General features: G+C 41.3%; 5 protein-coding genes and 1 non-coding gene across 14 annotated transcripts; 3 read left to right on the top strand and 3 right to left on the bottom strand.

The window, feature by feature from the left end:
- Positions 1 to 136,375: 136,375 nt before the first annotated feature.
- On the top strand, positions 136,376 to 146,599 carry FGF16 (fibroblast growth factor 16). Its single transcript, XM_086619752.1, has 3 exons — positions 136,376 to 136,880; positions 142,968 to 143,071; positions 146,354 to 146,599. The coding sequence occupies exons 1-3, from the start codon at positions 136,376 to 136,378 to the stop codon at positions 146,597 to 146,599; spliced, it is 855 nt and encodes a 284-aa protein (XP_086475878.1).
- Positions 146,600 to 153,239: 6,640 nt separating this feature from the next.
- ATRX (ATRX chromatin remodeler) lies at positions 153,240 to 238,052 on the bottom strand. 6 transcript variants are annotated; one of them, XM_086619823.1, is made up of 35 exons: positions 237,914 to 238,052; positions 225,668 to 225,780; positions 222,507 to 222,562; positions 222,056 to 222,108; positions 220,336 to 220,460; positions 218,946 to 219,065; positions 215,164 to 215,273; positions 212,945 to 213,012; positions 208,937 to 211,857; positions 205,317 to 205,395; positions 199,491 to 199,621; positions 198,792 to 198,971; positions 197,198 to 197,291; positions 196,548 to 196,656; positions 195,707 to 195,886; positions 195,164 to 195,305; positions 193,688 to 193,797; positions 188,894 to 189,040; positions 188,506 to 188,683; positions 183,116 to 183,253; positions 182,035 to 182,210; positions 179,362 to 179,479; positions 175,627 to 175,757; positions 175,244 to 175,332; positions 174,905 to 175,074; positions 172,409 to 172,562; positions 172,007 to 172,110; positions 171,331 to 171,439; positions 170,024 to 170,201; positions 168,491 to 168,685; positions 160,043 to 160,192; positions 158,747 to 158,872; positions 157,742 to 157,837; positions 157,037 to 157,165; positions 153,240 to 156,208 (listed from the first exon to the last, which is right to left on the bottom strand). In XM_086619823.1, exons 1-35 carry the CDS (start codon positions 237,931 to 237,933, stop codon positions 155,930 to 155,932), a joined length of 7,278 nt encoding a protein of 2,425 aa, XP_086475949.1. In that variant the 5' UTR covers positions 237,934 to 238,052; the 3' UTR covers positions 153,240 to 155,929. The 6 variants fall into 6 exon arrangements, with proteins under 6 accessions (XP_086475949.1, XP_086475950.1, XP_086475953.1 ...); XM_086619824.1 differs by having other exon boundaries at positions 198,792 to 198,968; XM_086619827.1 differs by lacking the exon at positions 237,914 to 238,052 and adding an exon at positions 237,058 to 237,150.
- Positions 238,053 to 244,581: 6,529 nt separating this feature from the next.
- Positions 244,582 to 256,248, bottom strand: MAGT1 (magnesium transporter 1). The gene is made up of 10 exons (XM_086619378.1): positions 256,159 to 256,248; positions 254,867 to 255,036; positions 253,914 to 254,031; positions 252,459 to 252,599; positions 251,819 to 251,959; positions 251,287 to 251,376; positions 248,920 to 248,983; positions 246,818 to 246,892; positions 246,262 to 246,352; positions 244,582 to 245,134 (listed from the first exon to the last, which is right to left on the bottom strand). The coding sequence occupies exons 1-10, from the start codon at positions 256,246 to 256,248 to the stop codon at positions 245,119 to 245,121; spliced, it is 996 nt and encodes a 331-aa protein (XP_086475504.1). The 3' UTR covers positions 244,582 to 245,118.
- Positions 256,249 to 257,110: 862 nt separating this feature from the next.
- On the bottom strand, positions 257,111 to 257,226 carry TRNAL-CAA (transfer RNA leucine (anticodon CAA)). The gene is made up of 2 exons: positions 257,189 to 257,226; positions 257,111 to 257,156 (listed from the first exon to the last, which is right to left on the bottom strand). It is a non-coding gene; the product is annotated as a tRNA-Leu (tRNA).
- Positions 257,227 to 257,422: 196 nt separating this feature from the next.
- COX7B (cytochrome c oxidase subunit 7B) lies at positions 257,423 to 259,346 on the top strand. Its single transcript, XM_009984023.2, has 3 exons — positions 257,423 to 257,541; positions 258,473 to 258,597; positions 259,146 to 259,346. Exons 1-3 carry the CDS (start codon positions 257,505 to 257,507, stop codon positions 259,218 to 259,220), a joined length of 237 nt encoding a protein of 78 aa, XP_009982325.1. The 5' UTR covers positions 257,423 to 257,504; the 3' UTR covers positions 259,221 to 259,346.
- A 1,010-nt stretch (positions 259,347 to 260,356) lies between these two features.
- ATP7A (ATPase copper transporting alpha) lies at positions 260,357 to 286,912 on the top strand. Of its 4 annotated transcripts, none has more exons than XM_086619464.1 (23): positions 260,357 to 260,433; positions 269,377 to 269,513; positions 271,403 to 271,892; positions 272,628 to 273,362; positions 275,106 to 275,312; positions 276,279 to 276,442; positions 276,964 to 277,125; positions 277,737 to 277,813; positions 277,977 to 278,202; positions 278,638 to 278,871; positions 279,172 to 279,263; positions 279,674 to 279,801; positions 279,973 to 280,127; positions 280,431 to 280,565; positions 281,390 to 281,584; positions 281,779 to 281,961; positions 282,286 to 282,499; positions 283,161 to 283,307; positions 283,725 to 283,867; positions 284,202 to 284,405; positions 285,001 to 285,118; positions 285,645 to 285,747; positions 286,579 to 286,912. In XM_086619464.1, the coding sequence occupies exons 2-23, from the start codon at positions 269,406 to 269,408 to the stop codon at positions 286,853 to 286,855; spliced, it is 4,497 nt and encodes a 1,498-aa protein (XP_086475590.1). In that variant the 5' UTR covers positions 260,357 to 260,433; positions 269,377 to 269,405; the 3' UTR covers positions 286,856 to 286,912. The 4 variants fall into 4 exon arrangements, with proteins under 4 accessions (XP_086475590.1, XP_086475593.1, XP_086475589.1 ...); XM_086619467.1 differs by lacking the exon at positions 260,357 to 260,433 and adding an exon at positions 266,714 to 267,781 and having other exon boundaries at positions 275,109 to 275,312; XM_086619463.1 differs by lacking the exon at positions 260,357 to 260,433 and adding an exon at positions 266,714 to 267,781.
- Positions 286,913 to 288,358: the final 1,446 nt, after the last annotated feature.

Below are 288,358 nucleotides of genomic sequence, written 5' to 3'. Positions count from 1 at the left end.
ATCCATAACCAACAGCACTTTTACAGTGCTGGACCACACAGAAAAGTTTCCAAAGCAGATATGTAGCACATTTCTTGAAAATTTAGCCCCTCAAAAAGAGAATCCCAAAGGCTTAAGCAGTTCAAGATAATGAATTTCACTCTATTCATTAGGCTGTAGTTCTTTGCTAGATGTAACTCTAATATTAAAAAAACCCCAACCCAATCTGTGTGCTTGAAGCCTGTTCTTTTTAATCTTAACGAGTTTTGATTTTACACAGCGTAGAACCTTATCCAGAATGATTTTAAAAATTGAAAGGAATAAGATCAGAGAGTTGAGAATATGAAGTGGGGTTTTATCCAACGTCTTACTAGATGATTCCAACTAGTATACTGTGTTAAGGAGAAGAAACTGAGCCATGAAAAAAAGGAAGTATTTTTATAGGAGATCTTCACAAACATGTTACCTCTGCTGACCTTTACATAAAAGTAAAAAGGTTAATGCAATAATTTGGAAATTATAAGCCTGAAAAAGAACCAATGACCCTCTCAGGGTCGTTCCCAGATTTCTCCAGCATAGCTTGTAATTCCTGGGAGATCATTTGAGCTGTACAGAGACTTGACTTAGTCAGAGTCAAAATATTTTTCTGCCTTTGTAGTGGCTCTTCGAATATATAAAATGTGGAGTTTCCTTTTGTTCCACCTCCACCCCTAGCTGGGGAGGGTGCCAGAGCAGGCTTCCATTCATGGGACTACAGATTTTCCAGCCATATACTGTACCGGAAAGAATAATAATTGAGATCGACTTCTCCCTAACACATCCTCTCCAATTTTAACGGTTTGATCCTTGAACCACCAGCTCCCTCAGTACATCAAACTATGCAAATTCATTTTACCCATTTACATCATAGCTCAAATTGGCCAACGGTTTCCTCTCCCCTGTTTTAAATCATGACAGTACTGATAATGCAGACCTAAATGAAAAGTGCAGAAAGAACCCGGCTCTGGGTTCTTTCCCAGCTCCTTCATTAACTTGCAATCCAGCCTGGGCAAACAACTGAATTTCTTTATGCCATGACTTACTTTGAAATTGGTGTCGAGCAGTAAAACGTCTCTAGGATAGATGAGAGTCTCAGACATATTTACAAAAAACACTTTAGAAGTTGGAATGGGTAGCACTAACTAAAGAAACACAGAATGGCACCTGAACGAGGGAGACCTCAAAGCAGGACCTTCAGTAAGGGCCAGAATACTAATTTTAATGAGAAATTCCTCACGTTTTCAGCCCCTTAGTTTTTCAGATGCAGATTCTCCTAAATCCAATTTCTGGCTACTTGTCTTTCTGCAAAACACACAAATGTGAACTCCAAGAAAGAAGACTAAGAAAAATTTGCTGCATTACTACAACAGACAGTCTACTGATGACTTAGCAGGAGCTCTGTCCCTGAGGATCAAGATGTTTGGTACCTTCCCTCTGAAATATATGCCACATTTAATTCAAGGTTACATACTCTACAAGGAAATTAAAAGAATAAAAGTTTACATGATATCAAAAAGTGCAAGTTTGCAGCAGTTAACACACCCATAAGTAGTCCAGGTTAAGAGCACATTAATAACACTTTCACAGCTAGTTCAGGATCAATATATCTTATTTAGATTCTTATAAGAGATATCTTAAGAAAGGTGTAAAGATCATCTTTGGTTTTCTGATGTCACTTTGCTCACCATTTGGTGTTTCTGAGACAAGACTACTTTCTGAGACATGTACTAACCTTTTATTATACCATTATTAAACTTTTTTTTTCCCCATCAGCAAATAGGGTAGCTGTAGGAAGTCTAAGTTTAATTTATATTTCTATAGTAAAACACAATGGAATAATTTCTGACCAGGTCTGTAATCCATTAAATGAGTGACTGTAATGCTTCTCTTGCTGATAAACTTTTCCCTCATTAAAAAGAGGCACTTGTTTCTAAAGTTTTGAAAGATAATGTAGTTGGATGAGAGAGCAAGAGAGAGAGTGTGCAAGCATGACTGATTTTGTTCACTGAATAACCTCACTCCTAGGTAAGGGCTACAATTGCAGGAGCGAGTTATACACTCTTACTCTGACTCAATGAATCTTGAATTTCCACGACCCATTGGCTCCTGGTCTGTCTCTCCCATATACAAGGGAGAAAGGGAATTTCACAGGCAACTTTTGGTAGCTCACTTCAAATCCCCAGTCACAGCTGCTCTGGTCTTGGGCAGTGCGGCCACTTCACACACTCCACTACTTCTCTTCTTCTCCTGCCTCCCCACTTTCCAGAAAGAAACTGGAGTTCAGCTCTCAATCCATGCCTTTACACAATCTGTTTCTTTGACAGAGCCCGTAAATACTCACGAGATAATCATTAAGAAGAGACTGGCAGAGTGCACCAGGAGCAGAGAGGGGGAAGCAGGACACTCACCCACCCAAAACAGCAGCCTCTTGACAGACTTTCACAACATCTTTGAAAAAAATGCCAGAATTAAGACTTCTGACTGACACAAATCAGGCATTGCACACACCAGCCAGCCTCCACTCCAGGCTCCATGAGGGCTCGGTCAGCCCTTGGATTCGTTCGTATTTAGTCCATGTGTCCAGCCCTCAAAACTTAGATTTCCTTTAAAATAAAAACTAATGTATAGCAGTGTAGCTATAGGTATTATAGATACACAATGTGCATTTTGCAAAAAGAAAAACTGACAGAATCTGGACGTAGTACAGTCTACCTCTGAAAGACCAGGGGGCTGCTGCTGATTTCTTTATCACAGTTCCGTCACCGCAGGAGAACTGTTTCTTGGTTTCTAACATGCAATAGCAGTGCCAGCAACCCAGCAAAGTCACAGGCTCCTGTCAGCCTTTTGAAAGGTTTTCCTGCTGATGCTGTTCTTTTCACCAGTAGCCAGATGAAAGCTGAGACCAGGACTCAAACCCAGTACTCTCCCAGCCACGCTAAATGGAAGCCCATGAGTCCTGCCTACAGCAGCAAGCAGCGCTGTCTAGAAATCACTCCACTAAGACTACATGTTGACGTACACGCCAACTTCAAGGAGCTCAGACTACTTTTCTTTGCTCTCCCCCTTCCCTATACATATCTAACTACCAGTATTAACCACAGTTCACTAGACTGCATGTTTAGTGTAACAGTGTGAACTATTTTCAATCCGAGCTTAGCTAAAAAGGCAAATGGTATCTCAAGGAGCAAGCTGACCCCATTATCAGACCCTCAGGGAGTTAAGAGAGCAGCCAGCAGCGGAGCCAGCCAAAATGCCTGAGCTGAGGCCAGCTAAGAAGCCAGCCAGGCAAATCCAAAGCTGTTGGAAAAATACATTCTGGAGCATGGTGTCTGGGACCTCGAGCTACTATGCACACCCTGCTTTAGTGGATATGGGTGTTGGCTTGAATGCAGCAGCACAGAAGAGAGGGTGAACAGGGAGCACAAGTTAGACTGGAGTTACATAAGAGGCCTACTGACTTTTTAATGACTTTGTTATTTGGAAGTAGCAGGTACATTTACCAGAATATAATCTCTTATTTTACAGTAAAAGGTTTTTACAAGTAAAGGATATGTAAAAAGGGATCTTACAATATACCCTTACAGAAGTATAGGGCTAGAATAGGCAGCACAAGAAAAGTGTGACATACCTGTCTACTTAAAGTCTTCACAAGCTTCAGAAAGTGTATTTTTCAGTCACTGTTGAGCATAATTACTCTTCAAAGCCAACAGATAGAAGGACTTGGGAAAAACATCACCTTCACCACCAAAAGCAGTAGAAAGCCAGAAGATTTAAGAAGATCACTAGCTGTTATTCAGTCACTTCCAAATCCTTATTGTAATAATAAAGCAGGTTATTTATGGATTTCAAAACACAGTGTAGATGACAGGACACAAGATAGTGTCCTTAGTGTTGCTAAAATTAACAACACCAATCTATTGTTGCTAAGACTAAAGGTGGCGATAATCAGCCCTGATCCTATCAAAAACGGGAAACGGGGCTCAGGGAATATTAGAGATTCCAGTTTCCCTTGAGAACACGGGCAACAAAGTTTTAGTCAGTCACACAGATGCAATGTGTTTGTCCTGAGACGGCCATCGCCCCTGTTTGCTATCCCATGATAAAACACCCACAATTTTCAGCCCTTACGGCATTTTATTCCCCTTCAGTAGAAGCTGGGAAATCCCACTGAGCCCGGGTCTCCTAGTACTTCTCTGTACAAACAGAAGTATGTTTTTAAGGATCTTTAAGAATCACTGAAGCTTGCTCCTGTTAGGAGCCCTAGGTAACTGTAAATCAAATACATAAGATATACTATATTTTGTGTAAAGGGAGAAATAGAACAGAAAACCTTCCTGCTGTCAGAAATGCTCGTTTTAATCATCAGTACTTTGGGAAGAAAACATATGTGCATATACACACAAGTTTAACGTTTCTCTGAAAGTCTGATCTCTTGTACTTTAGACCAAATGAAAACCAAAGAACAGGCCAAATTCAGATGAGAATCTGCAGCAAAGTGGAGTTGATCTGTAGTGTTGAAAGGCGATGGCTGTTTAAAAGGAGTACTTTACAAGGCAGCAAAATAAACTTTGGGTAAACACAGGCAACTGTTGCTTTGGCATAGAAGAGACTAACATGATTTAGAAACATTATTGCTGTTTTCCACTCACAAGACTGAGGAGAGAACATCAGCATCCAGAAGACACAAAGACTTCTGAGAGGAGAACAATAGATCTGTCAGAACAGAGTAACAGCAGCCTTAAATGAGTAGGAAGATAAAAGGCAACTGGAGAGATGGTCTTCTGTTAGCAAAAGTCATTGAGATCCTCTATCATTGGACACTGATTATTGCTGCTTTACCTGGAGAATAAAGCATTTAAAACAGAAAGGAAACGTGGGGATGTTTCATCTGGGACCTGGTGAAGCACGACAGAGGGCTGGAAGCTTCACAAACCTGGAAGAGTATCTGGGAATGCAGCAGTCTCGTCAGGGAGTACATCACTGATTTATGCACATTTACGTTATTTAGCACATCGAACGCACTAGCATCGTTTGCAGATTTTTACTACCAAAAAGGTGGGGTATCAGACCTGTCTCCAACTTCTAAGTTCCTCATTAACAGTAACTCTCAAAAGTGAAAGAATCTCCAGAACGATACAGAATGAACCAAAGCAACGGAGGTATAACCACAAATTTCTTTCTGCTGAAGTGAAAACTCCTGCCCAAAAGACAGCACAGAGACCCAGGTGCAATGACTTCCAACCCTTTGCCAAAAGATTTCCCACTATTTCATTTGCTAAAGCCTTGAAAGTGACTTTACAACAGCCATCCAGGCATACACGGGAGGTTTCAGTGTTCAAGAGCACCCCTTTTAGCTGAGAATTTCCAGTAAGAGAACATTTTTTTTGGCATTGAACATGTATGCTTCCCATAGCATCTGCACTGTGCTGTCCATTTCAACATATTTGAGAAGCAAGGCAGAGAGCTGTTTTCTCACTTAAACATTAATCATGATGAAAAATCGAACCAGAAGATGTTTCAAAATACACAGCACATCCATTCACATGGAAAACGTGGTTAATTTTTGCAATATCTACTTTGATAAAATTATACGTTTAAACAAAGACAACAGCAAAAAAGAAAATAAAGCCAGTTTTTAAAGTTTAAATCTTCCTCATGGAATGTCAAAAGTCACAGATGATTACTTCTTATCTTTTCTCTTTTTTATTTGGAGGTTACTATTGACAACAGAAAGTTACCTGAGTAAGTGTTTTTCTGACTGTAAACACAAACAAAAATACACTCGAACAAATGAAGTTCACCTATGTATTGCTATGAGGAATAAACCACATGGAGTTATCCCTAAATAGACATTTAAGTAAAAAGGGATCACTGACTCAATCAGGGCCACAGAAAAGCGACCACAAACTTCTTAAGTAATCATGTACTAAGAACTCCTCCAAAGCCTCTCTGGATACAATGGACTTTATTATCACATCACTTAGGGTTGTGTAAGACATGAGTCAATACGAAAACACTGGTGTGAAAGCAGATAAAAGGAGCTATTTATTATAGATAACAGTGTTTCAGTTTGCTTCTCATTGATCCTAGAAATCACTAAGTTTGTCAGAAGATGACACAGATTGTCTTCCATTTTTCCCAAATAATCAAATGCTACCTGTAAGTAGTCCTACGAGGAGCAGTAGAACACCACCAGTTCTACCTTCCTTTAAAGGGTTTCTTCCACATCTCCATGTATACCCAATCACCCTGCTTCAACCAAAAAAAATATTGAAAGACTCCACTCTCTTGCAAGGAAGCTGCAATTGTACGTTGAACTACCAGGATAGCTTTGGATGTTCATCTGGCTCAACTGCACGTAGACTGCACATCTGTCCAGCTGTACGAAGCAATCATGGAAAACTAAAGATACGCCCGAACACGTACACTAGCAGTGAATGGGCCCTGAAGGATTTGATGAATGAAAAATACTCGGTATTGTGAACTTACATTTGATTTCCACCGTTCAGGGAATAAGGCTGACCTTTTGGTTACCATGCAACCTAGGAAAATGGGAACTGAGAAAGTGTGTGTCACTAACGAAGGGCTTGAGTCAGCTATTGCTCAGCATCTTATGGACCATCTGCTGTCTGGATACATGTCCTGATTTAAAACTGGTCCCCTGCCAAGGAAACAAAATGAAGTCTGAACTATTTCTTCCTGAAAATAGGATTAAGGAACTTTAAAAGAAAGAAAACATTGTATCATCTTAATATACCACTACAAAAATCTGCTAAAACCCAGGACATAATACTTAGACTAACAGAAATAAATGAACAGTAAGTACAAAGAGCCTAGAGAGAATCAGATTCTCCCAACAGTTTCTTCAAGGGATAAATTCCCATCAAAATTCAAGAATCAGAGCCTGATATAAAATGAGAAACGTCGACTGAGCTTTATAAACCCACCAAGACAAAAAACAGAGGCATTTTGTCATTCACCAAAGCTAGTTCTGTTGTACACAACCACCTAGAAACAAAATGCACATTCTGAAATTCTGCAAACTATCACACGCTGTGCTGTCTCTCTTTTTCCTGATGAAGGCAAAAAGACAACTCAATCTATTTTATGGCTACAGTAAGAAATTTCAAGTGAAAAATCAATCCATACAGAGAATTAGGGCAGGAGGAAGTTACATAAGATGGGTGCAAATCTGCATTTCCCACTGACCCCTCTCTTCTGTTTGCTAAGTATATGAGCAAATCAATAAGATTCTGTGTAGGTGCATTTTCAAAAAGGTGGCTTTATCAAGCTTCACTCAATTTTTTAATCTCTATATACACACTGCACTTGCAAATGGAGCTGCTAGGAGCAACCCTAGATACCACTCCATGCCACATACTCAGCCCAGAAAGGTGCTAATAAAGTTATCCCTTTAGCTGAGGGCTCTGTTGCCAAGACTTCAATTTTTTTTAAAAGAGGCTGAACAGCTGTGGGAGTTCCCATTATCTGCAAAGACACAGAAGTTCTGGAAACAGCACAGAGCACTCGACAATGCTGAAGAGGCACAGAGGACACTGATTAGTGCTGGAGGAATCAACTGTCCTCTTTATAATGGAGGGAAATCCTGTAAAGTGTAATTTAGGCAGAATCTAGAATTCATAACAACATTTATCATTTGAAGTTTCCTGCTCAGGGTAAACACTGTGTTCTTCCTAGCAAGAAGTGGTTACCCATCTTGAGCTTTGATATCAAGACAGCCATCACTTTCCTTCCATATTACTTCAGTCTTTGCAATTGATTTGCACTGCCTTAAGGCCACTTCTGCTAAACATATCTTTCTCCTTTCGCAGGCCTCTGATATTTATCACAAAATACAGGGTTTGCTGAAATTATATGGCAATTTTATAAGGTTGAACATCTACAACTCTTCAAAACACCTGCAAAGTTTAGACATCAATCTTTAATATAACGATATTTACAATGGTGAAACACCACAGTCCAGTGCAGCAAGGCTACGTTGGCCTAAACCTAAGTTTGACAAAACAGTTTTCTGTCCTTCAAAACTAATTAACATTAATTACATTGATAGGAGACATGTGACAACTCGACAGTGCTGACAGAAGCTGTAAAACCTACCAGGGATGACAGCTGCTGTGCTGTACTTAAGTGCCAAAGTTAAGGGCAGCGTCACGAAAACGGCAAGAATTGGGGAACTGCTCAGAAAGTGAGCTTTAGAGTCAAAAGACAGACATTCAGGTATTTTCTTGTTTAATGAGAAAACTAAAATTTAAACTTTTGGCTGCGAAGGCTCTTAAGACTTTTTCCTGAATCAGTTTCTACAGCCCCAGTGTCAGGTTTATACTATAAAGGTAAAATGTAAAGGTAAATAGGTTGAAATAAAAGCATCTATGGGGAAAGGAGAGGAGAGGAGAAAAGGGAAGTTCTATTGAAATAAATACTTAAACAGAACAGAAAGTAATCCCTGACAAGTGAAGCGTAACGCAAACTTCACCTGCAAAGCTATACACGCCATGTGTACCATGGAAAACCTCAAGTGTTTGAGGCTGTTGCCTGAAGTCAGTGCTGCATTTGCACGGAGAAACCAACACAACAATTTTGTGTTATCTGTCTTCGCAGACATGAGCTTATTGATGTTGCATATGACAACTGATATTCCTCCAACACTCTGTGACAGACATCTCAGAACAAAGGAAGAAAGAATAAAGCTTGCAAGATTTTCCAGTAGATCCCCAAGATGAAGCGTGATTTGTCAAAATCATAAAAGGACTGTTGCCTTCCAGTCTAATTTCTTTCAAATAATCCATGAAAGATCTGAGAAGGGATATTGTGCCAAAAGATAAGTCTCACAGGTGTTGTTCTTCCCTCAACACATACTATTAGTCCTGCTTCCCTCCCTCTCATTTCCCTGAAAAAAATTCCCACACTTTTGTTCCATCCTCCTGGAAGAAGATAAGGTGGTTTTTTTCCCTGCTAAAAATCTGTAAAGGAAAAAAAGAAAGGGCGAGGAAGGAAGGGCTGCTTTGCTTCGAGCTGTACAAACTTTCAGCAAAATACCATTATTGTATGCCTGAACGGCATTTCTTACACTGGCTGTGTGCTCTGATAGTCTCACAATTACTCTGGATGCATCATTTTTATTATACACTTTTTGGCAATGTATAAATCCATATTCAATGTTACTTTTTCTCATTCCTACCTAACGGTTTCCTTTGAGAAGCAGAGTTTTCCGTAGCCTTTTTCTTTTCAGTCTATCTGTTTCTTAGATTACCAGCCAGATTAAACCAAAATTGTCTTTAATCAGAAATTATTCAGTTCTATCCCTTCATTTTTCCAACTGTTCCATCCACAATTCAGTTGTATTAACGAGATCTGCAGCGTTACGGTCAAGTGGTCCCAATCTCGCACTTGTCCCCACAACAGATGAACATCCTTCTCAGGTGGAATTCTTTTGGAATTATATAGAACTGAATGACAGTACGGCAAGAATATTTACATTTATACATAATTATACAGCCATATATGCGTATACGTCAAACATCATTAGCAGTAACACTGCTGTATTGCCTTTCCAAAGACAATTCTGATTAATGGCTTAGATTTTACAGTTTCTTTTCAGACAACGGGTATATTTGAGAATTATTTGTGCATATATATTATACAGGAAATAATTAGATTTAGATTAATGGCTAATAGCTATAAGTTAATAAAAAGTGGATTTTAAGGTGTTTTCAACGTCTTGCAACTCTAGTGGAATTCTCTCCATCATTTTTTGCGTAGTGAAAACAATCACTGCCAAAAAGTAATCCAATACAAAAAATCGGATGCAATTCCAAGGTAGCCAAGGTACTCAGCTAGGAAAACATCACTCATGGTATAAAAACGCAATTTTTAATAAAAAAGCTTTCCTTTTCCGTAGCTACTTTGCTTTAAAAGCTACTTGACTTGCAAATGAATGCGTAAAACAGTGGAAGACTTGAGAAGTCTACAATATTAATTGTCAACTTTTCAGCAATTCAGCTGAATTTCAGCATTTGATATTCTCAAACATGAGAAAAGGATCTTAGCCAGAAGCCTCTAAATAGTACAAACATTTGAGTGCTTTTACGAGGCAGGTAAAAACTTAAATTATGTTGCTAATTAATTTTATATTTCCTTTGGCTACCCAAAGAAACCTGGAGCTGTTCAGCATTCATTGAATGATGGGGTTTTGCCAAGTATTCAGGTATGCTATTAACAGAACAAGCCAAAAGAACTGAGATCATGCTTTCTAGAATCCCTACGGGGGAAAAAAGTCAAATTCAAAGCAAGTATATGCAAAGCAAGTACATATATACATGGGGGAGAAAGGAGTTCTAAAGCATCTGAGACATTTAGAAACATGTAAAAAAACTTAAAGCTAACATTAGTCCAGAACTAAGACAACAAAAACAAGACTGTAATTCAATGACAGCAAGTACCAAGCTACTCCAAAGAAAAATATTTAAAAGAAATCGAGCACAAAACACTAACCTGATGAACTTACAAAAAAATAGAAGATGTGGTTTGTGCTATGCACACACTGTCCAAATAGGTTACAAAAGACTTAACTGATTTTTGTAACAGAGCACAGCACAATAAGCCAAACTTTCCTACATACCTACATTGCGTAGGTGTGATGCCCTGGAGAGAAACAGACAGACACAGTGAGTACAGGCAGGACATTAAATAGAAAAATTTTACCTTCAAAGCTGCTTCCCTGTCTCCTTTTAACCTGCATAGCCTTTCTTGTTTTTCTTAAAAAGATCTTGTAATTCAATTGAAGAACATCTGTGTTCATATCAACTTTAAAGATCCTTAAAGCCTGATTACCATACACAAGTATTCACTTCCCTCTTCACCCATCAGCAGAAAGCAACAGCAGCTCTTACTTGATGCTCCAGACACAAATTAAAGCCAGCACTGTTTTCTTCTTACCCAGTGAAGTTAATTGGTACTAAATGAGTACCCTTCATTAACCACAGTATGACTTATCAAATACCAAACTGCTTTTTCTCCCCCATGAAGAATTAAATCAGTCTTCTCACTTCTTTATGCAGCTTTTTCCATCTCAAGATGATACTACAAAGCTCTGCAGCTAACACACGCGTTTCAGTGCGCAGTTGGTTGTGGAGAGCACTGAAGGGTTTATCTGTACTGCTGTCACGTAAAGAGATCACCAAAACTTAGGTAAGAGCACTGACAACAGAGTTTTTTCCCCTACATATTGTTTCAGGCTTTGGAACTGGAAATGTCCTATTCTGAATAGTATCAAAAGGCTTCAATTACACTTAAAAAAACAACAAACAAAACAAAAACACAAAAAACCCAAAAGCAAAACCAAAATACCAACACATTATGCTCATTCTTTTAGTTTGACCGTAACAGGTTCCTGTTCATGATACTTCATTTTAATCTATACTTTCCACTCAAACTGGATTTAGCCTTACAGAATGTCATTCAAATTTGTCATCAGGATGGTCCAAAACTCTTCGTCTCTCACTTTAAAGAACGTTTTGATATAAACGTATCACAGATGCACCACCAACTGTGAAGTTTTATCTGTTAACTTCTGATGACACGCTTGCTGGAGTAAAGATTTGCTGGGCTGCTCTTTCTAAGGTTACTTAAAGAAAACACTGCTTAGAAGAAGTGGAATCAGATGATGCTATTTAGCCCAGAACCATGATGTCTGAGCTTATTCAAAAGAACAGATATTTAGCACTTCACCTTACATGTGAAGTAAAAAGCCATGCCCTGACCATATCAGAGACACACAGCTGTCTAAGAATCTGCTATGTGGATCTACTGCTTATAAAGGCATATCCTTACCAAAGAGATTTCCAATTTTTCCATGCTAAATCACTCCCAAAATTATACTGAGAGTCGATGCTCTCTTCTCATTTTATCTTTGATCGTGATAATTTTGACATCAGCTCATTACCCCACTACATATCCCTACCAGGACAGCAGCAGGACTACCACAGGGATCCGTGCGAGTCAGAGATCCGCACAGAAAAGTGCTGAAACGGGACTTTTCCTTTGTTCAGCAACCCAGGAAGTCCTTACAGATGCAGATAAGCAGGTAGCAATTTTGTTCGTAGTTCAGCCACCAGTTCTCCTCACTGTGTCGGGAAGTAGATTAAGATATAGCAAATCCACCTCACCACTTCGTCTTTTTTTCTTTTTAAAAGAGTCAAAGTTAAGTTGCAGTCTTTAAGGCAAAATTTAACAATTTATCCCAATCACCGTTGCAGCATGTTTTCATAAATAACTCTGCTATTTCCTTCAAAGGAAAAGCAAAAAAAGACCCCAAGCACCTTACTCCAACGTACTCTTCAATATTTGAATTTCAAAGGCTTTGGCCTCTTTAACATAAACAATTCAAGAATTAGCATCTTATCCAGCCAAACATTTTGAGCCACCGTTTTAAAACAGGATGGATCATCCGTTGTTGAAATTGTCTTTAACTGGTATAATTCCATTTATCTGGAAGAACTTAATTCCTGTTTAGATAATGTGCAGGTTCAACTACCTTCATCTCCAAGTTTTACGAACTAAAAAAATCTCTTAATTGCTCAGAAACTGGATGGAGGAGGGAGTAAGGTTCCATATGTGTCTCATATCCTGCATACTCTGCCTCTGTTCAAGCCTTACGTGCAGCAGTTCCAGACGTTAAACGAGCGGGCCAACGTTAACACGACGCCATCCAACTACACGTGTTCAGAGACACGGATAACCAGCTGAGACAAACGGCCTTGGAATTACATGCTTATGGGAAAAAGATAAGTTGTATATTAAAACATACAAAATCCTGCTTTATGGTCCCTGAAGAAATGGATACAAACGTGCAAGCGCACGGAACATTTGCATCGTTCTCCTGCCCGTGATCTGTTACACCGCAACACGAGTCTGGGCTTGAGGCAACGGTGTTCCTACGCCAAAATTGTATGGAATGCACAGAAAGGTCAAGACTAGGAATTTATGTGTTTCGCAGTTATTTAGAAATTACGGGAAAGAGAACTTGGCTACTCCAGGCATCGCACAGGTGTAGTTAACAGCGTTCTGCGGGTCAGGCTTTTTCAATCAAAATTCCACTTTATCACAAGCAATGGCCCTGTGCATGTGATTATTAGCACTGAAAAGATAGCTCAATGTGGGGAGAGAAACCAAGGGATCTTTGGAGCTCCCTTCCAAACCAAACTATTCTACGATTCCATGATCTTCCCATCAGTAAAGTCTGGGCTTTGTGTTGGAGGACCATTACCTAAAGAAAGGTAATTAAGGATAAAAATATTTATTCTATGTATGTGGAAAAAAACTAAGAATATGACTCCAAGTTTTACATTGGTTACGCTCTTCAGTGGAACAAAACCACTCGAAAATCATCACAGGAAGTGCCATTTGAACTCCTAACTTTATAATGAGTAAAATGTTTCAGAACTTCAATGGAAGAGCTCACCGGCCATTCTGTCCATAAGCAAACGTGAACTCCTAAACTTTTGAAATATATGCTATTACTGTAAATGGATAGTGTCCTCTAACTGTAGCAGTGTATCTGGAAACAATTAAACAATTAAAATAACTGTGTGTCTCAATAAAAGTTCATAGACCTAATGGTGTAGGAATTACCATCAAGTGAATGCTGAGACTGTACCAAATGTAAGAGAAGTAGGCTCAGCACAGCTACTTAAATGCGTTTGAACCAATAGCTGAGACGTAGCAACCGTTTTAAAACGCTGAAGCTGCCAGACCAATAGAAGTCAGTTGAAAACAGTGTTAGCTCTAGAGAAGGAGACTTCATCTTTTATGAGATTTAAATGAACGTGAAGCACTATGGCCTCTGCTACTAATGAGGTGTTAGGAGCAGAAGACAACTTAACTCCTGGCCAAGGCATGTTAGCACAAACATGGACACTGATGTACCACATAGGGACTGCATAGCAAAGATTCGTGTGTAATAGAAGCTACCCTATAAATACAAGATTCCTCAAAAAAGGGACAGGAAGACAAGAATGGGAGATAGCACAACAAGAAGTGAAATGGATAACAGATGGAATGAAGGAAACATGGGAACACACAGTAGGAAAAAGAAAAGGAATAATGAGAAGAAACAATCTAGAGAATTCTCAAAAGATAAGCATGAATCTGAACAGCTGTCAGCTACATGGGGCTGTCAATTTTTTGTGCTCTCAATATTGTATCTGTGAAAAACACTACTCCACATTCTTATTGCTTCTTGGGAATCAAACACAGTAACAAACGCTACAGCATTCACATTAAGGAATGAATTTTCCTTTTGAACAAAATAAATGCCTAAGAAATTCTTCAGGATTAGTGGCAGCTCATGAAAAGAGTGTCCCGACAACGGCTTTCCAAAGCAACGCGTTCAGCTTTGTTTGTGGGCAAAGCAGCAGTCTTTCCACAGCAGTGTGCTACTCCAGTAGTAAGCTGTCAATGCATGGAAAGTTAAGAGTGTCTGGACAGCACACTGGTGGGTAATGCAATACAGATGATTTCACCTTTAGGTCTCCAGTTCAAAAAAACTCAGCCCAAAAAGTGTCATCACCTGATAGTTTTTACTACTTCTATTTACAGTACAAGATTTCCCAAAGGGCCCAACTGAGCTCAAGACTTTCTCTCTACTCCCTCCCTCCTTGTGCTAGGCATTGTGTCTATACTAAGGGACAGACCTTCTCTACAGATCCCATATTGTAAACAGACTACAGACACGAAGGAAAAAAAAGCATGGGAGACTGAAACACGCTGTCAAAACTCAGCGAGTCAGACGTAAGTGATTCCAGCTCCCAAGCTGATGATGTTCTTACTTGTGCTTTTTGTGTGTTAGCATAGCTTCTCCCCACCCCCCAGAAGGCAAAACGCACACGTGTGCGGCAGGATCTGAGCTCCAGGATGCATCAACCTTACTAGACAGGTGCATATTTTCCTTTAGCCCATGGGGAACAGGGCTGACACTTCCCAGGAGTGCTGGGCTCACTCTACATGGGCTGCAGAGATGATCCATGTGCATGGGAAGCACATTCAGGGTTCCCAGACATCCAGCAACCTGCACCGAGCAGCCACTCTGAGTGCCTGGCAATCCTAGGCAAAGGTTTAAAAAAACCCCACACCTTTTACCTGACAACGCATCCATATCCAAGATATAACAACCTGAGAAGGGAGTCTTTCTTAACAATTTGATTAAAAGGAGCAGGAATCCATGCTCCCACTCTGCTCTCCTAATAACAGGACCACCTGTGACAGGAATTATATATAACATCAGTAAAGAAGCCTTTGCATGAATTCTCTTCTAACTCTAAAGGTGGTCTTTCCAGGTCAAGTTATCAGGGTGGGCAGGAACCCTGTTGAAGCTTAGATCCTGGTATCCACCAAACACTTCTCATGGATGCCACACTCATTGGTTCTAGACAACTACGTCCTCTTCTCAGTCAACCAATAATTACGTATTAGAAAAAATGAAAGCCTTGGAAATGTGGGAGTCCATCCAGAATAAAGCAATAACAGCACTGAAGAGCTCTGATGTATCTCTCTGTATTCTATCTCCACATAATCAACGGCCTCATCTCACCATTCTGCAATACCAAGCAGTAATTCTCTCACTACAATTCTATTTCCACTGTAAATCATTTCAATTCTGACATCTTCACTGGGGACTAAACAACATATGACCTTATCTAACTTAAACGTGGTATTCATTTTAACAAGAAAAAGTGGTTTATGAAATTCAGGAGCTTAGGATAACTCGGGGGGATATAGGTCTGCCTCAGGGAGTAGCATATGGATTTAATTTTCCCTACATTTTTCACCAAATACTAAGAACTACAGTAATGTTTTGCTATAGGGTGGCACAAAATTGTAACTCCAAATCTTGCCTAGAAGAATCAAGGGTCTGAATGCTGTACTGGGCAAGGAAAATTCATAATAGTTGAACAACAACTGCAAAACCTTACATAGACTTGATTTCTTTCCAAGTTTTTTCATGTAATGTGCAGAACCTTTAAAAAAATATTGCCTTTTGATTGCAAAATAAGAGCATACTACTATGAAATACAGATAAAGCCCAATTCTGCTTCCTGTTATGCTGTTGAAGTGTCGAATGAAGGTCAAGTAGTTAAGCTGTTACGACCATAAGTCTAAAAAATTCATCCTTTATGAGACCTTTGAGATAATTTGTCAAAAACTTTCTGATTCTTCAACAGGAAATTCTGAACCTCAACAGGAAGGAACACCTCCATCTTAAAGATCTTCCTGTCTTTCTATACATACCATTTTATCTCTTCCATTGTTTGTTTTCTCCTCAATATTTTCATGCCATCTAGCAGAGACTGTTGCATACCCATATCTTCATGAAAAGAGAAATCTTGACTTGAATTAGCACCAACACATACGATAAGGACCAATCTGGACACGGACACACATTCTGCTACATATTTTATAGGTGCATTAATCAGGAACTCCTCATTTATTCCATTGTTTTTACTTCTGCTCTTGAAAAAATAAAATCTTCATTGCCTGATTTTAGCAAGTTTTCAAATAAGTTGTCTAAAAAGCACTTATTTCTATTTGTCTTAACACCTTACATATTAATTTTATTGAGCGTCCCCTAATTTTTGTACTGCGAAAAAACCCACAGGGAACAATAATTTCCTGCTTCCCCATAACATGCTCCTCCCTGCACTCCCTCCAACCATCTTTCCCAATCTGGACAGTCTGAGGCTACTCCAGCTCTCCTCCATCGTGCACATCTCACTATCCTTGGCCTTTTTAAAGATTTTCTAGTACTGTTACATCCCAAGCTGGAGGAAGCTAGAATCTGGCAGAGATATGAGTCTACCTGGGATTTACCTAAGACGACTGTGCTGCTTTCACGCTTTGTTCCCACTCCTTTCACCACAATTCTTAACATGCCATTTGTGGGTTTGGTGACTGTACTGCTAAGCACTAAAGCAGTATTTTCACACACTTTACCAAATCATGCCTGTTTGGTACTAAGGAATTAAGAATATATCCCTCCGTATATACACACTAGCATTTCTTTTCATTTGCATCAAATTTATCAATACTGATGAAAACAAAAGTTGAATTTCACTTAGCGAGTACTACAAATTAGATAGGACTGTTTCTGCTGTTTGCCTGAAGTGCTTTATTATATGGGATTTAATAGAATGACCATAACTTACATCTTAGTGGAACATTCACAAAAAGCTTCTATTGAAGTCAGTCTACCTGCAGTGGGCAGGATACAGCCAAAAAGCCCAAATTCCCATGCTGTAAGGTGTATCACAGACAGATTTGGCTTTGAACATCCGTCAAGCAAGACAGCAAATTCTAGAGGAAGTTGTGGTGCCTGGTATACAACCCAAAAGTTGGTTCTCCCTTTGTACCTACAATGTGAGACACAACATGACACATCAATACAGGACAGGCAACCGAAGCAAACAGGCTGAGACCGTGACAGATGGTTATTTAAACTGCTGTAAAGTTTGTGAGAATGAAAGAGCTTTAGAAGAACAAGGTTTGGCTTGCAGGTTTTTTCATATACTTGCTTCCACAGATCAGGTGCAGCACCTAAGAAAGCCTGACTATAGGACTTCAAAAGTGTATTGAGTGTGTGTACAATGATAAAATAATCATAATTTTTTAAAAATCTCTAGACAAATTCATTAACAACGGTAAGACGAGATCTCTCAGTAAAAAGGTGTTTTTAAAAATAAGTGATTATTACTATATTTACTAAATCTGGGTACAAATGAGGTAGAGTTTGCACTCTTCCTTCCCACTAAGGCAGCAGCCAGTGTCACCAGTGGCCGTAGAAGCAGCTGTTGCCACTTCCATCAGGAAGCTAAACTGTCTCCAAGAGGATGGTTTTCTATTGGTAGGAAAAATGATGAGACCTGGAACACCTCTCCTCCCACCAAAAATCCTGTGCCATGCCAAAGCCAAGACAAGCACTTTCTCCTACTGAAAAGCAGACACGTCTCTCCTTCACTTAATGATACATCAAAAACTCAGCTCAAAACAATACCTAACACAGTAACTCAAAGGCTTATGGAAGGAAAGACTCCTTACACATCACCTCTCCCCTGTGCCCACCAAAAAAACCCCAAACAAGCACAGGAAAGGCATCCTGCTGGACTATTAAAGAGCTTGGAGCCAACAGTCAACACATTAGGTAACCTCATTATCCACTGCTGAGTGCCAAAGGCAAAACAGGTGTGAGGATACCAAAGCAGGAGGAAAACACAGCCTGTTAACAGAAATCTGCAATTTTAAGGGCATTAAAATATTTCCAAACGTTCAGAGAAAAGCCTCACAGTGGAGCAGACGTTTATTAATGGAAAAGTAGAAGAAAAATGTGAATTGCTGGAAAGATGCATCATCCTTAAGACACAGCTTGTTTTTCCTCTTTTCGGGTTCAGACTATGAACACTAAGACTTAAGCCCTTGAGTTTCATTTTGTTCCCCACAGTGAGGAACAGGAAAAAAACCAATGACTATCTTTTTTTGTGTGACATTCAAGTTATTGTTTCAGGGGAATGGAACACTATTATCTTCTTCAGACTCAATAAATAAGATTGTTCAACGGGAGAAGTCATACTACAGTTGTCACCTTGCCCCTTCAACTTCCACTAGTCCACCGTTTCCAGCTCAGATCTGGAAATAACTATCAGAAGTAACTGCTAACCAGTAGCAAATTCTGGTGAAGTTGGTGAAATTACACAGCTGCAGAGTCAAAGTGAGAGTCAAACCTATCTCTTGAGCAACCACTACAATCAGATCCTGGAACCGGTATCTGGCGCATTGAAATATCTGGGCAAGAAAAGAAAGACTAGTAGAGTTCCAAAAGCCACGGCTTTACAGCATCGCTTTGATTTTCTGATACATTTTCTCAGACATTTAATGTCAGAATTTAGCTGAATTTAGTTTTGCGCATTCCCTCAGTTCCTACTCTCAAATTACACAACGCCCTTCCGTTTACTACACGTTACATAAACGCCTTAACAGTGTTCTTAATAAACACTCTTATGAGACTGAAAGCCTCAGATATTTATTGTTATAAATAACCACTTTCAAGAAAAAGACACCAAATTCCAGAATTGCCAGGTAAAAATAGTCTTCTATTTCAGTTTTGTATTCAGAATACAACTTATTTTCAACGAAATTTACTTCCACAGGCCACCTGCAGGACACACTGATGGAATTTCAATTTCAAAGGATTGATGTTCAGAGTTTGTAATATGAAGACCACATACGGGCTTTATTTATTTATTTCAGTGAAGCCATAGGATTTGCAGACTGGACTTCTACTGGAGGGAATGCATGTATGGGAAGAGATCATTGTACCACCTGAGAGTCAAAATCGCCCAAGAATTATTTACTAGAAGTTTAGATACTTTTTTCACATTCAAACCACAACAATGCTAATTAGTCTTTAACAGCCATGATAAATTGGTTGGCAAGTATACACATACAGAAAGTGCAGGACAGAAAGGGGAGGGCAAAAAAAAATAAATGGATAGCTTTAACAGTTCAGACCAAAAGCCTATCTACCCAGTGTCCAGTCTGTACTAACTGATGGACAAGGGAAAAAGAAACAGGGATGGGACAAGAGAGCAAGTGTGTGAATGATTAAGAGTGAACCGCAGAAGCTCTCAGTGCAACGGCTGATATTTACACCCAGGACTCTCAGTCTTTCCAGCGCTCACTTTCCAATGGATCACAAGCTCCTGAATCATTTCATGAGCACACCGTGGGCTGTGTGGTCCACATCATCTCCGTGCTCTGACCAACCACCTCACCCTCAGAGAGCACAAAGCAGGATGGACATTTCAATACCCCTCTTGATTAAAATAACATCAAAGATGTCTAATTGCTCAGACTCCCAGATTAAATTGGGAATCTCTAGGGCAGGAAGCTAGTAACCACACGCTTGCTCTCTTACATGTGCACATATGCCATTTTTGAATAGGGCCAGAGCTCTCCAAAAATTCACAGAAAATTGTTTCCCTCTTCTGGCAAAGTTCCAGGTAATGTAATTTGCTTGGTTCATCTGTTGCTCTTCCCTATATCATAAATGGACTCACACTGTGCTTCCTACAATCCAGAACACACAAGTCTCACATACTACTTGCCAGCTCTCTTCGGGAATAAGCTTTAGTGGCTTACATGGAAAACTCAGCCCAATGGAGCCTGGCTCCTGACCTCAGCCACGGAGCCATTCGCCATGGTTAGGTTTCTTGAGATTGTTTGCCGAAATAATTCAGAAACACATTTTGCACATTCTTTCCTTGCCTGCAAAAAACAAATTGGAAGTTTCATTAGCTACTTATAAATACTTAAATTCACTGGCGGGAAAGGCTGTGCTAGCACAGCGAGTACCTCTTGGTTACACACTGTTCAGCTCTGCTGGGGGTTCTTACGCAGCCATTTGGGAAAAAATTTTACCTTGGAAGGAAACGCTCTTTGAGCTTCTCATTCCTGACTCCTCATGGCATTATTTCCAGCAGGTACATCTGCTGTTTAATAGGTGAGCAACACAATTTAATTTACTACTTAACAAGAACAAAGTTACCTACGCTTTTTCCACACTTCCACTATCAATCTGCTCTGGCACAAACCTATGTGTCATTATTTCCAGAGAGTATGTAGACTGTTTTGTTGAAAAAATCCTTCCAGAGGTTTTGTTGAACATCACTTTGAAGGCTGTCTGTGTACAACTGAGAAACGTCACACTTGCTTGTTGCAGCTGTCACTGTATTTCCCCCAGCATTTAAGAGTTACCACCTACCCACTCTTGAACATTCTTCCAATTAAAGAAGAATGTGCCAACTATAGATTCTCAAGAAGCATTCCAAGCAAATTCTATATTTCCAATGATGTTCATCTTCATCAGGTGTTTCTGAACACCTCTTTAAGAAGCTGTAAAATCATGAAATAAAAAAAATGAGATAAAGCACCAGCACTGCTTTTGACCAAGCAAAGAAAAAGAATCTGTGCATCAAGCTTTCTCACATGGATTTAGTGTAATAGATCAACAACTCCTGTTTTCCCTGATCCACAAAGGCTGGAGAGATTGCAATGGATTGAGAACTTTGAAAGAGACCATCAAAAGACAGCACAGGCTGCAATGTCACAACAGCATGACAATACTCATGGCTCTTGACATCCTGGCAACTCTCGAGCTAAATAACACTAGCTAAACCCAAACTGGAGCTTAGAGTCGTTTATGAGGAAATTCTATCAAAACAGAAAGCGCAATGGAAATCACAGATGAACAAAATCACTGTAAGGAAATCCTGGCAGTGAGTCTCCCCTTCATACACACACTTCTCCAATGTTTCTCTTGACTGATTGTTGTGCTGACATAAGTTCATATGACAAGTCTGACTTTTTCCTCTACGGATCACCATACTGTTCCAGCACAAAACCCCCCCAAGTATAAATCAAACTTGTTGAAATGCTTAGATTGGCATGTTATCTCATGTAAGTGCAAGGTACTAAGATCTCAGTTGTAGAGATGTGGTATTTTTTGGTTAGGTGAATTGCACTGATTTTTTTCCTTTACATAATGCTTCTGCAGGATATTTAACATTTTTCCCTCCTCTGATAAAAGATATAGACTGATAAACCAGTATGTATACAGTGTTTTTCACTCCTGTGTTTCAAAATGCAGATAGTTATCACAAATTTAATAATGAAAAATCATGATACAAGTATGTCTCTCTTCTCATTCCAGCAGTAGAACATGGAACAAAACTTGTGAGTCGGCATGCTCAGTTCAATACGTTCTCCAAATAATTTACATCCCATTATAAAATAATTAGACTGGCTTAGACTACAAAATGACCTTAAGGAAAGTTCAGGAATTTTAGGTCCTTGGATGTGTACCAGACTCCTACGTCTGCTCAAAACAAGTCTTAACATCAACAGTTCAGTGAACATGGAACTAAAAATTCTGTTTTCTAGCCCTATTCCCTCCACTACAATAATCTCTGCATTTATTTTCTCTAAGATAGTCCTTGTTTCAGCATCCCCTTTCCTTCCTTCCTTCCATCTCCCACTCACGTCTCCCAGGTTCTCCAGCTCCCACCCACACTGCTTTCCTATCTGTCTGGATAACAGGCAGCACGTGCAACATTTATACTGGCTGACCAGTATAAATGTGAGCCAGTTAGTTGGCACGATGATACCTCAAAACAGGCAACACTTGAACTCTCCATACATGTCTTTCTGTAAGAGCACCTATTCACTAGTCTTTCCTTTATTGAACTCCTCTTTTCCACAAAGCTTACACAAACTTAATTCCCTTGAGACACCAAGCTGAAAAAGAATATATGATATCACACTGTCTAGAGACAGGGAAACTGTCTTCAGATACATCACTGGGCTGCTGCAAAAAGGATGAGTACTCAATGAGTAGGAAGAGAAGAAAGGACTGAATTTCATCATAAAATATTCGCATCAGACATGTAAGAATTTACATAACAGTTCTATCTTAATTAACTAAATTGCCAATATAAGGTTGGAATGGCATCACTGGGGCTTTCAAGAACACACAAGTTCAAAGTGGTAGAAGGAAACCAGGTGTAGTTTGGTTCTACTTACTTGGTGGACAAAACACCTTAAGAACCCATCCATCCTGATTTCCTGAGACTCAGTTCACATTAAGAGAAGAGGATACACAGAAAGGCAGGGTATGAAGCCAGCACCAGGCACAGCATGAATTTATTTGTAACAATCTTTGGTGAACCAAACAAAATGACCTAAACCCTGTCATCATCTCTGGTGCATTATGAGTTAAAGCATAAAGAAACAAAACAGTTGTAAGAACACAGAGCTCACCACAGTGATTCTCTCGCGGTTCAACATCTTTAGCTTTGTCCCCAAATTAAACACTTAAAACCCCAAATCTGTAGGGAAGAAAACAATCCATTATAAATAGGTTCTAAAAAATCAGCTCAGTCCATGTCTTGTATTCCTTATTAAAACTGCCCACCTTTTATTGTCATTGTTGTATCTTACTCCAAGTCATTAAATATTCAGGCAAGGGTTTCTTTTCTTACTTGACTAGTACTATGTGTTTTCTCCCCACTTGGGTGAAATTATTAAATGAATTAGTTTCCCTTTAAGAGCTGGATGGCCCTGCCAGCTTAGCCAACATGAAGCGTCTCCAAAAAAGTCTCTAGCTCATCGCAGTAAGGCACGAAATATTTTAAAACCCCAAACTTCAAAATCCCAGATGGTCTTGAAGTCCTTTTTAAATAAACTGTGTGAGTTTACAGTCAAATCTGCCCAAGAAAACTTTCTAATGGAGACCGAAAACTATAAATGTTCTCAGTTTATTAAAAAATGGTTTGACACCAGCACAGATTATTTCATTTTTTTCCCCCTCACATTGCAGAGTTAGACATACTTCTCAAAATATTTGTTTTCAATAAAGTGACAGCAGCCTCTCAAGAAACGTTATGTAAGAGCCAGTATTTGATTTCTTTGTTATATTTCATATTATATTGTCTGTTGAATAAACCGCTTTAAAAAACATTAAAGTAATATAGAATTTCAGACTCTTAATCATTTTGACAGGTTTTTCTGAAACTCTTCAGAGCCACATTTGAGTAAAACCCTCCTGCAATGCACAGCAACGAAATAGGTGCGGAGCTCGAAGGAAAGGGAGAGAAGGGCTAGAAAGGTCTCCGCTCGAAAACGCAGGCGTTCATTAGAAGGGAAAAACGCCTGGAAATTTGGCACCAAGAGGAGTGTTTAAATGAAGGCTGCCTGAGGGGATAGCCCTGACTTGCACTCTTACCAACTGGATGGATATCATGTGACCGCTAACAAGTATTACGTACCAGGTGAAAAGTCTCTCCGTAAGAAACCACAGCACCAGGTGACACTACGCACAACGCGGGGGAAATGCTTCCAGATTGATGTACAGGCCATATGCAAACACGTCCAGGCAAAAGTGACAACAAGCCGAAACCAAAACACACGCTACGCTGTGCTTTTAGGATGTTTATTAAAGCTGAATTTGGATCCGAACTTAATTAACAAAGAGTTGGGGTTTCAGGTCAGCTTATTTTGAACACTGACTATTTGATGCCTTAACTCCAGTTTTTCAGTGTGTGTCTTCAACCCACTATGTACTTTTAGACCTACGTTCAAGTTGTCTTCATCTTGCATCTTATCTTTCTGAAAGGTCTATTTAATGATTTAAATGCCAGAATCCACGTGCCAGTTTACGTGCTCTCATCTGAAAATCAAACCCACAGTTGAAACACAGCAACAGACTCAATGTGCGTTTGGTTTTCCAAACCACAATTATGCAAAAAAAATACTTCGGAACCAAAACAAAGCAGCCTGCGTTCGCACTACAGAAAATTCTTGTATTGGCCTGAAGCCCTCGGTATTCATTGTCCCCCATAACACATGAGTAACTAATTTCAAATATCTATAAATAAACCACACAATCTTTCATACCAGGATCTATTATAGTCCAAACACTCTAATAGGGGACATACATGTAGCTGTCAAATCTTAGTGCTTTAACTTTTGGTTCTACATACTTCCCCTTTTGGAGAAAGTTTGAATGAAAAGAACCTCATGCCTGACCTTTCAAAACATTACAATCAGCAAAATAAGCTAAAAGTGTAACGTACATTTTATAAGTATACACTGCAATACTGTTAATATCCCATTCAGATGGAGACAACCCCCTAACAAACCATCAGCAAGTTAACTTGCCACCTTGGCCCGTTTTCCTTTTAACTTGTGATAGAAACGAATATTCAGCATGAGCTGCTTCCCCAAGAACACTCAGCTCCAGTTCCACATCTGGAGGCTGATGAAGTTTTGCTTTTGCCCATTTTCACAGCTGCAGCTGACCAGCAAGAGAAGGTCAAGTGATTAACCTGAGGTCACCGAGTGAGTCAGTGCAACAGGATTACAGTCATTAACACTCCTGGCTGTCAGTCTCAACCCTTGCTCTTCTCCTACCACATACACAGCCTTTACCAACTTCAGCACACCAAAATGATGGACTGGTTAACGCCAGCCAGGGAGAGAAAGAGCAATTTTCCCTCTACACAGCAATGCCGACCCACTCAGTCTTGATCTGTAAACACTCTTCAACTCCAGCAAAGCTCTGCCAACACATCTCACTTCTGGCCTGTTGAACGCTGATATTCGTGCCGTGGGCCCCTGTTGAACAGCGACTGCCTGCTGAGCCAGATGGAGAGGTGGCTGTGGAACCAGACAAATAACAGGAAAATTCAACACCAACCTGCACCTGCATCCAGCAGAAGGCAAAGAGTCTGATCAGAGCAATACAGTTACGAACCTCATCGCTGGGCTGGATGCACTGATGTACATACACATGTTCTGTCACAGGGTGTTTTGAGAACGGTTCAAATGGCACTATTTCATAGATTTCTAGGTTGGAAAAGACCTTAGAGATCATCGAGTCCAACCGTCCCTAATCCCCATTAAACCATATCGCTAAGTAGATCATCCACCCTATTCTTAAACACATCCAGGGATGGGGACTCAACCACCTCCCTGGGCAGCCTATTCCAGTGGCTGACAACCCTTTCAGAGAAGAAATACTTCCTAACATCCAACCTGAATGTGCCCTGACTAAGCTTATACCCATTTCCTCTTGTTCTATCACCCATCACTAATGTAAAGAGCCCTTCCCCTACCTCCCCACCATCCCTTCTCAAGTATTTGTAGGCTGTAATCAGGTCTCCCCTCAGCCTCCTCTTCTCCAGGCTAAACAGCCCCAACTCCCTTAGCTGCTCCTCATAAGTTTTATTTTCCAGCCCCTTGACGAGTTTAGTCACCAATATCCCTTACTTAGGCCATAAACAAACCCAATCACTGTCAATTAGCACCAGGGCTATAGCATATGCAAGTCAAAGCAGAAATAGATGGTATAGTCCTATCCTGCACCAGCAACACCTGACTGCAAACACCCACGTATACTACAGCTAGAGCAACAAATACAACTCCATATAAAGGCTGCTTCCTCAATGGAGATTACAGCAACTCCAGATTAAGATTCTAACAACCTCATTTTCTTAAATTAAAGTTTAAGTCAGAAGTACAGCTCTGACTGCAGTGCCCCTGGACCCACACCAGCTAGCTTTAACCGAGTTGGTATCATCCTTCATGAAAACAGGGTTGCAGAGGCTTTGCTCACTGAGACCACTGGTGACGTACCTGCACTGCTCTGGATTCATGGCTGTTGGTGACCGTGACCTGCAGACCCAAGTTTGCTCGGTTGTGTCTATGTGGGATGGCAGGCAAGGCTCACGGTATGTTGAAGCCAAAGTTGCATGAAAACGTGCTTCTCGTAACCCAGTTTTGTGGATCCAAGAGGCCTGGCCAGCCCTGGAACTGTCATCTTTTGTCGGATTTGTGAGCACTTTTCTGAAACAAAACTCTGAAGCATCTGTGGCTCACCTACTGATGTTTTGTAACATCATCAGTCAATCACAGCTGATACACTAGACTTCCTCCATGAAAACCAGCATTGATTCAGCAGCAAAATCCTTCAACCAGTGTCACAGGGTAGTGGCACTTGTCAAGCAACAGCACGGTGCAGGATACTTATTTAACAGCCAACTTATTCTGCTCTTCAGTCAGTGACGTGGGATCATGTGGAAAGATTCAAGAACTGAAAACAGATGGGAAAGATATCTAACTCTGGAAAGGATAATGCATTTATCCTATACCAGTGCTTAACTTATTTTAGGTTTTCCTAAGGACATTAAAGGTGCAGCTCAGAACAAAATATACCTGCATAGATAGAATTACAGGAATTCTATGTTTTCTTATGAAGTATAAATGAAAACATTTTAGTAATTATTAATTACACAAACACTGATACTATGCAGCTACCATTAGCTGGTTTTGATGCTGGGATGAGGGAAAAGAGTGAAAAGTGAAAACTATGTATATAGCATCAGTTATGAGATAAACTTAGGAAGAAGGGAGAGACAGGGCTAGGCTAAAAGGAAAACAAAAGCAGTTCTCTTGAGCCTTCTACACACAGACTAACCTCTATTTTTCGACAGGTATATCAGCAGAGTGGAAGAGAGTCAGACTCAGGCCAAGAGAGCCAGGAGATTCACCTGTAGTTATCCAAGGGCAAAGGCCACTGTTTCTCTTCACTCTCACAAAGCTGCCTCTTGAAGGTGACACTTTCCAAAGCGACATCATCTTCATTTCTCCTGCTGCTTCAAGGAATAGTGTTTCCAGAGTTCAGATGTCAAACAAATGAACCCCCAGACAGCTAAGCACGTACAAACCAAAGCAGAATAGTAGTACTTGTATAGCACCTTTTATCCTAAGATACTACAATAAAAGTATCAAACAAATAATGCCTTTGATTTGAAGACAGTTCCTTCAATTCGATCATTAAAAGAATAATAGAACAACAAAAATGAAATTAGCACAGTGCATAGGTCTTGTCCTCAGTTCAGTCCTGGGGTTGGTCTTTTAAGGTACATAAACCTGCCTCCAGCTGGCAAGTATTTTGAGTTCTTCAGTCCCCAAGCATTCAAGACACCAGCAACATAGTAGTCACTAGAGCTCTTGAAATTCAAACCGCACACAGAGTGCTTGATCACATCTACTAACTATACATTCATCTCTCAGCCATGCCCATCAGAGGGTGCTCTGCATGGGAAAGAGAACAAAGTAAAGTCTTTTAAGTGCAGAAGGACTGTTTCACCGAATTAGGAACTTGACCATCCAGCTCTTCACCAGTACCAGATCAAAGAAATACTCCCAGGAACCCATCTCATTCCCATCTAACAGAACACATACAACAAAGCCCTTAGATCTTAATTAGTGTTTGTATTAGGAAGATCCTAAACCAACTGCTTAGATGGCAGTGGAAGACAGGTGTACATCTGTAACAACAGCTTTTCACAGCAGAAAAGCCAAAGAGATTTCTCTGCGTTGTACAAAAAGTAGACATTTCAACTGCTCCCATGATGTAGCAGTAACTCAACCATCACCATGCAAGGTACCCCATTGCCAGCCAACAGTCTGCTGTTAGAGAGAAGGTGAGGGTTGAGCCCTGCTCAGTCGTTACGGAGAGCACCTAGGGCAGGAGCCAACACCCTGCATCTCTCTGCTGTATCTAATTTGGACATATGGAAGGAGGCAGTGATGCCTGTGTTCTTTCTGGCCTAGGAAATACCATCTGCAGCTGTGAAATTCACACGAGCACCAAGTTGGTAAAGAAAACAGATGGCAAACAGAAGCAAATGGTTAAAACGTTCCCTCCACTGCAACACATGTGAAATCCCTTATTCCAATGGGCTGCAATAAACCTACGACTGTCAGTGCACATACGACGTGTTGAAGAATTTTTCTTCACAAGGAAATAAATCTGATTTTTATCTAAGCTGGCAGTAAACAGGGTCAAATATTTAACTGTTTCTGTGGCAACTTCCCTATTGTTTTTCAATTCTTAGTTTTGGGGTTTTTTTTATAATGCCAACAAAGTCAGAACACTGCACAGCTGCAGATGGCGAGGATGTGAACAAAGGTGACAAGGGTCCATGGCAAACACCAACTGTCAGATGAGGAAAGTTAATGTGGATTGTAAAGAGCAAACTGGGGTGCCAGACAGAAGAACTTTGCTTCACCAACACTGAATTTATTGTGCATGGTTTAGTCAAGTGATTTATATGGATTACACCACATTTTCCTTTTTTGTAGCTTGTCTTGATAATCAAAAAGTCTTTTTGTAATTTACATTAATAGCTCTGCAACATTGTGGAAAATATTAAAAAAGACCTTTATATTTTTGGCACCTCCTACCGCAGAGGACTGCACACAATCAACACTCTTTTGAACTGTTCTAAAGGGTTTGGCAAGAATTTGGGGTACACCCAAAGTGTCATGAAAGACCCTGTGCTGAATCCTCAGAGTAGCTGGTCAGGGAACGTCCAGGTCAAGAGTTTTCTTAGGCCCAAGGCTACACGCCTCTGCCAGCAAGAAAACACGTCGCACACACAAGTCACTGCCATTATCTTAACTCAGTCGTCTTTAATGCTACTAATACACATTACAGAAGCGTTATTCCCACCTGGAATACCGTATTCAGCTCTGGAGTCCCCAACCCAAGAAGGACATGGAGCTGCTGGAGTGGGTCCAGAGGAGGCCACAAAGATGATCCAAGGGCTGGAGCACCTCTGCTCTGGAGACAGGCTGAGAGAGTTGGGGCTGTTCAGCCTGGAGAAGAGAAGGCTCCGGGGTGATCTTATAGCAGCTTTCCAGTACTTAAAGGGGCTACAGGAAAGCTGGAGAGGGACTTTTTACAAGGGTGTGTAGTGAGAGGACAAGGGGCAATGGATTGAAACTGAAAGAGGGCAGATTTAGATTGGATATAAGGAAGAAATTCTTCCCTCAGAGGGTGGTGAGGCACTAGAACAGGTTGCCCAGAGAAGTTGTGGCTACCCCATCCCTGGAGGTGTTCAAGGCCAGGTTGGATGAGGCTTTGGGCAACCTGGTGTAGTGGAGGGTGTCCCTGCCCATGGCAGGGGGGTTGGAACTAGATGGTCTTTGAGGTCCCTTCCAATCCAAACCATTCTGTGATTCCATTTTGACAGTCTGTGGATCCCAAGTTGGGGAATACTTCCAGACCATACAAGGTCATCACCACAGAAGATTTCAGAATGAAACCAGTTAAGAACAAGGCTTTTTCAGCACATGTTGCTGCCTCCACAGCACAAGCAAAATGAAGCACAGCAGAGAAAAGCACAGTATAGTAACTCAAGAATGGAATTCAGAAAACCCTGAGGTTTTGATTGTAACTACTGTTCTGACCTTGGACAAGAGTTCTTTTATTTTCCTACATACATTTTCTTATCAAATAAAAATCCTCCTATCTCAGAGCAGGGTTGACTGAAAGCAAAAAAAGGGAAAGTTATGTAAATGCAAGGAATTTAGCCCTTATGGAAGTCGTGTGGATGCACCATGCAGTGCTGGTACTGTTCCCTATAACACACACAGAGCTTAATCTAGCAAGAACAATCATAAATTTGCCATCGAGACTGTTGTGCTGGAAAGCAAACAAGGAAAAAAAAAAAGAAAAAAGGCCCACAAAATCAAAAGAACATTAACAAAAGCGGGATGGTTTTGATGCATCTTACCTGCCAAATCATAAAATGGTACTTAAGAAGTACCCATTCAAAGAAAAACATAAAATGGAGGATGAAATGCATGGTGGGTAAGAATGGGAAGTGTGTGAAGTTCAATTCACAGCCCCAAATTCCAGCCAAACTGAAGGCAAATTTTTTCCAAAGCTTCCCATCAGGATTACGTGGCCTTATGACTTCTGTGAATGTAAATATCTTGCTTTTCTTCCACCTCTTGTGCCTTCTTTGTGAGCTTCAGGAAAACCTGAACCAAAACAGGATCTGTGCCAGTGTTGGGCCCTGAGGACAGGTACCAAAGGACATCTACCTGTACACCGTATATTTGGGACTTTTTAGCCAGTTGTAAAGATACACTTTACTCCCTATTTTTTTCTATTAGCACAAGAGAATGTAAATATAACAACTAATGTAAAATGCACCAAGATGCACTCAACAAAACGCTGGGCCACAGAAGAATCCGTTATTTCCCATGAGATTCTCAAACCAGTGACAGGCCTTTGGAGCACTGGTTCAGCTTCCTAAAGAAGATTAACTGAGAAGGGCCACTGCAAAACATCTTTCTGGTTCTCAAGCTGTCAGCCTCCACATAAGCAGAAGAAGGGTGTCTGGCTGCAGGTCTCTCAGGGCACTGCTCTGGAAGCCTTCCTCCGCACTCTGCCAGGGCTGTTCACACCATACCAGGAAGATGGGGCAGAAGTAGAAGCAAATATTTGCTCTCACTAAGGTATCAGGCCTATGGGGTACATGAAGCCAACATCTCGACTTTCTGATTTAAGAACATAAAATTTAAGCTTTCATTGTTAAGCTAGAGCCAAATCTTGTTCCAAAGAGATGCAAGACCTATAGCAGCTTCTCCCAGGGCCAGAAATCAGTAACTCTAGTCAAAAGCTAGGAATACCTAAAGTTTCCCCATATACATATTTCTTTTTACACGCAGTGAATCACCCTAGAAAAACTCTTCCAAAACCTTTGAGACTAGCTGGATACATGGTATTCGGATAACATAGTATTTCAACATAATGGAGTAAGAGAAGCAAAACTGACTTTTACAGACTGACCTAGAAAGGAGAAAAATCTCAAACAAAAACCAACCCTTAGTATCTTAGAGACGCATCTCTTTCCCACATAGAGTATTAAGCAGGAAGGATCAGGTGGGAGAATAAGCCTACGTGTTTAAAAATAAAGCCACAGGCATCAGTTCCCCTCAAGAAGTGTAGCAGTGATCAGATCTGTTAACTACAGCAGATAAAAGCTGTGATGAATTAGCAGCAAAGCACCAGGCGCTGGATCTCTGGTTCTCGCTGTTCTGCATCACTGGGATTCCAGGAGTTAGCTAAAAATCTAACTGCATATGAACAGGACTGACTTCCAAATTTTTGCAACTATTAAGATACCAGTTACTGTTAACAGCAGGATCAGTCCAGCTTCAGAATCCACCCAAGCCTGAGCTAATTCCATATTTAATCACAATAATTCCAACCTCAACAGCGACAATATGTAAACCTTGTCCACATGCTGAACAAGAAAAAGGAAAGGCAGAAATTTAACTCTTAAAATAAAATACCAGTGATTAATAAATCACATGTTTATATCTCTTTGGAGGAACACTTCTAACACAAAGCAATTCCAGCCAGAGCAATCCATGCCAAATCAAATACTCATATGAAAAGAAAAGACAATTTCTGCCAGTTCCTGTGTCCAAAAAAGCTTTAAAAATCGGAAAAAATGAAAGCATTTGCCCTCTTTCCATGAAAACCCAGAGTGCTGGGCACCAGGAAACATAATGTTCCCACTGATCTACAGTAACAGAGGTGAATAATAATAATTTCAGAGTTATGAGAAGTAATTTGATGCATTCCACTGGGAGGGGCAGGGGGGGAGCAACTCCTTTTGATACTGCAGAGACTTCCCTAAAAGATAACTGCATTGTATAAGAATTCAGATTTCTTTTCCCCCCTCTGGCATTACCCAACCAAAGATAAGATGCTTTTTCCCATAGTTACAGAGGTTTTGGAAAAGCTGTCAGAACTACAACAAAAAGAAGGCAGAAGCAAATTTTTTTTTTTTTTAAAAAGGGTATCATTTTCCCTTACTCGATGGGAAGCTTATCAAGATGATCAGCTTATCAAGCTCGATTTCAAAAACTAGTCAGTTCCAGAGAAGAAAAACAGTAGGTGCAGAAACACTTTAGTCAAAGCACTAACAGAGCTGAATAACTAGTGGAAACAGAAAATTCTGCCCCCCAAAAACCAAAACAAATAAGTATTCTCCAGAAATGCTAGAACAACTTTGGAAAGTCTATGCATTTAAAGTCAACGTGAAATTTAAACAAAGCAAACCAAGCAGTCAACAACAATCAAAGCCCAACAAAACAAAACCAGAAATCACTCACAAACAAAAAAAAGCAACAATTGAAAATAAAATGCACCATAATTGACAACCAGTACTTTCAGTTCTGTCTCCATTTCTCACCAACCTGGCAAACTGCAAACACTTTTCATTTTCCACGTAAATGAAGGCAATACTGACAAGGACAGCCGTGTCAAACAAAATGAAAAGTTTTGTGGCTTTTCAAGGAGAGAGTCCAAGCCAGCTCCACAAGCTAGCGAAGGAAAAGAGCCTGGAATATACAACTTATGTTCTTTAGAGTATCTCCATCTCGAGGGATAGAATTTATTTAAAATTTTGGGTTTCCATTTCAAGTTTCATAGCGCCCTGTTTAGGTACTCCCATGTCCACGCTTTACAGTATAACTGCAGCAACAGCAGCAGTCTATACACATTTGGGGAGCAGTTCCAAAATAACTCTTCTGATTCTGGTGACTTGGAAAGAGATGCAAACACTTCCTTTAGTTATTGATTTTTTTATTTTATTTTTTTTTTCAATCAAGGAAAGTAATTTTCCCAAAAAAGCACCTCCCAACATACTGGTTCTCAGACAGCCTTCACTAGATATTTCCAAGTTGCCTCGGCTCTCCAAAGATGAATCTATCCAACAGGGCCCCAGCTATAGCCCATTCTTCACCCGCTGGCTTGTCTCTGCTTCTCAGCATTTTTCTCTACTTATGTTTCCTCCATTGTGGCAACTCTGAGTTTATAATCTCCATTTTGACAACAGAAGTAGATATCGCACTCAAAAAGTAAAATAATCCCAGGCTGAACACCCAGCTAGTGAAGGTTAGGTTCCTGACAAAATCACCCAATTAGGACAAACCTGGCCTTTTTGGACTAAGCAATTTTGAACAGATGACATATCAAAACATTCAACTGAGAAACATTAGATGTCTTTTTTTTTCCAAATGTTCCCTTGCCTAATTTCAAGTTCTCTAGAAAAAAAAATAAATCCACCATGTCCTAAGTTCCACTGTCCAAAACATGAGCCACATTGAGTCAGTTCTGGCAAAATCCATAGGAAATGCCAAGAATAAGTTTCGTTGGAAACACTGTTTAACAGGATTACTGAGAAAACACTGATAGTATTAATCTCTGAGGGCACAGAGCAAGGAGGCCAAACAGGGCTAAGAAGATGCTATTCTTTCCTCTCCATTGTAAGGCTTTAGATTCTGCTATAGCAGAAAAGTCAGCGGCTGTGCTGAAAGGATGTCACAGGTAAAGACAACCAGGCAAGAAGAGTTGGCATTTGTGCTCTGATCTTGAAAACGCCAGCTGGAAATGACAGCTGCAATGGGAAGACCTTTTCTTTATAGGTATGTGTTCTGCTTGCCCATCTGCCCACGGTGGCCCGTGGTGCAGACAGGAGAGCAGACAGTTGGGAATCTCTAATATCTGTGCAGACAGACCAACTTGGATCATTCAGATGAAGCAGAAGGGGTTTTTATCCACTCTACACAGCTGTACATGATGATACAGGCTGCATCGTACAGAAGAGAAACATTTAAGATTGCACATCAGATCAGCTCCAAGGTCCCTCCAGCCTATCTAACAAGGAACGAAATCCAGCTAAGTATGTGACACTTCTGTTCTTTCCCAGCCTCAACCTATTTTCACTCCAAGTTATTAATCCTCAGCAGGCTTCTCTTGAGCTTGCTCTGAGATTCCATAGAATGGTTTGGGTTGGAAGGGACCTCAAAGATGATCCAGTTCCAACCCCCTGCCATGGGCAGGGACACCCTCCACTACACCAGGTTGCCCAAAGCCTCATCCAGCCTGGCCTGGAACACTTCCAGGGATGGGGCAGCCACAACTTCTCTGGGCAACCTGTGCCAGTACCTCACCACCCTCTGAGGGAAGAATTTCTTCCTTAGATCTCATCTAAATTCACCCTCTTTCAGTTTAAAGCCATTGCCCCTATTCCGGAGACAGATGAGATTATTACAGGAGGGTATTGAAGTCTACTTGCTAATAGAAAAATACACCATGATTGGAATTTTCTAGAGTTCTCAGAGGTTCACTGCTTTATTTCAAAAGGCAGTCAGATGCAACTCCCCTTCCACTGCATGCACACATTATTTTTTCCTGTAGAACAGTGTTAAAATAGTTGTACAGGAAACTGTAGCAGAAAGATTTGAATCCCTCTATCCTACCCCTTAAGGCAGTCACACAAGCACTCTCACTTGAGCCCAGCGACAGAACTGGAGACTCAGTCACTCCACCTTCACACAACACAGGGAACTTTCATTTTTTTATGCCAAGTGAAGCAGCTTCAGCAGGTGAGAAACTGTTCTCTCACTTTTCCCCTACTCCGTGCATAAGATGGAGGAAGCGATGCTTTTCCAGTTTCACTTATATGGAAGACACAAGGGTTAACAAAGTAGTCTGTCCGTGGTTAACTTGTAAGTGTTCTCTCAGCATGGCTATAAGTTAAAAAAAATAAAAATAAAAATCTCAGAACACTTCATTTATGACTCCCAAGACAGCTCAGGCAAAAAGAGCATCAGGGCTCTCAACTTGCCAAAAAGTCCTTCCAGTATGCTCAGAATCAGGAATTTAGGCTCCTGTTAAAAATACTGGTGTGTCTGAATTTTACACAGCTCCTCGGTTTCGCAGTACACAACCCGCCGTGAAGCAGTGGAACATTCTGCTTCAAGACACTGTCTACACTAAAAGTTTACATTAGTTCAAAAGAAGATCAGAGTCGTTAATGAAAGAAATTCAGAGGGTTTTAAAGTACAATCTGTCTGAAGCAGTTCTTGAACCCCAAATTCTTGAGAAAGTTTGAGGAAAGGATCTCTTAAAATAATATTGCAATATTTTTCTGTAGGCACTTGCTTTTTACTAGATAAAACAAGGTCCTATGCTAGAAGACCTCACACCTTATCTAAGCAATTAATAATTCCTGTGTCAGCACCAAGACAGATAAATAATGCAGACACTCCCGTGCCAGCCCGTGCCATTTCCAGCCACAAGCAGGCAAAGCAGCCTGGAAGATGCTTTGGGATTCAGGTCTTGCAGCTGACTGGTTGGACCAACCTGCTTTATCAGCCTGCAAGAATCAGGCTGGACAGTTATCTGCTGGTGATTACGGAAAGACCGTGGAATGTCTAGGTTGCTTTCCCAATTTTATCCCAACAGTTATGTGCTTTATAGCACAAGCCAGTTCATTTCTTTATGTCTAACTTTCCCCACTGGGGTAAGCTTTCACCTTTACTTTAAAGCAGTTGCGCATTAAACTAGAAAAAACTTGCAATCGTAACACACAATCTTTTTTCTGTAGTTATGAAAGTGGACAGATGTCTTTTCTCCCTGTGTTATTCTGGATTCTTCTTTAACAGCTCTGAAAATTTAAAGCCATCTGGTAGCAGCTGTGTCTTGACTGCACACCTGTGCTTGAGCTGAAGTGGGGAAAAGTTCAATAAGGATTATACTGTAGGTGCCAGAACATCTCACTCATTCCAGAAATATCACACAGATTTAATATCCCCCCCCCTTAACTGGTTTATGCTTTACTCAGAACATATAGATTAGAAAGACAAAGCAGTTTCTGGAGAGCACAAAGCCCTGGCTGCTAGGCGCATAGCAAAACTTTCCATCAATCTCTGTTGATCCTGGACCCACAATTGCAAAGCTACACTGATTCAGGACAAAAATAGGCCTTTGGCTGGGCACTGTGGCTTTCCATAGATATCTGCTCATCAGCAAGCCAAAGCAAACTGTACTAACAGTGAAAAAACACCATGCTGAGCAACTAGACAATACCAAGCTTGGTAATGTCTGCAGCTGCAGGGACCACACAGTCAAGTGCAATTAGGGAGTGCTCTCAGGATAGTATTCTGATGATTTCCTTATCTATCCCTTCCTTTAAATTCAAGCAGAGAAGCAAGCTGTGTATGCAGGACACACAACGAAGAACCTCCCAACTGCAGAAGTTCAAGATAGGATAAGCTAAATAGGTCACTAAAGATTTTTTGTGCAGCACAGCACCACTTCACCGCCGCTGATTTACTCCTTTTAGTTGTCCTTGTGAGGACAGACATTCCTGTAAGTACTCTCTGGAGTTAAGCAGTCTAAAATACGGGATCTCTGCCATACTTTAACCTTATTATACTAGAGCTGCTTGCCATAATCTAGCACTGGCTTTATGCCATTGACTTCAGCTTAAGTCGTTCCCCAGAGCAGCTCTCATCCTTTTTCCCCACCTCTTCTCTACCGACACAGTGCTCTGCAGTTTCTCCTCCAACTCAGCGCCCAGCCAATGCCCTAGCATGGCTCTAAGAATGTTATGTTGTTAAAAGTATTGTCATTTAATTAAAAATAAGCCCTAAGCTATCTCCAGATAATTATGACTGACCTCATGGCATTCTCTGCTTCATCCATCTCCACCATCATCGGTGAGGCTTTGAAGTAAGCAGCGTTCTCTCTAATGGCAAAACACAGAAGCTGAGCAAAATCCCAGGTGCTTTTTCAAGGAGTAGGACTATAAACTTAAAACTTCACAACATTTCAAGTTCGGTAACTACTTTGCCCTTCATGGTATCTTTGATTCCCGTAGTTAATAATTGTGCAGATTTCACGACTGTTCAACAGCTGCCATGAAGCACCGTGGGATTTTTCAGCATTAAATCTATGTGAGATACAATTTCCTTCTAAACCCCCTGTCTCTTTATTAATCCATCAAAACGAAGCAATGCAGTATCTAATCTAAGTTTAGCTGCTCTCAAAATCCTTCTCTAAGGCATTAGTCACACTTAAATGCCCTCTCTTTAAAATCCAGGGGCACTTCCGTTCTAGCTGGTAGTGGTAACGTGTCACCTGCAAGAATAAAGTAAAATGTATTCCCTGATAGGAACATAATCTCTTTAACAGAATGTGGTTTACCAGAGGTGGAAAAAAATCAATTCTTTTTCATCTAAAAAACCCAATCCATAACCAAGAACACGTTTCAATATGTACAGCAACTATCAGCAGGAAGGTGTGTAATCCAAAATTCACCATTTCCTTGTCTCCTCCTACGAAAATCTTTCAGCACAGCAATTGAATTCAGGAAGAGAAAGAAAGGTTAGGTATTCCTCGTCATGAAATTTAAACTAAGCAAGAGTCTTGGGTTTGGGCAACGATGAAGACAAGAAAGAAAAATGGGCTCTTCCTTGAAGGACAGAACATGACATATGAACTTCCAACCAAATCAGATGGGGCTTCTATTTCCTGTAAACTGGAATATCCTATTCCTCAATCCCATCCTGCAATGAATACTGCAAGGTTATAAACACTTCTCATGATACACAGAAGGAGCTGAGGCCAAAATTCAGTGCACCAGCCCCTCTGCAAGAAACAACTGGTTAAAATACAAACCCAGACTTGCAAGATGACTGTGTTTAAGCGCCAGTTTTACATGCAACATCTCTGAGCTCTGGGGTGGCTGAAGCAGACTGACTTCTCCGTTTCGGCATGGTCACTGCCGTGTAGAACTCAATCTCAGACTTCTACTGTTCCACATACCTAACTACCAGCTAACCAGTCATCTGCGTAAGAAAATTTGGCAGAGCTCTACTTCCATTCTCCATCAAAAATCACTGCCTGAGAGGGAATAAAAAAAATGTCTTAGGGGTATGCTGAGATGGGATGTTCATCAACCCAACCATCCGCTACAATTAAGGTTTCTCCACAGAGCTGCTGGCTGCTATGAAGCAGAGGAGTTTTGACACACCTTTGGTCTAGCTCTGAGGAGATTTCGGACCCTGCTCCTCCATTAGTTAAATATTCACTTACAAAACAGTTTGGCTTGTAACACATCACAAAACCCTGTCACAGAGGTCTATCTACTTCATCACCGTCCCTGGCCTGACTCAAACAGAAAACAGGGACTACAGGAACAGGTGTTCACAACAGTTGGCATCCAGTTGGTGCATCTCCTTTACAGCACTCTTCTTCCCTGCGAGGCTGTGTTCTCAGCGTGACCTGATGATACAGCATGAAGACTACATTTAATAAATTTTTACTGGTAAGTCCTTCCCCAGTGTCAAGATCTCCTCTGCCATACTCAGTCTGAAAAAAAATGATTTCTTTGTAGACCTCCATGCCACAGTCTTCATTAGACCTACACTATTATTTCAGCTACACAGTGAGTGCCCCATGTAACAGGGTGTAGTGCTGAAGACAATCTCATACTTCGGTTGAATGTTAAAAAAGTAAATTCTTTTGACTTAAGTTAATAGCCAAACTGTTGAGCAGCACTCCAAAGCCCTCACTCACTGTTTCCTTCATTTCCCTTCTCATGATGACAATGTCTGTTCATGAGAATGAACCTTGGTTTAACCCTGACCTTCATAACTTTCAGTAACTTGCTCCAAAAGAATTGTTACCTGAAAACAGTATCCATGTACTTCTTGAAGGTTATGCAATGCCACAAGTGATTCAAACAGATGAGGAATTCTGGCCATTCACTGGGGGCAGGATGTTAAACAAATCATATCTGTGGTATAGTCATCACCACAGAACATAAGCATCCTTCAATTTAAAGTATGTAGGAACTTTTACAGTAGAAGTTTCAACCAAAACTACTTCATATGCATTATTTCATTCTACTCCAATTAATTTTGATGGTGCTCCATCATGATGTCCGAGTATGAGGTCCCGTATCACCAGTGATAAAGGCAGCACTACTTTCAGCGTGGAACTGGGTTGTGGTGACACTTTGGGACTGAGCCTAAAATTGTGCCCCTGCTGTGCTAGCTCTTGTCCAATGCAACAAAAGACAGACTTGTGCCAAATAAATTATCATCCAAGTACTTTAATTCCTATTTTGCATTTGTGAAAAGTGATTCACTTGTAACCACTCAGTAGGTTAATGCAGAGGGGGATTCGGCCAAGCTACAGTGGTTAATTCACTAGTGCTTAGAAGGTACTTTGAGATCCTGTAATAGGAAATTTCTAAGAAGGACAAGAGATTAAAGTAAAAGCTTTAAGACTGTCAAAATGCAACAGTTGCCATTTGCTTCCACACAGATCTACTTGGGAAACAGTTCCAGAGTCAGTACTTTAATGGCTTACATACTGTATTTTTTTTTCAAAAGCCATTAGGGCCTTAGAAATCCCATAGAGGTTATTTGGCATGACTGGAGAACTTCTATGCCAGAAAAAAATTCTTCTCACCAGGATGAGGTAGGGGAGGCTCCTCTTTAATTGGGCTGGTGACCAGTCCTCTTAAGGAAGGGCTTTTACTTCGTTATTGGAAACCACTTCCTTGAGCATAACGAGAAAATTTAGCATGTGAGCAGCGCGGTCAAAAAGCCAACACAGACACATGCAACATCAGATCAGAGGGAAACTTTCAATCTGGGTTTCAGAGACCACGTATTGAATAGATGTGGGGAAAGCAGTTTTGGATGGTTGGTTGTTTTGTTTTTTTTTTTTTTAAAAAAAAGCTCTGTTAAAGAGCATTAACAAATACATTGAAGAGATGTCAAAGGTACCCACAGATTTTTCTATTTTAATTTCCTTTCAAAAAGAACACAATTAACTACACTGTACAGAAAGAAAAAGGTTGTGCCCATATTTATAAATTTGTTTACAAGATTCTGCTTTAAATGCACATCTTCACTCCCAGCTCCAACATCACCTACAGTAGTGTTAATTTAAAAAGTTAATTGAAATCAGTATTATCATAGTGACATCACATCCTGATAAAGATCAAAACTGGCATCTGTGGTTATTTAACTCCAGCTACTTATGTCGTACCATTAAATCATATTTAGCCATTCACTTAAAAAAAACCTACAGAAACTTAAGCAGTGTATACAAATTCAAACAGCTGCTCAACTCACATCAATCTGTGATGTGCTCAAAATTTAAAAAAATAAAATACATCTGTTACTTTTTTTTACTTTCCCAATTCAGTAGGTTTTTTTTTTTTCATGGAGCTCATGGACAGGAGAACCAAAACATTGAGAAGTTGCAAAGTTTGGAAGTTCAGATTATACTGAAGCCTCAAGAGATTGCTCTAGTTTGGATTAGCTCCCAAACTCTTAGATGCTCATTTTAGAATAAAACCATTGTTCTTCAATTTTCTCACACTGCTTTTGCATCAGTACGTGTATCCCAATCTCTTAATTTTCAAACAACATTACGAGGTAAAGAATCAGATCCTTTAAGTTCAACTTGTTGTGACTTCTCACATATATATTTTACATATTCTCCTTGCAACTCAAGTCCAGGATTTCACAGTAATTCACTCAAATCGTGTAGAGTTCAGGGGAAAATGGTTTCATCTTTCTACCCCGTGCCATTCCTCAGCACTTCAAGTCAGCAGAAGGCAGCTCATTCACCATCAATTAATTACCTTGAGAACTTGCAATAAGCTTTCCTAAGTAAGCCCTTTGAGAATAGGCACTACAGCTGAGCTGCAGAAATGCAGAGGTTGCAGTAGATGCGTTGATTAACAAAGCACTAGATGGCACCCCAGCATTCCTCTCTTACCAGGGTTTTAAAGCCCTTTTCTCACTCAGATTTGAAAAAATACAGGTGCCTGAATTTTATTCAGGTCAGGAATGAGGATTCTTAATTCTTTACATGGGAATGTGTCTTAGGAAACACCATCTAATATAGTAGTGCCAGATTACAAATAAATTAAATCATTATTCCATACAAGCAAATACTACTTCTTCTAAATAAGAAAATTTTAGAAATGAGAAAGCAATTCCATTACTGCAAGCAGTTTAAAAGCAGCCTTTAGATTAGAGAATAATATTCTGTTGACATGTTTCTTTCCTTCTTGTCACTGAAGAGTCAAGAAAAAGTTGTAATTAATTTCAGAAAGTCCACCTAAGTGCCTCTGTAAAGGCTGGACAAGTCAGAGTTGATGGCATGCAAAGATCTAGTTGCCCTGAAACAACACGGTCCTTGTGTGTTTTGCCAAACAAATTGGCATTCACCTGTTTCCAGCCCTAGTCAGATGCAGGGAGGCACTGTTATCTCTAGACAGCGTACTGATAAGAAAATTCAGGCTTTGAGCAATTAAACAATACGGTCAAAACCACAGAGGAAATCTGTGTCAGAGCAAGGAAATGAAGCCATTCCAGGTCAGTGACTTACCCAGGAGGCAGTCTCTCCCTCTTGCTCCCAGCAAGTCTTAGGACTTGCTTAAAGTGCATGTCAAACACCCAGCAGCAGGCAAATTCCATTCAGGACTCAGACAGAGCATCAAAGGATTTGAAATAAGGTAGCTGGCCTGTAGGTAGATCATGGCATCCTTTTCAGGACTCTCTCATACAAGCAGTATTCTCCTTTTCTGGAGCAAGGACAAAACAGGATCTTCTATCTTGTCTCTAAATTATTGCCATGAAACTTTATTATGGCAGAAGAGCAACACCGAGACGACAAGCACAGGACTTTAGGTACATTCCAGATCACTGACAGAATAAAAGACCGTGGCAGACAGACAACACAGAAAGCTATTTTATGGTGGTATTATGGAAAACAAGACTAGGAGATAAAGAGCAGCTTAGGAAGCAGACAAACTGGAAGAAAAAAAATAATCATACAAGCAACAATAAATGTACTATGGTATTATTTAAAATAATAAAAAGCAGAGAGACCTAGGCCTTGCTGAAATTTAAATTAGACCACTGAAACTGACTTTACAAAACCCATTTAAGTTACACCAGGGCCCATGAGGTCAGAATTGGACCCAAAGAACCTAATCTCTCACCATATCAACAAGTCAGCAGGTGGTCACGACAGCCCAGCTGGAGAAGGGGCTCAAATTTTCAGTGAGCTAATACACACTAATCTCTCACTTCTACAGACCTGGATTCAAAACTTCAGATCATGAACTAAAATTAGTCTGCTGGTTTCGCTCTAGTCCCCATTTGTGCACGGCACAAAACCACCATAAAAAGTGTAATGACTGGCAATCCCTCCAAGACAGCCCCAGTTCTGGAACAGCAGGAAATGTTGTCAGTTAGGTCTGAAGCACACTGGTACAGCTGTGTGTGGAATTTTATACTTTCTGCCCACATTATGCTTGCCAAAGCCAAATGTTTTTTTCTCCTTGACTTCTGCAAGTGCCACAGTCATGTTGAAAAAAATGAAAAGAGAGAAAGGAAAGAAAAGAAACACAGAATGAATCATTGCAGTCACTGGAACCAACACTGCACTGATTCACACTCTGCATCTGCAGTAAAGGCAGAGATATTGCATAGGGTACAAGTTTGCATGATTTATTTACAGTATCTAGTTGTAGGTTTGGTTTTTTTGGTTGATTTGGTTTTGGGGATTTTTTTTGGTTGGTTGGTTTGGGTTTGTTTTTTTTATGTAGTACATAGCTTCTTTTTGTCCCATAACAATGGTGCACATTGCTAAACTGGGTCTGCAACTTTTGAACTGGACTAAGTCAAAGTACTGTAAAACCAAAAGATTCTCCCACTCAAGTGACTTAAGTCCCAGCTTAACTGACCAGTGACCCAACCTGGAAACATGCTTGAATTTAACATAAAATATTTGTAGTTATCCATGACAGTTTACTGGGTGAACTCCAGTCACATAAAACAAAGATAATCAGCCACATGTCAGCTGGGGGGGGGAAAATATCACATCCAACTCAGAAGTCTGATATCACATACGGTACCAGCACAAGCAGTCGTGTTCAATAGTTCAAATCTAAAAAAACAGCTCCTGAACTCCACCATCACTCCAAAACCATTTAGCATTGAGACAGGTTTTTTTGCAAGTAAAATTTCTCCCATACATCATGAAACGTCCAGCCAAAACGGGTAGTGAAAAATAAGGTCTTTGGTAACACAAAGCAATATAAAAATGAGCAGTTTTGGCAGTTACAAGATCTTTAAGAGAGCAATAAAGACACACACACACACAACTGAGTTAAAAGGAAATAAGAAATCAACTGATATAGCAGCTTAATGAATTTTTCTACCTGACAATTATCAGCCATAAATAACACGACCCCACTACATCCCAGAATTGAATGAGATTAGCTGATCAGAATTAAATAAAGCCGGACTGTAACTTTTGCCAGCAAAAGCACAAAAGCCAGATAACAGCAGCTGCCCTTAATCCCAGGAAACAGTTTTTCTCCTTTTGCCAAAGCAGCCATTTTCCCCAAGAGCAATTCTCATTGCGAGGCCAAGGTGGTGCTCAAATACAGTGAGTAGCCACCACCTCTCTCAGAAGCCACCTGCTTCACCCCTACCCCTTCCAGGGCATTCCAGCAGGGAAAGAACCAGAAGAACTTACTCTCCAAAGGAGGACTTTGGCGTTCGTACACATAGCTACTAATGTAAAAACCTGAACAGACAAGACTAGCAGATTAAAAATTAGATGTTCTATGAATTTACCATGTAATCTACAGATTACATTTTCTAAAAAAGCTCTATGTTCCTCATCTGGACTATATTTTGAGAATAGCTTCTATTCAAGAAGGTTTCTGCTAGCTTCTAGATAAACATGTCAATCACTCCAAGTAAGTTTTGGATCCTCACTTTTTTTTTGTCTTTATATCCCTAGAGTTTGCATCAGTTTCAAAGATCCCAGAGAAAGTGTTCAAACATCAATAAGAAACCTCAAATTTCACTCCCAATAATGTATTAATACATCAAGTAGTCCTTATTAATGGGGTGGACTTCAATGGCTATTGTTGTGTCTTGTAGGCTCCATGCCTCTAGAAACTTACTTCTCAGGAAGAGGAAAGCCTAAGGTAGATGCCTCAGACTGCAAAGTAGTAGGAAACCAGTTCTATTTGTGTAGCTACAAATACCAAGGAATAAATAACAAATAGAACTGGAAAGTGGCTACAGAATTGAGATTTTAGCTGTGCATTTGCAACGTGCTCACTCCGTTCTCATTTAATTTTCTTCCTTAAGTCATACTCTCAGAAAATCTGGATATAAAAATAAGCTTTCCATGGATTGAGCAGGTTGGACAGTGGGACATGTTTTTCTGTGGCCCTATCTAAATGAGCATGGATAACACCCTGTTTCTCAGAGATGTTCCCAAGTGAAAAGTCAAGAGATTTTTGGATTCATCTGAAAGTAAAACTTGCAATGATAAAAATGGACCATCCCATTCTGGAAAGTTCAGTTTTTATTTCAGGTTCACAGTTGTTAACGATCTGGTATTGATGCAATACATGAATATATAAAAGCAACAAAGCCTCCAAGAACAGGAGCCAAGGAGTTCTACTGATATCCCAATTGGACAATATCATCAAAATCCCACATAACTCTCTAGAAAGAGCCCTGAGTACACACCGCACTGTCAAAGTGAAAAACCAGGGACCTAGATTTTAAAAAGTATTTTTTAAGTTTATATGGCAGGAAACCCTTCCCAGTAGCAGCTCCCTCCTCAGTCACCTCAGTGCATAACAGCTTCAGTTGAGCAGCTTTTGGCTAATTCACACCATTCTACCTCAAATGCTTACACAGGTGTGAGCTGCTGAACCTGGCTCTTTTGCAGACAGCTGTGGCAAGAAAAAAAAAAATATCCTCGGACTACAGACCAAAAGCAAAGTAGGGAAGAAAGGAAAAAATCAATTGACTTCTGCTACCAAGTAAAAACTTTACAGCTGTTTTAAAAAGGTACTGAGCTACCAATTTGCTTTTCTATCACACCAGTTATTAGGCACACTCCTGGCTTTAATAACCATTTTCTGCTCTGATCATTTGTGCAGTGCAAAGAGGAATACATGGCAAGCAAAGCTTGTTTAATTAGAAATGCTGTTTGCTATGCATCCAGAGGAAGTTACAGGATTGTGTGTTTCACCATAATGTCATTTAATCTAATGAAAATTTCCTTAAAATAGGATTTGTTTCCCTTACATGACAAACACATTGTTCATGCTAATTACAGCTGATTCACACAATAAAGCAGCTACCATAAAATTAAAACACGGATATGTGAACAAGTTAGCACAGGGTAAACTGGGTTATGAACCTTTAGGGTGCATCACCTGTGCTGTGGTAACACCGTGTAAATGTTTTCACCCCATGGTAAATTAAAAGTAGCTGATCCTTATTCAAAGAGCTGTTGAAAGAATTTCTGCTCCTTTGCCAGCCAGTCCTCTGGCTTGGAACAGATGTGGTCAGAAACTATACGAGACCAAGTCCTGGCAGGAGCTACAAATCAAGATACTACCATAAAGCAAGAAGCAAACACCAACCCTGCTTAAAACATTGTAAACCCTCTCACAGGCTTCAGCGAAAACACAATTTTGCCTCTTTCTGAGTTTGTTTCGCAAAAACTACTTATTCAACGCTTACAGAAGTGACCCGGCTGTTAATCCAACATTAGTGTGGCTGCAACGCAACAGACATTTCAGAAAACTTTGGTCTTTCACTCAAATTGTTTCTTTACAAACATCTTGACACATGGAGAACATTATCCTGGCAGCTCATGACACCCTATGGTCTACATGACCAGCACTGTTATTACAGCAAGAAAACATGTATGTAGTTAGAAAGGAACAGTGAAGAGCAGGTTGAGGGTGTACACAGATACATGGATAAAGTTCCCAGCACTCTGGGGAATTTCAACAGACAATATAAACTATAATGAGTAAGAGAGTTATCTGATTCTCCCTAGATCACCCTATAAATGCTTTTCCTCATATGCATAACATTTTGGATAACAGCAGTAGTACTTACTGGCATGAAGAATTACTTCTATAAGTCTAATACAACTAAACGCAAAATCTCTGGAACAAGCCTTCTGATAACTCGACCAGAATATTATGACCAGCTATTGATCCAAGCACTGAGTTGAAATTTGAGTTATTTCAGTTAGAATGGAAAAAATTCCCTTTGAAACACAAGAATTAATCAACAAAAAGACACAACATAAAAAACCAATCTTTTAGCATCCACCTGTGACAGTCTTCAAGCATGCTCACGTTCACTGGCCAGGGCTCAGCCAACTGACAGAAGGCTGCTAAGCTACAGTAAGTCAATGATGTTCCTGATCTGAGAGAACAAAGCTCTGTCTTTGGGTCTGCTCTTCTGCAAGTAATAGTAGGGCTGGTTTTAGCACCAACCTGAATGCTGGCTTTTGTCACTGCAGCATTAGCCCACAGGAACCAAGCCAAGCAGAGACACTGTCTTTTTGTGTTTGAAACTAACGGTTGGAGACTTTGATCCCAAAGCACCCATTCCAATTGATTAAGCTGTGGCAACCCCGTTACAACAGTCAGACAAAACACGTTAACTCACACGTCTTTCACAAGAATTTAACCAAAGGCATCACATACCTTGCATTTCTGATGCTCTACATCCACGGACATTGTTGGGTTCATTGCTCACACGACGAGCAATGACTTGATCAAATTTACTTAGCTTAACATGTGCCCAAGAACTACATCTTTCATGAACTAGACTGTCAGGTCCTTGAGGAAGAAAAAGAATCAGTACTCCTCCCTCTGCTGTTCAGACTGAACATCACGTCCCCAACAGCACCCCAGCATAACTTTTTGCATTAGCTTTGAAGCTTTTTGCACAGCTTCACTCAATGGGAAAAATTAATAATGAAGAATAAAAATAAAACAAAATTATTATTTTTAAGTGCTTGAGAAAGTGAGCATCTCTAGCTGTCAGCTCAATTACTTCTGTTAAGAATTAATTTGCTGATGCTTCCACAACTACAGCTTTCCAAAGCCCACAAAAGAACAAGTTATATGGGGTGGTGGGGAATAAAAAAAAAAGTTGTGGGTTGTTTTTTTTTCAGATTAGTTACAGTAGGACTCAACAATTGCAAAACATGGATTGTACAAGAACTACTGCAAAATGACAACCATTAACACGTTATTCTATAGAATATTTAGATACTTTGAATATTTTCCAGCTGAAATCTGTCCGAGTTTTCTTCTATCCAGTGCTCCGTGTTTAGTCCAGGAACATTAGCGATGAAAATCTAGACAGTGTAACATTGTGTGAACTATTAGATGTACACTGATGATATGTGATTTTATATTGCCTTTGGCTTAGTCAGTTCATCGAATTTAAATGATCTGAATTCTGGCTAGCATCTGCTGTCGAATGAGTAAACAGTAAATCAGACTTAAGACTTCATCACAGAGTTGAAAGTCTGTTTTCCTACAGACCTGGTACACCACATGATGCAATCAAACATTATTATCTGTCAAGCATCCAAAAATGAACTAAATGACTCATAAAAGCAATAAATAAGATACAGTCTCTGCCCCTGAAATACCTGACATTGGGAAATTAAAACGAGACCCTCAGAAAGACTAAATCCTGGGGAACCAAGTTAGTCCTACGATGGAGAGGAAGAACGTGGGTCACACGATATGATAAAGCTCACAGACACGCTCCTGCAACCGAGTAAGGGTGGAACTTAAACTGCCCACAGCTGCACGAGGCTCACAGTCCCTGCACGTCTTCTCCCCACGGGAAGTGGGAGTTACCTTATCCAGTAATTCCAAACAGACATTTTGCACTATTCCCGTTTCCTTGGGCAGTAGATTCCAGTTTTTCCTGCAGATGAAGGTGTGTCTACTTCCCTGCTTTTAGGGTAATAACCTACAAATCCATGAGGTTGTTGTAGGACACTCCCAAGTTTAACCTGGTCTTTGTTAGGTTTGTTAAATAGCCATCAATAGGTTTTTCCAGCAAATGGGTGCTAATAGTCTTCTGACTACAAGTTGTTCACACATAAATAACTGAAAACAGTTGAAAAGCTTTAACTTTAAAGTAAAAAAATCCCAGGTCTGTGCAGCAACAACCAAAACCCCATAACGGCAGCGCGTACTCAGCAGGCATCCCTACGATTTCCAGCACAGCCTAATAAAGTTATGCCTCATGGAGAACAGGGAAGAATCTTACTCTGCCCCACCATGCAACAGACAGCAGCTGCTACTGGGATAACGTGCAGAAGGCAGAGTGTTTCAAGAACATATTAAACATCCCAACACAGCTGGACACGTACATGACCACACACATATAAAAAGTAGTACATGAAATAATTGCAGAAGCCTCCGTTACACTTACTGCTCACATTCTGCAATTAGGTACCAGGCCTTTTACTTTTCAAATATACAAGGACTTAATTTTTATTAGGAAGGTCTGGTAGTCATAACACAAACAATGCTTTGCATTCTGTTAATTCAGACTAGCTAAAATTAATTACATTTAAAAGTATGGATATTTGGACAATACCAGGCACAGAGCCTCAAACTTCTACAACAGCCAAGGATGCTACAGTGACACAGGAAGCTGACCCTGCTGGTAGTGACTTTTCTCGTAATAAATTAGACTTTCAGCACCTGACAAGTATATCGAGTGTTAAATGGCTCATGGTACCAATAAAGAGTATTGATAACTACTTTGAAACAGAAGCAGATAAGATTTTGCGCTGCATTTTATGAAGTCTGAAGCTTTCACTATTGCCAAATCATTTTTGCATTTATAGACATTTGTAAACATTATTTTCAATTGTCTGAGTACCATTCTTCCTCCAGGACTCAAATGGAAGACGTAAAAAACAACTACTCAAATTTTTGTCTTATCTCCATTGTTCAAATCTCACCACAGACTTCCTCTGCTATAACCTGTCTGAAAATCTTTCCTCAGGACAAAAATCAATGTCTCCATATGTTTTTCCTCATTATAGAAGCATTCCCTGTGCCTTCCACCACGTGTGCTTCATATACCCTAATTAATCTTCATAACCACTTCACTTCAACGAGTGGTCCTTTCAAACAGGACACTGAAGCATAGCAAGGTATAAAAAAGTTCAGCAGCTCTAATGAACTGATTCAAGATGCCCAGGACCATATTTTTCAGAGTATCTACGTATCAGAAACACCGCTTCTATTGCTTTGCCCTAGCCAGACTTGTACACCGTTCTTTGCACTTGTACATGGGAGCCTCAAATCACACACCTAGAAAGCCATCACCACACCACTTCTGACAGCCCAACCAGTTTGGTTCATATGCCACACCTGGCGACACAAAGCACCACGACAGGCATGAGCATAGAGTTAATTTCTCCAGGACAGTGTTCATCTGTGCTACCAAGAGATGGTCCTTGTTCTGCAGCCCCTCTCAGCTCTGTCCATCAATTCTAACAGCTGCAAGAAGAGAGACAAGGATCCTACAATGCTTTAATACCTGCAAAATCTCTTCCTCAAGGCAGATCCATCATGGGCACCTTGACAAGAATCAGTCACAGAAGGAAAAAAAGGGAGATTGAATGTACATATGCCAAAAAGCACATACATGTATAAAGGGATGGGAAAATCTTTTGTTTAGCATTTTATAACTTTTATGTGCTCTAATTTGCAACCTTATTGCTGTCAATGTTATGTTTTGAAAAAAAAAAAACAACAAAAAACACAAACTAACCAGAAAGTCTACCACATGGCATCACGCTGACACCTGTATGAGTCATCATCAGCTTCAGCCTTTACATCCACCACCCAGACCTCTCCCATTTGAGCTAAGAGTAACTGGTAGGAACAGTACATAGTCATCCCTGACGTACACCACTACAAAAGGGATAACACACTTATAACTTAGAAGTATCTGTAGATTTTTCACTGAGAAGGAAAGGATGTGTCTCTAACACAAAAGCAAATGTCAGCTTTCTGCATCAAAACAAAACTGTTAGAATTTAAAAACAGCAAAAAAACACACAAGAAAAAAACAGAACACACTAGAATTTTTTACCACTGAGGAAATAACGTCTTTTTCTCTAGTCTTGCGCCCAGAAATGGTGGACTTGTTTTGGCTTAAGCTTTAAAAATTAGAAAAAGTAATTAAAAAACCAAAACAGACTAAGGTGGGCAACTAGCATGGAAAATTTCAGCCCAAATAGTAAGCCTTTGGAAATGTTTTAAGCAACTGAAAACATCCTCTAATGGTATGTGTCAGGCAAACTTAATAATAGGCACCTGAGTCAAGTGTGCCTCTAACCTTGCTGTTCTTTTGTGATTGCACAGCCAAAGAGTTAGTGTCATTTGCCTACAGACACAAATCTTCCAAAATTTTGCTTTCAGTTTTAGGACCAACTCCTCTTAAGAATACACAATACCATATAAACATCATTTTTAATGTAAGAAGAGTCCACTGAGCTTAGATCAAACATTTGCATTTTGTAACAGCAATAAGACTTCATAAAACTTCAGAGGCTTTAATGGATTTTTTTTTCCAGACATTAATCAAACATATTCTCCTTAGTGGATGTATAGAGCCCCTGCATCACTAAGTACCAAATCGATACCATCACGCTAGTAAACAAGAGTAAGAAATAAACCTGGTTGGAAGACACTGAAATCTTGATTATTTTAAACATTATTTTACTATATAGCTAGAAACAAAGATTTGACTATTGCAGTGATATTTCTTACTAGAAGTAAAATGCAAAAGGAAAGAGGAATGTAAGTGAAAAGTGTTTTTTCTTTCAGATGGAATAGACATAAGGCCAGTCTAATTTATCCTAAGTGACATGTTATTCCATTAGCAGTCCACCAAATTTCTCTAGAATCAGGCCCTGAACATTCTCTGCTACGAGCTGTATTCTTTACAATTTTGTTTCAAAGCACCTTGACAAGGCTCAGTGGTCCAAATCGATGGGATAACAATAGTCACATAAAACATAAATACAAATCCTCCCTTAGGTTAGCACACAAGTGAGCTACATTTATTGGCCCTTAAGACAATCCTTAAACCCTCCAAAGAGCACCTGATTCATGCTCCCTCTCGGATAATTCCGACAGAATGTAACCCTTTCACTACTGAATGCTTTAAATGCAGTGAAGCTCTTGGCAGTTTACCCAAGGTTTGCACTCAGTATGGCTCAGAGCTGACAACTATTTTCACTCACGAAAAAGCAAACGTACGCTGAACTGCAGCTACTCTGATGTCCTATTGACTGAGTATTAGCAAGCATCTGGGGAAAAACAGCACGGAATTGTCACCTCTCAAGGAATTGGTGGTATGGGGAGGGGGCAGGGGGGAAGGCTATCCCTGCCTTTCCAAATGCAACTCTCCCTTTAGTGTTCTCATCTGCCAGAACCCAGTACAGAAGGCAAGGAATACTCAACACTAGCAACGAGCACATCTTCAGCCAAGAGATAAAGCCACAGGAAAAGCAGTCAGCAGAAGATTTCCATGTAGGTACATGTACATACATGTGTGTATACATATGAAAAAAGCCTGAGTCCCATATTTAAAAGTGTGCACAGTTTATTGCCGTCAAACGAGGTGTAAAAAAGCACAGATCTTGGCTGGCTAAAGTTGAGAGCAGCACTAAGTGCCCATAGACTCTGCCTGCCTCGAGAAATCAGTTCCTGCTGTAAAATAACAGACTTTAGCACATTCTGTAGAATGACATCACCCAAAGCGGCCTGCCAAAAATGTTACTTCTACATTTCTTCAACAAGAAGATTTCCTTTCACCACTCTTTTTAATTTTTTTTTTGTTAGTCAATCGTTCAAAAATAAGAAAGTTTTAAGTATTTCCAGGCCTATACATTAGCAGCTTTTAACATAAGCAAGTGACTACGCCTTTTAAAAACGTTGTGTATGTGTATCTCTCTGCCTGGTTCTTTTTAGTAGGTTTATATTTGCAACCCTGCCAGCTAAAGTGATACAATTTGATGCAATCACCATGCTGAAACGATATTTTTCCTTTTATTTATCACTGTCCTACTGAAGGATACTTCATTTTATGTGAACAGTGAAAGTATGTCTACCTGTTTAGTGAGCTGTAGGTAACCCACCAGACATTACTGAACACAAACAATAAGATACATCAGTCAAGTGATAAAACTTTTGCATTTTCAAGGAAGTTGTTTAAAGCCTACTGGATGACAATTACAAGTGCTGCATTTCATTCTTCCACATTGTGCGAACAAACAAAGTCTAAGTTAGTTGCAGAAATTATGGTTTGAAATTATGGTTATGAAATATTCAAGATAAGCTCTTCACTTTTTCACTCCTGATGAGGGTTTTGCATCTTACCTTTGCAGGAGCCACACCTGAAGAACGCAGAAGTTTTTCTGTGGCAGTCCTTATTCTCAGGTGTTAGTACTTTCCCCATCAGGAAGTTTTCTAAAGTCAACATCCAGTTCCTCACTGCAGAAATTGCGTCTTCCTCTCTAGGTTTGAACCTAAATGAGAGAATTCAACATTAGTTAATGCTGTAAGGGCTGGGATACTTTCCCTCTGAAAAGCTCAGAAGGGAGAAGAAAAAAAAATTGCAAGGTATCAAGCTAGGAGTGTAAGTTCAGAGTTACATGTGCAACCCAGTGCTATTTCTTTGACTCACAAGAATATTTTAAGCTCCTCTTTTGTAGTTCTTGTTTTTAAAAGAATGAACAGAAATATGACCAAAATTTATATTTTTTTTTTGGACAGGAGCTGAGCTAGTCATAGTCCTAAACCTGAGGCACTTGGTATGGTACAGGAAATAAAGCAACTTCAGAGAAGAATCCAGAAGGGGAGAGACAAGACAGTCCAATGCAATTTTCTCATGTTTTAATCTAACACTGCAATGCCTTAAACATCCCCAAAATTGTCAGACTCCTAGTAACTATTTATATAGCATGTATGCTCCCAATATCTTTTAAAGATAGAACTTTGGAGGAAACAATATTCTTCTGTTATTTTTCTCAGTGCTTTCACAATGATTTTTAAATATAGATTCGTTACGTTAGGAGAAAGTAGAGCAGATAACGAAGGCAACTATTTTGATTTACTTGTAAGTAGCTCGTACCTAATGTTCTCCAAGAACATATGTTGCAGTGCTCGTGTAAAAATTAACCTTTTCCGTATTTCCTGTTTACTTCTTATTAAAGAATATAGGCAATAGTAACTTAAGAACCTCAAATTTGCACTCAATTAATTTGTCACCTATGACCACTTTTTAATGTAAACCTTTGAGAAACTCCCACAGTTACTTTGGGTTATGAGTAAACAAAGGAGAATCAGGGTTTAAGAGCCTATTTCCATGATTTGCAGCTCTTCCTTCTGTACGTCACCCGATTACAATTACTTTAGTGATGCTTTCTACTGCCTGTCTTCAGATGACAGACCAAAGGTTGACACCATGAAACTGGCATTCTGTTTTCTTGTGACAAGACAAAAAGCACGAATTCACATCATATTCAAACACACTGATCCCAGTAGGGCCCAGTGAAGGGAACGGAGTCTTACATAAAATGAACTCGTACTTGTTCTATTAGCTCAGCAGTTCCAGGCAACAAAGGGTAAGTTTAGGTTAACTATATTTACACAATGGAAGGTATTTTTAAAATATTGAGAAAAAAACATCACCACACAGGCCTGTTGCACAGAGAAACTGTATGATACAACATTTAGTAGAATTACAGTTACTTTTGAAGTTAAAACAACATAGAATCATAGAATTGTAACAACATCCTTGCATTTACAGTGGCTTTACGTGCATATTGCAGTCCTCTTTCTTGAAAGGGCATCACGGCAAGGTAAGATGAAAGACAAACTTTATAAAGCACAATTTTGTGGTATTAGCTGTAGAAAAAAAGAGGAACTTTTCCCTTCAGTGCTTGTCAAGGCTGCCATAAGAACTCCAGTGCTAAATGCTCAGGTTACACATAATCCTCCAGCTGCGAGGCGACAATTAGCACCAAAACCTCTAGAAAAGCTTTCAGCTCTCAACAGGTGCCTCACCATTGTGTTCAGGTTTAAATCAAAATCTGGCAGAACATCCCACCTCCTGCCACCCCTCCCCTTTGAAACAACTCTTATTACAGCCCCTACCAGAGCAGCTCCACTCCCATTGTCTCCAAAAAGACCAACATGACTTTCACTCTTTTGTTCAAGTGCTTTTTTCCATTATCTATCTTCATCTCTCTGACAGAGATCTGAAGGCAGGAAGGGGATTTTATTTGTTGTGTATGATGAGTCTACTACTTCTCTCCTGACTGGTGAGAACAGGAGCAAATCCTTTGAGAGCCATGTAATTATACTGACAAAAATCAGAAAGTCTTTCCCTTTCTCTGGGCAGTTTCAGAAATGACAGTCCAGAAAAACCCCAGAAGTACATCGGTCTGTAACATTAATATGATATCTTTAATCAAGTGGGAATTATAGATCTGAATTTCCTCTGTAACATCATGCACAATAAAGTTTCCTTCCCTATCAAAACCCATAAATACTCTTTAGATTAAATTTCTTTTTCTGTTCTTTAGAACACCTTCACAAGGCAGGAATGGCAAAGTGCTTCTTACAAGTCCAACTTCAACAGTAAGTAGAAACACTGTTAGAACACTTCTCAGAATTTCACTCTTTTTTCCATTGGAGAGGCACACTCTACCCAGAAGAAATACTTATTAGGAAGACTTCCCCCCTTACTAGCCAGTCAAGCTCTTCTGATCCTGTAACAGTTTTTGGCAAAATAAGCCATTTAGAACCCAGCAATACTCAAGGGAGGCTGACTGCCTAGTGAATTAATCATTTATAAAGAAGAAAAGAGTTATGAGATACCAAAACATGATGGAACTTAAAGAGGTCACAGAAATATCACGCCTTCCAAACGCAGCTGTAGCTGTACACTACCCATCTTAGCAGCCATGATCTTATGGTCACAACATGGAAATAGCTCCCAGTTATGCTCCAGTTTCCTGCCATTCCTTTAGAATGACTCTAAGAAATAATTAGTCTCCTCTATTGAAGCTGGTAGCTAAAATAATGGCAACCTTCCACGCCAGTACACTGTGAACATGGCCTTACCCAAAGCAAAATATCGATAGAGAGGTCTGCTTGGAAGAAGAGACAGCTTTGGTAAAGCAGATTGTGAGAAGAGGTGCAGATAAGAAAATCAGTCTGAGAATATTAAAACAGAAGACAGGAAGAGAGAAGAAAATTGATGTCACTGACAGTTTGCCATTGCCAGGAATAAGCTTCTGTATTGAAAAAAGTATATTCATCTAACTGCAGCAAATCCAGTTTTCACAACCTGGTTTAGTAGAACTCTATGAATTCTACTAAAGTAGCAGAATTAATTCTTTTTCTTATTAGAAAATCAAAACAAAAACTCAAAGGCTCAAATTGTTATAGATCAAAACTGACTCAAACAAAAATAGCATAAGCATTTAAATGTAAACATTATATTCTCTTTAAATGCTTTAGTGCAACTAGCATCACTTTCAAGAGGAAAGCTTGGAATTTTTCATTCTGAAGACAGCTAGAATGACAACAGACTTTCTCTTTTTTTTTTTCCTCCACATTATTTTAACAAACCTAGTAAATTCATCGAAACTGATACCCTCTTGTAACATCCATAGGTTTCCACAAAGCAGCAAATTTGTATTGAAAAGAAAATCTTCACCTAAATGTTTCCAATCTACTTTCCCAGAGAAAGGTTTAGGAATAACTTGTATCATCCTTCAGACAGGTCAAAGAGATCCCCCTGCCTACTTACTTCATTAGGCAGGTAATTAGCAGAAAGCAAGCCAGAAAGACAGGATTTTGACTCCAACCATCTAAATTTCATGCCAAATATAAAGATTAGTGAACAACCTGAAGTCATCAGTATGTTATCTGTTTCATTGGAAAATATTAATCTTTTTCTAGAGATTCACACTGACTGTGGCAAACACTCTATGCAGGAAGATGAAATTCACTCTGCTGAATTATTTTGTTATCAAGAGCTTAGGATTCACTAGGAACCTTAAGTACAAGCCAAGATTTAATTATCCTAGTTTTTCCGTAATTGTAAAGTAAGAGGAATTCAGTAAAAGAGAGGTCTCTGATCCAAGTTATTTACAACTGTGATGGTTTAGCTGCAGCTGGCAACTCAGCACCACGCAGCTGCTCACTCACTCCTCCCACCCGGTGGGATGAGGAGCAGAAAATATAACAAAAGGCTCGAGGGTTGAGACAAGGACAGGGAGGGATCACTCACCAATTATGGTCACAGGTAAAACAGACTTGACATGGGGAAAAATCAATTTAATTTGTTACCAATCACACCAGAGAAGATAATGAGAAACAAAGACCTTAAAACCACCCATCCCTCCTTCCTGGCTCTACCTCCTCTCCCCAGTGGTGCAAACTGATGGGAAATGGGGGTTGCAGTCAGTTCCTCACACATTGTTTCTGCTGCTCCTCCTTCCTCAGGGGTAGGACTCCTCACACTCTTCCTCTGCTCCAGCATGGGGACCCTCCCACAGGGGACACTCCTCCACAAGCTTCTGACATGAGTCCTTCCCACAGGGTGCAGTCCTTCACCAACAGATTGCCCCAGCACAGGCTTCCCACAGTCATGGCTTCTTCAGGTGCAGCCACCTGCTCCAGCATGGGGTCCTCCATGGCTGCAGGTCTTCACAGACTGCCCCACCATTGATCTCCAGCTCCAGTGTGGGCTTCTTAAGGAGTCACAGCCTTCTTCTGGCACAGATGGCTCCATTGTTAGCCTCCATGGGCTGCAGGAGGACAGCCGGCCATCTCAAACCCCCACTAGGCAGGGGAAGGCAGGGTGGGCTCAGGGGCTGCCAGCACACGCACACCCACACCTTTTTCCCCCCCCTCCGCTGCAGGTCCCATATAGCCCAGGTGTCTTTGTCCCTTCCTAAGTATGTTATTCACAGAGGTGCTAATTGGCTCAGCCCTGGCCACAGGCAGGTCCAACTCGGAGCCGAGGAAGCTTCTAGCAGCTTCTCCCAGCAGCTTCTCCCCTGCTACTAAAACCCCACCACATAAACCCAACATAACAATCTAAATGAGACTGAAAATAGCAAGGAAACACTGAAGAAGTTCTGATCACTAGGAACAGAGGTAATCTCAAGAAACCAGAAGCCTATTGCTGTTGACTTTTTATGCAAGTGAAAGAAGTAAGTTAGATTTATTCTGGAGTACTTCTAAGGAGCCCCTCCAAAATGTGAGGGGGACAAAAGTGAGAACATAAAGGTATGGAAACACACTGAACAAGTGAGAGTCATGTCTCAGCACTGAAAGAGGGGCAAAATATTAAGGAAAAGACATCAGAAAGAAAAAGGAAGAAATTGGGAAGCACCTATATAAGGAAAGAAGTGGACAAAGGAGAAAAGGAAGTTTAAGGAGTGAACTGAAAGTGGTGCAAGGATTGCTGGACTTTAGACGTGCAATTCTGCTAGTTTACACAACTTCAACCGTTCTGCTGAGGAGAGCCGAAGTGATGGATGCAGCCCAGTGTACGACAATCCTGAAGTCAGAGCACATGTGCTTTGAGTTTAATCCAACTGCAGAGTTCTGGCAAATAGGCCACATTTATAAAGGCAAATCCATCAACTTTAATTTTTTAGCAGCTGTGCTGCCCTTTAATTTCTTATACCCTGAAGTGCACACTTGTACCCCTTCCACTTACCTCTAAAGCGCAGATCACTCACAACAGCCCGGCCTTTCTGTCTGCAGCCAACTAACAACTCCTGCCCGCTGGAATTTTCTTTGAGATGGACTGTTATTTTCCACTTGTTCTGCCCATTTTCTTCTTAATCAAACACACATTGAAGTGTCTTCCCAGGAAGGCTGAGCCATACCAGCAAGAACCAAGCCTTTCTAGCTCAGCTGGCAAGCTTCCCCCTAGGAAACTCAAGTTATCCCAGATCCAGAAAGCCTCTCCTCTTTCACCATTCCAGCTTCTCCTCCCAGACTCATCAGCTCTGCTCTAATACCTCCGTGCATTTCAGTGTTAACTCTGCTCAGTGCACCAGAGCTGGCTGCCACCAGTAAGAGACCACCACTAATAGCACTTTTCCTTGCTCTGGTGCTCCCTCTCCAGCAAAGCCAAGCAGGAGCTCACCAGGAGGCAATATCTGCACCTCTTCCCCCACCAAAACCCAATCAGGACTTCACCCCAATTAAGCTTATTGCCACCAGGTTTTATGCATTCCTTCGTTATGACGGCAGGTGCCTTCTTAAAGGGAACAGACCTTCACACGTGGGAGCGTGGCACAAGGCCCTGGCAGGTGAAGCTGCCAACTGCGGCACGGCAGCACGGTGCCCTTAAAGCCAAAGGGGAGAAAGGGATGTAACAGCCTGTAAAACAAAACAAAGAAAAAGGAGAAAGCATTAATTTTACACTTGTGTAGCTCCACTCCCATTGTCTCCAAAAAGACCAACATGACTTTCACTCTTTTGTTTGAGTGCTTTTTTCCATTATCTATCTTCATCTCTCTGACAGAGATCTGAAGGCAGGAAGGGGAATTTATTTGTTGTGTATGATGGGTCTACTGCTTCTCTCCCGACTGGTGAGAACAGGAGCAAATCCTTTGAGAGCCATGGAATTATACTGACAAAAATCAGAAAGTCTTTCCCTTTCTCTGGGCGGTTTCAGAAATGACAGTCCAGAAAAACCCCAGAAGTACATCGGTCTGTCCCCTTAAAGCCAAAGCGGAGGAAAAAAAAAAAAAAAAAAAAGGAGAACGCGTTAATTTTACACCTGTTGGTTGTTTTCTCCCCCGGCAGCCGAGGGGCAGGAGGAGCTGCGGGGAGGTGGGGGCTGCGGGGGGAAGGAGAGCAGCGTCCGGCGGGGGCGGCAGGGGGGGCACCGGCTGCAGGGCACTGCGGGGGTGGGAGGGAGGAAGGTCCCGTGGGGAACGGGAAGGGGAAGTCATAGAATCACGGAACGGTTTGGGTTGGAAGGGACCTCAGAGATCATCTAGTTCCAACCCCCCTGCCATGGGCAGGGACACCCTCCACTATACCAGGTTGCCCAAAGCCTCATCCAACCTGGCCTTGAACATTTCCAGGGATGGGGCAGCCATAACTTCTCTGGGCAACCTGTGCCAGTGCCTCACCACCCTAAGAATGAAGAATTTCTTCCTTAGATCTAATCTAAATCTCCCCTCTTTCAGTGTAAAGCCATTGCCCCGTGTCCTGTCACTACACGCCCTTGTAAAAAGCCCCTCTCCAGCTTTCCTGTAGCCCCTTTAGGTACTGGAAAGCTGCAATAAGATCACCCCGGAGCCTTCTCTTCTCCAGGCTGAACAGCCCCAACTCTCTCAGCCTGTCTCCATAGCAGAGGTGTTCCAGCCCTCAGATCATCTTTGTGGTCTCCTCTGGACCTGCTCCAGCAGCTCCATGTCCTTCTTGTGTTGGGAAATCCCCCAGCCTGGGCTGCCCACCACCACCACACACATGAGACGCTGCTTCCCGTGCCACAGGTTTCCATTGTACAGATGCCACCTCGCCATGGCAAAGCACCTCTGTCGGCAGGAGCTGCCCGGCGGTGGTCGCGACGGCGGGGGCGTTTGCCGAGGTCAGCCCCTGGGGCAAACACAGTTCCTCTTCAGGTCACCCAGGAATGAGCTGCTCTGCGGACCCTGTGGGCACCTGTAACCATTCCTGCAGAACACGGTTGCCTGCAGGCCTGGATTTTGTTGGTTGGTTTGTTGTCACAACTGCTGCATCTACACAAACCCCACCGGGGCGAATGGCTGCAGAAACTCGGCGCCCCGAACACCAATGTGCACCCCAAACTCAGCTGGCTGCTCCTCAGTCACAAAGATGTTCCCCAGCAGCATCCCGCAGGCTCAGCCGTACACTCGATGCCTTTGGAGCACCCACCGGACTGGCAGCAGAGGCACGTCTTGGAAATGCACCACGTTTCTGCCCACCTCCGGCACACGGAGGAAATTCATCTGGTGGAGAGTGTCGGAAACGGTCTTTGTGCAGCATGTCGGACAGGCTCCCAGCATTGCTTCACCGAGACATAAATTTCAATCTTGTTTGTTCAGAAATAACTACCGCCCGGTGTTGCCAAGAAAACACGGCTCTCTGAGACGTACAAGCTCTAATTATTTATTAAGATCTTTTTTGGCTCCTCTCAAGCTTTGTATTTTATTTATCAGCCTGAGCACTGGTTGGCTGTATACCCAACTAGACTATGACCCCTGATTCACTCTTCCACCAATTCTCTTCATATCTCTTAATTGTCTTGATATAGCCAGACTTCTGCATGGTAATTGATGTTGTTGTGAACTTAGACACTGAAAATTCTAAAATGATTAGATTTCTGGAGGGCTGAATGAACTCGTATCTGCAAATGTCATGGTATGTAGTTGTCTGAGCACAGAACTTTGAAGTGTGAATCGCTGTCTTCAAAACCTGGGTCTACCTTGCTATTCCCCCTCTGCCCTTCCCTTCGCAGTAGAAGGAGACTCTCTTCATTTACCCCTTATTTATCTCTTTATTTATCTCTTTATTTGCCCACCCTCTAAGTTAGGAGAATACATCTTGGATGTGATATAAGTGCTAACACTGAAATTAACAGGAAAGACTTTCCCTGCTCCTCTCAACATATTCAACAACAGATGCCTATCACTTTAAAAAGACCAATCAAAATTTAAAAACATACATTCTGGGCAGAATATTTTAAAAACAGAAAGTACTCAAGATGGAATTGTGTTGACGGTGCCTGCTGTAGAAAGACTCAGGCCAGCTCATTTTGTTTTAAAAATTTAAATGAAAAGCTTGTAGGACTTGCTTTTGTATTTTTCTGTTATAAAATTTTTAAAAAAATCTGTTATAAACAAAGAGATAAAAAAGAGTTTTCTTAGTGTGCTGGTAAATTAAGACATCATTTGTAATGCCCACAAGGGGAAACTTGGGATTTACTGGTTTTGGTTCCAAAGTGTCATGGAGCATTATGAAGAATCCTGCAAAGCTGCCTGACCTCAGGCTTTGTGGAATTCCCTGTCCCACAACACAGCAAGGCTACAGCCCTGCTTCTGCCTTGTAGTAGTATCCTGAACATAGATCCCACAGGATTTTGGCGCACAGAGGGTGGAAAGGTGGCCGCCGTTTTGATCAGCTAATCTCTAGTTATTGCATAATGAAACATTAATTTATGAAGAAGAGGAAAAAGGCAAAGATAATGGCCAAAACAAATCAGGATGAATGTGTTCTGTAAAATGCACGCACAGATCACATAGAGAGAAGTACGAACCTGAAGCTCTGAGGCAAATTCCAACAGGCTTCTGGGGAAGACAGAACATAGCCCATCATGTTCCCATACCAAAAGTGAAATTGTCAGAGTTCTGCTCCAAACATTTAACATCATCAGGATTAATTTTCTCTGTGTTGCAAAACTGTAGATGCAAGCTGTAAGACAATCAATATTCCACAACAGGAAAAAGAAATATTCCATAACATCCTATTCCAAGAGAAAGATATTTCAAAATTCAGGCTTATTTCAGTCTTACTTTAAAAATAAAAGAGAATCTGGATATTTTATGAATACATATGTTGGAGACAGGCTAAAAAAGTTCATTTTCTTGTACTTCAGACTTTCTGTTCCAAGCAAACAACCAAACGGCACTCACATATGCCACAAGTGTCAGCCTTTCTTTCAAAGCTTAACAAGAACAGAGCTGAATCTCATCCATCGTTTTCCAAGAGATTAGATCCCTAAATCCCAGTATCACATCTTGTAGAGTTACTGATACAATATAAAACCAAAATTTTCCGTCCATAAAGACATAAACACTCGGCTCTGCCAAAACATCGACCTTCTCAGTCGAGGAGTGTTAAATGATGCATAAGCATAGTTTTATTCTCAGAGAGATATATAAAACAAAATTATAACATGTTTTAAGGTCATCCTAGGAAAATAAGAGCAAACATGACTGGAAAGTACAGACTGATTCATTGAGAAATTATCATCTAATTTTTAGTCTTTTCATTAACATTACGGAAAGAGCTGTCTGCAGTTAGTCAGGATGATTTGTCACTGTAAGAACCTGTGCTGCTATTTTATGTTGCTACTGAACAGCAGACGAGCAAGTCTGCAGGACCAAAATTTTTAAGACAACCGGTGTCTCAGCTACCCCTTTGATTATGTAGTCGTGACTTTGACAACTGAGAACCAGCAATTACCATGCTGTGACGGAAATTAGCGTATCTGTGACGGAAAAAAAATTGTGATTTGGACAAATAATTAGTCATATGAAGAATATTTTCAATTTTATAACTTGACTACTCATGTCAAGAGTAGGTAAGAGTAGAGACAGTAATTCAGATGTTGTTTGATTTTTAGAAAATATTCAACAGTTCTCAGGTTTCATCTTTAAAGTGGTAATAACATCTATTGGTTTACAAAGTGTAGCTAGTATGCGTGCGATTCATGATACACTTCGGATAGAAACAGTTGATAATTTGCCAGTTCTTCAGGGTTCAAGCCCTAGGTGAAATGGGAACATAAATATGTTACAATATAAATTTTCTGGTGGTGTATATGAAATCACTTTAGTGATCTCGGAACGGTTTCTGGTGAACAATCCCCTGCTGTACAAAACTACACTGTTGGCTCTGAACATCCTTTTTGCTAACAGTCTTGGCAGAGAAAGCGAGGACTCACTGATAAGAAGGGACTCTTATCTCCAGAGGTGGTCCTCGGGTCAGAGTTGAGGAATGTTGGCTGGATAGCACGGTGAGCATGTGCTGCCGCTGCTGCCTAGATATCTGTTTCTTCCATGAGCACCTAATGCTCCATGACATAATCAGGACCAAGAGGATAGCTATACACAAAAAGAACCAAATATTTCATCAACGACAGCACCAAGAACTACATTACTAAGAAATAAAACATTTTTGGACCTCAGGAGAAGAACTAGAATGGAAATTAACAATCAAACATGAATTTTTAATTACCAGCTATAAGGAAAGAACATTTCCTTTTGGGGGAGTTTTTCCGAAACTAGCAACTGTCGTATTTCTCCTTGCGCCTTTTCCCCACTATTGGAGGCAGAGTGCCCACCTTGATGAAGAGAAGTGATTCATGTGCCACTGCCAAAACTCACACGCACCTGTAAGAAGCTTGTACCTAGAGATCATTCTTAAGTTTCTAACTGTCAAAGTTGTTTGAGCAGCAGAAAGGAAACGCAGTCACTAAGCCGTTGCAAACGCCGTTTCATCCAGAAAGACAGAACCAGCAAACCCACGTTCTTCTTCATCAAAGGCTGAGCCATCTGGTGTGGCCATCTGAGTGCCATGAAAGTGGCAGGAGTTGGAGGACTCAGAGGCAGAACCCGTATAGGGGAGTCTCCCCTCTCACCAGCAACTGTTTATGGCATAATGGGATCGCACAGGTAGTAATCGGGATGTTACTGGGAAATTGCCACTTTATGAGCAGCAACGGTGCCTGAGGAATGAACTGCACAGCCCTCAGGCCCTAGGGAAAAAAGTATCCTGGTGGTTAGAAAACAATTTTCTTTTCACCTCTGATGTGAGGTCACCGAGACAAAATATACGCAGCTGTAGAAATTTGTATGTCTTTTGTTCAAAGCTATCTGTAGAAAACCTAAACTGAAATCTTCATGATTTTTAAGAACTTGGCAATATTTTCTCTCTTTTTCTCCTTCACTGAGCAGAAAGGAACATACCACTGTGTCGATTAAGGTCAGACTTATCTCAACAGTCTCTGAACTACTAATTCTTCCCTCTCCCAAACGTGAAATCCAAACCTGTTGAAACTGGCCTCTCTTTCCACAAAACAGGATGTGAAATGAGGGCTGATAGCCTTGAAAGTAACGAGAAAACTCACAAAAAGTTTGCTTCTGTAATGCTGTTAACAGTCTAAATATCATGACAGATTTTTAATATATCAAATAGTCATGGAAAATTACAAGATAATATAAATCAAGGACATTAAAAATCAGAAATGTATATTTGTGTCAAATGTACTTGCATACAACTTACATATAGATACACATATACAAATATAGTGTGTTTGTGAGTATATCAGGAACTAGTTTTATCTACCCGCGTACATGTGAGCTAAATGTTTCCTTTGCTTAATACCCTTTGTGTGCAAAAATAACCAGCTGTCAGGTCCTTCGAAGAAATTGCCACAAAAGGATAATATTTAACAAAAATATTCTTATCAGAGAGGCATCAACCTACGTCAGGGTCCCGCTATGCAAATGAGTGCTAGATATGTAGCAGGCCTTTGATCATTGCTTTTAGGATTTGATTGTAAAATTTATTTATGCTGAAAGAGTTTGGTATGCCAGACTTACCATTGTCATTAAAATGAAAAAAAAACCTTCAACATATTACACATACCTTATGTTTATATGAACAGAAAGGCTACTGGAGTGTATATTTGTAATTTCCTACGCCTGTATCCCCTCGTATGTGCTTCTGTTCCAGTATTTGCTACCTGATGAACAGAACAAACGTTCATGAAGTCACTCTCAAAGAAGTACATGAGTATGCTTACGAATCCAGTGCTGTTTGTATATCATCTGCACACAAGCTTCTGCATGGATTTAGCTTATATGTATGTGAAAATATATACAGGGATGGTTTCAGACATACACATCACTCTGTTTCCATGTACACAGCTAAAAAATTCAGAAACAGCTGCCGTATCAAGGTGCTGCTTGCTACCATATGGCCCAACCTTGATATATTTTGCACATTTCCTGTGTGTTTCCAGGATGTTCCTATTAATCCTACCAAACATAAACGAACACAAACAGTCACCATGACCTTTAAAATGAGATGACCAGTATTTTTAACTATTTAAACATGCCATTCTGCACTTCAGACAATTCATCTGTTAACTTTTGCACACCATCATGGTAGTTTGTGATCAAATTGTGTAAATCCTTTTAATACTCTTTCTGTTGCAGATTTCTGGGTTATGCGGATGGTTTACATCTGGACAACACTAGTTTTCCTTCGGAGGAACAGCCTGCGCGTCTCTCGAAGGGAATGCCTGTTGTCTTATTCAAAATCAGACATCACAGACAAGCAAAGACACAATTGTTTTGGACATGGAACACGAAGTGATGATTAATCTTTTCGCTGTGCATTCTTGTCAAATTCTTACTTCACCTCTCACTTTATTCAGTCCTCAAAAACCATCTGGCTTACAGTTCTTTTTTTTTTTTTTTTTTGGTATATGTTGCCTAATTTTTGTTAGTCATGAAGAAAAGCTAAAACTAATGATGATGTGACTGTACCAGGTGCCTGATATTACATCATGCTAGACACTATCTTGCAAATACATATTTTGGCTGAACGTTTCTTTTTCCAGAGCAGGACTAGATATTCTTAAACACAAACACACATGTATTATTTTCTGTTCTACTACACAGAGGGCCATGAAGTGAAAGAAAATTATGCTTAATAAACAAAGAGACAAATGTGTTCTCCAGAAAATGTGAATGTCAGTCTTTCACTTGTACCTTGATGTACCAAAATCATGTAAGGAGTTCCCTGATTGTGAACACAGCATACACAGGCCTTGGTCTACATAAACTGCTCATTGACGTAATCGGATAACTCGCACCCCGACAGGCATAAACACAGTTCAAGGTCCAGAGGAATAAACAGATAATATTATGTTAAAAAAAACCCAGCCCTTACAAAAAAGACGAACTTGAAGCTCTTAAGCACACTAAGCCATCTGGCCCAAGATGAGAAGCGCTGCCTTTCAGGAAAAGCAACACTTTGATATATGGACTTGTCCCAGAGTTAAAATTTTATTCATTACGCAGATGTTGAGTTAAATCATTACAAATAAACAAGCCCATTTCCTTATCTGGGCATTCTTCTACCAAATAAAAAACAGTTTTCTTTGTCTCAGGTGAAATCCCCTCCACAGCAACATGCCCAGGTAAGTGTTGACTTGAATAATTTTACCATACGATTATGCTGTTTCACATTCACGGTTTAGCGAAGACAAAGCCAGATCCAAGATCCTTCTGTTGCCATTGGACTAGGATGTTGGACAGGCACTTGCAGAAGTCACTTAAACTAGCCAGGGCACTATATCTTGATTATCTCAGCCATCTCTCTCGTGCTGTGATGGATCATCTCTGCCTGTCCTTTTTGGCTACAGGGGGAACCTAGACAAATGGGTACTTAGTTTTTGTCTGAAACTCAGGCTAAGTGTCTGATCCCTTTTTAAACTGGCTGCTGGGACTAGGAAAAGCAGTCCTGCTCTGCAAAAAAGGTTTAAAAGAATCACTAGGAATTACCTTCAAAATGCCAGGGACCTTTTGCCTGCAAATAAAACTCTTGGCCCTTTCTTTTTTGAGACCTCCAATATGTCTGTATGTTTGTGTTGTACATTTTCATTAAATTGTAAGTCAATGCTTCTGCTTCTAGGGCTGTACAGAGGTTGAAACACCCTTTTTGTTCTTTTGTTTTCCTTCACAACAAACAATCAACTAAGTGATTAAATTATGTCTAAACCCACACATTTTTGTAAGCCAATAGTTTTTGTAATGACTGTCACAGTATGTACACTGCTTCTATAGCATTATTTTTATGTACTCTCTGGAAATTAAACGTCTCTTTCATTCTATATCATTCATTAAAGTCCGAGCACTGTTAAACACCTTTGCTGAAGGCAACTTTCAAAGGACTATGCAGTGACAGTATAATGTTTCACTGTGAAATTTGGGACTGTGGAGCCATGACAGACACTGTTACATAGGAAGTTTGACCCTAAATGGCAATCCGGGACAGATAAAAAGAAATCCTTCCTCTATCTTTCTTCACCTTCTTTTCCCCCTTTTCTTATTTTTCAGGTTTATAATGAGCTGCATCATACATAAAAAGAGACTATTCCACTTTTTCACAAACATTACTGGCTCCGTACTATACCACTATTAGAAGAGACACATTGATTTCAGGATTTTCCAGACACTGTGTAAAATGAGAAAGCAGCCCAATCTCTTTGAAACTAATTCCTAAACCAGGAATAAATGAATAAAACTAAAATACATGTAGCAAAAAGCACTATAATCAAAATTATAGATTTACAGCAACAGTTTGTGATCAAAGGTTTCTAAGTTGGTACTGCATAAAAGCTTCGCTGTGTTGTTGAAGAACATTACAGCTCTTCCATTGTTCTCCAACACAGTGCAGGTCAAAGAAGTAGCATAACAAATCAATTAATGTCCTACCTGCCTCCTTCACTAATTAGAGACTCAGTCTCTCTCTCTCTCACTCTGCTCTTGATATTTGAAACTTCTCAGAAGGTGGAGATTAAAGTAGTAGCTCTCAAACTTTTCCAGAGGGTTTCCTTTTTAAGCCTTACCTTCCCTGACAAGTATGAATTCAGTTGAGGTGAAAGAGCATTGGGAAATTTTTCCATCTCTGCTGCTTTTATTTATTTTTATTCACCCCAATAAACACAATCAGTATAAACACTTCTGCACGGGAATTTCCTTATTATCTTTCCTGCAATTCCAGTTCTAAAAATATTCAGATAATCCAGAATATTAAACCTAATTATTCGTGTTCCTCCACGTTCCAGGAAATACGGCCACAGCACACATACAACAAATGTCCCACCAGTTTCTCTGGTTTCGTAATCATTTCAGATATAAGCCAGCACTGCCTTTCCTTTTTCCATACCAGAAATTCTTCAGTACCTGTGTCTGAATTCACATTTGACCTTGTTTTTTTCTGCTCTCCCTCCTGGTCATTCCACTCTGAACAGCTATGACTACGATGTCCTATCATTGCTATTTGGCTTCCTATATTTTCCCTACCTTGGAGTCTCACTTAGGAAATCAGGACAGATTAACCTTTACCATAAGTACTGCGCTGGAGGCTGCACATCTGCTCATGTGGAGTGGAGCAGCTATATGGTGCACAGCCTTCTGCACCTGTGCAAGCAGTGGCTGGACCCAGCCCTGTTAGAAGCTACCTGTTTCAGTGCCGTGGACCCAGTTCCAGGTTCTTTCTCCATGCTTCCCTGCCTATTATGTAAGACAGCAGACCAAGCACAATCTTGGATCTTGAAATCTGGGCATGTACCAAAACTGAATATGAGCTTCAAATCTCACTTATCATCTAAATAAAGCATATCCAACCATTTCTATCCAACTTATTCTAAGAATACCAAGACTACGGTCTAGCAAAACTTTTAAATGTTTCTCTTTCCTTTTACTCTCCCTTTGCTTCAGGTACGTGGATCATCCACCAGCACTAGCCAAGCAATGAAATATCTCAGCACCATCAGCAAATTTTAGGCGTAGTATGCCCTCAGAACCATCAATTTCTCTGCTGCCGGTACAAATGCAGCTGAGGAATAAAGACAGCAAGCAGCAGGGGTCAGGTCTGGACATTAAATATTAAAAATACTACTATCTCCTTTGAGATATACCCACAGAGTTGCCCTTCTCCATCTTCACTTATATTCTTGTGTCTGTTTTATTGATTAGAACTGTGGATATTTGAGGAAAAAAATAAACTACACAAACACGGTGGTCCTGAGCAGACTTTGCTACAAAGAGCCTTTTCATAGCTTGTGCACAACGCAGGCAAATCAACAATTTGCAAAAGTAGTTCGGGTAAGTATAGAAAGATAATATCAGGGTTCTTGCTTAATTGACATTTAAGCAAAAAGAAGAAAAACAACAGCACTGATCCTCATCCAAGAATGGTTTCTGAAAATATTATTCTGCTTTGGCCCAGAATGTAAAGAATGGACCCAAAATGGCTTCAAGCTTCGTAAGAAAGGAAGAGGCTTTGGATATTGGCAGCTTTGTGTGACCTTCTGTATTCTTCCCGGCCCATCTTATATGTTATACTCTTTGTTAACTTTAGTGTTCCTCGTTGTAACAGAACAACAACGTGGCTCCTCAAATTGTTCTACAATAAAAGAAGATACACGAAAACAAAATGTGTTTGCTAAAATCTCACTTTGCCACACATGTGAGGTGTCATCACATGGACCAGACTGCTCCTCATCTCTTTCCAGGCTAGAATGTGAAGGGATGGGCACGCCCATTTCCCTTGAACTCATCTTTCATGCCAAGAGAATCATCAGTCAGTACCAGCTGATTTCATAAGCTCCATGAAAAGTTTACTTGTCTGTCTTAAAATTAAAACCCCGTCATTTGCTTTAATACCTGTTGCCAACATTAGAGCACAGGGATCTCATCCAATCTAATTATCAAATGTGCAGGGTTTTGTTTCCATTACACAACTTTTCTATGTGTAATGTAAGAATTTGTTCTTTGTTGATACAGCTTCTTGGACAAGCACAGAATTTGCGTACGTACACACAATCGAACGCAACACAGGACTGAACCCTGCACACGCAGGTCTGGCACGTGAGTAAGGCCTTCTCTGCACACAAAAACTGTTCTGGTGCGATACAGAGAATGATTACACCCAAGGAGATGCCTGTATATACGAACCCGAGACAATAAAGCAGCAGGAGTTCTGGGTTTGGAAGGGTTAATCCAGAGCTTCGCCGTTCTTTGAACACAGCACTTAGGAACCAGAGAGGCTCTGTGCACTTGCAGCATTCGCTGAAGCTGGTGGGAGTCATGGCTTCTTCCAGGAGTGAGCCATACACACATAAACCACGTTAAAATACACTGTTTACATACTGCAAACCTAATAATTCACAGGATCCCTGGCATCGTGCCGCAGGATTTTCCTTCAGACGCAGCCACTTCTCCAGAGCTAGTTTTTCACGTCTTGGTAGCAGTTGACCCTAGAACGGTTTTCAGACATAAGTCAGTGTTTTCTTAACCTGCCAGTGCCCTACTGTAAGCACGTTCATCATGCAGCTGCGCGCCGAGTCAAGGCCCCTTGGGAAGGAACCGCAATTGCTGAAGAGTTTCATGATGGGATGTGAGCAATGTCAGTGCCGTGCGCCCCGCGGGGCTGCACGGAGGCTCCCGCCGCCTGCCTGGGGACCACGAGCAGTCCCCGTCCTAAAAATGTACCCAGCACATCCCAGACAAAAGCAGAGCTTGCCCTTTCACTGTTCTGCTGTGCTCACAATTTTCATGTGTTTATCATGAAGCTAAGCAGATACACGCAAGCAGAGCACAGCAGTGCTAGGATTATTTCTGACAAGTCTCAAATGAGCTACTTTATTTTTCTTTTTGCTCAGTTCAGATGATTTTTTTATATTTTTTTTGCTATGCGTTTATTCATTCCTTCCTAATTTCAAACTATCTTAGAAGTTAAAAACTGAAAAAGGATGTTAGATGCAGTTGATCCCCCTAAAATTATTCTCAGCCTCAAATATCTTAACAGATACCAACTACAATATTAGTTGATTATTAGTTTTATTTTAACCAGACCCTTACTCATGGCAACCTCTCACATAATGGTCCAAATTTATTTCAAATGTATCAGCTCCCAGCTGGAATAGTAGTTTTGAGAAACCAGTGGAGAGTTCATCCATTAAACCAGAGTTACGGAACAGTTAGCAAGGGCTTCTATTACTCAATATTTAAGATGAATGACGTAATTCCATCATAAGTTAACCAAAAAATGAGTATCTGGAGGGAAATTCTGACATGGTTCTCAAAAGAGCAAGTCTGTTTAGTTATCTTTTTCTATGAGCAACTTTTAGACAGAAAGGTGACCTTTAGTTCTAACTTTTCCTAAATCTTTCTTAGATGACACCTCTAACAGCACAAAATGTTTTAATGGAAAACAAGTAACTTGAGCAAGATGATTGTATAATTATAAAATATTCTGATTTTCCAAAAGCAGATGGAAAAAGCGTATGTTGAAAGACAATTTTCAGGAAATGTTAGAAACATCTTTTCTATGCATTGTGTGTTGAAGGAAATAGAAAATGATATAATGAGAAAGGACAGAATCCAATTATTCTAATATTTTATTTCAGTCAGAAGCCAATTTTAGGCATTCCAGTGAAAGGCAAAAAAACAATTGTGAACCATACAGAGACTCAATGGAAGAAGTTAAAACCGGAGCAGGTGTTGGAAAATTGTATCTGCCCTTTTTTCTGTTTGTTGTCCAAAAATGCAAATTGCTTTTTACCAGAAACGTTCCAGCTACATTTTAGCTTGAGAAAATGCAGCATCTATTCATGCTTGTGCTGAGACAGAAAGCCATAAATGTCAGCACACAGCAGTCTGGATTTTATAATCACACGTCTCTCAACATCCTTCTTCATAACGCATAGGACTAGGTAATTACAGAACAATTTTTTAAAATCTTATAATTAAATAAAATTAGGATAGAAGAAATGGAAAAGCAAGGAAACTTCTGACTTGAGGCTGCCAAATACTCGTAATTGGCCCCATTTTCTTAAGAAACTGCAATATGTAAATAGCAGAACTATAAGGAATGAACAACTTACATTCACATATAAGATTCTTTCAAAGTGAAAAGTATCTCTGCTTTGTTAATGGCAGAAACAGTCAGAGCTACCACGTCTAGGAGCCCAACAAGCAACATTCACACTGTCACGGTCATGAGCAGAACCCTCTCCTTGTTACAGACATCCCCACCCCACTTCTCAAACTTAAACCAGCACAATTTTCCCAATTCCTAGGTCTAGGCAGTGTTGGTAAAAGTGCAGTTTTCTCTTTAAAGCTTGTTGTTACTGCAGAATGGGTCTAGTTATTGAGAAGGGGAGCACGGGAGCCACTTACACTAGGCGGAGTTTGAGCTAAGGTTCCATGCAGCACCCATCAAAGTCAGCACTACAGCTCCACTGCCACCAGTGGCCCACGACTGCGTTCCTGTGTCAGGCATCCTTCTGGCAGATGGCCATGCTCGTGAGCCACGGTCTCAGCCTGAAGTACGTCCTCCAAGACCTGCACAGACTTCAGCTAATCTCCCGACTCCCCTTGACGGGCTGGGCAAGTAACAGTACATGGTCCCAAGCACTCATATCCTCCCACAAACACATTCCACTCCTGACCTCCAGTACCTGCACGCCATTTCCACCACGGGTGGTCTTCCAACACATGGCGAGTCAGACCCACAGCATCCACTGAAATTTCTGTTCTGTGCCTCATTTAAAAGCAGCACTTTTTTTATTACTCAGATGAGGAAGAGCTGAAGAATGAAACTGAACTCACATCCTTCAGGTCCTTTCCAAAGGTCTTTGTCCCACCTGATCCCTTCACTGTGTGTTAACTGGCCGTTGTTCTCTTTTGGTTCAGTGCATTTTAAACACCTAGCGAAGGGCTCTGAAGTATTCATACAAGCATCTGATGGAGCTTTGTATCTAAACACACAGGTGAAAGGAAAGCGGGCCCAGCAGAGGTGAAAGACTAGCAGAAATCTCAGTGGACCAAGTTCCTCTCTTTTTTCTCTTTAGCTATGAAATAAGTGGTATTTCTATAACTAGTATGAGCTTAAAAGTTGTTGCACCGTGTGCTTTGACATATTTTAATACAGCATCTGGAGATCATTTCAAAGAGCTACAAGGTTTCCTGCCCTACAGATACCCATGCATCTCAAAAGAAGGAAGCATATTCACTCTCCCATGTATGATGCTGAGACTTCTTCTTGCAAGTCTGTTAAACATACATTTTCCATTGTGGGTGCTTTATTTTACTTCCAGAGCTGGGCAGTCTTGGTTATCCACAACATCTTGCCTCCGTTTGGGAATTGCTTGCTCAAGATTCCCTTGATGACAGTTCCCATTAGCACGTGTTCATTTACGCATACTTTTTTTGCTGTTGTGAAATTCCTTTCTTCAAGTGGATTTGAAAGATTATTCCTTTAATAGTCCCTTCCCCACAGGTAGATAAGTCTCACTGGGGAAGCTGTCGCTCACCATGACCACTAGATCAAAGGGGCTCCAGCAGAAAGACTCTCTCTGAATCTGTGAAGGGCCACTTGTCCTCTAAGCCCTGGCTGGCATTCACATCAAATGATGGTACAATTCCATCCCACCCATTTTAAACATTACAATGTGGCTGGAAGAGTGGTATTTTCAGTAATGCTGCTTCAGGTCAGCTTACAAACTAATCAATTACTTCATAAAATAATGCAAAATTTATTTGATCAATATATCTTCCTTCTTCGGGGAACTGAACCACAAAGAAAACCTTGGCCAGTCACCACAGTGCTTGTGAGACGATGAGCTGCACATTCACCCAAAGTTTGCTCCACGGCCAACCAGCATATCTCAAAACAGAATTGATTTCTGGTCCCTCTGAAGATCAAGTGCTGGCATTTAAGTGAAGGCAGATCCCTCCTGGAAAAGCTAAGGCACGGCAGTTGTGGTAACTGAAGCATGGTCTTTGGCAGATGGGAAGTTCTAGTTCCTACCTTCTATGAGAAGGAATATCCTATCAAGGTGTTCACTTCAAACCTGTGTGAATCTCACTGGAAGTCACAAAAGTGGGAAGACAAAGAGCTATCCTGAAATCTTTGTGCAACTCCACAGGGCATCTTCAATGGCGGGTGTCCTCACTCCATCCACACGATAGGCTTCCTTTTTCTCCCAAGCTGAAGGAAGTGTGTGTCCAGAACACCATTTCAGACAGGATCAGATGGAAGTCCTGCGATGGTTCTGAGCTGATCCACTGTGAAAGTGGATTACATCTTTCAAAGAGCTATTTTCTACCTATTGTGGACTGGTTTTGCTCACTATATAGCCTACTAACTTCAATAAGGCTATCAGGTCTAAATATAAATCACCTTCTTTGGTGACTCTGAGTAGCCTCAGCACCTGTTTTCAAACCTCAGATGCATTCATGACATGGATCAAAAGCTATTCCTAACATCAGTCTCCTTTCTGAGGAAAGGCTCTTCAGCTGCACAACATATTAGGCTGAGTGGGACCCTACTGGCCCTCTCTGTAACACACGATGGGATGCGAAGGAGGTATGTGAAGGCATGGAGGTGCTAAAGAGACCAGATGACGCTTCACGTTTGCTTATCTGATCTCATAATGTGATGACAAATAGAAGTTTATGCAAGGTTCATCAAGCGCTGGCCTGTGCAATGTGCAAGCTATTCTTTTATGTAATTAAGTTCCCTGGAAAAGAACACCAGGTTTCTAATCAACTTTGTCATTTTACCAATTTCAGTAAATTTTGACCGTAAAATTCATAAAAAACATAGCGTGATAAATTTTTACTTTGAACCTGCTAGATTTACAAGATGGAAGAAAAAAAAACAAAAAACAAACAAATACAGCATAACTAATAAATGATAAGCCAGGATATGCCTTCCTGTTTGTCAGTTCTCCACTTTTAGGATATTGTTCCATTCCTCTGCAACAGGGAGAACATGGAGGTCACTGTCACTCAGCAGAATCTGAGCTCTCAATGAAAACAAAAATGTTGCTCAGAAATATGCATGAGACTTAGACATGATTATGAAAAAAAAAAAAAAAAGAAATTTAAAGATCTGAATTTTTTGCAAATAGAAAAGCCAAGCAGAAAGGAAAGCTGTTTGAGCTGGGCCCTGCTGATATAGGAAAAAATCCTGAAAAGGAAGCTCAGCAGGCAAGGTTGATGCCAGTGACTAAAAGGTGCTTCTTCCCCCATGTGACAAGTAGGCTGAAAAAATCGTGAGCATGTCCAAACTGTCAGTTTCTTAGCCCAGACAGAAGTCAAAATGAATATCAGGTCTCCAGTTCTGAGAGAGGCAAAATTTTAAATTTTTAAGTTTTAGAAATTTTCCCTACTGGCTTTGCAGCAAATTTGCAAAATCAATAATCGATAAAATTAAAAATTTGAAAAACCCCCATCCTGAAATACAGTAATAAGTAAAGATCAATTCTGGTTCAGCCCTCAAACTTTTATGTTTTTGCCAGCGGAAAGTTTCCAAAGAACGGATGAATATACAGGACTTCAGTTCAACTGTAGCCCCTTGCACAATTTTAGATCGAGTCCAGCAAACAGCTGTCCAACTAACTAGCTTTAAAAAAAGGAAAACTACTGAGAAGCAAGTTGAGAATAAGTTTAGAATAACATTGTTTGACTCAGACAATCTTATGCAGTTACTCTTTCAGTTCTTCAGTTTGGAAAATGTTGGGAATTCAAGAGAGCCAAGACGTTTTTTTTAATCACAATGAAGTTACTTTTTCCTCATCCTTTATACTAAAACTATATATTACGTTTACATGACTCTTTCATCCTGAAGGACTGCTAAGGTCTTCACAGATTTGCTAACTTTTGAATCTCCATCAGACATACAAAAAGCTTTCTCACAGTTTTACTTGGAGCAGAGCAGACACAACAGAACCGAGTTCCTTCTACACTTACAGCAGCAAACACCTGTTCATATACCTCTAGCAACCAGCTAAAACTAAAGACATATTTTAAAAAAATATATTTTTGTATCATAGCTGCACTTTGTTGACCAAGATCTGAACGCACTGACATCATGGAGTTTCGCCTGAGTGAAAGACAGCAATTTTAGCTGTATATTTCGCTGTAATATGCAGTGAAACGAGTGGTATCTGAAAGGTGGAACAGGGACAAAAAGGTCTGGTAACCACTAGTTTGGAAATAAGGGTAAAGAATACACTGAATTTGTTTATAAACCCCTCCATTGTTAAGACAGCTCGAATCCTTACCTGTATTAGCAGGTCACAACAGTCACACAGACCCAGAAAGAGGAAAAAAAAAGAAAAAAAAAGCTTTAACAGTAGCAATATTTACTGCTCCCTTTCAGTTCCAAATTTTCAAAGAGCTGAGTCCACTTACAAAATGCAAGATCCTGCCTCTGGAAAGAACAGTGTGTAAGACTGATGCCAGATGGACAGCCCTGGCCACCGTTGTCTTTTCTTGATCGCTAGACAGGTTCTCCCATTGACTTTAGACAGAAAAGATGATGATGCTTGGAACATCTTTAAAAGTCCTTGGCATACAGCAGAATTAGGACCAGTTAGACACTGTTGCACTCATTATTGACTGTTATCCTAATTCTAGAAAAAGTCTATCAAGTACCAGGCACCCTGAGTAGACAGTTCAATTGTCCAATTTCCCTGTAGTTTTCTTCTTTTTCATTCTGCAGTTGAGCCTGAGCTGGGAATTCAGCTGCAAGCATTTCAGCATTGATGATTCACTGTTTGAAGGACCTCCAGGGAAGTCCTACAGTACCTCCAGGCAACGTTCTCGCCTCAGGCTTTTCTTGGCTTGCAGGTTTATTGCCCACTAGAGAATTTAGACTTATAATACATCCAAATACAATTTAAATTCCAGGCTCATACATGTGCTGATGGGCCCTGGAGCTCCTAATTACAATTACATATTCATATCAGCTGAATGAGATGCTAAATTGCAGTGCTGATCCCACACTGTGCCTCTGCACAAAGCCACAGCTGATGTTGATCCTCAACTGGAAGAATGGGAGGGGGTACAGGAAGATCCAGCTGTTGCTCATTTGACTCAAGAAAGAAACCATTTACTTTCTGATGTGAAAAACGATGAGAATAAAATAATGTGAGCAAAATAACATTCCCCACCCTGTCATTTACAAAAAAATAGCTAATCTCTTCAAACCTAAGGCCGTAACAAAAGGAAAATGGCATATAATAATGGGAAATACTGCTTAAAAGTAAGCCTATTTTTCAGTCAATACACATTTTTACACTTTGTTTCCTCCTTGAAAGTTTGGCCAAAACAAATCTTCTTAAAGTTCATTTCTCTCAGGAGTAATAGGGTCGATGCACCATTACACATTCATGCTCTGGATTCCAATAAAAAAAGTTGTTACCATAGCAAGAGGTATTGTTGCAAAGACAACACACGCAATGTAAGATTAAAGCAAAAAAAAAATCTCCAAAAATGCTTCCAATGCTCAACAATAACATAGGATATTTTCTCCTAATTATACAAAGATGAGAGTGTGCTACTGCTTTGATAGTCCCACTGTGATGAAACAGACTGGCTCCTTTAAGACTCATTTTTCAAAATGTAAATTTCTAAATTACCGTGTGTTTTCAAAGTTGCATCAATTATTTTTAACATTACGTATATCAGGCTGCTGCCTGAGGGCAATCAAGGATTGGAGAAAGACACATTGTGTGAGGTACTGTGCATAAATTGTAAAGAAGGCAGGTCATACCTTTTAATCTGGGTTAATTTTGGGAAACAGAGGACTAAAGGGAAAAAAAAAAGGTGAGTTGGGGTAACATGAGCGGAAAGACAAGGCAAGCAGCACTCTGTACACAGATGCTCACATAGTTTGGCATGCCACTACTCAGTCAGCCAGCATTGTTCAGCAGCATTGTGATACCAGCTAGTTTTAAGAAAAGTTTCAAATAATAATAAACTTTCGGCTTTGTAGGCTTTCTTAGACAGCTCACAACATGAAAGAAAGCATGGAAATGATTGCAGGAGCAGATGATGTGGGAAAAGCTTGCATTGCTGGAGAGCGAAGCCAGTTGCAAATAATGATGCAGTACCATCGGAGACATAAAACAAGGTGAAAGCGGACAAGAGAAGAGCAAGAGCAGAACGTGTGAAACAGGATGAAGAGCCAGGAAAATTATCTAAGTAGCAGAGTTTGAACAGACTCTGCAAGGGCGACGTTGCAGAAAGCAAGACCAGAGAGGAGGACATTGCTTTAGTGAAACACAAACTGAAAGGAGACCGGAAAAGCCTTCGCACACGAGTGTAGGTGTTTATGTAAAGGGCAGGTTCTCCCCACGCCATGTGGGAAGAGGCAGGAAGATTTACCCACAGGCAGCCTGTGCAAGTCTAGAGAAGAGAAGACCAGGCTAAAAAAGAAACCAAGGTACGGCCTTTGGCAAGGAGAACGCTGTATCGGAAAAAAGAACGCAAAAGAAAGTGCAAATGTAGGGCCTAAGATTTGAGGGAGATGATCCAAAAAGAGAAATTGAAAAGGAACGTGCAGAATGAAGATGTATGAGGGGAGAAGAGTAGCAACAAAGTTCACTGAAGAGGGCAGTGATGTAAAAGAAGACAGGAGCATGTGAGGAAGGAGAGGTACATGGTGGAAGCTGCAGGCGAATGGCAAAGGGACACAGTAAGTGAACAGTTACACCCCACAAGCTATTCAAATAATGTTTATGTTCTTAATAATTAATCATCGTGAGACTTCACATTGTAAACATTGTTTTAATAGTTTGTAGAGGGAAAAGGGGCATTTATTGTCTTGACTAAATTCTTTAAAATACTTACACTGGAAATCAAAAGTCATCAGGCAGAATTCCACCGCACCAGGTGGCCAGACTACCGGAGATACACCGCATACTCCGCTTGACTTTGCCACTAGTAAGAGATGGAGAAACAAACCATGGCTTTGGATTTCAAGTGCAGAGGTGTAATGTTTATAGAGCTTTTCAGTCCCTGTTTCTCTACGCTCTCTCCAGAGCACCCTTTCCAATTTTTCACTACTAATTTTTTTCACTGTTTCTGTATCCTTGCTTTCCTAAGTTCCTTTTCTTTCCTCTTACCTCTCTGCTATTGTGCTGCCATTCTTTCCCTCATGCACTGTCCTTCACCTTTTGCCTTATGGCAGACGACTCCTCTTCTCCACCACCTTAGGAGCAGTCAGGAGGAGCACAGAGAGCTTACAAGAGTTGGTCATTCCTGTTTTCTAATCTTCTGTCCCAACTGACTACAGCTACCGTGCAACCAGGAGGATGCAATTGCTTGCTAAGTCCTCTTCAGCCCATGCTCAGTTTATCTGTCAAGTGGACCACGTGTGTGCTGTTTCCATGCTGGAGTTCTCTGGTGGCATCTCCCAAAAACATAGTTGGCAAATTCAAAAGACTCTCCCTGAGCATGTTAAAATTGTCATTTTCCAGATTTAAAAAAAAAAAAAAAAGGCCAAATTTCAAGTCCTCACTACAGACCATGGAAGCACTAATATTTCTCCAAAAGGCAAAGTTTCTTATTTTACATATGTATGGCCATATATACACACAGAGCTACACATATGCCTGTAAACAAGGGCAAAACAATATCTAACCCCGCCCCCCAGCCCTCTAACCCTAGTTGGAGAAATGGCTGAGCATTTTAGAGTAAACGTTCAAAAATATTTGCCCAAGGCAGACAGCATGGAAAATTTTGGCCCAAATGGTTTAAGTTTGGCAAAGTTCTGAGCAATAGAAAACAGGATCTTATAATAGAACGTGCTGGGCAGCCTTATGGCAGACATCACTATTTGTGCTGCTTGTAAGACTTCATTTTCCTTAATGGGAGCTGCATGGCAGGGCTGTGATACCCTGGGGCTTCCTGTCTTTAATTTCCTTTGAATATAATCTTGGTCTTAAGCCTTCCTTCCTAAATAACCTCTGTCTTTAATTATTTTTTTAAAGCAAATTACAACTTAACAAGCACACATTCTCGTAAGACAGAGCCTTTAATGATCAAAATGACAGTGCTTTTTAGAATCTGAATTTCACAGTAATTCAGTGACCAATTCGATAGGTCAGTAAATAATTATACACCGTCACTGCCAAAAATTAATTAAATAGGATATTATAATAAGTCATTGTGTATACCTACACCTTGCATTATGCAGTCACCTGGATGATTCTTGCAGAGGAATATTCCTAAAGTGAGCAGCAGGGAGATATATCTGTGCAGTCCTAACTGGTCACACAATTAATGACTATTTGGAAGCCGTACTACATTATTTTGGGATAAACTCTGAAGGTGTTTCTCAGTCCTTATGTAGGCAAGACTGTCACTAGTACAGGACATCAGGATGTGGCTCACCACTCTTGGATACATTAGGCAAAATTATTCTGCTAGAAGTAATTTTATGTTAAGTAGCTTGCTGGGAATAACTTTTAGATCCTTAGAACGGATGGTCTCATTCCATAGGATTGGCTTCACAGATTCTCTACACTCATAGTACTTGTATGTTGCATCATCCTCTGATGTGACATAAAATAGTCACTGCTTATCAAGCCACGGTCTTTTAAATCTAAGCCAAGTTTACTGCAGAGTCCTTGACTCCCAAATCCTCCTGGGCTGGACGTTCTAGGCTAGAATACAGCATTGTGAACACCTACCAGTCGCTTTGGGGCCCTGTGGTAGCATGAGTGCTGAGAAATACCCGCACAATTTCCTCATGCTGCTTAGAGAAACGTGCCCAGCTCTGACCCTAAATCACCACCATCATCCATCCATGCATTTCGAACGATTATGACATAAGTCACAATCACGAGGGGATGGCACTCAAGCAGTGAGCCAAATAAAAGTGGGTACTGTCTGAACAATTGGGTGTTGAGGAAAGAAACTTGCTCTGGCTAGTTCTGAGGCAGCTTACTCTCCATGACCGACCTCCCCACCCTGTTTCTCGTTACTACTGCAGACATGCAAATACACGTTACATTTAGTTTAAGAGGAAAAGAGCCGTTTTTGACTAACAAAATTACACAGCAATATCCTTAGAAAAACAATTGCCGGTTGTTTCAAGTGCTTATTCAGAGTGAAAATGAGTCTAAAAATCTTAAATCTTTAATTAATCGGCAAAATTTTACAACAAAGTTTTTAATCCTCAGTTTGAATATGAATGAAAATTCCTGAAATGCTTGAGTCACCTTATTCAAGGTAAAGCCCTGACTCAAGGAAAATTGATCCATCTTGAAAGCAAACTAGAAAATAAGGGCTACACACATCTTCACATGTGTCATGCTAGTCTAAGTAAAAAGATGACTAACATCACCCTAGATTCAACTTTCCACAGCAATTAGCTAAAGTATCTCAATTTATCTTTCCCTGACAGTTTATGATTTTAAGGAAATTTGAGATGTTTGTGTTGTTGGGATTTTTTTCCTTTTAATGGACATTTTAGCACCATCTGCTGGTGTTAAAACTTGCTCTGGAAACTGAACACCAGCTACCTGCTTCGTTTTAACTTCCTTAAGGCCTGCTTCTGGCCTTACTAGGAAAGGTTAATTGCTTGCTTTTCTACTACAGATCCCAGGATTGCATAAGTAATTTATCTGAATGAATCATGCATCCAGACAGAGCGTACCTTCTGGAGGCCATATATCAGCAGCAACACACTATTAGAGAAATACCTCATGTACAGCTACACCCAAGAGTAGATGTGATTGTTTTTTACAGTGTAAAAACAACACACACTCCCTCCTCATTCCTTAAGGGGTAATTGAAATTTTTTCCCCCTAATTTATTCTGAGTCGATAGTGGTATTTAGACTAAAGAATTATCCTGTGATATTGGATATTTAGTGTCTGGTGCACGCAGTCAAAAATTGACCTGCTAAAGTTACCTCTGACTGTATCCAGTTAGACACTTATATTACTTATCTGACCTAATTCATCCAGTTGCTTTTTTATTTCCTTAGATTGCTTCTGGCTCAGCACTAGTTCATTCCTGTTTCAGAACCTCTTTGGACACAGATAGTCTGAAAGCACTTTAGGAAATGGTCGCACTACGTCTCAGCTGCCTTTCTCACCTGTCCTCAATACACGAAACATCTCCCATCTTCAGTACAAGTCTGATCTCTGCCTTGGTTAAGCCAAGCTCACAGAATCCTTGCTACAGGACTTGCCAAATGCCTGGGTTTGCCTGACAACATCCAGCACAGAGCAGTAAGAAACCTGCCATGGACTTCATGGGCTCTCCAGAGGGAACAGTTAGTATCAACCCATTTGAGTTCAGGCAGGTCTAGCAAGTAAATATGCCAGGGGAACTTTAGGTTGTTCTGTTGTGGCTGTTCTTCGTATCAATGACTCCTACGAAATGAAAAACCAGGAATGGACCTGAGGATCATTTATTAAGTTTTCTTTTTCAACACTCAGCATTAATCTTTGTGGCCCATACTTCAGTCTCAGTTCCATCTTGATGATCTCCCACCCGCTATCATCACAGCCCTATCTGTACATCTTCATGTACCCCTTACTCTAAGGAATGCACTCCCTCCCTCAGCTCTCTTCTGCAGTCATTAGCCTCTCTTCTCAGTTGACCCTCCTTTGTGTTAGAAACTCTTCCATGCAGAACACCCATGGTTTAAAGCTGAAATTCAGTTGTCTGAACCTGAATAGGATGTGGAGAAACAATCTCTCCAAAAAGTACATTCCAGATTTCTGTAAAAAGGTGATGTAAAAGCAGCAGACAGGATGAAATGTCAGTTTAACAGCATGGTCAAGATGTTACGAGCTAGCAACGGGGCTGGGAAGTGAGTTCCTTGTACTTAAGCAGGGCTATGTGCATCCCTTCTGCTATAGATCGAGTAGGCTCCAGTACAACAGTACTCTGCCATGGTCAACCTAGGCAGCAGTTGTGCCAAGGAAGCTAAACAGTCATGAGACAATTAATTATCTCTTGCTTTCCTTCCAGCCATATAGATAAGGTTAAGCAAAGCCCAAACTCTGCTTGCCCATAAATTCTCTATCCTAGAGAGTGGTGACTGAAGACTTTTCAGATAGATGTTCTCGGGTAAGTTTTCAAAGTCGTGCTCAAAAGGGTCAAGTCAAAAAATAAATCCCGTTATTTGTTAGAAAGATTTGTGTGTACACCTCCCACGTTCACTGCTTTGAAATGGACCCCTTAATGTCTGGAGGGGATACAAAGCCTTTGGCTCTTCTAAGGTTTCACAAGGAGGAAGAAAGGCCATGACCTTTAATAAAGATTATTCTGCAGAAATAGGACTACTTGCCTTTGCATAATCTTTTACAAAATAAGCTTGACAAAAGGTGCAATGCAGCAACCTCAAACAATTCCTTAAGAGCTGTAAAGAATCGAGGAGGACTTTGAACAAATTATATGCGTTTGATGGAAAAAATATGATCAAGAGGTTTAGGCCAGAGATGGTTCCACTCGCAGTACCCAGCCTCTCTGGACGGCAAAATAAAGAGGCATATTTAGTATAATTAGCCAACACTGGTGAATGTCAATTCAAACTCATTTTTTCATTGCTTCTTTCCACATGAATATCATTCATATCTCATTTCCATCAATATCCATGAGATTCAGAAAGAGGTTTATCAAGAAGAGATGATTTAGGCAGGGAGGGGTGAGAAAACTCTCTGCTGTTTCAGCAAAACAGAAACTGTGGAAGCAAATTAATTTGGGCAATCTTCCCATTAAAACAAAGCTGAAACCTTTTGAAACCATCCAAATGTCCTTCCCAAAATATTTTGAGCAAATGAGTTCCTTTGAATTACAATCTACCTCTGCTTTTCAAATTCAAATGAATGTGTATTCAAACAAAAGGTCAAAGTTGAAAGGAAAACTTTCCAAATTTAATAAAATTAATTGCCCTGATCTCATAGATAGCATTCGTGACGGGAAGCCACTCCGTGCCTCGGGAACTCATCGTGCCCTGAGACTCAGTCAGCAGGGATCTCACCACGCTTTCTTCCAGTGGCTGCAGGTACATGGGAAGTGAGAGTCCAATATTCTGCTAGAGGTGTCTTGTAAAGTCATAGGGAAAGTTGAGTGAGACTGATTGATAACTGCATTACAAGACAGCCAAGTGCATTCAGAAAACTGGAGGGGCTTTCGGCAAGAGTAGGGAAGCATCTGAATTACATGCAGCAAATTTATCGAAAGAAAAATGTGTTCTCATTACATTTGCCTACTAACAGACATTCACCTTCGAGAATATACGTAATTTAGGACAAGTTTTAACATCTGAATGTAGCTTCTGTATTTCCATCAAGAAAGTAGGTAACTGAAATACTTATAGAATTCCCAATTATTCTCTGCCTGAGGCAGGGGGTAGGAACTAGATGATCTTGAAGGTCCCTTCCAACCCAAACCATTCTGTGATTCTATGATCTAGAGTTCTGATTCTGTGTTCCTGGTGTCTTGAGACAGAGGATATTGCTAACAATATGTGGTATAAGAGATACAGTACATTATTCTATTTGTTTCATTAAACTACCTGACTAGTCAATTATAGAAAACATTTTGCATTTTAGAACTACTAATATTTTAATTATGTGAGAAGAAGAGACATTACATGAAACTAAAACAAAGACTTATTTTATGTGTGTTTCTCATTTCTTGTCTTATCCTATAGGCAGAAGTAAGAAATTTCAGAATAATTAATAAATGTGCACTGAAAATCCCCAAACATCCCTCATCCCTGATCCTCTATCTCAGAGGAAGGAACAAGACTTACTATTTGGGTTGTCAGAGTTCCTGAAGCAGTTCCACATTAGCCCACCTCCTTTCAGTGTTCAGTTTCAGGTGTGGTCACTTTGTGAAAAAGAAATGCCATACTTGCACATCTGATGGGTTCTGTCATATTTTGGAAAAGAAGAAAGAAATTTTTTCCATGTATAAAATATTGCAATGAACGACTTCTGGCTTGACTGCAGTTTTTTCTACCCGCAAAAGTACAAACTTGCAAGGCTTTAGGATCTTGACAGGCCACACAAAAGAACTTCAAATTGCAGTAAAGACTATTTCTAAGTCAGATGGGTGCAACTCCATCCATGGCTTCTCCTGCCCTGTCTTTTGGGGCTTTGTGCTAGCTCAGTCCCCTTATCCTTACACTAAGCTACACAATGTACTCAAAATAAATAGAACAAAACACTTTAGGTAGATTTCAATCAGTCTGGCCAAGGATAGGTTTCACTGGCTGAACAGGGATAGTGTTGGATCAATTGCCTAATACAAATGTGCCATTTTGTAGTTATTTACTTTTCACTGTTGACTAGTAGACATAAGCAAGTAATTGCCCATCTTTAACCTAACTTGGGCACTCATCTTCCATGGGTGTGTTTGCTGCTACTGGAAGAACTCATAGTCTCCCGTTCAACTTTCATATGATAAACTGTATGTTTCCTCTTGGAACTAATCCAGCTTCCACTGGAGGCAACACAGAAAAGACCATTAATAAATTAAGAGAATCTTTAGCATGTAACAAGTATTGCCCTGGAACTTTTTTTTAGTTCACTTTCTATCCAGCACTATTGTTCAGGTAACTTCTGTTCCTCCAAACCTGACCCAACAAAACTAAAAGTTCACTAAGCCTTTAGTTAGATAGTTAGTTAGAGAGAGAGACAGACAGACAGACAGACATTTTGACTGAGATAACATCCAAGTGTCCCGTTCGCAGCTGGAGGTGTTCTTTACATGGAAATTCTGAGTTTGGTCCACAGTAGTTACCACGGTAGCAGGATTCATGGGTTACTGTGCATGGATAGAAGATGCTAAATGAGAGAAATATATTGTCATCCTAGTTCAGTGAGCTGGTATATGTTAACAGGCAATATTAGCATTTTGGATCAGTAAAACTGCATATACACTATGACAAAACTGAACAGCAACAAACCCCTACTTCCAAATATATTCCTCAATGTAAACATATTTCTTCAGTTGCACTTAAATCAAATTGTAGTTGCAAACCTTAAAACTGGATTTCAAGCTCTTTAAGTTCAGGGATAAAATCTACAGATAGCACTTCTCCTTCCAAGAAGTACCCTTTGACTGTGATCAGAAGGCGAAAAGCACGGCGAAGCTCAAATATTAGGTATACACATGAAAAAAAAACACAAACACTAGTACATTGCAGTGAAGCCGTGCTTAAGGTGACAATGAATTCAGCAGCACAAAAATATTACTTTCATAAGGGTTTTTATTAACACAATATAACCTGATAGCAGAAAAAGAGGGTTCCCTCCCCCCGGTCATCTTTCAGGTGAAGAAAAAATTAAATCTTGAGCAGAAATCCCTTCAAACCATCAGGAAAAGGTCTATGTACAGCCTTCGTATAGCACAATGAAATTAAAAAAGATGTCATGTAGCCATGTCAACCACATCTGTGACCCATATGTGCATGTAACGAGAGCATATGTCTATACCTAAAGAGAACATTATATGCTGTATAAGGCTAGGGCAAATGTAAAAGTGAAGTAGAACACCTTCACATTACAAACACAGTTTGTTATTTGTGTCACATCAAAGAAAGAGTCTCCAGGAATTATTGGCCTCTGAAGTCATTTAATTATGATTAAGTGAACTAAGAACTAATGTAAATGGTATTTTATACCCCAGTGAATTAAAGTATGAGATCTAGTCAAGGTGAATAAGATTTACAGCCAAAACTCATGCAACCTTACAGTAATTTCATGACACTTTTACTACTAGCCTAGACATTTCAGTTCTTGAAATAATTAAAAGTAGGCAAGCAAATTTTATTCTTTGGACGCTCATAATAAACCACGGACAGAAAAGAGAATAGGTTGCTTCTCAAGTGATTTATGCACTTTTACTTTTATCATAAAAAGGACAAAGATAACGCAGGGCAAATACGACCTTCAGAGTTTACTACAAAAAAAGAGAGAAAAAGAAAAGTAGGCATAGTAGGATGCCCACAAATCTCTTTCATTTGGACTAAATCTGACTCAGATTAAAGTCTCAAGACTCATCTTTGGCTAATCCCAAATACCTGTCTGCTAAAGAACACGTTTGTTATGTTGAGACCCCGTGCACAGTACAAGCAAGTCAAGTCAGCCAACCCACTTTAAAGATACTGAGGGTCTTCTCGGAGATTTTTAGCTCTAAGGAAAACTGTTCCCAGGTATTTGCCTTCAAATAGAATTAAAAGTGACCAAGAAGAAATGTATAACATATCAATGAATAGTTATATTTCACAGCTTTTCCAGCTGGAAGTAAACTCATTTTCCAGTGACAACTGTTAATCCACTCTCTTCTAGGGTCTCTGTTTGAAAGGCTCCAGGTAAAGAACAGAAACTTGGCTGACAGAAGAAAGTACCAGATGGCCGCTGGGATGGGAAAAAAATTGAAAAGAAGAAAACAGTGAAATGTGAGTTGTAGAAATAAGGATTGAATCACAATCAAAATGTGAGTAGAGAACCAGAGCCTTTGGATTTTAACAGGAGCCATGTTAGCAACATAGCATCTACCCAAGTGGTAAACTTGATGGCCTCAAGAGGCCCTTAAAATGCAACACAGCATTAAGAATTTGCATAAATTCTATGTATAAAGAGTGCACTTTGAACAGCCTCTTCTGGCTGATGTGGCCATACACCTTTACATAAACCTAAGATGGGTAAATCTGAATACTCAGGCCATGTGTCTCCTACACATAAACTGTACAGTTTTTCAGTCTTTTAAAAAAGCTTTAAAATTCCCAGCAACCTACTTGGGAATCAAAGACATCAAAATTCATATGCTGAAACAGCACTAATGTGAATGTTCATGCTGTGGTAGTAGTAGAGAATGGTGTGGAAGAAAAGGAACATTGGGACCAAAATTTAGCTCTAAAGATAAAACACATAACTGACTTAGGAACACAAATGAGAGAGTCTGGGCTACAAAATACATATTCTTGACCTATTGGTCACCTTGTAGCTCTAGTCACTACAGTTAGTAAGAGCCTTTTTTTTTTTTTTTTAAATGTCTCATTTTAGCTTGCCTTCAGAAATATCGTCCTAAAGGAAGCTACTAGTACTGCATTAACATTCATGAGTATCCAGATTTGTACCAAAGTTTGCTTATTTGTAGTGTACTCCCCAGTTGGTGACACGCATAGCGATTGTGTGATACAAGCCACTTAAAAAATAAGGCTGCCACTGCCAGCTGTGCTGGGTGACAATAGCTCAGGCGTCCATCTTATATCCATCCTGAAAAATTATGTTTGGGGGAATTGTTTACAAACAGGCTTAGAGCTAATGCTGTTTATGAAATAACGAGTGCTGCAGTCATATAGCAAGCTCAGTAGCAAAATGGTTGTTCTTAGCTAGCTCAGACACCCAACTCATCACACCCATTCTGAGGCACACCCTTGTGCCACCTCTTCCTAGACACAGCACTGTCAAACAGCCTTCCAGAATATCCCCGTTTTCCCTTGCCTTTCTTCATTTACCTCTCCTTCCATTAGATGATCCTCAGCCCGAGTGGTATGAGAGACTTCATTAAAAAATTCCAGTTGAACTGAACTAGGCAATTCTTACTGCCAATGAAATTGCTTTTGCTAAGAAGTCTGTGGAAAAGACTAGCACCTGGAGACACTAGATCGCTCAAGGGATTGGTAACGGGCTATGGAAAATTTAACCTCTAGGGTATTGGCTTAAATCCAGAGTCAGGACCAAACCTGAAGCATCAGTCTCATAGGCAAGCTGCCACATGACACCCTTAAAAATTACACCCCTTCACTCAGAAGAACCCTTACCAGTCTTGTGTGGAGAAACTGTCTCCTCTCTCCAGTCTGAGACCACTACAAGTTGGAAGGCTATAATTTAGAAATGTGCAAAACGTTACGCCAACACAAAACACAAGTTTTAGTGCAACTGTTTGAGCAACCCTATGGACTAGATCTAGTGGTCTTCCAGAGGACTGACGGGTGGACTCGTGATTTTACTGTCCACACCTGCTATAACACAGAGACCAAGGACAGAACTTCTCTATGCCCAGAGCATAGAGACTACAGGCAATTATGCCAACAATCTTCTGGTTCCTCCATACTGGACCTTTATGGATCAAAAATCCAACTTCAAAATTCATAATAATTAATAACTAATAAACATAAAAAGAAGAAAATCTTTTTTAATGGCAATTAAAAAGTAGTAACAGTAGAAACCATCAAAACTAAAAAACACTTAAAGCCAAATAACACAATGGAAGTTTAGTCTGTTTTAAACAAAAGACCTTCCCCTGCACCTTTTTCCATACGCAGTGGCAGCAGCTGTCTGCTCCTTCTGTGTGACAGTGCTGGAAAGAAAATTCCTATGCCCCTCCCTTCCCCCTTTCTGTGTTATCATTGTCCACAGCAGATTTCTTCACACCCTTCATTAAGCCTGATCCTCTTATTCTTTGAGCAAAGACAAAATGATTTCCATTTGATGTTTTGTATCACTGTTCATCTCAATGAAAACACCGTAACTCCTTCTACTAGTGACTCCCAACTTAGCGGGTCCATGACTGCACAGTATCAGTGAAAGCACAGCTGGAGAAATAAAACCCGTGTAAATAGCTGAAAAGATAGGTAAAAGTCTGGGCAGCGATCCAAAAACACTAAACTACAGACTCCCAACATCTGGTTCAGGGTGGATTCCAAGAAAGACAGAAAGACAGAAAAAGAAAGACAGAAAGAAAGGATTGATTTCTCTGTATATTTTTTACATAAGGTTTTCATTTTTTTTTTTTAATTCATCAGAAATTTTACTCAATTATTGTGGTTTCATTTCTTCACCTTACTGTATCCTGTTGCTTCACTGGTTTAGCCGTATTAATTGGAAGGAAGGAGCGCCTCGGACAGGAGTTATAAGCAACCCTTAGTTTCATACTTGCAAATTTTACTGTGATAAAAGCAAATTACAGATAAAAACCTCTTATCCTTATTATCCAGCCTCTCCCTCTTTTTAGCTGGGACTGGGCTTATGATGCATGCATGAGAATCCTAAACTGATTTCATGGTCTTTCAGGCAAATGGCCACAACAGAGCTAACCCTGACAGCTTGTCTGAGCCCTGCAGGCTCGAGAGCGAAGCCCACACTGCTGAGTACCTACAGGAGACACCCAGGGCTCCACCGCTTTGGCCACCACTGTGTGAACAGTAATTTTCTGCTTTGAACAGTTTTATTAGCTGAGAGCTTCTGCTGAGGAGTTCAGAGACAACATAATTTTCAAAAGCTCATACATGACTCAAAATCGTAAAAGCCTCCTGGTTTTCAGGGATATTTCTACCCTTAATGTACCTGAGCTCTTCTCAAATTCCTACCTCACTATGTTAAAGGAGCATATCATCTATTCCACACATGACTGTCTGTTCTGGCCACACAGAACGCCCGAGGATATCAACACATAACACCTACCACTGATACGTTCAGACCATCCTTCGCCCACCTTGCTCACGAGAAAGCTGAAGATGCTGTCCTGAGAGATGGCTGGCCTCTCTAGTAAAGTCTTACTGCCAAAAGGACTCTCTCCCAGGTAGGGAGCACTCTGCCTTGTCTGGGTGTCTTTAGTCAACAGTGGATTTTGCTTTCTGTTTTAAGCAACTGGTAGCAGACATGCCGCTGGACCTCCACGCTGCTCGCACACCAGCTTTGTCCCCACTGTTTACCAGGACTCCTCCTCCAGGGTACCAGGCCACGCGACAGCTGTGTGCCCACACTGCAGGTAGGCCTCCTGTCCCTCCAAGCTCTGCCAGCAGCATCCAGATCTCAAACACTCTTGATGCGTGCACTCACGATAATCATTAAACGCACAAATGAGATCAGGAGAAGCTCTGAAAAGTCTCCAAACAATTTCAAATTTGCCTACTTTGTGCTTCAACTCTGCCTCACTCAGAGGTGAGCCATGAGTAAGGCACTTGTGTGCCTTCCAAGTGTTACTATATACATAGAAATACAAAAAGAGAAAAAAATTCACATGGGGCAATTGTGATTCTCCTGCTCAAAGACTAATTTCCCCCCACATCTAGGCAAGGTATGCATCTCCTTACCTTCTCCTCTCTCAAAACAGAAAGAAGGTTCAGGACAGTGTTCAGGACTTGGCACTGAGCAAGCACACAGTTGAGCTGAACACAACTGTCTTACCTCTTAGCTAGTGCTATGCCCTAGCCAAGGGCACCAAAGAATTTCTTTCCATCAGAAGATCTTTTATGCAACGAGGTAGTGACTTCCAGGTAGCATACACTGCCAGTAAAATGGCAATAGACCACTACTCATGTCTCTCAATCTGCAATAAGCTTTCCACTTACGAAAGGAGGCAATGGCATTACTGAAATGGGAACCCCGTTAGGGCATTGACAGGTAATATAAGGAGATGAATTCTGTCCCTCAGAAACCAAGTCCCTGAGAAATAAGGAAGCTGCTGTTCTTGAAGATCTGTGCAATTTATTCTTTAAGATTGGAGCCTAAGGGCAGTAATTACATATGCATATTATTCAAACCTGAATTCTTTTCTTGAAACTCTCTTTAAATCATGCCAGTTTGCAAGACCATCTTTTCTACCTACTCATAGCTTGCTGCCACAGAAAGATCAGTTTTCTCCCCCAGCCTGCCCTCCTCCTGCCCAGGCCATCTCACTTCTCCTTTTGCGTCAGCCCTGGTTTTGAACTGACCCTTTAGCGATCACATTCTGCTCTCTAGACCACCAGAAAACAACTGACTTTCACTCTGGAAATACTTGACTGATGTTCCACTGCCCCAGGCAGAAGAAAGAGAATAAAGCAGCTTGCTGCATAGTTGACAAAGCATGAGTGCTTTGAAAAATGGCTGATAGGCCCTCCACCCCATACCTTTGTGCTACCCACATCAGTCTAAACGCGTATGTTCACACCCGGGGAACCTAGATCACACACCGAACTAAAGAAACAGTCACAAATGAGAGAGGTAACTTCAAATCAAACAGAATTTCCTTCTGAGTTACACTAACAACACTTGGTAATGAAAGCGACAGAGAAGTTGCATGAAATGCCTTGATCCAACCCAGTACCTTTTACCCCATCTCCTGCAGTTACGAGATTCTTCTGCAATCAAGCAATCCGGCACAAAGCTAACCCCAAAAGACGGGACAGGACAGAAGTTTTCACCTGAATTTCTTTCCAGTGAGTTTGGAACTGTTGGGTTGGTTTGGAGATCACAGGTAGCAGCTGATATGCAGCTTGTGGGTTCAAAACAGGGGGAAGCAAGAGAGGGAGATGTCTGAGTACGGCCCGTGACTCGCCTGGTCAGGCAGAGTTAATTAAAGCACTTCGCAAACGTTTACATTAGACTAGGTAAAATTCTAGCATTATACAGAATGTATTTTTGCAGCCCATGAGCCACTTGAAAAGATGAATCCTGACGGTCAAAAGCGTATCTCTATCCTTCCTTTACAGGCAGATTTACACACAAACAGGCCAAAAAGCTGGCCGAGAGCGCGCGGCTTCATCCTGCAGGATGATGGCAATGCACCAAGTCAGTGAAGCCTAAAGGAAGTCACTTTTTTCTAAATCTCAGCCCTCTGGCTTTTCACCACCTGGACACCAGTTCTAAAACGATGACCTCATCATTTATCATTTTACCTTTCAGTGCTTTACTTAATACATGACCTGCTCAGTAAAATATTTGCAGACTTGGTACTCTGGTACTTTATCCCATTACAAAGGCACGCATAACATTTCACATCTCTTTCATGCAGGTGGTCCTCTGTTCTAACTCAAGGCCAAACAGAATATAAAGTTAGGCCAGTTCAGCAGTATAGATGAAGGCATCTGAACGGCGAGGAGGGAGTACGGTAACTGCAGATGCCAAGTGTGGCTATACATTTCAAAGATAGTGCTAATTTATTTATTTGGCTTACAGTGACCGAATCCATCTGTCCAGTACAGATGATCGACCACAAGATGTCTAAGAATCACTACAAATCAACATTTTTTTTCATTCAAATTGTTCACATATGTACCAAGGAGCCACAGAAAGGTGTATTAAAAATGGTCCTGTTCTCTCAGGCAATTCCACTCCATTAAATTTTATGAGTACACATGTCTGAGGAGGAGAAGAAGAGAGGGAAAGAAAAAAGAAAAAGTATGTATCAGATACTTCTGTGTTCTCAGTTTATTTTTAGAACGTTTAACAGTGCAAAACGTAGTGCCTTTTCAGTTCATTTCTCCATTTTTTTCTCCATTCCAATAAAATACTTCCTGTGCTAGATTCTCTCTCTCTCAATAGTTTTATACCAGATGATCTAGTCACAAACATCTTCAGACACAGCGATTTAGATTAACAACCAGCAAATAGAATGCATCAATGGAAGTATCTAGACAGAAGAGTAACAGTACCAACAGGCAGGAGGCATTTCTTTTCAGCTTGCTTACAGAATGCATTCGCCAACTGGTTTTTATTTCAATTTATTTTCCTCAGTAAGGAGATAGATGTGAAATTTGGTGCTCACGGCACTCAGCGCTGATAGGTACTGGGAATGTTGCCACCTCCAAAGACAACACTGTAAGCCATGGGCACTCAGTCACACACAGGTCTCTCCAAAGGAAGTCTGCCCTTTCAAAAGAGAAACACAGCAAAGGAGAGTCGGAAAGAAGATTTCCTCGGCAGTCTAGCTTTCTGAGACACATCCCCTCAGTCCTGGTACAGGGCTTGCCTGAGCAAAGACTGTCACAAGAGCAAAAGGGCAGATCCAAAGACACACAGAATCCAAGAGTGAAAAGTACTTTACAGAGTCTGTTATTACAAAAGGTTGCTAAGGAAATTTTTGGGTCCACAGTGACTTACTGTTCTTTCTCTTCTCCCCCCCCGCCCCAAAGATTCAGCTATTGTGATCTCAAATTAAGATTTGGCTTCAGCTTTTAGAAAGACATGAATAATAAAACCATATTGCTGCACATATGACTTATGATTAAGCAGCTCTCTGGGTTACATACAGAGGAAACGTCTGAAAAGGCACTGGCTGACACTTATCAAAGAATTTAGAAATGGAAATTACAGCAAAAGAAAGTAAATTAGCCAAGAATTTTAAAAGAAACAGGATATAATGATCAAACAGATGACATCAAATTAAAACTCCAGATCAGGAACCAATGCAAAAAAACCTCAGCAAGACATGCTTTCAAGCTGGTGACATCATATATGTCTTATGTCATTCAGACATATTCTGGTGGTTTCATTAAAGATACAAAGCACATGATTTTGAGCTCTCTTGTTTTTGTCTCCGTTGCATGTTATCAGCTTTCCAGGGCTTTGCAGATTAGTGAAGTAAGTCCCCATTCATAGTTCTGATGCTCAAATTCTACTCAAAGTCAGTGTTGGAAGCTAGTGCTTTCCAGTACTATGCTTATTGTGAAGAAAGAGTACAGCATTTTTCAAGACATGAGTTAATGAGTCACACTGTTTGTGTTTCCCAAATAAATTAATAATGACAACTAACAATTCATTCCTAAAGTTCCTGCATGCCCACAATTCCAGCCGGCTGCAGCAGGAGCCAGAAATGCTCTGTGGCTTTGAAAATGAAAACCATCCTATGTGTTCCAGCAGAAATTTCTACAGATGAATCCGATGAGGGTTAAAGGTGACACTTAAAATCTTTGGGAACCAAACTTTAAAATTAAAAATCCTAAACCAGTAAAACACAATAAGCTTATTTTAGAACACAGTCTTTTGATGCTATTACTTCCTTTTCTTGTGCAACCTGCCACTGAGTAGCAGATTAAATATTTGCTGATGTTATTTGCATTGACAATGCTATCATTGCAACCATTTATTACCAATTCTTCCCAACAGATTATTGACAGCATTGGTAGAGCAATGCAAATAGAAAAACGTTCACCTTTATGAAATCACCAGCACCTCGCAAGAAAAGCTGAAATGTGAACTCATGTCCTGGATGAAACTGTTTCAGTGACACTATTTTAAATGTGCTCAGGTGCATCTTTGCACAAGGACCTCAGAGGTTTGGTGTTTGGGGGCTTGTTTGTTTTTCACAAGTTGGGTGTTAGCATTCCTTCCATGTGGAAAGAGAAGAGGTGGCTCAGGATGGTGCACAGGTTTGCCCAGCACAAAGCATTTCAATGGAAACAGCAGCCTCAGGTGCCGGGCTCCAGCCTGCAACCTGCCACCATCCATATTGCTGAATGGGACTGCTACGCGGTTCTGGGCGAACAGTTTTTAGGATTTCAATTCAGGAAAGTACAGTAATACACAAAGTCACTTTAGCTTCTGCAGCTGCTCGAGAACTGCCTTAGCTCTGCCCTGGAAAGCAATACCCCAAGATTGGGACTGTTAGAGTTCAGCTATTAGAAACAAGAGAAACGGAATCAGAAATGAGGACTGGCTTGTGCATAGCACGCCTGGATGGTGGGTGAGGACGGCGGTGCTGGTTAAGTGAGGGCAGCCAGCAGTTCACCTACGTGGGGAGAGGAAGGCAGCGCAGCGAGGGTTATATAAGCAAAGTCACTTGTGGAATGTGCAGAATGTACACAGAGGGTGTGCCTGGAGCAAGGGCAGCACAGGGAGCTGGGGGAGCGGGGAAGAGCCCCCCGAACCCGAACCCGTGAGTAACAGGTTACCTGACAAAAGGCATGTGCAAAATGCAGCCCACGTTCTCTGCCTTTGCTGCTCTTACTGCCCCTGGACTCAAAGCCACAAAAGACACCAGATGCTAGCATGGATAGTACAGGGCGTTATTTAAGGCTACTAAGATAATTATAAATGAAACAGTCAACATTTTTCCAGTGCCTTCATCCCCCTTCCTGAAACAGGCAAGACTTCTGCAATTGTTGGTGACAAAGTGCAGGCAAGATATACAATCAAAGGTAAAGAAAAAGCTTCACACCATTTCCGGAGCAGTCTGGTTTTTTTGCTCTTGCTACATTGGATTTTTTCCCATGACTAATTAACACATCCTCCCCTAAAACCTACCCAAAACCCCAAGGAAATAAAGGGGAAAAAGCTAATATTTTGATTTTCAATGAGTCTTCTCTAACAACTGTAATGCTCCTTTTGTTTTCCTCTTCAGGTGCCACTTGAAACAAACAAATCCAACTGGCAAAGGTATTGAAAGTCAGTCTACTTTAAATTTACAGATGTTTGTAAAGCAAGTGCTTGTGAAATCATGGAATAAAACCTCACCCAGCTGAGAGGGAGATCTATCTAACTCATGCACAAAGCCAAGGATCCGTGAAAATTTGTGCATTGAACACGTTTGATAAACACTTGACCACTGGCTTTGTGGACCTGCTATGGGCATACAAAAGTGTGCACGAGTATCCTCTGACTTCAGTGTGAAACCAGTTTAGGGGCAGAATTCCACTCCTTCCTGCTCAGCTACAGGACAGCATCCTGTAAGTGTTTTGTGACTGCCAACAAGAAAACTGAGTTAAACTATCTACAGTGGTACTTGATCAGAACTAATTATAAGAAAAGTTCACACGTTGAATGTCAAAGATGAATCCACAGAGGAAATGTAACACATGAAACACATGTTCCAGACATGCTGTTCAAAACAAATTTGAAAAAAATAAAGTCAAGGGACCTGGAGTATTTCTCACAGAGATTCTGCAAGCTAAGTAGTGAAACGGCGTTAAATAAATTACATGGTTTCATATTACTCACTATGCAACTACAAACTACAGAAGATTATGGCTTTGGGGGAGTAGCCTGACTATAGCAGGACAAACGTGTCTGGAGAAACAAGCAAAGAGCAGAAACAATCAGATACTTTACTGTTGGCCACGACTTACTTTCTGTTCCGTAAACACTGACGAATCTTTTCTTTAGGAGCAGGATTTTGGATGGACTCACTAACCACTGAGAAACTGTGGGGACAGCCTTTAGCAGGCCCTGAGAACCACACACACACCCCACCTCTCTGTACCCAGGCCCCAGCAGCAGATGGACATAGACATGCAGACCCAAAGGCGTCTCTGAAGCCCTATCACCCCAGCTCTGGGCAGACCTCAGTACAGGATAGGGGCACGAAGGTAAATTTCATTTAGAACCAGACGTAGTCCACAGCATTTGGTTAATTTTGCAGGTCCAAAGCTTCACACAGGACCGCCATTTCCAGAGATAGCATAGTTTTTTTCAAAAAGGATTGCTCACCACGTATTCAGCTTCTGTTAGAAAAGGGATCCCCATTTCTTCTGGAAATTTCATATTCTCAAGTGCCATTTTTCATAGAAATGGCCTCATTTTCGAGTTCATAGAAAGCAGAAAAAGCAATAAAAACTTCAGATGCGAGGTGATTTTTCATCTTGCTAGAAATACTTTAGCACAACTCTAATTCACCATCATCCCAGGAAAGGCTGCCTATAATACACGGAAAGCCAGCGTGGGCTTTAAGCCAGCAAAGCACTTCAGCATGATTTCAGCTTTAAGCTCAGACACTGCACCACTGACTTCAGGGAGATGTCTTAAAATCATTACAATTAAAAACCTTAAATGGCTTGCTAGTTTAGAGCCTTGGTATGAACTTCCTACAGCGAGTATCATAGCACATAGCTACACCATTTTGAGTTTATAACGCCCTACCATGTGACCCAACCTGAGTAAGGCCCTACAGATGAGCTCCAGGTGAAATTTGATGGGAATGGACAACACTTGCAAAAGGTCTTCAGCAGAGGTCTTTGTATTCAAGAGTCTCTTATCCTGGTGTAGGTGAGAGTATACTTTATACATCCCAGGAGGAAAATAACTTAGAGAGCTTTCAAAGAAAGATAAAGAGTACAGACAGGAAAGCTATTGTGCATAAATCCAGGTGGAATCATAAGTCTTTCCCAAAATGCTGAAAGAATAAATCCCCCTCCCACAAACAACATAAAAAGATGTGGTTCCTGTTCACAACCGAGTGGCAAAGCAACTTCCCACAGTCACATGTGCCTCCTTTTTCCTCTGTTCCGTCGCTTAAATTCTGTCATGAGAGTAAAGCAAGAGGAGGCAGGGGCTGTGTAACACATCGTCAGGGGAAGGAAAAAAGGAGGGAAGAGGATTTGTACCTCAGATGTTTGCAGATGAATTTGGCTTCAGCCTTCATCGCATTTGCATGCCTTTGAACACTTTCTGTTTCTTTCTGCATTCTTCACTGCTCCATTTTATTTACTTTCACCTTCTGCTTCTCAGATCTTCTGCCAGACTGCTTATTTAATTCTATTTGTTGCACTAAAAACACCATCGTTGTCATCCAAATTAATCCCTGAACATAATAAAAACCTCAAAATAACTCAGACGACCAGTTTTCCATCCTCTGGTCTCACTTGAAGTACAGTATAAAAGCCAGTACTTGGGAGCTCTGATAGTTTACACAGGACCAATCCCAGGCACGTGGCATTTTAGTAGGCAGTGAAGTTTTTTTCCTTCCCTAAGTGTCTTCTCTTTCCATCAGTTAAGACTGCTCGGACCACCCTCCATCTCCAGCCCAGCTGGCCCTTCTTCCAATGTAATTCATTGCAAGACTTCACATTTTTCAAATAAACTTGATACTTTCCAAATATTGAGGTGGCCTTCTGTGACAAGTTAGCTGAGAAGCAAGATAAACTAATATCACCTTTACTTTTAGGGATGAGGGAAGAGAATCATTTCCTAAGAGTCTGTGGTAAAGTAGTAGGGCACTCTGGCTACAGATTTCCTATGAAGTCTCCTATGTTCCTCTCCATTCAAATTGCACAAGGGAAAAAATAGAAAAAAAAAAAAAAGACAAGAAAAGAAAAGAAAGAAACATGATATCAGAATTTTCCCCAAACCTGTATTGCCATTATCTGCCCCATCCTCAGCTTTTTTCTCATGAAGGCTTCCCAGAGATGAGAAGGGCTCTGAAAAGACTAAACATTCTTTTGCTGCAGATCAAATATCCATCCTTTTAACAGTCCATCAGGATGGAAGGGAGCTAAAGTGAACGAACACAGCAGCCCGCGCCACTAACCCAGTCAAGTATTCATTTCATGCATCATGGGGAACAAAAGGGCAACGTTGTTCTGTCTGAAGAGCTGGACAATCCTCAATCTAAAGCTTCTGGTGCCAACTGTGCTTGGGGGCACTCTGCAGCACGAGGCAGATGAAGACACCCAGCAGATGACACAACATGATCACAGGATAGGATCTGGTGAGCCTGTCAAACGTATGATTTTTAAACACTATTTTTTGTGTATTGTTTTTAGGGAGGAGAAGAAAGTGGCAGATGCTGAAGGAAGGAATCACTAGAGGAAGGAATGACAGTATCTAAAGCACTCAGAAAGCAGTACAGACTCTACTTAGTTTTCTTACAAACTTCAATCTCAAAACCTCTCAACAATAAGAAGAGTTCTGAAATTGCAAATAAAGAATAAATATTTTCCTGCTGGCTCTGTCCGGTCTGTCAGCACTGTACTTTTGCAAGGGTAGCTCACTGATTACCATTCAGTCTTTTTCATTTCCTTGATTTGAAATTGAAGGCAAATGAATATCAGAAGGTGAGTTTAAACAGTGCATCGGTGAGGAAAATATTCACTTGAAATATAAGCAAAACACTCAAACTGGGACTATAATAATTTTTGAAGCTGTTCTAGCTTTTAAAGGACTACTTTAGACCTTTTCTTACAGTTTTAAGGATTCCCTCCCGTTTTATTTTTTTCACATAGAATTTACAATTATTCCTACCGTTTATGTCATCCAGTAGCGCTTCTAAATTAGGAAACCAGACTGGAACTTCAACAGCCTGTCTCAGAATTAACCAATCTCGGCTCTTCCACTCTGACAAAGTCCTGACTGAAAGAGAAAAAAGAAACACATACCTGCTTGTTAAGAGCTATTCATGCCAACTCTCCCTCCTCCTTGCTACTATGCACTAATCACAAATTAGAGAGCAATTTAATACTGCCAACACAGAGACCTTATGCAAATCCAGATGAGAGAAAAATCAGAAAAGTAACAAAATCTTTGAACTTATGCTTATGCTAATTTAGCAATTAATTAATCGAATAGAATGCATGCAGGCTGCTTTCTAGTCTGTAGATACATAAGATGCTGTTGTAACAAACTGTAGTTTTAAAAGTAAGAATTTTTAGAATAAAAATTGTGGTTAAGCCCAAAATATTTTAGGCGTTCGCTTTCTGCATTCAAGATCTCACTAGATTTCGTGATTCGTTGATTTGAGGAAGCTAAATTCTACTTTTCTACTTCACTTTCTGTTTATACCCGGCTTACTTTTTAGCTCTGGCACTAAACATAGCAGAATCGAGTTCAAATACAAACATGCAGTTTCCAGGGGTCTTGTGGACATATTTGGCAACTCACAGATATTCCCACTCATATCAGACTCTGTAAAAAGCCAAAGAAAAAGCAGAGTCTAACCCGCATTTTAATCCCAAGATATCTCCCGGTAGTCCTTTAATCCTGAAAGATAAAACCACAATAAGATCTCTACACTTATGAAGAGCAAAGGGCCCTCCTAAAATAAAGCCTTAAAACTGTGGAGTTGTTTTCCTGATTATTTTATCATGTGCTGAAATAGCTGATTGCATCAGAAGGACTGAGACACGAGCAAAAGCTGTTCCGACATTGACTCAGAAGAAAAATTATCCTGTCATTTGAGAAAATATTTACCACCTTGTAGCTGCTCTTTCCCATGACAGTGTTTCTGTCGTCTCAGAACTGCTTAGGAGGGACACTCTTCCTTCTTTTAACTTACCTGCCATCAATAAGGGGTGAGCGATGGAGAAGAAGAAAGTAATGTACATAGCTGCCTCTCCACATCTCTGAAATCCTTTGAACTAGAAGACCCTCAAAGCTTCCACTGAAAGGCAAGTTCTTGCACTTGACTGGGGCTGATATCCCTGAACCATAATATTTACATTCTTTCTCTTTTATACTGCTTTTCCTCAGCACTTCCATGAGACACTTAAAAACAGAAGGTGAGACACTGTAACTAGACAGAAGGCTATTTAGTGGCTTGTCCATGTCTATTCCTTTTTGATGAGGAGGGGAAATACCTACAAGGTCAATTGGTGAATCCTGCTCCAGGCAGTGCAAGATGACTACATTGCACCTCTCCACACTGCAGTATCACTTCCATAGGTTAGGTAACGAGGGCTGCCGAGAGCTTTATGTCACTTGCTGACTTGCAAAACTACATTGGCTCTCCTCATGGAGGATCTATTTGAGGTGCTTCCTCAGTCGATCTCACCGTCGTGTCACTTTGTCTGCTGTCCATGACTCTTTTGGGAGGTTATCTGGCATTGCAGCACGTCAACAAAATTGTAGGAATTTGCTCTTTCCTAGTTCACGTTGTCACTATTTTTCAAGCGAATTTAGTTGTCTTTTCAATGTCACTTTCTAAAGTCTGCTCATAGAAACTCATCTCTTGAATACGTAAGTCTAACACAGAAATAATAAAAAGTTTCATTCTGTCTAAGGCCTTTCATCCCAGAAAGTTTCCTGCATATGTGATATGCTCCATTTGGAGAATCTCCAAACTAACTAGCGGAGAAACAAACGAGCTGCTTTTTCACCTTTCTTCACAAGTTGCTAATATTATGACACAAATGATCTCTGAGCAGTGTCAGAATGAGGTCACATCTTCATAATGCTCTGAAGAATTACTCTTATTTGGTGCACAGTATAGATGCACAGGGGTGTTCACTGTGCCAATGCTGTACCAAATACACACATTCCAGTTACAGCAAGGTAATTCATGCTCTGCACAGTTAAAACACAAAACCATGCTATAACTAGATAGAAAATGAAAAATAATACTGTCCCCAGCTGAAGGATAACACGCAGAAAAAACAGAAAAAACATTTCTTGAAATTACGAGTATCAGTCGTCGTTTTCTTCATAAAAGTGCATTTACATAGCTTAGAAAGGAGCAATGTTAAAGTGCATCTGATGGTTTGTTCATTCCAAATGCATTTCTTTTCTATAAATATTGTTTAAATCTGTTCAACTGTATTTCAGCTGTGAAAAGGTAGAAGTGGCTAAATGATTTAACTAATTTTACTAACTTGATTTTGAAAATCCAAATATCGGTCTAGTTTTTCACATTTTCAAAAATCACAGCTAAAATGATTCTTCTAATAAGTTTTCCTTTCAGCTACCAGTGCTGAGGTTTTTGTTTGTTCATATTCGTTTTCTTTCAGAAACCAACAGAGCCATCTCGACCCACACTTCACAAGACCATTTGAGTGTTTTTTGTAACATACGAAACAAATGAAACACTTCTTGGAACAGAAAAAAAAAGAATAAAAAGGCTTCCTAGAATGAAAACAAAACTTCCACTTATTATGAATTACACTTTACAGTCTAGAATATTTAAGGACCTAAAAAGAATGGCTTATCATCATGAAAAAAATCCATTCTATTTAATGTATTATACATAAGTCTACATACACAATGGGGACAGATATACTAGTTTCTTACCTGAAGAAGACTGCATAGTATGCTGGAGTCATTAATTATGACATTTATGCTGTTTCCATTAGAGTTTCTGTATAAATATACAAATGTATATATGCACGGACACACACACACACATACATTTATCGCTGTCGGTTGGTGATCACAGTTCTGAGTCAGCGAAACAAACATTGTTGCAGTTCACTATCCCATCACGTTTACAGCGACTGCAGTTTTCCACTGCTTCCCATGCACATTTATTTTTTCCACAAAAGTAGAACACAGAATCACAGAATGGTTTGGGTTGGAAGCGACCTTAAAGATCATCTTGTTCCAACCCCCCTGCCATGGGCAGGGACACCCTCCACTACACCAGGTTGCCCAAAGCCTCATCCAACCTGGCCTTGAACACTTCCAGGGATGGGGCAGCCACAACTTCTCTGGGAAACCTGTTCCAGTGCCTCACCACCCTCTGAGTGAAAAATTTCTTCCTTATATCCAATCTAAATCTGCCCTCTTTCAGTTTAAAGCCATTTCCCCTTGTCCTATCACTACACACCCTTGTAAAAAGTCCCTCTCCAGCTTTCCTGTAGCTCCTTTAAGTACTGGAAGGCTGCTATAAGATCACCTCGGAGCCTTCTCTTCTCCAGGCTGAACAGCCCCAACTCTCTCAGTCTGTCACCATAGCAGAGGTGTTCCAGCCCTCGGATCATCTTCGTGGCCTCCTCTGGACTCACTCCAGCAGCTCCATGTCCTTCTTGTGTTGGGGACTCCAGAGCTGAACGCAGTATTCCAGAGCATGCCTATACTCAGAAGCTTTCCCAAGTGATTTTGAGAGTATGGGATCAACGACATTGAGATCAAAATAGTTCCACTGCAAAGTGTCTCAGGTGCTCAGAGGACCCAACACGCCGACAGCTAAAACACTGCAGGTGGTTGGTTGTGCCCACAGGACCACGCCAACTTCTGCAGAACTGTGTGAAGCAGGACAGTGAGGGCTGCACAGTCTATAACGCTGAGAACCCGATGGCATTTCAGCATCCCCTGGCATTAACAAAGTCAGCAGGTGCTGCCTGGGCACTACGTGGGGCTCACGGCTGGGAAAGCACGCTCAGTCACTGTGCAACGACATCCTGCGTTTGCAATAAATCGCCAACGAATCCACGCTACTACCTACCAGTCTGGCTGATGTCCCTTCCATGGTCCAGGTGTCCTTGTTTTCATTTCCACTTTTATTTCCTATCATCTTCCCATTTCTGCCTCCTTAAGTTTGCTTCTTCCTCGCTTTGTTTTGTGACTGAGTTTTCGCTGCTCTTTGTGCTTGATTAATCTTTCATTTTGTCTGCCAAATGCCCTCTCAATTTAGATTCCTCCTCAAAACCATTAATTTCTCCACCTCTACCCTTTCCTTTCAAGGTATCCAACGGCTTGTCTCTTTTAGGCTGCAAATCTTTTCACTAGGGCTTGCACTTTCAGTGTTTATTTGTACAATACCTGATTAATTTGTAATCCTTTGAAAATTCTTACTAATATTTTAGTAGGGTTTTTTTTTTTCCCCCTCACACTTAGGAAGTGATACAGTGTTTGTCTTTTCTGAAGCCAGAGAGATAAAATGGTCATCCATAACTAGATGTACAAAGCACAGTGGAAAAATTAGGTGGTTTCAGCCAGAAAAACTAACAATCAAGAACCTTTTGGCAGGTCTGAATTTTAACTTAAAGCTGCAAAATACATCATTTGAGACAGTTTCAAGTCTCGACCAAATCTTTACTGGAAATTACAGTAGCAAAACAAAGCAGAGTCTCCTGAGACACTCTCACATCTCAGCAAACATTGTTAATCACCTGGCAGCTGACGAGCACTTATTTCACATAAGAAAGAATGTTCCAGATGATTCTGGAATTTGATGGAAAAGATTGTTGAATTCAATAATATTAAAAACTCTGGCAGCACTAGTCAATGTCAAACTTGCTGGGGCCCAAAATATTATTTCTTTTAAAATATTATTTCTTTCTCATACAGCTTAAATGCTGCAAGGCTCCAACTTACACTTGTTCTTTGCAAGACCGACTGGCCTGAAATTTTACAGAAAAACCCCAAACAATTCACCGTTGGGCCTCACCATAAACAAAGTCATATACGAATGCTATTTTTATTACAAAAGCTGTAAAGGTTTCCTGGAAGCTCATCTGTGAAGCTGCCGAAAACTACATACCTAACCAAGGTTTCCATGATACTGCCTCCAACTCCATGGACTTTCCAGGAGACGGGAAGACTTTGAATATCCCTCTCCTTTTCCAGTAGAAGTGCTCTGGTTAAAGGATAGCATCATTAGCCAGTCTTATAAATTTACGATTCTGATTAAGCATTCATTTTTTTCTTCTGGAGACGGCAGTAGCACCCATGTGCAGATCACTTCATTGCCTTTTTGCCTTTTCATTTCCAAGTTTTCCTTTAAGTGCCTGGAGAGAACAATATTGCCTTTAATAAATGGAAGATGCGACAGAGACATTTTTGCAGTATGCAACAAACCAGTTTCATTCTCTCTCTTCTCCATCTTACATCCTCAGCATGAGGCACTTCTTCATTCCTTCTCCAGTTTGGTTTGCAGTCGCAACTGCTGGTGGTCATGCTTTCACATACAGGCCACCAGCCCTGAAAAACAGTGGGGGCACACAATAGTACAACTCTCATGAAGCCAACCTTTTCAAATAGGTTGATTTTATTTTTCCAGACCAAGCTTGTATCAACGATATCGCACCAAATAAATATGGTTGAGGAAATAAAAAGCCCAAAACACTGTATGTGCAAGCTGCAACAACGTCATTAATCTGCACCCCTGCCTGTCCTGCCTCCTCCCACCCCAGCCCCACATCAACTCGAGGTCTTTCAGATGTCTTTAGTGTGTAGTTAAACAAAGAAGATCTTTCCCTCTGTTGCAAGTCTCAGCTTTCAGTAACTTGCCTAAATAGTTATAAGTGACAGTTTTTAGCATTTAGCTTTTGTCTCCTTTCTGGCATTATACAGACCACCCAACGTTTCAGCTCCTTTACCTTCCCTTCTCCTCCTACAGCTTGTTGCATCTTGGGTTGAAATTTCGCAGAGGATCAACACCACAAAATGTTCAACTTGCAATAGATTCAGCAAGTAATAGATGAAGCCCTGCTCCTAACTGGTCCCTGATGCTACCGTAATACAAAGTGACACCATATATTTTGTGTTTTAAAATAAGTTTCTGATTCATGCTTCGCTGTTATTGTCAAGATCATGTAGGTGTGACAGAAATAAACTGTGTGACCTCCATATCAGCAGAAGATTTGTTTTAGATTGTGCTTGCAGAGCAGAAATGGGAGAAAGGGGAGCCAAACAAGCAGTACTTCAGTCTTCCTCCCGCCCTGCTTTGGTGTGTACCTTAGCCTATGGCAGGGCTATGCTACCATCCTCCAGGGCCTCCTTCTGGCTTAAACTTCTGTTTGTTTCACATCATCTCTCTCTCAACACATTTCCAAATTCTACAAAACAAACAGCATTAGTCTATTATTTCTTACAATCTAAAGATAAATGTCAGAGAACAAGCTACTGTCAAGCAGGCGAGCTCTAAATGTCTTTCTAAAGAGAGATTACTTGGCTGAATAAAAAGCATTTCAGAGCCAAGGAATGATCATGTTTATTTTCTTATCTCCTTGATGAAACAGAACTAATTTCTCTTACGTTCAAAGAGATTCTGCTCCGAAAGCTCAGTTTTTAGAACTGCAACTCTTTGCATTCCCATTAGGTTCTCCTTGCAGCTTAAACTTTTGCCAGCAATAGACAGACAAGCCTGCTGGGTGTGGTCTGATGCACATCCAGGAGGTCTCTTGAACCATATGTTTCCAATGGTTCTAATCTATGATTAAATCAATCTAAAAGAACAAAAGCTGTGTGAAAGGAAAAAAGAACTTTATCTAGAAATGAAAGAGAAGTCAATGAAGTGTCATATTCTGAGACGTTTAAAAGGTGCTGCATCTGCCAGCAGATGCTAAGCCCAGGAAAGCCTTACCCAGTGATCAGTGCCTTCCCTCCAGTGCACAGCCTGATGGGTTCCGGTCCTCATCCACAAGCCACATGACTGGTGAGCAGCTTTTCTAGCAGAAAACATAAAAGAATTTGCCTTCAAAAAAAAAAAACTACAAAAAAAAATTACCTTCCCACAAAAACCTCTCTTCTCCTTCAGAACCCTTTAGAAATCCACTTGTTAGTCTTTTCTTTTTATTTCCAGTTGCAGAAATGTTGAGAATTACAGGGTAGTAGGTGTGTTTGCGTGACATGACACACTCATTCGTGCCGAGATGCAGGTTAACTTACACAGAGAGGCCCACAATTTGTAGCGATGGTATCACGACATTTTAGGGAAATAACAATAATTGCACCTACTGTGCCTCAAACACTTGAGGTTAAACCTGTTCAAACCAGTAAATACACTTTCCAGAATAACCATGTTTGTAACAAAAAAATTACATACTGGATTGTTCCAAAGTGGTGCCAAATTGCAGCGTTCAAACTTTGGGATCCCACATAAAATATCCTATACCAGGTGCTCATAACAAAAGAGTAAATTCAGAACTGAGCCATCTGTCTGTAGTACTCACCTGGACACGGTCCCTCTACACCAGTGTCCCATCTCTCTGCCAACACAACCTCCCCGGCCCAGACAGCTCTCTTCCATGATGCCGCACGCTCTTTGCCTGGTGCTGCATCGCTCTACTGTCCACCTCAGGTACAGCAGAGTTTTGCGGCTGTTCCTCTTGGCCATAGTGAACTTGGGACACTGGTTTTTCTGTGTGCACCAGAACAGAAGGACAGTGCCTGATCAGCACAGAGAGGCATCATAAAACACCCAGGGAGAAAAGCAGGTCTGCTGGTTTCCCTGTGTTTCAAGCCTCTCCCAGTTGCATCCTCTGAGCAGCCAGGCTCAGCCTAACCAGGGAGGTGGATGAAAAAGATCACTAGCTTATTTTGCTACATCACAGCACATTCCTAGGACCCCAGCCCTCAGGGGCTTTACTGAGCTTGCTGTGTACTACACTCATGTGGCTGTCTCATTAAACACTATATTTGGCAAATTATACCTGCCTTAGGCCATGTCTACACTGTAAAGCTCTGCCAAAGTTTTGCACACCCAAGGTCAGCTCAGGGCATGGAAAACGCACATCCTGTAGCTGACACTGTTACATTGATGGGACTCCAGGACTGTGCTGCCATCTGCGCTGGCAACAGAGTCCATGTCAGTTTAGGAAGGTGAAGTCCCTAAACCAGCATAACACCTTCTGACAGTATATACTGCGCCTCCACAAGGTAGTCTGTCTTGTAGCCACAGCAGAATAAATAGGTTTTGCTGCGTGCACAAGACCTACTAATTGCAAGTTCTACTTGTACGTTCCCATCTGGCTCCTCTTTGTTCACTTTCTCTTCCTCATACACCATACATCTCCCTAGCCTTTGCTTTGGAAAAGAGGCACAGTTGCCTCAGGATGTAACAGAAATTCTCTGTGAATTTTTCATGTTGTGTTTACAAAATACACAGGTTAAAACACGCTTTTGGAGCTCAGTTTCTTGTAGATATCAATTATATGAAGGCTCTTTTTGTTAAAAATATTATCAACATTTCACTGGGGGAGACATGTTCGATACCAAGAATGCGAGCTGATGGGAGCCAAGGGAGTCGGCGATACGCAAAGAGGGCAACGCCAGGTCTCTTGGATTGTCACTGACACATCATGACAAACATTCCCAAACACGCTCTGCGCAAAATAAACTGTGCCCTTTCTCCTTAAAATAAACATCCTTGATATACTTACTGAAACCAGGAATGTGCCATTACTAATGATAATGTAGTGCAGGAGACAGCCTTTCTTAAGGTTACCCAAAATATTTTTGCTGCTTCATCAGACGTATTGTTAGAGCTCAGCAAACCCAGAGCTGTGGTGCACCTGTTTTCTCTCAGACACATCTTATTTTTCTTCCTTGGAAGTCCCAGCTGGCGTCCAGGTTTTCTTAAATTGCCACCAGAGCTAATTGCTAAATTGCTACCAGAGCAATGCCCCAGAAGACGAGGAATTGCTTTCTGTGCTGAAAGGTGAACAAATAGGTGGACTCAGTTGACCAGAAGGGCCAAGGAGATGGAAAGAGCTGGCGCCAACATCAGCGTGGGAGGGAAGAGGGGATACAGCAGCTGTAGACATACAGGCAAGCACAGGAGTCTCAGGGGCTTTGACTTGCGGGTACTCATAGCAGGAAAATTTTAGGGAGGCTCAGGGGAGAAAGGAGTAGCTTGGGGCCGGTAAAAAGCTGGCAAACAGGTGGTTGTGTTGGGAGTCGCTCAGCTATGAAATCACAAACTCAGGGAAAATATTTATTGAAGCCCAGATTTGCTCCACCTGAAGGCGCAGAAGGCAGTCTGGTTTCTTCATTTGGTTTTTATTTCTTTTGCTTGTTTGGATGCTCTGTGATATTAATCCAATATTACTTTGGAGAGGTTTCTCGTTTAAGTAGATACTGAATTCAGCCTAATGGAGTGGCTTCTCAGGCACTGCTTCACTAACAGAAAAACTCATCTCACACAGGAACTGGTGTTTCTGCTGCTGGGTTCACTGCAAATGGCAAAAGCTAAGAATAGGCAATGGTTTTGAACTTGCATCCAGTTAGGGAAGAGAAACGGTATTCAACTCACTCAGCAAACTCACACCTTGTTAAGAGCTTGCAGAGAAATTAATTTCACTTGCAGAGAAATTATTGACTATGGCACCATGCATCTTAAAAACGATAACAACAAAGAATACCACCACCAAATCCCTGTTCTGAGGGGCCTATAATACTAAAATAATAATGACAATTTCAGAAATGAAGTAAATCTGGGCAATTGTATGCACACACAATAGAAAAGACTACTTCCCCGTGATTATCATCTCAAGAGGCTAAATCAACATTTTTCACACTCTGGCTTCAGGAAGCACATCAGGAAATCAAACAAATATCCTACGTGCACAGTGGATTTCTTTCTTGCAACAAGCAAACATGAATTATTTTCTTAATAAACATACAGCAGACAAAAGCTACTGAGAAAGATCATAAGACTAAGAAAAAAAAATAGTGATACTGATGAAAACAAAAGTTTGGGAGATGTAATTGAATGCTTTCTTCCTTCCAGTCACGAGAGGCTGGGATTTACACACGCCGATTGCTTACGGCCGGTGTGGCACAGAGGCAGCTTTGCAAGGTGCCATGTGCATGGGACTCAGACCACCTCCGTGGAAACGGAGATGCACACTTCATGCTGCCGGGGGCACCTTGGAAAAAATCCAGAAGTAATAAAAAGGAACAAATAGATGATGCAACTAAACATCTATGAGCTCAAAATGCCCAGTCAAGGCAAGATAGGATTTGGTCTCAAGAAGAGAACAGCTCTGCATGAGAAAACTCCCAGGCTGATAAATACCAAGACATTTTTCAGCAAATGCACCGTCTGAAGGACTTCAGGGAGTATCACTACAAAGCCTGTACTGCAGAGCATGCTCCCTGCGTGCAAGCTTGCAAAGCATATTGAAGTGTAATGTGTATCATAGGGGACAAAACTTGATGAAAGCCTCAGTCCCACCACACTGAACATAGATTGTTGTCTCCAAGAACATGAACACAGTCAAATAATGCTAAACTTTGTCTGCATCATGTTCCCGTTGATTTTACACATGAAAGAGATGTTGGGACACTGCTCTAGCAGGTGAGCATTAGAGATGGGTTTAAGAGTTATTTTAGGGTGGGTTCTTTTCTTAAAAGACTTCAATCCAAAGAGCAGTAGTTGTGAGCAAACTAAGCCCCTCTGAAAACAGCAAAGGGCATTTATTGCATTTCTCTAAGCAGCCCAGCATCTCTAGATTTGTATTTGCCAGTTTCCCTTCACTTACTACCTCCCTTATGTTAGGGAGTGGAGTCCTCAACAAGCAGGATTAGTGTCCTGTGAGCACAGTTACATTACTAACAGTAATAAACAAACAGTAACCATTTTAAACTTAGGACAATATAATATAAGATTTTGATATTTTTTTTATCTTGATTTTCTTTCAAGAAAAGAAAAAAAATCTTCAAGGGAATTAAGGGGGAGGGGGCGATTCTTCTCTAGAGGTTCAAATATATCTCCAAGGCAGCACAAAAAAAACATTGGTATTCTGTACCACCCAGTGCCTGCCCACTTCTATGCTTGATTACCCCGATAAATCAGCAAACCTGTTTGTTACAGGCTCTCCTTCCATTACAGCTGTTGCTCTGGTTAACATCTTCTGAATCATCCAATTCATCAGGATCACATACACGGGGTTTCAATCCTTTGATTTTTTAACTTACTTTGTTCTGAATTTTTCGCTTCATCCCCTTACTGACAGAGGAACTGGATAAAGATAAATAAGTCAGAGTGGCATTGTTTTCCTCCCCTGCTTTTATTTTGCAGGGAGCAAAAGGGGGGGAACAGGGTAGCTCTTCATTTCGCAGTTCTTTAGTGGCATCACTCAGCGTTGACAGTGCAGCCTGAACCTCGACGAGTCTGAAAACCAGTGCTGAACTTCTGAAGTACAGTCAGCCCTATTGTGTTCTTCCAGTTATTACAATCCCATCTTTGAAAAATGCATATTAAATAGACAAATAGTTCGGTGGTAATTCCAAGCCCTCCATCACTATGGTGCCTTTCAGTACTAATTTCTGTAAAAGGAACAAAATCAGGAACTGAGTTACAACTGAAGTGTAACTGCTACGTAAATTATATGGAGTGTCAAAGCTGGAAAGGGAAATGGGGAACGGAGTAGGTCAAATGCTTGCTAATGGGCTATCGAGTCATTCACCTGCTCAAATCAAAGTCAGACGTGAGAGCACCCATTGGAAGGACACGAGAACACACTCTGTAGCACTGCTTCTCTCAGCAGGAGAGAAATAGGAAACACCCTCCCTATGCATTCCCGTGCCCTCACAAGTCAGTCAACGTTTGTAGGCTAACCCATTTAGTTGGGTCAACTCTCCAGGTTACTGGCAAGTGAAGAATATGAGGAGCCCACGCTGCTTTAAGAAGAGTGATGACAAACCTGCACCCCTCTGGGGCACTTCAGCAAAGGCCACATCCTCCTCAGGGAGGAATGAAGCAAACAAATACTAAGTCCTTACTGAAGAAACTAACTTCATCCTCCGCCTGCCCAGTGCCCAGCATATGGGAATCCCGGTCTCTCGGCACTGTGCAATGTAACAAATCATATTAACAGCCCATAACTAAAGGGAAGACACCAACCTCTAATGGTGTTGGTTAATTTTTACAAAATAGCACATATGAATACAGGGATACCAGAAAAGAGGAATGATGACTAAATCTCAAATTGTTCCATGATTTCTCTGTTGATCTGACACCCTTTGTTTTGAAAATCCGACTGCATATTTCTTTGTAAAAATGAGCTCTACAGAGATCTCTGAGACTAAGTTGTTCCAAGTCTCAGCTACCTTCAGGATAGAGGATTTCAAAACCAAATGCAGACTATTTGTAAAAGAAAAAAAGTTAACTTTGATAGAGAATGTACCTCTCTAACATTTTAATACCTCATGTTGGATAAGGCTCACACCAGCTTTTATAAATTCTTTAAGAAGAAAATATTGCAGCCTTCCTTTTCTAACCTCCTCACCTGCTTTTTTCCATCTATTTTTTTCCCCTTTCAATAATGGCAAAACCTTATGGCATTACAAGAAAGTATTTTATTGACCAATAAAATGGATTCGAGTTCTGAATCCAAGGTTACCAAATGAAAAAGTACCTGTCTAGCCATATTATGTCAGAAGGAACGAGTCTTCAATTATCAAGTTCCTATAACTATGATCAAGGATTTTGCTGCTCATTAATTTCCAAAGAGCCATTAGGAATACATGAATTCAAAAAGAAAATTCTATGTCATCACCAAAAGCACAATTTCTGGCTTCTCAAATTTAAGGTAGAGAAAGACAAAAAAAAACATTAATAAAGGGGAAAAAAAAGCAGATACACAAGCCTTCCTTGAAAAAAAATCTGTCTGGTATTTGCTACAGAAAGATTTAAATAGCTGCTTTTGATTGAATTTATCTGGTGTATTAAGCACTTATAGAAAATAATTTGTACTAAAGGCTTTGAGCTCTTGCACTGATTAGACATAGTTGCACAGTATAAGTCTCACTTGTAATGGAAAACCATAAAATAATAAACTAAATTGAACAGGAAGAATTTTGGGAAGATCCTCAGAATCAAAGGAAGCCATTTTTCCACAGAGTATCTCCTAAAAGTAGGGGCTCAACAAGCCATGTGACTAGGTTATCAGTAACAAACTGGGCCCAGTCCTGCAAGAAGCTGAAGTTGGCGGAGCTGCTCAAGACAGACGTTTAAGACTTTTTGGGAACACACCTGTACTCCACAAATGAAAGAGTGAGAATAATCTCCTCGAACAAAATCAGTCAGCTTCTAAGTTAAAAACACTGTGATTAGGACAATACGTGAGAGAGTAATGAATAAAAGTAGCAACGTGAACCATTTCCTCCACAATACTTCCATCTAATCCTGCGGTCTTTCGACAAAAGACTGACAAATACCAAGAATACATTGCAAATTCGGGTTCTTCTGCCTGGTGACACTGTTATTCACACAGCACTACATCAGTTTGTGTAACGGATAAACTCAGGTACAAAACAGTTGACGTAAACATTTTCAAACACCACTTTGGGTTAGCGACCTACATTCCAGCAGCACTAAGGATCCCGAGCTCTCATGGAATTAAACAGCTTGACAGCACGCCTAGCTGCAGTAAGGCTACTAGATATATCCAAATAAAAAGCAACATTTCCACCCTCAAACTCCAAATGGCTGACTGAGAAGACAATACCGGTATGAAGAGGAAAGAGAGTACCCTTCCTTTATGCCACCTGCTTGTTACTGTAGGAAAATTCCCCCCAACAGAAAAGAGGGAGTCAAAAGTAGTAGTACCATGCAACGTCCACCTCTGGCTGGGGAAGACAAACATCAGCCGGGGCCACACAGCATACTGAATGTAAGAATAAAAAGACAAGAGCCACACCAAGGGAGACAAAAACGCGGCACGTAGAAGATAACATAAATAGTCCAGCAGGAACGTTTATCAGACTGAAGAAGCCTGGGCTGACAAACAGAAATAGCACTGCTCAGAAAACAAGTTGGAAAAGATGACATTGGTTTTAGAATCACTTGCTGAAAAGAAAGAAGAAAAAAACAATCCAAACAGCAACATATCCCTGAATATCTGACTTCAAAAATAGAGATTGGACTTGGTAAAGGTCACTATTATTCTTTACAAAACAGGAAAGACTTTTTACTTTTAAGTCTATAATTAGACTTCAATGGAAAGTCACATTGTAAACTCCAGAAAATTGCCAAACTTTCAATATAATTTGAAAAATAGTACAATCTTTATTCAAGTCTGGTCTGGACACGTGTTATATTTTAACAAGTACTTCACATTGGAAAAGTTCTCAGTCACAGCAAGTTTTTAGTACCATTGGAACCAGATATTTCAAAATATGTAGAGAAACAGATCATTGTAAAAGAGACATCAAAAGTTTTACCTTGAAGCTCTCCAAGGCATCCAAGTACAGTGGGGAGAAGAATAATAAAGGCCCACTGCCCACCTCCATGCCCCCAACCCTGTGGGACTGCTTGTTCTGCAGTCCTCCATGAACGTCGTTGGCTCATGGAGGCCTCGGTGGACGATGGGTCCTCGCCACATCATCATCGTAACTTTGTACGGTTGGCAGCCTTCCTTCCAAGGAAGTCAGAGCACACTTAGCTCAGATATAGAATTTCCTTTCACCTCTCCAGAGTATGGTCTTTCCAACTCAGGGTTAAGCTTGTTTGCAATTCCTGGGGAAACGGATTCCTGCTATTGCTGTTGTCTGCACTGTGCATGGCTGATGAACAAAGAACTCTGGTTTCTAGGGCTCTTGCAACTCTTTAAACAGTCACTCCCTAAACGAAGATTTCCTGAAATCCGACCCTCAGATCCAAACCTCTCGAAAACTAGGGGATGAACGGTCTGGATTTAAATCCTCAAAATCAAGTATCATGCCTCTTTGTTTTGAGTTTATTCAGACCTCGATTCAGAAGAAACCCAGACCTGATTCTAGCATAGCCAAACAAGAGCCTCGTCTTAACAAATCTCATCCCAAGCTGACAGGCCCATCTGTGAAGGAGACAGTTACTCCTGCAAGATTTCTGCCATCTTCCACTCAAATCTTGCAGGATGGAAGGCAAGATTGCAGCAGTCAATCATCTCAGACTCAGCCAGATCAGCCCGAACATGCAGACCCAAGCTAAACACTGCTGCTTCAGGAGCTCTGCAGTCCCATAGCACAGGGAGCTGACACTCCTGCAACCAACAAAGCCATGAGCACGTCACTAAAAGTTGCAGTATCTTCCCCCTTGAACGTAGTAGTAATAATGTTAACATGTACTTTAAGACTCTGTACTACTACAGACATTCCGTAAACACCTAACACTGCTCAAAAGGCCTTTAATAAAGTTTAAATATAGCTGCCATTCTCTGCCACTTTCCAACAGGCAAAGGGTCTCTTCTCCAGAGGCCGTTTTGATTTTCCAGACAATTGGGGTCTACAGTAGCCAGACAAGAAAGTGAACTTTGGGAGCTCTGCAGCAGTCCCTCCAGTCATCATAAACCAGCTTTGATGGGATCAAAAGGAAGTTGTATCAGATAGGACTCATGGGAAGTTACATCAGACCTTTATTTGCCCAAAGAAGGTCAGCAAGTCAGAGGGTTCAGAAACAGCACGCAAAACATGGCACACATTGCAGGGTGTGGATAAAGAGGAAGGATCTTTCATAAGAAAGAAAAATAATTGACATGGCATATTTCATCTGACTACAATATTTCCCTATTTCCTGGAGAAACCAAAGCACAGAGAGATAACAATTTGCACACATTCATGCACAGCGAGTGTACCAGAACACGTATCTCTGGGTTTGCAGGACACATCCTCTCTCTCTCTTAACAAGCTGTTTCTCCATTGCCTGGAAATGAACGCACTGGACGCTCCATACTTCTGAATCTCCTGCTTTATGTGTTACCATGTTTATGTTTGTTACCCTGTTGCTTGAAAACGGAAGCGTTTCTAACTCCTGGTCTTTTTAGTCACAATTCTGCTCAGTTCCAACTAGCTGTAAATGTATTTACACCCTGGAGCTTACTCGTTGGTCAGAGATTCACTGGAGGTTGTAGTGTGAAAGCAGCAGGCCTCCTGGCTGACTTCCCAAGAAAGAGGTGGATCCCCTGTTCTGACACACCCAACACCTGTTGAGGGATGCTGATCTCATAGGGTAGGGGGTGCCGGCCCAGCTCCTCCTGACACTCCATAAGGAGATGGCCTCATTACAGATTTGAAAAAGCTAGCAAGTCCAACATCTATTCCAACATCTTTGCAGAAACTCAGTACTAAAAACCCCAAAGTCTGAACAAGAGACGACAGTCTGCAGGCAACAGCATCAACCGTGTTTGACAACGGAAGCGAGAATGAACGCTGATTTATTATCTGTAGCAAGGTATCATCTTTGCCAGTTCTTCTGCTTGCAAGAAAAGATTTCTATACACTGTCAAAACACACCAGGGTTCTGCTCTGCCTAAATACTTGACCAAGACTAACTGGCAGTAATGAAAGTACTGAGCACGTTTTGACAGTACAGCAGAAGCCACCCAATAGCCCTGTCTGACCGCAGTAGAGTTACAGCGCACAACTGCTAGGAGTAAATTCTGGGGGCAAACACTCCTCCAAGCAGTCTGAGAAGAGTGGGAGCCATGAAGCACACTGGTCCCTTCAGCCTCACATCAACACCCTCTAGTTGCTCGGGAGAAATCGAGCTTACCATCCCTGTCCTTCCAATTCTTTCACCTCCCCACTGAAACTGCCAATAAATGGGCTTATTGCAGCACTGCCTCTAAATAACCACAGCAAAAATCACTCAAGAAAACCCTTCTAATTTCCCCCCAGAAAACACGTGCTCACCAATTCTTTCCACGTCAGTTCCTGTAACACAGTAAGGTGTTTTTTTCAGCCAAGAGGTTGGATAGGTTCATTAAGGCGAAGGCTCTGCTGTTACTTAATAGCCTCTCCAGAGTTTGAATGTCTTCTTCCTTTCCTATCTCAATTATCTTTAAACTCCTGTCCAACATATTGAGAATATATCATATATGTATACAATACACTGTATTCTCATGAGAAGCTTGAATTCTCATATCACTAGGAAAGCATAGCTCAGGTTGAGAGAGACCTATTTAAAAAGAGAGATGAATGCACCAGAAATTCTATTCTGCTGTTGAAAGGCAAACTGACCTTGAGGCTTGCAATAATGTCCAGAATTAGCTTGTCATCAGCCTGGAGATCCAATCTCACTTTTCATGGAGCTGTTCCCAGAGCAGGTAGATAATGCCCAACCTTCAAAGTAACTATGTCTCAAGTTTATCAAACAAGCAGGGAAAAAATGACACACCAAAGGGCCTATTCACTACGCCATGGCTCACATGAATCGGCTGACCATGTGAAGATCTATTTTTCTTGCTTGGGTGGCAGAAATGTTGCACTACAAAGAGCAAGAACACAACTTGTAAGTAGATTAGGTGGGTTCATTATGGACAGAACGAATTATTTCAGCCCAATCACAAATCTACTTTGAACATCAGAGTTCAGAATTTGATTCAAATATCAAGTTCAGTTTTGATTAGCAGAGCCCAAGAAAAGGAAAACTAGAAAAAAAAAAGAAAAAAGTTAATGAAAAACGTACACAGTCTCAGCAGCTCGAGAAAAGGAAATTCCCTTAAGCCAGTGTAACACATGCTGGACATTTCTAATCCATGAACGAAAAACTAGATGCTTCAGGATTTATTTAAAGAGAATTCAAACCCTCTCGAAGAAACAAAAAACTACAACACAGGCTTGACCTACATGAAACAGGCATAAGGTCCTATAGTTTGGTGGGTCTGTAAAAACACCGGAGAAACCCCAAGAGTTCTCCAACCCCAATGCAGAGAAGACTTTACCTACTCTTCAGCTGAAGCCCGAATGTATTTGGAGCACAGACTGAGTAAGAGCCATCATTTTGAAGAGGGGTGGCTAAGCCATCCTTAGCATAAATTTAGTGCCCATATTTCTGAAATGAGCAATAAGGACCAACTCTGACTCCTATCAAAGCTTTTTCTGTCCACAAAGGAACAGATCTTCCGAATCTGTGTGTGACTTTATGCACATTGCTGATGCTTTGTCCATGCACAAGATTCTTTTATTGCTAACTCTTTAGCAAAAGGTTCTGTACTTATGTTCCAAGAAAGATGAGTCGACGCCTCAGTCCTCATAGCTTTCACTACATACATTTCATTCTCTGATGCCACCACAAATCATGACACAGGCTTGATAAATTAGACACATTTTTCAAGTAACTTACTGCTTCTGGAGTCTTCATGATGAATACTGTAATCCTCACATAATTTTGTTCATCTCAAAGCATCGTTCAAGATAGTCTTCAGCCCTTGGTCCCACTCCTGGACTTATCAGTCTGCCAGTCCTGGCGGCTCCAGCTTCTTCCTCCTCTTCCTCTTCTTAGCTGTTGAGCATGTACAGGGTCTCGGAGAAGACTTGACTTGACTCAAAGATCCTTGTCCCACGGCTGAGACAGCAGTAGCAGCTCTTCGCAAGCAGACGCAGATGCTGCAAAGCAATCCCCCTTCAGTCCACATAGGATGCATGGCTGAACTCCCAACACAAGCACACAGGGCCAAAAAAAGGCCAGACCCTCCTCCCCTTCCCAAGATCATAAAGAAAAAGTTAGATTAATGCTTCTGGCCTCAGCAACTTTTTTTTTTTTTTTTTTGAGACAGGCCTTGTACTTTGACAGTGTCTGATAAAAATCCTTCTGCACTTTTAGGTTTAGGGAGCAGAAGAGATTTTTCTCTCTGCCAAGGACGAGGGAGAGCACCTACTGAGAGGTAAAGCTTTGATGTTAAGCAACAAGCAAGTATTTGCCATAGCCTCTGAGCCTGACACTAAGCTGACCAAAGTAATCCACTGGAATCAATTACGTGACATCGGTGTAAAATCAGAACAAGTGAAAAATAAAGTTCAGAGGCTCTTCAGTCTTACTGCTTTGCCAGCAGCGTGGAGACGTTTCTGATTTAATGTCTTCTTTGCATGTCTCACTCGTTTTGGTGGCAAGTCAGCTAGCAGGAAATAGACAGTAAAAGAAAGGAAGAAATCTGAGAAGGCATGATGGGAACATGTCAGAACATATTGGTTAACAAAGGTAAGGGAAAAAGTGAAAGGAGGTAAAAGGCACATAAAGTATCTGGTGCTCAAAGCCGGAGATTGGAGCCTTTAAATCATTCTGGGACAACACAGAAGCTTCAGTGCTGGGAGAAATGCACTACAGGAAGCTCATTCTTGTCTTTCATTCTTTCCCAAATTTTCCAAAACCCAATTGTTTCAAAACCAGAATTAAAAAGCTTTCACACACACACTTGACATTGTAAAGGGACTACAAGTTCAGTTCGGCTGATAACAACCTGGACTAGCCCCACTAATCTCAACTGGTGGAGCAGCTGGCCTAATGTTGACCTCCCATTGCAGGCCCAAAATCTTTTTGGTGAGCATACCTCCGTCCAGTCTCAAACGTGGCTCCATTTCAGCCCTGAATCTTAAAATGTTATCCTAGTTCAACCCAGCTCTAGACACTGTATCCCTCAACACATCTTGCTCGATAAACAGAACGTACTTTCTTGCTAAGAGTACACCAACAGTCAGACAGAAGCTACCACACGCGAAGTAATGGGACGCTGTGTAATAAATATCAGGTAGACGATGCTTGCCCTAAAACGTTGGCAGCGTGAAAACCAAAACAGAGAAGACAGACAACAAAGACCAGAGGGAGAAGCTGGCATTACCTTAACTTACTACAACTTACTGATTCTGAATGTTACCAAAGACGTGAATTTAAAGAAGGTTTCTCAACAAGAGATGTGATGGTTTAGCAAAGTACAATGAGGAAGGGGACTCGCATTGAGACAGGAACAGGAGGACAACAGCCTGTAACACAGAAGCTGAGCGAGAGGAGAACGTAGAAGAGATCTGACAGGACACAGCACAGGAAGAAAATAAAGAGCTTATAATGCACGTTAACCACTTATTCAAAATACAGTTTTGTCCCCATCCTCTCAAAGACTAACTCTTTTTTCTAAAGCTTAACAGAATTTAAATTCTAAAAGAAATGACACAAGGAAATATATACATGTTTTCTTCTAGGCCGAACTCTCAAAGATCACAATTCAATGAAGGTACAGCAAAGAGGAAGCAAATGACCTTGCACTTACATTAACATTGGCTGACTTAGAGGAAGAAAAAAACCAAACCAAACCAAACCAATCACCACTTTCCTTTACAATTTGAAAACTTAGAAAACTGGTTTGCTTAGAGTTGGGTCATACTATTTCCTGCTGTTCCCATTTGGCATAATTAGAAATACTGTTACTGAGAGAAAAAGACAAAACACACAACACAATTCACTAGCAAATACCAATGTAAAAAAAGAAAAAAAAACCCACATTGGGTCAAACCTGCAGCCTGAATGCATTTGTTTCTATCCATAATAATGATTGCTATTATGGCAACATCCTGTATTCAGGATATAAAAACTAAATCCTCTCCCAAGAAATGACTCAACGTCTTCACTCTCAACTATCTGTGAGATTCCTTGGAAAGAATTTGAGATCCTTAATGCACAACTCGACTTCATCCCAAAAAGCTGTCAGGCTTTGCAGAGCTGCAGGAGATTGCTTCGTCACAATCCCACACCGATCGCTGCACCTCACGACAGCCAGAGAGAAAATACCTCTCCGTTTCAGGTCAGGCTCCCAGTATTTCGAAGCATCTCTATGGGGAATGACACAGACAGAAATTTCAGGACATTAAAAGACAAGTTAAACGAACTGTGGCTCTGAGCCAACACCCATTGCACTCTATTGGAAAGCTCGGCGTTAACTTTCTTTCCTTCACAGTTCATCTTTTTGCACTCTTTTCCAGGATTACCTAGAAATGCAGACATACAGGACGAAGTGCTGCCTTTTCTCATCACCTTTTCTTTTTTTCAATTTTCTATAACTTCAGTTATATTAACCAGAGCTTTCTTCTTAGGTATATTTTACCAGAAAGAGCAGTTTAGAAAAGGCTATAGCACCATCTTTTAGTCCAGTTAACTGCCTACAAAATAGAAAGCCCATGACTCATTCCTTTTAAGCTGAAGTTTTGCTCTTTACAGCAGAGAAAGTCTACTGTCTTCCCTGCTCAGGCTTCGGGTACCATCTTAATTCAGCTCTGCCACTGAGTCTTCAGCTAAAGAAGCAGAGGGAAACACACAAACGCTGTAGAACCTGGCCTCTGCTCCACTGAGACTGAGAACTCCTTTCTGCTTAAAGCAATTCTCCTGGGCTTTTGAAAAGATACACAAAACGCCACCAAATCTGCTACAACAGTCATTCAGAAAAATGCCTATGTTCCAAATGCAGTTCCCGGGATATACACCTCGAAATAAAAGTTCTTCTTAGGCTTGGAAGGTCTACCAACAATTTATTTGCACAGCCCCAGTGTTCAAACCATGGCTTGAAGCATGCCCAAATGGCCTCCACCACTTAACGTTTACTTCATGTAGTGCACGGCACCTACTACCCCACTGGAGAAGTCAATCTGAATACAGCATTTATTAAAAAAAAAAAAAAAAAAGTATTTGGCTCTCAATTTGGGCATAAAGTATAACATTCAGGAGCCAAACAGATCACACTGCATATGCAGAGTGAATAGCTGAAAGGCTTTCTCAGCCTCAAAGCTCTCAGATGAGGTAGGCAGTTCAAAGGAACGAGCAGTATCCAGCCAGGATGCAAGTCGAAGCTCTGGCAGAAATCTGAAAGGAGACGGTGTGGAGGGGAAGACAGCATAGGCAAGAGTTTTCCTCTGTAAAGGGCTTTTTCATTATTATTATTTTGTAAGCACAGCAAAATATGCAGGACGAGCACAAACTATTTTTGAGAGCAGGATTATGCCTGCAAACATCACAGGAGGAAGGAGAGGACATTAACGCGCTGAGTAGGAAAGGGGATTGGAGGAAGAAAAATGAATTTAAGGGAAAAAAAAAAAGGAGAGATAAATGCATAGGCAGAGGAATTTGAGGGAAGAAGTGACAGAAGAATGGGCAAACACTGCATAACGAGTTTAGGGGCTTCCTGTACCCTCTTTCTAAATGAGCAGAGGGGCGTAAGTGTCTTTCTCCAAATGAGACAGCTTCAAAGGAGATCATGGTTGGAATGAGGGCAGCAGAAAACACGGGCCACTGCACGTTTTTGTGTATCTTTCCCTATCCTTACTTCCGGGCCAGGCAATCGCTGTGGTCTTTGAATTTAAGCTCAGAAAAACAACTAAATACATAATGCTTGTGCCAGGCATCCATGTGATTTAGCAGATAAACAGTTCTTCTATTTTCCTTTATTTTAGGAAACATTTTAGATGCTGACATAAACCAAAAAGCAGATTAACAGGCCTTCTGAATTTGCCTCAGAAATATCAGATTTGTCAGCTGAGCACTCAGCTGAAATTTACTTTCCAGATAGGTGCTTATCTGCCAGACAAGCAGTTCCAGCGCCCAGAGGACCCCTTACCATCTGGAGTAAATAATTAGTCTCTAGCTTAATTTCAAGGTAGAAAGTTGAGTTAGTTCCTTTCAAAATACCATCTTCAATGTGGAAACATACTTAGAAGGATACAAATTCAAAGCAAAACAGATTCCCCAAAACTACCCAAGAATAAATGACACCTAATACTTGTTCACTCAAGAAAGATGCCATCTGGCTTCTAGGCTTCAGAGCAACCACACAGCTGAAGGCACAAGCACAGCATATCGTGTGCTCCACAAGCAGTATTCCCATATCCCCCTAATTACAGTACCCAGAACACCTAGTTCTCAAAACTGCCTTATGCACTCAGTCTCTTCAAGCATATCACTCCTTGAAGGTGGACAATAATTCGTATTTTAGCCTACACTGACTTCAGAGACTTTCCATCAAACAGGAATCTATTTTCCCAAGTTTGATACAAAATCTAAGTACCCTGAAGTTAAGGATGTTGAAGTTTTGCTTGCTCTTGAAATTCTAAAAAAAAAAATAAAAATAAAAATATATATATAAAAAAAACCAAATCAGAAGCAGTCTTGCTTTCATCTATTTCCAAACTTATTTACTTGAATACAGAGGCCAAATTCTGCAAAACATCTTTATGGCCATCTCTTCAAACTACAGAACCCGGTGTCAGCTGCAGCGACAGAAAACGCAACTGAGGAGAGCTGTTTTAAGGCCAGCCAAGTTGATATCTCATGTTATCTTTCGCAGGGATGAGATCATATTCCACTACCAACCTAATTCTATAATCAAGATAAGTCCCTGGTATAGTGGGGCCATGACTGACACATTCCTATCCTCTGCCTTAAAGGCACAATTCTAAAGCAATCAAGTGTCCAATGTTTTTTTCTATAATTTCTTCAGATTTTAGAAAAAGAAATACTTATTTTGCCATCACATACACAAATAGAAGAACGAGCTAATTTAACGAATAAAATCTCCTTGAAATCCCAGGTTAGATTTTAACTTACATCAATTTAGCTTATTTCCACAGTGGCCCACAATCTGCTTAACTCTGTGCATACAGAAAAGATTTTTAAGCACAGGCTACCTCACTGCCTTCCAGATGAGGCTCTGCAGAACTTGCACTGCACACCTCTGCACCTTATTTGCCCGTGCTCTAGCCAGGCTCACCCAGGCTTGTTTAGTTGCCAGTCTGCAAAAAGGCAAATGTGTTTCGAATTAACAGAGTCCTTAGTTTACTGTATATAAATCAGGAAAGGAAAAGATACTGTTAAATGAAGACAGCTATCAAAGGAATTATTTTGCTTCCAATTAGGTTCATAAGGAAAAAGCCTTTTCAATGACTGGTTTCCGTTGGATCTAACGAGATGCTCTCATTTGTTTTGCAGGGGTCCAGAGATTAGCCCTTCATTAGAGCAAAGTTAAGTGAAATGGCTAATTTAAAACTCATTCCCCTACTCCATAGATTTTTGTCTTCCTTTTAACTGAGATGATTTGCTAGTAGGTCATTTGTCTTCTCTGACAGACGCTGCTGTTTAGCTTCTGATCACTTTGTAAAGTGCACATACACTCAAAACTAAAAGATTTCAAGGAAATTTTATGACATAGAAACAAGAAAAAGAGGCAGCTTCATAATGGCATTGATTTTCCTAAGTCAGTATCATGCCACAGTAATTAGCCAGCTATTTGTTACAAACTCTTCCTTAATCTTACTTTTTCTCCTGTCTGTTTTATATTTCAGATGTGACACTTATAACTAAGCAGTCACTCAGATCAAACAGGCATAGCCAGTATTTGACAAGGTAGACAGACTTCCCAAAAGCTCTTAAGAAGCACTCTGGAAACTCACACAGGTAGACCTGACACACAACAAATTTTCCTTTCAGAAAGTATTAAATAAAAGCACTGCTAAAAGTACACTTTTTAAGGACAAGTACGAAACAGTAACTCACCATTTGTGGCCCTTAATATAATCTTTTCTTACTTGAGAGAGCATTTTTTGTGCACGCTATGTTTCAGAAGGCTTCAATAAAGAAGAAAGCAACTGCTTCCACAACCATATCTGAAGGAAGAAAGATGCTACCCTGCCCTGATTAAATTCTACTAGAAGAATTACTTGCACCCTCAGACTTGTCCCATCTCATTGGGGTTTCTCATTCACTTCCTGGCTCCAAGGGCTCAAGCCTAGGTGCTTTGGTAATCCACTCCTTCATTAACTCTACACGGGCTAAGATCCTTCTTCAGGATGCAAAGTTCTTCAGCACCATTCTAGGTAAACCACAGTTATTCATTGCACTGATGAACACAGCCAGTGTTACTCACCCACTTTTGCTACACCACATGGCCCTTGATAACATAAAACCACACGTTACCTCTCTTCTCACTACGACACTGAGAAGGTCTCCCTTACCCAAAGGAAAGCTGAGCAGAAACACACTGCTGTTGTTTCGCAGCCCTGTGCTATTTGATTAAATCCCCATTTGCTGTGCTCTTTTGCCACCCCTTTTCTCCAGGCTGTATCTATCACACAGCTGTTCCACATTGAGTTGGGGAATTCATTTGGAGACTCGGGAAAGCAATAGCTTGGCAATTCCAGCACTGCAAAGGCAAAGCTGAAATGCCTTTATGCAGCACCTGCTGAGGAGCCCTTTTACTGCTTTCATAATATGGAACAGGAGTTTGGCCCCAAGGGGAGGATCTCACCATACACATGCAAAACCCCAGGTTCTGCCTCATTATAGTTACTGGCCTACCAATTAACGTGCTTCCTGTGAGAGCTGGGAGGAAGGCATTTTCTTCATTGAGATTTTCAGGCTCTACACTTTGTGAAGTTTTCTTACCCTGAGGACTGTGTATGTCCCCAATCAGCGTTTGTCACCAGCCATTCCGAACGCTTTTCCTAGGCCAGATGCTGTACAAAGCATCGCAACTCACTTTTTACAGACGGGTAAACTGAGGCACAAGACAGGATTTTTACCACAGTAATGCAGCGTGTCCATAACCCAGCCCAGTTCTCAAGGCTCAAGGCACTGCGTGCAATCTGCCTCCACGCAGCTTCTCTGATTGCCCAGGTATCAGATAACTATTTGTACATGGTTCTAATAAGAAGTGTCAGAAATACTCATTCCTGGAATTTGAGAATATTTCTGGGATGCCTAGTCCTCTGTAAATTTAATCTAGGTCATTTAAAATGTCTTTCTGGTACATCATTCAGAGTCATCCATTGGCAATACCATCTGCGACAATAAGATATTCCATTTGTAATGACCGTAAGAGTGGAAAAAAACATTAACAAACACAAAAATGCCTGAAAGTTCGCCTCTAAATAAGCTGTGTAATGCTAGCAGACTGTTTAATATGAGCAGCACCTATGACGTAGCACATACCTACAAAGTGTTAAACTGTGCTGCTGTAGTAAAACTGTCAGCCTTGATTATTTAGAAGGTGTCTACCTGTAGGCTCCGCTTTCGTTCACTGTTGGTAGCACATCCCACACGTCTGATCGGACTGGCCAGTGCTCCTCTCTGTTCACATTACACTTGGCCCCCACTCCTGATTTATCAGCCACAGAGACAAAAGTTTGGCTCACCCTTTCTGAACAACAAAGATTTATTCTTGATGGCATCCCTCCGCAGTCACATAAAATTCATGTAGGCATTTCTCCACAAATCCACGCTGATGCTATAAACACACACGGGTGCTGCAGCCAAGACAATGACTACTCGTCGTGATAAAAGATGGGTGTCACGCAAGCGTTGCAGTTGATTTTAACATCAATAGAGTTGACACTGCATGAGCCAGAGTTTCCGAGCTCATTTGTTGCTTCCTGCCCACCCCTTTTCTTCAAGATTTTCAGCTCTGTCTGCAGGCCCCATCTCATTCTCCACATCTGCAACTCCCATTTGAACTCAAGTCTGGCATGATTCACCCCATGCATCACTGAGAACAGGAACACTATCTAGTCAATCTCTACACCGGAGTGAAACAATTTATACTGCCTTCACACCATGCCAGACAGACCACTCATGCAATCTTTTGTTGCTATTAAACATTAACATGCATGGAGCACTATGGGCTAGATTCTAAGCTCACTTTCCCTGGTGGACATGGGGAGTAAAATACTTTTCGTTAATGAAATTACTCCAGAATCTGTCCTTTCACAACCACTGCAATACTTTTAAAGTTTAAGGGGAGCTTTGCCTGATTCAGAAGCTTTTAGCAAGAGCTTTTTTAACCAAAACATGCTTTAAAATGAGTATCATCTAGATTATCTTTGATGTGAACCTACAGTTGAGATTTGTATTGCTTACCAGATTAACTACACCACCCAAAATTTTTAATACTATTTTGCATGCCTCAGAAAGAAAGATAAAGATTTCATTTTCTATGAATGGGCCATTACTAACTGTGAAATCGCTTGCTGTTATCTGCAGCAAAGCTCTTTGTGGTCTAGCAGTATTTGTTCTGCATAATGAACAGAATGCCAGTGGTTTCCATCTACACACAGCTCTTCACTCAGGGCGCTTCGCAGATACGGCTGACTACCTTTACTAGTTAAAAATAGAGTTACCAGAGGCAAAGAAGATTTAGTGGTCAAAACCCAAGCCTGTGGCAGAGTCAAGAATAGAACTCAGAGCTTCTAAAGTATTCCCAAAGGCCTGTTTTAACCACTACACAGCACGGTGCTGGCAGGGTGCAACCACAGGTCGGGTTCTGTGCCAAGGGGAGAGGCTGGCTGCAGTGCTGTCAGCCCCACGGGTGCTGTGCGCGCACACGCGCGCTGTCAAAAACGTGTACATGCACACTGCCTTCCCATCCCCCAAATCTTTACAGCACTTTTCTTATGTGGCACAAGAGAATGAATGCCTGAGGCATTATCTGCCCATTCCAGAGCTCAGAGAATGCGTATGACATCATGGGCATGACTCCCCCACTAATCACATTATATGCTGTTTAGCTTAACACTGCTAAGCTTCGTCTGATAACATTGTAAATACCAATTTATTGTAAATTAGATTATACAAACCTCCTCAGAGTTTAGGTCAGTTCTCGTGTGAGGTCCTTGCTCCCCCTCCTCTCTACTACCCCAAATTGAATCTTTTTGGTGTCTAAGCCAGGCTATTTCTACAGAAGGAAGCACAAGAAGAAAAGAAGACTAAGCCATTCTCTGTTTCTAAGTCAGCACTGCAGATTGCCGTAAGTGGACAGAAGACTCCATACATCTGTTCTTTTTATCTTTCCTCCCTTGGAATCAAATCAATAGGTTTTGGTTTTCTCTCGAAGTTGGCTGGATTTCATTACAACCTTCCTGTGAGGTACCATATACTTGAGACCTATCACTTCCCTCTATCAAGCCTAAGCCGAGTTATTCCAGTTGGTAGCCACTGTGTTCTCATCCTGGCCTTAAGGCTTCTGACTTGTTTACAAAGAAAGCTGTAGAAGTGTTATTTTATTTTCATTTTTGCATTTGGTTCTGTGTTCTCTAATGAAAGAGCTAGACTCCGACCACATTAAACCACAGCCCCAGCATCAGCAGGATCTTCAAAGCGATTGACACACTGATGCTTCTCAGTTTCTGGGAAGGATATTTCAGTTTTCACATTTTGACACATTTATTGCTGAGGGAGATATCAGAGAGGTTTCTAATCTTTTAGAAAACCTCAGCAACAAGATTTCCCAACATTTTTAGACTACTGGATGAGAAGATGCTCCTCATCTTTCTTCTCTAGTTTTATCAAGGCCATAAATATCCCATGCTATTAAAGCAGAGGTTTGAAAAGCCAGACTTCTAAGGTCTAGTCTCAGCCATGCTTCGAGCTATACCACCCAGGACCAGAACTACCAGCTCTTAACACCAAGACAAGGCTTTGATTTTTGATGTTAGAATCACTTCTCAGGAAGGATGTAGACCAAGCCTGCATGCCTCCCCCACCTCCCATAGTTAGGACAGGTAAATCCTATCACAATTAACTGAGAGGGAGAACAGAAGCGAGGCTCATCCTTGCTCAGCACAAAGAACCTCATGATGTTGTCTTTCACTTACAGAATGCCCGGACCAGAAAGGCTTTGCAGCCAGCTCACTCTGGGCTTGTTGCTCGAGGCCCTACACATCCTGAGGTAACCTTCTTGCAAGACATGGTAGTACGGAATGCTAGCAGCTCACAAAGGGAGCAACACATCCAGGTGACTGCTCAGACCAAAGCACAGCCGACACAAGTGCTAGTAAGGCACCAGTTAACTATGCTGGAGATAGATTCTCATGTCCTTGAGCAAACCACCTGCCTCTTGCATTCCTGCTTGTTCCCATCCAGAGAAAGGCAACAGCGATGCTGTGCAAACACAGGCAAGGATGCTGTAAAATAAACATTTTGAGATCTCGCTTGAAACTCCATCTACCTGAACTGTGGTTACTACACACTGCACTTGTGTAAGCTCAACACTACAGAAACTGGATTCTCTTAACTCTGGACTTCTCGTGACAGATTTTAATGAAATGCATGATACGAAATTCAAGTAGCTGCCCTGAAAAGAAACGCGTCTCGTTCTGAAGGAGGTTCATGCACGTTTCAGTTGGTGTCAATCGGATGCAAGCAAGACTCTGCTGTCTTGAATATGTCCTCCCTGTCCTTTGGTCGCTTGCAGAACTCATCAGAAATATGCCTTTATGGTGGTTTTCATAACCAGCCAGCTCCTCTCTCTGCAGAGATATAGTGATGAAGCAACGTGATTTGTAAGGTAGTTGGTTGCTCGATCATGGAGTTCTCATACAATTACCATTTATCTAGTCAAGTTTGCAAACTACCTGGCTGCTTTTTTGACAGCAGGAGAATAATGCTGTATTTTAATTAACTAATTCATGAGAGAAAAGAACAAATCTGGTACTGTATCAACGATTTATATACAGGAAAGAATAAATAGGAAATCAGGTTATTCACATTTTTAAACATTTTTTATGTGTCTCCTTACGAGGATACTATACAAATTAACTCAGTCCTATATAAATGAACTTGAGTAATGTTACTCATGTGAACCATTAGCAGTTAAGCTGAAAAGCTTCAGTCATCAAAAACACCAAAACTGTAGCCTTTTAGCATAATGAGAAAAAGGGGTTTTTATTTATTTTATTTCTCTATTTTCTGTCCCTCTGTTCCGTTATTTTAGGATGTCCCATCTAATCACCCACTTCTAGAATAACTTTGAGCTCAGACTTCGTAACGCCACCTCACACACTAAGATATTTCAGTTTTAGTGCTCCAGTGAGACAGCCAGTGTCGTTTTCCTTAAAGAGAGAGACAGAGAAGTTCAGCTACTGGCCAAAAATCCCAAAGCAACTTGGCCACAGAAAAATACAGAACTCTGAATGTGTAAACTGTGCCTCAGCCTGAACAGTTCACAGTACCAAGAGTTGAACAAGGTATTTAAAAACACTCCCAGGTGATAAGGTGATAGCAAGAAAGCTCAATGAATCTTTATCTATGTTTAACACAGAAACCTACAGTCTTTTTGCAAGGAGAATGAATTTAAGGCAGCAGCCCAGCTGAAAATAACAAAATGATATGAGGATTAACTGGTAATCTCCACTGGTACCACGTGGCAAATTGCCAGACTATTAACTGTGGTATGAAATCTAGCTGATAAATGAGACTTGCTGCAAGAAGAATGAGAGACAAAGTAGAGATATAACTAGTGAAAAGATCATAACCAAGAGAAATAGATTTTCAGCATCAGTGATGTGGGGAGCTGCCCAGCAGCCTCTGAATAGGGTCTGTGATGTGACTACTGATATTTCATATTCCATAAATGATCTGGAAATGCCATAGGTAGGTGGGTGACGATACAAAGCCATTCCCAAAAATGAAACCTAAACTTTATTCGGGGAGTGGGTGTTAATTTAAATTTAATTTAATTTACTATTTAGTAAATTTAATTCAAAGCTCATAAATTAAAAATAAGGTATCAGGAAAAAGCCATGCTTGCTGTGCTTTAAATCAGACACTACCAGTCATGAAAGAAATCCTGGAGAAGCAGATAGTTCTCTGAAAAGATGGGCACAATGTCAGCAGTTGGGAAAAAACATCCTGTTAAGAATTTTCAGGAGAAGAACGAGAAGAAAGCAGAAAATGGCATTATTCCTCTGTATAAATCCATAGTATGCCCATCAATTCCAGTAATTGTGGAAACACAAAGCTACAGAAAGGGCAAGAACAACAGTGGTGTTTGCAACAACAAAGCCACAAGAGATGTTAGAAAGCCTTAGCACTGGGGAAACTTTAGCAAGCCAGAGCCTTTTGACCTGGAAAACAAGGAGAATAACAATTAAGTTCTAGACAAGGTGTTACAGCATGAAAAGGTAAACAGCAATGATTATTTTAAAGTAGCCTTAACAGAAGAAATAGGGCACCAACTCCAACTGGCAGACAGCAAGCGGGTTCAAAGCAAACAAAAGGAAGTTAATTTTCACACAATACCTAATGATGTTGTGGAACTCATTGCCACGGGATGTTACGGCAGCCAAAAACACAAGTGGGTTTCAAAAAAACCATTAGACAATTTTATGGAAAAAGGTCCATCAAGGAATATCAAAAACAATGATACAGCTGCAGCCTCCAGCTCAGGAAGGTCTCTAAACCAGAAACCACTGGAAGCTGGGAGGGTTTACCAAAGGAAGTATCACTCTCTACTCGTCCTGTTTTCCATACACAAGTTATTAGCCATTATCAAGAGGCAGGATATGGGGCTAGACAGACCGTTGCTGTGACTTGTTCTTCTATTTGACCAATACTAACTGATGCAGATATAAACACTCACCCGACCACAGATAAGCCAGGAAAACGCTGCTATGGTGGAAAGGCGTGCAACTGGAAGAGTAACACAAGAAATGACAGCATTTTTTGTTTGAGTAGGACTAGAACTGGCTTTTGTGTTTCATTCAGTAGGTTCAGAGAGGCGTTATGGTGTTATCCTCCTTTTTATTACCTAACTACAGCAAAAGAGACAAATCTAGTCGAAAGAACTAGCTCCAAATTTCAGCTGTAAAGCCACACATCCTGGGGAGCGGGAGCTTCTTAGCTGAAGAAACTCTGGAGAACTACTGAAGCAACTGCCTATCGAGTGCGTTGAATATGGCCACGCCATACACGGGCTTTAAAACACAGATTAAAACTTCCAGTCATGCTCTAGGTCTAGGGTAGAATTTGAAGTCCTGGTAAGCCTTCAAGAACAGAGTGAAACAGTCCTTCAAGATCTTGTTCCTTACAGACTCCAGCATCCTGAACATGCTTTGCAACTGGAATGGCCTCCTTATCTTCTCCTTCTCCATCCGTGAAAACAGAGAAGGAAGTGACTCACTGCTAACTTGGCACCCCTTAGCAGCTACGAGCCTGTGGATCAGATGACAAGCCTGGTATAACAGACTACTCACCACCCTTTTCTTGTTTCCCAAACCATGGTTGGAAAAAAAAAATCAAAAAAGAAGACAACAATGAAGGGATTTTACCAGGATACTCTTATTCTAACTTCTGTCATGCCTCTTGGCTCAACAGCTGGGGAGAAAACGCTGCTGTCTTGGCATGAAATTACAGCATAAACTACAACATGAAAGGTACACGCAAGATACAAACACTGGGGCGAGAAAGATTGTGCATCAAACAGTAGCCACATGGCAAGTTGCGTTGGTGTGTAGCATACCGCGGGGCAGAATTGCACAGGTGCATATTCTCTGGCACGCTTGACCAAATACTGAAGGTCTAGTGACTCAGTAGTCCTATAATTCTAGACCAAATCCCAAGGGAAAAAAGTTACAAATGGAGATGACTGTGTTATGCACCACTGAACCCCAATAAATAAGCCTTCCCCATTCCTCATTCAGCATAGAATCACAGAATGGTTTGGGTTGGAAGGGACCTTAAAGATCATCCAGTTCCAACCCCCCTGCCATGGGCAGGGACACCCTCCACTACACCAGGTTGCCCAAAGCCTCATCCAACCTGGCCTTGAACACTTCCAGGGATGGGGCAGCCACAACTTCTCTGGGCAACCTGTTCCAGTGCCTCACCACCCTCTGAGTGAAAATTTCTTCCTTAGATCTCATCTAAATCTGCCTTTTTTCAGTTTAAAGCCATTTCCCCTTGTCCTGTCACTACACGCCCTTGTAAAAAGCCCCTCTCCTCCTTTCCTGTAGGCCCCCTTTAAGTAACAGAAGGCCACAATGGAAGCATCTAGTACTAGGAGATGTATTAGCGTGAACAATTTGAGGACTCAAACCTGTGCTTAGCCATGTCAAGGAAAGGTGTAATTTTTCCGGAAGAATAAGTACCTGCAATTTTCAAATGGAACAGAACCAAGGCAAAACTGTGTACGTGATGGTCAACAAAGCTCTGATGTTCGTTTGCACATGCTTGTCCATCACTGGCTCCCCTAAGGACTAGTTACAGCAATTCTCTCCAAATAGAGGTTCTTGTGAGTCAGAGGGGAGCCAGAACAATTCTGCTTCCTACTTGTTAATCTATACTGGGATTACTAAAGCCAGCACATACATTTTTGACACCAAAATAAACAATAACTGGAAAAGGAAGGTACTTCCTCTTTTGAAAATCACATTATTTAGTTAGGCACCTGATCCCAAGAGCCAGGTAGGCAAGTCTGGAGCTTTATCCTTACACCCTTGCCTTCATTCTGCCACCAATTCTAAACTTGCCACAAAAATATATACCTACTTCTACACATCAACTGAAATTCTGTTGCCTCGTTCATGTTGCTTTCCATTAGAAATCCTTCCACAAGACAGAGCGGTGAGATCCTCAGGTCAAGGACTCCGGTTTGTTACACGTTTCTTAATGCAGTTATCCAGCACAAACAGGGTCTAGGGCCTGGAAGTGGTACTACAAAAGATAATAATAATACTAGCCTAAGTAAAAACAATCAAAGATAAAAACCAATAAACCATCCTCTGCTCCCCTTAAGAAAATTTGTTTATTCACCCCCTCTCAAAGGAGGTTGCCCTATTTATCCGCCGGGAAACCTCAGACATTCCTTCCATGTGCGGCACAGATGGTCGCCACACAATAAAAGGCAGAAGGGCTCCCCGCACACGCACAGTGGACGTGTCTGGCTTCTGGATACACAGAAGCTTGGTCAGAGCTACTGCTTCAGCAAGGCTGCTATGCACCCAAAATTCCAAACAAACACAGAAAGCCACCAATATCCTTTGAACAACATCTCCCAGAGGAAAAAGAGACTGTCTGGGGAAAAGGAGATGCACAGTGACCTTGGTTGTGAGTCTTAATTCATTAGTGTGCATAAATTGCTTTGAGATCCTGAGGTGGGAAGTGCTAAAGAAGCAGAAGTATTATTTATTAAAGCTTAAGGTTCTGTTGTTTCTTTATCCTCAGGTATTCTTCACATCTGATTTTTTTATTCATGGCCATTGCTACTTCAAATTTCTTTCAGCTGTCTTGATCTTTTCTTTACCAAATGGAATTGCCACAGGCAGACGATATGCAGTATCTAGATACACTCATTGCATTTATTTATCTTACTCTTTTGTAATTAATTTACCGTTTTTACCCCAGTCCTGCTTTTCCTTTGATTTTATAGCCAGGTATCAAATGTGGCTGCTCTCCATGACTGGTAATTATTTTGAAAAAAAAAACATTCATGTTTTTACTACCTTGCTAAACATACACTTCTAGAGTGTACGGGAAGGGGTCTGCAAGGTCCCTTTTAGCAAACTGGGTATAAATATCATTGCTGCTTCTTCTGTAAATTGAAAGGCGGAGCAGTTTGGCAGTAACCATTTCAGTTCCCAAAGCAGACAATACAAGCTGTAATCAAAGAATAAACCTGGGGGAACTGCACGGACTGAAACAAAGCAGAGCAGAAAATTAATTCCATAACACATTATGTACTGTAACACAAATCGTATACGAGTTTCTGTCCTCCTTCAAGAAACTACTGAGTGCGGAACTGTATTCTATGTAATACATGAAAAAAATCACTAAATACATTTCTTTTGAAGCAGTTATTCTAGCTTTCAGTATTTACAATACAGGCTTTCTTTTCTTCAAACAATACAGGATACAAATCTCTCTGCTTTTTCTTCAGCTTAGGAAAAACATAAATAAACCAGGAAATTACAGACCAAAAAAAGAGACGAGAAAGCTACCTTTTCCGCATCCCGTTGTGCCTAAACAGAACATGTTGTACCAGCTTGTACAACTCCTCAATAAAATGTATTGCGGACACTTCAAAAGTTGACCGTAATCATGAGAGTTAAGAGAGGAATGTCAGCTTGGACAAGGGATTTTGCTGCTTTTGTTCTACATTAGTTAAGCATGCAGGTTTGTGTTTTTTACTTTATCTTGGATTTTACCGTAATGTAATTGAACTCTGTTACCTTTCTCAGCATCCGAAGTGTTCTTCTAAGTGCTTGTACGGATTTGGGCTCAAGGATATTGTAACAGATCCAGAGGCTACTGAAGTCAGTGGCAGAAGCCTTTGCAGAGTTTGGTTAGTCCTTCAATGCGGGAACTGATTTTTCCTCTCTCTTGCTAATACCCCTGGGATCGACCTTCGGACAGGTTCAAAAATAAGGTGACTGCTGTGAAACCCGAGGCAAAACTCACGCTTACTTCAGCAACACCAGGCTTTGCCGAAGAGCCTATTTGACCGTCGTGGGATCGTTCCCATTACACGAATTCCATGCATTAAATTCACAGCGTTATGTCCTTAACAGTAATTCTGAGTTTGGGGTGTCCCGTCCCCGTGTCCACCCCTCCCCACCTTGGACCTCGGTCACTTTCACCGAGGCGCAGTTTATTTCCCTCAGTTACCTCATCGCATCCGAGTCTTCATGGAGATACTACAGGAATAAAATCGTAACCTTTGGAGTGGGATGCCTGAACTTCTCAGACAGTGGTATCTCCATGTCACCTGACACCATAAACAGATAGTCAACAAACACGCTTCCGTAGGTTTTACTGTTTCTATAAAAACCACGGGTTTAGGCTTCACGCGTCAAGTTGTGCACCAAAAACACCCCTTTTACAGCCACAGCTCTGACAGGAAAAACCGCCCTCACCCCCCGCGTTTAAAAACCAGATTCCTCACCCACTGCAGACACCCATGTGGGTGTTCCAAGTTGTAATATCACCATTTCCTTCATATCTTCGCAGCAGAGCACTGCCCGGGCCTGCCGGGAAGGGAAGCTGCATGCCACGGCCTTTTGACGCTCCCTCGGAGCTGGGTGTGAGGAGAAGCACCTTGCTGGGGGGTGAAACCACCCGAGGGGGAGAGACCCATGGAGGGGGTGTCCGCTGTGGGCGAGAGGCTCTCTGAGGGGATACCCACCATGGGGTGGGCTTGCTGAGGGGAGACCCGCTGAGGGGAGACCCCCGCTGAGTGGAGATCCCGCACTGAGATGAGACCCACTGTGAGGACACACCGTGGGGGAACCCTGCCGAGGCGGGCACAGCCCACACCTCATCTCTGGCCGCCGATGGCGCCCGGAGGAGCCGCTGCGACCCGAGGCGTCTCCAGCAGCAGCGCGGGCTTGGGGCTTTGTCTGTGGTTCGCTCTGGCGGGGGCGACACCTGACTTCAGGGACATGGACGCCCAGCCGGACTCCCCACCCCACCGCGGCTTCCCCAGCTCTCCCTTCAGCGGGACGCCCATCCCCAGCGCCTCGGGGCGGCGGGGCGAGCGCGGCGGCCGTGGCGCGAGCAGCAGCGCCGCCTGGCGGACACGGCGGCCGCGGCGGGGAGCGGAGGGGGAGGCCGGGGCGCGGGGGGCGGCGGCGGCGCGGGCCCTTCCCTCCCTCCCTCCCTCCCTCCCGGGCCTGTCTGTGTTTGTGTCCCCCCCCGCCTCGCCCCGCCCGTCTCCCCGAGCCCGACTCCGGCTGTCTGCAGCGCGGCCGGCAGCTGCCGTGACAGATACGGTGTCGGCGGGCCGGGGAGAGCGCGGAAACACCTGTTTCCAACGTGGGGAAGGTGGGGGGGGAGCCCGCGGCGGGGCCGGGCAGCGCCGCTCGCCCTCCCTCACCTCCCGCCGCCTGTACACCCGGCCGTAAAGCCCGCGGGATGGCTTTTCAGAAAGATCGCTTTCGATTTTTTACACATTCGTCCTGAAAAAACGCGTCTCGAGCCCTCTCCTCACGTGTTATTTTTTTCCACCATGTCCGTTTGGGACGGGGGGGAAGGGGGGGGAGGACGGGACGGGACCCCGACAGAACCGGCGACCCCCAGAGACCCGGCCCGACCCGCCGCCTCCGTGCCGGGTCTGGGGGGGGGCCGCGGCCGCCGAGGAGGGACGGGAGAGGCCGGAGGCTGGCTGCGGTGCGGGGCAGCCGGGGTGGGAGCGGCGCGGACCGGCAGCGCCGCGCTGCATCCCCGGGTGCGTGCGGGGGCTCCATGATTTCATCGGCGGCTTCGCGGGGACCTGCCAAGAGCTGTTACGCCTCACTGCGATGTGTAGCTTTTTCCTGCTATTTTTTTTCATAATAAAAGAGGGAGTGAAGCTGGCTTTTTTTTTTTTTCCCCTTAAAAAAAAATGGATGAGAAGAAGGGGAAAAAAAAAAAAAGCGATAGCCAAAGGGGATGCCAGTGAGGTGTGGCTTGCATTTAAATATCCAATATGTCAATGTAAGGGGAGTGTGTACGTATATAAAGTGCAGTTTGCATCCGACCGCGGGACACATCCAGCTATGGGAGGCGCGGGGAGCGCGGGGCCGGGCCGGGGCCGCCAGCGCGGGGCCGGGCGGCCGCAGCCCGCGCTCTGAGGGGCCGCTCCGCTCCGCTCCGCGCCCGCCCGCGGGCCGCGGCCCCATGGCCGAGGTGGGCGGCTTCCTGGGCGCGCTGGACCCCGACCTGCACGGCTTCCCCCCCGCGCTGGGCGCCGGGCTGCCCCTCGCCGACTCGCCCGGCTTCCTCAACGAGCGCCTGGGGCAGATCGAAGGGCGGCTGCAGCGGGGCTCCCCCACCGACTTCGCTCACCTCAAGGGCATCCTGCGGCGGCGGCAGCTCTACTGCCGCACCGGCTTCCACCTGGAGATCTTCCCCAACGGCACCGTGCACGGCACCCGGCAGGACCACAGCCGCTTCGGTAAGGGGCGCCGGGCCGCTCCGCTCCGCCGGGGCGGGATGTACGGGGGGGGGGGGGGGGGGGGGGGGGTGCCCGGCCGGGCGCAGGTGCCCCGCGTGCAGAACTAATTACCCCGCTTAATGTAAATCATCTCGGGACGGATATAATTAGACTCCTAAACAAATGCGCTCACTCCCCAGCAATGCGGGAGGTGGTTTGTTTTGTGTTGTTTTTTTTTTTTATTATTATTTCCAATTTCCTATTCTCCCGGCGCTCAGCCCTTCTGCAGGTGCACAAAAACGTGCCTTAGCAGGGAAAAAAAAATATTAAATTAAAAAAAAAAAAATTAAGAAAAGTACGGGGCCGGGGGGAGGTTGGCCAGCTACAGCTGTGCCTCTCAAGTTAGTGGTGAGGGAGGCGAAAGAAAGGAGGGAGCACACTGGAAAAAGAAATTCCTGGCTTTTTAGTTGTGTTGGATTTTTTTTTCTCCTTTTTTTTTTTTTTTTTGGCCTCCGCAGATATTTTTGAGCTCATTTCTTTCACTTGCATGAATTTCATTAGAAGAGTGTCTTCCCAAAGCGGGCAGGGATCAGTTGGCTGGCCGGGTGTTAGAAGCCCGCTTTGGGGAGGTTGTTGGGAAGGAAAGGAGAAGCTGAAGGGGGAAAAATGCTTAGGGAACCTCAGAAAGAAAGGAGAAGACGGAACAATAGGCAGAGCACCGTGGATTTACCTTGCTGCCCGGGATACAGCTGGAAGACTGCAGTGCCGGTATCAGTGTCACGCAAGAGCAGGGATCTCTAATGAGACTGTATGTAATCTTCAAAAAATGCATCCCAAGCCACAGGCGAAGAAATACAGTAAGTTTGAGCACAGCTACGAAAAATTCCCGCTACTTCAGCATCTAGTGCAGGTGTCTGTGTAAGCTATCAACAAGTCCCACGCCAGTGATCTCAGCTATGTTGTCAACAGGTTGCAAGGAGTGCTTGCGAGACTTTTTATAGTTTTCAAGTGATTTAACTGCTCGGTGAAAGGAATTTTTTTTTTTTTTTTTTTGCCTTTACTTGTTTGCAGCCAGTCCTTTCTGATATTTCATGAACGCTGCTGCTATTGTTGGTAGTGTAAGGCAGGTTTTGGAACAATTGGAGAAGCTTATCTCCGTACTGCGCTTTCCATAAACACCAGGTGTGTGCATGGCATCTCCCTGCCTAAATCAACAAGAAAGTCATAACCTGGGGGTCAGGTACTAATAGACTCGTGGGGCAAGCGTTCTTTAATTACCTCCCAAAAGACATGCATCTTTTAACCTTTATGTTGCAATACATGATGGGCTTCCACGTTAAAAGAACCTTAAAGCAAACCCATTGCATTTGTTTGTTTCTAGTTCAATCTGCCACGTAGTATTTCTGTCGTTTCTTTTTACTTACCTTTCTGCAAGTAAACAGCCAGTTTCAAATGGCAGCGTTTGTCTCCATTCCATTTTTAATAAAGATTGAGTAAAATGAGTGTATTTCCAAACAAACTTTGGAAAAATGTGTTAAACGGGCTAAAGCTTTTGGTGAATTTTGCACGCTTAAGCTCAAGTGCATTCAATAAATCGAAACATTGGCATTCCCTAAGTGTTTTAGCAGTCAGCATCCAGCTACGCAAACTAGACCAAACTTCAGATATAAAATATTATAGTTTTCTGCTTCAGGGTTTTCCCAGAGGCAGTGTAAAATAAATAGTTATTTGTTGTAATTGCAAGACAAACCCCCAAAGGATTAGACTGGAATCCTTGTGTTCAGATAAAGTTGGACTAAACCTCACTTCAGCAAAGACTCAAAGCAATAACGTATTGGCACACAGTGCTCACCATCTGCATTCAGTAGCCATGAATATTGAAATTCCAGTGTTACTGGTATGGTTCATATTAGGATGTCATGTATCAATGCATTCCTAAATTTTGCATGCAGCAGTCGGAGAGCAGTAACTTCTTATAGAAATAGGCAGCCTGAGCGATTCTGGGGAACAACCAATCTGTGGTGAGGGATACAGAGCTGGACGAGGGTTTCAGGGGAGCGGTTTAAAGCTGCCTTAAATCTAGGGGCATCTGGGGAAATACTTAAAAATGCAGTATGGTGGTTTGGTGGATCAAGCCCACATGGCTGGAAGGTCCCCCCCGATCTCATGAGCACATAATCAACGAGCTCTGTGGATGGCTCTCTGGGACACCACAGCAGAGGCACATATCCAGCTGCAGATGGGATGTAGGGTGGAACTGGACTTTGCATCTCTATCTCCTAATTCTGGAAGGAGTTCAGGAAAAGATGGACAGTATCTGCACCCTCCCATGCACAGCCATCCCAAAAGTTACCAGATGTGCAAGACATCCAAGTCTTCCAGAGAGCAAAATAAAGAGCCAAAGCCCTGGTGATGCAGAACAGAGGACTGAAGTCCTAACGGCGAGGTGTAAAGGGAGACGTTCCTTTGTACCACAGCATTTGGGGATGTGCCCGTAGGACACAGGGGAGGTAGCAGCATCGTGTGCCTACACCGTATTGAGCATTCCCAGTAACTTCCCTCTCATCTGTTGAGGACTGGAACTTTCCTAAATCACACCTGTTTTCTGGAACACGGTATTTTATACTCGTAAAAATACAGATTCGTGCAAGAACAATGGAGTGCAGCGTAGGAGGCTTACCGCAGAATTTGGTGAAGCCCTCTGGAACTGGTGGAAGGAAGCTCATTCCCACAGTAGAGAAGTGCCCAAACGTGCTCTCTGAACTGGCAGCTCTGCCTAAGTCATCCCAGAAAGAAGAAAGTGTTTTCAAAACTGTGTTTGTTCTCACTGCATCTCCTAAGAACCGTCCTGTACAAAGGATGGTCAAAACCTGGAGGGGGTTTGGACCGATGTTAGCACCCCTATGAGAATCCTTCTGAGAATGAAACCGAGATAAATGGCCAGGAAAATCCCTGCTGGAACTGCTCCTTTTCTGCCTCATGTCTTGTTTTACAGCAGCATTAAACAAGTGGCATCAGCGGTGCTGCTCTTAACTGCGAGTGAGGAGAGAAAAAGGCCTTGAGTTTCTTCTGCAGACTCGTAAAGGCAGCAAGTGAAGCTCTTCTTGGGTACGGACCTGCCAACGGATCTGTAGCAGCCTCCTGGAGAAGCTGACAAAACCTCCAGAGAAAGTTTTGCTGTAGATTTTTGACGTTCAGACCGGAGCGCACCTGTTGCTGAACAGTTGTTGAGGTTTTGAGCCGAAGCTTTAGGTTTGTAGCCATTAATACAACATCTGATGTTTCTGTACCCGGCTCCTGAATACAGTCGTGCAGGAAGGGACAGGTGCAAGGAGCTGAATCGTTCTTTGAGGGATGGTTTCTAGTAAGGCGAGAGCGTGCGGGTCCGGTCATGGCAAAGCTCGGGAGATTATTCAGTGCTTTGGTGGTAAATGAATCCAGTCGGAGCCTTAATCCAATCTCTCTAAATGTTATCTAGAAAGGCTCAAGGAACAAACAGAATGAGTAATCAAAGCAAGAAAAAAAGAGGCAAGTCCTGGGGGAATGCAAAAAGAAAAAGGAAAAGGGGTCAAAAAAAAAAAAAAAAGTGTGTTCTACCACAAAAACACACCGCTACAGTTGGAAAGAAAATTCTTGAGCTGGCCCCAGTGGCCGCTCCCTGTGCTGCTGGAGATCAGATGTACGAAGCTGCAATTTTGTCTAGCAATTGGAGTGAGTTAAGGACAGGATGGATATCTGCCCACATTTTTTTCAGCCTTCACTCTGTCTCCTGACTTTTGTGGGTTTAAGTTACGTTCTTAATGCTGTTTCAACACAGTTGTCTTCCGTGCGCGTCTCTAAGTGCCACTCGAAGATCAGAAAAGGGGAATATTGCAAGGGAGGTCGTCAGAAGAGACTGTCACGGGCACACCTTGAAGAAACTTTGTTTGCAAAACCAGCAAGCATTCACACAGCTGCACCAGATGAGAGGTGTGTCTCCTCCCTGCTCAGAGAGGGAAGGCACCAGTATTGCTCCTGGGTTGCTCCTTACCAGGTCTTTGGAGACGTGGGTTCGCATGCCATGTACAGAGCGTGCTTGTGGCTGTACTCACGAAAACCTTTTGGTTTCCTTGCCTCAGACATCCCTTGTTTTCTAAACGGGACCAGGAGCGTTTTCCTGCTTCCCAGGGGTGGCAGAAAACAAATTAAAAAAAAAAAAAAAAAAAGCTGGTGCTGAGGACTGTGTTTGTACCTGTAGGAAGGTCAATCTATGGCTCTCCAGTTACCCCATTTCTGGGTATCCCTGTACTCCTTTCCCCCTGTATGACTTTTTACACTCTTAACTCTAGTTGTTGTCAATCTTCCTTCACTCTCTCCTTTTCAAACGGCAGCTGTCGTCATTTCTGTCCTGCAGATGGGACAACGGAAGCATGCAGCCTGCTCCGGGCATTTCTGAAGGCGACGTGTCCCCAGGCTGGGGTGTGGAGCTGGGCATATTTCAGCCTGGAGAATGGCTGCACTGGTCCATAAAGCGTATTTTGTCGTTTGCTTCCTTGTTTGTCTTGAGGAATTACAGCTCCCGAGTCCGTATCTCATCTCCCACCCCCTGCAGCACCCGCTGGCTGCAGGGAGGGCTGGATTCAATGCGTGAGCCCCAGAGCAGGCAGGGCAAAAGGAGGACAAAAAGTCTGATCCAAGGTGGGAAGGCTAATTCTTGGATCCTGCTTAGCTGCCAGCATCTGACTGATGAGTCTGCGTTGGGCGAAGGGGGACAGAGGTGTCCATCGCCGTCTGTCTGTCCTATATTTAGGCGGTGATGCCGTTATCTGAGCGTTGTCGCATCCCTGCCTGGCCGAGCAGAAGACACGTGCCCCAAGCTGAGGGGTGACCGGGGGCTGCGACTGCCCCCAAAGTGTCGGCCGGCTCAGGTGGCCGTGTGCCACACGGTGATCTTAGACCCAAGACATACTTTTAAGAGGAGCTCTGGGAGGTAACCGGATCGGAGTGGCTATATTAAGGGACCTGGAGCCACGCTAAAGGTTGGAGCAGCTTTGTCCTGTCAGCGGAGACGTCTTGTCCAGTCATTAGATGGGGGGGTGAAAACCCTCTTCCTTCCTCTGCTGCTGCCTCCCAGCTAGTTAATTCACTGGACATGGGCAAAGACTGTCCGTGGACCCTAGCTGGGGAGCGTGGGATGTCCGGAGTCTAACACAGCCCCACTAATGCCTTCAGGAGGTTTTCCTGTGAATTCAGAAGGCCTCCACCACTTGTGATGTTGGCTTTGTTCAAACCAGTTAAAAACACACCTACTTGGGGGCTGTTTGGTTTTTAAGTGCTTCGCCAAGGGTTCTCCTATTACAAGTCTTTCCTCCGCCAAAACAGCTGCCGTCCCCCTTACCGGCAGTGAGGGTGCAGCAGGCAGCACGGCAGAACCTCGTTATTTAAAGTGTCTGACACCGTTGTTGTGGGCTGAAGGCCACGGGGAAAATGGTTGCTGGAGCGGGGCTGAGACAGATGCTGCTGGAGCAGGAAGATTCATTTCTACCTGCGTATATTTGAGGTTGGATTTTATCCCTGCAGCTTGTATATGCATTTGGGGGTGGCAGGTACCCCGCTGGAGCACCAGGACGAAGATGATCCTCATAGACATCTCTTCTAGGACTCTTTACTTATTTTTATTGAACTCATCACTTTGAATCATGCGGGACTGTCATCTCAAACCAGAAGCCCCATGGGGACAGAAATGACTCTCCTTTTTGTGAAGAATAAAGCCCAGCACAGCCTTCTGAGATTTCTGGTGGGCCAGGCACAAGTTTCTACATCGGTCTTCTTGGTGATAATTAAAAAACACCAAACCCCAAACCAACAAAACTTAGCAAACCTTTTCTTATTAGCAAAGATCATTCCTGTTGGGCAAGTCAGATTCACATGCTGGGGAGGAGCCCGGAGTGGAAATTGGAAGATTGCACACGTGTGGGACTAGAGATTTGAGAACTGTGTCGTTATAAATGAGGAAAACGGGGTCTGTAGGAAGCTCTTGCAAGGGTTGGAAAGGCTGGTTTGTGTCTGTCACCGGAGCCTGGTGTCAGGTTTATTCTCCGTATGATTTGGACTTCTTTTCTCTTTTAGGGATTTTGGAGTTTATTAGCCTGGCAGTGGGGCTGGTGAGCATCCGTGGGGTGGACTCAGGACTCTACCTCGGCATGAACGAGAGAGGCGAGCTGTATGGGTCGGTAAGTTCAAGGTTTTGTGCTGATTGCAACACCATAAAACATGTAGAGAATATGGGCTGTGGGGCCGCATCGGTGGCATGAGCTGCGTCCCTTCCAGGCCTCCAAAGTCCTTGAGGTGCCACATATCCCTGTCCTCCCTGTGACGCCACTGCTGTTACAACGTAAAGGATATGTAGGAGCAAGGGTTTGGAGGCAGGATGCACTCGTGCGGCGAGAGCCCGTGGTGGTGCCGAGCCCCCGGGCACCGCTCGGGGCAGTGCCTGGGGAGCCGGGGGGGTTATCGGGGTTTTGCCTTCCCAAAACAGTGTGGCAATGGTCAGCTAAAGGCAAAAGGGAAATTTAGCATAAAGCCAGGGGCTGCTGGTGTGTTTGCATTGCCTGAGCAGCACGGCAATTCTACTCTCCACGTGGTCAGGATCTGCACCTATCTGCAGGTTTTACAGTTGTGTTACGACTCTGTAACCAGCAGAAGCCTGAGTTGTGGTCTGAGTGTTATTTTGTTATAACATTCTCTAAGCTCCTTTTAAGAATTCAGGAGGTTGCTCATGATTTTACAGAAGAGCCCTGCACATGGAGTGGATGCTTCTGCAAAGCTCAGCAGGACCACGGGGAAGGGGTGCTGTGAAGAGCTTTGGCATCACGGTTGAAGTCTCCATCAACCTGGAGAGAGCTCAGCTCTCCTCTCCCACTTTCTATTTAAGCGTTAAGACTTGCAGTAAAAACATCAGGTCTTAACAACTGGGCAGAGGTGCTTCCTGCAGGTTAATGGAACTCAACTCCTAATTATTTATTTCCACTCCACATAAAATAGTTATTTCTAGTTAGCTAGAAGAATAATTTCTATTTTGAAAAATTAATTGCATTCTAGATGGCCATTTTTTAATTTCCTCTTCTGTCACTGCTGCACTTCATTGGTGCTTTTTCCTCACATGGTCCATTGCCTTTAGTTCAACCCATCACCTGCGCGTGATTTTTTTACGTGCCCCTTTCTAGATCACAGCACTACCCCTGTGTGAGGATACTGGTTTGTAAGGATGGATCACAGTAAATCTAAAATGAAATAAAATAAACCAGCTTTGAAGCAAAGCAGAAGGCACTTACTTCCTTTAACCAAATCAGATCAATCTCATAGTGTAGAAATTTCAACTCATGGACTCCACACATAGGGAAGCCTTCAGAAAACCTTTGCTCAGCAAACAGTAACAGTAAAGCAGGAATTTCCATCATCTTTCCTTCTCCCATTCCCATCTGACACTGCCACAGACCCTTTCATTATTGAAGTTGCAGTTACTGGTGTTGATATGAGATAATCAAATGGTAGCATGCACTGGTAACTGCTCTTTTTCCACTTCATTTCTGTAATAACATCCACCCTGCACAAAAGTTAAATGCGGAGACAGCGGTTAACTCACAAAACTGCAAGACAGATAGAAGGTAAAATCACCAGGATTCCATAAAACACAAAAAATACCTTACAGCACGCTTCGGAAAGCGGGGCTGGAGCCTGCACCCACACAGCAGCCCCTCTCCTGTCAAGTCCGAGGCTGCTGGGCAGCTCCTGGAGCTGCACCTTTCGCTTGTTCCTGCTGAAAAGGAGGACACAAGGCTGCACGTTCCCTTCTGCGCCTTCAAACCCTGCGGCTCTGATGGTGAATCGACCGTTTCACGATGGGTTGATGAAAATCCAGGGCCTGTGTTCGTGTTACGACACAGAAACAGAAATAGGATGACACTTTACAGCACTTCATCTGGAAACAGAACTGACCTGCAGACACAGTCGTGGGAGTTTTCTCTTCATCGTTGCGTCTTGTCCAGCAGACGGGACGCTGACTGGGCGCTGCAGGGACGCAGTCAAACCACCCATCCAGCACGTGCAGAAGTCACGAGCCAGGTCCCCAAATAACCCTGGAGCTTTAAAATCTGGGATACATGGGCTGTATATAAGGATGGCTTTTCGAAATCAAAAGCCACTACAGTATTCTTAATTAAGTTCCATAAACCAGCACCTAGCAGCAGCAGCAGCGTTATAATGGTACTTCAGGAGACGATACAGCGGTATTTTTAAATTTTCGGCAAGTTTATTTCCCTCTGTGCCCGTTTTGCCTGATCTGTGTGTTGATGGAGGCAGAGCCAGCCACCCCCGCAGCGCCACATGGAGTCCCCCCGGGACAGACAGCTCTCCTGCCTGTCCCCCTTCGCCTCCTGCCAGCATTTTTCTTGGCCTTTCCACCCATTTCAGAAACACAACTAACACGTAGAGCAGCAAAAGTCGCAGGCGGCACCTCGCGCGCTGCCTGTACGGCGTCGGGCTCAGCGGGGACATCCCGGGGCTTGGAAAGAGATAAATCCCACCTGGCAGAGTGCCCCCAGGCTCTCCAAACATTTTACACAGACTGTACCTCCGAACAGTTCAGCGAAGAGCAGGTAAACCAGGGCCAAGCAGCAGTGCACGAGTTCAGCTGATCAGCAGCTTCCAACATGTTCTGAGTAGGTGGCATCCTGGGGGAAAAAAAAAGAAAAAAAAAGAAAAGTCTGTATTTATCGATGGATCCGGGAGGAGGAGCCTGCAGTTCCCGGTTCCCCGGGTCGCAGATGCGTGGGCGGTGGTGTAGGCTTTTGGAGGGCCCACGACTCACCTCAGGGTTTATTGAATTAAAATAATATTTTAATTATTTAAAAGTTTATTAGGACTCTTCGGTCCCTACCCGAAGAGTTTGTGGTGTTTGTAACGTTACAGCATCCTACGTTTGCTGCCTTTCATCCAGCGGGATTCCCACGCGCGTCCCCCGCAGCGATCACCCTGTGGGACAGGACAGTGGGTCCCTCTGTGGCACGGCAGCGCTGGCAAAGCCACCCGTGTCCCTGCAGGGCTGGGGGACAGCCCCACACCCCGCTGCTGGCACAGGGGAGATGGAAGGAGCGATGGGAATGCACTAAAAAGCCACCGTTGAGTGGCCGCTGCCAGTGGCCCCCGGCTCTGAGGGGTGGAGGGAAAGGCTGGTCGTGGCCACGGTGACACCAGTGCGACCCGTTCCCCCGTGGGACGCACTGGCCATGGGCTGGCACACACTCACCGCGTCACCCGTCGCCGCCGTAAATCTTCCTTGGGGTCAGACATCCCCAACTTGTTACGTGCCTTGAACTGTCACTGGGTAGCCAGGAGAACGTAGCTAGGAAAATGACAGGAAAATATAGTGAAGGAAGGAGGAAAAGATGTTTTATGATGCTTATTTTTGACAACAAATGTCTTTTTCTTCCCCTCCCGCCTCCGCCCCAACGCAGAAGAAGCTCACCCGGGAGTGCGTTTTCCGAGAGCAGTTTGAAGAGAACTGGTACAACACGTACGCCTCCACCCTCTACAAGCACCCCGACTCGGAGAGGCATTACTACGTGGCTCTGAACAAGGACGGCTCCCCCCGCGAGGGGTACAGGACTAAGAGACATCAGAAATTCACTCATTTTTTACCCAGGCCTGTGGACCCTGCCAAAATCCCCGCCATGTACAGAGACCTCTTCCACTACAGGTGATGTTCCCTGCAGCTCCCCCGGCACTGTACATACCTGGGCTCCCAAGCTTTTTCCCAGAGCACTATATTACTAGTCATTCCATCATTCCTGTAAGCGTAGATGACGTAGGAAAGCACTTCCATTGAATTCAGACACCGCTGTTCCTCCTTGTTTCAAGCGTATATCGAACGTGGGTTATTTATGGGGTGGGGGCAGGGGGAGGGAGGGAACCCTACGTGTAATCTCTCGTGTCCGTTCACTTTCTTTACCCGGTGGCTCCAAGAGAGGCCGAATATTCAACGTTACGGTTGCTTAAAGGAACAAGCAGGGGAACAAACCTGATCACCGGGATGGGGGAGGAAAAAAAAACTGACAATGAAGAGGAGCAAAGAAAACAGAAGCTCACGGAACTGCTACGGATGGTGCCGCTGAGCTCGGGGTGGTTACGTGCTCGGAAAAAGCTCTTGGAATGGTACCCTGCTTAAGCAGCTCGGGAGTTCGCTGCGCGGATGATGCTACGTGGACTGGTCCTGATGCGTGGGGTTTTTCCTGCTGTTGGGGTGGGAACGGGGCGAGGAGCATTATTCAGATGTAAGCATGGATACTGTGCATAAGGACAAAACTATTTATAAAATGTATATGATATTTATTTTATATATTTATTTATTTCAAAATAATTTTATTTTTAATGAGAGATGCTATGACCGGATTTTCATCAGGAAGAATAAGGTCCTACTGAAACAGGAAAAAAAAAAAAAAAAAAAAAAAGAGTTTTAAGAGCTTATTGGCAATAAAATTGTCTTTATATTGTAGATTTCTTGCTAGCCCTTTTTTTTGGTGCTCTGTAACGATTAACCCAGTATTGCCCCAGTATGAATATTAAGACCACCTCTAAAAAGGCTTTGCATGGTAAAGATAAATTACCTGAACCCCAGACTCTTGCCCAAGGATGAAACTGGACGATCCTGTCGGTGTCCACAGGCTCTCCCTCGCCTCCGCGGCCCCGCGAGCCCGGGAAGCGCCGGCGCAGCCCTCGGCGTGAGTCGGCGGCAGCCGGGACGCTTCGGCACGTGGTTCACTGTCCCGGTGAAAACCAAGCAGAGGGACGTTTGGAGCATCCACTGGGTGTTTGGATGGACCCATCGTTCCTGCAATAAAACCGCCCCGTCTCACGTGAGACCTACCTGGAGCATCATGGAAAGATGGGTGAAGAAAAAGTAGGGAGCCACGAAAGCAGTTGTAAAGCCCCTCATTTTTAAGCAATTCCTGCGGATGAAGACCATCCCTCAGGCAGCACTTGGACGTTGGTGGCGTTTTCCTTGGCAGAACGTGGAGCTGCACAGTCCCATCACCCGTGCTCTGCCCCGGGGGGCTCAGCCAAAGCTGCCAGTGTTTGGGCAGCCCCGAGCCGGCGCCGCGATCCCACTGGCTGCTGCAGAGCCGTGGCCCTTCCCGTGCCGGGCTGGCCGGGCCAGGGATGCTCTCGGGGGAGGCTTCACCCCGCGGCTCACCCCAGCACCGGCCCTCGGTGACGCCCGTGCCACGTGTCCGCCCTCGCCGCGGGCTCGGGATGCCACAGAACCGCAGGGGGGAGCTTCCAGGAACGATCCCCATTTATTTTTGTCCCCTGTGAGCGGCAGAGAGGGGTTTAGCACATGGAGTGGGAGCGTGGTGGTGTGCAGGCAGCGTGGATGAGGACTTGGGATGAGACGTGGTTCGTAGTGTCCGAAAACACGTACGGATACAGACGCAGCGGTGCTGAGTCGGCGTTTCCCTTATCACCGCTGCGTTCTTCAGGGCTGGTTCTCAGCCTCCCCCTTGCGAAGCAGCTGAGGTGAAACCTCAGCTCCTTCAGCTTCACTCCATGAATTCCCAGAGCGATTTCACCGCCCGAGGGACGATCCACACCAGCTTCTTCACGAGCTGCCTCACTGATGGAGCGGCAGCCCCGGTGCCAGCTCCACTCCCGGCCGTCTCCCACCCGATCCGCCACCTCCTCCTGCAGGTCCAGCAGCCCCCGGATGCCGGGCTGCGGATCGCAACGAGATTACAGGAGCTTTACCTTGAACTATCCAGACACAAAGGAATTTAATCCTGCGTTTGAAATAAAAAGTGTTTATTTACCTTCTTCCTCTGAGTCACTGCTGAAACATCTCATCCTCAGCTGCCGTGTCGGGAGCGCGGCCGCTCATGGAGCGTCCTGAAGTGTACTTCTGACCTTCCCCTGTGCCAAGGGAAACCTCTTGGACCTTGAACCTCGCTCTGCGCCCCGGCGTGATCCCGCCTCCCTCCAGCCAGCACTTTCCGTTGTGCTTGGAGAGAAATCTGGCCGTTGAGGTCCTGCTCCTCTTCCTCAAAGCGAAGGTCAAAACCTGCCCTCAGCCATGCCAAGTATGTTGGTCGCCAACTCGAGGAGATGATTTGGCCCGTGGGGGCAACGCAACGGACTCGTTTGTCCGATCCCGAATTGAAGAGCTGCAAGGGACGCGCTGGTGCAAGGGACGGTGTAAATCACCTTTGTAGGATCCGGGTTCAAAAAAACCAATACTTGCAAACAACAAAATCCACAAAGAATTGAGTGGAAACCCATTGGTGTCGTCTCCCACGTGGGACATTCTGGAAAGGGGGAATTCAGCATTGCTAAATCCCACCCGAACGGTTGCTTTCAGCAGAAATTCACTGGGTTTGGTTCTGCTTCAAGAAAAATTCGTAAAGATCCAAGTAACCCGGCTGTCCTGGGAGCTTCACAGCAGCAGAATAAACAACATCAATGCGGTCTGTGTGGCACGGGGACCGGCGGCGTGCGGCGGGGCGGGTGTTTTTGCATGGACACACTCACCTCCGTCCCATCCCCATGGCACGGTGGGCTGTCACCGCCTTATCCAGCCGTCGCCCCGCCGGCTGCCGCCCTGCCCGGCAAAAGCCAATGGGAAACACTGGTTGCTCCTTCGGCTCCGGCGCTGTTACGGGGCTGGCGGATGGACCCTGCAGCCGCGGCAGCGACGGGGCCTCCGCTGAGGGGCATCTTTAGAGGAAAACACCTTCGTGATGCTTCAACCCGAGGGACTCTCTCCTAAATTAGCAAAATGAAACGTCAGTGTGTGTTTGGGATCCTGCTCATATCGTTTCCATGTGCTTTGAAAGTCACAATAGCCAGCAGGATAACTTTTCCCAAAGGGAAGGTGAAGGTGGCTGGTGCAGGGGGTAGCCACGGTGCCACAGAAGCCCCGCTGTGCCCTTCACCCCCCAGGGCTGTTTGATACACAAAAAAGCCGTGGGTCCAGAAACACTGCGGTGAACAGGACAAAAGGCGCCGCTTCGGACCCTTCTCCTTCCACCCAAGAGGGGTGGGCACCTCATAAGGGAAACATGATCCTGGGAACAGCTGTGCAAAGCAGGAGGGAGGAGGCCAGCGGCAAAGGGGGGGACAATTTCTCGAGTCTGGCTGCGGAGGGGTGTGGAAACAGAGGGAAACCCTCTGCAGGAAGCCAACATGGCACTGAGCACATCACAGCGCAAACCCAGCAAAACCATCCATCTCCTCAGCTTTGGTGCGTGATCAGAGGCACGGGGATGGCCTTGGAGGGGGCCAAGGAGACAGACCTACGAGTGGCAAAGCACATGTGGCCTCAGGAATGTCCCCATGGAGATCCCGCTGTCTATGAGGAGCTCTCCTGGGTGGGACACAGCTCAGGGCTCCTTTTTCCATGGGAGGAAGGAGCAGAGGCCCTGGAGACTCACCTCCCCTGGAGAACACAAAACTGTGGAGGGAGTCCAGACAGTGAGTGCCAAAGGCAGGGAAGGTACCTTTCTGGTTAGGTACGTCCAGAGAGCTGTGTCGCAGCTGCTGGACCGTGACTGAGATGTTCCCAAAAGGGCACCCAGGGATGGAGCATCCCTGAAAGAGAAGGGCTGAAAATTCTTGTTGATGGTGAGACAAAGACATCCACATCCCTTGGGATAGCGCTGGTGGTGGAAGATGACCCCAGGTACTTCATCCGAAGGGCAACGTCCTCTCCTGCAACCCAACAGTTTGAGTCAAGTCGGACTCAGGGGCTCGGCTGAAATACCAACTATCCCGGAACGGTCCGCAGGGCAAAGTCCGGCTTCAGCTCCATCCGGAAAGGTTTGTAATGACAAAGGTGCTGCGAGGAAATAAAGTGATGTTCCCCAGTGCTCCCCTCAGCCACAGGACACACAGTACCCCGAGGGCGGTATCTGTATTACTTGGTGCGTTGGTGTCGTTTATGAACCAGCAGATGCAGGTGAGTCATTTCTCTGCTCTTTGGAGAACGAAACAGCGCCAAGGCCTTGCTGGGAAACCGCTCGGATGGGAGACGACATGGTGGGGACCTTCCCTGAAAGTCATTAATGGGCAAAGGTGCCACGTAGGTGCAATGTGCCGCTTCTCCAGGTGCTACAGGCACCCGGGGCAGCCACGGAAGACGGAGACACAGTCAGAAGTGCAGGCACAGAGCTCAGCTCCTGCGGCGGAGGTGGGATGTAGCCGGCAGCACCGCGGGAAAAGCGTTTTCTGTGGCTGGAGCTTCACAAAGGCAGACCCCGGTCCTGCTCTGAAGGTAAAGACAAACCAGCCGTGCAGTGGGGAGGGGGGAACAAACAGCAAACCCAGCACCAGGCCTGCGATCCGAGACAGCAGCGTAACACGGAATTGTTGAGAGGAACTTGAACCAAGAGGACTAAGTCATAGAATTGTAGAATGGTTTGGGTTGGAAGGGACCTCGAAGATCATCCAGTTCCAACCCCCCTGCCATGGGCAGGGACACCCTCCACTACACCAGGTTGCCCAAAGCCTCAAAGTCTCATGCCATAGGGAGCGTAGGACACGATTATTATTCTCCAAAGCAAGTAACTGCTTCGGAGGTGTGAAATTCCCATCATGGAAAACACCAAGGACGTAGTTCCGTATCCGCGCTGGTTGGGTTTGAGTAGGAGACGGCAAAGCCGACTCCGGCACGGAGCCTCCAGCCCTCCCTCCCCGCACCAGACAGTACTGAGCACCGAGACGCCCGCGAGGGAGCGGGGCAGGTCACCACGCTGCTGCCAGCGGGCATCGGCGAGAGCCCTCGGAGATGAGGAACGTGCTGTGTGCAGCTGAGTTGTCACAGCAGCCCTTGTCGCTGGATGATGCTCGGATTAACGCCCCGGGTGTCCGTTACCCTTTCGCGCTCGGCGTCTCCCACGGTTTCCATGCGCGCCAGTCGTTACACACAAAGCCAAGGTGGGGTGTCCCTGTTTCAGGCCTTGGCCCTTTCCCAACGTCATCCCTCCAGTCACCACCTCCCCCCCCAGGCCACCCCCTCCCCAGGCACGGCCGGTACGGGAGCTGCGACCAGAGGGAAAACGGCGTTCCGTGTCTTTGCTGTGCGGCGGCCACCCAGTGTCCCGCCTGGAAGGACAAGGCGCTCGTCCCGCGGCACACCGGGAGCTTCTCCGGACACTTCACTGCGGAGCGCCCGGCCCACCACGGCCGGGGGCAGGTTTGTGCCCACCTCCGGGACCCAAACCATTCCCGAGGCCACAGCAGCACAGCTCTCCTGGGAAAGGAGACGCACTCGGGTGCAGGGGGCACACGTGGGGTTACTGCAACACCTGAGCAGGTTTGGGAAGTTCTTAAGTGCTTCACATGGCCGATGCTGTGACACCAGCTGGGAACTCCAGCTGGGAATGTTTAGGACATTTGTCTTTCTGTAAATGTTGAAAATTTATCTAAAGTCCAAAACTCTTTTTTGCTTGAACTGATGAATTTACTTTTACTTACCCTGCTCAGAGTGGTTCTGCTTTTAAGGCAAAGACCAAGGAAGCCCACGGGGCGAGCATTTGGCACCTGACCCGTCGGAGCGTTCGGCACCAGGGCACCTTGCAGGCCCCTTTTGTAGCGGGCTCGTCCCAGGACGCTCCCCAGCCCGACACGGAGTCGCTCTCCAGCCTCCGCCACACGCACACGAGCCTCCCGCTGCCCTCTACTAAAGTTTTCAATCAAGTCACAAGGATATTTAAAACCACGCTGCCCCACACTTCCAGCACAAATCCATGTTTCTCACACCAGACACGATTTCCACGGCATCTGCCCGTCCTCAGCTACCAGCCAAGACCCGCTGCACCGCCCTGGGCAGACCCATCCCGGGCTGCAGCACTGGCCAGGAGCCACCAAAAAAGCTTCAAGTGCAGGGAACGAGCGTAGGGGCAGATGTAAAACACAATTGTCACGCGATTGCTTTGTGTAGGAAAGGGTTTTTGTCCCCCCCAACAGCTGGGATTTCATAACTAAGAAAGGGAGAAGTAGAATTATGAGGTTAGAATATGCAAGTAGGTCATTGGAATCTCACCAAGTAGAACTTCACCGCACTCTTAACAATTTATCCTTGCTGGGTGGTAACTCACTCTTCATTTTTAATAGACAGATCGGCTGCAAAAGCTGCCATTAATTCATAAAATTTGGAAACTGGATCGCAGCTAAGTTTCTCCAAGTTAAATTAATGGCTACATCCAGTAGCGGGTACCTCGCTGCCCAAAAAATAAGACGGGTTCAACTCACAGCGCAGCTCTCCGGAGACACGACGCGCTCAGGCCGGATCCCTACGGAGCCAACGCCGCACCGCGAATGTAGCATGAGGCACGCTGATGTATTTTGGTCACTTTATTAAATGAGATATTAAATAGTTTAAGTTTCAACTACTAAACAGCACTTTGAATGGTGAAAACACAGATAGTATATCGTCATACTTGAATGCTTCTTCTCTTTAAAAACACATTTCCAGTCCTTATATATATTACAAAACAGCCTTATAGGAAGAGGTGACACCTTTTCTATAGTACTTAAGATATTTAATACAGAACTGAAAAGCCATCTAATAGAAACCAAGGCAAGTCTTCACAGCTGTATGATTTCAGCAGCCAAAGCTGGTTGATGGACTGAAACATTACTATACAACTGGGACAAAACATATACAATATCACAATACTAAGCAAAAACGCTTTACATCCAAAGGAATAAACAGGTTACAAAATGTGGAGAATTTAGCAGGCAAAACTGTATTACAAGCAACATTTTTATTTGTCATCTTAAGCCATTTCTTCTAGTTAAAACATCTAAAACAAATATAAAAATGAGCCTTTTGTTATCTTATTGATGTATGTTCTGTCTTTAAATATTTGTTAAAGCTTGATGTTATACTCAAAGCACATTGTTATGCAGCTAAAATGTCGAGTGAGAAACATGTACGCAAAGTGGTCCAAGTTTTATTTCAATGCTTATCTCGGGTTTCTTCTTATGCGTTAGTCTTCTGTTATCCATACTTTTGTCCAGGATGAAAAAAAATGTGCCTTTCAATGTTGCCTAAAACTTCCACATTTAAGTCTTTGAGTTACTGTAAAACTCCACTGAACATTCCCAGGTTTGGTAGAAAGTATTTATTTCTCTTCTTCACGACACGTAGGAATATCGGCGAGAGTTGCCCAGAGTACGTTTGCCTTCAAACGTTTGTCTCCGAGTCTCACGTTTTGTTTTCTTCTACAAAGTGTGAGCACGTCTCTTTTTGCTCCCCTCCCCAAATTAAGTTGAGTTGTAGAGCTGGCAAAGCGCTAGAACACACGGAGGTTCTCCTGGGGCATCTTGTGGTAAAGAGTCCAAGACAGCAGCTTGTTAACTGGTTTCGCAACAGATCAAACCAACTCTCTCCAGGTCACGAAGCCAGTTTCAATCACGAAAGGAAATTATCGCCTAAGATTTGCATATTTAGATGCAAAACCCACTTGTCCATTCAGGGCAAGAACTCCCAACTCCTGCAAGAAACTTTCCAGAAACCAGAACAATTTCAGTTCACGTCAGCAAGTCAGCAGAGTCCAGCAATGTCTGGAGCAAAGGCCTCCGGCCGCTCGCTTCTCCGGAGTTCTCCGCAGTCAACACACCGTTGCCTCAAATGTTCCTGTCACTTACTTTTACCCCCAGGTTATAAACTCTTTTTTTTTTTGGGAGGGGGAAAGAATCAACCAAACTATATTCAAAGAAAAGCCCTATTTGTATTTAATTAGCTCTTCACAAGCACAAAAAGTGTGAGTAAAGAGAGTGCTAATGATATATAGGAAACCAGAAATTTATTTCTGGTCCACATAAAAAAACCACCCCAACCCTCCAAACAAAAGCCAAAAAAATAATAATCAAGCTCTTTGTGTACTCAGTCATGTTTTCACACAAACGAAAGGGCGCGGGGAGGAGTGCACAACCCAAACTCTTCTCTAACAGACGAAAAGTTATTTCACTGTTCTGGCAGCTCTGGAAGTTGCTACAGCACTTTCTTCGTCTCGATTTTAAATCAGCAACAGTTCTGCCATTTTGAAGTTGTTTCTATAACAGGGTTTGACCCTGGCCACCGTCACTAGTTTAACCCCCAAAATACCAGGAATTCAATTTTCTTGGCCCGTCTCCCATTGCCGGCAATGGGAAAAGATAGTAGCACCAGCATTAAGGAGTTAACAGAAATGTGCTTCGTATTGGACTCCGCATAGAGGAAATCAGCGTGTGAAGGAAAAACATCTCCAGCTCTTAAGATCACCACTTGTTATTCCCTCACGTGAAACTGAAAATAAAAAATGGCAGAAGACTAGGGAAGAGCACTCACCTTCCCCAGGTCACTAGTTAAGGCTGTACACACAGTTTCTGCAAAACTGCACGACTCAGAAGTTTCAGAGCAGTAGTAGTTCCAAATATTGCACTCAAATCTGTTTCAGAGAGTAGTTTCAGTTCCTATGTTTCGTTCAGCACAGACGACATAGTAGGAGCCCAGACCTCGGTCAAAAGGAAGCCAGCCTATTTCTGTTGTAATATTCCCACTAATATAAAGAAATGGGTAAGCAGAAAAGTATTCCATAATTTGAGGAATCAACTCTAATCAAGAACTCAGCTGTGGACAATTCACATATGGCACACCGCAACATACAGACCTGCAGTCCTTCCTAAGCTGCTCCCACGGGATGACAGCGTGGCAGCTACTAAAAGCAAGCATAGGAGTTTAGACAGGAAACCTGTGGAGATGCTACTGTTACGGGAGGACTTGTTTTCACTGAAAACAACTTGTTATCTCCTGTACTCAACACATGTAAGAAGATTCTAGGCAACATCACTGACAACAGGGAAAACATTATGTCCTATTTAAACAAAGCTGGAACTAATATGGAACATGGCATTTAAGGGGACCAACCAAACTATTTATTATTTTTTTTTATTTTTATTTTTTTTTTTACAGTTGAGTTCTGTTAAGCCATTGATTCCTAAAAAAATAAAAAGTTCTTTCTCTGATTTTAACAATCCTTTAGGCTTTTAGTGCAAAATCACATTGATTTCCCTTGGGAAGGCCCTGGATTTTTGCCTCTCATTGGGGGTGGTGCTCGTTGTAACGGGGGCGGCTGCATACCACCAGACACTGACTGATACATTCCCCTCATATCTATCTGTTGGTAGTTGGAAGGATTCATGATTAAATTGGGAGGCTTTGGCATCATGAGATGACTCATTGCTGCTTGCTGGTAAGACATCTGCTGCTGTTGCTGCTGATTGTACTGCTGCTGGAGTCGTCTGTTCATGAGGATCCTCTGGACACAACTGATCAACTGTGAAGGGAAAGCAGAGCTGTTACAACGGCACCACCATCTCGGTGCTGCACGTATCAAGTTCAGAGTCAAAAATCAATTTGTCAGGGATAGCGTGGCTGAAGGAATAAAGCACCATTGTTATCACCGTCACTAACGCGATGGTATTCGGGAGCTGATTACTGGAGAAACCATTTAGTAACACCATTTAGGGCTAAATTCTCTTAATGACTTGCCTATTGTGTTGCGTGCAGCATTTCGGCACGTTGCTACGGCAACACGCACCGGACTGTGAAATTATTGCCAGGTATAAGTTACAACATTATTTGCCAGGTACCATTTATCATCCCTTTGAAAGTCCTGCATGAGACTGTCACGAAATGTTTGTTTGCCTACGAGAAAACTCTTCCCATTGACATAATCTGGGCAACTTTCAGATTTTGCAAAATAATTCTAAGCTAAAAAAAACATTACCAACACTTTCTAAGATGTGTGTTTCGTAAGTTGCTTTCTGAGCTCTGGGAATCAGATTTCTCTTTAAGCCTCATGACCTTCAAGCAAACTACTTCAACAGAAAAGTCTGGTGAGTATTTTTTTTTTACGTGAACTTCTCATGGAGTCTCCCCCGACGAGGCTGAGCAACACAACCCAACACACTGCAAAACTCACCACCCCCTGATGTCACGTCACACACCCCATTACACAATGCCAGCAAACACCTGACCCATTGAAACACACATTCTGTAAGGATGTGTTTATGTACCTAAACATACACTTCTATTTTATGAACACACATGCAAAGTCCATACTCCACATCCCAGTTCATCAAATAAATATTAGATACTTTACCATCTGTTGTTTAGTAAGGACATCGTTATAGATGGCTTCTCGGCGCTTGACATCAAGCTCCTGGCTTGCCTGTCTGCTCAGTGCCAGGGCCTGTACTTGGCTCTCTGTGAGTGTTACGTTTTCTTTCCACTGAAAAGGAAAAAAAAAGAAACAAAAACAAAACCTTCTTGGCACTAGTCATTTTAACACAAGCATAAAGGTAACTGAGGTCTTCATTCTGTTCAGAGTTGCATCAAGAGTTAACACACAGCCCAATTTCCAGTAAATGCAAAATTAAACTTCACCAGAATCAGCACTTTGAGTTATTACTGCTCCCAACTGCTAATTAAGGTAACGCACCTCTAGATTATTTGGAGCAAGTAAGAAATGTGGCAGCCCAAGGCAGATAGAAAAGGACAATATATAGGAAATAATTATACACAAATAAGATGTGTTATTCTTATTTGTGGAAAATCAGCACTTCCAGAGCACAGCAAATAATTATGGATCTAAACTGCTGGTTCTCTAAGGCTTTATGTCATCTAGATACCATAAAGGGTTACTGCAAGCTGCAGGGATAAAGGTCAATGTGAACTGGAAGTTATATTCATTAATAATGCAGTTAATTAGCTGAACAACCATACACAACAGTAATTTCTTTGCCTGATAAACCTTTAACGTTTTCCCATCTCCTGATCTAAACCCACAGTCACCCATTTCACTCACTATGGTTGAAATGATGTCTTCAAGCGGCTGAATTCTGGCTGCAGTTACACTGTTGGTTGCTTCCACAACTTTCTCTCTTCCTTGATTAATAAGGTCCTGAGAAAACACCAGAAAATGAATTACAAAGTACAGAGAACACATTTCTTTGCCAACCTTTTACAAGTTTTCTTCATCTTTGCTTTCTGCACTTAGACTTTAATTACCTTTTTTCTCTCAGTTTGCACAAATCAGTGGGTCCAAGCTTCCACACAACTGAATTTCAGCACAGAGTATTTGAACAGCATGTATAAATTGCCAGTTTGTACAGTGGGCAGTATTTATAAAAACCTAATTTTGTACCCAAAGGTTTGCAGATAGTCCCAGGAGTGCTACGTTTCTACCCAGGTAAATTTTCTGTGATACTGATTTTGATAACATTCCAGGTGCAACTCATTCTATGTGCTCGAAACATTATCTGTTACACTAAATTATCTGTTTTAGCACAATACTGGCATTCACTGTGGATTATTCCCCAGCTATATTCAACCCAGGTCCTCCCGATTTGCACACTTAGAGGTTTTCAATTCTTTAGCACAAGCTCCTCACGAGACACCAGCAGTTGTTGCAAGACAACCGTGCTTTGGCTCCTGCAGTTTACAGCCTGGCAGCTCATTAGGAAGAAATGAGCTTCAAACCAAGACCTGAGATAACTGAGGAACAGAGGATGTGTTCCTCTCTCCCATTCCTTCTCACACGCAAGACAGATGGAAGTAGAAAGCTAGATGTGGTAATCAATGTCTGCAAAGAATGCAGCTCATCTTCCAGAAGCCTGAGATCCTACATAGGTACAGCTTTATATGCATGGAGGTTACACTTCAATATACCTACGCACACAAAAACTTATTAAAAATAGGAGACAATTACATAAAGATATTGAAGAATGACATTAACCATTATTTGTGACAGAAAAACACATGCATGCTTAGAGCAACACAGGTACGTTATACTACTTGGATTGCTACTTACCTCCAGCTGTTGATTACTCATTGCTGACAGAGCACCCAAATTGAAAGGAATATATGGTGTTTGAGAGTTGAAATTTGTGGGGAGCATATTGGTCCCAGCTGGCATGTTGAAACGCATAGTCAAGCCCTAAAAAACACAAAATGCACTTACATTTTTAACAAGTCTGGGAACTCACGGTCTTCTGTAACAACCCCTGAAACACCATAGGCAGGCAAATCAGCCCTTGGAGAAGACCACGAGCACCGTACTTTGCGCGTGGAGGCTCCCCTGTCTCAGTCAGCTGAAGATCCTTTGCAAACCTCAACTCAGAAAGATGTTTTCATCACAGAGAAACCCAAGTTTAGTCTTTAGCAATGAGAATTATTTGGTATACTAAAAGCAATTGACCAAGGCTTATTAGTATATCTTAAGTTGTTTAAGAGGCATTTTTATATTGCAAACCCACTACTTAATGTTGAGTTTGACTTGGCTGTAACCAAATTTTGAAGAAGTGAAACGCACAAGTTATTCGCAGGAATATAAAGCTCATCTCCCCATATGGATTTCTCATAGGGCAATTTCAGTGCTTACTGTTATTATATCTTCCTATTTCTTCTCCCTCACAAAACCTTCTCCCAATACTTCATTTCATTTGTCCTGTGTCCAGTCAAGATGGCAATTTATACATCCACTTTTTGTATTTTCAGATTACTGGTCAGATCTGAATACCAAACTTTGCCTTTCCAGGAATTTTCTGCTATTAGACTCATGTTACACCGAGTTATCATATTCCTTTTACAGTAAAAAAATCCCAAACCTGTAGCCAATTTACAGTTTTCTTCATTCTGCCACCTGCTTAAATATCAAATAAACAAGACACAGGGAGTAACAGAAAAAAACCCAACCACCACCACACTTTTAGGTCCTTTCTGGCAGATGCTTACATGCTTGTGGGATCGCAGCAAAACGTTCTGAAATCAATTGTATACTTCAATGGAGCTAGGCATTTCCCTCCAATGGTGAAAGAGAGGTACTACAGAGCACACCAGTTGAATTTTATTATGAAATAGAAAAAAAACATGTGCGCAAAAGGAAAAAGTAACTTTTAAATGAAAGTAACAAAGAAATTACACACAGAAGACCAGCATCGAAAGAGCAAACAAGACACATTATTTTTCATACATCAAAATTTGCTTTCCATACCCATTTCTCGGCCTATAAGAAAACTAATTTCCCCAAAACAAGCTGAAAAGGCAAGTGGTACTTCAATCTGGAAAGGTTATTTTCATACAGGTAAACCGGATTAGATAACTTTACCTTCTTTTCTGCTTCATATTCTGCCCACGCTGCCTTCCTTTCTTCTTCAGTGAGTTCCTCTTCCTCCTTATGGTCCAGGAGTGAATCATGCTCGTGATACCCAACTATATACTCTTTATTGATCTGAAGCAATTCTGCCAGAATTGTGTCCTGTTCAAAGGAAGAGACGACAGAATGACAAGTCGCTCAGTACCTGCACTGTGTTCACTCCCTGTGCACGCCTGACGTTCTGCTTTGACCTCATTTCACAAATAGCAGCTCGGAGCACTTCACAGCAAAGCCAAATTAAAAAATGATTTAAAAGTACAATTTTCCTCAGAGGGAGGGCAATGGATTAACAATCTGTTACAGAGATGACAGTCCAATCACTTAATGAACCACAGGAATGCACTCAGATTCCACCACAATAAATGCAGTTTTGAGAACCTAAAAAGAATGGAATGTGCTCAATGATTTTTCCTTTGCTTAGGCTGGATACCTGAGAGGACCTACCCACAATCTGCACCGACAATACATAAAAAGCACCTCTACTGGGTTTAAAACACTAAACAGTACTTTGGTCCATCAACTGTCCATCAGCATCCAAGAGAAAAAGCTGCTTTCTTAGAACTGCTGAGATACATGTCGAGATGAACAGTCCCCCACCCTTCTGGACTAAGAAAGGTCAAGGTCAAATCACTACAACCAACTGGATCTGATCAGCAGGCTGCAATTTAGAGCTCTGTATTCCACAACACCCTTAATGCTTAATTGCTTTTAAGGGTAACTGAAATATTTACAATGTCCTTTATAACTCCCTTTAGGGAGTGGAGCATCTCCCTTCTGAAGAAAGGCTGAGGGAGCTGGGTCTCTTTAGCTTGGAGGAGACTGAGGGGGACCTCATTGATGTTCATAAATATGTAAAGGGTGACTGTCATGAGGATGGAGCCAGGCTCTTCTCAGTGGCATCCAACGATAGGACAAGGGGACATGGATATAAGCTGGAACATGGGAGGTTCAGCTTAAACATGAGGAAGAACTTCTTCCCAGTAAGGGTACCAGAACACTGGAACAGGCTGCCCAGAGAGGTTGTGGAGTCTCCTTCTCTGGAGATGTTCCAAACCTGCCTGGATGCGTTCTGGTGGGATCTGATCTGGGTGGTCCTGCTCAGGCAGGGGGATTGGACTCGATGATCCTTCGATCCCTTCCAATCCCTGACATCCTGTGAAACTCTTGTGAAGGTTTTGTTCACCAGCACACTAACAGTTTGTATACACCTATCTGTATTTTCAATGTATCCATACACATACTTATCTATATAGATAAATAAAAGCTCCAATAGGGCTCAGCACTCAGCCTACGATTTCTAATACAAAAAATGATACATAAATGCTACTAGTGTTTTTTGAAACGCAGACTTAGCAGCACGTTAAATATTTCCTAGATAAAGTATAAAAAACTAGCTGCTAACCAAAATATTAAGTTGCTACTGCCCTTGTCTGGAGTATAGATGCCACATGATGACAGATCTCAATTAAAAAGTGATACAAAAACAGGTGAGAGAAAAATCAATGTGAAAAGCTGCTACTTCAGGGTAGGCAGTAACGGTTTTGCCGTTCTCACTGTAATTGAGTCAACATTCCAGTCTCCAGTTTTTCAGAGATGACACCTCTTTATGTTATGTAAGGGTAATGCTGGAAAGGATGAAGAACGACACTGTAAGACTACTAAAAACCACTCATGCTGCACCGCGGGAGTCTCCTGTTGGAGATAACTACTGAACATGGGTTTTTTTAAATGCATCACTGATGAGTTTGTCCAATTCAGAAAGCTCCAATACACCTCGGCATTCCGTCTAAGATTCATAATACAAAAACATTATCTCCTGGAACTTTTGGGCCCCTCCTGGAATGAGTTACAGTGAATATACTGAATATACTTTTTGCAGCAGAATTACAGGAATACCTACAGACCCACGTCACGCCGTTATTCTGCTGAGCACTTGTACAAACAGGAATAGAAACTGTCCTACCCTGACGTTTTATAATCTAGACAGAACAATGACTGGAAAGAACGGCTTGTACCCACAAGCAAAGGGATTTTTGCAACAACACTGGGAACGGCATGTGGAAGTCCCAACCAGTGGTTTTCTCCCAACAGCTACAGAAAGTTTGCTTCCGTGTGTGTTTAAAACTCAATTATGGTAACCAGTTATATAAAGTGAGTCTTTGTTTCATCCTTCTACTATCTGGTCTCCCTAGATTTGAATGAATGCTTTCTTCGCCAGCTCCTCAACAAAATATGCACGTAATATCTGCATGACTAACGGCACGAGAAACAAATACTGGTATTTTTGGGGTGGTGGCAGAGAAGGCAGAGAGAGAAAAGAGATGTGATAATGAGATATGACGAAAACATCCAGAGGAAGTGGGTGAAGAAGTCGAGAAGATGTGACAAAATCAAGCTGAGGCCATTCCAGTGCTCTGAGCATACCATAGCTGTGCATCAGTGTGTGGAGGGTTCCTGGACATGCATATGCATTAATTTCCATAGTAACATTATTATTGAAAACAATCCTGGAATATAATCCACACTCCCTTAGCCAACACAGTCTTCGAAATGTGGTTTAAATTACATCCAACTGTGTGTTTGTTTTTCTTTGTCTAAACTTTATTTTGCATTAACTTTAATGATGGACCTTGAAGACTGGCATATGGAAGGCAGTGCCATTTCATTGGGTTAATTTTACAATGGAAAAAAAAAAAATAATTTCACCTCACACACAAAAAATCATCAGAATAAATATTCCTTTCAATTTGTTCAGCTTGCTGGTAGAACAATGATTATCAATTGGTTTATAAGCTTTAAGATGAAATCCTGGTCATGAATGAAAAAAATGAAGAGATACTGAAAAAAAGGTACTGAATGTTAAATAAAGTTTTGTCATTTTAAAATCCTGATGGAAATTAAATGCTATGGAGAGATAAATGTATTAGAAAGGAAATCTTCCATGAAGGAATGTGAGTTATGCTGTAATTGATAAAGAAGTTTTTTTTCAACCAATTGAACATCTCATACCAAGGTTAAAAATTAATTTAAATAAGCAACAAATTCTTCTGAGATCAATAGCCTTCCAAAATTCACAAAATTGTCCCCTAGTACAGAACTACAGTAAAACACAAGCCCTGGCTATGTCCTGAGGTAGTATAAAATAATTACATACTATATCCATCTGAATCTGAACTATTGTTTTAATCTGCTTTTCCCATCTGCATTACACGACCTCCACTGGGCCAAGTTTTCATTTCGCACAAAAACGTGACCGTGACTCTAACCCACTGACACAGGGATCGGGGGACGAATAAGCACGGAACAGAGGGGGTGCAGCAGTGCCAGCTCCCAGGGACACACACTGTCCCCCTTATTTTGTCTTTGTCCAGCTCATATACACTGCTCCAAAACACGGATCACACTGGCCAAGGTGAGCCACAAGCGTCACACGGATCACTGAATCCAGCTATCAGTATTTGTGGTGAAAAAACTTTTTCCCATTAGCTACATACCAGCCAAGTCCACCCCAGTACACAACCCTTCGGGAGCTGAGCGTCAAGAGTCGGTGAGAACCTACTTCCAAAAAATCCAAAACAACAGCTCAGTCATAAACCACATGGATTTTTAAAAAAGCCTCCAGATTTACTGCAAAGTAAAATGTAACACCCGACATATAATCGTAATATGTTAAACAATTTTCTCACTTTACATCATCTTTTCCTTTTCAACTGCTACTCTACGGAAACAACGACAAAATCTGCTGCTGCCTTTAGTCGGTGTTGGACAACGAGTCACCAGCTTTGCACAAAGCTCATGGCCTACATACAGGAATTATTTCTATCTGGAAATACAGCAAATTTGCCTCAGTGATTACTAGTCTTAAGACACCTGTTACACCTTTTTTGGACTGAATTTCTAAAGGAGTCCTTCTCGACTCCGCAGGGATAGCGGGTGAATAAAATCAAGCAGTGGAAGTTCAGACTAACTTAATAATTCACGTGACCAACACTCATAACAAAAATACCCTGTTAAAACCAAGTATTTACATTGTTCGAGACGCAGAAGCTGTTCCAGAGGGGTAAGGGCAGCGAAATGGCACTGGGAGAACCGTACGCACCGGCCCCTCAGCCCTCCTTGGCAACCCACAGGTCTTGTTCAGACCACAAAGGGCAGAAAACTGCGGCTGAAATGAAAACTTGACATGAAACGGTGATAAGCTTCCAGGAAAAGGACATACTGCACGTTTGTCATGTGAGTTTTTATATTAAATAGCAACATTCAACATCTCCCCTCCCATTAACAACACTTACTAAGAAAACTGGTCTTTGAAACTTGGATTGTTGCAAACCCAAAACTTTCAAGGATATATTTTAAACATCAAGTAAGGATTTGCTTCTTCACTCGCGTAACGGCTTTACTTCTGACATTAAAACCAGTATAGAATGAATTCTCCTAACCCATTAAAAGTGAAAGAATTTAAAACCTTTTTTTAAATTACATCAAAGAAGTTGAAAAGCGTGTTAAAACCAGGAGTTACAAGACCAACCGTAACGCTCAGCTCTGAACCACTGCTCCTCACTGGAGCACATACATGACTCCTGGCTTCTTACCTAAAGGACCTACTGCAGAGCATCACTCAAGTCAACAAGTTCTCTGACTTAGCAGACATCCAGCAGAAAACCTAATATCCTTCCAGCTTTTTCTATGTTTATGCTTAGACAGTTCGAGAAAAGATGGAAAAAATTTCACTTAACTCCTATTCCCAATTCCCTCTAAAAAGCATTCTTCGAAGGGGTCAATTCTAAACTGCAGAATTTCCAATATCTTTGTACCCACGTTCTGAGGAATCCATCCTTTCAGAGCCTGGCCGTATCTCCACGTGACATTTTGGTGTATTTACGTGTTTTTACTCTGCATTTCACACCGATGCTGAGGGTTACACAGGTAATCCCTCCTTTTACTGTCTGCACAACAGCAAAATTACACAGTGGTATCACTGTTCCACAGACCGTGCTTTGAAGATGTAAAAGAGGCCTTGAGACAAAGGGAGACGATTAGACACAAAGCCTGGGACAGGCACAACTAACCTAAATTTTAGCCTAAATGCTTATTTTGCTGTGCTGGTAATTATAAAGGAACAGCTCAGGCTTTGTAAGTAAAGGGTAGACAGCTCAATGATGGAAAAGCAATGCAAGTGGAGTTTTAGTGGCCTCTGTTTCCAGCTAAGAGCTGCAGAGGTTGGGTTGGGTGTGCTGAACTTACCAGGAACGAAGCATCGGAGTAACACGCAACATGATCTCAACGAAAATTTTCATCTCCAAATGCTGCGTAATTAATCAGCGTTACGAGAAAATGTTTTCGTAATAGTCTTTTAAATAAACTTTTTTAAAAAAATGCTATGAGCGTGTTGTTAAATTCACTCAGTTAAAAAGTTTTCTAATTATAAAGCTAAATGATGTGTCTCTGCTAAAATTACACTGAAATAAGGAACAGTTAACTTTCTGAATGAATAACCCTGCACAATTCAGTGGATAACATTCACTGCAGCATTTCCTACAGCTGATGCTTCCTTTGGATTGTTTATGTAGGATTTTAGAGAACTGGATAGACCAAAAAAAGACAGAATAGGAAATAAAACATAAAAGTTAAACTTATGATTTTATAAATAAGGCATGAGTCACAATTCAACTAAACAGACACACGACTCAAGGAAGGAGCCAGTGCAACTACTGGACTCAGTTTCGCGTGCAAAGCAAGAACCTAATTGTGGATAAAATGAAAATAAACCATCCCTATCAGCAGAGCTTCAGAGGGAAAACAAAGGCAGTCAAAAATAGTTTAAAAAAATGTGGGATGATCAAAATAGTAAATGTAAGTAGCAAACGAAACCGAGTTCTCCAATACAAACTCCTCTGTGACAACTCCCGGGTTTTATTAACGCTCCTAGAAACGCCTTCGCTCCCTCTAACATTTCGAAGATGTTTTCACCACAACTGTACCAACGACACACGATACCACCAGCTACCACGTGTGCCACGTGCCTCCTACCACACCGCACACCTGCACCTCTCGGCTCCCGACGGCGGCAGGAGCTGCGGGAACTCTGCATCCCGCACGGTACCTCCTCACTACCGACACTAATTCCGGGGGACAAGGAAAGGGAGAGAATATTTAGGGGTCAGTGGCTAGTTTCCCACATTCTGTGAGGCTACCAGGAATGCAAAGCCCTACTTTGAATGAATAAATACAGAAACTGCTAAAATAAGAGGAATCTACCCGATGATTTACAGCCTTTTCAACCAACAAATTAAAAAAGGGATTAGAAATTTGCACACAGTATGTACTAAAATGCACATCTTTAAAAGGACAAAATTCTGTTCAATATCATTTGCTAAAACCATGAAAAAACCCAGAGAGAATTCTGGTACACAGATTTGCTCTATTTACAGCCAGGGACTTGGTTAAAAGCTTGTATTCAACTTAACTTACACAAACCTTAGACTGATGGTTGGAAGGGAATTTATATGGAACTTAGTATGTAAGATGGAACGATAAAGTAAGTTTGGAGTTTATAAACTTTCTCTTTTACATTATACTTCATTCATTAATTGATTTACTATTGTAGAAGAAAACAAGTAACTTTCAAAACGTAATTATTGCACTGGATTGATCAATGCTCTGAGTAAATATACTCAATTGTTTCACAGGTTTTCGACCTATTTTGATTTTCTCTAAAAGTAAGAAGCAGCAGCAAATGGTGATGCATTGGCTATGAGTTTGTGGAAGCATAAATGTACACGGCATAAAACAACTAAGAATGTAAAAAAGATAAAGCACTATTAATTCCAACCTAAAGGAAGACATTTTAGGAGGCAAAAAAATGCATTTGCCAAAATAAAAATGCACAACACGGTAAAAAGGTAGAACAACTTTTTCAGTTATCAACAATTTACTGCTTTCAGCGAGAAACGCTGAAATAAAAAGAGCTTCGATACAGTCATTAAAGTTTGTTTTCCAGCGTTTTAGGGTGCATCTGTAGCAGGGACTAACACTTACAGGGCTGACACTTCCTAAATCCCCCTGGCAGCTGCATCGATGCTGTAGGTGGTCTAACAGACTGTGTCAGGGAATGGCCCGACTATCAAAAATGCCAGTGTGATGCCTGACCACAATTTATTATATTATAGTCATCTACAGATAGTCTAGAATGGGAAACACACCATTTTTCCTTGGAAAGGACTAGATTTACAAACTGGAAGCAAAGATAATTGCACAGGAGCTTAACGATGAATACACGAAGAATATAAATTAGGCAAAGTGCAACACTTAGCCTAATCTTAAACACAAACTACCTAGGGAAAAAGAATAAAGTAACTGAACCAGTTATTCTTTCCTCTGAAGTTTACTCCTGTCTGACTGTAAAAGTTGTGGGTTTTATTTTTCAATCTAGTTAGTAAATTTTTCAGTTCCCCAAGTATCACATAGGATAGTGAATCACTGTTACAGAGAGTAGCGACAATGAACCACTACTGCACGTGTTACAAACAGATTTAGGCAGGCTTCGGTGAAAACAAACCATTGCGATCTTAAAAGTTCATTTAGCACCAAGTCAGAAAAGGTCTGACATCACTACTGCACATTATCTCAGAGTAGGGAACATCAGCATTCTCAGTAAGCTGTGCAAATGACTGTCTACAAAAATGTCACTGGTCTCTGCTAGGACTGGCAACACTAAAAACATTTAAAAAAAAAAATCTTAGCTTGTCCAATTTTCTTCACTTAAACAGCAAACAAGTGCAACTTTTTTCCTCGATCTCTACTGTATCTCTATTACTGGTCCCTCTAAGAAGGGTTAAACAAGGAATAAAAACCCAGAAAGGTCTGGCAAAGACCAGCAGGGACTAATTTGACTCTTTCAAAGTCCTATCTAGGTAGATAAAAAACAGACCTTGAAGTACAGAATCATCTCACAGGTTTGTTATCACAAACTGAGGCAACGGTAGGTATCACCAGCACCCCACTGATGCTCATTTGAGTCTTGGCTTCCACAATTTCCTGCAGTAAAACTTCTATTCACTCAAATTGTGGGAAAAAGCATTTGTCTTTGTTCTAATTTAATTTTGTCTTCTAACTAAAGACAATTTTTCTTACACTGACAATTACATTGAAGGGAAACTCATTGTACCATCCATTATATTAATGACATATTTTGTTGTGTTACCTGCTCTTCACCTTCATTCAAAGTGAAAAACACTGCTCGAAAGTGAAAACACAGCACTCTTCTTCCAAGATCAAATATCCCATGTCCTTGGGTAGGAGCTAGATGATCTTCGAGGTCCCTTCCAACCCTAACCATTCTATGATTCTATATAAAGTTTTTTTATAGTGTGTAATTCCTAGTGATGTGCATCGACTTACTTTTGGCAACATGGGCGTATCTCTCTTCTTCTTCTTTTCTGCATTAGGATCATCCAGCAAATCTGGCTCAAAGGTGTACAGCTCTGTAAGTTCATTCATGGTAAAATGACGTTCAACTTGCTGTTGGTCGACAACCCGGAAAGACAACGACTGCTTTGTCACCTGACGATCATAGATCTTATCTTCCATTGTTCCCTAAAAAACCAAGATACTCACTTTCATACACAACAATGTAACAGTGCTCTATGTTCCTCATTTCTTTGACTTTATATCTACAGTTACCTGAAAATACTTGTTTGCTGAGGAAAAAAAAAAACAAACACCCTCCTGAAAGCCAACACAAAATGATACAAATTGTGTATGTGACAGATGTCATCTAGCTATTGACTAGACTAAGAAATGTATTTTTTTTCAGTAGTGTTTCAGAGAGATCTGGTTTTGCTTCAATTCTCCAAAGCAGGATTATGACAAGAAAATGGCAATTTCCAGAGCATGTACCTTGTTTTGCTGCTTTGAGCAGCCTGGAAAAAGGAAAACAGATACCATATCACTGGGGTGGAGAGGAGAGGGGAAGGGAAGCAGTCAAGTCTAATTCATCACAGCTGTGTATGAAAAAAATAGATCCTTGATGAAAAAAGGAAAATTACTTTTTTTTTTTTTAAGAAAAAGATGACGACTGTGAGAAGTATGAGAACAGCACAGCCTGTTCTGAACATCCTAATTTAAAAAGGATATCAACAGTTCAAAAGTACACATAGAAAACTACAAAAATAGACTGAGGTCTGAAGAAAAAAACCCATGTCTGACGGTAACGTGCTACAAAAAGTCATCTATTTAAGTTGGCAAGTAAATACTCTATCAAGAGTTAAGTACTGTTACCAGGAAAAGGTCTTCAGCCTACTCTGTAACACCTGAAGAACTAGAAGACGGAAGCAAGATACTTCCTATCAGAAATAATGGAATTATACTTACAAAAAAAAAAAAGCACAGATCAGTGACCATCAGAATTATTACACATCTTTAATATCTGTAGAGTGTGAAACAAGTTTTCAAATCATGACTGGATGTCTTTTTATAAAAAAATTCTTTAGCTCCCTGTGTTTTCATTCCAGTTGGACTGTCAGGGGTGCACAGACCAGGAGTCTGTAGCAGACAGCTACACTGAGCAAGCCTACTGCCTAACCACCATCCTCTACACAGTCAGTTCAACTCAGAATTTTTAATGGTGTGCAAATTAAAAAAACTAAGAAAATTACCCTGAGTCTGGCTGCGTGAATCACTGCTACAATTCCAGAATTTGTGTTACACAAGGTGTCAAACGAGGTGGGCTGAACAGGAAGTAATGCCTGTTGTTATTTAACCAGTCTTTCCTTCAAGAGCTTTTCCAGTGGCCACGTGCTGCTCTCAGATTAGGGCTGGATGATGACCGATCGGTGTGGACCACTACAGACTTCAGCACAACTCCAACCAGTTACCGTTTACAAACCTGACTGCAGGACCAGAAGATGACAGAAATACCCGACAGAAACCTACCTGAGCCAAAAACCTGTACACGAACACAGGTTTGCTCTGCCCAAAGCGGTAAACCCTGAAAATACTCTGGATGTCATACGACGGGTTCCAAGAAGCATCAAAGATGATTACTCTGTTAGCAGCCACAAGGTTAATTCCAAGGGAACCTGCTTTAGTGGATATAATAAACAAGCGGCCTCTGGAACAGAGAGAAGTTGCAAAATTTTAATATTTTGGAAAACAACTATTGTTCCCATGTTGCTGTGTTACTATGGAGTTGTTCATACACTGAAATAACTCAAAAACTTCATTAAAATACTGTATTAAGCATAAAACAGAAGCAGATTTTACAAGGATAACGCTTTTTGCAAAACATACGCTCCCAGAAATACAGATCAGAGCCTTTTGCAAATCAACTCTTAAGAAAAATTGGTGGGTAAGAAAAAATTTTTGGTTTTGCATTTTCAAACTCTAATAAAATTAGTTATATCAAATTAAACCATAATTTTAAACAGGCATATCCCATGCTATTGAAACAGTTTCCTGGCTAGCAGACTTTCAGGATAACTCCAGAATGACACTGCCTCTTTGATGTATCTGATTTTTTTTGAATATCATCTCACTCAGGCTCAACGTGAAATGAGGTCTTGCCAGATACCTGACAGAATAAACTATTTATGAGTACTAACACCAAATTAGTTTACTTTGCTCTATTTATCCTTTTTCTTTTAATTTTCTGTACATCACAAATGACTGCAACATAACTACAGATTTTATTTTTTAAACAAATCTAGGAAGGTAAGGCTCCTTAAGTTCATTAAATTCCTACAAGTTTGTATCTATCTACCTATCCAAATCAGACTTGGAAGTCCTAACTTGTATGAACAGTAGATGGTTGGGGGCAAGTCTAGAGACAGGCTGAGAGCTCCATGCTTCTGAGTGGCCAAGTGACTGCTGTCTCCTGGCAGCATGGGGCTCATGACCTTCTGAGGTCCATAGGGCTCTTGACCTTCTGAGGTCCTTATATCCTTTGAAGTGATTATAATAAAAAAGACACTCTCTGATCCAAATGGCACACAATTGAAACAAGAAGGAAATCAGCACAGAAATGCTGAACAGGTATTGATCAGTACAAATGGAAGTAATTTCAGGAAACCAGAAGCTTATTGTTGTTGCACATTTATTGTGCAAGTTCTGCACCTGACAACACTGCAGTACTTATTTGCCTAACCTTAAGAGGTCATTAAGCTAATACGAGTCACAAAGAAATAGGGAATAAAAGAAAGAGAAGGGGGTCAATTAAGCACATGTATCAGAAAAGATCTCACCTCACATTAGTTTCATCATTAAATTCTTCAGCCCATTTCTTTCTTGACTGAGCTGTAGTTGAGCCATCTAAACGATAGTAATCAATGTTTCTGAACCATTTTCCTTCACCTATAAATGTAACAGTCAAATTATTAAAATGCTGATGGTGTAAGTAACCAGACTGATAATACTGGATATTCCTCACCATTTGAGCATCACAAGGAAAATAATTAATTCAATACTTTGCTCCCTTATGAAATCCACAAAACGATCTACTGCAGTACATACAAAGCCTAAATTCACTGTTTGCACATTCTATACTCTATTTTAAAGTACTCTAATTTTCTTTCATTATCTCTCTCCCAGTAGGAAGGGTCACAATTTGCCATGCATCAGTATACAACATCACTTTGTACAGAATTTAACAAAACGCCTTTCTCTTTTCAGATGATGAACATTTAATCTGCTTAGGCAGATTTAAGATATTAAGCACAGATGACACAGAATGAAATCAGAAGCAAAAGTCCTTAATGGGATAGCAGAGACCCCCTGCAGAGGAGACCAATAATCCTGCCAACTTCAGGAATAGCACAGAGCATACAGTTCTTCTAATGAAAACAATTATTTCAAATTATTTGGACTGAATAGAGACTTGTAAAAGAGTTACTAGCTTCACAACGTCAAGGTGACGCTCACCTTTATAAATAGGAGGCTTCTCTTTGTCAGTTTTCTCCCTGTTGGCCAGTTCCAGAAAATCTTCTATCAAATCCAGAGATATTAGGGACTGGCTAAACACTAGGCTGAAAGCAGAAACGGGGAAACACAAAAGTCACCTCTCAGGTTATTTTAACTACTGCATTGCTTTATTTTGCTTCCTTCCTCACTCTGCTACTACCTTTGAAACAAACAGCCTTCTAGACACCAAGAGAGACTCTCGTGGAGCACATGCACATATGGGAAAACTCACTGATAAAATTCATGTAGCATAAACACTTGCTTCAGAGAGCTGAGCTACCGCATCATGAAGCCTGAATGAAAGAACACTGTTGGAATAACACATTTATAAGGTCGTTACAAATATTTCGAGAACTGACTTACACTTTGTCTCCAAGCTCCTCTGCCATTCGAAGAATTTCGAAGAGAAGCACCATTTTCCCAGAATGTTCCAACACTTCAGCATCCGCATCAGTGACAAAATCTTTGTACCAATCCGGTGCTGGGCTACCAGGATTGGAAGAGGATGTAGCTTTGCCTAGAATAAACAAAGCGAAAAAATTCAGAAGATAAAGGCTTGGTATCCCATTAAATGCTTCAAAGCATCTGAACTACAGAATTGCTTTCTCATGATTGGATTTAACTGGTATGAAAAGAGTTAAATACACAAAGATAAAATAGTGTTTGCACTATTAGGAATTACTAGATTAATAAGAGTCAAAAATCCACTTTTTGCGTTGCAGGATATTTGGACAACTAGTTTTACCATCTCCATCTTTTCCCCAGGAGCATTTATCAGCAGCTTTGTTTCCAACAAGTATGCATCTTTGAAAACTCATTTGTAAATGTTACAGCCATTGAAAAGAAGCTTTCTGTAACGCAAATTATTCTGAATCTCAAAAAAACACCTGAAATGGTTGGAAAAAGAAAGAGAGTGGTTTTCTGGGTTACCTAGTTCATCCATCAAGATGAACTCTCTGGAAGAAAGTTTCCAAATATTACAATAATACAGGTGTTTAAGATGAAACCCGTAGATCATCTCCTCTTACTTCTGTTAGGCTCAGATTTAGGATATTTTTTTTCCTAAGCTAATTTAGAAGACAACATTAGCATACAGGGGAAAAAAAACCCACAACCCTCCCTTGCCTTTTTATATTAATTCACAATACATGAAAAAAACCCAAATTCCACCATCGTATTCTGCCTTTTTGCAAAGTTCTTTAAGGAAGTTTCTTGTCTGCTCATCTGCTAACACACTATTACACTAACAAAACCTGTACAACACATACATGGGAACAATCCTATTTTTCACGTGGTAGTATCTTGTAAGTTAATTTTGTTAATTTGACTTAACCCTGAAAAATACAGAAGTGCTAGAAAGAATTACAGAATTCAGTTTGTCATAGTAAAAATGCACCAAAATAACTATGCACATAGCAGGGGGAGGCTGTTGAGCCGACATCACCCACTCCAACGTGTCAGACACAGACTGTGCCCATCTTTAACGATACTCCCACTATGTTTATTCTGAATTTAACGAGGAGAAAGCATACAGTCAGCACTATTATCAGAACCAGAAAGGCAGACAAGAACCATGAATTATCTTGATTTATATTGCTTAATTTCTTTTATGATATTTCTGTGAAGTTCTATTTAACCTCCTTTGCATTAGAGTGAGAAGAATTGATAAATTAGATTTCTAACACTAACTTTTTTCGCATAGAAACTTTGATCTACTGAAATATTTACTTACATCTCGCGAACAATTCAAAACATTTACATTTTCAGACTACGCACTGCAAAAATCAATCATGACACACCAGTAAAATTTCAGGTGCAAGATAGAACTGATCTTGCCAGAACTCACATTTGAGCCTTCCCACACCTTTTAATACCAGAACACAGAACAAACAAGTTAACCAAGTAAGAGATTGAAAGTGCTGTGGGAAAATCCTATACACACCATCTATCTGTTGCTACCTTCACGCCTAAACTTTGCAGAAGTTGCAGAGAGACAGAAAGTCTGCCTGCAAACCTCCTCTGGTGCAAATGTTTGTTTAGACATTCTGTACCTACATTAAATGGAACAAGGCTGCATAAGAGAGGTAAACAATTAAGCGATCCAGAGACAGAAACTCATCCTGCCTATAATGCCAGTAATTACTTTAATACATTTAATCTGTGTGGGTATGTATTTTACACGCACACGAACACACGCTCTCTTCCCCTTACATGTCTACCATATGTTTGTCACTAGGAAGGGGACTGAAAAAAAAAAATCTCACCGTAACTGTCCCCCAAAAAAATCATTTATTTAGGGGAAGTGATTACACACACAATAAATGATGCAATCAGAAAACTAATTCTATGATATTAGATACAAGACAAAAGCTAGATTGTTAAAGGAAAATCCAAAAATTAAATGTATATATATAATTAGTTTGAAAAACCACCTTTAAAAAGGTCTCATATTCCTGCTGCATTATATCTGCTTGCTCAATATCCATTTCAAATTTCAGGTGCAAAATGAATGATGTGCCCATTTCTTAATCTTTCCACTAATCTGTCACCAATATGTTTAAAAAGAGATTAAAGCAGCATAGTTCCTCTGTTAACTTGGAATTGGTTTGTACTTATGAATTAAAAAAAATTAACTGTGCTGCTTCCCTGACATAAGACCCCTGAGTTCTAAACTGATGCCCCTTCTTTTTCCAGGACAAGTGTATTGCCAGAAGTAGCGGGAGCTACGAGCACAGAAGCAGTTCTGGAATTAAGGAATTTCCCCTTTTGCAACAGAGCAGAATGCCTGACAGCCCTCTCAAATCGCCTCTTGCAAAATGAAGCTGCCTTGCATTTTATTTACTTGTACATTATACTCACCTTCATCTGATTTTGTAACAGATGAAGGGTTGTTGAGTTCTTCTGCATTTCCTTCTCCACCTCCACGAGATCTTGAATTCCAGACTTTAATGACTTCAACATCATTATCACTGCCACTTCCGCTGGAGCTACACTCTTTCTTTACCTTTTTCCCCTTCGATTTTTTTTTCCTAGAAAAGCAACATTGTACACCCCATTATTTCTAAAAAATTCTACTGCTAGAGAACACATTCTAGCAGATACACAACACAAACAATAAACATTCACTTTTACAGAAATCACATAAGTTATATTAGGGAAATAAATCCAACAAACGAAACCAAGTAAAAGCTCAATTACTTTGCATAATCATCAGAACTTAAGCTCATTGAAGTTTCATCGGAATCTGAAGCTATGAACTCATCCAGACTGTCTTCATCAAAATAGCCCTTAGAAAAGAAAAAACAGAAATTTTATTAAGCATGCTCATCCAGAAGCTTGTATTAAACCTTTAGCCATCTGCTTATTCTTCATTTAAACAATGGTAAGTTCTACAAAGGGTTGGCCTTGCAAAATGTTTTAAGAATGACAACATACCCAGAAACAAAAATATGACAAAACCAGCAGCAAAATTACCCCACAGCAACAAAGATTTCCATTAATTTGAGGAAACTTTACCTAGCATTTGGCAAAGCTTATTTGGAAAGTTCTCAATAGAGAGTATTTTGATATATCTAATTTACCTTATTTTCTTTGCTAATATAGTCCAGCTGCAAACACCAAGGGTGAGTCCAGATTCTGCTCAACATCTGGAAATCCTGGAAGAGTTTAGCTCCAGCTTTGCCTCTTCCACCTTCATTGCCACCACCTACACCTGACAATAAAGTTCAGGTTTTAGAATGAAACCTTGAAGTAAGTTTGCCACATACCTCTCCCCCTTTGAACAATCCGTCAGCATAGTACTGAGTGTTCTTTCCAGATGCACATCATATTGTAATGTCTCTTGTAAAAGAGGTCAAATTACTGAGTCACAGGCATTTTTTTCCCTAGTTAAAGTTGTCAAAATTAGATTTTCCCCTTTTTCTTGATAATGAGAAACATGATTACATTTTTACATAAAAGCACACTTCCCCCCAGTACAGGAATGAATCCAAATCCTCTTAAAAGGACAGTCACATCTATTCAGCTTTTGTAAAAGCAGCCAAAGGTAGAAAAGACAAAATTACATTTGTAATTGTCTTTATATTACAAAATTTACATTTAGGTTTCAATGAATTTTGCTTATTATTTTGAGCTACCTTTACTTAATGACTTGTAATGCTGCAGTGTTCTGTTACAATAAAGAAAATAGTATTTTTTGCATCACAATCATCAAAGGTCTACAGCAAAACAGGCACAAAGCTTATTCAGTGTATTTGCTCAATACACCAGACAATCCCAGTAAACATCCACAGAGTACAAATATTTTAACAAAGCAAGTTTTTATCATACAACAGCTTCGAGTATCTTCCCATTTGTGCTCCCCTATGACTTAGGAAAATTGAATTTTAATGACAGAAACTCTTAGATTTGACTTCCCTAAACCTGAGCTAACATCACAAAGAAACTTCCTGTTAACAAGTTTCAAGTTAAGAAGTCCATAAGACTTTTTAATTTGCTGTATTGCAGAAGTGAAAACATGTATCATGTTTGCTAAACAAAGGAAAAACTTGGTAAAATTCATCTAAAAACATGTATTTTAGTTTATGCCTATTAGAGTGCACAGAAAAATGTAATTTTAAAAATTTGCAGATGAGAAGCAGCAACTCCTCCACTATATTTAATATTTACCTTCAGTAGCAAGACTTCCTTTTTTTCCAATGAAAACTCAGAAAGCACGCTGCCTTCTTTTGAAATACCAAAGTAATGTAAAGAATTAATGTGGGCAGCAGAAACCAGCATGGAGATTTGCTCTGAAGACTTGAGCCATGGTTAGCTTAGCCAGCTTTTTCCCCTTTAAAAGAGACTGTTTGTCTTTCCTTCCTCTTGTTTTCCCCTCTTCTTTCTCCTATTGTCTCTGGCACTGGCAGAGTTGACCAAACTGGCAGGACGCTAACCCAAGATGAAGACAGAGAAAGCAGATAATGCTTTCTACTGGTTTAGGGAGTTTAAGCAGCCCACAAAGGACTGGTAGGTCATGTAACAGCACAACCCTTTTTGACAAATGCAAACTTAGCTAAACTCAATTTTCTTGAGCCCTTAAAGTCTAGGTAGATTAATTAAACTAACTGGGCAGTGCGTTTTCTTATCGTTAACTACACATCAACCTGTTAATAAATTAATGGCTCCAACAAAAGAACAAATTTAAAGCTGACTGTAACAGGCTTTTTGCCAGAGCAAACCTTTCCCTGAACTTTAACTGACACTGGACTAGGGACTACCACCTCTCACCTGCTGCCTGCTTTATTAAAAAGGAAGTATGAAAGCCATTGTATGTAAAGACTTCCAGAAAGAGTAAGACAAAAACAGCTGTAAACATACAGCACTAGCTCTTATGCTAATCAATGATCTGTAAAAGACTTCCATCACCATCTAAAAGCATGGCAGAGCAACAAAGTCAGTGTTGGGAGAGTCTGAAATTACAAAACCAGCCCCACTTTGTACTGGAAATAGGCCAGAGAGAACCTACCAAACTACCGTACCTGGATTAAAAAGTTCCTATGAAAAGCTACAAAGATTTAACCTAACTCATTTAGATGCATGCCTGTAAAGTAAACACCTGATGCTTACCATGTTTAAGCTCCTAGCTTTTGGAAGGCATTTAGCATGATGCAGAAATAAACAGAACACAAACAACCTGCTTTTCAGAACATTTATATGAAGAAGAGGCAAACACAGAGCAGACTGCAGTACAGAACTAATTAGGAATCAGCACTAAATAGAAAGGTTTGGGCTTGTTTATATACTGTTTTGAAATACTATTAATGTAAGAAGTGGGGAGGTTGTTTGTATTGGTTTTGGTTATTTTGTATTTTTTTAAATAAAACACAAAGTTTTTACTCCTTTAGAATAACAGGGCAAAGGGGGCAGTTGGCATTTAAGCATCCAGTTATTACCAGAGGTATGAGTAGAAGTGAAACTACTTTCATTGGTCCTTCAAAACTCTTCCCCTTCTGTAACTTAATCAAATAAAGGCAATAGACAACAGAACTGTGGAAATGAAATCTAGTTGGCAGCTTATCTAGGAGATCACAAACTGCACTATCCAGAATCCATTAAGACAACACCGTGAATTTCATACCACTATAAATCATAGCTCAATTTGAAATACAATTAATCTTTCTTGTAATTAAACTTGGGAGAGTAACCACAATAGAAAAAAATAGTTTACAAAAATTAAAAAAAAAAAATCTATCAGCAAGATAGGCATTTTAAGGCAGGTGGCTTAGCAAGTGCAAAAAAAAAAAATAAAATGGCACAACAGACTATGTAGTATGTTTTGTAATCACTGCAAAAAGTGAGTACATGCTTCAAGCTTCAGACAAAATCCTATCAGCAATGCCTTAAATATTCTTGGCTATAGAATTCAAGCCCTGATCATTAAGTCAATTATTATAAACAGTATGTAAAAAAACCCCGAATTTCTCCAGAACCCAAAAGCTGCTGCTGAGGAATGTGGCTGCATGAAGCACAAAGGTACAGAAAATCTCACTAAGAGCTCCTTGAAATTACCACTCTAATAGTCTACGTGGTATATATGTGTACATCATGTAGAAGTGCTGATATTCCAACACCTTGACATATTAAAATTGGAAGCTGCGGTGGTTTATCCCTAACATCAGTGAACAGCACACCAGCCCACAGTAACGTATTTTGGAGTGGTGGTTGTGGTTTTTTCTTTATACACCTTTCCAATTAAACAAATTTATGTTTTATTGGGAAGATGCAAGTCCCCAAGACAGACCAGTCAAGACCGCACCGAAAGCTGATGAAAAGCATGGTCACGGTAAAAACCAGACTTGTGGGTTTTGAGAACAAAAGGAGAGATAATTCCACAAAAGAGCCTATATTTGACAAATAACAGCTTCAGCTGTAATGACACAAGGAAACTGCAAGGCTTGGCAGCGTGCTTACGCCAGTACATCTCAATTTTGCTTTCTCTCCCTGCAGTCTTACAGTCAGTATCTTATTTCTTGGAAGAGCAAGATATTAAAGTCAATTATGGTTTATGTTTAGAAAAGGATGAAAAGAGATGAACCAAAACCTGAAGGTGGATTACTGTTAAGAGATGCAAATATTATTTAAAAAAAAAAAAAATTACCTGCAACCAAACATTTTGCTATAATTCAAGTTTCAGATCTAAAGTAAATCTTACAGGAAGCAGAAAAATACATCCATAGAGCCAAAAACACATATAAAAAACCCCAAGCTACTGTGGGAAAAAGCCCCTTGTTAAACGCCCACCAATCTTGTGACCTGAGAGAACTGCAGGCACATACCTGTCAAATGATCCAAGTAGTACTGGTAGAGTTTGCACTGAATTGGTGTCATCCGAACTTCCAGAACATACTCGTATTTTGGCGGGAGGAACTTTGTTAACGCTGTGTAATCTTTCCTCTGTAATTTTACAAACAGGACTTCAGCCAGATAAACATGAAAACGCCTACTGAGAGATCTTAAGATCTTCTGGCATGTCAAACGACAAAGCATCAGGCATAAATTACCGGGATTCAGATGCTTTCCAACCACAACGGGAAAACAATAGCCACTAAATCCGACCCAATTGCCAGCGCTGTCTGCAGAAGCCCATCTTACCCAGTAAACGCGGTTGTCTGGTCAAAAGTATACGGACCTGTTAACCCCATGTCCCACTCCAAGTCCTTGCAAAGTGGACTGCAACATCAGTAGCTGCTCTGGTACTACTTTTGTGGTTTTTTTTTTTTTTTAAATACTAAAACTGTTTTTCGGGAAAGCGTGGCCGAGTCAAGCAGCTAACCCCAATGTTTGTACCACAGCTGAACTCGCTCACACAGGTTACCCATTTTCTCGTTTGAGTACACAGTTTCTGAGTACTTCCTTGGGGCAACACCCAATTTACCTCTGTTTTCATTTTCTCCTGACTCTCGTGCTAGTCTGCTCCTCTCCACCTACCCCTTCACCCAAACAGTGAACGGTGCATCGATCCTGACCGAGACACAGCTGCATGTTTAGGAGTTCCGTGCTCTCCATCGGAGCTGACCTGCCCGTGCCGAGCTGCACAAACTCCCGGGCTGCGGGATAACCTCAGCCAGCCCACGGCAGAGGAGCCTGCAGCAGCTCCCGCTCGGCTCCGCCGATCCCACCGCCTTGCTGCTGGCTAAAAGCACAGCCAGAAGCTCTCCTGAGAACATCTTTTAGGAACAGAGCTGTTTCCTTCTAAGGAAACTGTATAGTAGCACAAATGACCAAAGGGGAGAACTGCTCTCTCCAGGCAGGAGCTGCTCTGCACAGCGCGCTGGGAGAAAATCCATCCGGGCTCTGTCTGATGTTGCACAGTTTGCTGGCTGTGGCTGGGATAGAGTTAATTTTCTTCACAGCGGCTGGTACGGGGCTGTGGTTTGGATTTGTGCTGGAAACACTGCTGATAACACAGGGATGGTTTCGTTACTGCTGAGCAGTGCTCACACAGCATCAAGGGCTTTTCTGCTCCTCACCCCACCCCACCAGCGAGGGGCTGGGGGTGCACAACAAGCTGGGAGGGGGCACTGCTGGGACAGCTGAGCCCAACTGACCAAAGGGATATTCCACACCATATGACGTCATGCTCAGCATATAAAGCTGGGGAAGAAGGACAAAAGGAGGTACTGTTGGAGTGATGGCATTTGTCTTCCCAAGTCACCATTACGTGTGATGGAGCCCTGCTTTCCTGGAGATGGCTGAACACCTGCCTGCCCATGGGAAGGAGTGAATCGATTCCTTGGTTTGCTTTGCTTGCACGCCGGGCTTCTGCCTTCCCTATTAAACTGTCTTTACCTCAACCCACAAGCTTCCTCACTTTTACCCTTCCAATTCTCTCTCCCATCCCACCAGCGGGGAGTGAACAAGCAGCTGCGTAGGGCTTAGGTGCCAGCTGGGGTTAAACGACGACACACGAGGTGCCCAGCATCTGAAGGCATATAAGATTTTCTTGCTATTTATGTTCCTCCTCTTGTTTTGTCTGTTGGTTTGTGCTCCTGTACTGCTGTATAGATGTGTAGAATTATGTACACTCTCCTCTCACTACTATTCATATTTCCAAGATCATCATTTTATGATAGAAAGTCCTTTACCAGCCTCACACTCTGCCACAAACCTTTTTATTTCTTTCAAGGAGAAATACCTGCTTGTGGGACTATCCCACTATGACCATTTCACCAGCTCATGCCCACTTGGACTATTTAATCAGCTACCAACAGCCAGGAAGAGGCACTTAGTGCCTACAGACAGTCACACCTTCCTTCCATCAGGCTGCCAGTGCCTGGGTTTATAAAGCAGAGGAGCAGTCACATCATGCAGATAGCACACGAGGGGCAATACACAGCAGGCTAACGGAAAAGCCAGGAAGCCAGCCCTCCTCCTGGAAATCTAGGCAGTTCAGTTTAGTTTTTGCATCTAAGGTCTTTAAGGTAACAAGTTCTTCACCCTTTTGGACCTGATTAATCCTCCTTCTCTCCTCTTCCCCATTGTTCTGATCACACAAATCAGAAAAAAATAGACTTTTTTTTTTTAAGTGACAAGCTATGGATAACCAACCTTCCGTGCAGTTTTTAAGGCAGTTTAGTTTTCAAATGTATATTCTGTAAATGTATATATGGAATTATAAGACAATATTTCAAAGCAACTAACATCCTACTCTTACCATATACTTTTCTGGTCTCCGAGCAGGAAAACAGCTGTATCCTCTAGTGTATGTACATGTCCTGCTTAGGACACACCAGCATTTGGATACAAGCTATGAAATTTTTTTAAGTTTTTCTAGTTATAATAAATAATGCGGAGATATAGTAATTAGTGAAAATATTTAGGTCAAAAGTAATAGCTCTCAAACAGCAAGTTTACAGGCCTTTGAGTGCTTTTATCAGATCAAGATGAAGCAACTCCATGCCCTCCCTGCAGCTAATTGAAGTAACCAGTTACAGCAAAACTGTTCTTACCTGAACACATCCAGCTAACATCTCATAGAGAATATGCGCACGCTTCTTCATTACTCTGACATCTACCAGAGTCGAGTCTGCACACTGACCGTTCTGAATCGGATTTATAAATCGATTTCGGAACTCCTTAATTGAACCGAGCAAATTCTCCTTAATGAAGTTAACCATGCAGTGATCTAGGACAAAAAGATCAGACTTGAGTTGTTCAAAATTGAAACTGAGGATTAATTCTAACAGAAAATAAACATGTCAGAGATAAAACTAAAAACCTTCTGCTGAGAAAAAAAAAAAAAAACAAGGAACCCCAATGTTTTCCAGAAAGGACATTTTAATTTGACACATACTCTAGACACAGAGGTAGCTTCTAAATTTAATGTCAGATTTAAAACTACCTCCTCATGTCGTTACACAGTCTGAAAGCTGCTGTACAGAAAAGCAATTATGTAACAAAATAATATTTGCAAAGATTTTTAAATAGATTCAAAAGCATACTAATCAGTAGGAAAAAACCCATTACAGCACAGCAAATGTTACACGCTAGTTTAGAATGAAACTCCCAAGACAGTAACATAAATCACTGTTTCATAAGTTCACTAAGAACATTGCCCTATGGTTTAAAACAATTTAAACTGACGCTGCTGCAAGACCTGGTCCGCCCATTTCTCCTCTGAACATTCTTTCCCTTCCCTTTTTGACATGCTGAGACTCCTCTGATCCTTTGGTTAGCCACATCAGGGAACTAAACTGTCAGAAAGCGATCCACTTCTGCATTGTTAATTTTCTGATACTCCCCACACATGCGCCCTGAAGAACCAGATGTACGTAAAGCCACACCAAGGGACAGGATAGGGGAGAGGCCAGATTCTCAAGAGCTTCTTTTTAATTTGGTTTAAACCATCATGGAGCCACATCTTGAGACAGTGATTTAAAATGCAAAACCAGATTGTTAGGGCTTTTTAGATATAAAAACCTAGCAAGCAGTTTCACTGTATCAAATTCTTTTCTTCTAATCGAACTAAACATTGCTGAAAGGCAAAAGTATATTCACTATAAACACTTGTTAAACCAGAGAACTACTCACATTCTATAAGATTGTTTTGCAGTGGTGTTCCTGTAAGAATTATTCTTCTCCTAGATCGAATAGAATTCATTGCCTTAGAAACAGCAGATGCTTCGTTTTTCAGTATGTGCCCTTCATCACAAACAACAAAGTCGGGGCCTAGAAAGAAATAACTTATATTAGATATCTTCCATCTTTTACAACCACAAAGAAGCTGGCAGTCTAAAAAACGTAAATTTGTTCTACTGATGTTATTAAGATGTTTGGGGTTTTTTTTTTAAACTTTTGTGTGTGTGTGTTTCGTGGTGGTTTCTTCTTAGCACCATTAACGTTCTCACCCAGCCTTTGCACAAGCATTCACAGCAGCCATTCCAGTAAACTACAGACAGTTACTTGTAAAGCCTTCATGGGAAAGATCAAATGCAGTTTTGCTATATATTGCTATAAAAATTATCTGTCCATACAGCTCGTGCGTCTACATTTCCATTCATCCTGTCAAAACTTCCTACAACTGTGCCTTAACTCCAGCTGCCATCTGCTGGTGCTTGGCCAATTCGGAAGAAAACCAAAAATCAGGCAACCAGTAATTTTTCATACAGGCAAGAGGTCAGTATCGACACAGGTAAACAGTGCAATCGAAAGGCACATCCAAATTGAACTACAGGCAAGTAAATTGTCACCTTAGAGCTGGACATCACCACAGAAGTGTCCTCAGCTTTCTTCCAGAAGATAAAACCAAGGATTCTAGGCTGCTATTTTAGGTGAGTTGCACAAGGAACGTCAAAACCACCCCACTATACGTTTCTACAGTATGCAAAGCAACTCTACTAGAATTATTAAGGGTTACAGTTTGGGGTTTAAGATAAATAATAGTAAACCTGGCAGAACAGACTTACACACCCCAACAGTATTCAGATTTGGGGCAACTTCTGGAAGCTCTTTTCTTGAAAGAAGTAAAAGATATTCTAGGATCCAAGTAGTAACTTAGAATGAATGTTTTACCACATCTAAACCTGACCTCAATTCCAGTACTATCAACCATGAAGCCAGCTGAAGTCAAGTTCACGCACCTTTGAAAAATGCTACACAAAGCCATCAGCTGGGTTCATCTCTTCAGCTCCAAAAAGGCTGATATTTGAGGTGGCAAATGAGTGTTTATCAGCGTGGACAATCTAATCTTTTATAATTTACTAAGAACAATTTTCCTCAGACTAACTTTAAACTGCCTTGTAAGAAAACTAACTCTAGGACAGTGATCAACAACAGAGAATCAGTTACACCTTGGACCACTTGCATGATTTAATGCCAGTGCCAGTCATCCTAAAGGTGCCATTTCAAGCGTCAAAAAGTGATTAGAACCTTACATGCTAACAGAAAAGGAATCAAGTCTAGAAGACATTGACAATCCACATATGAATTCCAAACATATTTAGACTTGTCCAAGCCCTTATTTCTGAATTTTCACACCTGCCACAGAAAGGTTTCCCTGTGTTATTTCATGACTTTTGTACCCTCCTCAGTTTTGACAGCATGCAAAACAGTGGCTGCACACAAAGCCCTCCTTTAATTTTAGACAAGCATCTCTTAATAGCGACAGATCCTCTCTCTAGTCCTCACTGTAGTATTTTCTGAAGAGCAAGGACCTTGCCAGCGAGCTGTTCACGCAGTGCACAGGACTACTGAGATGGTTTGGAGCCGTTTTCTGGAACTGAAGCATCTGCAAGGATTTGCAACATCTCCCCTCCAGATGTGACAGCTTGCACAGTAATATATCATTCTCAGTAGATATGGTCTAGTACATTATGTTTACAATCAAAGTACATTAGAGAAGAAGGATAATGAAGTCTTAATGACAGATAGCGATCAAAATACTGCAAATACCCCAGAAATCAGTTTCAGTAAAGACTGTGATTCATTAACATAAAGTGGTTAGTTTAAAAAAAAAAACAACCAAAAAAAAACCCCACCAAAACAACTCACCTCAAAACCTGTTCTTTAGAGTGAGTGATAGTAAAAACATGAAAAAACTCTCTTAGTTAAACTATTTGTGGTTTGTTTGGCAGGCATGTAGGAGTGATATCTTGAACTATCATCTTGGCTACAATTCAGTGGCAGGGAATTTCATAAATATCTGAGTTTTTTTCCTTGTTCTTAGAAAACATGAATGCAATCCATTATGGACAGAATATTTCTGAAAATATTATAAAGGAATGCAAAACTTAAAGGGACTTCAAAGGATCGTTTAGTCCGTTTTCTTCATCTGAGAGTTATGAGAAAGGGACGTGACAGCAGTAGGAAACTCCATGACCTCTCTCTCTTGCTAAAACACTGTGCAATAATACCTAATTTAAATGATCTCCGCTGCAAATCAGAATAAATTCTGCCCTTTCCTTCCTCTAACTGATGTAAAAAACAACTGATAACAGTCCTTTCAGTAACCAGCTCTTATACAGTCAAAAATTTGTCAGTTTAGTTGTCTTTTTTCTAGGCTCAAGACCCTTACTCCTTCAATCTTTCCTCAAAGATCATAGTCTTCATCATCTTATCCTTCTTGCTATACTTGTACATGTTACTATATCGATATACTTAAAAAATACTCAGTGATAAACAGATATACACACAGTTCTTTTTCTCTGCAGTGTAGCAGAACTCCAGTCTGCTTCATACAACTGCCAATTAAAGAGCTCTTTCCAAGTTAAACAGTACTGGAATTTTTATTAGTAGTAACAAGTAAAAAAAGCCCAAGTTACTGAAATGCTGCAAGCAAAGCACAACAGCGATCAATAAACCAACGAGCATTTCGGCAGTTGCACAAAGCATTATGGGAAACCATTTGTTGCTCTGCATGCATATATAATCCTGCTATTATTTCACAGAGCAGAGCTAGTTAATTAATGAAATCACTTCTCACACTACTCCTCCACCCATAAACTTTGGCTAAACCTTCCCTCTCTGGTCCCCTCTTCTGTAGCATACAGTGCAACACAAACTTCTACTATAGAATGTCTACCCTGGCAGGATTCCTTTTAACCAGACACACGGCATTCAATTATTGCTCAAATAGCAAATTTGCAACTTTTTAAATTAAAAATGCTCCCAGAGGCAAAGGTTCTCCTATTTACAGCCACAGCAGTAAGCCAGCACGTAGCTTCATAACTCTTTTACTGGCAGTCTGCTGTATCACCAGTGCTGTGATCCACAAAGACAGCAAGAAACAAATAAGGGTCGTTGCAAGACACTTCTCATCAGTTTAGGAATCCAAGTATCTCCCAAAAACTAACACATAACAACAGATGAACGCTGCTGTCTTTTTGTCATTAGTTAAAACAGAGAAAGATTTGAAGCGACATAAAAATAATTACGGAGTTATTTCAAGGTTAGTTTTCCTAATGGCCTCATTCCATCCTACCAACCAACTAGACCAAGAATAGAATAAAACAGGGGGTTCCATGTTCATATGAAATTATTCAAAACTTACAAGGCTCAGTTTGTGAACTTGATTAAATCTACAAAACTCAATAATCTCATGGCAAACTTTGCTCTATCATGTTGTCCAAAGCTGTTTAAAGAGGTTTGGAAGTAGAACAGAACCACACCTATAAGCAGGATGAAAAAAGCCCAAGAGATTCCCAAGAGACAGGACAGGGAAGGTTACACAAGTCACTGTCTCCTCCATAAAACTGCATGCCCAACATGCCATCTCACTCTACAGTCCAATATTTTTGAATTTACACAAATACAAATCCATGAAGGATGGAACAGTATTACTATAAAGATACACAGTAAGAATCCCTATGTTTAGTCTCCCTTACGCTCTCCACAAGGAAAAAAAACCCACAAAAATCAATCCCTGTAAGAGTGTATAACATTTTATCTCACCACTGCACCAGAACATGACCAACTGAATACTAAGCTACTGTCCCATCACCACTGCTTTTCTTCTCTAGCTGAGACTTTCCTGCCAACATTCTCAAGAGATGCAATATCCCGAACAAATCAGACACAGAATAGGACTGAGAGCACAGGGTTTCCTCCTCTCCCTCCTTTTTTGTTTGTTTGTTCGTTTTTGGTTTTGCTAACTGCAGCATTAATAGGAGTCAGAAAACCCACTGGCAAGAAATGCATTTTCTTCATCACTCAAATAATGGACGTGGATTCATCATCATCATGAACATCAAAAATAGTTCATCAGCTACTGTAGTGGAGCTTCTCTGACTCCACAGCAATTCTATGATTTAGTGAGTCAAACTGGCACAAAATTAATTAATGTTTTAGCTGCTAAACAGGCTTTCTACAGAGCTAAAGATGCCAATTCCAATAATCACACAGTTACTTTTCATATTAGAACAATTCTTTTGTCTATTAGAACGAAATTCACAGCCCTACTATTACTTGAAACTTGACAAAATCAAGCTCACCAAGGACAATTACAAACCAGACCAATGCTGTATTTCACCAACAAGAAAGGGGAAAAAAATAAGAAAAGCAATCACACTCTGTCAAGAAACCTGAAGTCCAGCCAGATAATTAAACCCTGAGAAAACTTATCTCCAGAATAAAAAAACCCATTCATTTTACTTACAATATCAGCCTTCCCAATTTAAAAAGAAATACCAAAGCTATGGCAAAGGTGCCTTTTAGAAACAGTTTTTAAGGTACACTGCATGCTGCATAACCATAAGTCATTTTCAGTATCAGTTGCCAGTTCAGAATTTGTAGGAAAATTTTGCTATTTTGGTGAAACTTGCTAGTCCTAAAATTTTTAGTTCTTTTTGGTGACTACCTGATGGATCGGCTGTATCAACTGCAAATATATTCAAGTGCTCACATACAGGCTTACACGAGTTTGCTTAGTTGAGCTGAACTTAATCTTAAGACTGACTAAATGAATTAAGTGCTTTAGCAGTCTGTTTAATCAGTCCATTAGCACTTAATTAACATGTTTGTTCACACTTCTAAGGTACATTCTGAACTACTTTTTATGTGTAGCTCCTCCCTTAGCAGTAAATTTCTAAGAGGGATAAAGCAGCTTGTGGTTGTAACAATTAGCAGATTAAAATAACCTTAGGTTCCCAAAGTCACTTTAAATCACCTTGCAAGGAAAGCAATGCTAGCAAAAAAGACACCTCCTAGGAAAAGTTTCCAGTATATATTGCTGTGGTCATTTCTGTATTTGATCTAATAGAAAAGATTGTTATAAAAGCCTGTTTGCAAAAGCAGATCAGGTAGTTACTGCACAATCGTTTCTGTAACTCAGCAAAAGCCAACAAAGAAAATCTGATAAATCTTACTAACATTATCACTTGAAATTATTTGCCCAACAGATCTCCATTTGCAAGACTACTTAGCTCATGTATGTAAACCAGAAAGGACAATACATATAATGCATATTTAGATCAATTTTCACTTACCTGGATCAACTAAAGCTTTATTAAATATTTCTTTAAGTTTTCTACTCTTCACATTCCTGCCTTGTGCAAGGTTACGATACATCTCATAGCCTATTATCATCACGCCTCCTTCGTCTTGCCAACGCTGGAGCATATAGCTTCTCTCTTGAGGGCGTTTCACAGTTGCTAGTTCACAGACCTTTCAAAGGGGGAAAAATATGCTTCAATTTCTCCTAAAATACCAAAGTACTGGTGTAACTTTTAAATACCTAAGGCTTATTAACGCAAGGAGACTGTTCACATACTTAAAAGTGCATTGCTTAGCCTATATTTTGAGTGGTGAAGCTTCCCAATTATGTAAACCGTTCCGTTATTTCATTTTTAAGGACTCAAATTTTAAGCCTTATACCTCTAGTCTTTCGTCATCTTCTAAACCTTCTTGCCATTTTTCAAACTCATTCAACCAGTTCAAGGCAGTGTTCAGTGGACACACTACCAGAGCTGTCCGAAAATCCAGCTTCTCACACAGCAAGACTGTGTGAAGAAAACTCACTACCTGCAAGAGGAAAAAACAGACAAAATGCCAAATAAAACATCGAGTATTAAACACCAGGAAAGAAACGTACAATTACACATTCACTTATAGAACTTAAGGACAACAGTCTTGTTCAAACATTCTTTTTCTGATTGTTAAACAATTCGCCACTTGAAATTTTTTGGAATTGAGAGATGCTGCTGAATTGAGAGATGCTGCTGAATTGAGAGATGCTGCTGAATTGAGAGATGCTGCTGAATTGAGAGATGCTGCTGAATTGAGAGATGCTGCTGAATTGAGAGATGCTGCTGAATTGAGAGATGCTGCTGAATTGAGAGATGCTGCTGAATTGAGAGATGCTGCTGAATTGAGAGATGCTGCTGAATTGAGAGATGCTGCTGAATTGAGAGATGCTGCTGAAGATATTGAGCTCCTGGAGCGAGTCCAAAGAAGGGTGACTAAACTGGTCAAGGGGCTGGAAAATAAAACTTATGAGGAGCAGCTAAGGGAGTTGGGGCTGTTTAGCCTGGAGAAGAGGAGGCTGAGGGGAGACCTGATTACAGCCTACAAATCCTGTAGCCAGACTGACTAGATGCTGCAGATAACAACACTTATTATTATTAATAATAATAATGAAGCCTTGGAAAAAAAACTAAATCTTTGATGTCACTCAGTGTTCCTGCTGGACCGGCGGCTGTTTTTGAGCAAATAAAGACAGGACTAGACGTAACCTGTAAGAACTTGGGAGCACAAGAGCCAGTGATCCCATGGCAGCTCCAGCTTCCCCACCAGACTTTTAATGGTGAAGACTGCACTCTACTCCACACAACTGCACAACTTCCAGAAAGTTCTTTCTAGATTAAATCTTGTTATCTGGCCACTCTAATTTAATACACTCTTCAAAGCCATTTCAAACGGCGAGGCTATGCTTGGAACGGTGGGCAACAAGCTGCTTTTAGATGCTGCAATACAAAAGGAATTACTCGTGGTTTTGTGATCAAGACAATAGCGTCTTACGTGCAGATGCAAGAACTACCCATGAAGACTAATCACAGAAGTCCTATGTCCTGGAGAGCTGGCAAGTCCCTAATTGCCTTATTTCCCTGATCCTTTACTGACATTCTTCTCTGCAGTTTGCAAAGTCTGCTAAAACGTATCGCTGATTTAGCTCTTTTAAGAGCAAAACAACAAACGGCGTTACAGAGTGCAGTAGAAGGACTCGCAAACGACCACATACAGAAAAAAAACAACCACCTAAGCTACAAACACTGACCATAAAAATACCTGATGCGTATTTGTAACTGTGGCTTTGATCATCATGAAGTTACGGCCAAAAGGAATGTCATGAACACATCTGGATCACAAACAAAACCACCTGCTGCTGTGAAATACTTCATCAAACTGAAGGACATAGTGTATAAAGTCTAAGCTGTACAAAGTCACCCAGGTTGCACTGCTACATTAAAGCACAACAGCTCTGCAAAACGTTGCAATCTCCAGTAAAAGGTGTAATTAACTCCTGCAGAACCGTAAAACCTAAGCTAGAATTAAGCATGTAAAAACACACTCTTCAAAGGTGATTTTCAAGGTATGTACGAAAGTCCTCTTCTATAGGGCTGTAGATTGTCAGAATACTGTATCTGTCACCCCAATTTCCATAAACAAAGCAATACCCACTGCAGCTGGAGTTCTTCCAAACATCCTGTCCGCATGCTGTGCACCACAACCGACCGAGGCTGCAGGCTGTTTTACCTACGCCGTACACAGAGAATGATCGCGGTCCCTCTGATCGCCTGTAGCTTCATGTTACTCAAAAAAACCCTGCGACCCCACAAAATGCCCAAAATCAGAAAACCACAAAACCCAAGCTTTCCTAGATTCCCCTGAGTCTGTTTTTCTGCAGAGGAATCTACAGGATCTGAAGAATCTGAAGACGTTACGCCAGTCTAAGTGCTCCATGACTGCACCCTGCAATCACGGGTCAAGAAAGGCAATTCTCAGGATCAGAAAGTCCTAAATACAGTTTGTCTGAATTAGGTCACAGGAGAGAGGATTAGGTACTTCTCATGTAACTTCACTTTTTGAAGAACGGTGGGTAGTAATGGTTTAGAGGGAAGACACAAGGACAAGGAAGCCATCTGACCCAGTAAGGCGTAGCTAACTCTAGCAAAGAATAAGACACCTCCTGCTAGATTCTCCCTGAAGATTTCCTCTTGGAGCACATTTCAAGTCTCTAAAAATAACGATGAAAGACTTTAAGCCAAGCCAAGTCTGCTATCTAGCAGCATCCAGGTGTGCTGACTATGCCAAACACCAACCAGCAAAGCAGACGTGAGCACTGCAGAGAGTGAGAACTACGAGACCCCTCATTCCAAACACACGGGTGTCTTGCCAAGTGAGCGACAAGATCATAGAAGCTGGCTGTTGCCACTTGCAGACTATGGCCCTTGCTACAGCACAAAAATATCAAGACATCTTTCATACAGCTTGGAATTCCAGTACGTTGATATACTGACCTCTCTACGAATGAACACATCTTGAGCCTTCAGGTCAGGCAATAGGCTTCCCAATCCAATGGGGAAGCTTCTACCACAACTGACCAAGATGGAAGAGGATGGTGCAATGGCATTTCCTCACAGACGCTTTGAGGATCCCATCCTCACTGTAGGAAGAAAATAACCTCTTTGAGAACCATCATCACCATGCTGAAGAGACTGCACTCCAGGGAACGAGCAAAGCGCATCCATACTTGGAGCATGTGAAGAAAGAGTTCAGAATGAAGTGTGCAAGTGCTGGCTGCTAACGTGCTCTCGACCTGCTGGTCACAAACTCACCAGAGCACTGGGCAGATCTCCTGTCCTGTGACTTTACAGCTAAGAACCGCTCCTGGCACAGGAAAGCCCTGATTGATCCTGAGTCGAAATCAGCTCTAATCAATTCCGATATCTGCAGAAGCTGCAAGTTAGGTTTTTACTGATTCAGCTCAAGCCACAGATGAAAAAGGTTCACAGTAATTCATTTCACTGGCCAGTTGTCCTGATAAAGATATGGGAAGTACCTCCCTCCTCCAGAAATGAGGAAACCGAATCAATGAAGGCCAACGACAGGGAGATCAAAGTGGCCCTGCTTCTTTGAGAGTCTTCTGAAGCACAGATAGGTTGTTACCCTCCTTTCTTCTTCAGAGTTCTCAAAAATTTCCCTTTCTCTTTCCCAGAATCAGAGGGAAAGGTTCTTCTGTCAAATAACTTCTGCTAAAGGAATTCTTGGCAACAGACCAGGCAGCAGAGCAGCAAGACGGGCACCTCACCCCAGTTCTTTGCTCACCATATTTGTGGTGATGCTACATCTGGCTAAATTCAAAACCAAAACTTATGAAGACGGATCGATACTTGGAAACAGGTTAACACCAAAGGAATGCAGCACTCCTGACTACCCTGGAAAGGTACCAGCACGACTACTGAGATGTAGGCAGTTCAAGAAAACGTTGTTTTTTTTTAATCTTTAACTCTTTTGAAGGTTAAGGGCATAAGCTTCTCCTGAGGCCTGCAATGATTGTAAGAGGCCCAAGACAATGAGCTATGAGCACTGTTTTACTGCAAATGCTTAGGTGATCGGTTTCAGAAGAAACTTTTTTAGATGGCGATTGAACTTCAGATTTTAAAGACTAATAGAAACGCGAAGTTGTTCAGTGTGCAACTTTTAACACAGCAGGAAAGCCACTTGTATCAGATCAAGAAATATGGAAATTTTTCTTTGAAGAAATGCTACAATATTCTGTATTAAAGATTTTTACACAGCAGCCTTCAGCAGTGTAAAGGAGAAGGAACATGCGCTGAAGTGACAATGAGGGCTTGAATCTGAAGATCTCAGGAAGCAAAGAATTGTAAAGCCAAAGAAAAGAAATAAAGAACTGAAAAAGGGGCTGAAAGCATGTCCTGTAGTTAACTGCCAAGGCAATGGAAGTTTCTGGTCTTAACTGTTTGTGATGCACAACGACCCAAAAATATGAATGTACATATGGACAATTACTGGAAACAGAAACCAAATGCTCCCTGTCCCTCGACCCTGAAGAGTCTAAATTGTAGTAAAATATTGTTTATATTAAACCACAAAGCATCTGACTTTTAGTATCTAAAGTCTGGCATTAAAAAAAAAAACCACCCTGATAAACCTCTATTTTATCAGTGTAACAAATAAATAAAAAAAAACACTGAGAAAAACAAGTAATTTAAGCAGAAACACATGAATGAAGAAGACAGTAAAAACGCAACAATTATTAAAACTGTCTTGGAAAGACAGGCTCCACAAGCCTGTCTCCTACCAGCTGTATTTTCTTGTCCTGAGTTGCAAGGGAGCGACACATCACTTACAATTAAACATGACCTTTTCACACAAATATCAATTATTATTTGATTTAATTTTAGGTATTTTAAAAGCGCACAAATCACAAGCGGGTATCAGAACTTCCACAGCTGTATACACTACAGAACACAATTTCTTTCTGAAGACCTTTTCACAAAACATTTTCCTCCAGCAGCCCTCATCAAGTCACAGCCTAGGAAATGTTAAGTTTTACTACGCTCTGAAAGTCCTTAGAATTGGCTTCTGCTGGATCAGCTTTTGAGAGCAAGCTACAGACCAGGAAACACGGCGACTTTTGTTTCTTACCTGTAACGTTTTCCCCAGACCCATACAGTGAGCAAGAATGCATCCAGAACCAGGAGATGTCTTTGTTTTCTTCACAGATTCACAACAGCAATCCCACATGAACTGAACACCTGAAGAAAATTATTGAAAATTTTCTTATTCAACCTTCATTTTATTAAAGTTCACCTGATAGAAGATAGGTGTGATCACTGTAAGTTCATGGTAACTCTCAGAAAAGCAGTGCTCAGGATAATTACTGATTCATCTCTGTCCGACAGGTTGTACATGAGATGATCTTTGTCTGGAACTTAATTATATCCACAGTTCTCACTAAAGATGTGGCAACCAGGTTAGAAAATATTATTGTGCAGACTGCAGATGACTATGATCTTGGGGACAGGGAGAAAAGATGAGACAGAACAAAAGTGGCAAGGACTTCATGAAGAGACTAAAATGATCTTGGTAGGGTAGCAAAATTCTCTGAAATTAACCAGCAGAAATTCTGCCACGACAGATCATAGAATGGTTAGGGCTGGAAGGGACCTTCAAAGGTCATCTAGTCCAACCCCCCTGCAAGGAACAGGGATATCTCCAACTAGATCAGGTTGCTCAGGGCCTCGTCCAACCTGGCCTTGAATGTCTCCAGGGATGGAGCATCCACCACCTCTCTGGGCAATCATATGTGACGTTCTATGCTTAGAGAGGAAAAAGATATCAAGAACGAACTGCAACAGCTGAAAAAGGAAAGGAAATATATGCTGCTGGGTGATTATTTTTTTTTTTGTTCTTTGCTATGTATTTACTGGGGAGCTGTACTCTCCTATGCCATACTCAGCACAGATGAGGCTTCAACTTGATTGCTGTGTCTGGTTCAGGTCACCCCCCTTTAAGAGCTGAAGCAAGTCCAGAAGTTTCTTAGTAAAATGGAAAGGTTTTAAACTATGGACTTTGAGGAATATTTAAAATAACTGAATGAGCTGGGAATAAAATGATTGGCTATTCTCCTTCTCTCCTCCTTCACTAGAAACAGAATATGTAAAGAAGCTGGCTTGATTTGCAGTCATGTCAGGTATCAGAAAAAAAAAAAAACTGTTGAGAAGGTCAGGAAAACAGTGCAAGATTCTTAAATCTTCACTGAAAAGTGTAAAAAGTGAATATACTAATTCCTCAATAGAATGGGTAAACATATATTTGATTCTGCCTCGGTGCAGAGAATTAGATGATTCTGAGGACCCTTGCAACTTCACATTTCTAAGATAAATTTCTTGTAAAACAGAACTATGCATCCCTGATCTCATTTACTTTTGTTCAGGTGTTCCAAAAATAAAACATTAAACTTGACATTCTGGCATTTGCCTGCCAAGGAGGTTTTCTTAACAATTTTAACTCAGGTAGCATAAAGAGCTGTGCCAGTAGCGAAGGTGGGAAGGAATTGAAAAAAAAAACCAAAAACCACCACCCACCAAAAAAACACCCATTAAAACTTTCTTTCCTTACCATCTACTTGGTGTGGTTTCAGTCTGGTAACTATACTCCTGTGAACCTGCACTAATGGTTCTTTGGTTTCTTCATCTTCATCTAAAACCAGCTTAGTTGTAATGGGACATTTCAGAGGTGAAGCATCTTCTATTTCTATCACCTGTAAGGAGAAACAGGGTGTCACAGGAATACTTCACAGGTGAATAACACCAAGCATTTGACAGACATTAGCTTTAGCAACACTGGAAGTCATAATTTATTTAGTGAAATGAAACCTTAAATTCTGTACTGTGCATCACACCTGACTTTGGGAGAGGGCTTTTCCCCATGCAGAGTAAAGCAGTGGGCAACGGAAACAGCTTTCTAAAGATCTCAGTAGTCTTAAACAAAACTTACCCACGTTACCCTGCAGGAAACTAGAGATAAAACTTGTGGCTTACAAGGCTACATATAAGTACTTTTTAAAATTACTTACCAAATTAAATTGAGGTAGAAACGTGTTGTCTTAAACATCATCAACAATTCAACTTCCTAGCATTTTGCAAAGACAACAGAACATACCTCTCTCAGTTTCTCTCTCTCCCGTTCTCTTTCTGCTATGCGTTTTCTTCTTTCTTCTTCTTCTTTAAGTGCATTTTGTGTTTCGGTTCTAAGCTTATCATCTTTTATAATTTTCCTTATTTTCTTCCTGCCTTTTCCAGGAGATTTTGAATCATCATTGTCCTCATTCTCGGAATTACTCTATTACAAATCAAATAAATTAATTATTAGCAAAAAAAATTATGGCACAGACCATCAAGTCCTTCATTTTTAGACAAGCTCCCAATAAATTTTTCTATACACAAGTGGAGTTTAGTTCATGAGAAAAAAGATACTTTTTTTTAAAACAAGTTGGCCACCATGACAAAGAAAGTGTCACCTGAACTATGAAGTATTCTGAGATATTAAAGACAAGCCCAGCTGTACAAAGGCAGTACTGAAGGTATTGTTATCATTTGATAGTAACTAATAACTATTAATAAAGAACCATTTTTCTGTTCTAGTGGTGCTACATCAATTCACCTAACACCTACTCCACTTAAGAAAAGAAACCATAATACTAGGAAAAACTTAATCTCCTATTTGTGTCACCTTCTACATTTAGTTTAAAATTCCATTTACTTAAAAGATATCATGTATTTTTATCAAGATCTAGACAGGAAGTGGTTTTAGTTAAACGCAATGTGTTTTCTCCATAATGGTCCCATTTTGCAAATTTTAGCACTGAATTAACATTGAGAAAAGTTGTAATTTTTTACTGTACTTAGTACAGAGCTGTTTCAGATACCCAAGTCCCTAAGCAGCTGGCAGAAGAGACAGGAACTCCTTTTCCCCTTCATTAATTCAAAACCTAATATAGTACCTTATTGTTGTTTTCACTTGAAGAATCCTCTTGAACCTTTATACGCCTTCGTTTCTTTTTCTGCTTGTAACTGCGCTGGTTTTCTTCCACCTCAGCTTTCTTGGCAGATCTATTAAAAAAAAAAAGGCAAAAAAAGGCATTCTTACTGATTAACAGAGTAATTCATTGCCTCACTGAAAAACAACCATTAAAAAAGTACATGAACTATATTGCTAATTAATAGAATATATATTCCTTTTGTGCAATCAGGGGTTTACTTGCAAATTCCTTCTTCCCCCTCAACTCACTGGATGCACATAGCAACGCTCTATTCAAACAAGCCTGAAGAATCTCTGAATTGTTAAGCATTCGCTTCCTACTGCAATCCACCATTCCTCAACTGATATTGACATACTTGGCATAAAAACGCTCATTTTTCGTTAATCTTTTTCGTATCGGCTCATCGAATTGCTGTGTGCTACATACTGTGGTACAAATTCAAAATTCCCACATTTGAAGTTAATTAGCAGATACCAAATTATAGACAAGCGTCAGCAACGGTTTTAAGGACTAATGCAAACCCTTTGATTTTCTCCTTCTCACTGCCTAAACTGCACTATTAAAAACCAAGAACCAAACACAGGATAAGCACAGTTCAGTTTTATTTATACCTTGTTCTTGGACGTTGGTCATCTTCAGACTCACTGACTTCTTCACTAACTGCAGACTCATGAAACTCGGAGTCGTTTGAATCATCGCTGCTCACTTTAAAAACAAAGTACGATTTCATGTTGAATATCACTGCAAAGTCAGCAACATCACATCACTTCTAACTATACAACAAACTGTTTAAGACCCCCAAGCACTGTGAAACTTCGTTTCAGACAGTATGGGACCCATTAAACATACTAATAAGAGCAACAGGAATATAAGGGGCACAGGGTAGAAAAGCTTAACGTGTAAGCACTAGCCAAGTCCTGACAGGTGGCATATTATGCCAACAAGACCTGAGGTCTTTATGCATGAATATACCCAACAGTTTACAAGCAAATGACAGAAAGCATCATATTAGAAAGCACCACATTTCAAAGACAGTGGGTGAGGCGGAGAGAACACAATGGGGAACACTACAGAACTTCAGAAAACAAAAGATGATTTTTAGTTAAGCAGAAACTTTTGTTTCACATGTTTTACATGTAATTTTAGAATCATACTTCACATTTCATGCAAACAAACTCTTATTTACTAACAACATATGTAATTATATTACTGCATTTATGGCTTGAAGGTTCTTCAGGGAATGCAAATTTAGAACTGACTCAAAAAACAATTAAAAATACACCTAAAATAGCAGCATTAGGTAATACTACCATAACTACTTTTAGGAGTTATCACTGACATTTATAGGTAATTTAGACCAGCATGCCATTTAGCACCTTTACGATTTCAGTTTGACCTTGAACACAGAGGAAAGCTTAACTGTTTTATGAATAACAAGGCTTAAAATAAGGAAAAAAAAATAAGGAAAACAATAAATAAATCGCACTGCATCTTTCAGCCTGTGGAACACCACAAAAGATCACAGAACCATAGAATGGTTTGGGTTAGAAAGGACCTTAAAGACCCTCTAGTTCCAACCCAACACTAAGAACAGGACAGTTGTGTACACCCTTACTCCCACTGGCCAAGGAACACTATCCACACCTACATGGACCAACGTGGCACGGAGCGTTTAGCTTTGCTACCGCTCCTCTCCTCTGCTCCCTATGATTATGTGCCAGGGGCTGACAGAGTCTTTGTTCTTCCATGCAACAATGAAAACGAAAAATCCCCGTCAAGCATCATTTCGCAGTGCCACCTGGTGTTCAGCTAAAGCTTGCAACATTTAAATTCCAGGATGGAGAAATTTCTGCTGCGCGAGGGCCTACGAACAGCCCAGGTTACAGAGAACTTACGTCAAGGACGAGACTGATGGTCACAAACTGGGCACACTGGGCTTGCCTCTTATTTAAGGTTAATGTTCTAAGACTCAACAACATGAATCCAATTCGGAGGATTCAGTAAGTGGAGAGAGCTGCATTTGTATTCAACGTTTTAAATAAAACTATTTATCAAACACGGATAAGAAAATTCTAGACTTAATACACAAGGAAGTTTATACAGAGATTTTAAAACTACGGCGTTTGACATCTCCATTCTGATAGGCTTTGGATTTATTTTACAGAAGCAAATACTTTCTGTGACAAAAAAGTTTGGATAATGTACCTTTCCTTCTATTTCTGCGCTTCCCTTCTTTTTTGTCTTTTGGTTTCACCTTTTTTTCTTCACCAGATTCTCCATCACTCACGGTCAGCTTGTGCCTCAGCAGCCTGTGTCTGTATCGAGGCTTCTTAGACTCTTCTTCCTCTGAATCCGAATCAGAATTATCTTCCTTTTCATTCTCTTCTGTCAGAGACAAGAGTCAGTACAACATGCACACTGGTCATTTTTTTTCTTACTTAAATTTGGCAAGAATTAAAAGCTGAATTAATCTAGGCTAAATTCTGTACTTTTCCAGGAAATCACGGGCAACAACATACCATTGGTTCCCTCCAATTTGAAGTATTTTATGCTGCCTGAACACTTGGAATGTCTGTTCCAATGACTGTATGTGTCAGTCAAATTTCTCTCGTGCATTTGCACGTCTTGCTGTCCTGTAAAGATTATTCCTCACAAATCCCTATGACTTCTGAATTGGTTACAAAAATCAGAGTATTAACAAAAAAAATACACTTATAGAAGAGAGGCTATAATCCTCACAATCATGTACATTGGTCTATCTGGCAGCTACCTATCAACATCAATGACATTTTTTTTTTTTTTGAAACTGAAGAAACTTTAATAATTATAATCTTCCCAAGTGACCTTTGAAATTACGACAGGCACTACAGCACCACTTTTTCCCAGAGGCTTTTTGGTGCTCACCATCATCTCCTGTGTTTTCATTTTGCTTTCCAGTTTTCTTTTTTCCTTCATCCGACTCATCATCTGAAGATGCATCCTCATCAGAGGAAAGATTGGCTTTGATTTCTTCTAAAAGCATTTTCTTGGCAATTCTTTGAAGTAAAACAGAAAAAACTATTTATTCCATTGTTCAAGTAAATCTATGAACGATAAGCGTAATCCTATACGATTCAGAACTTCAAAAGAAGGGTTGAAAGCTGAACAAAAAAAAGACACATGATGAAAAGTCTCATGTTAAATGTTAACGTGTTAATTTGCTTTTAGAAAGCGCATCTTTATAAGGCTTCTTAAAAAAGAAGTTTCATGCTTTACAGCAAGACTGGAGATAGCTATAGAATGTACAAACGCAAACATTTCATTTTATTTATGGTCTATTTGGATGGACTCTTGTCAGCTCTGGGATAGGCACCTAGCTGAATTCTAACTGCAACAGGAAGGTGAAGATGCTACAAATCAAATCCTAATACTCAAATCATTCTCCCCAAAAATAGTTATCATGCTCACTTGATTCAAATCAATGAGATTAATTTCCTGAGGCACTGAATATACATGACTAGTGACATGGGAACAGTAAGAGTTTTAAAAACAGTGTATCACTGAACACGTTTTAAACAAGGAGAAAACGATTATTGCCATGTGCATTAACTCACAGGTTTCAAAAAAAGAACTTGTTACCCTACCTCTGCATAGAACAGTAACACAGAGGCAAGCTAACTGCCTACTGCAAGAGAGATGCTGTAGTAGGTGAAGCAATGTATACTCAACTACTACTGAAAGATGGAAGTAAAATGGTTTAATAAACATTTAAGATTGCTCAGTGAGTCACAGATTATCCAGCAACATCCAAAACACTCCCCCCTCTTTTGAAAAATGGCTTGCAAAGAAATATCTGACTAAAACTTTAAAATGCAGTACTCTTGGAGAGCTGTAATTCCATATATATCAACAGATCACAGTGTGAACCCAATGAAAACTTACTAAAGTCCATAGATAAGTAACACCCTCCTCCAAATTTTTGTGTTAGGGTCCTTCCAGAGGATTTGTAAAAGGGACTTAGTGGGGTTTTGTTTGGTTTGTTTTTTTAAAACCCACCACATCACGTATAATAGCAACAGGAATAAATAGCTCCTTATATAAGAAATTAAAGCTATATTTCTTCCATCTCTTAATGGTCACAAAAATTTTTTCTTCAAAATGAAACTGCTTGAAATTAAAGCTATATTTCTTCCATCTCTTAATGGTCACAAGAACTTTTTCTTCAAAATGAAACTGCTTGGAATACCACAGTTTGGCTTCTTTTTCAAAAGCTTTCAATGTAAACTATTAACCATGAATACTACCCCAGGAAACGCAGACAGCAGCAGTTTGACTACTCTTCTTGTTTCAAAAATAACTATATCATCACCAAAGTTTTGCTTTGGAAGAGGAAAAAAAAGTAAAAACTTTAAAAAGAACTGCAAAATTTGAAAATGCAATCCTGAAAGTACTGCCTACTAATACTGCGAGTTCTTTCGAATTGTCCTCAATTGCATTAGCAAAGTTAACACAACTTGTATGCAGATAACAATACTTACCTTTCATACAAGTCATCTTTAAAAATTTCTTTATGTATTTTTAAACAAAAGTTGACTTTGATTCTTAACAAGAGACATACGTTTTTATTTGTTCTTTCATGAAAAAATTTTTTAAGGGGGAGGAAAAAAAAAAAAGCAAGCGTATCCTTCACCTAAAAACGCCATGCACAAAACCTACTATCCATAAACAGAAGATGCTGTTATGTTCCTACTAATCATCGTCACAACCACTAATCACACTGGGTAAACTTATTAGCTTCTAATTAATTATTTAATATAGTAAGTTATTACTTTTCTACTCTGAGATGAAAAATTAAGACATATCTTTAAGCTACAAAAAGGATTCAACCACTTGGAATCAAACTGAGATGGAGCTGTTTGTTCAGTGGAAAAAGCAACATTGTCTTCAACGCGTTCTACTGGCATGATGTTAGGCTAAAAAGGGAAGAAGTTGTTGAGGCACTCAGAATTTAAAAGATGGCTATTTTGAATGGAACTGCCTGTCTGATAGGAACTACAACTGTGAGCAATATTAGAACCAAACAGATAACGCATCTGACAAATGACCGATGTCACAAATGGTTTATATGAATTAGAATAAATTGAGTACTGGACTCTGGAAACTGGTTTTAAACTAAATCATATGTGGCTCAGAATAATATATCACATTTCTACTTTAAGATATAAACCCATTTAAAGTGACCAGTTTTCTAAGCTGAGAAACTTGCCATGCTAGCTTGAACATTTTCCTATTTGCATGAACACCCAACTGCCAGTACCAAGCCAAGCAAGCTACGACAGTGTGAAAACTCCCTCGCTCACATTCTCCCAGAGAAACCCAGGAAAACCAGAAGATATCGTTAACATTCACGTGGGTCAAGGACATAGAAGATATTCGCAGCCAACCAGACGTAACAGTTGAACACCACAAACAAGTGTAATTCAGAAGCACACAGAGCTGTTTGGCCTTGGGCACTGGCCTTCGGGTAGTTAAAAAAAAAAAAGGAATTTTAAAAATCCCTGCATTTCATTCCTTTCTGCCACTGATCTGCTGTGACCTTGAGCATGCCACGTTGCCTCGCCCCACTCCGTCTCATCCAAAGGCATCGGGAGGTTTGTATAACGGACGTTTTCCCACCACGAATTTTTACAGTGCCTTACAGAATGTGACTGTAATCTCAACCAGGACATACAAAACCAACTCTAGAATAAAATAATAGTATATATGTATAATTTAATACAAATCAGGATTTAAACAAATTTCACCTTTGTAAGAATGACACCAACAAAATACACTGGTAAATAATGAACTGGTTACTGTGTATTTTTTAACTCATGCTAGAAGAAAACATTTTCAAACAGACAGGCAAACTGAAGTTACCCATGTGTTTCTTAAGTCACAATACAGGATTACTGTAAATTATCCTTCAGACATTTCAGCAAAAATGGAACAGTAGGTGCAGCCTCTCATGATGTGGCGTTAATTCCACATGATAATTTGCACCCTTCTTGTTCATGAAGTTTAGGGTGTCAACAATAGGCTCATTTAAAGACTGTCGAAAATCTTGGTGAGACAATGCTACCACTGCAAAAATCATTTTTCTTCTTAAATAGGTCACAATTTTAAATACTAATTATCATGACGTATTATTACCGATTATATTATATCGACTCACACGTAGTGTTCATAAATACCTTCTAATTATATGTAGAAATAAGGTTGCCTGAAACAAGCCTGGGGGGGAGAACATTTTATGTGGCTAATAAAAGCCACCATTCTTTCAGCTAGAGCATTACTGAGTTAAATGAGCCTGTGGTATATTACTAAAAAAAATCAGAACCATTCAAAGTATATTTTAAGAGATGAATATTTGGATGAAATGTCATAAATGTTAAAGAAAAAAAAATAGTGAAAACTGCCGAACACCTTGTTCTAAACACTGTACTGTCTTCGTTGAAACAGTCTGATTTTCAAGCTGTCAGAGTTGTATTAAATTAAATGCTTGGACAAGAAAAACGTTTTACAAAAATTTATTGCAACCATCAAATACTTAAAGGCATTCTGCATTAAATACACTATTAACTTCTTAATAAACAAAACTACTGCAAACATATTAAACAGTACCATTTAAAAGATCAGAAGGACCAATAATAGATCATTACACAATATAAGATGAAAGCATACAGTACTGTATGTCATATTATGACCCACTTGGATATTGCATCTTGGCAAAGATGATTTCAAGACTATTAATATTCATGTCATGCACATCCAAAGGTATGCAAATAACAGAACATCTAAACTAGCGACTTGCAAACATGAGAGTTCCCCCACTACAATACCCCGTGGGTACTACGTATTCTCTTTGGCCTGGAAGAAAATAGGCAACTGATCTGAATAGTAGGTAAACTAGTTAAACACTTTGTGTTGAGTAAACAGAAGAACAAGCTCTTAACTTCTTGAAATTTGTTCCATCTTTTTACATTTTATGTATCTGATTTTGGTGCCGAGTACAACGCATGATGAATGTAAAATTAGACTGCAGTCACCAGTTAACATGTCTGAAGGTTGACAAAACTGTTTATTGACAAAATACCTTTCATCTCATAAATATGTATTCGAAATATTCCCTAAATAAAATCTTTGACAAAGATTCAGCTTAAAAACAAAGTACAGAAACTGATTTTTAAACCCCAAATTCATATTACTGATTTGTTTGTTATCAATTGGGTTAACTCATTTCCCAATATAGCTCTTAAACTAATAATTAAGGTCTGTCAGTAACATTTATAGGGTAAACACTGAGCTTTGACAAAATTGTATTGGTTTAGTTATCAATCAGAAACACTTAAGAAACAAATAAAGAAGGGAGGGGAAAAAAAATCAATAGGACTGAAATTAAAGTATCATTTAAAAAAAATCTCATATTACCAATATTTACATGTTCTGCTTATGACCCTGGGCTGTCAAGTCCCTAAAGAGCATCTTTCTTTAAAAGTTGAATTATTGGATTAAATCCGATGACTGAAAACAAGCAAGAACTACATCAGCAGCAACATTTTGATGCCAAACTGAGCTTCGTAGAGGATATAAAAGTGTTTTTAAAATTTACTTCAGCCATAGATCAAAACATTAAACTCTCTGAAACAAAGATACCATGTTCTAAAACTAGTAAGGCTCAGAAGCAGAAAAAGACTCCACCAGCAACTGTGCAAAGCTATGAAGCTGGTCCCATACGTGCTTTATGGCAAAAAAAAAAAAAAAAAAATCAGTTTCTGAAACACTGCATAAAAATTTGTTTAACAACTCTTTAGTCTAACTACAATAACTTTCCAAAAGCAACTGTGGCTCATAGTTGAGCAATACTTCATATTGTGCATTCACTCATTAGGAAATGAAGCTTTTACATTTTCTAGCCAGGCTAATTTTGGTAACTACAATGGTACGGGTAAAATATGACATGGCTTAAACTAACTCTATCTTACAGAGATTCATTTTTATTGAACTTGAAACTGAAGCAATACATATAAGCCACGATTCTTGAAATACCTATGCAAAGACTTAAAATTCATACATATCATTAGTCTCTTTGATGCCAGTTGAGCCTATGCACAGTGCTTGCAGAATCAGGGCCTTAACTATGTGAGTCGCTTCAGGTACTCCTTAGTGGATTAAAACTCAGTTTAATTAACAGCTGAAAATATCTAATACTGTATTCTCTACGTTTGTGTTTTCTCTTTGAGAAAAGGTGATTCAATTAAAAAAGCAAATTATGTAACAGTAACAACCAAGTTCGATCTGAAAAAGATTTTAGCACTGCATATTGCACAGATGCAAATTTTTTCCTCCTATTCGCAGAACTAGCTGAAATTCACATTTATCAGAAGTAGGTTTTTACCTGCCTGAACGAACTACTTGTCACAAAACTCATCCTTTCAACGGGAACACAGAACGGACAGTGCTGCAGTGCGTTTATAACACACCCTACGCAAGGTGTGTTAGCTAACACTTCTCAATGCTTTCTTTGCATTTCTGGATTTTGGCCTCTGCTTTCTGGCCCCTTGGTCAAACTTGCGGGAAGCCCGTGAGCGAGTCTTTACAAGGCAGGCAGTCGTGGTTTTTACAACCTGCTTGCTCTTCCGTTGCGCCGGTTTGCGCCCACGCCTAGGGTGTGTTATAATCTTTTTTAAGTCCTTATGGATGGTATCATACCTATTCTCAGGATCGTCGTCATCATCATCATCCTCCTCCTCCATTGGAACAGCCCTTGATTTAGTCTCTCCCTCATCTCCTGGGGAGGAAGGGGAAACAAAAAAGCAGAAAACGCTTAACGCATGTAAAATCAGCAATAAATAACACAGCGCACGAATACTGTCTCCATCAAGAACCCCCATATAAAAATGGCTTGGCAATATGACTTTTCTACTAGCCACCAAAAAAGTCAGTTATCTACATTGACATAAAAATTAAATATTTTTATTAATAAAAGTATCTAGTTTTCAAGCAGCACTTTTATGCATGTTACGCTTACTACTACACACAACTTGCAATGCTTTCCTTACTGCATACTGCAAAATTTGAGGGTTTTTTTACACCAAAACATACAGACACTGAATATTCCACTTAGGATTCAGAAATTCAGCTTCCTAAGAAGTCATCAGCTCCATTTCAGAAGCTCCAATACTGAATTTGTGTGAACGGTGACGAAGGCCCAAACGAATGTATTACAGGCTCACTTACCAAACTTACGAGCTACCCTGCTGCCATTCAGAAGCTCTCCAGAACAATAATCCGTGCCCATTTCTGCTTTCAGAATATCAAACACAACGCACGTACACTGGCTGGGTATGTGTGAACGCTCACGTGCCGAAAACTGCACGTGCCACCCTCACTGCAAACATCAGCTCCGAGCTGCACGACGTGGGTACCGTCTCATAGGAAATGCACATCCCAGCCAACGGCACGGGACACGTCACAGAGAAGGGGTAGAAATGGTGCACAGCTGCCTTTGAAGCTGCTCTGCACTCTTCTGGCTGGAATTCAGATTATCTCTAGCACATTCCCAGGCCCTTTCTCCTCCCTTTTCTCTCATTCTTCTGACTCACAGATAAGGCAGGCAAATCTTCTAAAACTAAGCTTAGGAAAAGAGACCTCGAAATCCTCATGAACTGAGACGCCTCGTTCATCTTCTCCACTGTTTATTTTCTACCTGTGGGTGCTGGACCAAAACTAGGCTGCGAGAGGCTTGCTCCAAGCTGTTTCTAACGTAACTTGGCCTGGAATTACCACTAGCCAGTGGTCCGACAGGGCTGGGTAACAGGTGAGTAAGAGGTAGGAAGTCCCTCACTCTCGGGCTTAGGATAAACAGAAATATGCTGTCAGTTAAACCAGATTCTAAGTCTCATTTGATGATCTACTAGCATAGCTTGTTCAGACACAGGGGTTAAAAAAAAAAAAAGGCAAATAGAGAGAAAGGGCAAGTTTGCCTCCTCTTAAAATATTATAACAAAGGCAGATTCTCATGGCGTCATACAATAATTCATGTTGGAAGAGACCTACTCCAACTCCATCCTCAAACTCCAAAGTGAGGTCAGTTCTTTCAGGGCCTTGGCCAGTCGAGTTTTGCGTATTTCCCAGGACAGAGATCCAAAATTCCACAGTGCAACCAGTTTCAGGCTTTGACCACCCTCAATGTAAAGATTTTTTTCCTAGTATCTAATCAGAGCTCCCCTTGCCAAAAGTTGTATCCGCAGCCTCTCATCCTTTCGTCATGCATCTGGCTCAGCCTTCTCTACAACTAGGTGATTAGAAGACAGCAATTAAGACTCCCCATTTTTAGCATTCTCTCTCCAGGCTAAACCAACCCACTTCTCTCTTACTCTAACTCCACTGTCAATCATCCCACATTACCATCTCCTTTTTCCAATTTGTACACTATTATTCCATCTCTCCCATCCAATAATTATCCAATCTTTCCACTTGTGACTTGCAAATGAAACAATCACTCCCACTGCCTCAGACACCTTCTGCTAAATTACAACCAACTTTTTCCTCCTGGGCCATTTTAATACCAAGTCTATGAACATACACTGCACGTGAGCAATTTTATTTTTGAAGTATTTTTCTCTGATGGCCCAGTGATGCTGAGAACTGTTGCAGAGGAGTTACTGTCCCTGAGTACAATCAACTGTCTATCTATGGGGAGTGTTTTAACAGCTGTGGTAGCTACCACACATGACAAGATATTAGTTCATTACTATGCAAACCATTCATTATTTGCAAATCCCCCCCTGCACTGGCATCACTGGGGAAAACATTCTTTTGGCAGCCATCACGGAAAAGTCTTAAAAGTCCCAGGTATTACAAGCACAGAGATGCATCTAAACTTACTTCATCAGAGGACTTGAAAAACAAACATTACAGGGCTGTATAATACGGAGAATAAGAAATTTATTTTCCAGCTGTTAGTCTACAATGATGCAAAACACCATAAATCAAACTTTGCTTCCTTACAGGGCTCTAAATCAAAAGAAGCACAGCACCTGTGAAAAGCAACCTTTGCATCTGCTAAGATGAACAACTCTCCGGAAACTAAGCTGCAGGAAAACTTAGGGAAAAAGTGCGTCAGCATCAAGTTGGAAGAAAAAAGGAGGAACAGCATGTTTAATTTAAAATCTAGGTGTTTTGTTTGTTTGAGGTGGGATGGGATGGGGTTTTGGTTTGTGGGTTTTTTTAAGAAAGTGCAAATAACAATAATCTCATTTTGCATTTCCTGTCTGCCTACAAGGGTTTTTTGGAAAAGCCAAAAATGCAACTATGTCCCTTCTGCTACCCTCATAAACGTACTGCTGTTTTATTCATCTCTTGCTTAGTTAAAGCTTTGCAAACTACTGCGTCTGTGCCAACAGTTACAGTAAGGTCATCTACAGAAAGTGCTATGAAACACCATTAGAAGCAAACAAACAGGAAACAATTTACATGTCACAGTAATTAAAACAGCAAATAGATTTCACTTTTTCTAGTTAAGAATTTATTTATTAAAAACATAGGCTGGACCTGTTTTTAATAAATGGACACTGGGGACATGGTTTGGTGGCGGACTTGACAGTGCTGGCTTAATAGTTGGACTCAGTGATCTCAAAGGTTCTTTCCACCCTAAATGATTCTATGTGTACTGTTCATTAACCTTCCTTTTTAAGGTCTTTAACAGAAAGTGCTCGAATTCCGCAGTTCTGAATTTCTTTCAAATTTTCCAAAACTGTGAGACACTGATGACGTAGTTCTATCTTGGCAAGAAAATGAATTATTACTATGAAACCTGCTAGGAAAACAGGAGATGACAGACTCTGTGACCTGACACCAGCTGCTCTAAGGCTGCATGGGTCTCACGAGGCACGAAGATCACCTACCTGATTTTCACGTCCTACAACGCCACAAGTGCTCAGAGTCATCTCTAGTGCATAACCAGGAGCTGAGAAACGAGCTCACAAGATACCTACTGCTTAAAACTTCCTGCTTTTTTGGGGGGCAGCCAAAGAGAGAAACAGGCTTTTGAAAGCTGTGCTGCAAGGAAATACCTGCTGGAGTTACAGACTGCAGTTTCTCAAGGCCCTCCATTTACAGTGACATCTTTTTCCCCATAAGTAATAAGCTGCACAAACTGAAACGCGTGCTTCCAAATCAGTATCAGAAAACCTAACTGGCTGCAAATGTTTAAATGTATCATTACTTATGAATATTTTCACCTCTAGATTATTAAATATTACCCAAATCTTGCAAATTTCCTCTATTAATATATTAATAATATGTGGAGATTAACATCTTTTGCACACCTGATGACTGACAAAATCCTGTACCAGCAGACAAAATTAAGTTTTCAGTCACTGGCTTAATTTTCTGCTCATCACTGCTTCCATCACCTGTTGAATTCTGTTCATCATTTTCTTCCTTATCAGATGAGGAAGATGAAGTGACAACCACCTTCTTTTTCGACACTTTCTTTTTTAAGTTAGTCTTTTTATTTTCTTTCATTGACCCTCTTTTAATCTTTTTCTTACTGTCTTCATAAGACTCCTCATCAGAAGAGGACGAATCATTCTCTTCTTTCTTGGAAACTTTCTTTTTGTGACTTATTTTTTTCTTTTCTTTAGTTTCAGCTTGCTTTTTACTCCGCACAGCGTCTTCAGAAGAACTCTCCTCTTTCAGGGGAGACTTCTCAGCATCAGAGGATAAATCAATCTCTACTCTTTTAGACACTCTCTCTCTTAAATTCCTTCTTTTCTTTTCTTTAAACACTGGTTCACTTTTAGCTTTGTCATTTTCAGAAGAATTGCAACTTCCTTTCTCTGGAGATGACTTTTCAACTTCAGAAGAGGAATCTTCGTGTTCTTTCTTGTAACTTTTCTTCTTCAGTTTTTCAGATTTCTTAGCTTTGCTTTCTGATCCTTTTTTATTCTTTGATCTGTCTTTTGAAGAATCAAAATTGTGGTCTTTCTTTGCAGATTTCTCAGTACTCTCTGAAGAAGAATCTTCCTTCTTCTTTTTCAAATCCTTGCTCTTCTTAGCTTCAGTTAGCTTTACACCTTTAGGACAACTCTCCTCTTTCTCTGGCGAAGACTTCTCAACATCAGAAGACTCATCATGCTTTCCCTTTACAGTTTTTTCTTTTACGTCTCTGTTTATCCTTTCCTTAGCAGCTGACCCCTTACCAGCTTTTTTATCTTTAGAAGAATGATTAATCTCCTTCTCTGGAGAAGACTTCTCAGCATCATCATCTTCAGAAGATTTATCCCTCTGTTTCTTCAAATTTGTCTTTCTCTTACTACTTACTTTCTTCCTCTGCTCTTCTTCAGAGGAATCATAACTATCTTCCTTTCGTGAGTATTTTTTCTTAGCTTTTTTTGCAGACTCAATTTTACTCAAAATTTTTATTTCTTTTTCTAACTCAGAATCGTAGTTTGAAGAGTCTGAATAGTTTTGTCGTTTCTTTTTAGCAGCAGCAGAATTTTTAGCTGATTTGCCTCTTTTAGCATCTAAATCTGAACCAGAACTGGAACTTTTTCTTTTTCGTTTTCCATTTTCATCTTTTACTGGTTGATTCTTTAGAAAATCTGAAGTCTTCTGATCATTTGTTGGTGCTTCACTATTGCTATCGATATCTGAAGAACTGTGACTCATCATAGCTACTTCTTTGAGAACAGCTGGCACCTCATCAGAATCTGAGCTCTGATCTAATACATACGACGTTTTTGATTTAGAAAGTTTAGTAGGGCTGGGACCATCAACAGTACTGTCAGAAGAATTTCTTTTATCACTTTTCCTCCTTGGTTGCTGTGATGGTTTTCTCTTGCGTTTCTCATTACATGTGTCATTGCTATCTTCTTCCGAATTCGATGTTAAAGGACTGATGTCTGTCTGGCGTCTCAGAGGTGTGGTCTTCACACGTGGTGATCTCCTGAGGTCAGATTCCTCTGCAAGCGAGACAGCGTCATTCTCAGTGGAAGGTTCACTGCCAGCATTATGATTTTGTTTTACAGAATCACAGTTTTCTGCTGTAGGTGGTACATCAACATCCTTACTTCCTTTTTCTAGATTGCTGTCTTGATCTTCGGCTTTAACTGTAGACTCTGAAAGGGAAACTGGAGTCAATTTTACAACCAACTCTTTTGTTCCTTTAGCTGATGATTTTAACTTCGTACCACCTTTGGTATCTTTCGTAGCAGCGTTCGATCTTGTGTTTGAATTTAGAGTTTCATGATCTGTTCCTGTATTTGCATTGTCTTGCTCGTCTGATGCAGTCTGAACCTCCATAGCAGATTCTAGAGTCTCAAAAATATCTTCAGGAACGGAAGAGGGAATAGACACTATATCCATGTCCAAAGCCTCTGTACTATTAGGTTCATACTGAGGTTCTTCACTTCTGCCAGACCTTTTATCTTCGCCAGAAGTGCGCTTGTTATCTGCTTGTTCCGCAGTTGGAACACTTTGATCCATGGGCTCACCGTCGGGCCGTTCGGATATAACTTTTTTCTGTGTCTTTACAGTGTCATTGTCTTTTAATGCCACGTGTTCCTTTCCTTCACCTTTTTTCACCTCATTTTTGTCTGATCGAACATCAGGTTTTTTCTCTTTGGTATTTTTGTCTTTGATTTTAACATTCAAAGCTTGAATCTCCAGGTTCAGACCTTCTTCTAGTGCCAGATGAGCTTTCTTCATGTCACTCAACACAGATTTAAAAGCTTTTAGCTGACAAAGTTGCACAGATGGGCTTATTTCTACATTTTCTGCCGCGTTTTTCAAAAAGCTTACAAAGCTAGAATTCAGATTTGCTGTAGTTTCAACCAGCTTTTTTGTTTTCTTAAGCAAGTCTTTTGGCACCATAAGTGCTTTATAAGAATACGTTAGTGAACCTGAATATGAATCATCTAGTTTTTTTTCTTCACCATTACAACTGGAATTATTTCTCTTTGGAGAAAACTTGACTGTGTGGTCATATATTTTACTTTTTTCACTTTCGACTCTGATCTTTTTTTTGTTTTGTTGCAGTAACTGTTCTAAATTTTCAAAGACACTGTCACATGCAGTGACCAAGTCCAACAAAGGCTCTGGATGGCAAATATAGCAGTGCCACTGGTTATTTTCATCCAGTATAGTCGATAGCTCCTTTCGACCCAGGTTGCGCAAAATGCACTTTTTACAGAAGGCGTTATGGCAAAAGTCACAGCAAATCAAATTTCCACCTTCAGCACACCACCTGAAATGAGACACAAGAAACGTAAGAGTCTTCTCTCCATATCAACAAAGTGACAAATTTGAGAATTTTATCTATTTTTCAACTTTTGAGAAAGAATTTGCATTTTAACAATTCGGGTGATAAACAGAGATCCATTAATTGAAAAAAAATAACCAAAGCATGACTGAAAAACATTCAATTAAGAACTGGAAAGTCAGAAAATTGTTAGGTTAACAGTTCACAAAGCTGAAATGGTAACATCCAAACACAATTTCAGCACCAATTTTAAAGAGTATAAAAAAATTAATTAAATTTCATTTTCCATGTTTCTTCTGAGAATTTTTTTTTTTTTTTTTTCAAAAAATGTTACTTTTTATTTTACAGCAAAAAGGATTAGCTTAAGCCTTTCTAGCCTGAACTAACATATTACTACTGCAGGCATATATGAAAAAAAAAAAACAAACAAAAAATGTTTTTTGATCCATGTCCATATTGCACAGCCTTTGATGAAGGCCGGACGAGTGGCTGACTAATAAGCTCATAGGCATCACAGATCACACTATTTTGACTGGATTACACATTCAGCTACTCAACATAAGGACACAGAAGTACTTTAGCATTTCAAAAGTGGGAGATGCATCTGGAAAATTAAGTTTCTGTGGCTCACAAGGTTTAGAATGTTGCATTCTATCCCTATCTTTAAAGTATCTGTAAGGTTGGATGAGGCTTTGGGCAACCTGGTGTAGTGGAGGGTTTCACTTCATCTAGAGTTTGGAACTAGATGATCTTTGAGGTCCCTTCCAACCCAAACCATTCTATGATTCTAGGTGCTATGCTATGCTATTTAGTGAAAAATGTGATGTCCTACAAGTATTTGCTATTGGATTTCTTTATAAAACGTTTTCCTGTTAAATACTAAAATAACAATCAAATATTTACAAAAAACATCGGGTTGAGCATTTCTAGATGAGAAACAATTGTTGATTAAGCTCTCATGTACCGGTCTTTATCTGTCAATAATTTCATTATTGCAAGGAAAAAAAACCAAACAAACAAATAAAAGGAAATAGACCATCTGTGTGTGTTACTTCAGTTTTTATACGCTTACCTACACTGTTCATCCATTCCATCTGAATCACGGCTAATGTCATCGCTCATGTAATACTTGTAGCAAGTCTGTAAAGAAAGACATAGGACAAGGAATTTTTTTATTAAATCTCAACTAGACTTCAGTAATTCACATGACTTCAGCATGTATTAGAAGCAAGCCTCTCAAAGCAGCAGCTGCAAGGTCTGCAGCGTTCTAACCCTTTCACGCATATGTTAATCTAAAAAACATTTTCCATAGGTACAACAGGTCCTAAACCATGACTTCTTATTTAGATGGATCAAAGTTTATTTGAAAATTGAATAAGTTTTGTTTGATGGCTTCGTATTTGTGCATTTTAGAACACCACTGAATGTTTCTCTTCGAATCTGTAAGTTTTTCCCATCTCTTTCCTAGGTAAATCAACACATCTTCCCTGACACAATTAATCCTCCATAAATTACAATTTTCAGATGTATGTTCCTTATGTTAGATACTGATCTCAAAGTTTTAAATGAAAAAGTCTTCAGTATTTATCCCAATGTTAACATCCAAGGCTTCAATTGCCAGATGCAAAGCAGTTTCATTGAAAAACTGGTAACAGTAAGAAAAATATACACATCTCAGCTAGTAGTAGCAGTGGCTTCAGTTACTGAATTTTTTTAAGCAAATTTTTGAAGGTGTGGTGTGTTTTTTCCAGTTGCTAGTAAAAAAAGTTCTCCCAGCCTTGAAGCTGTACTTTGAACAGGGATTAATACAAACTATTAGCTAAACTTTGCCCCTTTACCCACTGAGTCAGTGAATTCAGAATCCACTAGAGGCTTCAGAATATGAATTTAAAACGATGACACCCCTTTATCTGGAAGAGAGTTACACACCTGTGCAACTAAACTAAACAAATAAACGACAAAAAAAACTCCAGTAAAAGCTGACATTTAGACACTTGACAGAACATTTATAGTGAAAGGGAAACAGCTTCTCAAGTCGGGGACTGTTTACCTAAGCAGGAGAAATATAAGGAAAGAACCAGTCACAGAAAGTAACGGAAGACATGGAGTATGCAGACCAGGGATATCCATTCCACACTCTGACATTAACATACTGCCTTGTTCAATTAAGTAAAGACACAGAAAATTTATGGGAAGCAACATGTGAGCTAATTATCTAGCAGAGCTCACAGTCAAGAGTTGCTATTGAACCCAACACCCCAAACGAGTTTCAAAAACGAACCCAGTAACTTGCGTGCAGAGCAAGAACATGCACAGCTGCAAGTTAAGGATTTTGAAGACTAGGAACAAGAGTTATGACTCCAATTGAGATTGAAAACAGTCACCTTGTAAGCTGATTTTTCTGAAGTATATTTTATAAAAGAAATAAGCCAGAAGGAATAGAAAAAATGAGCCAGAACATTAGACTAGATGGACATGCCTGAGACATTATGTCAGCTTAATGTGTAACATTCATTGGAAACTGGAGGAGAGCAGAAGGAAGGAAGAGGAGAATGCTAAACATCAATAGTAACACAGATCTTTAGAGATATCTTTATAAATACAGAATCTCCACAACTGGAAATATGCAAGAAAGATATCTCTATGTATCTCTGAAAATTGAAGGAGGTCTCCACAGCAGGAGGTAGGGATGTTTCCCTCCTTCCCTGTTCCCCCCCCTATCCCCACTGCAGGCAACTTAGGGCCTAACTGAAGCCACCATGAAACTACGTAGCTGAAGACCCAGATCCTGACTTTGGGTGATAGACCAGACCATCGTTATAGAGGCTGCCATAAACTGAAACAGTCCAGGAGCTGCGCACAAGTGAAACTGAGATGGCTTTGAAGCTACTTTTCCACTTCTCACTCCGACATTGGTTTACACACAATGCTTTACCAGGAGATCCAGAATTGAATCTGCTCTTATAATACAGCATGAGTAAGCAGAAACTTCAGACAGATCATTTAACATAAAAAATTCACTAACATTAAAGCCTTAAAACTGTAAAAATAAGTTACAAAGAAACCACAATGAGTTTAACTGGGGTATAAGAACACAGGAAAATAAATTTGTAAGCTGTATTTGCCTTTTTGTTTTCTGCTTTTAGTTTCCTTAATTGTAACAGTTAAGGACTGAAAAGTTTATTGGCTAATAAACAAGAACTACTCCCACAAAAATCCCAACCAAATCAACTAACATGACATTTCAAAGAAAAACAAAGAGTACAAACTGTAGAACTGTTTATCACATACCTTACAAATAAGAACTTTCAGTGTAGGATGTCTATAGATTGAATCCTTTTGAAAATGGTTCACCTGTTGCCCACAAGCTGTACAGCTTACAATTCCATGTAGTCCTTCCTCTATAGAGAGGATTATAAACCACACATTAATTGTTTTCATTTTTATTTAAGAAGTCTTTATATACCTATTTCATTTTCTTACAATATTTTGGCCTGTTAGGTTTTTCTTATGCCTTTATTACTTTACCACCCAGCATTAGAGAACATTTTCTGTAACCACTCACTGTTTAAAGACTGAAATAATTTTCCTCCAATTTCTGTACTTCACTTGGGGCCAAGATACAACGTCTTTCCTTCGAGAGATTTAATTTGGACTAGCTGGTCACCTCATGAGAACACATCTAAATAAGAGTCATCACTAAAATTCTTTCAAAGCAGCCCTCATACTCTGTACAACCTTCCTCCTTCAATCTTTGTTAGTAAAATACCATTTTAATTCATGTTTGTATTACAGTATTTCTTTCACATAGAGTTTTAGTTTCTTAAAGAAAAATATGGGAAATCGTTACAAAAGATGCATGAAATCCTTATAATAGTGCCTGAAAAATATCTTTTTTTTCACGTTTTGTTCCCTGGTGGTTTGTTGGTTTGAATTTTTTTTTTTTAAACTACAATTTTGCTATAATACAGATGTTCTCACCATCTTGCTGACTGCTCCCAGTTTGTGCACCACTCTGCTGCTGTACTGACACTCGGTCAAGAAAGCGTTTCTTTAATGTCAATTCCTCATTTCACTGTGAAAGGTGAAGAACTTGGGGTTGGGAGGCTCGCTACTCGCCAGGCTGTTAAACCAACTAATTAATACTATGAGACTGTCTTGTTTTCAACAGCAGTGATGCTTTCAAGGAAAAGGAAAATAATTTGTGAAAGCTCATACACTGAGATTATATGCTTTGGAAAACTTAATTTAGGGTCAAGCAGACAAAGGCTTGATATGAGACCACTTAACTCTGGCTTGTCCTTTGCTGTCAGGTACAGTAAGCAGTACAAGGAAATTAACTCAAAACAGTTGATTTAATGGTTACAGTCTAAGTACAGACTATATATATTTATTTTTTACAAAAATAATCACTATCACAGAATTAGAACCAAGCACTAACACCACAGTGTTATGGAACTGAATGAACATTCTCAAGACACAATATCAACTACTACCATCTGAAATAGCTTACAGCTCAGTACGAACAACTAACACGCCTTTACAATTCAGTGAAAATAGCAGGCCTGACATTCTGAATACAAGATTTGCTGTTTTCACTTCAATACATGCATGATTGCATGTACTGCAGAGCTCGGGGACTTGCAGAACACCTCTTACAACCTCACCAACAGCTCAAACGCATTTCAAACACTGCTGGTAAACCTCAAATAAACGCGTCCATCGGATCGCACTGCTCGGAAAAGGCTACCACGCTCTATTACACCAAGCAGCACAGAAGCCTACCCAGCTTTGTCAAACATCACAGTCCTTAAGTGGGTGTAAGAACTGCAGCAGGTAACAGTCAACTGAGAGAGAACAAACTATGCACTGTCAAGTCCCAAGCCACTTCTCCCTTCCCTACAACTTTAAGGGGAAGCACTACTGCCTCCTTCCTAAAGTCTGCAAGTTGGCACCAGAAAAAAAAAGAGAATAATTTATGAGGCAAACCTTTGTAAACCATGTTACTACTACAAAGGATGATGGTACAAAGAAATTAAACTACTAATTCATTTGTACTGATGAAATACTTACTTAAAAACCATTCCTAACTATGAGTTTATTAGCAAAAATCCAACCACAACCATTCTGCAGACAGAAAACTTGAAAATAAGGACTGCCAAAATGCTGCTTACAGTCTTGGATAAGAGCATTTGAATGCTAGAAAGGCAAGAGTACTACTACTGCTACCACTTCTAACACAAACAGGACATATAAGTCATAAGAAAAACACAAAGATGCACTCTGCAAAGAACAAGACTGACTGGCATTTTTTTATTTTATTGTTATCATTTATTTACTTGCACCGTGCACAGAATTCAGGATCTCGAGTAGTTGGGACTACACGCTAACCCACTTGAATCGGTAATGCTGAGCTCTGTATGTACAGGCCAGGGACCTCGTTCTGTAGCAGCAAGAGAAAGGTAAGTGCCGCTTCATGGAACTAGACTTGCTGCATGCAGGGGCAGAACAAATGCATCTGCATCACCTCTCCTGTGCATGTTACAAAATAAAACTGTTTTGACAGATCCCTCATCCAGCTGCTTTTGAGGTAGACTGCAGTCACGTCCCTGGCCTGGCGACCTTTCCTGGTCTGGAAACGGGGACAAGGCAGGAGCAGACAGTACCTATTGCCTACCCTGAAAGTCGACAGGAGCTTAACACACGTACTGGAGAGCTTTAAAATCAAGTCAAAGATTATTAGTAGTGACACAGGTATCACTGAGCTTGCCCTGGATTACAGGTATGGCCTAAACTAACTCCTGACGTCACTTCCAAACTATCATCTTATGTCAGGCACCAGTACATGAGCAACAAGTCCAGACAGACAAAGGAAGCCTGCAAATTCTCTAGGGATGGAGAAAAACACTGAAAGGGCAGGTCAGATGAATTGTCCAGGGGATGCAGACACGGGTGACCAAGCTCGAGCAGAAGAGTCCTATCTTTTTAACACTATACTCCTGAAGATTTATGTTGGATCTTTTGTAAAATTGTTATAAACACAAATGAAAAAGCATTCCTACATGAATAAGCCATCTTGCATGAACAGAACGAAACTGACCGTCAAAGATGAATAACTTAGAGAAAACGTCAATGCTCAAAATGTGACTGCAATCACGCAGGAGCCCATGTGTATACAAAAGCACATTTCGACAGTCACATTTTACTCCTCTTCAACCACAGATGGAGAAATAGCACTTACTAAATTATAGTAACACTTTAAAACACAGCAAGTATCTCAAATGATACAATGGGAAGAATGAATAGTGTGTCTGAATATCCTGGGTACTGCTGTAGGTGGGTGAACTAAGGTATTGCTAGCGATATTAATGAAAATATCTGCCTTCTTACTGGCTACTTTATATATAATCCTCTCTCTCCTTTACTTTTTGGAAAAAAACGAGAGAGAGGAATTTCTGTTATCACTGCTATACACCTAACTTCTCCTCAGTTTTAGCAGCGGCTATGGAAAATCAGCTGGCACAGCAGCTTTTCGAAGATAATCCTTAGAAGGGCCCAACTGGTAGGGAATTTCCCACAATTTAAAAACAAAACAAAAAAGCCTTTGAATTGTTAGAGGTTTTAGGGCTCTTGTTAGCTCACTGATTGGTAGTATGCCTACACGTGTCCCTGCTCAAACACAGTTGCTGTCTCGGTGAGTCAGTGAATGTTCCTGTATCAGGCGTTCCGATATAATTCCTTAAAACAGGAATATCTGTAACACCTGATTGCAACGAAGCAACTGCTCTGAGTACAAAGCAAAAAAGGTTCATATGGAGCACCTAATGATGGATCCTACAGCTTCTGGAATAAGAAGTTCAATGAGAACTAATCTTAGCTTTCACTGCTGCACTGCAGGGGCAGCAATGGAGGCTAACTTCAGCCAGCTAGCATCCTTCACCAACAAAAAGCCAGAAGAGTGGAGGTATTTTTAGGATAATTTCTTACAAATGTGAACAATTTTTAGATGTACCAAATGTGGTCATAAGCAACAATTTAAACCCGTTTTCATAAATGTTTTAAATTGTATTTACCTCCACGCTTTTTGGGAGCTTCGGGTTTCATTTTAACGGTATTTCTGCTTCTAAATTCAGGCCCTTTAAAATCATCTTTGTCTTCATTCAGCACTGGCTCAGGCTGTACAACCACTGTACCTAGAGTAATTTTATTCAGAAATTGGAAACCATTACACATCCAAATGAAGTGCAAAAGTCCTGTTTAAATAAAAGCCAACATAGTACCTTAAAAAAAAAAAGTGCAATCTGTTGACTAAAACTCAACAAAGTTTCGAATGCACAAATGTTCACAGAAAAAAAAAAAGAAACAAAACAAACAAAAAAATCCCACCACACACTTCAAACTACGTCTGTTTTGCAGTTGTAAGACAAAAGCCAAAGCCTGAACGGGCTGAGGAGCCCATTCTGCTCTCTGCCCTGACGTGGTACACGCAGAACGGGACTGTCATACTGCCAGGTGTGTTTAGTACTGGAACTTGCAGTGCAATGCTACGAATAAAGGACCTTGGTTAGGTCACTTAAATCTATCAAAAACCTTAGAGTAACTACTCTTTTCTCACTTTTCCCCCTTCTATCCAGTTTTCCTGATCTTATTTCAGAATGAAAGAAATAAAAAAAGCAATAGAATAAAACCTGTGCTGTCTCTCGCAAAATGCAGAAAGTCACTTTTTTATTTAAACAGAGAAGTGTACTAATCCAAATTGTGTGAATGAAAAAACATCCTTCCTACTTAGGAGCTCAGTTTTAATACTTTTGTTGTGAGGACACTGGAAATAATCTAACATTCTGAAAAAATAATTTTAAAGTGACTGCTTTAAATACTGCTACTCATGCAGTAAACAGCAGCAGTCCCTCCAATTTGTCCTGTGACTTTCACGGGTAAGAACTGGAAGAGATTAATCAAATTCACACTATAGTTAAGAAGAACTGGTTGTGGGCTTATAGTTTATATTAACTGTTTTAAAAAGGTGCTTAAGAATAGATCCAATGACATTCCCCCCACTAGATTTAGTTTTGCTTTTTTTATCTAATGTTAGTAACGTCAAAGACAGAATGGTAAAATAATTAAGACTTGCACATGACAGAGTTTGAGACCTCTATGAAAGAACACCAACAAATAATTTCCCCTGTTTCACGTTGGTTTTACACAGATGTCAGTAGACATCCAACAGTAAGCCACCAGCACATGCTGGTGTGCCCACAGACTCAAGGATGCTGGGTTCAAAACTAAAGTTGCTCGGTTTCCTCTTCTAAATGCACGTGCGCAGCATGTATGTTCATATATAAAAGCCACCAGGACCCAAGACAGGCATTTTACTAATACATGTGCATTCTACTTAATTATTTATGCTGCATCATAATCTTGGTTAACGTGCTGAATTCAAAAACACAGACAGACATGAACTACCTTTAGGCAAGCTTTTCATATCAACATCGTTTTCTGAGTTCTCATTTGAAATATCTTCATTTACAGTTTCATCTAAGATTTGTTCATCATCTGATCCAACATATTTTGTTACAATTGTAGGTTTCCTGCATAGACAGAAAAAAAACCCATACCGTGACAAATATTACATACTGCAATACAGGTAAGCCTGGCGCTTTGCAAGCAAGACACCGTACTAATTGGGGAAACCTGTGTTCTTTTTAAATTCATTTAAGACATTATGAGGTGGGATGCTCTGAGTTATTACAATAAGTTGTAGGCTAATTTTCTTCTTAGAAACAGGAATTCTGCCCTCCTACGTGAAATAAGTAGTCATATTAATAGTGTATTTTTGTTTCACAGGCTTGCTGTAGGTTTTTTTGTCAAATCAAGGTTTGATGTGTTTTTAAGAAGATATGCAGGAAAGTCACACTTCTAGGAAAAAAGCCTGAATGAAACACAAGCGACTGTCTGCTCAGAAATTTTATACGTCATTCTGAGTTTAACAGGCAGCGCAAAGAGAACACGTAGATATTAGCAAATGACAAAAAGCAGCTTGCCAGAAAGGATGCTTGCAAGGAAATAAAGGAAATGCACAAAGAAATGAAAAAGCTGACTGCTGAATAAAAAGACCAGTTACCAGAATTGCACACAAACGTAATTTAGAACTCAAACCATTAAAATGAATGAATTTACTATGTCAGAGCAGAGAGAAAAAAAGGGAGGGGGGAAGAATGTTGAGCATAATTTTCAGTAGTTTGAAACATGAACTACTGTAGGATACTGTTTTTGCCAGTATCAGGCAGAGTATGATAAATGTATGAGTGAAAATACCTTTAGTGATAGACAGGAAGCAAAAAAACCCCCAAATTAAAGTCGAACATAAAACCACACTTGCAAATACGGAATCAAGACAAACAGGAAAGGGCAAATTAAGAATATTATTTAATTCCAGCAGACATGATAAAATAAACAAATCTGGATAAAAAGGAAAGTGAAAAGAGAGATACAACACTTTTAAAGAGCAGTAAGAAGGCAGCTGTTGAAACGGTGCATTTACAAGAGCTCACCTATTTATACAGTATACCAGGATTTTAAAAAATCATGAAAGACATCACTTGAATGAGCATCAGCTGAGAGCAAGAGATGAGAACGAGTTTTACTGGAATAAGTCTGCTGTTACTTAGGTCAAAAATAATTTCTCTCCTGTAGGTTCAAAACTGGCTGGTAAACAGTTAACTCCTCACTTTTTTTAAATCAAAGAGCAAAAAAGGATTAAGCAGAGATACAGCAAATGGCAGTTTCTGCACAGGACAACTTAAAGCACATTTTGATTCTAGAGTCTCCCAACAGTAAGGTACAAAAAGCCTTTTTTCCATATGACCCAATTCACATTTTGGGAAGAATCCTGCACATAGGAATAGCAAGAGTGAAGGAACAACTGTATGAACACTTTTGTCCTGAAGATACAGGATAATCTTGTTGTCTTTGTTAATAAAAATCAGGCTTTATGATCTTAACCTTTGACCCTGAAAGATGGTTTGAATTTTAAGTGCACTATGAAGCATTTGTTTTACCAGCACTCTGCTCACTTAATGGATTTATACTAGTGTATACTAAAAGTATGTGGCAGAGCGCATGGACTTTTCTGTAGTTTCATATGCCAAAAAGTAATTTATTTATTTTTATTTTCCAAACCAACCTTTTTGAACGTGATGATCCTAAGGATTTGGTTCTTTCTGAAGAACTACTGCCCTAAAAACAAGAAAAAATTAAGAATTAAACACATTTGTCACCAAGTAACTTGCCAACAAAAACAGTTTCTTACATTAACTAGAACACATTCAGAAGTCACTGGTGCTCTTACCAAAAAAAAAATTTAGAAATGAAGAAGGGAGTCGGGGAGAGAAACAGCATCGACTGCATATGCCTAAATTAAAGTATCACTTAAAATTTAAAATTTAATTTTAAATTTGTTTTATAATATTTTACAGCTAATGTTTCCATTCAGCAGATATGATGACATTACTCCACAGTTCTGACAATATTCTTGAAGTCTCTATCGTAAAAGCAACAAAGTGAACTCAGCATCTCCTACACCAGCCATTCTGCACTAGTCGCGCAACTAAAATTCAAGGCATTGTTATTCCTACCTCTTCTCTACTGTTCTCCATTGAAGATGGACTACTTTTAGGTTCTCTACTTTTACCTATGGAGAGAAATTAAAGGAATTCACTGAAATGCAAGAAATATTAAAAGATCTTCACATTGTACATCATAGCACTGTTTGTTTCACCAGTGTGAACAAGCTGTTGCACAGCACAACACAGCCCACCGTACTGGGTAAATCCTACAGAAATAATTTAGACATTACGTTCAGTTCAGTCGCTGATAGGCTGAAAGACAATGTTGTCACTGGTGATGAAATACTGATGAAACCAAAGTGCAACTGTATATACAGAAATAAAACATAGTTAGCGCAGTTTTCTAATCTCTAACAAGTCACTTTAAGTATTTTCTCTTACACACCTTGACACTAAAACCACAATATTAAATCTGGGATCGTGGCACCACAGACAAAAATCCCATTTGATACAGGGTATGATAGAGAATTCCCATTTCTCAACCTTGGGAACTGTCGAGCATAAAACCAAAAGACATGCAACCTACTAGTATCTGTTCCACCCATCAGTCCAGGTAACGGAAAGTTTCAAGTTCAGTGATTCACTGATATCTGCACAAAGTTGCTCAAAAGACTTAGTAATAGCAGTATTTTAATGTATGCACCACTGAGAAACATGCAAGTAAAGTCGTAGCATAATTACAGGACACATAAAGGCCATTGGTGATTTTAACATAAGACTGTCAGAACTGCAACTTACTACATCCTTACACTTCAGCTTTGGGAAAAAAAAAAAAACAAACAATTTTCTTTTTACGCTTCAAAAAAATTAAATTACTTTGATTAGAAAATGTAATCTCGGGTATTTGACCTACACTGAATTGTTCAGGTAAATTTCAGCCAAAATTATCCAGACATTTCAGCATGGGAAGCTAAGGAAGGGGGGAATAAAAAAAAACAGAAACAGACAAGGGGTTTGGCCCTTTTAGGTACCTGACATTTCTTCTCTGGAATATTACAAGCTTTTTCCCTATTCTGAGGAAAAATCTGAAATTTGGAAGAAAGGTGACATTTCTTCTGGAGCCTAGATGCTTCCCACCTTCTACTCTTGACCAATTTTGCCCAAGTGATAAATCCATGGAAAATACCAGTCTGTACCTGCTCGGTAGAGATTTCTTTGATTCTGGCAGCTACAACCTCTGCAGATTCTGCATTCAGACTGCACGTGTGACTCCCAAAAGCAACTGAACATGCTCCATTGCCAGTTTCCACGTGACTGGACTGTGCATGCACCATCCCCACAGAACAGCCGAGCATGCTGCACTCCCTCACAGCTCCTAACGCTGACCCAACTGCACAGGCTCCATCCACTTCAGGATGCTAGGATGTGTGTGGATTCCCCCTGTGACCGCTGCTCCAGGGCAGGAGCCGGTCACTCGAAGCAAGAGCAGGAAGCCAGTCTCTCCTACACTCTCCGTGATTCTCCTGCTGGCACCCATGCAATGTAGAGGAGGGAGACATCCAATTTGAATGCAGAAGATAAAGAAACATCATTAAGGCTGTAAAATCAAGTACTTAAAAACTAAGAAAAGCCAGAATGGAAGTTACTGGTTCTTAGCACATTTGCATTCTGGCACAGCCCAGCTCCACAGCAGTGCACAAGATGGAAGTGCTCAGCGAGTGATTGCTTCGTATTGTAATTGACCTGTGTGTGTGGCAGGGACGTGTCCCAACTCTCCTGAACCACACTGAACCATCTTCACCTCCTTCCTCACAACTCTCTACCTAGTAGTTCACATATCCTCCAAATGCTGGAACAAAACCAGATCCATTACTGTATAAACCTGATGTGGCCCCAGTCATGTCTATCACTTGTACACTGAACGAGCAGCCTGTGGATTTGAAAAAAAAAAAAGAAAACAGAAAAAAAAGCACAGTTGCTGAAGACATTATCATTATGCACAGAAAGCTGGGAGAGGAAATAAATTTGCACAGTTAATTCTGGCATTTCCTAATATTTAAGAAGTGTTTAATTCTTGGCTTTTCAACTTTAATATGTTTTTAAGAAATAAAACCAGAGATCTCAAAAACAACACTGAAACATGTCTACTGTTAATTAGTAAGTGTACCCCTGCTTCAAAGTAAATCTCTATTTTAAGGCAAGGAGCCAAATTCTACTGCATAACTACAAAGGATAAAGGGAAAAGATTTCTTTTTCCCAGTATGTTCTTCAGAGAAATTTCACTTTGAAATGCACCTACATCACAGTTTAGTTTATTGTTCTGCTGAAATATCACATGAATAATTTATTTTTCCTATGTTAACAGTTTAGTTTGATGCTGACACAAAGAAGGTGGCATCACAGGGCAGCAGATTCTCTCTCAGGACAAAACATTAACAGATAGTAGCTGCACACCGGAAAACCCAGGTAAATTCATTACTCAGGACAACAGGAGTTTGCAAATAAACTCCATAACACAGCCAACACACTCTCATTCTGCCCTACTCTATCACTCCAGCACAACTTTTAGCTCATTAAACAGGAGAGACTGAAAGGTTCTGCACCTGTATCCAGTTCTAGTTAAACAAGGAATCAGATTTAACCTAATTGAATTTGGAAACAAGTTTTATTCAGCACTGTTACAAAATAATTTCACTTTTTATGACTGTAATTGAAGTGTTTAAAATTCATTACCTACTTCTAACTTGTAAGTAGAAATTTCTAATACCAAATTTGACCTAGTGCAGGACTCAAGGTTTTTCAGAAGCATTATTTTGTTTTCAAATGTTTCCAAATTAGAAATCTTTTTCAAATAATTATGAAAGCATAATCTCCAGAACTTCTTCCACAACTACAAGGACCGTAAAAGCTTTACTTCATCAGAAAAAAAATCAAGATACTGCACTTATACATTCAGGAAAACTGAAGAAGGAATGTTTGCCATCTCATGTTTCATAGAAGGTAAATTACCAGTAGAATTAGGGTTTTTTTCATGTTTAGAAAAGATTCAGAACTGAATGAAATACTGTATCAAAGGCCTACTGTATATTTATTAAGATATCACCACTTAAATCACATTAGGACTTTGTGTAATTGCCCAGTAAAGTGTGATACAGTGAAATAACAGCCCAAAGTGACTCGACTTTACAATCATATATACATTGAAAATAAAAACATGAAATGTCTTTTACCTATGGTTTTGTTTTTAGATGATGCTGGAGGAGAGTTTGCGTCCTCAGATTCTTCCGATGAGTGAGCCAAGAAGTCATGAAGTTTCTGCACCAATGTATTCAACTTGCTTTCACTGTTAAAATACAAGTAAAACTTGAAGTTATCTAGAATATCTCACTCTAATTTAGCAACTTTGAAAAGTTATGTTTAATCTCAATTAATGTACACCTACAAAAGAAACTCAGTTATTGCTTAAACGTTTGCTTCCTCAAGAGAATACGAAAGTAAATAAAAACCATAAAATTTTGTTAAACTCTGAGTAAAATAATAGGTACAGTCTTATTGACAAAAAAAAGTACTGACTCTGTTAACGGTAATAATAAAAAGCCCATTTTAAAAAGCTTTCACTGTTCAAAATTATTGACAAACTTCAAGAAACTGAGTGGTAATGCTGCTATGACATGAAGATAGCAAAAAACAAACTTGAGATGCTACTTTGTCAGAAGTTGAACAGGTAAAAATAATAAAATATTTATTTTATTACCAAAACTGTAAACTTTGAGGATATAAAACACTAGAAACAACAGCAAAATTTCACCTACAGGTCCATTGAGTATGACAGCTCTACAATCCTTATGCAAAGCTTATATTGAATCAGACATGTACATACACACCATGTATCCTCTCATCAATTTTGTCAAAAACCAACCATGTAGGATCGGATCATTTCCTGATCTGTTTGTATGAGTATCCATAACCCATTTATAAAAATATTACCCTGGGAATTTTCACTAGGCAGTGTCAGACAGCAGGAACTGTTAAGTCTTGTACATATAGTCATTCCAGTAAAAAGGCAACACCTTTATCCTGCGCTTTTGTTAACAAGCTATACCGCTTCACCATCTACATGTTATTCCCTCTCCTTTTACCTGGGTTATTCCAGATTTTCTCCTGGCAAAGCTTCTCCAGCTTCCTGAGGCAAGTGCCTTTCTCCAGCTGCAGGCACTGAAGCCGGGGCAGTCACCCCCTCAGACCCCCTCCCCAGATCCAAAGTTCCCACTCCCGCTGCCTGGCACTGCCTCCCTCCTGAGCACTATCATAGAATCACAGAATGGTTTGGGTTGGAAGGGACCTCAAAGATCATCTAGTTCCAACCCCCCTGCCATGGGCAGAGACACCCTCCACTACACTACGTAGCTCAAAGCCTCATCGAACCTGGCCTTGAACAGTGCCAGGGATGGGGAAGCCACAACTTCTCTGGGAAACCTGTGCCAGTGCCTCGCCACCCTCTGAGTGAAGAATTTCTTCCTTACATCCAATCTAAATCTCCCCTCTTTCAGTTTGAATCCATTGCCCCTTGTCGTATCACTACATACCCTTGTAAAAAGCCCCTCTCCAGCTTTCCTGTAGCCCCTTTAGGTACTGGAAGGCTGCTATAAGATCACCCCGGAACCTTCTCTTCTCCAGGCTGAACACCCCAACTCTCCCAAATCAGTCCTCTCCAACCTGTCAGCTGGTATATCTGAGCCACCATCACACCTCACCTGCTACCAGCTACGGGTTTGCACGCTGCTCAACTACACCACCCCCTTCACAAGCTAACTCAGTTAAAGGATACGGGCTTTCCAATCTTCCACTTTTAATCTGCCCCTTACTTTCAAAATAAGTCTTCTGATAGCAAGAAGAAATAAGATTTTCTGTCCCTGTTTTACAGGAACTCTTGAATATTTACCAGAAGCTAAATCCACTCACCTTTGCCATCTCTACTATTTTTCTGAACTATCATTTTATTAACTTCTGACTTTCAACTTAACTGTTATTCCTAAAAAAAAAAAAAAAAATCAACTATTTTATAAGGACATGCAGGTGAGTGCTCTTTTGAGCAATGAGGGAAAGGGTATCATCACATTAATGCAAATAATTATTTAAACCAGTGAAAATAATCACATATAAACCAGCATAAAACACTCATTAGAAAAAAAACAACTGTGATTTCTTTAAGTCTTCTGAAGTACTCAAAATAAAACAAAATCACACTTTGGAATGGAAAGATTTTTTGCATGAGAAAAGGACACTTTTCTTTTGAGACGACATGTACCATCAATCACTTGAGCAACTCTGAAAGAGAGTGTAACAAAGCCTGGTTTACTCTCAAGTGTGTCTTAAAATTTTTCTCCGAATCTGTCTAAAAGTCTTTCCCTCTAATTACTGGACCCATGCTGCTACAAACTGCCAGTCCCTAAACTCAGGCTTCCCTTTTTGTCATGGATGGAGGGCATCCTTGAAAAACGTTATCGAAGATTATAATGGTACACTCACTATTTTAACAGATTGTGTGCTCTTTACTTTAGAAAAACAATTTATTCACATTAAGTTAAAAAAAAATACCGAGTTGTTCATAATTACTTGATAGTAAAAGTACACAAAAAGATTTTATATCCATTCCAGATGGTCTGAAGAACTTACACACATTTAGAAAGGCCACAAAAAAAGTACATTTTTGGTACTAAAACCAAAAAATCCCACATGTGCAATTCTGCTCATTTAGTTTATATATAACTTGTTTTGGTAACAGCATTTTAGGAAAGAAAATGAGAACTATAGATGATTTATAATATTATTGTTCTCAATATAAAACAAATCCAGAATAGCATGCATGTGTCTGTGACTAACACTTGGAACATTATCTACTACCATTTATTAGCTCTTATCCTAACTAGCCTAAAATTATCATTTTCAGAGCAAATGTTCATGCTGACAAACAGCAACCAAAAAAAAAAAAACAATCTACAAACTAATACTAAAGTTTTCTCAACTTGCTTTTCCTCTTGATTAGTCAGCATTTTCTACCATAAGTCTGTATTAAGGAATACCAGGTCAAACGTAAGTAAAGGTGTTAACACTTACTATACTTCACCACAAAGAAATTTTAATTTAGGGCAATGCTTTGCCTGTTTGGTGCAAAAGTAATTTTATGTCACGCATTTATAGCTGAGAATATATTATCTATAATCGTTTTTAAAGCTTCTATTACAAAATCCTTAATTCTTTGTAATGTATTCATAGACTCATCCACTATTAAATCAATCACAACCTGTAAAATGTGTGCTTTTCTAAAAAATTCACAACTGTCTCAGAAGCACTAACTGAAGCAAGCAGTCTCCCTCTACCACACAGCCACGTCCCTACGCTATGTACTAGTGTTTTCAGGCTTGAATGTTCTAAGGAAACGGCTTCACCAACAGTCTAGAGCTATTTCAACACTGTTTAACCTAATTAAATCAGGAATGAAAGGAAAGGTGTCCTACTATTATTGGTTTGGCCATGAACCTGATTAGTGACCTTGGGAAACTCTCTCACAAGAACACCATTTCTTACCGAAATTCAGAGCAAGTCCTGCAATCTTAAACCGTAAACGCCTGGACCTTACTAGGATAAAAAAAAAGTATGTATGGAGCAAACCACATGTATCAGCTAAACGATTCTACAAATCAACAACATATAAGAAGAAAGTGAAGGGACAGGGGGTGTCCTAATGCAGACACAACATACTGCACTCAATCCAGCTGTTGGTCGCTGTCCCCTTGTATGTGCTCACCTGTATGGGGTCTGCATGGCAAGGTTTTGGTAGCGGGGGGCTACAAGGGTGGTGTCCGTGAGATGCCAAAAGCTTCTCCTGTGTCCAACAGAGCCAATGCCAGCTGGCTCCAAGATGGACTCACCACTGGCCAAAGATGAGTCCATCAGCAACTGCGGTACTGCCTCTGGGATAACATATTTAAGAGGGGAAAAAAGCTGCACAACAGCAGCTGGGAGACAGGAGTGAGAGTATGTGAGAGAAACAACTGTGCAGACACCAAGGTCAGTGAAGGAGAAGGAGGAGGAGGAGGAGGAGGCGGTGCTCCAGGCACTGGAGCAGAGATTCCCCTGCAGCCTGTGGTGAGGAAGGCTGTGCCCCTGCAGCCATGGCAGAGCAGAGGGATGTGCCCGAAGGAGGCAGTGACCTCCACGGGAAGGCAGGGCTGGAGCAGTCTGTTCCTGAAGGTCTGCACCCCGTGGAAAGGACCCACACTGGAGCAGATTGAGAAGAACTGCAGCCCATAGGAAAGACTCACACTGGAGAAGTTCGTGGAGGACTGGAGGGGAAGAGTGTGAGGAGTCCTCCCCCTGAGGAGGAAAGAGCAGCAGAGACAGCATGTGATGAACTGACCACAATCCCCATTCCCCATCCCCCTGTGCCGCTCGGGGGGAAAAGGCAGAGAAACTCGGAGTGCAGTTGAGCCTAGGAAGAAGGGAGGGGTGAGGGGAAGGTGTTTCAAAATTTGGTTTTATTTCTCATTACCCTACTCTGACTTGATGAGCAGTAAGTTAAATTAATTTTCCCCAAGTCGACTCTGTTTGCCCATGATGGTAATTGCTGAGTGATCTCCCTGTCCTTATCTGGATTCAGTTATATTTACTCTCTCCTGCCCAGTCGAGGACATGGAGTGATAGAGCAGCTTGGTGGGCACCTGGCATCCAGCCAGAGTCAACCCACCACACTGCCTTGTCACCTGTGTTCGCTCACCATCATGCTTCTGCACAGTCAGTCCAGTCACCTTGGACAAAATACAATTTTAAGGAACAGTTTTCATTTGGATCCAACTTGCCGCACATTCACGCGATCATCCTCTCTGATGGCAGGTGAGGTGCTGAAAATCCATAGGCAGGGGAAAGAGCAGGAAACCTGAGTCACATCAGATTATACTGTGAAACTGCACTGGGAAAACCTTGTTATTGCACCCAGTTTCTATCTACTTTCTTCAGACACTTCAGAAATGTGGGTGGGGAACATCCCAGTTATTCTCAACATCTGGAAGAAGAGTTTTTAAACTATTTTCTTTAAACAAATGAATTTCTCATTCTTCCACAGGATCTTACCAACTTTTAGTCTAATAAAGTGCCCCTCAAGTGAATTCCAAGTGGCTCCCGAAAGTCAGCAATACAGGAGCGCTTCCAGCTTTTCACCTATCTCAATGGTGACAAATACTGCAAAATTCTTCCTATCTTGAGTACTCACCCTAAGTTCAACACTTGTCTAGAATTTTTCTATGGTTAAACTTCTAAAATAGTTCAAGGACACAAGTTTTTTTAAATTCATCTTTACACTTGCTTCAAGTTAAGTCCCAATTATTTTTCACTTTTGAAGCTGAAATGAAATACCATAGAACAAGTATTAAGCAGACAAAATTAAACAATCCTTACAAAAAAAAAAAAGAAAAAGAAAAGCAGATGTGCTTTTAAACTGCTGGTCTGTAGACTACCATCCTGTGCTTCAGACCGCATCCCTGTGTGAATGACAGAAACTAGAAAACTCATGGCAAAAGTCTCAATATTTTAATTAAGGCGGTGGGAAGAGGAAGGGACAGAACTGAGTAGGTCTACGTTAGAACACAGGAAGGTCTGGTGCTGGTGACCCAATACCCCTGCTACATACATCTCAGTAATTCAAACTAGGTGTAGTCTAGTTCTGCAGCCTGGGCAAGCACTAGCAGTTGGAGCACACCAAGAATGCTGGAGCACATCTTTCACTTTAGTTCCTCCCAGAAGGAATCCAGTTTGTGCACTCCGAGTTCCCCCTGCACTATCAACCAAACTGAATAAGCAAGGACAACCTGGAAACATTTTCCAAAAGGTACTTCTTAATGCAGATGTTAATATGAATGCACTCAAAGTTCTGAAGGAGATCAGAACACATTTTTCCAAAGCATTTCTATGTCTAAGGTGTTACAAACATGATCATCTTCTAAAATTATTGGTTTACAGTAAAGGAAGCTGCAACTGACATAATTTAATTCAACATACAATTTCAAAACTGGTATTAGCCATCCTCCCCATTCCCCCCAAAATGTGTAATTCCCTTTCATACTACCTAAGCCTTGATATAATCAGGCCAGGATTCTGTCACCTGCAAATCTTCATTAAAGTTTCCTGATGAGAAGGAGAAGCGTTATACTTACCCAATCCAAAGATTTCAGTTGCAAGGGCAGAGACTACCTACATAGTCATATCATATGAAATATGTCAGTACTGTGGCTGAAGATACATGAATGAAATAGCTCAAGACTGTCGGAAAGAGTGAAAGATGATAAAACTTAAAATACTGGTTTTTTGTTTTCTTATCCCTAACCAGAAAATGAGTGAACACCCCTGCAATACCATAAGAGGAGCCTAGTTCTCTCAGAAAAAATACATCATCAGAAAATAAAATCAGCCTAGCATTTCAAGTTGAACAAGTAAAAGAATACAGTTTTATAAAGGTGGGGAAACTGAGCACTTCTATCACAGCGGCTGTTTTATAACTCGACAACGGTCTTCCAAGGGCAAAGCAACATGATATTGTACAGCCTAAACGAGATTAATACTTTATAACTTATTTATGCCGATTATGCCCAAACAAGTGAGGCTTTGCAATCAGGATCCACACGACGAGTTCACATTGGCACGACCCAGCTCTACTGCTAACGCACGCAAACCCTCGTGCCCCGACGCACGAACCTGACGCCGCTCCCACTCTCGGTTCTCTTCCTTCTCCTCCAGTACAAGTGTTTGTTTTGACATATGCACAGCAGCTGATCCATACCAAAAGTGGCCATTTCTTCTCCCGAACCTGGATAATTTCCCTAATCCAGCTCACTGCTCAGCGGTATGAATGTTTCTGCGAGCGGGGGTGATGACAGGCTGACTGGGGAGGGACTGTAACTCCAGTGGCAGTAATCCACAACGTGAGCTTGAACTAGCATGCAGCAACAAAATTAAGAGTTGGTCAGGTAAACGACACCAAGAATCACAGAATCACTTAGGTCGAAAGGGACCTCTGGAGATCACGTAGTATGACCTCCCAGTGCAAGCAGAGAGCTACAGGAGTCACCTAGAAATATGTGCAGTCGGGTTCTGAGTGCCTCCACAGATGGAGGCACCCCAACACACCGGGTGACCTGTTCCACTGTTTGACCATTCTTGCCGTAAAAAAGTTCTCTTGTGTTTAGATGGAATTGTCCCACATTAAACTTACTGAATCAGATACAACCAGAAAATACCTGAATACTGAAGCTGTAAATGAAAGAGATGCAGGCATCTAGCACTTCACCAGACTTGGAGATTCTACGCTTATGCCTTTGTTAACACAGATTCACTCTTTTACTTTGTTTAGAACTGACTTTAAATCCACAGGGGCTTAATCAAGTGATACTTAGTACAGCTGAAGACGATGTGGATGAAGTAACTTTGGAGCTTAAGTACAGCGTAACAGGTTCAGATGAGTAAACAGAATTATTTTCCCCCAGACACACAAGGAGAATGAGAAAGCAATGGTTCGAAGTCACTAAGAGACCCTTTATTCTGTTCAAGGAAGATGACACAATTTCTTTTTGTTGAGATGGTATCCAAACAACCATACCAGAATCTGGCTGAGAGTTACCAGGCTTCACTAAAAAGTGAAAAATTCTGGGGTTTAACCTGTTTTGTTAAAAGGAGGTTTAAAAAAAAAAAAAAAAAGAAGAGAAAAAAGCTAAGAATCAATCTCATTATTAGGTTGACTTGAACACCACACAGAAAAATAACTTGAACAGCAAAATAATCTGGAAGCTGAAAAAGACTGACTGAAGTCAACCACCTGAAAATGAGACAAAGATCACGGCACACTGAACACCTTACTATGTTAACTCAAGAAAGGAAGTTCAAACTAGCACCTATAACATAAAAACCAGAAAGTTGTACTTAAAAAGCTTAAACATGCTTTGTTTAAAGGGAAAGAAGGGCTCCACATCCAATAGCATCATGCTCCTCTGAGTCTAAAACTGCCTTCTCTTTTGCTTCATTTGCCTTCTGCTTCTTGGGAGTTTTTCCCCAGATTCTCAACAAGACATCATTCATTACAGATTCTAAGAATTAAAAGCCTGCCCCTTCAAGTCTCCCAGATATTCCACATCAAGTTTGCTACAGGTTTTAAGGGTTGTTGCCCATCTGAAGCATAATTTTATTTTACGAGATAGAAGCATCTCAGTTTGCTCCACCGTCACTCCTGAATTTATTGCCTAATTTTTTGGTTTTGCTTTACATGACAGATGTATTTGCCCAACAAGGCTTCTACAGTTGAACCTATTAAGATCTACAGTTGGACCTAGTAAGATAGAAACATCTACAACTGTGCAGCTTTCAGACGTGTAAATAAACTGCCTAGATAGCACGAAAGTTCACACTGGTCAACAACCTGTGTAGTCAAGTTCTTGATCTTTTTCAAGGTTTTACTCCTTTTCTAGAGAAAAAAAAAAATCAACATCAATCTATCATCCATGTTGAATGGCAGCTGCCTGGTGGCCAGCTGTTTCAAGAAATTATGAAAGCTTTATACTCTCCTTTTAGTAAATCAGGGCACTTTACCTACCATCTCTCAAATTCAATCCCCTGAATATCCACAACTTCTTCTTTCTCCTCCTGACTCATCACTGGAACAACCTGCCACTGACCTATCCGTGAACTGATTCACATTTCCAAATCACCTGCAGGCACGAGCTGAGCTCCAGTGATACAAAATGTGATTTCATGAGCTTCAGCAGTATCCTCAGGCTTTCCTGTTTATAAAAGGCCCATCTAGCGAGCCAATCTAAAAACGTACGTTGTCATAGACTGCAGGCATTTGTTTTTATGGTGAACATAGCACATTTTAGTTGGGTTTTTTTATATTTTCTTTTAGTGAGGTACATCCATGTAAGAAGCACTAACTTTTCTTCTCCTCAAGCAGAGGGTGCAAGTGTTCATCTGTAACAGAACTAGGAATTTCAAGGTCCCACAACATAAGGTCATCCTACTGCAGCATGTGTTATACACCCTTTTGTCACCCCAAATTATTTCACAGAAAACGAAGATACCTTCGGTTAAGCCCTGCAGAGATCACGACACAGAGTTTACAAAACCCTGACAAAGAGATTATTGTACTGAAGCAGAAACAACAAAGTCACTGCAGTAAGTTCCTCTCAGAGAACTTCGCTTCAGTAGCGCAAACACACTGGCTCTGGGGCACAGAAGACAACAGCCAGCCCAAAGTTTGATTCTTCCCCCAAAAAGAGCAAATGAAGCTGCTTACACCCATTGCACGTGATTGTGTGAAACACAGCTAAATTACACTGTCTTCAGAAAATACAGACGATTACTCTTGCCTTATTTCCAACTCGATTACTGTAGCATTAAATAACACGCCTCAAACAACCCTAGAACATCACTCAGAATAAATTCGAGCAACTCGAAAGTGCAGAAAATTTAACAAAAACGTTAAGACCAAGTCACCAAAACATAATACTGAAAGTTGAAAAGTCTGAATCATAAAAAAAAAAGGAAGTTCATTTTGCCAACTTAAAAAAATCTAGTATCACTACATTGACTCCCAGATGGTTCAAGTGAGTAACTTTCAAAACTTGTCTTCTTTTTCTATTGTTGTGCTTATTTTGTACAATGTATGAACTGATTGGTAGGAACAGGTTATGTCACTATGGCAAAGATTCCTCTACTTTAAAAAAAAATAATTAAAAAACCACAAATTTTGGGGGCAAAAGTTGCAGGGAAATCTTGATAAATGTTTACAGAGGCAGCATTTGCTTTTAAAGCCTCCTTGTAAGTTACTCCAGTTTTCACTGTGTTTTTCAGCATTTCAAACTTCTCATCCTGGATGTGGGAGACTTCTGGGTTCTTAATATTAAATAAAAACATTTCCTATAACAAAAGTTTAAAACTTCATAGTCAGCAGTCTAGTATTGATTATTTTCCTTTTAAACACTTTAAGTCTATCTTCCAGAAGTCCTGGGAAAAAATTCTCCATCAAAATCCTATTGTTTCCATATCTTCCAAAGAATTCTAACAACCACCTCCTCTATTTCTGCACACGTCTTGCACGAGCGAAACTGCAGAGAGCAGAAGACAAACCAAACGTGCAGAGTGGCTGTCGACAGAACGGCCAACCGGACTGGTGGGAAATGGGAACAAAAGAGAGAGAGTGTATGTGTGCGCGCGTTTTTCTTTTCCCTCTCATTCCCTCCACCTCCAATTTTAAGTAGAACTTGAGTTGACAGAAAATAAGAAAAAGTCCGTGCGATGTGTTCATCAGCTCGCAACCCTGACACCGTGGTACCTTAGAATGTTGCACTTGGTTCCTGGCATGCAAGTGTTCTCGTAAAATAAAAATAAACTGTTTAAGATGAGCTCTACATGGGATGAGAATTATTTAAAAAAAAAAAAAAAACAACAACAAACCACACTTAGACTGAATGTTCATAAACGCACAGAAAGTTTGGAGCACCAAAAAAAAAAAAAACTATGTTAATCTACTTCAAAGTCATTTGTCCCTGGGCCTGCTTATTATGCGGGACAGATCCAACCCAAAGACTACTTACAATCTCAAATCTGTTCTGTACATACTTTTTGATCATCAAGATTACAAATAATCTGAAATAATGTGATGTACCTTTCTGTCTGCAGGTAATCTGAAAAATTGCATGGAAAGTGTATGAGTTTCTACATCCTCTTCCACTGAAGCACCAATTACAGCAGCCCCTTAATAGTAACATTAATTGTTGCAGTAATGACAACACAAGAACATGGGAAGGGTAAAGAACAAAATCTTTGTAATGTAGACCAGGAACAAGTGGTTCAAAAAAAGACACAGCAGCATATGGGAAAACAGGGAACAAAATGCAGCAGTCACAGCAAAATAAGAAGTACAGCTGTCCAAATGGAAAAGCGTTTTTCAGAATATGTAATACTAATTAAGGGTGTAAAACAGGTAATAAGTATTAGCAGGCCAGATCTTTTTGCTACATAAAAATCAAACTCTACCCTTGGTTTTCAGGGACTGTGGAAGAAAAAGGAGCAGGCCCCTTAATTAGTATTTCAGTCCACACACGAAATAATTGATCCAACACAGAAGTGGTTTAAACTGTCAAAGTACTCCAAGAACACAGGGAGGAAAAAGTGAGAGTGAGAAAGGGAAAGGAGGAAGAGATGGACAATCCTTATCTTACAAAAACAAGGAGGAAAACACATGCAGAAGAAACTGCTAACTGCTGGGAAGTCATGCACCAAATAACGTGTATTTGCAACACTCATGAGTTACACCCAGCAAGCGGGCAACAGCAACAGCGATGCTCATCTCTTAAAAATCTCTTTTTGTTAGTCAGAAGTAGGTTGGACGTGTTACTTCCTCAGAAGTGTTAAGGCTTTAAAATCAACCAATACACAAGAGGAAGAAAACTACCGTGCCTTTCACTTTTGGCTGAAACCAAACGGTAGTTATGAACTCCTCAAAATAAGCCTAAAACTGAGTCGTGAAGATGCATAAATATGACCACAGGGAAAAAAAAAAAAAAAACAACAAACAAACTTTATCCAAGGCTCAGTACTGAAGGCAGCGTGATGCTTCCCCTTCTTAACACTGCTTGGTTTTGAAGATCTGTGCAAAATTCGGGAGGGCCAAGTGACGGTACTTTATTGTTTACGAGGTGCCTGGGGCATTTGGAATGTCTGTGGGTGATGGACTGCGCCGATCAGACCCCCGGAGACACCGGCGAACTGCGGGCGTACAAAGCCAACTATTTATTAATAGTTTAACATGGCGCCTTTGCTAACAAGGCGGGCTCGGGCCGGGTTTTTGTCAGCCGGCTCACTTTGCGCCGCAAAACGGGAGCCGTTCGCCATCGCGGGGCGAGCCGGCTCCCCAAGGGCAGGGCGAGGTGCCTGCGAACCCCCGCGAACACGGCTCCTTCCTCCCGGGGGCTCGGCGGGGCGGACGGACTTTACTACGGCGCCAACACGTGGGGCGGGGGCGGCGGGCGCAGCCCCGCGGCGGGGGCACGGCGGCCGATGGCGGGGGGCGCTGCGGCCCCGCCCCGCCGGGCCTTCCCGCCGCTTCCCGTCGGAACGGGACGGCGCGGCGCGGCCCTGCCCAGCCCGGCCCCGCTCGCCCCTCAGGCGCGGGCCCGACGCGGCCGTGCCCGGCGAACAGGGCCGTACGTACCGCCGCTGGGCCGCGGCGAGGCGGGAGCAGACGAGCGCCCGCCGCCCCCTCCCCTCCGCGCTGCCCACCCGGCCTCCCGCCGCCATCCCGCCCTCCGCCGCCGCCCGCGGCCCGTCCCCGCCCCGCCGCCGCCGCGGGGCCGCGGGCTGGGCCGGGCGGTGCAGGCTCGGAGGCCGCTCGCCGCTGTCCCCGCCGCCCGGCCGGGGCGGGCTCCGGGCCGTACCTCACGGGCTCTGCGGTCATGTCTCCGCCGCCGCTGCTCGGTGCGGCCGGCCGGGCCGGAACCGGGCTCAGGCGCTGAAAGGAGACAAAGCCGTTATTGCCACCATCGACAGCTCCGCCGCCATCTTATCGGAGGGAGGCTGAGCGAGACCTGCCTCCTGCCGCCTTCCTCCTTCGCCGACTCCCATTGGCTCCCCGCCGCCCCCAGCTATTTTCTAATTGGGCGGCTCCGACGGGGCCTGTTGCTAGGGTCGTTCACGTCACCGTCCCTACCTTCCGCGCTCCCATTGGCTGGAGGGAGGGTTACATCACCGGCAGGGGCCTGACGTCACGCACCGGGTCCCGTGACATCATTTCAAAACAAAGTGTACTGACGACTCTGCCCAGCAGGGGGCTCCAGCCTCCGCCCCTGCGGCAGGAGCCTGAGGCAGCGCCGCGGGCGCCCGTGAGCAGCGGGAGCCACAGTGAGGGTCGGGGCTCAGCCCGTCCCCTGCACCCGCTCCATCGCCAGAGAACTGCAATTTGGGGCAATTCTGCATTCAACAAGTTCATCGCGGCGTTTGAATACATTAAACACTGCGGCGGCAGCCAAACTGCAGTAACAGCACCCAACAACCCCAGTCCTCTGCGGGGATCAGCCACCGAACTCAAGCAGACCAGGACACGAGCACAGAAGCAAAGCTTTGGAGGAGATAGTCCCCCATGGAATCACAGAACGCTTTGGGTTGGAAGGGACCTCAAAGATCACCTAGTTCCAACCCCCCTGCCATGGGCAGGGACACCCTCCACTACACCAGGTTGCCCAAAGCCTCATCCAACCTGGCCTTGAACATTGCCAGGGATGGGGCAGCCACAACTTCTCTGGGCAACCTGTTCCAGTGCCTCGCCACCCTCTGAGTGAAGAATTTCTTCCTTAGATCTCATCTAAATCTCCCCTCTTTCAGTTGAAAGCCATTGCCCCTTGTCCTGTCACTACACACCCTTGTCCAAAGCCCCTCTCCAGCTTTCCTGTAGCCCCTTTAGGTACTGGAAGGCTGCTGGAAGGTCTCCCCAGAGCCTTCTCTTCTCCAGGCTGAACAGCCCCAACTCTCTCAGCCTGTCTCCATAGCAGAGGTGCTCCAGCCCATGTACAGAATAAAAAAGACAGCAAGACACGAATGATGTAAGCTATACTGAGGATTATTGAGGGCAAACTGGTTGAACAGCACCCAAGTTACACTGCCAGCTAGAGCTTCGCTTAAGCCCAGGTTTGCTATAATTCTTTTTGTAAAAGAGAAAATTCTTTAGATAAGGCAGCACATCTTTGGCAGCCTCACATAAGTATGCCAAGATAATTTTCCCTGCTTGTACTAGCAGCTTCTACATTCCTGTGAGATGTTAAAATCTCTATGAAAAGAGGATTGGAATACATCCCTATTCAGAGGGAAAGAAGTTACATGCTTTTGTGAGAAGGCTACCAAACCCCGCTGGCTGGGCTTTCACCTAAACATCCATCTCCCCACGTCACCAAAACAGAACAGACCACCAAAACCGAGTCCAGCATCACACGTAATTTGAAACAGGTGACACAAATATTGTTCACATATTATAATCAGTTTTGAAAAGTACTGTATTTTTTCTGTAGAAAGTAAAAAAAAGTACCAACTCACCTGTTTTCATAATGCAATGTGCAAAATAAAAGAAAAAAATTGTAAACAAAAGCCTTGTCATCTTAAGCATTACGACTTCGTAATACCTATTTCATTCTAAAAGGCAATGATAGGAGAATAAACAGCATCTCGCACCTCAGCACAGACAGGCTTACACATCCCAGGGAAATTCTACAAACTGGCCTAAACAGAATTTGCTTTAAAATTTAACATTGTACCCAACAACTGCATCCTGCATTTGCTGAATTTTAGTAATACCAAACAGCAGATTTAATAACAGCTTTGTTAACAAATTCTATCTCATGGTCAACGCTAGTTTTAAAAGACCAAAGCATCACCTGCCTTTCAGTTAAATTTTAGAAGGAAAAAAAATAAATCTGTGTTAACTGACTGCTACAAATTCCATTAAAAAAATTTGCAAAAAGCCATTCTGTTTTTTTGCCTCCAGACAGATGAACTAAACGGGACGCATTACCTATTCTTAGCTCTGCATTAGTATTCCAATTGTGTGATTAAAATCAGAGCACAAAACATTTTCCTCTTCAAGCCATTTAGTCTGCTTATGGACTAATATCCTACTGATTTAGAATAACTACGTAGATATGTTTATTACTTTTACTCTGTAATATTATTTTCTTGTACCATTTCTTTGGGAGATGGAAGAAGATATTTGAAAGCGGTTCAAAAAACCAAATTTAATTGCCTCCAATTTGTGACTTTAGATATAAGTTGCACAGGAAAAACAAATCCTATTGTGAGAAAAGGTCGAGATAGAAGAATGATGGAAATGTTTCCATCTCCCAACAATTACTGCAGAAGACAAAACGCGACACTATCATGAGGCTGTCAAAAAGCAGATTGTAGAAGCACACCGAAATCTGCATCTGGACAGATACTGCGTGTATCTGCAGAGAAACATTCTGCCCCTCTAACATTCCTAGTTACGTTTCCCCAGCACACAGGGCCCCTTCCCTCAGCTCTACGAATAGGCACTGCTGGCTGCTCCAATAAACCTCGAGGAATGAGGATTCAGAGCTTAGTTTGCAGGACAAACCAAGGGCCACTGTAGAGTCTCATGGCAGATTATTTTTTTTCCTAACGATAGTAATTAGTTTTCTTAAGTAGATATTAGCCTACTTTTTAAGAAAAATGGCTGAAAGACATGTATAGTTATCAATTGACAAGAGAATATTTTAATAACTTTATGTGCTCCTGACCTAGAAATACAAACCACATATACATCTTTTTCAGATTATTATCTCTGATAAAAGTAGCACAATTAATCCAGAACGATAGAACACTATACTCACTCATTTTATAAGAATGGTCAAGATCTGAGCTTTTAAATGGAATAGATTATGCACAGTGAAACTCATTCTCTGTTCATCAGAGAAAAAGTATGATAAAAACTGAAAACTGATGACTATTTACTCAAGAACCTGTGTTTGTTCTTTGTTTTGGTGTTATTCTATTCCCGTTAATAAAGCCCAAAGTGATGGTGCAGAATCAGTTGAGTAGTGGTTTGTATTTGATAATTAAACCTTTTCAGCATGAGAAAGCAATAAACATCAAGGTCCAATGCAGAAACAAAGTGCCAGTACTTTTCCAAATCCTTTGTGAGAATTAATTTCTCATAGCAGAGGAAAGCACTTAGAAAATTTAACTTCTTAAAAACAAAACAAAAAAACCCACTGATTTCAGCATTAAGTGATTTTCTGTTAGAGACTGGGTAATTTTTAACACACACTATCAGAAACCTCTGCTAATAAACTGTAAAGGAACACTACAGACTATTCTTTTCTCCCAACAAAGTCAGGCTACAAGATGCCATGATCCAGCACAACCCGGTGTCGGGGGCAGCATGTCCAAACCAGCACAGGCGATTCAGGCATCTGATTTTCTTTGGACGATCCAAACGTTTAGAAAGTGAAGCAACTGACTTTCTTCAGGACTTGTAAAACTGGTACTTTGATTTTTAAGAAATATAGACTAGGAATAAAAATTTAAGAAAACCCCAAACTACTGTTGTGCTTACTTTTACACTTTAGCAAGGCTCAGAGTAAGCCTTGCTGCACGTTTAGAATCATAGAATGGTTTGGGTTGGAAGGGATCTCAAAGATTACCCAGTTCCAACCCCCCTGCCATGGGCAGGGACACCCTCCACTACACCAGGTTGCCCAAAGCCTCATCCAACCTGGCCTTGAACACTGCCAGGGATGGGGCACCCACAACTTCTCTGGGCAACCTGTGCCAGTGCCTCACCACCCTCAATGTAAAGAATATCTTTCTTATATCTGACCTAAATCTGCCCTCTTTCAGTTTAAATCCATTGCCCCTTCTCCTATCACTACACACCCTTGTAAAAAGTCCCTCTCCAGCTTTCCTGTAGGCCCCCTTTAGGTCAGATGTCCAAGAGTTGTGACCATAAGAGCATCTATGTTTTTCTCCTAAAGCCTCTAGGCAGCCAGATCTCGTCATAATCCCGACACTGCTGGCTATCCCACCGCCTGCCAAGAGGTTTAACTTGTTCTTACCCCCGTGTCTGAAGGTCTGTCTCAAATCACGTGATTGCACACGTACACTCAGCCACACGGACATCACCAGCCACGGGATTAATTAAGGTTATTTGCACGAGCACCAAGCCACACACAGCAGATGCAGAGCTGAGCACATTTTTCATCTTGTTGGAGGACTACGCAGTTCTGCAGCTGAAGATTATGTGCTTATGAAGCATCTCTGCTAAAGGCTTAACTGCAGGAATGACTACTAGCCACCACCATCAAGAAGCACATCCTGTGCTGTAGGTAACACAAACCATTACCTAGATTTTAGATTTACTACCTTGCCTCAGGCTTAGCTCATCAGAGAGCTCCCTAAATTATTTCTAGCTATTATTCCAAAATAATTTTTAAATCCATCACAGCCCCTTCTCAAAAGCAAAAAAAAAGCAGCAATCTTTGAGGCCAGCCACATTAACGAAACCACAGAGTCCATTTTCAGCTACAGAATATACAATTTCCTCCTTTCATTATACTAAGTGTTCTCTGAAGGTGAGCTTTCACAGTACTTCTGAGCTGTTTAATGACTCACTTGCTAAAAGAGATGGCCTCAAACTCCCCATTTTAGCATACCAGTTCTCCAATTCATTGCCTCTTCCACTTTGGTGCTACTGGTCCAGAACTGTATTATATGAACTAGTTAGTGAGGTGCATGTGCCAATGACCCCAAAGAATCACTTTGGGTACCAATTATAGCCAGTCATTACCTCTCAGCTGCTGCACAAGTCAGATCTTTCTAGAATTGCACACTTTCTAGATCTGCTACAGGCCCTTGCAAGCATCCAATCTTCTTTTGCTCCACTATCACACTTGTTCTCTCCTCTGTGCACTTCAGTTTCAGCCTAGGGAGCAGAAAAACTGTTGGAAAAAGTAAGCATTATTTTCATTTCATATGTCAGCATGGAAACTCTCAACAACTATAGTACCTTAAATGGAAGGCCAACATACCTCCACCACCCACCAGTGTGATGTGCAACTGTTTAAAGTGAGTCAATATATGACTAGATGCTTTTTAGAGAGGGAATACAATACGTGCCATGTCAGAAAAATTATAAACAAGACTGAAAGTTTAAGAAAAAAACATTACTTCTCCAGAATGAGACTGTAGCCACTTTCACCTGCAGGGCTAACGACTGAAGTACAACCAGTCTGAAAGCTTAGTGGAAGCATTGTACCAACAGGAAACGAAAATAAGCAACGGGTACAGCAGTCCAGAGTTGTTCCAGGCATATCTATAGGGCTAACTAGATTCCACCTCCAGAAATGCTATTGATGGATCTGTCTAGGGCGCCAGGAAGCCAAGATTTCCACCTCGGGACAGCTGTCAACAGCAAGTAAAAACCATGCAATCTTTATGCTTAAACACATACGTGCTACTAATCCAGTCTACTCAGCCATACTTAGCTTGTTCACTATATAGAGGCATTTTTATTAACACACTGAAGCAATAGTGAAAGAAAATCAGTTTGTTTGTCTTATGTTAAAGTTCAAAAGACACAGGAGCATGGATTAGACTAAAAGATTTTATTGAAACTTGTCCAAAATCCAGTCAGGCACACAATTTATCCATTCCACTAAGGTTTGTCATTCTGTATGGCATAGAAAAATGCATTTCAACAAGCTGAAACATCAAACAACTGAATTAGTGAAGTTAAGGCACTTGAGATGTGTGTTAATTTAGCAAAATTGCATAAGAATAATATTTTACTTTCAATGACATAGTCCTTTCTGAGATTCAATCTAAAGTGTCCAAATTCTGTAACCCCTTGAGACAGGGGAGAGGCAGAAGCAGGAGACAAAGAATCATCATGTTTTCCTGACTAGAAACCTCGAAGGCCACCACAGCCTACGGAAGGAAGTATTACTGAATCAGGCTGCAAAGATTTCCTGTAGAACAGGTGCTGAACTACGCAACAGTTTGGGTTGAGGCACAACGTCTTCCACTCAAAAATCCTTAAGGCAAAGTATCTTTGTGAGATGAGAGAACAAAAAAAAGAGCAAAAAGCAGGTGCATTCAATTGTCAGGCAAAAAAAAAAAAAATCTTTCCTGGGGTAACAACATTTATCCTGGGATTAGATATCTCTGCCAACTCCGATATCCTCCCCAAGGATAAAAACTTGAGAGAAAATAAATAGAAAACGCAAGAACTTACATAGTGATCAAAATCTGATACCTGTTGGTTTGTCAGGGCCCTGAGCAGTAACTGGAAAACCAGTTAGCAACCTTTAATCCGTGCTACAGATAGCTAGTTTTGGGTTGTATTTTCCAGAGTGTGAGTGTTGGTCATTATATTTTTTTCGGCTCTGCACCAATGTTTAAATGTTGCAATTTCAGCATTTGGCAAAGAAAGTTTTTAGTGACTATTTGAACCAATGACTCAGTTCTACCTGGTGAAAATTCTCCCTTCTTCTGCGAAACAATCTCTTGCATCACACAGCAGTTAAGTACTCTTCTCAAAAAATGAGATACAGCTCTAGGATATGCACATTCCACACTGGAATTTGGTGTATGGTCCAAGGGTCGCACACAGACTGAAGGAAAAGATTTCCAGGTACATGAAGAAGTTTTCTCAACCATGAAAAGGCATGACAGAGAACCTATTGTCACATCACCTGCTATGCACAAACAGGAAATAAAGTGATAAATATTCGAGGGGAAAAAGAAATATATGGAAAATAGATTATCCAGTTGAATTTAAAGTACTGTTTCTAGTTAGTCTACAGAAATGTAGTTCTAAGCATTAAGTTCTGAATTTCACTAGAAGTAGAGTTGTTTAAGAAGATGTAAAGCTTATGAAAAAGAGACTGCATCTTAATACTCTGTGTCCTTCAGAGCAAATTGCTTCTTATACTTAAGGCACTACACGTCGTCTTTGGTTCAGTGTTTCACTATCTCATTCAGTGTAAGAGGTAGCACGAACCACACATATTCAGCTCTTCCATTCCATTACACAACTTCAGAGTCGCCACCTTTCTGATGTTACAGATTCTGGAATCCTTTAACTCATTAGGAAACTGCAGGAACAAAATAACAAGCATTTTCATTCATTTTGTAAGAAACAAAGGTGTGCAACATTCCACTTAGCTTTCATATATGCAGAGAAAAATCAGAATTTGCTTAAAAGCGAGTCTTCCAGTAACTCTAAAGCCAAGAGAACCATATCTTATCTATAACAAAGTTAGAAGAAGTACATAAGAGCATAGCAGAGACCAGAATAGAAGCTGACCAGTTATCAAACAGGAAATAAGTCCAGCTCTCTTCTGGTCTTGAGAAAAGCCTTTATGAAATAACAGTTTTATTATTGAGATATTTAAAAATAAGAACTGACTTCTTATAGAAAGGGAATATTTGCCTACGGGAAATTATATTCCACATTAAACTCTATGCAGAAACTGAGGTGGTTCGAAGCTGGTCCCTCAACACGTATTTATTCCTTCAAAATGTAAACAACCTAGTAAAAACACAAAAGATATGTATACTGATTGTGTATATATATATACTATATATATAAAGCAGTCTATTAATAGTGTTAAGACTCTTTACAGAAGCAATCCCAAAACGTATGCAGCTCTAAAACATCAGCCATCCTCCTTGTTCTCACAAATAACAATCAATAATCAAGATGTATGAACATGGAGGAAGAGAGAAGTAGAAAGAGATACACTTGTTTTCCATATAAATTGGCTGAGATATCACTAAGAAAATAGAAATATTTTATAGTACGTAATGGCACGAAAAGGAGATTATCACAATTTTTCTTTTGGCCAGCCTGAAAAATTGTAATACCCACCAAATACCGTTATTTCTGGTGATTATATTGACCAATATCACCACTCCTTGAGAAGCAAGTGGAGCATTTTTAAAAGAGTTAATTTCCCACCAAATTATATTTCAGAAAATGGGTTCTTTGCCTATTTCTCTGTTCTGATTTATATTAGTATTACCAGACAAGGAAATACCAGTCATCAAAACCAGATTAATTCCTAATCATACAGTCCAGATAAAAAAAACCCAAACTTCTAGTACCACTTTCAATCTTTAAGCACTGGTTTGTGTTTACCCAGTTCCTTCGAAACACTCTACGGTGTTGTAGCTGTGTTGCAATGCACAGGAAAACAATGAAGGAGCAGAAGAGACGTACCTGTATGGGTAGCCATGGTACTTGGATCTGAAGACAGACAGCAACCAGCTGAAGAACACCACCACCAAGCCAATACCAGCAATACACATGACTGCAAGAGATGCAGAATAAGGTTGTGGTAATGTGACAGCTGCCCCCACAAACACCACAGTGACTGGGGTTTTCAAAACCATTCTGTAACGTTTACAGATTTGGTGAGATGAGACCTCTATTAGAGTCACTCAGAAGAATTAGATTAACATAAATTTTCTTTCAAATTGCTACTGTGAATCAGTTTTATAACTGCAATAACAGAAAGCAAGTCCCTTCTTCTCTCCTTTACTTGCAAAATGCTGCAAAGTATCTTTGTATCCCCCCTTCTCCCAAAAAGGCTTTGAGTTTATCTTGCAGTTTGCTAAGCAATATCAAATGCTGCTGAAAACCCAAATTACTCACTTGTTCTTAGAGGTGGGAAGTGTACAAAAACTCACAGTGCAGAAGCATTTCTATTAAATAGTGTTATCAAAAATCTTTACTGAATATGCCTTCTCTTAGAGAGAAAAGTGTTAGTACTTACTTTTTCTCTTCCCCACGTCCATGTCAGAAGTAGCAGCTTCGTGGAGGAGCACCATTCCTAAAGTAACACCACCATCTACAAACATTGCTTAAGGCTAAATCAACAAAACACAATAGACTTAATATAATACACTCAATTCCTAATCCCTTAAATTCAGCTCCCACTCCAAACCTGGGCATCAAAACCTACCAGAGAGATTAAAGACCTCCCAGCCAAAGCAGCAACTATGGAGGCAAAAAAGCAACTCAAAGGCATTCATAATGACAACTTTTAAGAGAAAATAAATACAAATTTTAAAATAAAAATTGGAAGGTGTAGTAGGTCTTGACGCAAAATTAAACCCATGCATTTATTATCTCAGTTTGTAATGAAATATCATTCCTTTGCGGAGAGCTCAGTCCACTCCTACTACTGTTCTACTCCACCGGAAAATCCCAAAAGGAATTCAACTTCTGCATTTTACTCAGCTAACAGAATGAATACAACATATGCAATATTTAATCCAACAGGATATCTTTCAAGCAGCAATATTTCAGTCTTTATTCAAGTAAAAAAAATAACGCTTGTAAAGTTAAGAAAGCACAGACGACTTAAAACACCTGACATCTGCAAAGAATGCATCCTAGCAAAGCAAAATAGTGGATCCAGTGGAACAAAATACAGAATTCCCAAAGATTTCATTCCATTTCACTACAGATGTTCAGTCCTACTCCTCCTCCTGAAATAAGAATTACTTAACACTGACTGCAAAGGCACTGCTAAGAAATGTTCCCATTCCAGATGCGGTCTGCCTTCAGCATAACAGAAAAGTGACTTCAATCTACAGGAACCTTGCCAACTTCTACCGTTTCAAATGTCTCCAGCAACTGGTAGATGGGGTCCAGAATGTGATGAATAGCAGTAACACAAACATCAACAAAAAGTTTCTAGGTTGAATTTGACTGAGCGCATGAAAAGTACAGTAATAGTTACAAAAAGATCAGAAGTGCCCCTCCAAAGGGATTCTTTAAGTTAAAAAAATATGTATATTTGATAATGAATACACAGCAAGAATAGAGTTCTTTTAACACTATCATATTTAAACATCAATTGCTTACTTTATATTATTTTATTACAAAAAACCCAATGCATCACTTGCTGAAATTGGGATTTTGAATAGATAAAACAAGAGAAAAGGGAGAAATTAGCAGAAGTCACTCTGCTAAAGAACATTGCTGTTGCAACAGAAAAGGCTTTTTAATCATCGTCAAGCAGTGAAGAGGACAGGTACTTTGAATGAAGTTTTAAAATTATGTGCCTGTAGGAAGTCTGCTATTCTGTCCACTCGTGTACTGTAAAAAGTAAGCAATTTGGGACTGTGAAACTGCAAGAAAAAAGATAATATCAAATAAAATAAAAATCCTGAATAAAAGATAGAAGAATGCAGAGACTGACACAGGTGACGAGACAAGGAAGAAAAAGGTTTGAGTCAGATGACTGAAGTTACAGATGACGGATCCAAAACATACATGTGGGAACAGAGGAAGAGAACATTGAATTTTAGAGTGTTCTATGACTCCAAAGAAACATTTTTATACAAATGAGAAAGGCAAAAACTCTCAAACTGAAAGTTTCCACTTGCCTTTCTTGATGGCATCACACTGGCAGGGAAAAATCCTGAATCATTAGCGTGAACGAGTGGTAAGATTAAAAGCAAAGAAAGTAAGCAGAGAAATAAAAGAAGATCAGTAACAGAGGAAGGAATTCAACACCAAAGCAAGAACTAAGTCAGTGAGATTGAAAAGGTAAGAGACTTGCACAGAGGAACAGACACTATCCTGAAGAACCTTATGATTCCACAAAGATCTGCATCTTCCACACTGCATTCAGTTCAGTCCTTAAGCCAGGAAGGAGGCAGTGAGAAAGCAGTAACATTTTTCTCCTCGACTTAAAGATCACTGACAGAGGAAAAGCATAGTTGGCAGCACGGAAAGGCTCTACAAGCTTCTGCATCGGCATCAGGTGACGGTTACGAGCCGTGGCAAAGTACTCTAAAGGAAAAGGCAGCAGCACAATAACAGACAAATCATCACCAACCACGTGCTTCTCAGAAGGAAGGATACTAAAGAGAAGAACAATGTGTGTTTCTGCCACAAATTGGGCTTGGCTGCTCCCATGGATGTAGTTCTGTAAGAGACAAAGGGTAACTGAATTTAGAAAAGACTGGAGTCAACTTTGGCACAATTAACAACAGCTGTAGAGCTTGGAAGTGGGTTTTGCAGTTCTCTCTCTCAGGAGACGAAGCAGAAGCTGGAGCACAAACCATTTCATCTGTTGAGCATTGATTTTTGGGGGGGAGCTGTGTCAGCATCAAAAATCCTTCTTCTCTCACGCACAATCAGCCCAAAGCATCATTCAGATTACAGTAAGTACAAGAGCAGCTACGACCTTCATGGTCCAGATCCCCTGTTCAGCAGGACAAAACACCAAATTATGCCCTCCTGCACCTACTGTGATCCCAGTCTGATCCATTCCCTGACTCAGATTCTCGGGTTACGTACACTGCTCCTCAGCTTAGGGACAGGCTCTTCAATCTACGTGTGAACTCTACTCACTTGGCTCCAGAAACAAGCATTTGAAATTCTTCCATGGTGTACCAGGAAAAGGAACATCACTACCAATACCATTGAAGCTTTATTCTTCAGTCTCAAAAGGGCTTAGGAATGATGTAAACAGAAGAAACAAATTTTAATGAACAAATGTTTTCGTGAAAACATTTAAAATACGAGAACTTCCACTCAGTAAGTTGGTTCAGTTTCATTTACATTAATAGTTCACTAACCAACTGGGTTAACTAGAAATATGAAATCTGTGAAAGAATACCAGTTTTTAATCTCTTATGGGAAGCTCTACATCACTATGGTTGTGATGTTATACCTAAGTAGGAAAAAAAAGTTTGATAAGCAGATCCACTTTTTACAGAAGAATACAGAGGGCTTGACCCACCTAACCAGGCATGAAAGGACATTTCACCAAATTAATTCCCTTCTGAGTAAAATACACCATGTGATGTGTAAAATACACCACGTGACGTGTAAGCACCTGAAGAGATGCAATGCTGTCCATATATTCTGACTACTTCTACAGTGTATCTCGTTCTGTATTATGTACAGAGCAGTGTATTTCAAGTGATGTTAAAACTGATTTTTCCCCAAGAGCATGTACAACTCTATAATAAACACCTTTATTTTGCTGTCAGCAATTTAGAACTGTCACATCTCCTCATCACTAGAGATACAATATAGGTAAAAGACAGAGGAAAGCAAAGGTCACAGGTAAATAAACACTGAAAGGAAAACATAAAAACAAATAGGAATGGTTAAAAAAGGCACAGGAGGTCAGAGAGATGAAGGAAATCAGGTAATTTAAAATAACCTACCCTCAGAACCCAAGCAAAAAAGCATTGTCATTATGCTTCCTCACTTCTTTTACATTTTGGAGAGATGGGGAACAGGAAGGATGAAATAAGCACTTACCTTAAGTTCTGCAGCAAGGGGGAACCCCCCATCCAAATAACTTGTTAGCAAATAGTTTTGGTTACTGTGGATGCTGTGCTCTTGACCCCAGAGCATTATTTTAGTACCTTCTCAGCTTTCTGGGATTACTAGAATGATCAGTTTCTGCACAAAAAACTCTCTAGGTGTTAACACAACAAAAATACACTCCAAGGTAACGCTTTTGAACTGCTACATCCCGTTTAGCGAAGAGCACCATCCACATAACTGCTAACACTTTGTTGCATGGAAAGCACTTGGAGTAGTTTCTAACAAGAAACTGAACATGCTGCTAGATAGCAAATTAATATTTCTCATCTGATTAAGAACTGTATTTCTTATTCTATCTCTTAAGAGCTTATTACTGAGCACAGAAAGCAATACACCTAAAAAAAAAATCCCTAAGCAGCACTTGTTCTTACTCTTAGGGCATCAGAGAACCAATACCACCATTCTTCCAGAATTAATGACTCATTGAACAAAAGACCTTCCTATCAAAATGGAATTCCAGGTAATTGTGGAGGTTATCACACAGCAATTATACAACACACCACTCCGTTTTGGATTAAGATTAGTATTTTGTGATTTCTTCATAGTAGAGTAGAAGTTTGCAAACAGAGTTTCTTCTTCTAGTTGAGCCAAGAAGAGGATAAAGCTAATTGGAAGAAAATCTGAATCTTGACTGGAGCTCTAACACTCCTTCTGTTCCACACAAAACAACACTCCTCTTTTACAGGCACACTTTAAGAGAAGACAGATCCTCTCTGAACTAATCAGCAGCCTCTAATTTGCCTTCCTCACTGCAGGAGATGTTAGCCTCACTGACTTACAAAGAAGCCAAGAATAATTTGCATTCTGACTTGCCTCTTTTAGTATCAGCCTTATTCTGCAGAAATACAACAGAAATGCAGAAAAGAAAACAGAGAAAAGACTTACAACTTGTCCCGTATGGGGATTCTTATGAGCATAGGGTGGACCTCTTATGTGGTTCCACATCTGGCCTGATGTCATTGCTAACACAAAACACTGAAAAGGTAAGAAGAAACACTATTTAGTACGGATTTTTTTTTTCCCAATTTGTTTTCATTAAAAGGAAAGAAGAAACGCTACTTAGTACAGATTTTTTTTTTCCCAATTTGTTTTCATTAAAAGGAAAGAAGGAACACTATTTAGTACAGACTTTTTTTTCCCAATTTGTTTTCATTTCATACCAAAAGCACTGGTTTGGAATACAGTCTTAGGCTTGGCATTGTCCTACTTTTTATTTGTATAAATGGCATTTAATCAAGCATTAACTGAGCTGAAAAGACCAAGATCAAACAATATTATCAGACTACCAAAAAGTAACACTAAATGCACTTCATTTTCCTCTACCAGGTTTAAGTATCTTTAAATATAAAAAGCTTCTGAAGACTTGAATTGCTACGAAACTCCTGACAACAGGCAGACAAGAGTTATAATCACTCACCAAAGCAGCAAATGCCCAGCCAGTTTTGTTATACAGAAAATCCAGATTGCTCCCACGCAAATATACGAGGCCTCCAACGACAGCCAGCAGCAGTCCTAACATCAACGGTCCAGCGTAGTTCGGTGGCCTTATCACACGAATCTAAACAGAGGATATTCAAATTATTTTCCCTCAATGGGATTATACATTATACCCACACTCCTGTTACCAAAACCCACAGTATATTAGCTTGGAAAACAGTATCAATGCACATACAAAAACTTTCTATACAATAAATCTGACTAGGGAGTTAAATAATGCTTCTGCCCTGCTACTGGAACTTCAGTTTTATGCACCTTTTCTCTATCTAATCATTTAAAGACCGTTTTTCTTCCACAGGAATACGAGAGGGAGAAGGAAGGAGGTCAGTTTTATCATCTTATCAAACACAGAATTAAACAAAACATCAGACACAGAACATAAGGAAACTGAAAAGATGCAGTCGTGTGCCCAAACTGGATTTTGTAGACGAGGACCATTTGGAGTATCTGAGATCAGATCACGAGCCACAGAACACAACTGGCACACTTTGTAGCTGGCATTAGGCACTAAGGGAGTGCTGCAGAGGTGGTGGTGGCAGGGAAAGCGTGTACATACTTACGTTGACATCAGTTCTGTCAGCCACCCAACGAGCGAGCTGCTCAGCTGCAAAGCCGCGCACCTGAAGCTCGTACGTGTCGCCCCGTTTGGGCTTCCCTTTAGCAGGGAAGTTGATGAAGGTTGGAGCAGAATTCATGTTTAGCTGTATTTGGAAAATTCAGAGAAGATACAGCACCGTGAAAAGTCTACTCAGTAACACACAGTTCTATTCCATTTCTACCTTGCAACAGCATCATTAAATCAATCAGAAAAAAGTAACTATTCAATAAATAGATTTCATTGACGATGACCTAAAAAAAGTAAAGAAAGCACACAGTAGCTTGTATTTCTGTATTTCATGTAAGTAAGCAATATACTCCTGCAACTTCCCTGTTGTGTTCCATGCTGTTTTCTCCTTTTAGTGTGGAGAAACAAAATTTTTTTAGCTCTGTCAATAGCTCTTCTGGATGTCTTAGAAAAAAATTGTTACTTCCAAGTAGACTGTTTTTTTAAAACACAATTGAGCACGTTTTCTAAAGCGACTGATGTTTCTTTGTTAGTACCCACATCTATACCCACTGATTCAAAAGATTCAGACTGGTTAAGAGGAGGTTATAACAGGTATATACAAGTAGTTGTCTATAAAATACAGATCTATCTTTTTCTAACACTGTTTTTCCCCTAGCATTATCAGTTTCTTGATTATAAACACTACTTCTGGGAGAAAAGTCTGCAAAACAGGGATATATACAGTAACCTATAAAGGCCATAGCTTGATGAATGAATTTTTGATGTAACACTATGGGAAAATTGAACAAGAATAATAAAAGACATCTCTTTTCACTTCTCCAGTTCAAAAGCTTCCATTTAATAAAATATCAGTCTAAATTTTGTAGCTTTTAAATAGACATGAGTATCTCTTAAAAAAAAGTTAAGACTTGCAAAACTATAATGAACTATTAATTTGATCTACAACTGCAAGCACACATGCAAAGCTCTCATTCATTCAAAAAAAAAAGCCAAACAGTTACATAATGTTAGTAGAAGAGCAAAATGCCTGCGTACTTGAACAGAAATAAGTTAACCAACACTGAAAGCCTAATCTATCATTCTATAGTAATCTAGAAATTCTAATAGCTGTTCCTAACAACATCCTTGCTTTCTATCTTACCTCTTCATGTACTATAGAAGAATTACATCAAAAATTACACTGCAAGTTATTAGAGGAGACAAACTCAGAAAAGAAGCCAGGTCACTCCTGCCTATGCCAGATTTGTCAGTTCTGTTAATGTTACTGCCAATATGCTACTGCCCTCTGTTCTTCTCCTCATTTCTTCTGAGAATGGCAGCTTTCAACTTTTCAAATATTTCTTTAATCATTGCAACATGAAATTTTGTACACATCTTTACCTTCTTGCCCTCAGTCTCCAACACTCGAGTTCAAAACAATGTCAGAAGATAAAAAGAAAGACATTACCATCTGAAATACATCCGAGCCTTCATCAAAATCTACCATAGCGAAAAAAATCTTATTGGTAAATGCACTGGAATATCGCCAGGAGTTTGCCAGAATCTGGTATTCCTCATCAGCTTGCCTGTAAAACACACAAAGTGAGATGCTGTATCGTGTGTTTGTCCAGCACACAAGTTACAAAACAGCTGAGGGAGCTGTAGCCACCCACCCCATTAATGGGTGCATCTCACACACCCCTAAATTAATTTTCTAGTCTTAAAGTTTAAGGCTAGACACTCCTCTAACAATCGAGTGAAGCATTTGGCACATCTGGTTTTTTAAATGCAAGGACAAGTTTTGTTTGAGTCCACGGACACAGCAGTGGTAAATCCTAATAAAAAATTTTTTAACAGAACCCAGCAGCTCATGATTTGCTAACATGAGCACCAAACCAATTACAGGTGTGCCCTCTTTTCCATGTCAGAGGATGGGAAACCAATTAATTTCAACTAACTAGGTAAAAAAATCATCTTTACAGACCTCTGTCACCTCTGGATTAATTAATGAAAGCCATAATATGGTTAAGGACCCAGCATATTATAATTGTAAATAAATAAGTACCAATCAACATGTTCCCTAACAGCAACTTTTAGACAGCATGGCAAATGGTAATTCTACAAACATTTCCTCAGCAGCTCAGGCTAGGAAAGCTGGGTTTTCACCCCATCTTTCTCCAGAAGCCTGTCAGTATGGTTTCTGCAAAGCAGCAATTATTTCAGGAGGGAGATAAATAATTAAGTTGTTTTCTTACATACATATTACACATATATCCCCACACATTTAATTTCAAAGATAATCACGTGCCCGAGTATATTCCTCCCACATACATCAAAGTTTTATCCCATTCTTAAATGTAATTTCCTACAAAGCACGTGACGACTTTCAAGTTCTAATTTAGGACTGAATTAGGCCCATACTTGCACACAACACACTGTCTGTGAGGCTGAAGAGCAGTGAACATCACAATCACCGAGTAATTTCGGGGCGGCGCCTTCACAAGGCGTCGAAATTTGTCTCCATTCATTCGGATAACGGATCTTTTACTAGCCCACTCCATCAGCTGGTTCACTTTTTCTGACAGCACCATCTGAAAATAAAGGGAGAGAAACACTTAGTTGGCTTTTTTTTCCTTTCCCCAGTCTCACAGCACAATCTTGAAGGTTTTCAGAGTTGCTGTAACAAAAAGCTGCACTGAATTTCATAAGAACAGTGAGCACATAATGTGACACCTCACGAAGAAGACCCTTTTGACAGTCATGTTAGTACTATTGATTTACCTTAACCAGTCAGTATCACACACACTGTAAGCACTTTGCCTTCAGCGTTACACACGCTGGTGAAGGCTGTCAGCTCACGAGCAGTTTCTCCTGTTGCTGACTGTAAGATGACAGCTGTGCTCTCAGGTGCCCCAGCTGCTCCTCAGCGTTTATCCCGCACCCAGCATCACGCTCAGTTTCACGTTTCCAAACTTGGCAGCAGCAGAATCAACACTGGAGACAGAAGCACTGCGGAAGCGAGCTCAACGCCTGCTTTTCAGCACTGCTGGAAAAACCTGATTCCGTACGTAGCTGGAGGACTCCAGAGCGCTCAACAGTAAGCTCTTCTTTTAAAACGAGCCAACCAATTCTGTAACATTTTACAGTGAAACACCAGATAAGCGACAAACCCCCAAACGTTACGTTTGTCACAAACTCCTTCTCTACTCCTTATTAATACCCTTCTTCAGTTAAATACTTTAGGATAAACAACAAACTCCTCTCCCTTGACTTACAACCGGCACAAGCTTATGCAGAGGGGTCTTTTCAAACCCTGGGAGTCGCGCGCGGGGAAATAAGTGACATCTTTGTCGCCCCCCCCAAATCCCACGCAGGAAGAAGACGACGCTCTTACAGGGCGCTTTACAAGACCATGGGCTTAAAACGAACCCGAAAATAACATAAAAATTAGAACCGCGTGACTCCATCAGACACCTGCCCCGCTCGGCCGGGCTGCCCCTCACGGCCCAGGCAGCGCCACCGAGGCCGACTCTCGGGCTACGGGGGCCCGCGGGTGCCCCCGGGGTGGGGGCCGAGCCGCCCGGTGCGCGCCCCGCCCGCCCTCGGCCTCCCCGGCGCTCAGCGCTGTACGACCGCAGCGCAGGCCGGCGCCCGCGGGAACCCGCCGGCTCGACCCGGCTCTGGGGCACCGCCCGCCGCGGGCAGCCCCTCACCTCCTTCCGCTTCTGCGCCGCGGCAGGCGGCCCGCCGCAGACCAGCACCAGCAGCAGCAGCGCCAGCACCGGCACCGGCAGCGCCGCCATGACCGCTCCGCTCCGCCGCGGATTGGTGGGCGCCGACCCACCGGCGGCGCGGCCCCGCCCACGCGCCTCCTATTGGCGGCGGCGCCGGCCCGCGGCGAGCTGCCGGCTCCCGATTCGTTGAACGTGCCTCCCGCCCGCGCTGCCGCTAGCCTATAGGAGCGAGGCAAGCTGGAGCCGTTCGATTGGCGGAGCGCTGAAGGGGGCGGGGCGTGCCCCCCGCGGCGCGCTGGGACCGCGGGAGATGGCGGTAGGGACGGCCGGGCGCGTTTCGCTGCCCGGTCTGGGCAGGGTGTCGTGGCTGCCCCGCTCCCCAGCCCCTCACCTTGAGGAGACGGGGCGTTCTTCAGCGCCTACGGCTCTTTAAACATTGCAAACCGCTGCACAGCCGCGGTGTGCTCGGGCTCCCGCTCCGCCGCCGAGGGCCGGGCCTCACGTCAGCAAGCCCCGAAAAAAGAATCTAGAATAAAACTCTACGGAACTTAATCGGTGTCTCCCCAAAGGAGAGATGTGAGAGAAAATTACGTACGTGCGTGTAACTTTGAACATGCACGTATATTGCTGGGTCCTGTGTGTTAAAAAGATTGTTAAAATCGTAAACGCGCTCGGGAAATCCTCAGTGTGTAACAGGTTATGGGCTCTCAAGTGTCATCACCACAGAAAAAGGTGGGTTTACTCCTGCTTCATTTTTGCTTTATTTCTCCATTCGACGACGTGTACCCTGTGGAAATCATTTCTGGCGCCGCGGGCCTCGCTGCAAGGTCTATTTGCACTGAAATGTCTGGGCTGTGGCTCTTCGGCCTTTTTAAGAGTGTAAATTCAAGAACGGGGGTGTAAGAGAGAGGAAAAAAAAAAAAAAAAGTGGTGTCAGAAGTGGGATTCGAACCCACGCCTCCATGCGGAGACCAGAATACCCATCCCGCCGCGGGAAGGCGCGGAACGCCTTGAGTCTGGCGCCTTAGACCACTCGGCCATCCTGACACTGCGACTGCAGCCCCCGCCGGGAGCTTCTTAGCGCTTTCCGCACGGCCGCGCCCGCTCCCCCGCATCCCGCAGAGCGCGCTCCCGAGCGTGTGAACCGCAGAGCGGCCCCGGTCTCTCGTGGCCGCGGAGCTCGTCCGGCTTTTCCCGAGGAGGCGCCTTTACGCCGCCGCGTTACCCACAGGGCTCCGCTAGCGGCGACTTCCGGCGCCACCATTTTGTTCTTCAGCGCTCGCCAAGGGTACGGGTGTCCCGCCAGTCCTGGGCTGCTTGTCGGCATGTTCCCGGTGGCGAGGGCCGCGCTGAGCCGCACCGGTAAGCGAGGAGGCGGCTGCCCCGGTGCTGGGGGCGTCTGGCGGGAGCAGGCTCGGCTCGCTTCGCCCGGGGGGGGGGTCGTGAGGGCGGCTGAGGGGCTGCAGGCGCCTGTCTCGTCCTCCTTCCTCTGCTGCCTTTTTTAATTTTTTCGGCCATTTTTCCCTCCTAGTTGCTTTTATTTGAGACAGCCTTAGGTTCCCTTCGGTGCTTTTCCTCCTTGAGGATAACTCCGGGCACGTCCAGGCCTCGTAACCGGAGGCGGCAAAGCGTAGTCAATGACCAGCCGTATAACGGGGGAACAATGTGCGTCGTACAGTCTGTTTTCTGAAGATATCCTCCTTCTCCGTGCTGTTCTCCATTATTTACCTCATGCGAAATCCCGCAGTTATTTCCGCTCCCTTCTGCACCTCCCTCCCCTCCCTTCAAAAATCTTTAAGGAAGGAGAAAGGTGTTATCCATACCCACCCCGTAATTTGGTGGTGAGCTTCCTCCTGAAGATGCTCGTATCAGGTACACAATAGACATTTACATAGAAAAATCTTAAAACTTTGAAGTACTAAACAAAATATTTTGTTATAGAAATAGTAATACTTCAAAAGCGTACTTGAACTTCCACACTGAGGGCCCAAAGAAAACATATTAATGGAAAAGGTAACTCAGAGGATTTTCCGACTGGGATTAGACTTCAGGAATAACCTTCTAGAGAGAAATTGGGAGAGCTGAAACAAAATGGCAAGGCTTTCTGTCTGTCCTATGTTTTGGAATCATTCCAAAGCTGTAAGTCCAAAAGATTAATTTTGTTTCAGCTTTTTCTTGAAGTCCTTTAGTGCTTACACTTGCCTCGCTGTTGGTGGGACATGAGGATTGTGAATGGTTTGAATGGGTATTTCAGTTGATTTGTATACTTGTCATTCTCTTTAACATTCTTTAGCTCGTGGCATTCAGCATACTGCAGTGAGACAAGCTCATCGCAAATATGAGCCTAACTTCCACGATAAATACGGAAACCTGGTACTCCTTGGTGGAGCCGCAGCTTTTACTGCTGTCTGGGGATATGTAAGTTGTCCTTTTTTCACCACTCCGTTGGGATTATAGCTGTAAACTTGCAAGCTGTTAAGTTTCACAAGGGCTCGCTTGTTTGAAATAGCTTACGTGGTCAGAATTTTAGGTAAGTCAATAGTAATGTGATTGAGATGAAAGTTGTCTTAGTTCATTTTTTGATTTTGAGTTGTTACACAAATTTCTGTGTCAGTCTGTTGCTTGATTTTAATATGTGGTTGAAACACAAGTGTTCTCTATTTTACTTGGGATTTCTAAGCTATGCAGGTAGAGGTTTTAGCAGAAAATAAATATAGATGAAAATAATGATATGGTGATGGGGTTTCACATTCCAGATTCTTTGTTCTAAAGCTAGGCATTTCGAAATAGAAACCTGAAATATTTAAATATTATTTAATATGAATATATTCCACTTTATTAGAAAATGAATCATAGATGTCCTGTTCTAATACAAGGAATCTAAACTGAAAACAATATAAATAGCCCTCTATTAGAAAGTCTCTTTGATTTCAGAGTTAATAATCCTGATTTTTATCCTCCTACAGGTGTTGACTCAAGCTGGAATTGAGTGGGGCTTGTCACCCGTTGGCAGAGTCACTCCAAAAGAATGGAGGGAGTAACAGCCTTTTGCCTCTAATGAACTGGTCTAAACTTTCACTGAAAAAATGACGATGTAATGGCATTTGTTCCCTGATTACCACTCATACAGTGGCATTCCTAATCTAATAAACATACCTAGAAACCTGTCTGGCTCCTCTAGGTTTCCTCTATGCTCAGTGCCTGCCAAAGAAGTGTAAAAACTCAAAAGAATTAAACCATGTTTTAGGTAGTCCCAGCTGTTCCTGTCATGGTCCGCAGTGGATAATGGACAGATCCGAAACCTCGTATTGTTGTCCGTGTAGCCAGGTGCGTGTGCTTAAACGACCCTCCCGTGCGTTCCCGCTGTGGAGTCCACATCCCTGTACGTCTGACTTCCGCTGCGCATCTCGTGACGAAGTTTATATTTGCTGTTGAGATCCCATTTGTTTTCCCACGGAAGCGTTTCTGTGTCTTGAAGCACTCTGCAAACAAGCCATTTCTAAGGCCTTTGAGAGTTGCGAAGGACTTAGGACAGCTTTTGGGTTGGAGGCGCTCCACAGAGACGGGCAGTATCCCAGCACTGCTCCTCACTGACACCGACAGAAACGTCAATTTTCTCACGAATCCCTGTGTAATCGAAATTGGGTAGGAAATCGATCAGGGGCAGATGCAGACTCTAAACCTCTGAGTCCATTTGAATCCCTGAAAAACACAAATCTCTCGCTTTTTGACACCGCGGAGATGCACGACATGGCTGCCTTCACTTTCCTCAGGGATTTTTGATGACTAATTTCGTCCCGACTGCTGCTTTCCCTGGGGCTCGGGCGAGAGCACTCGCTTGACCCGCGGGTACGGCTCGGGACCGCGCCGGGGCCCTTGGCTGCACGGAGCCCCTAAGCGCTCGGAGCAGCGGCGGCCGCAGCTGCGGGCTGCCCCCGGTGGCCTCCCGCCGGGGAGCGGGGCCCCAGCGCCGCCGAGGCGGCGGTACCGATCGCAGCGGGGCGGGCGGCACCGCCACTTGGCCTCCGCCGCGGAGTCACGTGACGGCCGGCAGCGCCGCCGCTGTCACGTGCCTCGCGGCGCCGTCCTCCGCCGCTGTGGTCACGTGAGCGGGCGGGAGGAACGGCGCCTGGAGGTCATGTGGCGGGCCACGCCCGGAGGGGCGGGGCCGCGCGGCGGGGCGGCTGCATGAGGTAAAGCGGCGGGCGCGACCCCGAGCCGGGGAGACGCGGTCTGCGCTGCCCGGAGCCTCCGGTGAGTGCGGGCGCTGGCGGGGCACGATCTGGCCGGGTTTTCGCTCCTCCCCCGGAGGTTCTTCGCTTTCCCCGCCATGGCGGGGCAGGCGGCAGGACGCAGCTCCGCCGGGGCCGCCTCTGCCGGCGCTGGCAGAGCTGTGCTCACGGCGTCCCGGGCTGGCGGGAGCGGGGCAGCCTGTGGCGGCGGTGGCTGTCGGGGACATGGTGCCACGCGTCCCCTCGGCGCGGAGGGGGGGCAGCCCCGCCGCGCCCCCACCTGAGGCGCAGCGCGGGAGCGGCCGTCCCGCAGCGTCCGAGCCCGCGAACAGCCGGTTCGGCGCGGCCGCGGGTCTCGGCAGCGCCGCCGGGCGCTCCGCTGCGGGGGTCTGGCGCTTCGGAGCGGCGAGGACGCGCGGGGGGGTCCGGGGCGGTTCGCGTGGGGTCGGTGTGGGGGGGAGGACGGGGGTGACTCGGCCTTTCAGCAGCAAGCCGCCGTCAGGAGGGCTCTGGATCAGAAAAACACCGCTCTGAAACCGAAACGGTATTTCCTGCTCAGCCGCTTCGCTCTGGGCAAGCTGCTCCTACCTTTGTGTTTGTGTTTTTGGGTTTTTTCCCATGTGCTGAGGAAACGCTGATGGCAGGGAGTCACATTAGCGTTCCTGTGGCTCTTTGGGATGCAGGCGCTGCCAACGGGTCGAGCGCTATCAGATGGGGAGCTGAAAGGGAAAGTAGTAAACAGGCTGTTCTTATCAGTGCGCGTCCACACTTTGAGGTCCCATCGCTTCTTGGAATACAGTAAGTGCGTGCCCACCGCTGGACTTGGAAAAGTGCCTCTCCCGCTGTTGGAGATCTTCAGAGAAAGGTTCACCATGGATTCGAGTGTACCGGTCACTGAGCCCCTTCTCCAAGGTCCTTTTTTTCCCATCAGAAAAAAATGTGCTTCACTTGCACCTCTGAAACTTCTTAGTGCTTTGCCTTGCGATAGCAGCGCTCTGGGCACAAGTGTGTTTTCCCAATGTTTTCATTAAAAACATGGTGAAATATTCTGGGAAGGGGCAAATAGTTGTTTATGATGCTTTGGGGTAAAATCTCACAAAAATGGACAAGAGCAAACCCAGCTTAACTATTGCTTCTCTGTACCCGTGTTCTGGAAATTGCACATAATTTTTGTTAGCGGGAAGTTCCGTAAAGTCTTTCATGCAGTCACCAAAGATTGCATTTCTCTACTTAAATACTTCCTCAGTTGTATTTGTGGATGTAGATGGACCAAGAAATAATTTCTGTCTGTTTGGTGATGTGGTAGTTGTGTGTATTATGATGCACTGTGTGAGCACAAACACAATTGGGTTAGAAGTTAATAATTATAGTGTATTTTTTTGTAAAGAAAAGCTTTTTCCTTCTCAGGTGAACAGGAAAAGTAAAAGCTAGCATTATCTGTCATTTACTGTTTTATTCTTCCTGTTTTCACTTTTATAATGCATTCCATGTTGTTCTGCTTTGTGTTTCAAGGATAAGCTCAAGAATGAGGAGCCCCAGTTGGACTTAATATGCTCACATAACAAGGGTTTATAAATTATATTCTGTTCCTAAATTTGCTATGATGCTTCCAGGGGAACTTTCATATTCTCCAAAAATCTGACTTGAAGAGGTAGTGGAAGGACACGAACAAGTAAAAGGATTTGCTAAGAATTTGTCTCCGGTATTACAGAAGTCTTGTTAGAAGTGAAGTGGAATGTTTTCAGTGTGTACTTTTTTTTTTAATCCAGCTTGTAAGGAAGTAAAGTTCCTCAGAGCAATTTCCATAGTCTGCTGACCAAGCAAGACTTGTTAAAGTCTTGAGCAACATGAGTTACAACCCATTTGGAGTACCACATAGCTGTCTGTGACATATTTATTATAGTTGTACAGTTTCTTCCTCAACACTTAAGCCTCATTTATCCAGTCATGCTTTTAAATGTGTCTGTTTGCCAATGAATGTAATAAAACTTCGTTCTTTCGTGTTAGACCGGATGTCCTGTAGCACCTTCTCCAGCACTTTCGTAAGCCCGAGGATGAGATGATACAGCTTTTTCTTTTCTGGCTGTTCTTTGCTCTTTTTCATAGGTCTTTGCAAGCTTTTAGGCACAGGTACTTTTTTTCCACTTACTGTATTTAGTAATGTAACTTTCTGCTCCCATAAGTAAAACCAGCTACAAAGTAGGACTCAGCCGTTTAGAAATTTATTTAAAGTCCAAAGGCTGTATTTAAATCCGACAGATTTGGTTTCTGGCATTGGTGTGAGTTTTACCTAGCTTTGACCTCTTTTAGTTTCAGCAGCTGTAAGTTCAAGATAATTATATTTTTAAAACTGGTGAAAACTGAAGTTGTGCACGTAGCCGGAAGCATTGCGTGCTTCTCAGTTTTGTGTCCTTGCTGATCCTAGAACAGGCACAAAGCATCTTTGTGGTGTGCAGTGCTTTGTTACACCGCAGTGCCTGAGTTAGCTCGGATATTAGAAGCACTAAAGTGTTTTTTATGTGGGGTAAAATGATTGTCTGGGGTTTTACCAGTGTTGTAACTTGGTCTTTGCTTGTGTTTTTTTTCCTCTTTTTCTTTTTTTTTCTTGATAGTGTGAGGTTGTGAATGACTTAACTATTACTTCATGAAACCTTATCTTGCTTCAGATATTTTACTTACAAAGACTGCTGTTAGCAGTCACTTCGTGCTTGATTACTGTTTAGTTTTCCATTCCATAGGAAGAAATTGCTGTTGGAAGTAGAAATTATTTCTCTTTCTGTTGCTTCATTCACTTAATAGAAACACTAGTTGACTTTCTTCAAGGAACAAAGTGTTTGGATCTTGACTTGGAACACAGGCATCCCAAGTGGTAAGCCTAAAAGTGTACCTGCAAAAACCATACAGGGACTTATGTCTATCCCTAATTATTGGTTTTGTTTTAATTATCCTTTGTACGCCTCCTGTTCTGTCACCAGGTGTTGTTCCTCCAGGCGTAGCCTACCATGTTTGGGTCTGCACTATTGCAGAGCCAAATTATTTCTGGGGCTCTGCTGCTTCATTGATGGTGTTAATATACAAACAAGGAAGTACTACTGCCTTGTGTACTGCAAAACACAGGTGACAGTAATGAAAGAGAACAGAAAATGGGAGTTTCTAAAGGTATTGAGCAGTAAATAGTATAGTTGAGAACAACAGGAGTTTGTTCAGAGCCAAGGCTCTTCATGAGATGAAGCCTCCTTAGATGAGGCTATGAAGACAGGCTGAGAGAGTTGGAGTTGTCCAGCCTGGAGAAGAGAAGGCTCCGGGGAGATCTTCTAGCAGCCTTCCAGTACCTGAAGGGGCTACAGGAAAGCTGGAGAGGGGCTTTGGACAAGGGTGTGTAGTGACAGGACAAGGGGCAATGGCTTTAAACTGAAAGAGGGGAGATTTCAATTTTAAGAAAAAAAATTCTTCCCTCTGAGGATGTTGAGGCACTGGCACAGGTTGCCCAGAGAAGCTGTGTCTGCCCCATCCCTGGAAGTGTTCAAGACCAGGTTGGATGAGGCTTTGGGCAACCTGGTGTAGTGGAGGGTGTCCCTGCCCATGGCAGGGGGATTAGAACTGGATGGTCTTTGAGGTCCCTTCCAACCCAAACCATTCTATGATTCTATGATATTCCAAAACAGCAGTAATTGAATTGATGCCTTTTGGTTTCTTGTATTCTAAATATATAGCTGTTGGACTAGCTGGGGAGTGGAGGGACTGCCATTTATTTGCATATCAAATCCTAAAATTCTTTACTAATGATGAATGTGTTTTACAGGTGGAGTGATGCATTGGTTAAGAATAAAACCATTATTCTTCTCTAAAACAATGTTTGATCCATAACTTAGCATATCATTGAAAGAATATGTCCGTGATAACTTTGAATTACAAGTTATTTATTAGTGGAGGTTTGCCTTGCAGTCAGTGGTAATAATTGAGATCTTCAGTGTCAGCTTATAAAATATTTGTTGTCACCTAGAAAGCTTTTTAGATGTTACAGAAGTTTTAGATTTGTTGATTGTTTCAGCTGCATCCTGCCAGAACAGTAACTGTCCTTTGTACAGTGAGGTTCTCTTCTGAGCTAATGCATACATATGTGTATATATGTATTATTTTATTTATATATAAGGACATTTTTTAAAATGGGAGGAGAAAACAGAGCTATATAGTGATGGATGGCAAGAGTGAGGAACCACAGTGCTCCAAGTTCAAGCCATCGCTGTAGTGCACAGATCGCTACGCAGCCTCATGCAGATCTTCTGACTTCTGCATCCGTTTTCATGTGAACTTGGTAAAATATTAACACGTATAAGAAGAACCAGGAGTAAATTGTCAATATTTGTGCACCTCTTGTGTACATCTAGTCAGAATTTATTGGTGTAACATATATTTCAGGCTGCTTAGTCATGAACTTTTCTTAATTTGATGTTGTCAGGAGGAGGAAACTATGACAAAAATATTTCTTTTAAGTTTCAGCCAACGTATTTCTACCAGGAAGCACTTGTAAGGGAAGCAGAGCGTTAGAAATTAAATAGAATATAACAAGGTAGAATACTGTCTCAGATGTAAGCATATATTAGCTTTTAAATTTAACTCCATGTCCTGGATGTTTTGTAAGGGGAGGAAAAAGGATGTGTGCATGCTTACAGTCACTGTGTATTAACGCTGTACTTTCTTCTGAGAACAAGATGCTCTTTAAAGGATCAGGAGCACTGGAAATCCAGCCGATTTGGTTTGCAGAAATCTCAGTAAGGCTGTACAGAAAGGCGAGATTGTGAACGTGCTTTTTCTTAATTCAGTGTCAGTAATATAACATAACTGATGTGAAGAGACAGCGTTGCTTACAAATGGCTCGTTTTCAACCTTTAGATTTGGACACGTCTCGTTTTTTAGAGGATGACATGTTTATGAAAATGATAGGAAAACTGTTAGCAACTTGCAACAAAGCAAATTAAAAATCCTTGTTTGTCATTTTCCCCACTAGCAGTGTGCTGTTTGTGATGCATGTATCCTATGGATCCAGTAGCATTTCTTAAAAGTTGGAGAACAAAAAGAAGAGACAGTTTGATACAACAGATAAATTCTATGATGGAAGTTCTGGATTCAGTCCTAGGACTCTGGAGCCTTGAGGGGTGTGTAAAAAAAAAAAAAAAAATAAAAAAAAAAAAAAATAAATAAATAAAAAAAAAAAATTCTTCTTTTATGCTTTTTGCGTGTTTAAATGACGACCTCTTCCAGGAAGGGGTTTTCTCTACAGAGTTTATTCAATGCCTAACACCATGGGGCCCTGAGCAGTTGGTCCTAGGAGAGCAGTCTCAAATAAACCTTCTTGAGATGGTGGAATGATTGAAGCTCGATTGCTTTTTTATTCATTCTTTAAATCCAAACACAAATAGCAGATGATGTGTTTTACTTTAAAGGAATGATTGTGTCTGTATGAAGCATACACTTGAAGCGTAAACAGGACATTCTGTTGACATAATAGGATTCTAACATGCTTTATAAGTGGTCTTTAATTACTGCAGAGTAATTTCTTCCACTTCTGTAAATATTATCTGCCATATTTGAAGCCACTTTACAAAGTTTATTTAGTTAATTAGGCCACTAATTCAGAATAGCACTGATAATTCCTATTTTTCTTTCCATGTTGTACCTTTAAGCGGGAAAATGTGAAGCTGTGTAAAAAATGGTGGGAGTGATTATCTGTGAAATGAACAGCAGAAGGGCAAGGAAACAAACTGAGAAAATAGAGGAAGACTTTAATGCTATATCTCAGTTTCTTGTAATTGTGGATATTATTGTGCTGTAGCTTGAGCCTCTTACACCAAAGAACAGGCAAGAGAGCCAGGAGCTCAGCAGACTTTCTGAGGCTGGCGTGCAGCTGTACCCCAACTCTCATCCAAGGCAACATAGAATCATGGAATGGTTTGGGTTGGAAGGGCTCTTCAAGATTATCTAGTTCCAACCCCCCTGCCATGGGCAGGGACACCTTCCACTAGACCAGCTTGCCCAAAGCCTCATCCAACCTGGCCTTGAACACTTCCAGGGATGGGGCAGCCACAGTTTCTCTGGGCAACCTGTTCCAGTGCCTCACCACCCTTTGAGTGAAGAATTTCTTCCTTATATCCAATCTAAATCTGCCCTCTTTCAGTGTAAAGCCATTGCCCCTTGTCCTATCACTACACACCCTTGTAAAAAGTCCCTCTCCAGCTTTCCTGTAGGCCCCCTTTAAGTACTGGAAAGCTGCTATAAGATCATCCTGGAGCCTCCTCTTCTCCAGGCTGAACAGCCCCAACTCTCTCAGCAACCTTTGAGTGTTTTACATCCCTCACAGCCAAAGTATGTCCTTACTTTATATTTTTATTTCAAAATACAGTAATAGTGCAGTTGTCGGGGAAGTTCAAGCTGATCATGTAGCTGAAATGCTTTTAAATTCGCTTCTATCCAAACCTTACTGGAGGACAGTCTGGCTCTGTCTGATAAGACTAACGTGTCTCATTTTAATTGTACGTGTCTGGTTGTGCTCACAAAATGTGCTATGAAACTTTGTACTTTAGCCTGTGGGAATATTCATTGCTTTCTGACTGTGGAGTTGTAATTATGTCTGTTTGCTCTCTGTGGACTGAGCATTCCTTATGGGAGGAACTGAGGTCATCAGTAAGGATCTTATTTCAATATGATGACATAAAAGCATGGATTTTCTTGGGTAGCTTTAAAAATACCTTGTGTCTTGGAGTGTGCAGGTGAGCCTGAGAAAGGACCTACCATATGAAATTTGCTTAAAATATACTCTTCTGATAATTCATAGTTCTCTTGTGTGTCAGGCGAAAGTTCTATATATCTGTAATTTGTGAATATTTACGTACAAATGTGTGTGTGTTTCTAATAACTTGGATCTTGTAAGAATAGGTGAGAAGTGAGATCTGTTGTAACTCTTTAGGTAGAGTTCTCTTATTCCTGCCCTTAGCAGGGATGAGTTATTGTTCCTGTTTTCTACTGACTATAGCACAACACGATGCTTTCTTCAGTAACATTCACTTAGTGCCACTGTCGTCTTCTGGGCCAGCAGCACCTGCTCAGTACAGCCAGTGCAAGTGTTGATGCTGTTTTCTTGGCCAGCCTTATCAATAATCAAAGCTCTCGTTGCCTGAGGCTCCACTTTGTGGGACATCTTTCTCCTGTCTCCTGGCACTGAGACACATCACGCTGCAGTGTGTCCTGCACGCACCCGCATCCAGACACAGCGGATCCTCATGCTTCTTAACTCATCCATGGTTGGGATGGAGGGATGAAGCATTAGCACTTTATGATGCGTTTGGAGTAAATACTTCATGCCTTTCAGGAAGGTGAGTCGTCGCAGGTCGTTTAAGGTTCTCCTGGGATTTAAATATCTGTGGGAGTGGTGCTCAGGCTGTCTGCCTTTGAAAAAGGTTCCAGTGTTGTCGCACGCAGGTGTCCAAAGTCCTTATAGCTACGAGATTCCTGCCTTGCTGAACATTCCTGGCCATCAGCCTTGCTTATCGTTAATGCACACTCGTTCTTGGGTTGGCATTTACTGCGTGATTCTTGAACAAAATTCTTATCAGAATACAAAGGTTCATGCCAGAGTTTAGGTGGATTAGCTGGTCATTTGAGGGTTTTAGGACATGTGTTAGGAAAATAAATCTTTAAAATCAGTCTCAAACTAGCTTTCATGTTGTTTACGTAGTTAAAGCTTTTTTCTTTTTTGCTCTAGAAATTATAGTTAACTTCTCCCACAGGTTAGTGGCTGACAAAAATTTGTAATGTCTTTCTGGCTCTTCACACAAGTTGCAGCTAAAGGAAAAATATGTATTTCATCTATTGGGAACTTCACTAATTCAGAGATTTATACTGTCTTTACTTCTTGTTGATTGAGCTTCATTTAGTTTCGTGCATCAGCGAGGTAACCTGTTTGTGATGAAACCTCCTTGCATTCTTACGTGGTTTGTAGCATGTCTCTAAGTGAAACCAGAAACTTTCGGACCTGCACCACAGAGCAAGAAAGCTAATTTTGTTGAACATTGTTAATACTTCATGTAATTTAGTTTTCCAAGGTAAGTCCCCAGGGTTAAAAAACGAGTTAAACGTGTGTGACTTCAGCTGTTCAGTTAATCATCAAAATTTGTTGTTGCTTCCACTGCAACCAAACATTAAGCAGTTGACTTTGATGGCTTTCCTGGTCGCTAACCTCTCTGTCTCTGGAAAAATTAATGCATATTTTCAAAAGGTTGAAAAAAAATACCTGGAAATCACTTTTTTCCCCTCTTTTTCCCCTCTGTTTCTTAACAGTTTATGCATTGAACAAAAGTCCTTTGCATCAGGCATTATTTCTACAGATTAATTTAGTTTCAGTCATTTTTTTCTGCTCTTTTTATGAGCAAATATAATAATTATAATCTTCCGAGGAGCAGAAATTGAACTCTTCTGAATGAGATATGGAAAAAGCTTGTTTTGGAAAAAGCTTGTTTTGCTCCCTAGGGCTGATTTCAGTATTGCTTGTTTTTGCTAGCATAGGATAATATATGCAATATAAATATGGAAAAACATGATCATCACCTGTGCCACTGCGGCTTACACGCCGTCCTCTAGCGTTCCAGCAGTCCGAGAGCTGGTGTGTCTCTTCCTCACTTCCTTCTCCATGTAGTTTCATGTCACATGCCAGTGAATCACAGCTTGCTGCATGCGATTAAGTGATCTCGATTGTAACGCAAATCAAATAATAAATGTCTGAACGCTTTCTCCTTTTGAAAAGTCAAAGGAATAAGTACCTAGAGTTTTCCTTCCTGTCTGGCTTTGGTCAGATTTTAACAGGTACTAGAGTTATGTGTGACTGAGCACATCATCCGTTAAATCTTTGTTTTGATTTCAATCTTTGTGAAATCATTTAAGAACAAATGTCTTGATTGTTTTTGGCCAACAGCAACGAGAAGACTTGCGTAAAATTTCACAATGGAGGCAAAATCCATAGTCATCGGTGTGGAGGGGATGACGTGCAATTCCTGTGTTCAAACCATTGAACAGCAGATCGGGAAGATGGATGGTATCCATAATGTTGAAGTAAGTAACACTATTGCTATTTCTTACAAAGCTTTGTTCTTATGTGAGAAACCATGATAAAGTGTGCACCAAGGGAGGAAAATAGGTGGAAAGAGTATGTTCCGTACGTTTCACGGGAAGCTGGCGTTAGAAGTGCATTAGAGCATTTCTGGTATAAGAGAAAAGCAAGTGCCTGCTTTACTGCAGTGGGAACTAAGTCATTTTCTGTTACTCTTAAATAGTTTCCTGCTTTAGGTTAATTCAGAATTGTGAGGTAATGAGAGAAAGAAGTCAAAAAAAAGTAAGAACAAGAAATTTTTGAGTAAAATAAAGCACAAAAGTCCTCGAACTTACACTGGTGAAAAAATCAAGCTCTATCGTTGACCCTTACACTGACTAAGTGTCAGTATTTGCTCAGAAGCTTCCAGGCCTTTTCTTTCAAACCGACGGTACGCAGAGATCACTTGCACAGGGTCAAAAGCATTTGTGGGCTTGAGGTGTCCAGGTAATCATGTGATAGTTGACCCACCATGAAAAATAAAGCTGTTCTGTTGTGGCTCATGAAATAAGAGTAGCAGGTGATTCAGGTGACAAAGGAAAGTCTTGCCAGCTCTTTCAAGCGTTTGAATTTTCCTTTCCTTTGTACACTCTGTTAGGAAATGAGGAGGAGCAGCAGAACTGTAGTCTTGAGCTGGTAACAGTGCTACTTGGTTTGCCCTTAATCCAGACTTCCTTGATCTGACTTGATTTTGACTTTTTTTTCTTAGCTCAGAGGAGACACTGATATTTTGTTAGTATTTTTTTCTGTCATGGGCGAAATACTGGGCTGTAGAGTATTCCAGGGTGAGCTGATTATTCCTACAAAATGCATCATTTTAGTGGTTTTAATAGTGAATGTTAGATGGCTAATACAGACACACACAGCTTCATTTAGGTTGTTTTGCCTCCAACTGCAATGAAACCAATAAATGTCCATGTTGCTAGTTCTGCTAAGGCCCATCACTGGGACAAAAATGAAGAAAGGTGGTTCTTAAAATGATTTAACTGGTCTAATTTAATCATGGCTGTGGTTGTCAGGTTGTACCTTTGCCCAGAGGAAAATGGAATTGAATGATAATGTGTTGGGCCTCTGGCAGGCATCGGCTTTCCCTTTTGGAAACTGCAATAATTGTGTTAGATATATCATCAGTTGGGAGCAAATTAAATTGAGGGTATTTGTACCATCTGATGTGAAAGGTTAGTCCCCAATCAGGAGGTCTCTGGATCACCAAAATGTACAGAGAGAGGGAAACCAGCTGCTTCAATGTTTGTCATATATCAAATTTCGAAACTGAATTTTGTTCTGTGAAGTTTATTGCTCGTAGCAAGTTAACGAGCTGTGCCTAAGATGCCTAGAAATGCTGGACTCCTTCCACTGCCACTGAAATCTATGGATTTTTTCAAAGAATGTTTATTTCATTCCTTGTAGCGTAAGGGCAGTTACCACTAACTGCAGAGTTGTCCATGTGATTAGACATTTTTGTGGGCTGTTTTGCTCTTGGGATCAGATTGGGTTAGTCATCATCATTCAAGAGAGTGTGGCTCTGGAAGTTTCAGTGAATGCCTTGATGCTGTCTGGATGTCATTAGTAAAAGTGACCAGACAGACTTGTAAAGGATTCTGAAACTGGGCGTGGGTGGGAATCTGTTCTCTCTAGCCGTGTTGTTGCATGGGTGAACAGAAGTTACTTTGTGGTGGCCATTGGTGTGGCTTTACTCTTTATGTGATGAGTAGTGGCAGATAAAATTATGCTGGACAAGTATTACTAATATATGCGAGTAAAAGCTATTTCTGGCCTCATGCAGAATATTAATTCTCATCTCTTAGTATCGCAGTTTGCTAAATTGTTTTGTTCTTTTTTCCTTTGCAAGGTATCTCTCGAGGATAAGAATGCAGTCGTCGTTTATGACTCAAAACTGCAGACTCCGGCAACGCTGCGGGAAGCAATATATGACATGGGATTTGATGCGACCTTATCTGATTCAGACCCACAACCTGTTTTACTTGACACTGTTTTCCTTACTATTCCTACTCAGTCAGCTCTAACGTCTAAACAGATTTGTAATACACTGCTAAACAACAAGGGTGTCATGGATGTTAAAATGTCTTCTGATCAAAAAACTGCAGTGGTGACTTTCATTTCTTCCATTGTAAATGGTAAGCAGATTATCCAGATGGTCCCAGGAGGAGATTTAAATATCTCTGCACCAGAGGTAACGTCTGGAACTTGCGAAGATTCCAGCTGGTCTCAAGCAAGTAGCGTTGTGCTGCGCCTGAAAGTGGAGGGGATGACCTGTCATTCCTGCACCAGCACCATTGAGGGGAAGATTGGCAAATTGCAAGGAATTCAGCGGATTAAAGGTAAAACCTTAGTGTATTTTTATGTAAATTGGAGTCAGCCATGCTGTTCTCTGGCTTTGTGGAGATATCCTGGGTTTAAACTAGATAGTTTAGTGTGGCAGCTACTCTTTGTGGCACCAGGCATTTAATGACATGTTTAATTTGGACTGGAAGTGAAGAAAGGAGCCCGAATTGTGGTGAGGCTACCGCTGTTACATACGTGACAGCATTCAGTGATTGTGTTGTACTTTGGTAGGCAGCCTGGAGTAGTCATATTCCATAATTTTTTTACCAGTTGCCAAAATCTCTAATACCAGATGTCTTTTTCTGTATTGTAATTAATGTGAGTTTATATTTTCTGTTCAATTAAAAATTAATGTTGGCACATACGTGATTGTATCTAAAAGGCAAGACAAAACTATCTGTGTAAATAACTTTGGCATAAACGTGTTGCCACAGGCCCCTGATAATAAATTTAGTAAGAAATAGTAATACCATCTGTGAAAGACCTGGGGAAGGAGCAAAAAAATTGAGGAAAAGGAGTTGAAAATGGTTGTAGTACTAGACAAAAAATGGTTGAAGAACAGAGTTCTTTGATATTTACCAAACCAATCAAATCTCCTTTCCATTACAGTTACACTTCTGAGCATTTAAAGCGTTCTTGGAAAGCTTTGACAAGATCTGTTACTCTTAGGGCAACGTGCTCATTATGCTTAGAGCAGTGACGCACACTCGTTTTTACTGATTAATTTTCAGTGTCCCTGGACAATCGGGAAGCTGTCGTTGTCTACCAGCCTCATCTAATTACAGCAGAAGAAATAAAACATCAAATTGAAGCTGCGGGTTTCACAGCATCTTTCAAAAAGCAGCCTAGACCCCTCCAGCTGAGTGCTGCTGACCTGGAAAGGTTGAAGAATACTCAGACCAAAGACTCGGAGACGGCACTGAAAGAAAACTGGGATGTGAATGACACAAAGACAATTGTCTTCAGAGTTGATGGCATGCACTGCCGTTCGTGTGTGCTCAATATTCAGAGTACCATATCAGCACTCCCGTCAGTGACAAGTATAGCTGTTTCGTTAGAGAAGAAATCTGCTGTGATAAACTATAACCCAAACTTAATTAGCATAGAGGTGCTGAGAAAAGCCATAGAGGCAGTGTCTCCAGGGACACTTAAAGTCACCCTTCCTGACGAATATGAAAATGTAGCACTCTTCCCCACGCTGGCATCTCCCCTGAAGTCTCCTCATCCAGCTTCGACAGATACTAGCCAGCCACTTACTCAAGTTGTTGTGATAAATATCGAGGGAATGACTTGCAACTCTTGTGTGCAGTCCATTGAGGGAGTCATATCCCAGAAGGCAGGTGTAAAATCTGTTCGTGTATCTCTCCCAAATCGTAATGGGACTATAGAATATGACCCTCTGCAAACATGCCCAGAAGACTTGCGGTCCTCAATAGAGGATATGGGATTTGATGCATCTTTATCAGGTAATGGCATATGAAACTTTTAAGTTTGAAAGGATTATGCAGTTCTGATTAGGATTTGGCACCCTGCCAAGATAAAAAAATTTAGCAGTTGACATGTACTTCGTGCTTGCCAAGAGAAGCTTTATCTTCACTGTCAATGAGATAATTAAATATACATGCACTTTGTTTAATACACCAGATTAATTAAAAATGATTGAGATACCTGGAAATATAAATCTGTCAGGCAAATACTGGTATTCGAGTGGTGCTCCAGTTTGCTACTGTATAATCATGGCATGAATATGGAATTGGGGCTTTGCTAGCTGCAAAGAATATTACGGATTGCTGCACTGAACTTTCTCTCTTTATCAAAGACTGGGATCTTGTGGAATAACTAGGGAAGGGATATTTAACCAGGCTCAGGCATGACTGGGGAGTGACAAGCATCTGAAGAGCATGGGCGTCACTGAAGAAGTTAAAGTGATGCTGTTGTGAGATAACCCTGGTAGGCAGCTAAGCACCACCCAGCCACTGGTGAGGCTGGGGAGAGAAGGGTAAAGCAGCAAAAACTTGTGGATTGGGATGGAGATAGTTTAATAGCTAAAGCGAAAGTTGTGCATACAAGCAAGGCGTTAATTCACTACTTCGCATCTGCAGGCAGATGTTTCACCATCTGCAGCAAAGCAGAGTTTCACCATGTGTAACACTTACTTGGGAAGACAAGTGCCATTACTCTGAACGTTCTCCTTTCCCTTTCTTCTGTTGCTGAGCATGACATTGTATGGTGTGGGGATATCCCTTGGGTCAGTGGGGGTCTGCTGTCCCAGCTGTGTCCCACACACCTTCTTGTGCACCACCAAGCTGCTCACTGGTAGGGTGGGATGAGGAGCAGAAATGGCCTTGATTCTGTGCAAGCACTGCTCAGCAATAACTAAAACATCAGTGTGTTCCCAACACTTTTTGGTCATGGATCCAGAAGATAGCACCATATGAGCTACTATGAAGAAAACAAACCCTGTCCCAGCCACAACCAGTACAGATGCTTACTGTGATGACTGGTACACAAAAAGTAATTGCACAGTAGGAGCAGATGGCTAGATAGTGGAATGCAGAAGACTCGTGGCAAGAATACAGGTGAGTATTAATAGGAGGAGAGGCTTCCTGAGGGGACAGGGAAGCTCTACTTCTTGGTTCAGTAAGATTGTATTTTGAGAAATACAGTATGTGAGCTGTTTTATGGCGTAACTGAAGTAGTAGTCAGGTGCTCCCATGTAATTCCTTTCGTACTGCTCCTGCATAAACATAGCATCTCCTGAATTGCTGTAAGAAGCAGTTGTGTGTAGTTTGAGAGCCCTTCTCTAAGGCCAAAAACACCAACTTTGCTTATGAAACATGCACTTGCTTACAAATTCAGCTTTGTGCTCCAGGTAAAGTCAGTAAAATTGTGTGTAAAACTAGGATTGCAGTGCAGAGGTTTAGCTCACGACCTGCAGAAGAGAACAAAGGATGTGCAACAGATCAAAAGCAATGAGGAAAGACAAAAGGAAAAATAGTTACAAAACAATAATTTCATCAGTGGCCCAAGCCTTTGTCTTATTCTCTTGCTTACTCTTAATTGACAGATAAATCTGATTGATGAGGTATGTACAACACCGTTTTTGGTCTGTAAGTTTACAGCAACATGTGTTTATGGCTGGTGTGGCACCAGCTCACACCTCATTCTGTGGCTGTTCGTAGCGTCACGAATTGTCATCTCCTTCTCAGCAGAAGCAGAACTACCTGTGGCAATAGCTCAGCCCTCGCCCGACATGCAGCTGGACTCTCACAAAACCGAGCCTTCCTCCCAAGTGTCGCCAGCCCACCCTGCCAGACAGGAGTCAAAGACCATATCAAAGTGCTACGTCCAAGTCACAGGAATGACGTGTGCTTCGTGTGTAGCCAACATCGAGAGAAATTTGAGAAGAGAAGACGGTAAGACACGTGTCTGTGTTCAAGTGTTGCTTGTTGAGAGTCCCTCTGGCTTTTGTGCAGCTGCTGGTGCGTTTCGTGGGTGAGAATATAGTCTGCTCCCTCCTGGCTCACAGGGTGAGAACAGTGTTCTTGCTGCTGCGTGGGCATGCTGGCTGGAGACAGCCTTCGCAAAAGCAGGAGTTGGAGTGTTCCGAAGGGAATGTACAGGTCAAACGTGGCCTTTTGAAACTAAACCAAACTTTTTCTACTGGAGGGATGTGCCCAGCTCTGCAACTTAAAAGGCAGAGACATATGTGCCTGTGTGAGGAAGGGAGCTATTAGAGAGGGACAGTATTAATACAGATTAAAGAGACGTAAGTTAATTTTAGCTGTGCGAGTCAGGACAACTATGTCTATCTTCTGTCAGTATGATTATATTTGCAGGAACAAATAGTTGCATGACTATGATGTAATAAGTAATTAATGCAGACTGTGTTTAATTAGCGTAATGAAGATGGATATGTTCCAGGTTAACCTGGAATTTAATTTTTTTCATCCTTGAAGCTTTTTGTACTTTCCTTTTCACTTAGCGTACAGTAGGATTGCACGTTGTTAGATTTGCCTTTCTCATACTTGTTGTCCCTTGAAAAGGCTTTTAGAAGGGCTAAACGCAGATCAGAAAAATATGCAGAACTGTATTTAAGAACTTCTAGGTAAAAATAGATCATCATATAGTGTAGAGTGAATGTTTGTGATTAGATTATTAAAAACATGCAACTTTGGAGTAATACTTTAATCTGTTACACCTACGCTTAGATGCTCTTGTTGCATCATTGATGTAGCCAAAAATGATGATGTTTTTCTTTATATGTACCCACCATATGGCAGCTTTCTCCGTTTCAATAAATGGCTATGATGCCATCACGTTACCATAAATGCAGTGTTTTCCTTAAGCACGATCTGCTATTCATGTATTTTGTTTTCCAGGAATACATTCGATTCTTGTTGCCCTGATGGCAGGAAAGGCAGAAGTGAGGTATAATCCTGCTGTCATACACCCTTCAGCTATTGCAGAGCTCATACGTGAACTGGGATTTGGAGCTACCGTGATGGAAAACTGTGGTGAAGGAGATGGAATTCTGGAACTTGTTGTAAGCTAGTAATTAAAACCAACCACCCCATCTTTATTGCTTTTATCTGTTGGATGTGCTTGTTTAAGCGTCCACTTGCTAAAGTGCTAATCATACACTAGAGCTTAATTTACAAAAAATAAAGTGTAAGAACACATCAGGTATGTATCACAAACTATATTTTTGTCTTGCAAACTGTACTGGCTTGCGACTACACTGGAGTTGGAGAAATATTCCTGTGGGTTTTTTGATTATTCAGCCTAGGAATTTCCTTTTTTTTTTCTCATTTTTGCAGCTGAGTTTGGCTCAGCGTACCCCAGCGCTGAGCTTTAGCAGAGCTTAATAACCTTGTCTCTGTGCTATGCTTCCTCTATAGTGCTCTCGTCCTGAACTAGAGAGCTCCATCTCACAGCTTCAAACCCCAGAAATACGCAATAAGTTATTCAGGATAGTCATAAGCACTTTTTCTTTTCCTGCTTTTTAAGATGCATTTATGGACTAACCTGTGGTTTTGATAACAGGAGGGGACCTTTGTTTTACAGGTGAGAGGAATGACATGTGCTTCTTGTGTACACAAAATAGAATCCACCCTCATGAAGACTAATGGTGTTTTATACTGCTCAGTAGCTCTTGCAACCAACAAAGCACACATTAAATATGATCCGGAGATTATAGGTCCTCGAGATGTTATACAAGTGATAAAGGTAAGTTTCACAAAGGCACCAAGTCTCATAAAATATCCATTGTCCTTTGGAGAGTTACATACCCCAGAAACAGAAGAGAAGTCTCTTAAAGGAAGAAAATTTCTCTCTCTCCTTCCATCTGCTATCTTCTTAGAGCAGGTTTCTGCTTATAATATGTGTTTTCTGGCTCAAAAGCAATGCTTTATCATGACTTTGCCTAAGTTTTTGAGCAGAAATACTAGGAAAAAGCCAGACTATGGTAGAGTTGAAGATACCAGCTATAGGTTTGCAGAAAAATAAAGCACATCTGTGAGTACTGCAGCAGGAGAGAGGTGAAACAAGTCTCTTGGCTTTCTCTCTCAATTTCTCTACTTCTGTGCTTCAGGAATAACTGTTTTGGAAGCCACATTTTAAGATAGCATTTTAATGTTCTGGAAGGGTTGATTTCTACATCAGATGGCTTTTCTCTCTTTGCAAAGTAACTAAAAAATAGTACCAATCGTATCAGAAATGTTAAAGTCAGTCAGATGTAAGACTGGCACCATCAATAATCTGGCAAAAGCTTTATTTGAGCACAAAGTGTCTTTAAAAATTGACTGTTCTCTTTTTTATTATTGTACTTTTTTCCTTAGGATTTAGGTTTCACTACTTCATTAGTCAAAAAAGACAGATCTGCTAGTCATCTAGATCACAAACAGGAAATAAGGCAGTAAGTATTCCTGCACTTAATTTAGATTCTGTAAATATCTTCTTTTTTAATCAACAGTAAAGTCATGGATTTTTTTTTTTGTGACTGCGCAGACTTGGTAGCTAAAATGTTATCCAGCATGTGACTGCAAACCAATTTTTTTTTTTCTTTTTTTAAATCCGAGGTGGAAAAGGTCTTTTGTTGTGAGTCTCGTTTTCTGTATTCCTGTCATGGGGCTGATGATTTACATGATGGTTATGGACAGTCAACTGGCAGATGCTCACGCACATCACAACATGAGCAGTGAGGAAATGGAGGCCCTTCACTCCTCTATGGTCCTGGAGTACCAGCTCCTGCCAGGACTGTCTGTTATGAATTTCCTGTCGTTTTTACTCTGCGTCCCTGTACAGGTAAGTGGGAATAAGACAGCTCCTAGTTTGTTGGTCCTAAACACTCAAAATGGAAGGTGATGAAGACATTAAATTTGAAAAGCGTAATTATGCTGATTCAAAGGGCCTTTGAGGTGGTTATGTGCTTCTGCTGTTGCCCAAATAAGTGGTGATAAGGGTTGTTACGGGCAGGCCAGCCAGTGTAGAGGTGCTGTGCAGCCAAGCAGCATCTGAGGCAGCCTACCTGGCTGCACTGGTGGGCATGGGCAGGGGAGGTCAGAAGTCCTGAGAGTACCGTGGTAGGGATCATAACCCTTGGCTAGAGCTGGGATTTTGTTCAGGAAAAGGTGGAGAAGGCAAACAACACAAATAAACAAGGGATCTCCCTCTCTTCTGGAAATGGTGCTGCTGTGTGTTACAAGTGTGTGTAAAACACAACCGGTGCTCTTGTTGCAGGTGTTTGGGGGCTGGCACTTCTACATACAGGCGTACAAAGCGCTGAAGCACAAAACTGCAAACATGGATGTGCTCGTTGTTCTGGCGACTTCCATTGCCTTCGTCTACTCGCTTGTTATTCTCCTAGTTGCAATGGCTGAGAAAGCAAAAGTAAACCCTGTGACTTTCTTTGACACGCCTCCTATGCTGTTTGTGTTCATCTCCTTGGGCCGGTGGCTGGAGCACATTGCGAAGGTAAGGACAACAAAAACCCATGATATCTACAAGCTGCAAGACACTAAGAATTGTTTCAGAATGTTACATACCTTTAAAAAAAAAAATTCCCATGGAAAAGCTTTGTTAGGTTATTTTAACCTTCTTTGTTGTAAAATCATCTTCAGTAACTGAACTAGTGAAAATATGAAATGACTTAATGTAAGTCTGTTTGCAGAAAGTGTTTTCTTAATAGGGTAAATTGCAACATATGCAGTTGTCATTTACCCAGCAATTTTTTTCAATAGCATAGTCAGAAAAATATGAAAATTATTATTCTAGGGTAAAACATCAGAAGCACTGGCAAGACTAATTTCATTACAAGCTACTGAAGCTACTATTGTTACCTTGGGCCCTGATAACGTTCTTTTAAGGTATCTTGTCATTTGCTTTTTCTGTTGTTCCTTTTTTGTTGTTAATATGCTTAATTCACAAATGTTACTGTTCTATAGAACTGTGAAGCAAATAACTTCATATTTGCTGGCAGATTTGCCAGATATAAATGTTAAAATGCAGAAAAACTAACACTGCTCTCATTGATTTTATTGGAATCTTGCTAATTTTTGCTGTGATGAGAAAATTAGTGCATTTTCTCAACTGCAAAGTAAATAAAACTTTAATAAAATTATTTCAGTGCTTTTTAAAGTGGCCTTTCTTCTAACAATTTTTTTATATGTTAACAATGTCAATCAGTGGGATTATGCTTTGTGTATAGTGACAACTCCCTTTGCCTGGGTAACTTCAGTTAACAATCTCTTATTAAAAACACTATACGTCATTCTAGTGAAGAGCAAGTTGATGTCGAACTGGTTCAACGAGGTGACATTGTCAGAGTAATCCCAGGAGGCAAATTCCCAGTGGATGGTCGTGTTATTGAAGGACACTCTATGGTAGATGAATCTCTCATCACAGGTAAGCATTTGCTTTTTACGAGTGTAAAAAATGCTTTTCTTTCCTTGAGTCTGAGGAAGGGAAGTCGAAGCTGATGTTCTCCTCGCTCTTCTCATTGCATGTTAGGAGCTGGCAGCTGTTCTAATACTGCTGAAGAATATACCTGAGTATCTGTTCTTGACCTTTCCGCAGGTGAAGCGATGCCCGTGACTAAAAAACCTGGCAGTACAGTTATTGCAGGTTCTATAAACCAGAACGGATCACTACTGATTTCAGCAACCCATGTCGGAGCTGATACAACTCTTTCCCAGATTGTTAAACTTGTGGAAGAGGCGCAGACCTCAAAGGTAGAGCATTATCAGATTAAGCGTTTGGGTTTTGTCGTAATCGTTTAGGCATCAGCATACCAAGTCATTTCAAGAGTGGTTAAGGTTTAGATTTTAATTGCAATTGCATAATGAAACGTCTTGCTGAATAAGGACTTTGATACAGTCTACTGTTCCAAGTCTCATCGTCTTAAGTAAATATGTAATTATGAAGTGAGATATGCCAAATGTGCTGCAGACAGAAGCTGTGGTTGTATCTACGTCCGAAGGCATAGGAGAGAGTAAGCATAATGTTGGTGGAGCTGACGTGTTTCTCCTTCCTAGGCTCCTATCCAGCAATTTGCAGACAAACTGAGTGGCTACTTCGTTCCTTCTATTGTGGCTGTCTCTGTGGTTACCCTTTTTGCCTGGATTATAATTGGATTTGTGGATTTTCAAATAGTAGAAAAATACTTTCTGGTAAGAAGTCCCCTTAAACACCTTCTGAAATATGTAAAAAGCAGGTAGCCTACAAGCTGATTAGACTGCAATGGTTTCCTTTCTGAATTATCCTTGCAGACAGTTGCTGACTATAGATGTTATACTGTTGTTGTTAATATTTTTTCATATTGTGTTTTTTACACTGTATCACCCCTTCATTTATATTTAAAGAGAATCTGCAGTAATTAATCAACTTCTGAAAGTTAATATGAAAAAAAAGTAAATACTAAACATCAACATTTCCCCATTTCCATTCCTTCTGTATGGGGAAAAGAAGTCCCTTGTGTCACACGCTCTAGTTTTGTTAGAATAGTTCTGTGCAAATTCATCCTTGAAATCAGTGGATTTCACCTTCGTTACAGATGTCAGAGAACGAGGATCCTAACTTGTACCTTAGGGTTGCTCAGACCGCAGTTTTCTTGGTTCATAGCTATTTCTGATCAGAATTTATTAGTTTCTAGGAAAGCAATCTTCATATCCTTCTTTATTGTTGTATATATTGTCGATAGTATGTGGTAATGCAACAAAAGATACTCTGATAACTCTTTTACAGTGTCTCTTACTGAGGAAAATGTCCTATAAATAAAACAGATTGTGGGTATATGCAATATGGAACAGAACTTAGTCTTAGTTAATTAGTTATTAATCTTAGCTTTTTCATAATTTGCCTGTGCTTTACTTCCTAATATTAATACTTTAGCATGTATATTTGCAGATTTTTTCATGTCAAAGACAATGTGTAGTTGCATACATTGTTCCTGTTGTTCAGTTCATTCTACTACTAAACAAATTTCTGTCACTAGGGCTACAACAAGAGCATTTCTGCAGCTGAGGTGATAATCCGCTTTGCTTTCCAAGCCTCCATCACAGTCTTGTGTATCGCATGCCCCTGTTCTCTGGGATTAGCCACCCCGACAGCCGTGATGGTTGGTACTGGAGTCGGAGCTCAGAATGGTATCCTGATCAAAGGAGGAGAGCCGTTAGAGATGGCACATAAGGTCAGAAACGTGGGCTATTGTTACGAGAGCTTCGAAGGCTGGTGGTGGTGGTGTCTTGCCAGTTGCTGCCTGGGCAGATGGTTACGTGTAGATCAGTGTGTGTTAGTGATGTTTGGGTAAATTCGGTGGGGTTTGGAGGAAGCTACACATTAAAGCTTTGTTTGTTGAATGAAGTTCTCCCTGTCTTGCTGCAGGTGAAGGTGGTTGTATTTGACAAAACAGGTACTATTACTCATGGGACTCCAGAAGTGACACAAGTGAAGTTTCTGGTGGAGAGTAACCAACTACCACACAATAAAATGCTGGCCATTGTGGGGACCGCGGAGAGTAATAGCGAGCATCCTCTTGGGGTGGCAGTAACAAAATACTGCAAGAAGGTGAGTTATTTATCCAGGAGAAGAGAAGTTTGTGTTACAGAAGAACTTCTCTTGCAGTACTTACGACAAGGCTATTCATACATGTTATTTAGGAAGTAATTGATGTATTCCATTGGGAAAGCTGGAAGTTGTGTAGCCACATAAATCACTTAACACCGTGTAAGATGCACTGGATACTCGAACTTATGTTTTGATGACTGATGGAATATTTCTCTGTTCCTGTTCAGAGTTAGTTTGACTGCACTTTACTTTGTGAGGTTTGTGAATGCGGCGTGCTTTTATATATTTCAAAACTTTCTCAGTTTGTGTCCTTTTTTTCTTTAGGCACTGGACTCAGAAACCCTTGGGACATGCACAGATTTTCAGGTAGTGCCTGGCTGCGGCATTAGTTGTAAAGTCTCCAATATTGAACCATTACTCTACAAGAAAAATACAATGGTTGAAGAAAACAATATTAAGAATGTGACACTTGTGAAAATTGAGGAAAACGTGGATGAATCAGTGCAGCCGGCTTTGATTATTGACGCTGAACTACCAAGTAAGCGAGCTCTGACTTGTAGAATAAAATGGGTCATTTTTGCTTTTATGTCTTTAGGATCCTTAAGAATTAGGTCACTTTTTTCTGCCTTGGAGAACTGGGCTTCCATGAAGGCACACGTGAAATAGTTGGTCATTAGTTTATTTCATGCTTGCATGTCACTTGGGACATTTTGATTAAATACAGTTTGGAGTTGTGTTGAATATGGGGCCAGAAAACTATATAGGATTTGTCTTTCAGCTCTCTGTTTTTACTTTCCTTCATCCCAAGTTACCATTTGCTAGCCAAAATTACGTATATTTGCACAACTGACTAGTTTTCAGTCAAGAACAGCTCTTCGTTAGATCTTTCAGCCATACTGGACTGTTAAATATAAATTAGAAGCACTGAGAAGGGGACTTGGTCCTTTACTGTCCCTTGACCTGTGATTCTTTGTCCACTGGCGCGGTAACTACCCGTTACTGAAGAAATGTTAGGGTCTTTTCTTGCCAAGAACACCTGAAAAAGTTGATAAGGTAGAAAGTATTGAGAAAAACTTTCTTTCTGTTTGGATTCTCTGTAATGATATTTCAGTGCATACTGGGAGAACCTGGTTAGGATTAGCTGGAGGGAATCTTCCTGGTTATCCAGATGACAGTAGGATTGTATTTTCTTTCTTCAGCTACTACGGCTTCTCCGAAATACTCTGTTCTCATTGGGAACCGGGAGTGGATGACTAGAAACGGCCTCCTTGTGAAAAGTGAAGTCGATAAAGCCATGACGGAACACGAGCGGAGAGGTCGCACAGCAGTGCTGGCAGCTGTTGATGGTAAGTTCAGTGCTGTCTGTTATTTATTCAGAGATTGATTTGTCACTATTTAAATAGAAAGTAACAAGTAGTAATGTCATAGCAGTTGTATCTGAAGCAGAATAATGGGATGAAAAGGGATCATTAACTAGTTTTATAACACTTCCATATGGGAAAGACCTCTTCCTGCCTTTCTTAGTTGACAGTGGAGTTGGACATAATGCAAAGGGGTGGGGGGAGGAGAAAAAAATGCTTTGTTGTTGGACAGTCTGTGCTCTGTATTGCTTTAAACATTGCTGTCCTCATACCTGTTCTCATTCTGCTTTTTACTGTTGTTATTACTGTTTCTGGAATTGGTCTTACTGGGAAAAAAGGCTTTTTTTTCTAAAGCCATAAAGATCTTTATTACAAACATATTATTTCTTTCTGTTCTATTAGGAGTGCTTTGTGGCTTGATAGCCATTGCTGATACTGTGAAACCAGAGGCTGAGCTGGCAGTCTGCACTTTGAAGAGTATGGGGTTAGAAGTTGTCCTAATGACTGGTGACAACAGCAAAACAGCAAGATCTATTGCTTCTCAGGTGAGCTGTAATACGGGTGTTTGGGTTTGAAGTTGCTACAGGCCACGTAAGGAAGCCTGTTGTGTCACGTTGATACTGCTTGTGGCTGGCGTAGAACTGATGGATTGTGGAAAATGGTAATGTAAACAAATTCAGAATAAGGGAGAATGAAAGAAGCCTTTTTGAATGGAAGCAGCATCGACTTGGAATTCGGAGCTGTTTCCATATCAGATGGGTATGGTCGTTAGCTGATGAGTGATAACGTAGGTTTCAACCGTCCTAGTCACATGAGAGGCAGAAGTTTCATAGCTAGCAGAAAAGCTGCAAGACGGTTTCGTACTTTCTCTCTCCTTAGGTTGGCATCACCAAAGTGTTTGCAGAGGTTCTTCCCTCCCACAAAGTAGCCAAAGTGAAGCAGTTGCAAGACGAAGGGAAACGGGTGGCCATGGTTGGAGATGGCATCAATGACTCCCCAGCTCTTGCTATGGCCAACGTGGGAATTGCTATTGGCACGGGTACTGATGTAGCCATTGAGGCAGCTGATGTGGTTCTAATCAGGGTAAGAAATACAAGTGCTTCATTAAAATGAGATTGTAAGAGGACTTAAAAGGCCCAGGATGTCTTGACTGATTCAGACCACTGCTGAGACAGTAAGCCAGGAAAACTGGAGCAGAAAAGGGATTGTCTTAATCATATTTGTTTAGTGTAATGGTAATTATCCTATGAACGAAACTTCCCCGTTGTCTGGGTGCTACATATGTTGGGGTAATTAAAGTTTGAGAGTGGGCAAAGCAGGAGAAAGTGACCTGAACTTTGGCAAACATAAATTATATTTCAGTAACATGCCACGGTATCTCCAAGGTTATAGTCACATCAACTATGTATCACGACCACCTTGCCAGAAGTTGTGGTCAAGGTCTAGAGCTGCGCTGTGTGGTGCTGTTACGTTACTTGAATTACAGCCACATCTTGAGAAAGACTGGCGTTGACTGTGTGGGCTCTGTGCAGACAAACTGGAGCAGTCTGCAGGATCCTTAATACGTGTAGTCTGTTACATCCAGTGCATGGTGGTTCACTTCAAAATGGGAACGTGATGGCACTACACGTATGCTTTGTTTCTCTCCAGCTTCTCTAATAAACATCTGAACTTGCAGGATGACTTGATGGATGTGGTAGCAAGTATAGATTTATCGAGGAAAACTGTGAGAAGGATCCGGATCAACTTTGTCTTCGCTCTGATTTACAATCTCATTGGAGTTCCCATCGCAGCTGGTATGTGAATCCTTCCCTGCAGTAATCAGATTGTGCTTAGTGGGTAGAAGGTTGCAGTGGTTTACTGTTGTGTGAAAGAGCATCCGTTTTCTTTATTTCTGACTGTCAGCAAGTGCAGAGTGCTCTGCCTGGGGACGTTGCAGTTGCGTATTTCTGAGCTGTCCTCTCTTGTTATGGCTGTTACGGATATGCTCAGCACATCAAAATAACTTTTATCTTTAAAAGGTTTATTGAATGAGCCTGATCTTGTGAGCAAACAGTTTACTGCAAGGTGGGCAAGACATGCCTACCTGTGACATGCCTGAGTGCGTGACACATCCAGCTGTATTCACCTGTAGGTTCTAGCTGAGCTAGAACACAAATATTTGTTGTATTAAATATTTGTTGTTTAACACTAAACTAAAATCTTATTTATTAACATATTGAAATGCAACTAAAACTGTACATTCCATGTGAAATTGTACGTGTTAATACATGAATAATGCCATGTTGCTGCTCCAAATTTATTGCTGTTTTATTTTTCTAGGTGTCTTCCTGCCAATCGGTTTGGTTTTGCAGCCCTGGATGGGATCTGCAGCCATGGCTGCCTCCTCTGTCTCTGTTGTGCTTTCTTCTTTGATGTTAAAGATGTGAGCATGAACAACTTTGTGGTTTGTTCAGGTCTTTCACCTCGAGTGGTAGAAAATAAGTGTGGGACTATGACAAGTTTCAAAGCTTTTTGAAGAGCAGTTCAGGCAGGTCTGTGTTTAGCAGCAACTGGTTTTGCTCTTGCTTGAGAAGAGAAGTCAGTTAGTCCAAAGCGCTTCAGACAGTAGTGTTTAAAAATGTAATTTCTAACGTGAAGAGAAATGTACAAATCAGAAGTGTGTTCAGAATGAGAAATTCCTTAGTGGCCTTTGTATGTTTGTGAGAAATCTCGTCAGGACGTGCTGACTTCCGAGACAGTGCAGCTGTGAACACCACACTGACGCTGAGGATGGTCGCAGTAAGGAAACCACGCTGCTGCGTTTGCCGCCGCGTTGCTGTTCCCGACTCCGCAGTTCGGAGTAGCGTAGCGCTGCGGTGGGAATGGTGCTGTCTTTTGCTATTTAGTTAACACGTGAGGCTTCAGAAGGAGGAGAGTAGAAGAGTTGGTAAATGATAGCTACAGTGAGTCCACTCGCAGGAGATAAGTTTGCTGGTATGTTTTGCAGATGCTCAGCACCACCAGAGCGGTTAAATACTGAGTGATGCGTTTCAGCGTTACCGGTTCTTCTGTGTCCTGGCCAAAAAGCACTGAAGTAGCTCTGGTCATATAGTAGCCTTGCAAAATCTGAAACTTTCCTCACTGTATAATCAATCAAATTATAAATATCTCTGGCTTGTGCATGACGGAGGCATGTAGGCTAGTTTCTTTCCATGTGTTAGTGTACTTCAACATGAGATGTATTGTCATCCTTTGATTTTTTTTCCTTCCTTAGGTACCAGAAACCAAGTTCTGAGAAACTTGAGTTCCGAGCCCGTGGCCAAATGAGGCACAGGAGCCCATCAGAAATCAGCGTCCACATTGGAATTGATAAGACTGGGACAGGCTCTCCTAAACTGAGCTTAATGGATCGAATCATCAACTACAGTAGAGCCTCTATCAATTCTCTTTTCTCAGACAAGCGTTCGGTGAACAGCATCGTTCTTAATGAACCAGATAAGCATTCGCTTTTGGTGGCAGATTTTGGAGATGATGATGACACAGTATTATGAAAGACTTGCCCCTCCCACCCTTGCTAAGCAAAAAAAAAAAAAACACCACACCAAACAAACCAACCACCAACAAAAAAAACAACCTGAAGCAAAACGAAAAAACAACCAAAACAGCTGTCTAGAAATCTGTGCGTGTACTCATCATTTCTGGAGATCTTTTCAGATGTATTTCTTCTTTAATGTAGAAAGCTAGTTTTTGCAGTGACTTTTCAGGGGTTTTTGGTTGTTCTGGGTTTTTTTTAAACTAGACTTGCCAAAAAAAATGGTGCAGGGGCTGTTAATGCTTGTGAACAAGTCTGTGTTACTGTTCCACGAAGCCTGTAGTATAGCATTTTTTTAGCAAAATGTCAAAATGCAATTAAGGAAACTAAGGAACCAGAAACTCATTTCCCAGCCTTATAACAGGCTGCTTTATGCATAATCAAGTTTAGTACCATGTTAAAAAATTATTGCTTACTGCATCTGCAAAATACTGAAGGTTCTGTGTTTGCAGATCAATGTGCCTTACCTGAAAACTTCCAGGACCTCTCTTGTTTCCCTTACCTGCCTTCTACCAGAAATGGTTCCTCTCAAATGCCTTTTCTTCTTATAAACATCTGGTTCCAGCTTTTCTCGCTCCCAGCCTCAAATCATCTCACCGTTTGTGATCTGGATTCCTGCAAGGCAGAGATAACTGAGAGGTTCTGGGTTTGCTTTCTAGCATCGTACCTACGTTTGACTCTAGATGTCCATGTCCCAGTACACTCCTGCTACTAAGATTGTCTGCTTGAAGGTTGAATGGGTTGGGAGGTTTGCTCATTCCCAACCTCTCCGAAACCAAAAACTCCTGCAACATCTGAATACAATATGAATGTGATGTGGTATTAGCTGAAACGTGTAGCTTTTAAGAAGGCAGCAGTGTAACTAGTGCTCACTACCGATAGCTACAAGCACTCCTTAAATGAACCAGAGTAGTTTGGACCAGTGCCACACAGACTGCCTTTGGAATCTTTGTAGTTCAGTCTTTGCAGGTATCAAACACCATCAAAGTCTTTATTTTGTGTCAGATCCTGCACTAACATCAGCCACGTGTAAAGATGAGTGTGTGTGTGTACTGGGAATGGTCCAGAATCCACTCCATACATGGATCCAGCCTCCTTTGCTTGGGATGTTCAGATCCAGGCTTTGTGAATTAAGGCAGTCTTCATTTGTTACTGAACTGAAAAATCAAAATGCAGGTTTTGATCATTAAATTGTTAATATTAAAAGTACTCTCCATGAGAAATAAGGGTGAGTGTTCATCGCCCAGTAGTGAGCTGCCTGTTAGTTACTTAGTGGAACTTGTTCTCGCAATCCTCTGTGGAGACAGCTGTCTACAGCAATCACTGGGTTCGATGATGATGAATTACATTATGAAATACAGTCCATGGTGCAAACATGGAATTCCAGTTTGTGCTTGTAGAGGAGAAATGCTCAGTTTGGAATATGGTAGAGATCTCTGTAATGGTCTAGTTTTTAGCTTGA

The sequence above is a fragment of the Tauraco erythrolophus genome, chromosome 13 (genome assembly GCF_009769465.1).
Source record: "Tauraco erythrolophus isolate bTauEry1 chromosome 13, bTauEry1.pri, whole genome shotgun sequence".
Taxonomy (NCBI): domain Eukaryota; kingdom Metazoa; phylum Chordata; class Aves; order Musophagiformes; family Musophagidae; genus Tauraco; species Tauraco erythrolophus.
Note: the sequence above shows the minus strand (reverse complement) of the source record. Positions and strands in the feature narration are given on the sequence as shown.

What these genes read in the sequence shown, in the direction of transcription:
- MAGT1 (XM_086619378.1), bottom strand. Translation starts at nt 256,248, where the DNA reads ATGGCGGCGCTGCCGGTGCCGGTGCTGGCGCTGCTGCTGCTGGTGCTG. An exon ending in CTGACAGAACTGATGTCAAC is followed by an intron (nt 251,960 to 252,458) that starts GTAAGTATGTAC and finishes TCCTCTGTTTAG; the next exon opens with ATTCGTGTGATAAGGCCACC. An exon ending in GGACGTGGGGAAGAGAAAAA is followed by an intron (nt 246,353 to 246,817) that starts GTAAGTACTAAC and finishes CATCTCTTGCAG; the next exon opens with TCATGTGTATTGCTGGTATT.
- ATRX (XM_086619823.1), bottom strand. Translation starts at nt 237,933, where the DNA reads ATGACCGCAGAGCCCGTGAG. An exon ending in GACCAACGTCCAAGAACAAG is followed by an intron (nt 196,657 to 197,197) that starts GTATAAATAAAA and finishes TTTTTTTAATAG; the next exon opens with ATCTGCCAAGAAAGCTGAGG. An exon ending in GAAACCACACCAAGTAGATG is followed by an intron (nt 193,798 to 195,163) that starts GTAAGGAAAGAA and finishes AATTTTCTTCAG; the next exon opens with GTGTTCAGTTCATGTGGGAT.
- ATP7A (XM_086619464.1), top strand. Translation starts at nt 269,406, where the DNA reads ATGGAGGCAAAATCCATAGTCATCGGTGTGGAGGGGATGACGTGCAAT. An exon ending in TATTGACGCTGAACTACCAA is followed by an intron (nt 282,500 to 283,160) that starts GTAAGCGAGCTC and finishes TTCTTTCTTCAG; the next exon opens with CTACTACGGCTTCTCCGAAA. An exon ending in CTGATGTGGTTCTAATCAGG is followed by an intron (nt 284,406 to 285,000) that starts GTAAGAAATACA and finishes CTGAACTTGCAG; the next exon opens with GATGACTTGATGGATGTGGT.
- COX7B (XM_009984023.2), top strand. Translation starts at nt 257,505, where the DNA reads ATGTTCCCGGTGGCGAGGGCCGCGCTGAGCCGCACCG. An exon ending in GGCCGCGCTGAGCCGCACCG is followed by an intron (nt 257,542 to 258,472) that starts GTAAGCGAGGAG and finishes AACATTCTTTAG; the next exon opens with CTCGTGGCATTCAGCATACT. An exon ending in TTACTGCTGTCTGGGGATAT is followed by an intron (nt 258,598 to 259,145) that starts GTAAGTTGTCCT and finishes ATCCTCCTACAG; the next exon opens with GTGTTGACTCAAGCTGGAAT.
- FGF16 (XM_086619752.1), top strand. Translation starts at nt 136,376, where the DNA reads ATGCCAGTGAGGTGTGGCTTGCATTTAAATATCCAATATGTCAATGTA. An exon ending in GCAGGACCACAGCCGCTTCG is followed by an intron (nt 136,881 to 142,967) that starts GTAAGGGGCGCC and finishes TTTCTCTTTTAG; the next exon opens with GGATTTTGGAGTTTATTAGC. An exon ending in GAGGCGAGCTGTATGGGTCG is followed by an intron (nt 143,072 to 146,353) that starts GTAAGTTCAAGG and finishes GCCCCAACGCAG; the next exon opens with AAGAAGCTCACCCGGGAGTG.